Below are 272,048 nucleotides of genomic sequence, written 5' to 3' on the forward strand. Positions count from 1 at the left end.
ACAAGGAAAATGAATCTATTGTTACTATTACTGATTTTGATTGACAAGTCGTAAACAGTCAGCCACTCCTGCCTACAACCATTCAAACATAGATTCTAATTGTTTTTCATTAAATATTTCAATAAACAACTATGATAGTAAAAGCGGTCACTTTAATTTAAAAATTCGTAACAAATCTAATCAAGTTATTTGGGTTACGAAGTATTTGATGCCAATATGATAATGTGCAATATCTTGGTTCAATATTGAGCGGTCAACGACCTGCTTACACATGGGTTCAACGACACCTCTTTGTAGTCGTTGCTATATAAATGATATTTTTAAAACTTATTGTGGTAGGACATGAACGTGCGTGTGGCACTTACCTCCGATAATCTGTTCCTTATCTGAGAACAAACAATTGTAATTGTTTGGTACTTATTTAAAAAAAAACTTTGGAACTTACTACGATTTTATGGCCTATTTACTACCTATACGTTTTGAACATATTTTATTCAATTAAATAATACTACATATAGATCAAATATACTTCGATTTTAATATATACATTCTATTTTTAGTTTTTTGAAAAGAAAATTTTAATTCTTATATAAATTTTTGACATTGCTTTATGTCTGTACCCTACTGACTAAATAAATGCTTAGTAACAATCGGTGATATTATGATGTAAAATATTTGAGGTTATTTCAAATGAAATATTTTCTTCTTATTTAAATACAGTTGTTTTAATGTCTGCAATCCATAATATGCATTGTAAATTTAAATAGCTATCTACTAGTATGGCATACGATAAGTACTAGAAAATATAGTTATATTAATTATTCATGTTCCCACTTGCCACCAATATTAAACCATAATGACAGAATCTCAACTATAATAGTATAAATGTGAATTACTATTTATTTTCGTTTTCACGCGTTTACTTCAATACACATCAGGGTTCAGGGGTACGGAAAAGGAACTGTGGTACATTGAACGAGAGTTGACTGTGGTACATTGAATATAATGTCCGAAGCAAGTGAATATATAAATAAAAAATCATAGAAGTACATACATAGTTTATCATAGTGACCTAGAGAGCGTAAACAAGTTTCCTCTTCAAAGGAATGATTTTTTTTTTTAATTTTTGACATAAGAGAGTTGACATGTTCTGTTTCATAAATCGATAGATACTTAGATAATTTCTACGTCTCGATAGTCTCTTGCTGTTAGACAACCGATAAAAATAGGCCTGGAATATTAGTTTAGTGTGCGTGAAAAGCTACGTCTTACACTCGCGATTTGAATGACAGTTCGTGTTTGTGTACGTGCATTTCTCAAACCAGAGGCTAACTCTAGACTCAATTTTTTCGACGTTTTCACAGCTGTCATAGTCTATCTAGACGTATAGATGATCTAAGCCTAGAAGATGAAATGATTCAACTGGATGACCGGGAAATGAGCCCGTTATCAGCTGTTGAGCGGTTGGAAGAGCGCCGTAGCAACAGTACACCTTCGGAATATCGGTATTTTGTACAATTTCACTTTCGTTAGTGCTGTGAGATCGGCAAACGGTCCCGAGTCGTCGACCGGCCGTCCTCGCGCGTGCCGATTAGATAATTTCCGTGGTGCCTTGTCAAAATACATGACCCAATGGTACAGTGAATACGTAGGTCGTTCAACTCGCTGCGATCGTACCAAAAATGATCTCATATAGGTCCTTGTATATCTGTATCCGCGTTCTTTTGTACTTCTACGAGTCCATTACGGTTGGCAACAATGTATACCTACTTATAATATATAAATAATATAATGAGTATAATAAATTTATTAATTAGTAAACCTTCAAAATATAATTTTTAAGTTAATGAATGATAATTATTTATTGCACTAAAACATAATATTTAAATTTGTACAGAGTTATGATGCGTAATTTTGTAATTTCGTATAGCTTTCCTAGACAAAAATTTATTTGATTTTCCCAGAATTACTCGTATTGTACAGATTATCAATTATATATATAGAAGAAGCTTACGAAACTTAAAAATATTTCTAAATAAGGGTCAAAATTTGAAATTAAATTTGAGACAACGAATATATTCATGCCTAGATGTTTTTTTCTTAGATAGGATGCTAAAATATTATATTCACCTATTGTAGTTAAATTTATTTGCGAGTTTTATGTACCGACCTAATATGAATGCACAATTAATTAGTTTAACAGCGATTTTAACCATCGTCCATAAAGTATGAGTGCAACAAAAAAAAAACACGTACACCTTCCTGAAATGCCGGCTACGCTCCTGTGATTCCTCTGGTGTTGCAAAAGAATATGGGCGGTCGTGATAATTTAAGACCAGGTGCACCGTACGCTCGTTTGTCCTCCTTTTTCATAAAAAAATAAAACATTGAAGATAGTTAATCTATCTACATTTTTAGATAAAGATTTCGTAAATAATCATTCAATAGAACAAGTATAGTACTAGATAGTTTTTTACCTTTGATATAAATATACTTAATATCATTTAACAAAAACCGAAATCTAGAATATTTTTTATTCACGATAAAATAATATAATGCTTATCAGAAATTGCTTATCTTAGTATATTTTGTATCGCGCTGATAAAATACGTTTTCAGATTACGGAAAGGCCATTCACCTTTTCAAGGAAAAGCATTATGTTAATAAGTTGCTGTAATATTTATCTAGTTATAGGATTTTGAACTGAGTTATGTAACGTTTTGCGTCATTTGCCATTATGTAAATACAGATGTAGTAACACTGATATTTTTTTATGTATTTGTCCAACGGGGCATTAGAATGGATTTAAGATTTTATATTCCTTTCCTACCTGACCCGACAGACGTTAGAATACTATTTTTTTATTAATCTTCTATCGATATATATAAAAATGAATTGCTGTTCGGTAGTCTCGCTAAAACTCGAGAACGGCTGGACCGATTTGGCTAATTTTGGTCTTGAATTATTTGTGGAAGTCCAGGGAAGGTTTAAAAGGTGAATAAATATGAAAGTGTTCGGAATTAAAAAAAAACAACAATTTTGTTTTTCCTGTGATGTGTCCACCGTCGTCCAATATTTGTTTTGTATGGACATATTTTCTATGAGAGAACTTATTGACGCACGGTTTGACAGTTCTGCTGTGAAACAATTTCAACAACAGGGAGCATATTTTACGAAATAATTCTTGATGTTATGATATATTATTGACAAATTAATAAAAAACATTATTTTATTTATTATATACAGAACAACGTCTGTCGGGTGAACTAGTTTATCATAAATATGAATTATTTCGTAAAATATGCTCGCTGCAGTTGTTATATTGAAATTGTTTCACAGCAGAACTGTCAAACCGTGCGTCAATATATTCTCTCATAGAAAATATGTCCATACAAAACAAATACTTGAAACCCTATCTTTCAAGTTGAATTAAACTGCACTTCATGAAGTAATCCCCATTCAAATCCGTTCATTAGTTTAGGAGTTCACTGGAAAGCAACATCAGGACACTGGATTTATATATATTAAGATATTTTTAATACAAGAACTACTTAAAATATATTGTTGTGCAAGACTGGAGCGTATTTGGGTTTAGCTAGTAGGTATTTTATATAAATTTTAGCTTTCTTTACTTCCTCTTTATATTAAATTGTCCCTATGTACTAATTGTCAGGCTAAAAGCTCAATTTGCTATAACTTTACCATTGCAACTCATCTCACGAACCAAACCAAGCTCTAAAGCGAGAAGAAACTCTGATAAGGATTTAATACTGAATAAGAGTGTAAAAATCTTTGCAATTAACAAAATTTTTATGTTTTGTTGAAATTAATGGTTATTGTTACTCAGCCGTAACAGTTAGAGAGTTTTCTTTAGGACTTTAGAGGAACTACAATTTCGTAGTTGGCACATTATTTTTATTCATCGACCTTAAGGTTTATTGAAATGAGTTTTGACCTGAGGTTGCAAAAACTTAGCGGGCTTCTTTTTTATATTAAAATTAAACACTTTTACCTTATTAATTAAATAGCCTGAGGGTGCTCGCTCCATTCCCACTCTGACCTAACATTAAGAGCGTAATTTTTTTTAATGAAAATAAGGGACGAGACGAGCAGGATGTTCTCCTGTTGGTAATTGATAGGCCCTGCCTATTACAATGCAGTGCCGCTCAGAATTCTTGAAAAACCCAAAAAATTCTGAGTGGCACAAGAACTGCGCTCGTCACCTTGAGACAAAATCTCATTTGCCCAGTAATTTAAACTAGCTACGGCGCCCTTCAGACCGAAACACAATAATCCTTACACATTATTGCTTCACGGCAGAAATAGGCGCCGTTTTGGTACCCATAATCTAGCCGGCATCCTGTGTAAAGGAGCCTCCCACTGGTAACAATTTTAAAGTAACCACTTTAGCCTACGTATGCCATGTAAACTTATTTTTTGCGACTTGTTGGTAAAACCTTTTTTTTATATCTGTTAATGTAAATAAATAACATATAATAAGTTTTCCGTGACATATTACGAGGCCCCTAGCGATTTTTATTTATTCCCAAAGATGAAGAAAGAGCTGCGTGGAAAAAAATTTAGAGACGATGATGAAGTCAAGTCGGCGATTTCGGCGTATTTTGACGCCCAAGACAAAACCTATTTTTTCGACGGTATTAATAAGTTATATGCCAGATCCCAAAAATGTATTCGTGTTAAGGGGGAATATATTGAAAAGGAAAAATAACATAATGTATCATTTCATCTTTTTTCCCAGTCATTCCGCGAACTTTTTGACCTCCCCTCGTATCTATTTGATACTCGTAGTCAAAACGCATCAAACTCCGTTATCGAATTTTATAGTTATCGGATATACAGAAAGACAGCGAAAAGCGACCTTTTTTTATATTTGAAATATATATTTTTTTGATCTTTTCTATAATTCTAGAACAATGTAATTTATAGGTTGGCACCTAAAATATTACCAAATCAATAATCATGCAAATGACAATCATGATTAGACTACTTGGTGACGTCACCAAGTCACTGCTTGCTTACGTCATCTACTGAAATATTAGATCATTGGGTTCAACAAGACCGTCCAACAAATTGAATACATTTATCTACATAATTATCTCCAAAGAGCATGCGACATGCGTGAATCATAATCGCTTTATAAATTGCTGATAGACTTAAGGCGATGCTGGAGACTAAGTTTGAGATCTATATTATTTTAAAAATACTATTTTTTATTGAAAATAATGGATGAGACGAGCAGGACGTAATAACTGATGGTAATTGATACGCTCTACCCATTACAATGCAATGCCGCTCAGGATTCTTGAAAAACAACAAAATTCTGAGCGGCACTATAATGCGCTCGTCACCTTGAGACATAAGATGTTAAGTCTCATTTGCCCAGTAATTTCACTAGCCGGCTTCCTGTGCAAAGGAGCCTCACACTGGTTAAAGTTGTTATATATTTCATGTAATAAAAGGCTCGCATAATGCCTTTTTTATTTGCGGTATGTGTGGATTGAAGCATCGCCTGTACTCAATAAATCTTGTTTTTAAAATCATCAATTTACTTTTTCTTTACTTACCTACTCGTGTAAGCCATCTTTTTTTTTACTTTTGAGTATTTTTCTTGCATCACTTTGCAAATATTGTAATTGAAATGATTTGTAAATTGTATTAAAAATAAGAACTTGTAACATCTAATCCGTTTTGAAAAGAGCAACCTTAGACTTTCTTGCTCATTCTTCTCTCTGAGGAAATCTGCCTTCCGAATGAGCTGTATAAAAGAAAAAAAGAGATATTTCAAGTGTTATATATATGATTTATATTTGAAATAAAATATTTTTGATTTGATTTGATTTAAATTGATTTGATTTGATTTATAGAGTGCACTTAGACTTTACTCAGACTTTATTAAATACTTTACATAAAACTCTGCTGAGCATGATAAATCGTGAACTTTTAACCTTTGGAATGGGGTATCTTAGCTTAAGCTGAGCATAATTTTAGCTGTCAAATGAATATAAAATGAAATCAAAGATTATGCTAAGCTTACACTCAGCTGAGTTTTACGAAAGTAAGTTAAGTTAGTTGTAAGTTAAGTCTGAGCAACGTCTAAGTTCTCGCTCGATAGATCTCAGCTTTCAATGTTCACACAAAAAGTAAGTAACCTGTGAGCCGCAATTGTAACTTAAATCACAAATATTTTGACATTGAGATTAAATTCAGTTATAAATGAAAATTCACTGTTATTTTGTGTACGAAACTTAAATTCGATGTCTGTTCCTATTAATATATTATATTATTTATATTATATATAAAGACAGAATAAAGCATAGATTTAAGATATCGTACAAATGTATCGATAATCTGTTTTAATAAATAAAACTGCACTAAATAGTTGCATGCAGCGCCTTAATTGGAAATATCATCCCGTGCGTCATCATATAAAATTTTCCAACAATAACCTAAATAATGTATAATCAAGAACATAGTACTGATAATATATCGTGACTTAGTCTTGCGATCATAATAAATATGATATAATTATATATCCAATGATATGTATCTACAATAATTTATAAATTAAATCTATATAATATTATCGCTTATGTATTGATAATCATATTCATAAGATGTAAACATTACTGTCTTATTCATAATAAAATGCTTTTCGAAGCTATATTAGTTAAAACGTGTTTTAAGCCTATCGAACGTTCAATAAAATTCCTTTTTCATATTCGTTAGATAAATCTCCCATAACTAATAACGTCTCTATAGTACGGAATCTTGCTATTTCGTACAATAAAAAACATGATTTTAACTATTTTAATGAGGAACTGTCAATAGAAACAGATATCTTTTCAATGTCAGTGAATTATCCGTTGTATCCGTGTAAAATCAAGTTTTACATTTACATCGTTTTTATATCATTTCAATTACAACACTATAATATGTAAAGTGATGCAACAAACATACTCAAACGTCAAATACTCAACACCGTGTAAGGTGTAAGTCAAAAAAATATATGTAAATTAATACGTAAAAACAAGAGTTATTGAGTACAGTATCAATCCACACACACACTGTAAATAAATAAATAAAGGTGTTTTGCGACCATAATAATAAGTAATAACAATAAAATATTAGAACATATAAAAAAACTAATAACATTTAATTTTAAAACCATGAAGAAGAGTTTCTGGCTACAGAATTAACCTGCCACCACAAGTAGCGCCCGTTCACGAGCATGACGCATGGGCAAGTTTATTAAGTTGCGGGCCGCTGGCCATCTTCAAAGAGACGAGTGCCAGCTAGATTTGGTGTACATGGCCGCGCCTACATCTCCGAGGACCGCCCTCGGATGGTTTGGTGGAGATGTCGGTGATGGTGTTAGTGTCGCGATGGTTTAATATTGGATACCTATCGTACGGTCTAGTGGCTCTGCGCTTCTCAGTGAGCAGATCCCTGGCCTCTGGTGGGAGTTTTAGTCGATGCGGTTGCATCGTAGGCATATGCCTGGAGCAGGCCTCCATCCTGTTTTGGATGTGGGATATCAGGAGATAGCGCTTTGAGCTACGTCAACCGAGTCAATGATTTCAGTCCAGGTGACCGGATTTGGTGGCCTCGAGTTCCTTCTCCTTTGCCAGTTGATCAGTGTTAGTGGGTGGCTGGTGGTTAGCGGGTGGCCCTAGCTTTACAATGATCGCCCTGTCGTCTGAGTCTATTAAAGAACTATAAGCCCATATCACATCTGAACCATGTATATAAACTGTTTTCTAGGGTTATCACGAATTATCTCGTGCGCAGGCTTGACGATTTCCAGCCTCCCGAACAAAGGATTCCGAAAAGGCTTTACCACTATAGACCACATACATACGCTGCAGCAGTTCATACAGTTGACGCTTGGCGTTCGTGAACTATGAGAATGCCTTTGCTTCGATCGAGACCTGGGCGGTGCGCGGTAAATCTACCTCGGACAAACAATCCAGTTAGGCATGTCCAATTTCGCGATCGTGAATAACTTCTATTAAATTTATATTAAAGGTTTACACATTTAATTTTAAAAATAAAGCAACATAAAGTATGTCGGCTCTGTGTTCTACGTTATGTGGGTATCGTGTTGGCTCGGAGGGAGCCATTACCGAGAAGTGTAGTGTGTCTGTCAGTGCGTCTTGCAGTCTGCCGTATATGTTAGGGAATCTGCTGTTTCAGCATATTAATTATGATGTTGTTATAATAATGCCTGCTGTGTAGTAGTTGTATTGCAAAAAATAGGTTCCAGTTATCTTATCAACAACATATCATATACTAAATAGTTTTTCGAAACACGCTGTATTCAGATACAGCGTTACAAGAATTATTCCGATCGTTTCATAGTTCTCGCAGTACCTATAACCGAAAGAAAAAACCGGCATTACATTTATTAGTACAATATAGATTCTTGTTATATAGACTCTGACGTCACAGAATCCCCGCGCAAAATGTCGCGTTTGAATAGCTGAAATATATTGCCGGAAAAGAATATTTATTTTTAATTCGATAAGAAAGTTTTTATCAATAATTTGAAGTTTTTGTTAACTTTTAGGATGTAAAATGTAAGTATTTTTAATAATCGTGCATATACCTTATTGTAGAAACACAGCCACTTTATAGAATCAATATTCTACAAACTGGCTGTGTGAGGCAAGAAATTTCGCAAACGGTACATTTTTTACTACCGAACTAGACTGAACGATTCGGGGTAAGCGTCTTGTGTACTAATACACACAGACATCCCTTCGACAAAAGGAATATATATAGGAAAATTTGAAACATTCTACAAGTTATAACAACCAGCTGACCCGACCTTAGACCCGACAGACCCTGTACTGTCAATAGAAAAAAAATATGATGTAAGAATTTTGGAATGATGTAGTCTAAAGACATGGGAAATATGTATTCAAAGTCAATGAGTTAAAAATGAATCAAAAACATATTTCTGAATGATTTTATAATATGTTGCAATAAAATGATAAGGATTAACATCGTATATTTTGTGTAAACAGCTTTTAAATTATAGTTATATGAGCCAATTTTAAAGTATTAAAATGGATTTAGTATATTATCCTTAAGTGATAGACATAATATGCCCTCGCGGACTTTTCTGTAGACCTATTTATGATACACAATTCTACCATTCATTATTTTATTATATCTCAAAGGGTTTATAAAGCGCTTTCGTTAAAATCTCCCAGGCGGCTATTTTCTAACACCTCCAACAAATATAGTTAATGTAGACACAAATATAGATAAAAACTTAACGAATTATTTATAAACCTTCCTCAAGAACCACGATATCCATTGCTGAAAACAGCATGAAAATCGGTGCAGTCGTTTTTGAGTTTATTGCGAACAGACAGACGCGGCAGAGGAGTTTGTTTTTTAATATGTAGTGATATCGGTTGTGATTTATTTCTTAGTTTTTAAATTATTTTATTTTTATTTATTGTTCAAAATATACAAGAAAAAACTACTAAACAATTTAGCCATCCTCATGAAACTTAAGTATTTAAGTGAGGAATAGCGAGTTCACTTATTATAAACTTAAAATATTTTAATATTAAATAATTATTATTTTAAAAATATCCAATTATATATATAACATAGCGTACAGGTGACAAACTGCGTACCTAAATACATCACAGCCTACAGATTACAATTTAATGCATTATGATTACTAAGACACTTCGTATTTTCCGTATTAGTAACTTCGATAAAATTCGTAAATGTTAAATTATTACGTTCCTCATTAACATGGGTTTTTGTTAGCTGATGAAAATTATTATTAGTTCTATTACCACACATTACAATCATCAGGAATCAGCAAAAATTGTCCATTTTTATTTTTGATTTATGAATGGCACCGCGGGTAGCGACTATTTTAATAACCGACTTAAAAAAAATTAACAAAAAGCAATCGGCTTCAAATAAATCTATTCCATAACAATAGATATAATATACATTAAAAAGTAAAAAAATAATTGCGTATATTTATACAATCTAATTAATTAATCTAATTCTAGTTACGGTTATTGTTATTTTTGGAATGGGTGTCCTCCCGCTGCGGTCCCACCCTCGCCTCTCGCTTTGTCACGTTGCGCGTGCGACACAAGCACATCCCGCATACAACTAGGTATATAGTTACACAACCACCTTGATACCGATAATGCTCCAAAAATAACAATAATTTTAACTAGAATTAGATTAATGAGATTGTATAAAAATACTTACGCAATTATTTTTTTACATTTTAGTGTATACTGTATCTATTGTTTTGGAATAGATTTTTTTGAAGTCTTGAGTGCATATTATATATATGGGCGCAAATACTACAACACGAATTGAAAACACGTGCGCGTGCGCCGAGCCCCATAAATACGGCCGCATTTCAAAACACGTGGATTAGCACGTGTGCCGGGTCCTATAAATACAGCCGCACGGTCGACACTTGAGTCAGTCGTGCTCGCGCTGTCGTAACGCTGCCCGTTGAATAAACTAAAGTAATAAAATACCTACTCGTGTAGTTTTCTTTAGAAGATCCAATGAGTGATAAGATAGCAATTGTGATGTCAACAGTAATGACTTTTAAAAACAATACAGAGGTTCTTTCCTCGTCATCAGAAGTGGGATACGATCTGATCAACTGCGACCAACATCCAGCAGAAGGGTTCGTTGGTAGATAACATTACGCCATTGGAAGCAGGGTCACAAGGACTGCAAGCATACCCATAGTATGGAATTCAGATGGGAGGGATACCAAGTCATTTCTTGATGGAGACGATGCAGAAAATGTCGGTGCACTTATGTGCTTTATCTACCGAAGCGAAGATAAAGGATTCAAGCCTAATTTATTTGACTGGAACGAGTGCGCTGCAATGCGTAATGCAGAACGAGGGTTTGGTGACACTCGTGTATTAGTGCTGAGTTGTAGGTGGTACCCTGCAGCGCTGTTAGTACCGTCATACTGTCAGAAAGAATTCTGATTCTGTGGCCATGTACTTTTCTTCTTAATATTGCGCTGGCGGTTTCCTTGATGGCTACGCACTCACATTGGAAGATGGAGCTGTGTGTGCCCAAGGGTATGGAAATCCAATGGTGTCACTGTCTCGAGGTGCTACGAAGCGGCAACTGCATTTGCTGCATAGCCTGGCGTGATACATAGCGCATTTTCCGTCGCGTAATCCGCTCTTGACGATGCAGTTTGGTGTCAGCTCGTGGTGCTGCAGGATGGCACCTGGACATGCTTATTTACGTGTTGACCGTATCTGCGGAAAACGAATTACCCACTCACCGAGATCCTATTGCACAACACACCCAGCCCATTCCATTATTCATATGAGAAAGGCTGTCACTGCAGCCACACTAAGACTCAGTGTGAGGATAATCAGAGTAAGTACCTCTATTCAATAATTCAAAAAAAAACAGACGAATATCTTTTATAAATCCACGAGGGAGTCCTACGAGAAAAGTGCCTGAAACGTGGTACCTCTGGCGGTAGTAGCTCAGGCTAACAACGTCATACATTTGTGATAACCACGTATGCATGATGTATCCATCAGAGATACCGTTGGGACGCCTTGTGGAATCGTGAGTAGACACGTAGACGCCACAGATCCGTTTGAATATCTGGAGAGTGGTACCTCTGAGCTAATCATGTCATAAACTTGGATAACCACGGACCTATGATGTATCCATAAGAGAACCATGGAGATACCGTTGGGAAGCCTTGTGGAATTGTGATTAGACACGTACACACCACAGATCCATCCATAGTGTCAGGGGCGTGTTACCTCTGACCTACTCACGTTACACACTTGTGCTAACCACGGAATCTTGATGGATACACAATGTGAACAGTTTTATTCTATAATTCAAAACATCCCGATGAAAACCTTTTATTAATCTACGAGAACTCTACGAGACCCTCCGAGAACTCTACGAGACCCTCCGAGAACTCTACGAGAACCTCCGAGAACCTCCGAAAAGCCTCTTAAAACTTTATATTTTTGCAGTTCAACGAGAACTCTACGAGATCCTATGAGAATCTCCAAGAACTCTACGAGAACCACTGAGAACCCTCAGTTATAATTATAGCATTTGTGTTAATGGAACTACAACAAAGCAACTCAAGTTGATAACAGATGCACTACTCAGAAAAACTTTCTATACTTGCAGGTCAACAAGAACCTACGAGAATCTGCGAGGACTCTGCGAGAACCTCCGAAACCTCTACGAGAACCTCCGAATCCTCTACGAGAATCTCCGAGAACTCTGCGAAAAACTACCGTTCCTCTACGAGAATATCCGAGAACCTCCCAATTCTCTAAGAACATCTTTGAGAAATCTACGAGAACACTCAATCCTCTACGAGAATCTTCGAGAACTTTACGAGAATCTTCGAGAACTTTACGAGAACCTTCGACAACCTACGGTTACAATAACAGTCGATAAGAACTAACGAGAATCTATAAGAATCCACTACAACTTACAATAACATTTGAAAATCCGATAGCCTTTTTTCCAATGTGACACTCTAGAGTCTAGACTTAAGCACACGTGTCCCTAAACATTAATAAAATTCTCTTCAGCGCGTTTTAAATTGCGAAAATATGTTCGTGTTAATGATGTAAGTAAAATTTGAAGAAATAAATATTATGACTGTTCATTGTCAGTACATTTATGAAAATTTAATATAAATATATTCACAAAAATCGTCACCGTTTTGCTCTTAATAGTGATTTTCATTATTATAACACTAGAAATAAGGGATTGCTTGTAACTAATTCTAGTAGGCTTCATAAGATACATAATAGCTCTGAGGGTAAATGTATACACTTTTATAATAAAGTTCCAGCCACTGTTCAGGTATTATCTATAAATAAATATAAATGTTTTATAAAAAAAAATGGCTCTGTCGTAAATCCTATTACTCCACAGCTGAATATCTAAATGATCGGACAGCCTGGGACTATATTGTGATTATTTTGTAGCGATAGAAATGACTGTACAATATTGTATATCTTCATTGAAAAGAGCGCAAAAAAGAATGCTGGGAGAGTTTCTTGCGCCGCTTCTTCTCTCTCAGAGCGCCATTTGTTTCCGGAGCGGTAGTAGTATATTAGAAATGACATCAAAGAGAATTCTAAAGGAATCAATTTTGAGAAAAAAAATGCCTTGCCTTGCCTTGTCACATATTAAAAGAGTATTTTCTACAAAATAAGCTGACACGCGTTGGGCGTGGCTTAACCGCTTGTCTCCTTTTCCGTTTTCACCACAATACAAAATGAAAGAGATTTTTAAACAATTTACGACAGCGTTATATAAGATTTTGTCAATTTGTGATCAGGTGCGTTAGGGTTGTCCTCACTTGTTCGCCCTATAAAAAAATTTAAAATTTTTGTATTTATGTCTGGAACACACTACACGCCTTCATCCCTTCATCCTTCATCAACTATAAATGAAGATTCTAATGATAAGGGGAGAAGTTACACTTAAAATAAGATGAAAAAACTTGGCCTTCAGGGTTCAAGCAAAGCGGATCTGACATTTCAGCTGCGTCACATTAAAGCGTGCCATACTTGGGCGGGGCATTAACTATGTTAAATGCACATGGCAATTTGAATATGCATATTCTAATAGCGGTGAATGCACGCGGCAACCGACCGAGGCCGGCCGCTCACCTTCCTTATGTAACTAACCTACGTAGGCACTGACTTACCAACGCCCACAGCTGTCATATTGTAATCAAGCTGACCTAGCCCAGGGCTTATATTTTAACTCATGAAATACCGCCAATCTGTGGTGAGCAAGCCAATTTTTCGGTTTGAAAGGGCGCAGCAGCTAAATCGGTGCTGGACCACTGGGACTTAACATTTAATATCTCCAATTAAAAATGTTGTTTATTATAAAATTTTGGCTTTGCAAGAATCGTAAACAGCAATGCATTGTGATGGACAGCACGTAGTACTACTTACCCTTCATGTCTATCATTATATGTCTAGATAGACTGTGACATCTGTCAAAACCTCGACAGTTTAGCTCTATTTTGAGCCATACAAATCGCGCGTGTAAGACGTAATTGTCACGCACACTAAAGTAATAAAGCTTGCCTGTTCTCATCAGTTGTCTAGCAGCAAGAGGCCTTTTACCCATTTAAAGACAGATCAATCTAATCAGTTATCTTAGGGGGCGTCAATAAATTACGTGAGATGTTTAAGGGTCGAGTCAAATCTCATCTAACCTAACGTTGGAGAGAGGGGGGGGGGGGTCTCGGCAAATATCACGCATTTTTTTTCTGATTAAAACAAAAAAAAATATACTATTATGATCCATTTAATCATATGGACGAGTTGGTTCCAATAGAGGTTTTTCAGACCGCGCATGATACTCCATCGACTGAGTTAGAGTAGATATCGAGGATTTTTTTTTTCTTTTTACAATAACTATCCAACGAGTACGAGTACGTAAGAAACCCCCATTTTGAAAAATCTCACGTGAGATTGGGGGAGGGGGGGGGGGGTACAGAAAATTAAAAAAAACACTACTTATTCACCTAGTTATAAATGTAACAATTTTTTTATTAGGCTCACACTCGTAACCCCGTAAACTCCTAATAAAAGGCGAACTCTTCTAGATTCGACCAGTAGCAATTGTATACGATATGTTGTGATCATAACCTGACCAATCAGCACTTAGTACTATCTCGCATAATACATCTTGCTCACCTCCGCTGATTGACTGAATTGTTTGCCTTACGAATGTAGGTACAAGTATTAGGTGTCTACTGGAGTTTAATTCTAATAATTATATTAGAGCTTTTTTATTTAATCCAATTGCATTTTCTGTACATTGTGTTAGTCTTATACCTATATTTTGGTTGAATTTAATTAAACTGTTATTTTTATTTAATAGATTAATTATAATTTGATGGGTGGGTGATCGTCCTCCAGTGCTTCCATTTAGTTGTTTTTTTCTTTGTTCCAGCTAGTTTTTAATACTCATTTCTACTATATCATCGGCCAACCTCTTGTTGGTCTACCACCATCTCTTTTGCCTTTTGGCCCGTTCCATGTTTAAGTTTTTCATTGTGCATCTTTTCTCGTTTAGACGGGATATGTGTCCGACCCATTGCCATTTCCAATATAATAATAATAATAATCATTTATTTCGGATTCATTCATGAGATTACATCCATATTTGTTAGTACAATTTGCAAACTTACAAAATAGTGTTAGTAATTACTTATTAAATAACATATTTAGAAAATAAATAAAATAAAATAACAGGCTGGTCCAGGTGGAGCTCCCGATGATGACGGTAAATTACTATACGACTGCGTGCAGCCGTATCCAACGATCCAGCATGGGGGAGTCCCACCGGTCCGACAGCGCATGCACTATGGTGTTGGAACTGTCGCGCAATCGGCGCATGGTAGAAGCGCACCGCTTGCTATATAACCCAACCTACAATGCCTCAATCCTCATTGCAACTATTACTTAGGTGCAAAGCAGAGAACCTTTCTCGATTTTACATCTCACATCTTGAATTTAAGAACATCGCATCAAAAGTACTTAGTAATATTGAGTAAACCCAAAGTCAATAACTATTTGCTCTTAAATCTTATTATTCTTTCTGATCAAATCCTTTTATATAAATTAATCACGGATGATAATTAATTTAAAAACAAAATGGCTGGATAATCATTAAATCCCCCACAATAAGTAGGTATAAATGATCAAGGCGAAATGACATAGATAAACTAACCAATAAAATATTAATTTCAATGCTGGGCCAAATAGTTCTTAAGTCTTTATTCACGTCCCTTAGATTAAGGATTGGTCTCCGCTTCGCTCCAACTAGATACCGCACTACCTAACAATAATAGCTTTTATAGTACGGCAACTATCAGATGCTTGCGTGCGTGGCATCTTGACACTCAATGGCATCTTTCAAATTTTGTAACATACGCTTTGTGTTATTTTACATTAAAATTAATAAAATACAAAATACTTAATAATGATATGTGATCCTAGTGTCTTTCTTCTTTTTAGTAGTATTATTTTTACATACGCATATCTTACTACGCATACCTGCCTTTTTAGTTTACGATTTAAGAACTTTATTTCTCAGAAGAATATTACAATATTCACTCATAGAGAAAATATATTCTTATTACTGTATAATATGTGATCCGTGAGAATATAACTATATCTATAATATCGATTATTTTTTCATGTAATGTAACTATAAATATTAACAAAGTAAGTAAAATGGAAAAAAACAGTAAACACACACTAGATGAAACACCTCAAAAGAAATAACTATACAAATTATTATAATCTAAAAAACATTCATATATAAGTTACCTACATTACACTAATAAATATCAACTAGACACAAAGCTAAATTATTAGCAAAGTTTAACAGAACATGTGGCACGTCAACGTTACACATTGTTCGAGACTAGCACGAGTTCGCGCACTTAAGCGTAGTATTAGTTTCCGCACTTTGGGACTACGCCTGCAGGATCTAGTTGGAGCGCAGCGGAGACCAATCCTTAATCTAAAGCACGTCTAATAATTCTTCATCATGTAAAACCATCGATTACACATAGATACATCAGTTATTGAAATACTAAGAGTAAAATATCTATAGATTAAAGTATTAGAAAAGATATGAATACCCATCTGCCAGTTCGCACGACCTGTTGACTTCATTATACCACCGATAACTAAACAATTTTTTACATTGAGTGAGTTTTAGCGCCTGTAGAGGGGAAGCACCCTCAATTGGGGATATTTCCCCTGCGTCATTTAATTTAAAGTTTCACTCGTCAGCTCTCGTAGAAATCAATGGATTGCGTATATTATATTTTAGTGCGACAATTAGATAAAATATAGGATGTTACAGTACAGATGGAGAGCTTCTTAAAAGTATTTAATTCAACCCATAGAACAACATATAACAGAGTGAAGTGGTGTCTATGACGTAAAAGGGGGTCGGGTGCGAACAACGGGGTCAGTACATCTATGGCTCGAAGAGAAGAAGAGCTTGCGACACAAGGTCCAAAGATACTTGGAAAGTCACAAAAGAAAACATGTTATTATTTTCAAACATGTGTGTGTTCTGAGTAACGAGGACAATTGCAATGCCGCTCAAATCAATCAAGAATTCTAAGAGCCACAGCATTGTAATAGTCTTAGATTATTTAATACGTCTAGATAGACTGTGACAGCTCAGGAAAAAATTTAAGTTGACTGCAAAACTCTAAACAATACGTTATGTTTTTAAAGTGATAACCTTCTAGGATTAATACACAAATAAAATTTGAAAAACAAAATTTTATGAACGATGCGGGATTCGAACCTACGAACTCCGGCGTTCCGTGCCGCTGCTGTAACCAACTGAGCTAACCGTTCGAGTACCGCCTCGTTATAAAATTCTGTTTGATTTTTTCAACCCTCAGGTTGTGGCTATTTTGAGCAAGCACGCTACACAAGTACTAACACATTGACATACAAATCGCGAGTGTAAAGTGTAGCTTGTCACGCACACTAGATTAATAAACCTGGCCTGTTTTCATCGGTTGTCTAACAGAAAGATACTATCCCGACCTTAGATAATAAGTTATAACTTAAGTTATTAACTATTTGCAGAGCGTATCACTTTCTTCTTTTCACTATCTTTTATGCTCGTCTGATCACATATTTCCTTAAAAAACATGGACATTAAAAAAAGATCCCTGTCTTGTCTTTTATTCGAATATACCTCAATGTTGACTGACTAAGAACAATACAAGAATTAAATGAAACAATGTTTTATAATATGTGTAAAAATATAATCATTTCAAGGGAACATGGCACTTATTTCACTAAATTATGTTATATAAAATTAGTTCAATGATTCTTAATAATTTGTAATTTTTAAAGTGATAACCCTCACTTCTGGGAGTAATTACGCAAATTAAATTTAAAAACAAAATTTATGAACGATGCGGGACCCGCGACCTCTCGCGGTACGTTCCTCAGAGCGCTTTTCCACTGAGGCCACAACCTGAGAGTTGAACGAAGACCTATCAAGATTTATGAACTTTACGTCACTCGATTTGCTCAGTGGAAGAGCACTCGCACGGAACGCGAGAGGTCGCGGGTCTTTTCCCGCAATTTAATCTGTGTGAATTATTCTTATAACTTAAATTACTATAAAATATATGAATTAAGCGCTTCACAATCACGATCTGAGTGCGATGATATCTAATTAAAGACCATTTTAAAATACATTGTACAGGTGGATGTTAATTTATAAGCCATCTTATTATGAATTTATTTTAAATAGAATAACTTAAGCTATAGGTATCGATTAGCTACTAACGGTGAGTCCCGAATAGGAATAAAATAAAAACAATTTAAAAAAAGTTAAGTATTTAATTATTATAGCAACAATTTATGTGCATTTAGCTAAGTAAATAGCTATTATTTTTATGATACGAAACTTCAATTTAATTTAGGTATATTATGTACAATGTATAATACCTATGACGGCAGAACGATTACTCGATGAATTCATTACTAAATTTTTTACTAAATCAATTTGTTAATAACAACTGCAATTTTAAACATCTAAAACAAACTTTACTTTTTTCTAGACTTCGCGTTATTCCGCATCGAATGAGCCATCCTTCATATTTTTAGGAGCTTTATCAAGTTTACACGTTTTGAATTTGTCACTACCCTTTGTAAGCAAGCTGTTTTTTTTATGATAATAAGGGACGAGACGAGCAGGATGTTTAACTGATGGTAATTGATACGCCCTCTAACAATACAGTGCCACACAAGATTCTTGAAAAACCCTAAATTCCTGAGCGGCACTACAATTGCGCTCGTCACCTTGAGACATAAGATCTTAAGTCTCGTATCTTAATCAATTGACGTAAAATGGCATACTGTTTAGTTCTTTACTCGCAAGCCGGGCGGCTCTATTCAAAGTGACGTTGCAATGCGTGTGTAACGCTTCTAGAATACTGCTGTCTCTCTTGCTCCATCTTGACTCCATCGCCGCAGAAAACGCAGTACACGAATACGTACATAAGAGACTTATTAGTATACAGACTCTCATTTTGAGAGCGTCACTAGTTTGTTCTAGAAGTTTCATGAAGTGGAACTGTTTGTCATCAAACAATATTCTTTCCACAACATCGGAATGTTCAGGCAGATCTTGCAATATGGTTATGAGCAGGCCAACAATGTTCAGCACTATCCGAGGCGTTGTAGAATCTGTGAATGATTTTTTCAAAAGTTTAGTGATTGCAGACGCTCTTACGGCCGTTTTCAATTACCGATCTATCCTTAGTTTAACTTACTAGAGGTAGACTAATCTATCCTTTTACGGTTACTTACATTTCAATAATGACAAATAATATCAACAGATAGCATTGGACTATAATTAATAATATAACGATATTGGACATAACTATGGATTGATAAGATCTTGTCATTTAACGGTGATAGCAATCTAGATAGTAACTAAAGATACGTTTCTGAAAACTGCTGTTAAACGACAGTTAAAGTTGTATAAATAATACTAAGCAAAAAGACATGATAATGCGGTATCATAATCAACAAATTGATTATGACAATAACTGTTAGGATTTAATATCGGGCAGCTTATCAATTGATTGGTTTGACCAAATGGCTGCAACATAATATTGACACACTCTTACACAAATTATCTTGCCCCAAACTAGGCATAGTCTGTACTATGCATATTAATACAATATACTTACTGAAACATAAATAAATACATATAAACATCCATGACTCGGAAACAAACATTCATATTCATCATATAAATGATTGCACCTACCGGGATTCGAACCCAGGACTTCTAGCTCAATAGGCAGGGTCACTAACCATAGGGGTCGTCAAATAATATGTATAATAATGATGATTTAAGTTGGAGTGAACCAGTGGGAGGCTAGATTATGGGTATATGGGTACCACAACGGCGCCTATTTCTGCCGTGAAGCAGTAATGAGTAAGCATTACTGTGTTTCGGTCTAAAGGGCGCCGTAGCTAGTGAAATTACTGGGCAAATGAGACTTGACAACTTATGTCTCAAGGTGACGAGCGCGGTTGTAGTGCCGCTCAGAATTTTTGGGTTTTTCAATAATCCTGAGCGGCACTGCATTGTAAAGGGCAGGGCGTATCAATAACCATCAGCTGAACGTCCTGCTCGTCTCGCCTCTTATTTTCACAAACCAATGAGTAACGTGTAATGCCACACTCACACATAGACAGCAGCCTCGTGAAGGTGCCGCACGCGCGGTGCGTCGCCAGCGACGTCGCCAGCTGCCGCACCGCGCGGCACGACCGTACGCACAACCACGCGGACACCTCCACCATGCGGCTCACTCCCTGGAGGCTGCCAGGGAATAATATATCACATATATATAGTAGGTTACCTACGCAATACACTTACATACACAATACACAAACTACAGGTACACATACAAACACAGACAGTCGACAGACGGACGTAGGGGCGGTCGATCATTGTGTGACGGTCCGACTGTCGCTGTCTTACATACTAATACATACACAAATATAAGCAAGTAATACATAAACATACATACACGTGTAAATTAGATATATCCTATTAGTTTTTAATCAAGCTATTCCCCATTCGGTCCAGTATTTTACTAATAATTTTAAGTCACGAGTGTGACTCTTCGCGGCCGTAAACCGTGTTTTAGGCCCACTTGGCCGCGTCCGTTTTCGCCGAAATGCTATCTTAGCTATTTGCATAAGGGAGGTTTTAGACGGTATATATAGTATGGAACAAACTTCTATGAAATAAATGTAGGTACATACTTGTTAGCATATTTGCTGACGATATACCAAAAATTAACGAAATCCGTTTTGGTTTTGTCAAAATGTAGACTTTTCATTTTGCACAAATTTATACGTACTGTGAGTATTAGTTAACTGGGTCAAGGGTTCAATGAACTTGAATATTTCAATAGTGTCATAAGACGGCCTTGCCGCCAGTGGCGGTTTTCTTTGGCAGCGTACACGTGCCGGCGGTGTCTCTTTGTCGGTCGCGGGCGGTGCGATTCAAAGCAAGCTCGAAATTCGTACGGGCGGGGTAGTGTAAAGATATCTTCTACCGATAATTAGCTTTCTTTAAAGGGAGTTGTAATCGATACACAATAAATTATTTAAGTTTATTTTAAAATTGTTCTGTAATGATTGTTGTAAAAATACACTACACCCTAGGTATTTAAAACTAAACAGCTTCGTGATTTTGTTTTTATAAATTATAAAGGAGTTGAGAGATAATTATTGTGAATAGGGAAGAACTTAACAATAACGATTTATTACGTAACAACGTAATTCGAAAGGAACCTATAAAAAATCGTACCAACTTACCTATTTGCTGCTCAAGAAATAACTCAGAAAACAGTGGTTTTGTAAGTTGAACTTACGAAAATAATTCCTTTTTTTTCAAAATTTACCCATTCATTAATTTATTAATAATTGTTATAGTTTGTAGGCTAGTTTATCTTGTTGGTGTATGTGTAGAAAAGTATCGATAAAATAGAATTGTAGGGTAGGTGTGCCTTACATCTTACGTAATACAAAGCAATCTAATTGTTAAAAATCGTACCAACTTGCCCGTTTGATACTCAGGATTTTTTATGGAGAAATGAGAATTGCTTTAGAAATTTGTACATACTTTTTTTGACATTATTCATTCCACAGCCTGCTAGGTTGTACGTGGGAGAAAGTTCTTTGAAAACTAATAAAAAAAATTTATCTAATAAATAATTTGTTAAAATTATTAAGATATTCGAAAAACACAAAAAAACTAGCCATGTTTAGGTATTTGGTGATGGTTGCTAAATAAGTATAAAAAAGTATCGATAAACTATAATTGTGAGGAACCCTATTAAGGAATTATTTTTTTCGTTATTTTAAGTGAGCACTGAGCACCACTTTAGTTTATCGCGAGTCTTCTGGGCAAATAGATTAATTTGTATTTCGCAGTGATTCCATACTTTTTGCGCGATTGCCTCAAACGATTGACTATGAAAAACTAATTGTACTTATTAATTGAAGTTTTAGCTAACTAGCGTAGTAAATAAAAAGTAATTGTATTTAATAATTTAACTTTTAGCTAGTAAAATTAATAAATGCAATTAGTGAAATAGACACTTATTAACTAGGTACTTGACTTTGTGTATGTGTAAATTGTGTTTTTAAGTTAGTTGTTATTATTATTATTACTGTGAATTTGACATTTATTTTTAGGGACAACATTGTACGGTGATGTAACTTGTGTATTTATCAAGAATGTGGTGGACATTTAGAAAATTTGAAAATTTACTTTTCCATTATTATTCTAATGCACAATATTCAATTTAAAGTTCAGTTCAGATAGGTATCCCGAAATATAAAAGTGTTCGTATAAATGAACATAGTGAATTTAAATTACGTCGCAAATTATCAAACGAATCAAAGGTAAAGCCGACAACTTGCCGCCTTCGCACATCGTTCCGGGGTCAAGGTAAGTTGTCTATATAGACTGTAAAATTTTACTACATTTATTTGAATATTTATTTTGTTTGAAAATTTCACTTTTTCAATTTAAAGTTTTTAATTATATAATTAATTTTGCGATAGTTCTGTGGACTAGTATAACTTATATTTTTATTTATTTCATAGGTATGCAGACAATACTGTATATATTGTTTTGACTACCCAAAAATATTGAATTACCAGCGGATCCAAACGTCACAATATTTTTGGAAAATCTGATTATACATATCGACGGTGAGATGCGAATTATTATTAATAAAAATATAATTCATGATCATCATTTCAGCTGAAACACGTCCACTGCTGGACAAAGGCCTTCCCCAAAGATCCTTACAATCATAAAGAAATATATTATTTACCTTTCCTTGTCAATGTCATCAATATTCTTAATATTCTTCATGATTGTGTTGATTGCTGCGACGAAGTTGTAAACAACTTTCGCTTCGAGATAGACCTGAAAAGTAAAACGTTAAATTAATATAAACTATTTATTAATGATCAAAACTGTTATAATAATATAGCAGAGTTTGTACAGGCTATATAATAATAAGGTTGTGTTGTGTACTTTCCCTTCGCTAAGAAATGAAAACTTCGTGATTTTTGAAGCCTCCATCCACTATCCATATCATAGCTGGTCACATTTGTGAGAACCCAGTGTGATATCACATAATTTTCATTTTAAAAATGTTTCATAAGTTAAAATTCACAAACAGCACAACTAAGAAAATAATATTGCTTCAAAATTTGACAACAAAACAAGTGGGTAAAAATATTGAATGACAGTTGTGCGGTGGCAAATATTATAAAAATCGAATAATAAATTTATTTGGAAAAAAAATATTGTAAATTTTAATAAATAATCATTATTATAATTTCATACATCCTGTATACACAGCAACGTGTGTCTTGGAAGCGAGTGCGAGAGGGACGGCAAAGCGAGCAGAGCGGCAACAGCGCCGCACACCCTGGCGCCCTTCGCACCGCGAGCAGCACTTTCCACAACTCCTACCACCATACTAACCTGGTGAAACATTAAACGTCATTAATAGATATCAACGGATTGGCATAAGACTCAGCTAAGGCCGATTTACGATTACCCGAAAATTAACAGTAGATGGTAAGGAACAATAAAATACAACTATTATTTCAAAAACACCTATTATAATCAGGGACGAGTAAAAAATAAGGACTCCGTGTCACCTTACATAACAGTGAGTCCTTAAATACATAGCCCCACGCATACAATTACACTAATACAAGCCGACCGGTCGCCACTATGAGATTTGCCATCGTCTATGACAGATCAAATATTTAAAATAGATAAAAGTATTTGTGGATATATGATTATCTATGGGAGAAAAAATTGTGTAACTGGTATACCCCGTAATCGCACAAACACTAGCATAAAGGTGCTTCACTTGCTAATATCACGCCGCGGAGTCCATCTTTTTTTACAACTCCGTGATTATAATATACTTTCTTGAGATTGAACATAGAGTAACATATCAAAGACTTAATATAGATTTATTTATGATAATATTATATAGACTATATTATTATTTTTTATATGTAGGATCAATATTATTTGGTGGTGACATAGTCTACAATAGGGCAATAGCGGTACATTTGAAATTACTAAATTATTCACCAAGAGAATGGAGGGGACGAATTTGGTGATTTCTTTCTTCCAGGGGCAATTTGTGGGCACTGAGACGAAGGTGATATTGCATTTGAATTAGCGGGCAACGAAGTACATTTTTTTTTAAAAGTGAAATTGGTGAATCTTCTTTACCACTCCTTTTTGTTATTGAGTAATGTGCCGCGTTGTAAAAGCCCTTAATGACAAGGTGCCATACAAGGCCAACTCATATAATTTGAATGTCTTAATAGAAATATTCTTACCAGAACTTATATGGTTCGATATGACGAAAATTGATGAATATGTCGTTGCATTTATTAATATTTTGAAATCAAAACTGATAAGTTCAAGCATTAATTCAACTTTCTATTCTTAATTATAGAATGCATTCACTATACATTATGTGTGGCATATACTTTATTGGCCATTTGTTTAAACTTACACCAAAATTTATGGACGCTGTGAAGATTTGAAAAACTCAATTTCCTTATATGCAATTATAGGGGTTGAGCGGGTTTTTTTATGAAAAAAAGGGACGAGACGAGCAGGACGTTCAGCTGATAATAATTGATACGCCCTACCCATTACTATGCAGTGCCGCTCAGGATTCTTGAAGAACACAAACATTTAAGTTAAGTTAAGTTAAGTCTCATTTGCCCAGTAATTTCACTAGCTACGGCGCCCTTCAGGCCCAAAACACATTAATGTTTACACATTAGTGCATTACGGCAGAAATAGGCACCGCTGTGGTACCCATAATCTAGCCGGCTTCCTGTGTAAAGGAGCCTCTTACTGGTAAAAGGTTATCAGTTGTAAAGTAGATCCTGTAGATAGCGCCATAACCCGAGAGTTGAACAATCATACCCATACTTACGAATCATGTGTTATTTACGTTGGCTTATAATATTGACATTATCATTGCATACATAATTTTACTTTGAAATTTATTTAACTTGGATAAAATGAAACAAGTAATAAATACCATATTCGGCTGCGTAAGAGATTCAACGTCACCGTCTATAACTTCAGTTATATTAGAGTTAAGAAATGCTGCCCATTCCTCAAGCTCTATTGACGATGGCTCTTTCACTGCAAATAAAAACTTCATTGAATACTTTGTTTATTAAATTATCACCTAGGGGAAGCACGTGTTCACGTCTATTTTTGCTGCTATCACTCTGTTTTGAAATACTTTTCCCCAAACTAATACGAGTTAGAGCCCATCTAGACTTCAATACTCAGGGACCTTGAATTCATTTAATTCGAGGAGATAGAATGTACGTGCCGTGTAATATGTTAGATAGGGTTAGAAGTACTTTCATAGGACTTGATATTCAATTTTAAACTAAAATACAAGACAATATACCAGGACTCACTGAGCACAAGTTTAAGAAGGCTGGTGAAACTACCCAGTAGTTTGAAATAAGACTTAACATCTTGTCTCAAGGTGACGAGCGCAATAATTGTAGGGCCGCTCAGAATTCTTGGATTTTTCAAGAATCCTGAGTGGCACTGCATCAGCTGAACGTTCTTCTCATCTCGTCCCTTATTATACGCGGCAAGCACTTTGAAATATGTACCTACTAAGCACACATTTGCTTTTTAAATATATTTTATTCTTTTGAAGAAGTAAGTCGGAAAGGTTCCACAAAGCGACTGTGCTAGGCAAGAATCAAGGAATTCAAACGCAAGAATCTTAGAACGCACGGTTGTAGAATGCCTAGAAATTTAGAAATACATCTCTATGCAACAGGAATGAATCGAGCCGAACGTAAATGACTTGATCGTCGATGATTCGACACGACCGAACTAAAGAGCCAGTGACATCAGCGGCGGCTTGGAAGTTTCACTTTATATAAAAATATTTTTCAGTCAAAATATGATTTCTACTTACACCTTCTTGAAAATATCCTCCATATTGATGCCAACTGCGCCGAAACCGACTTATTTATTACGTATAATTATGCTGGCAGAAATGTTGTATGAAAATCAAAATATATAAATAATCAAACTATATGTTTAAAATTATAGCAGTTAGTGTGATGTTAGTAAGGTGAACGTTTTAGTTGTACGAAAATTAGTAATAATAAAAATAAAAAACCCCCTGAAAACGTGAACTGTCAAAGTCTCGAAACGCCGAGTTAACTAAAATAATAATATAAATGTAACTTTTACGCAAAAATCTAAAGTAAAATTCTTAGATAATCGTCCAGACATATAAATGATCTAAGGAAAAAACACAGTTACAATTATACGAGTTTTAATCCTCCAAAAAGTGTTTTATTTAAATGTGTAACACTCGCGTAAATTAAAAAAAAATCAATAAAATAATATACCTTCATCTTTTTCTTCAATTTTCATAACATCATTATCAGCTACTTCATTATCATTTGTAATCTCTTCAATTACTTCACATTTTTCAATATCCTTGTCTTGGTCCTCCTTAGAATATTTTAATACTTCTGTTTCTAAGATATTCGTTGTTTCTATTGTAGGCTCACTAATACGTCTCCCTGTGTCAGTCTTATTTTTGTCTAAGCTTCTACTAAAATGAAATGATCTTTTAATACTCCTAGTCAATCGGTTTCCAGCACTTCCAAATCTTAATTTATCCTTGGAAAACTGCAGCAGTTTTTGTTTGTATGAAGGTGGAACACTTTTACTCAGTCCTGCACTAACATCATCATTACATTTAGATGTGCTTTTTGGATTTTCTAAGCTATGTGATGCAGTACTTCCAGATTTTGGTTTTTGTTTCACATCTTCAACCTCTTCGTTAGGTGCAGGCTTCTTGTCCTCAGCTAGTTTTATGTCTTTATCGTGCTTTTCTTCATCAATCTTATGCATTTTTAAATGTTGAGAGTTGACAACCTTTAATTGTGCCATATTTCTCTCGAGATTGCACACAACCAGATTAGAATTATTCATGATTTTGAACTCATGTCGGAGTAATTTTGCATTTGCTGCTGTTATCGGCTGCATTTGATCTTCGTCATCGGTTTTGAGGCTATCACGGACACTGAAAGCGCTTGTAGCTCGTACACTATCATCATCCGACATGGGCACACATTCCATTGCTTGCATTACACCTCGCATATTTCTCAAGTCATGCTCTCTTGATTCTAATTTCTGTTCAGCTCCTGATTTGACCCTTAAAATTTTGATTTATGATTAATTAATTTAATTTGTTTTGGTTTGTAGGTCTTCGTTTACTTAGCTAAAGCTAGCATTATTTTTTTTATCTTATTACCGACAAACTAAATAGTTCTATGTTTTTTTCATATTAATTTGTTAATAAAAATTTATAAGCGCTTAAATACTGCATTTTTAAAAGAAATACATAGATACTTTAGAAACATTTTTCTAGACGGTATTCAGGCTTGAATTTTGTTGAATTTAGAAAGAAACAAGTTGTTGAACTCGTTTTCTAGAAAAATAGCTTACCACAATAGAACATTATTTTGAAATTTAGACTGAAACTGTGATAATGTATATGTTATATTAAATAACTATTGTGGATGGGGTTTATCAGTTATAATTATTAAGTAGGTATATATAATATAAATAGATATAAATATATATATATAATAGATATAAATATATCTACTTGTATAAATAAAAATGATAAGAGGTTTTCATTTGTGCGCTCATCACGGATAAACTACTGGATAGATTTCAAATAAGTGTTCTAAGGTTTTATTCCTTAAACATTTTAAAATTATGTATTACGATATCTTTATTTCATTAAAGTTTACTCAGATTTGTTTGTACGCAGACGAAGTCGCGGATATTAGAAGTAATAGTGTATATACATATACACTGACACTCCCCAAAAAATATTTATATTATTTTTCATGCATTTAGTATCAAATGAGATTTTGTTTGTGTAAAAGTGAGTTCAGCAAATTATTAAATATTTTTATTTATATAATATACTAGCTGACCCGACAGACTTTGTTCTGTTCATAATAAAAAAAACTCTTGCGGGTGGAATTTCGTAAAATCCGTTCTTAGCTGACCTCTACTCGGTGAAAAGAATATTCCTACCAAATCTCAAGTCTTTAGCTCTAATGGTTCCAGAGATATCGTGATGAGTGACTATATACGTGATAATCTCTGATATATATATATTATTATTCTCTTTATTACGATTTCATCTTATTTTCTACGTTTATATATATAACATATTTATAAAAAACAATATTACAAACATAAATATAAAAAATAGAGTCCCGCCGGCGCGGCGTTGGTTCACGACAATCCCGCCGGTGGTTAGGGCGACAGACTGAGGAACTTCCGCACGATGCGTGCCGTTCCCAAAACAACTGCTTTCTGTAACTGACCCTTTATCCAGTTATTAAGTGAGAGCCTCTTGAGATGATGGTCGAGGCTCTTTGCTATAAGACCGTTAACGGAAACGACTATTGGGACAATTATTGTTGAATCAACATGTCAGTAACCTCGTGTGCTAAGTCTAGGTACTTCGACAATTTGTCCATTTCAGCTTACAAAAGGTTATCATCACACGGAACGGTGATATCAACAATAAATGCCCGACGCTCTAACCGACCAACACAATATCAGGCTTATTAGCAATGATAGTTCTGTCCGTGATGATAGATCGGTCCCAGAAGAGCTTGGCACGGCTGTTTTCCAGAACTGGCTCCGGAGTAGACTTATAATATGGTACTTATTATTATCCAAAATGTAATAACATGCATAAAGCTTCAATATCATGCAGGGTGATTTAAAATTCAACTACAACCTACTTTACATTTTTGCTCATTTTTTCAGTCTGCAACATTTTAGCTTCTTGTTGGCTATGAGACAGTGGCTTTGTAAATGGTGAATCACTCTGAACATCTTCAGGCAGGATGAGTATGTGGCCAGATACGAAAGGATGTTCTAGTATTTCTTGCCAACTCATTCTCTTAACTGGATCCTTATGTAACAATCCCTAGCAAATTGGTAATATTTTAATAAAATTTTATTTAATGTAGAAACTTTTGAGTAATTTAGAATCATTATAATTTCATGCACCTGTACAATTTAATTGTAATTATAAACTCTTGTACTCATAAATTTAACATTTTATGTAAACAAAGGTGAATTATAATTAAGTATTGAAAATGTATAGTATGAAATAATTATCCAAAACTATATAGCATAAATGTAACACTAAATAAGTAAGGATACCAAATCAATTTTTTTTGTCACATACTCTATGTGAACATTTATTAAGTCAAATACAGGAATGTGCTAATGACATAACTCTGGGCACTTTAGATCTGAGCATAATTTTAAATAATACAGGTTTAATCCAATTTTATAGTATTAAATCATGAAAAGTATAAGTTAATATTTTGCATGTTAAGGCATCAGAATTTTATTATTTGAATAAGCATTGGAAAGAGTACTTGATATTAAGAAGTTAGATCTTTCCATAACTGTTACACTATGTCCTGAACTGTTAAGCATCACAAAACAAACTTTAGTATAATACACTGTCAGTTGTGATATGACCCTGACCATGTAATTGTTTTCAACACCATTAAATTTACAAATTAATTGAAAGTAGTCATGTGAGGTAAAAATTGGCAACAAAACGGCGATGTTAAATATGGCGGCCTAATTAACTATATCAATCAAAGTCAAAATAATCAAAGCTCAGTCATAATTTTTTATGTAACTTTGTAGTAGGTAAGTTTTTGAAAGCATAAATAACTTAGGAAGCTCAAATTACAGAAATAAATGTTTTATTTTACTTATCTCTATAACAATTATTCATTAATATTCTGTTTGGCAATTTTATATAAACCGTACAAGAAACTTGATCTAGTGCTACTATTAATTTTTTCTCATCTAACGCAACCATAATGCCAATTTTTTTCCAAAAAAAAACTACTTTTTGATGAAGATTGTAATATGCTAACAGTAAGAAAATTTATTTTAGTATTCATTCAAGTAAGTTTATTATTTTCCGACGACATTTTGACAAACTAAAATCTAACTGTTACTCGTAAATCATAATGAAAAATATTAATAAACACGTCCCGCGGGTCACATAAGAGAGTGAAACGGGCAGAAGGCATTTAATTTGCTAGCAACCGTGCCGCCGAATATCGTTCGCTATTCGCGCCGTTTACGCCGATTTTTCTGGCCAGGCAGCGTCAAGTCTTGATCGACGGTGGCAGTCATCGGCGTGGCACACACCTCTAGTTGATAGAAAAAAAAAACATTTTAACTATGCAAATGTACTACAAACCTGCAAAAAAGAACGAGCATCTGCACTGATAAAGCTTGGCCATTGCACAGGTTTATTCTTGATCATACGAACCAACTGCCAAATTGACATTGTACAAAATGGGGGCTGTCCTGCCATCAACTCGTATACAATACATCCTAGAGACCAGAGGTCTGCCTGAAATATAACAAAATTAACATTATTTTTAAATATATCATTTAATTTTAATACACATGTCAAGTGTGAGTCTGACTTATACAATTTTTTTTATGAAAATAAGGTACGAGACAAGCAGGACGTTCAGCTGATAATTTAACTGAAGTAATTGATACACAATGCCCATTACAATGCAGTGCCGCTCAAGATATTTGAAAACCCCAAAAATTCTGGGCGGAACCACAACTGCGCTCGTCACCTTGAGACATAAGTTATCAAATCTCATTTGCCCAGTAATCTCACTAGCTATGGCTCCCTTCGGACCGAAACACAGTAATACTTAGACCCATAATCTAATCCGGCTTCCAATTAGAAAGGTAACTAGAAGCAATTAATATTCCCAACATAATATTTACCTGATGATCATAAGGTTTTTCATCAATCAGCTCTGGTGCCATATAAAGTGGTGTTCCTTTAATTGATGTGAGGATATGTGTGCCATTTGTCATAGTACGCGCCAAGCCAAAATCACATAGCTTCGCACACCCAGTACTGTCTAATAATACATTCTGTGGCTTCAGATCCCTGGAAATTGTGTGATAAAAATTTATTTGTGATCATTTAAAACATCAAAGTGTAAAAAATATAACTAAAACTTGCTCCTATATTACAATGTTGTGGAATATATTCAAAACAATTGGTAAAGTTTAACTTTAGGAGATTTATGATTTTGAATTACATCCAAGTACCTACATAAGCTGATCTAACTAACATTGTTCTGTTCATAATAAAAAGAGTTTTATTAATTTTTCAAAAGCCATTGTGCAATTCTCAAATAAATTTATTAATTATTACAATTAAATCTAAGCATAATTTTGAAGCCTCTTTTATTTATAACTGGTAAAAATATGAAAACAAAATAAATAAGAAGGATAACAATAATTTTGTTGCTCCTGTATTACACAGCAAAACTATCAAATTATGTCCAATTTAATCATGTAGAAATTTTCATACAAAAATAATACGAAGTGACTATTTGTACGGGTACTGGATGAATAAATTATATTTATTCGTACATTTATTCATTTTTGTTTTAATTAAAACGTAAAACTTTTTCAACATTTTTGTGAATTTTTATTTACTTATTTCATGACCTAGCTAAGTCGGAAAGTGTTTTGTTTTTTAGTTATATGATTCCTTTTTTATGTATTAAAAAAATTATCATAACACATTTGTCTGATTTTTTAATTACCTATTCAAATGTATGATCTGTGTTTTATTTACGTGTTTACCCGTTCAGAGGTTGTAATTTTTTTTTCGTTATTTTCTTGAAAATTTTGTATTGTAATAAGATTAGTAGCACTATAAACATGGACCAAATCTCTATCACTATGATTTATAAAAATTGGTTAGGATAGGTTATGTTAGAACAGTTAAAACAACGCACGAGCCGAGCGTAGCGTGCCGCGGCTGCGGCCGGCGAGTGCCAGAACCAAATTGTAGGCGTTTCCCCCCATGGGGGAAGGTAGACTTTTATTTTGGTTTTTCGTGAAAACTGTGTATTACGATGTAATAAGAATGGTAGCACTATAATTGGAGACCAAAGCTCTATCAACTATAATTCATTAAAATTGGTTAGGTTAAGTTATGTTAGAACAGTTAAATTTTATTCAATGATGTCTTTTTTCTCTGTAATCCGATAATCGGACGACTAATTAAATTCATTCGTTCAGTTGCCGGACGAATAGCAACAGCCTAAAATAAAATTATTCATCCGACTTCTGTACGAATAATAATAAATTATTTGTCTAGTACCCATATCAATAGACTCAGCCAAAATAATATTCAAAATAATAATAAATATGAATCAAAAAACTATTTTATCTCTCAAGATGGACAAACTACACTCAGTGTATTTTCAATGTAATTGGTTTAGTTGTTTCAGAGTCAATCTCAAACATATACCATAACAAAATATTTTCAAATTTATTGTAACAAGTATAGTGAAGTGAGGGGCGGTGTTCGAGCAGTGGCTCTAGTGTAGCGGTGTGAAGTGTAAGGCGAGGAGAGGGATGTTGAGGGTATATAAATGTCGGGATTGAATCCAAAGAGGATGTAAATACTATGTTATAAGAGGCGGGACTGCCAAAGTAAAAATTTAAATTTAGTTTAGTATGAAACATACAGTCATTTGACATATGTTTGTAATTACAGTATCGCGATTGGCCACGAAGTATAATCCGGCTAGTTTGAAAGCATAGAGTTGCTTATAACGTAGTGGATTTTGGCTGTCACCTTTTTTTACAAGATTATAGCCATCATCTGTCAATCTGTCAATGACTGTATGTGTATATAATCGAGTGAATCACTTTTTTCTTAGAGTTTCGCAAGCCTGATAGAATCAATTACTCTGGAGTGTTAGTATTGTTAAATAATTACGAGAGTACATTTAGAAGTTCTAATTGTAAAACCTGCAATAAAAATTGTACTCTGTAAAATTTAAAAAGAATGTGTAAAGAACAATCACTACTAACACTACTAACGATTTTTAACACTTGAAAATTTGATTTTTATATATTCATTACTTATGTTATATATGTTCATTACTTGATCATATTCAGCACAATGAATTTTATAACTTTTCCTGTTATCACTATTGTTGTAACCAAAAACAAAAGTGAATGACTACCTTTTTCTTAACTCCATTATTTATGGTATTATCAAACATTAGCAACCAGACCGCTTGTTAGTAAGGAGAACATGTTTTACTGTCTATCATAATGATTAAACAAACCACTCCATTTTATTGCTTCAGTTTGTAAGAAGTGGATTCTTTAAGTCTTGTAATACCTACAATATTTGGGTATTTCAAGAATCCTGAGTAGCACTGCATTGTAATCTATATCAATTACTGTCAGCTGAATGTCCTGCTCGTCTTGTCCTTCATTAATATAAAAAAAAGTTTGATACTAAATAGTAAATAAAACAAATACCTATGAAGTACTCTGTGTGAATGTAAATAATACAGTGCAGATACCAAGTCCCATGTTATTTTCTTTACTTGCTCCTCTTCCAAGCACCCTTCTTTAGCAAGGATGCTATGTAATTCTTTTTCAGCATATTCTGTTACAATAACCAGTTCCGATTCTGTGTCAAAACTATCTGTCATTTGAATTATATTTGGATGCTTAAGTTGCCTCTGGATATCGCATTCTTGTCTTAAGTCTTTGAGATCCTTAGAAGATCTCCCTTTCTGGAATGCAATTGAATGGCGAGATAAAATTGTATATTTCATGAGAAATATGAAGTACTTTGTACTTAAGTACTTTGTAGCACTGACCTTTCTGATGACTTTTAAGGCTACAGTAGCATCTGTATCCTTATGCTTTGCTCTAAAAACTCTCCCAAATGATCCTTCCCCAATAAAGGACAAAATAATATAGTTTTCCATTTTTGTAATAGAAGTAGACAGGTAGTTTTAATACATTTCTTAAAGTTTTCGTGAATAATTTAAAATGTATGTAAGTGTACTAATATCACATTATAAATTTATAACATTTATTACATTACGGAGAAAAATAACAATAACAGTGGCCGAAGAATATAATATAAACAGTTCCAGTCAATGACGTTCTATACATATAGACCACAGAACACTTTTACTCTAACGAGATATAGACAATGCACCTCATACAAAATCAAAGCCGAAATATGGCACATGCCACAAATGACACCATAATATGCTTCGACTGCTACAAACTAGGTACATGTATAATGTATATTTTTTTTTTCTTCTTTTGGCAATAGCGTATACTTTTTGCCAATAACGTAAACTAAAAGATTTGGAAACTAAGTTAAAAAAGGTTACGGAACATGGGAAAGGATCAGATAAGTAGAAAGAGGATTGAAACGGATATTAAAAATTTTATAAATATACATATATACTTGCTACTTACACAACATTACAAATATTTAAACTTTAATATGATTCTGAAGTATGAAAGATGACAATATTTTATAAAATTTACATGGATACATAATTAGACAGGATATACAGGAAAGGAACATTAGGAGATATTAGATCATTCAGGAATGAGAAGCGGTCGTATAGAACATGAAAAGAAAATGTGATCTAGATCACATTTATCGGATTCACATTCACACATGTCAGTAGATACAATGCCTAATCTATTAAGATGAACAGGAGTGCAACAATGACCCAAACGCATTCTTATGATAGAAGAACATACTAACTTATTGCATTTAGCACGGAAAACCATGGTTTAAATGAAATAAGTGGCTGAAGGTTAAAATATTTCCTGCCTTTTGATTGAATCTAATGTCTTTGTACATTTCTGCGTTTACTCCAGCCTTTTTTTAAATTTTATTGGTCAATAGGCTTCAATGTAAACACTATTTCAGTTTCAGCGTATTTTGAATTTAGAAGACGATTTGGACAGTGACATCAGTGAAGTAGCAGTTAGGTATATTTTTAAACCCAGACGAAAAAGAAGGTTTCTATAAGACTTATGTTCGTCAGTCTGTCCCTATTTTCCGATCAAGATCAGTCGGAGGTTTCTTACGTTTTTAATCAAAAGTCACAATGGGGAATCACAATAAAATTATAATGGGGAAATTTTGTATGTTATTGGCTTGTGTTCATATTTGTTACATCTTTACGTTGTAACGTTCTAAAGGGTTTTAGTTAAGGTAATCTTTAATGAGAAAAACTAATACTCAAATATAATATTTTTATTCACATAAAATAATTAGTTAAACTGGTTATTTAAATGTTAGGTTCCTTGAATTAAATAAAATTTAGTCTTTTAGACTTAGATATGTTTTCTAGCGTAACTTTTTGGTATATGTAGTGTAAGCGGACATCAAAATATATTTGTACTGTCAAATTTAAATGTGGTTAACTCCAAAAAACTTAAATACTTTATTGGTGAAATAGTAGTATGCTTATTTGGTTTGTAAATTTCTTCACATCTCACTCTTGCCACCAACTGGCACCAATTCTCTTTCATTATATCGTGTACGGGAAAGCTGATATACTCGTAATATAATCATAATAATATATAAAATATTAGCTTTTACCTATCTGCGATGTAAATACGTATCGATTATGGCTCGGTAACGATACTTCTTTGAAAACGTGTAAATAGGACTAGTATGTTCACGTTCTTTGTAAGCCGTTCACATTACACAAAATACACATTGCTGATCAATTTTCACTAGGCCTTTGAAAAAATTTAAGAAAAAACAACCAATTAAAAATAATTGCGTATTTTTATACAATCCAATTGATAAATCTAATTCTAGGAACGATTATTGTTATTTTTGAATCAATGTCCTCCCATCGCCCCCTGCTCTCGCCTCCTCACGTCGCGTGTGTGACTCAAGCACATCTCACCTATAACTATGTATGTAGTTACAAACCTACACCGACTCCAAAAATTACAATAATCGTAACTAGAATTAGATTTAATAATTAGATTGTATAAAAATAGCAATCACTTTTATTATTTTTAGTGCATAATAATTATATCTATTGTTTTGGAATAGTGTTTTTGAAGTCGGTTGTTTTTTTGTTATTTTTTTTTATTTTAAGATTTTTAGTGAATTTGAACTACACTAACTAATAATGTGTCTAAATTTGTGTAGATATTAGGTCTTGTTAGAATCTTGCATTGCAGCAATGAACGCAAGCGCATTGCTATATTATAACAGACCGTTAAGGAGTTCCATTGATCATCATATTTTACTACGACAATTACTTGACCATAAGGACGTTTCGGTAGGTGACTCAAATATCCGGATAGCTTAAAAAAGATTCGGGCTAGTGTCGTTGATCGTAAGACTTGAAGAGTTCCGTTACTTTGTCATGGATCCCTTAAGCAGAACCTAACCAAACTATCACCATACTACCGTTGAGATATATCCCTTACAATAAAAAATGAATTATCGAAATCGGTTGGCGCGACATTGAGTTATTTGTAAATTTGTAGCGCACATACTTGGAGCAAATTTAAGACTTTAATGGTTTTCTCATGGTTGCCAAAAAAAGAATTATCAAAATCGGTTCACCCAGACGAAAGTTCTGAGGTAACAAACATAAAAAAACATACAGTCGAATTGAGACCCTCCTCCTTTTTTTAAATTCAGTTAAAATGTCTGACTGTGTCCTTTCATCTATCCTATTTTGACAAGCAGGTCTTGTTTGGGGACCATATTTAATGAAAAAATATTCGTTTATATTAAATTACTTACGCTTTTTGCATATTAATCTTATATAAATAAAATAACCTTACTGATGATAAGTCACACCATCTTTTTTAGAGTCGTTAATGTATTATTTAAGCACTTTTTATAGCTTACATAGGCTTGTTGATTGACACACGACTAAGGAGAAAAGTGTGCTTACATTGTCTTTATGCACACTTTTGCCGTTCCGATATCAGACTGTGAATGATATGTCCATATGTATAGAACGTCATTGAAAAAATGAAATAATATAATCCATAGAAAAAATATTGTTTTTCTTTCATTATATACCATAACAAGACGCTGCAATTTTTTTATTGCTCCCAAAGTTTTACAAACATATAAATTGGTAGTTATATTGGGTAATATAATCTATTTGATTTGAAGCAGTCATAATATTAGGGGTTAAAGTATGAAATTGCCGATTCGTACTGAAAAATTGAAATTGTTTTTTTTTTTTCAATTTAACATATTTATTTAATCTAAATAATTATCATTATTATCTATACATTGCTGCATATACATCTAATAGAAAGGTCATTTATGCCATTGCGATAGAAGTGTGGTGATCTGTGAAACCATTTTTTACTGTCTCCTGAGAAAAATACTTTTTATCACGTAGAAAATTGTTCAAATCACGAAAAAAATGGTACTCCGTTGGAGCAAGTTCTGGCGTATACGGAGGGTAACGAATGGCTTCTAATTGCAGTTCCTGTAGAGTAAAAATGTTCCTAATGTCAACATGTATGATGTCTCGCGTTATCATGGAGCAATAATGGTGAAGATCAATTCACGAGACATGGCTGTTATACTGCAAGTTTTTCTATCGTTGTTCGGAGGTGACATCTGCCGTTATTGATTGACCAGATCGAAAAAAAACTATCGTGAATAACACCATGCTGAGACCACCAATTAGTTACCATTGCCTTTTTATTTGTAAGCTTTCCTTTAGGACACTGATGCGGTATTTGACCTGGGGTCAGCCATTGCATTTTTCGCTTACGGTTATCGTAAAGATTCCACTTTTCATCGCATCTCACAATTCGATCCAATATTCCTTCATTTCGGTATCAATTCAAAAAGGCAACACAGGTTTCAACACGTGTTTCTTTCTGCACATCAGTCAAATCATGAGGCACCAATATTTTTTTTGATTTGACGCGAATGGGTCAATATTGTTGGTAAGGTAATGTTAAACCATGCCGCTAATTCCTGGGTAGTTTGGCTCGGATCGGTTTCCATCATCTCTTTCAATTCGTTCTTCAATTCAAAGTTTCCATCTCGAAAGAGTTTAAACCAAAATAGCACGGTGTGTTCATTAGCGGTCCCCTCTCCAAACGCAACATTGATATTGCATTTAGCCGCGTTAGTTCCGCGGCGGAACTCGTATTGAATATCATTATAATTTTCGAAGTATCTTTCTTGTCTAAGTTGAATAAAAAACAACTGAAAGTTGATAATCGAATGTTGAACATTTTTAAATAGATGAACTATATGAGGCCAGGCCACAACACTACGTTGCGGCGTCGTATCGCAAAAACAACATCGTACAAAAATGCGTACAAAATCGTAGGATAAGACGCTAACCAAAGTTTCAGTTTCTAGTGAAACATGGACCGCACTGTGCGTATTCTACTTCTGCTTGCGTTAAGTTACATTAAGAAAAAGAAACAGAAAATAAAGGTACTGGGTGCACCGATTACTCTAAATTTTTACCATGCGACGCCGCAACGCAGTGTTGTGGCCGGGCCCATAGGAACCAAAAATGTCAAACCATGAAGGTACTATGTCAATTCAAGTATTTATTACAATAAAACCGCAATATCATACCTTAACCCCTATTATTTCCTGTATACTACGATGTTTATCGTATCGATAATGAAGTACGGAAACCATAAGCATAAGCGTTTCACAAAGTAAATTCAAAATCCAATATTTTATATTGGACTACACATAAATCATAAAAAGCTCAAAACATTAACATGTGAAATGACAAATTCCAGTTTTCATCTGATTTCTCACTGCTACGGCTCTTATAGACAACAATATAAACAAAAACACACTTTTTTTCGCTGCAGTACTTTTATGGATACTCTACGCTTGATAGGTATTTGTTCTATGCTAAGTTCTCTGTGTTAATTGACAGCTAAAACATTTCGGAATTTCAGATTAGTTACCTACCCTGTCATTAAAAGTGTTCTGTGTGGTTCTTGGCGGGAACTCCAAACGTGGCGGTCGATTTAATTAGTTTTACTGTTATTCGTTAAAATATATTGTGTTAATATTACCAAAACTTATTTTAGTCAGTGTAAATAATTGTACATTTTGTTAATTATTAAAATGAATGAACCGGAGGACCCAGGTGGAACGCCGAAACGAACCAAAATTGTTCGAAAAAGAGGTGCGAAGGAATGTGGACCTGAAGAAGGCGGCGGTGAGGATGACTTTACTCCGTTTTTTAAGCCAGGTTATCTGAGACTTTATCCTGAACACTGTACAAATACAGACTTCAAGGTTTTTGTTGAAAGCCAGGACCAACAAGTTAAACTTGGAAATAAAAGCCCAGTTTACTTAAATCATATTTTTACTTCAGAGGTGAAAGGTGTGGTAGCTTTACATAGAGTCAATGCCAACAAAATTGCGGTTGTTTTCAAACAATACAACACTGCAAATAATTTCATAACAAATACTGACTTTTTAACAAAGCACAACTTGAAGGCGCATATTCCTGCAGCGCAGATAGAAAAAACTGGAATTATCCGATATGTGCCTACCAACATTTCGAACAAAGATTTATATACGAAACTGTCTTCGATCTATGAAATTATTTCAGTGAGAAGATTCATGAAAAAAGTCGGTCAAAGTACTGTAGGTCTTGAGACTGTCAGTATAACTTTCTTATCAAATGTTCTGCCCGACAACATCCAATATGACCTATTTTCGTTCCGGGTGTTTGAATATGTCCCGCCGTTGCAGCAATGCTTCCGGTGCTTCAAGTTCAACCATCCTGCGAAAATTTGCAATGGTAAACAGCGTTGCTCAATATGTGCTGGGGAGCATAATTTCAGAGACTGCGATAAAAAAGAGAACTTGTGTTGTGTCAATTGTAGTGGCCCTCACCTGGCCATTTCCAAATCTTGCCCAATTAAAATGAAGAAAATACTTGAAAAAAAGGGTAACATTACTTATGCCTCTGTGGCTAATACAATTAAGTCATCTGATTTTCCGTCTTTACCTGCACATTCGAGCAACATTGTTAAAACTCTACCATCAAGCCAAAATGTATATAAATTAAATAAAAATGTAAATAATGTAAAAAAAACAGTACCTGAACCTAACTTGAACCAAACTCAACTTAAGGCTCAAATTGCAAACAATAAGAATATTCTGATGGCAATGGTCCAAACTTTAGTTGAATTGGGTAATAAAACAGATAATGAACCTGTGACTACACTGTTCATTAAAGACTTACTTTTAAAAAATTTGTCACATTAATGGACAGTACAGTACAGAACATACAGCAGTTATGTATAGCTCAGTACAATATTCAAAGTATACATAGGAAAAAACCCTTATTGTCTAAATTTTTAGCTGAACAAAATGTTGATATCTGTTTACTCAATGAAACCTGGCTGAAAGACAATCAACATTTTAAAATTTCAGGATATAATTCCCACTATCATAACGCCCGAAATGAGCATGGTGGAGTAGCAATTTTGATTAAACCATATTTTAAATATAATATTATTCAAACCAGATTTTACCAAGACATTCAGACTGTGGCATTATCATTATATGTAAGTGGTAACCAATTAACGATTTTATGTGTATACTGCCCTCCCTCGAATGGTAACTTCAGAATAAGTAAACTGCGTGATATAATTAGAGATTTGCCTAAACCAATATATGTGGCTGGAGATTTCAACGCTCACCATGTGGCATTTGGGTGTATGACCACGAAAAGTCGGGGTCATCAGTTATACGATTTAATTGATGAATTTGATCTATGTGTCCTTAACAATGGTAGCTTCACTACTATGAATTATCCTAACCGAAATCCATCCGCTATTGATGTCAGCTTTTGTAGTGCTCCAATCACTCCACTATGCGAATGGTGGGTGCATGATGATTGTATGGGGAGCTATCATTTTCCTACGCTTACTCGTGTTTTATTGTCCGTTGATAGATACCAAATTAATCCTCCCATTGAAAAATTCTTATACAACAAGACAGACTGGACGAAATACAATGAGCTGTCGATAACTGCTTTTTATAATTTTGAAGTTAATAATGAGAATCCATTACAGTCATATGACGAATTTATCAAAAGGCTTGATACACTTAAGAGGGATACTGTGCCAAAGTTTATCAAAGCAAATAACTATCGTTGTAAACCTCCAGCACCTTGGTGGAGTAACACATGTGAACAGAGTGTTATTAAAACTTATGAAGCTTTAAAACTGTACAGAACGGACCCAACCATTGATAATTACATTAATTACAAAAGAATTGATGTTGTTAAGAAAAAGACTATTTCAGAACATAAGCGCAATGGTTGGGCGAACATCTGTAATAATTTTAACAGAACTACACCTGTTAGTATTATTTGGAAATACATCAAGTTATTTAAACGAATAAAATGCAATAACAGAACATATAATGACGAATTTGTTGTCCCTCTCTTAGAAAAATTATCCCAAAATGGATGTAGGGTTATTGATAATCTAGAAAGTTATTTTCAAATTAATAATAGCCTTCAGAAGTCCAGTTTCCTCATAGAACCCTTTACTTGGAGTGAGTTTTGTACAAGTTTACAATCCAGACGAAACACAACCCCTGGTTTAGATGATTGTCCATACATTTTGATCAAAAACCTAAATGAGTCCGTTCAAAAGAAACTATTAGCTAATCTTAATGCTCTTTGGCACTTAAAGAAAATTCCTAAATCTTGGAAAACACAGTGTGTAATCCCTCTACTTAAGCTTGACAAGCCACCTGAAGATCCTAACTCATATCGTCCCATATCATTGTCATCTTGTGTTGGGAAGCTTAATGAAAACATGATAAAGATGCGTCTTGAGTATTATGTAGAGGCGAACAACATCATTCCACATGTTCAATATGGCTTCCGGAGAGGCCGAAGTTGTGCTGACAGCTTCATCTCTCTCTTGTCAGATCTGAAATATGCCAAAAAAAATAATAAGTCCAGTGTTTGTGTTTTTCTGGATGTTCAAGGTGCGTTTGATAATGTAGACCCTGGCATTTTGGTTCAAGTTCTTTCTGACATTGGTATACCAGGCATACTTTGCCATTGGTTATTTAATTTTTTAACAGATAGAATTTTGTATGTAAGGCATAATAATATTCTCCATGGTCCAAGAAGGGTCTCCAAAGGTACAATGCAGGGGGCTACATTATCTCCATTGCTGTACAATGTATATACAAGTCAAATTCTTAATTTTGTAAATATAGAAGGTGTAAATATTTTACAATTTGCAGATGATCTTGTACTATATTGTACAGACCATAATGTTGATAGAGCTGTAAATAGTATAAATAATGCTTTAGATCAATTGTACATATATTATAATGACAGGTTGGCTCTACAGATTAACCCCAACAAAAGCAAGGCCATGATTTTTAGTAAAGACTTTCCCTCTAATGGCATACTCTACAATAATCATTCAATTTCAGTTGTACCTAATCATAAATTCCTGGGTGTTGTCATTGATAACAAACTTTGTTTTGATTTACACATCAATCACATTATAACTAATTCTCTTAAGGGCTTAAATATTATAAGATGTTTAGCTGGTGTGACTTGGGGTGCAGACCCCAAAGTTTTAAGTATGCTATATAAATCTATAGTCAGAAGCCACTTCGACTACAGTTGTTTAGCCTATTCAAATAGTAGTTGTGTAAAAAAACTAGACATAATTCAAAACAAAGCTCTGCGAATTATTTCTGGGGCTATGTGTTCAACTCCCATACGAGCTATGGAAGTTGAAACCAAAATCATGCCACTGTGTCTTAGAAGACTTCTGCTAATAGAAAGATATTTACTAAAGCTGTTATCTGGTAATGATAATGTTCTCAAAAAAATAGTACCTTTTCCTGTACAATGCTTGGCTCAGCAGACTTCGGGAGGTGATCTTTTACAAGGTTATTTCCCAGTTCTACCTCTCATTGTACTGCAAATGAATGAAGATTTTAAAAATGTAATTAAACAATCAAAGTGGACATGCTACTCATACCCATATTCCTCTATTATATTTGAGACCAATATTGTTACTAAAAAAATTTTTAATAATTGTGAATTATTAAGTTTTCTTTCCAACAATAACTACTATACTTTGTATACAGATGGTAGCAAAAGTGAGCTCTTTGTGCGCAGTGCTGTTTATGATCCCCAATCCAAGTTTGGTCAAAGTTTTCTTCTGGACCCTAAGTGCAGTGTTTTCACTGCAGAGGTATATGCGGCCCTCGAGGCCCTGAAGTGGATTGCACGTATAAATAGTTTTAATAATTTTTTAATTTTAACAGACAGTTTAAGTATGGTCCAAAGTTTAACCAATCTCAGATTTGACTTTAAAAAAAACTATATATTGTATAATATAAAAAAATTGTTATTTAGTTATGCACAAAAGGGCATAAAGGTCTCTTTCATGTGGATTCCATCACATAGGGGCATAACAGGAAATGAGACAGTAGATAAGATTGCACGTGATGGAACCAACATGTTGGATGTTAGCTCCATAGTAAAAGTACCTTTGACCGACTGCTATCAATCTATTGACAACCAGGTCAATAGTTTATGGGTCGAATTTTGGAAACAAGACCAAGAACAGAAGGGTAAATGGTATGGAAATATTCAAGCAAACTTACCTGTGGCACCATGGTATAACAAATTGAAAATGGCCAATCGGGACTTTATTACGACTATAAACAGACTGCGTTTTGGTCACTCCACCGTCCCGGCCCACCTGGCTCGGTTGGGCATAGTGGAGAGTAGCTACTGCACCTTCTGCAATAATTCTGTTGGTGATATCGAACATTTCATATTTAAATGTGAGTGCTTTTCGTTTGACAGATTGATTCTTGTCAGTGAAATTAGTGAAATAGTGCAAAATCAATTGACAGTGCAAGATCCCTCCCGCCGCCTGAGTGATATGTTGAAAAATAGATCCTATTACGTGCCTCTATATAAATTCATCAAAAATACAGTTGGGAAATTATAATATACCTAATAAAAATACCCAAGACTTGGCCTAAAGGTCTAGATACCAGGCCATAAACTCCAAAAAAAAAAAAAAAGTGTTCTGTGTACCCAGTTGATTACCTTCAAACCTTGTTCTCAACTTTTCAGTTCTCAATCTCTCATATCCTGTAAATTTTGAATAGAATTTGGTTCTGGGACTTTCACATTTTTTAATTATTATTACTAAGATTTAAATAAATAATCATAATTTAATATTGAAATCAAACATGGAAGGGAAGAATAAACCTCTTTATATACTAGTTGTTTTGGTAAGTTAGTAGATCCCATTGAGGTCGTACACGTATTTTATAAATGATGTTGATTTTATGGTTTATTAATTAATGATTATATGGTTTTTAACTTTATCGAATTGTTGTGTTTCAGATTTGCCATAGTTTTTATAACCCGACTGATAGTGGTGCTGTACAAATTACAGAAAGTAATTTAGATATGACTTTAGGTACATAATTTGGGTTTGTTTTTTTTATTAGGACAGTACGTACAACATTTTTCTTATAACTAAATTAAATGTTTGTTTCAGCTTCAAATGAAATAGTGTTTATAAATTTTTACGCTGACTGGTGCAAGTTCAGTAACATGCTTATGCCCATATTTGATGATGCGGCAGATGAAGTTACGAAAGCCGGCTACGATCCCGGTAAAGTTGTAATGGGAAAGGTTGACTGTGACAAGGAACCTGCTATATCAACAAGATTCCATATAACCAAATATCCAACACTAAAACTATTTCGAAATGGTTTGCCAGCAAAGAAAGAATACAGAGGTATGATAATAATTATTAAAAAAAAAACAGACAAAAAGAGGTTCCATACTTTTTCATATTTATTTGGTTCACAATAAATGGTTTGCTGGTGATTGTAATTATAGAAAAAAAGGGCGGGAAACTTAAGATCGGTCGCACGTAATTTTGTTAATTTTTCATTTTATTTTTAAATTTCATGTAAATATTTTGATATTTTGATCAGATAAGTTGTATATTGTATATATTTTAGTAGTTAGTTTTTATTAAAGTGTTAATTTGTGTAAATTTCATCCTATTGGTAAGTCTTCTTTTCTTCACTTTTCTATGATATGATGGACCCCCCGGATGATCCTGGGGGGACAGCCCCTGATATAGGTTATGTAGTGACAATTTCTAATAATGACAAAGGTAGCACGATGGATACAGATGGTTCTGTGTCTCAGACATCTAGTGGCCGTAAAAGAGTGTCAGCTCGGCCCAGAATATGCAGACACTGTAATAAAAGACGCCGAAAACACTGTGGTGATAAGAAGGATATTAAGGAAAGTGATTGCAAATGTTTAGACATTAGTGATAAACAAATTCTTTCCAAAGTCGATTCCTGCAATAATTCTTCTATAGTAGTAGAGAACATACAAAGAAATAACACAGACACTCCACAACAGCCACAGCCCCCTGTTGCAAGGCTGTTATATAACTCATTAGATGCTGCTCCTTTTGTTGTACACATTCAGAAACAGTATTCATCTCCCGATGATAATGTTACTTTACATCCAGTTACGTTTGGTCGTTTTCTCAAAAGAAATTCTATTAAAAATATTGTGAATGGAAGTTTAAAAAGGATTGGCCGGAATAGGTTATCTATTTCTTTTTCTAAGTACCAAGATGCAAATGACTTTGTTGAAAACAAAAATTTAGAAAATGAAAAATATAAGGCTTTTATTCCATCATTTTCTGTGAGTAGAATAGGAATAGTCAGAGGAGTACCAGCTGAGTGGTCTGAAGAGGAGAGAATAAAAGATAATGTTTCTGTTCCTATTGGCTGTGGCCCAATCATAAAAATTAGGAGAATAATACGAAAGATGATGATTGATGGACAAAACCATCTTAAATGTACTGAGTCTGTGGTATTTACTTTTGATGGGCAGTTTTTGCCTAAACGAGTATATATGTGCTACACTTCTCTTACTGTAGACTTGTATATATATCCTACTATTCAATGCTACAATTGTTGTCGGTTTGGTCATGTGAAATCTCAATGCAGATCTAAACCAAGATGTTTTAGATGTGGTCAAGGACATAGTGGTGACAACTGCTCTGTTCAAGATGATTTTATATCTTGTTGTTTATGTAAAGGTTCCCATATTGCAACTGATAAAAAATGTTTAGAATATGAAAGACAAAGAGCTATAAAGGAATCAATGGCTAAAAACTGTATTTCCTATTCAGAAGCTTCAAAGATACATCCATCTGTCTCTCGAATTTCGTATGCAGATACATTACTCTCATCACCTAACATCACTCCTAATACTTTTCCAACCCAGCATCAACATTCAACACCTAAAGCTATAAACAATACTTCATATAAAAAAACTGTTTTTGTTAAACCAAAGCCTCCACCTACACTTAGCAAAGGATATGACAAATCTGCTCACCAAGAAATTTTAAGGGATTTTAATATTCCCCAACCCTCTAATGGATGTGCATTAATTAACAAAGTAAATGAAAATCCTCAGTAATTGATTTAATTATTTCTCTTATAAAATCTCTTAGTCAATCGAATGAATTTTCACCGTCCAATGCTGCCTTATTAGTTTCTGCAATTACTCAAATTTATAAACCAAATAATGGACAAAGTTCTTCAATGGAATTGTCAAAGCATCACTCCTAAAAAAAGTGATCTTATTTATTTATTAAATAAATATAAACCTTATATCTGTGCTCTTCAAGAGACATGGTTGAAACCAGGATCTTTATTTAAGATTCGTGGTTATTCATGTCTCAGAGAAGATCGTGTGGATTGGCATGGCGGAGTAGCCATGCTTGTGAAACACCCTCTTTCCTTTTCTCTCTTCTCTATTACTTCTCACAGTAATGATTTTTCTATTATTGCTGCTTTAGTTGAAAATATCTGTTATGTATCTATTTATATACCTCATCCTTCTTCTGCAATCTTAAATGAAATTAAAGATATTATTTCCATTCTTCCGAAGCCTTTTATGATCCTTGGTGATTTTAACTGTCGCCCTGAATCCTGGGGTTACTTATCTTCTAATAGTTATGGTAACACATTAATAGATATATTTGATTCAGTGAATTTGTGTATATTAAATGATGGTCGTCCTACACGACGTACTCATCCTGACGAGGGCCCAAGTGCTCCAGATTTAACAGTCACTACACCTAATCTTGCTTCTTCTTTGTCCTGGGATCCATTACGATCTACTTTTGGTAGTGATCACTTCCCACTATTATTATCATTTCCAACCTGCAGTAATAACAATAAAGTATTACATAAAACTTATTCTCCTCATTTAAAATATAAGCTTAATGATGTTGATTGGGATTTATATAAAGATCTAATAAAAAACAAAATTATTACACTTCCAAAAATTAATCCAGGTACAGAATCTCAGTGTGCAGATTCTTTAGCAAGAATCTTTATTGAGGTTGCCAATGAGATATTTCCAAGTAAAAATAGCTCTTTGGGTTTTATTCCTTCTCCTCCTTGGTGGGATAACGAATGTACTGTGGCAGTAAAGAGAAGAAAATATGCTGAAATTACATACTGTCAATGTTCCACTGATGAGAATTTTGAAATTCTTACAAAGAGTATGTCAGAAACTTCAAAATTTCTAAAGAAAAAGAAATTTGATGGCTGGAAAAACTTCTGCTATTCAATATCACCTGATGTCAACCCATCTCTTGTATGGCAAAATATAAGAAGGTTTAGATCTGCATACAAAGATTCATCCCCAAAATCAATCCCTTTTCATTTAGTTAGCTTTTTAGATAAATTGGCTCCACCTTTCGTTCCTGAAGACTTAATAATTGGTTACCCTGTAATAAATATAAATAATGATAACTGTTTTGGTTTAAACAGTATATTTTCTCTCACTGAACTAAAAGGTGTATTGTCTCATGTTAAGGATTCTGCTCCTGGACTGGACGGTATTCCGTATTCCTTTATCTCTCATTTAGATGATGATGCTTTATTTTATTATTTATCTCTTATAAATTCCATAGTGACATCTGGTAACATCCCCTCCACGTGGAAACGTCAAAACGTCGTTTTGATAAAAATTACAGAACATCTTATAAAAAATCGTTTAGAATGGTTTGTTCAGCATAACGGTCTATTATGTGAATCCCAATTCGGTTTCAGACGTGAGAAAAGTACTATTGATAGCTTAAGTATATTCATTTCTGATATTCAATTATCATTTTCAAATAATAAATCAGTAATAGCTGCGTTCTTAGATATAAATTGTGACTATGATAATGTCGTAGTAAGTATTTTAAAGAGTAAGCTTTTACAACTTAATATACCTCTGCTATTAACAAATTTTATCATAAACATGCTTTCCGAAAGATACATAATCCTGAAACTAGATGATAGGAAGTCAATTACTCGACTTGTTTCAAAGGGCCTCCCCCAGGGATCAGTACTTAGCCCAATATTGTATAATATTTATACACACGATTTAAAATCATCACTTAATTGTGTAAATGTTCTTCAGTATGCTGATGATCTATTAATTTACTGTCGTGATATTTCTATTGAAAAAGCTAGTTCTTCTATAACACAACCGCTGATAAATTTAAAAACTTGGTTGGACTTAAATGGCCTTGATCTATCACCTGAAAAAAGTACAATAGTTTTATTCACGAGATCAAGAACTCCTCCTCCTATTTCTATATTTTATGAGGGTTATCAGATTCCAGTTAAAGATAATGTTAAGTTTTTGGGAATTGTCTTAGATTCGAAACTAACTGGTATCCCACATTGTGATTACCTAAATGCTAAATGTGAGCGTACTCTTAATATTTTAAGATGTCTGTCAGGTGTTTGGTGGCGTGCGCACCCTTTTTGCATGAAATTGTTATATAATGCTCTTATAAGAAGTATATTAGATTATGGTACATTCTTGCTGGAGCCTGGTAGTGTTAAGGCATTTAAAAAACTAGATCTCATACAGTCCAAAGCTTTACGAGTAGTTTCTGGTGCTATGCGGTCAAGTCCTATCAATGCTCTTCAAGTAGAATGTGGTGATCCTCCACTACATCTACGTCGTCAATATTTAGCAGACAAATTTATATTCCGATCTTTTCAGTTTCTTAACCACTCTCTTTATAACAAACTTCAGAAACTTTCTCATTATATAGATTCATCTGCATATTGGTCAAATAAAAAACCACCTTGTCTAATCAATAGTTTTAAGAAATTTATCAACATAAAAGCTCCTATTCATCGATCCATTAATTATCCTCTTTTCAGTACTAGCTTTGAAGCATTAATGTTGCTTCCAGAAATTAATTTTGACTCAGAATTAAATAAGCACGATATTAGTACAAATTTTTCGTTTAATCTTCTTAAAAATACTGTTTGGGTTGATTACCATCATATTTACACAGACGCGTCTAAACATTCCTCCTCGGATCCCGTTGGTGTAGGTGTCTATCACGCTCAATTTAAAATATCACAGAAAATTAAACTACCTCCGGAAACATCGGTGTTTACTGGGGAATGTTATGGTATTTTTAAGGCTATTGAATATATTATTCTATTTAAACTTCCAAAAACAATAATTTTCTCTGATTCAAAAAGTGTCTTACAGTCTCTCAATAGGTTCCCATTTAAATCAAAAAACATTTCTTCTGTTGTCATAGAAATAAGAAATCTATTAAATAAATGCAATCACTTTGGTCTTTCTTTGTTGTTTGTATGGATCCCCAGCCATAGCGACATTCCTGGTAATATAAAAGCAGACCAACTAGCTAATGAAGCCGTGGTCGATGGCGACATTTTCCCTTATAAAGTTTTTTGCCAGGATCTAGGTGCTCTTCCTATAGTTCACCTTCAGGATTGTTGGAATAGACTTTGGACTGAAACTGGTCAATCAAAAGGCAGGAAATATTTTAACCTTCAGCCACTTATTTCATTTAAACCATGGTTTTTCCGTGCCAAATGCAATAAGTTAGTATGTTCTTCTATCATAAGAATGCGTTTGGGTCATGTTTGCACTCCTAAGCATTGTATCTACTGACATGTGTGAATGTGAATCCGATAAATGTGGTCTAGATCACATTTTCTTTTCATGTTCTCTATACGACCGCTCCTCATTCCTGAATGATCTAATATCTCTTAATGTTCCTTTTCCTACTTGTATATCATGTCTTATTATGTATCCATGTAAATTTTATAAAATATTGTCATCTTTCATTCTTCAGAATCATATTAAAGTTTAAATATTTGTAATGTTGTGTAAGTAGCAAGTATATATGTATATTTATGAAATTTTTAATATCCGTTTCAATCCTCTTTCTACTTATCTGATCCTTTCCCGTGTTCCGTATCCTTTTTTAACTTAGTTTCCCAATCTTTTAATTTACGTTATTGGCAAAAAGTAAACGCTATTGCCAAAAGAAGAAAAAAAAAATAAATAAAAAATAAATGATTTGATTAATTTAAATGAATACTTCAATTAATGCATGTGCAATATACAATATTAACATTTATATTGAGGATGAAAATTTTTATTTGCTAAATTTACAATAAAATTTTGATGTGCTTAATTCAATAGTCTCACTGCATTTTTCATATAATATGAACTACTTGGTAATTACTTAGGATGGAATATGTGAAAGTCTTTCGACTACAACTACATAATAAAATGTTGATTATTATTCTTAATGTATGTAAAATATTTCTGTCACAATATAATGTCTTATTCTTAAACCATAAAAATTATGTGATTAAAATTGTTCAATCCACAACCTTTTTATTATGAATAAAACATTCCCAAACAATAAATGGGGAATATTGCTAAAGACAGAAATTATTTTACAGTTTCTATATAATTATATATATATATATATTACAAGTACTTTTTGTAATGAGACTTTAATAGTTAACATACATGCAATTATCAATTATTGTAAAAAAAAAGTTTGTGATTTGCATCTTTAGTTAGTAATTTAAATTTTGTAAACTTAAAATAGAAATGTAAATTTAAAGTCTTCCTCCTGTGTTTATGTTCCTTTTTGATATTTATTATAAATTTTCATCACAGGTCAGAGATCTGTTGAAGCTTTTGCTGAATTTATAAAAAAACAATTGACTGATCCTGTTGTTACATTCGGGTCACTCAAAGAACTTCAAAGTTTGGCTGAGGATAGGAGACACATTATCGGATATATGGATAGAAGAGATCAATATGAATATGAAACTCTGAGAAAAGTTGCTGCTAGTCTTAAGGATGAATGTTTATTTCATGCAGGCTTTGGTGATGCTTCTGAGCCAATGCATCCACCAGGTAATATTAATAGCCTAATGGAACAAATTAATCGCTCTTTATAAAACATTTGTTCTGTCAATAAACGGTGTTATGGTAAGTGTGTGAGTGGGATTGTGACACGACAAACTATATATGTAAACCTTCCATGAGCTTCAACAAATCTATTACAAAAGATTTCATTGAGATCGGTCAAATAGTTTAGGGGTTAATAGGGAGCATACATACATATATTCTCTTTTATATATATAGATAATGCACTGAATTCCTAACCAATGGAATTTATTGTAAGTTTAAAGGGAAGTTTAAGGATTATTATTGTGCTCTTCCCCAATTAAACACAAAATGACAAGGTTTTGTAAAGGGCTACCATTACTTAAATTGGCAAAGCAGGATGAAAATGTTAAAATCCATGTCATAGGCATAGTCATAGGTATCATAAGAAATGAAGAAATTATACAACTTATTCTGTGGGCATGTGGTTGCAAATATATATAAATATACATAGTTAGGGACACATATTTAAAAACACACTACAGTTATAATTGTATCAAGAAATAGGCTAAAGCTGAACTATATTAGTAGTCTAAATCATAAGCTCTGTTTGCTTTCTATATTTTATGAGACTGATGATTCCTTCCAAAGACATGCATGCTCAAATGACAATGGGGCAATTAAGTGAAGTGACTGTTCAGAGATAAGTTCATTGCTATGTTTTTAACAGTGAATGTTGGTTTCTGAATGACTGGGCGGCATTGTCTCAATTCAATACCAACAATGTAAAAATGTGTTATTATTTCTCAAATTCATGTATAATATGTTATTTTACCATTCAAAATTTAAAGGTTGCGTGTGTAGTTCTCCAACTTGCATTAGAGTGGTAGACAAAAACTACCAGATCTCAAACCCAGGACATTTTCACATCAAATGGCCTGTGAATATCATACATATCTATATAATAATATGTATCTTGCTTACCATACCATTATCTAGCTTACCACATAGGGGATACCAGTGATGATTGTGTTTCAAATAGATAACAGATATATATTTTATTTTGTTTTCAGGTCAACCAATTGTTGCGTTTAGAACTGACAGGAAAACATCATCAGAGCCAGACGAAACATATAAAGGCTCATTATTGAACTTTGATGAGTTATACAGTTGGGTTCAAAAGAAATGCATACCATTAGTGAGAGAGATAACATTTGAAAATGCTGAAGAGTTAACTGAGGAAGGCCTGCCATTCTTAATTCTATTCTATCACCCAGATAATCCTGAAAGTATCAAAAAATATAAGGAAATAGTTTCTAGAGAATTGGAGTCTGAAAAACGTGAGTTAATTTAATTTTGTCCATTAAAAATGATTCTAACTTGATTGAAGCACTCTCAAAACTGTTTTTTAATTGAAGGTGAAAAGTTCCTTAGGCACGGCGCCATACCGCAATATTAGCTTCGGCAGTGTGAGTCGCACTGCGGAATAAGCAGTTGTGGTGCACCTTGGTTTTCCCATCAGTTTTCTTTTCATGGGCCAGCGAGTATTCAACACTATGCAGCGGCGGAATGGCAGACTGGCACAAATTTCCTGCGCCAGCATTGGCGAGTAACCAAAACGCATGAGTGAAAACGCCTTAGGGAAGATGTGCAAGTCACTCGCCAATTTCACCCTATGTGCTTCGACTTGGCCTCTGCAATACTCTCTTGTCCCACAAGTCCTCTGTAGCTCTGTTCTTGTAACAAAACGAGACTAGGATTGAAGCCTTATGTCAAAAATGTTGATTGTGATGAAGTTACATTCCGATTTAGGGAAATGTTATGATGGTTATTTTCATAAGAAGATCGAACGTCAATTGTTAGAAGATGCGTATTCTGCAAAAATTTTGACATTTGGTTGAGTTGATAAAAACATGAAAAAACAAACAACAGTTAACATGGATAGGATCAGAACTAACTTAACCACACGCATCACACACCAGGCAGTAAGGAGGATGGAATGGAGACTTCCATAGCTTGCAGTATCACATTAGCAACAGAGTCAGGAGCGGCATCTGGATCGTCCAGCGAAGACAGATCTGTGTGTGGGTATGATGCAAAAGAATATCGCATATCATCCCACTCTACTGACTCGCGCCGGCAAGATACAAGTTGGTTGGGTTTAGATTTAAAAAAAAAAACCTTTTAAAGATTACATCATACCAAGTTAGGCATGGTAGAAGTGATTTCTTCTATGATTGGATGAGTTGTAGGTGGCTTTAGCTTTGTCAGATTGGTCCTTAGTCAAAAAATTGTAACAAGCTAGGTAGCAATTAACATGAAGCCTGCTTGCATAAACTTATTTATCAATATATTAGTCCAGCTAAATTAGCTATTTCTTTAAAATGTGTTATTTTTGTGTTAACTTAATGTGGGACCTCTGTACTACTTTTCATTATTCTGTGTCAATATTTTGGCAAATCACGGTATAACATTTAAACAGTTCATGTTGATTAATTTAACATTGTAAAGGTTGCAGGTGTTGTAACACCATCTAATTGTTAAGGCAAATTGGATGGCGTAAAAACATTCATGAAAAACCATTCTGATAAGCAAACTGTATTAGTCAGATTAACAGCTTAAAAACTCATAGATACAATTACAAATTTTTATTTACATAGAAACAAGTGCTGACCTGGCAAACATTGTTTTGCCATACATTATATAAGTAAATGCTTATTGTATGATTTTTTATCGAAAAGGAGGACAAATTAGAGTATGAGTCACCTGGTGTTAAGTGATCACCGCCGCCCACATTCTCTTGTAACACCAGAGGAATCAAAGGAGTGTTGCCTTTAAGTGAGGTGTACGGGACGTTTTTTAAAGTACCCATTGCATATTATGTAATAAAATGTCATTGACTAAATTATTTGTACTGTGAATATATAGATATTTCCAAGTTTAAAAAATATAAGTTCCCGATAAGTAATCGGCAACATATAATATACTAAAACCTTCTCCGAAACATGGTGCATCTTATGGTATAAGTAGTATTCCTATCGGTTCAATGATTTTCGCAGTTTTATCGCATTATATAGTTTATTCTCAGTTACCTTCGGATAACCGAAGATAACTGAGAATAAACTATATAATCTGGTGCTCCATTTGTTAGTATAGATATAAAGAAATTCTTGCAAACATTAATGTGGGAATGTCAAACAGAGACAAACATAATTCTCTCTAAACCTATAAAATACTATCTTTTCAGAAAATGTGAACTTCTTGACTGCTGATGGGATAAGATTTGAACACCCCCTGCATCACTTAGGCAAATCTGTGTCCGACCTGCCACTAATTGCTATTGACTCCTTCAGGCATATGTATCTCTTCCCAGACTACAAAGACATGGATAAACCTGGAATGTTAAAGCAATTCCTACAAGACTTGTATTCGGGAAAATTACACAGGTATGTGATTTGTTTCTTATCAATTTATAAGTTTTAATTGGACATAAGAACGGTAATAAAATACGTTGTTTTATTAATTTTTATAACTGTTTTATGTAGTAGAACTTCAATTGTTAATCATTATAATTTGTAGTTGTACAATGTAAACATTTTTTAATGGGTGCTTGTTTAATATATATGTTGATTTAGATAAAGGTTGGAACTTTCATGCGGACTAGAAGATGTTAATTTTATTATAACTTCTGTTAAAACACTACAGTTTTGTTATTTGGAAGAGGTGTGTCTATATCTTTTCTTGTATGGTGATCCACTATTTCATGTTTTGGGGTTCAATACCCGAAGTGTAACAAACGGCTGTTTCTCATAAACATTTGTTACCTAGTGTAACATTTTTAGTGTACAATATTTGTTTACACCTATATTAATGTAATGTAGCTGTCCTTCATGATATTTACCAAATGTTGTTGCAATAGATTATGTTGACTCCCTATGGTAAATAAATATTAATATTTATGTTTCTATACAGTAAAATTTCCAGAGAGTGTGTAATTCTATTGCCGCTATAAGACATGCCATGCAAATAAAACAATGCTCGCTTAAACATGGATCTAAATGTAAATTGTGATATATCTTGTTGGATGGTACGGAACCATTTGTGTGGGAGTCCAAACGTTTGTACATAATCTTTTAATGACAATTAGGGATGACACGAGCAGGACGTTCAGCAGAATAATTAATACGCCGTGCATATTAAATGCAGTGTGAGTGTCACCTTGAGACATAAGATGTCTCATTTGCCCAGTAATTTCATTAGCCGAAACCCCGTTCAGACCGAAACACAATACTGCTTACACATTACTGCTTCACGGCAGGAAATGGCGCCGTTGTGGTCCCCATAATCTAGCCGGCATCCTGCTTCACGGCAGGAAATGGCGCCGTTGTGGTCCCCATAATCTAGCCGGCATCCTGTGTGTCATCTGCCCATAGTGTCTTTGGTCTTCACAGGTTTTCTTTTCCATGACATCTAGTTTCTCAAAAGACTCACAAAACAAATCCAAAATCATTTTTTTCATTTCTTTTCAGAGAATTCCACTACGGGCCTGACACCCCAAACATGATAAACAGCGATCTGAAAGTCACAACACCTCCAGAGTCCTCATTCAAGAAACTTGCTCCATCTAAGAACCGCTACACTCTACTCCGGGATGAATTATAATTCTAATCTTAATTAAGATTCTAGTGTATTGTAGCACATTTTTCAATATTTCTTCTCACTTTTTGTTCCATTAAATTATATTTTTGCTGTTTAAGTATGCATTTCAATTATTTTAGAGTTGAAGTATAGTGTATTATGTATATGGTAGTAAAATTAATATTGATGTAAAATATAAGGTTTGTTGCTTTTTTTATCATAAATTAAGAAGTTTATTATTGTTTGACCTCGTGTTACAGGTATACTAAAATAGCTTAGCACTTGGAACAGTAAGTATAAAAATATGAAGATATAAATACATATATTGTTGTAGATGTCACCTGGTGTTAAGTGATCACCGCTGCCCACACTATCATGCAACACCAGAAGGATCACAGGAGCGTTGCCGGCCTTTTAGTGAGTGTACGCGCTTTTAGTTTTTTACTATCTAATTTAAACCTTAGACTCTGAACTTTAATTTAGAACTTCTTATCATAATCCATATATATATATTGGAAAATAATATATGGTCTATTTATCATCATAGAGTCTGGAATAGTTATATCATGGAGACAGTGCAATAAAATATTATAGAAAAGATAATTATGAACCCTTTGTTCATGGTTTGTTACTCCTATCAATATTAAATAGCCATTTTATTTTTTATGTGTATCTTACAAGAGACCATGCGAAGATCTCCATTGCTACAACATAAGTTTGGACATTTTAATATATAAAATTTATAAATCATTATATATATCATTATATAATTTTTAAAATAATTTATAAATCATATCTTCTATATTATATTGATAATCTATTCGTTATTATGAAAATATATATTACATTTGAACAGTATGTCAATTAATTAACGGCCGTTCTCAATATACTATCTACAGATAGAGATAATTTACTACCTTCTACTGTCAGTAATTAGCTGTCAATAATCTGAAGCTGTCCCAATATATCTGATAAGTCATTCTTATCGCCTTGTATTGGGACGCGTGAATTGCAATTTCCATACAAACTTTATATCGCTGGTAAGTTATACGTCGTCCCATTGACAGACGATGAGTTACCGTCGATAAGTTTATTGGGATAGAAAACTCAACGACAGTTACGATTTTTATCTCAAGTAAGAGATAGACTGAATATTGGGACGGCCGTAAGTATGTTATAAACCTTATCTGTCTCTTATTTCTACCGATTTAGTATAGAATTGTTTTAACTACAAAAATGTGTCATAGTACGAAAATCCTTGAATTGTTAATTAGTTTTTATCAATTCACGATTAATAAGAGTAAATTACACAAGCTAATGTTTTTCTCTAATCCTGATAACAAGTAGAAATTGCTCATGTGTATATGCCTGTTTTTGTACAGTAGATAAAGGCATTTATTTTCTCAAAATTGTTTCCTTTAGAGTTTTTTCTTTTTGATGTCATTTCTAACACTACTACCACTTCGGAAACAAATGGCAAACAGATTTAAATAAAGTCTATTTATGTTCAGTTACTTTTTGCAATATTGATAAAATAATGCGGATAGTTGTATTATATTATAAAAATGTTTATATAATAGATTGTAGTATTTTTATGGTTAGGTATTGAAATATTATGAATTTCTACTTTTCACTAAATTTGAGGTAATTCTATTATGATAAATTATAATATAAATGAATATTAGTGAATGTATGATAAATATTATAACGATTACTATTGTTTAAGCTTGTAAATGTAAAAAAAAAAAAAATATTACTACTTATTAATTTAGGGCAGGGATGGCCAACCATTGATATTTCGTAAGATAGCTTTTTCGTTATTTTAAATAACAAATTATTATAATTATACAATCAAATCAAAAATATTTTTTCTTTTTTGGAAACCTATCTGAAATACATTGATGGCACGCTAATATTTATTTTTCTTAAAAATACAAACTACCATTACAAAAATGTTTGCTATCCCTGTATAAAGGTTAAGGTACACTAGAAGAGTTTGTCACATGCGAACCTCCAGTATCGTGCTAAACAATTATGTACCGTCTAGTGTGAACAAAACGCCCTTCTTTGCAATTGTCCAATCTACTCCTCGCCTATCGCGTCTGTACACAAATTGTATGATTTTTTTTTTTCATTCTATTTCGTATAAAATTATTAACCGGCGCATTTTAAAAACTCCGGTGGTAGAAGTGAAGCGTACTATGTATCTACCTTACCTAGTTGCAATTCTTAATAAAAATAAAGTTTCGAATTTTATCATTATTTTTGACATTTAATTGACCTTCACTGGTAAAAATTTGTACAGAATTATTTTGTTCAATATTATGCAATACTCGATTATACGAATCTGAGTATCGTTTGTATGCTGCGAGTTTTTATCATTAAAGAAATTGTTAACAGCAACAGGACAGAATTTCTCGGATACGAATTTTGCCGATCGTTGTAGAAAAAGTCTTCTAGTGTGTACATTTTCACAAATATCAACTAATAAAATATTCTTTACTTCGCTTACTTTGTGTACTCTGCTTTTCGTCAAATTTCATGATGCAAGGCGCGAGGTGTAATTAATGTAAATAGCTAAAAAATGACAATCGAGTTAATTTAAAGGCTCATTTTTTCAGCTTCAACAGCCCGCAGGCGTAAGTAATTAATGTTTATTTCTACTTGATAGTTGATAGATTTCAACCTCCACATTTCTGATATAAAGGTCCTGATACACATGCATATGTACAGCAAAGTAGGTGCATGTTTTTATGGCGCCGCGAGCACCGAGCGTTTGACATAAGCATAGCTCTTAGAGTAGGTATATCAAATTAGTACAGTTTTGATGCTTGGTGTTACGTGATTCGATCCCGCCCAATTTTAAATGATTTTTTTATGTTAATGTGATTTATAAATGAATTAAAAGCATTATTAAATCAATTCGTATCTAAATTAAATATGATTTATTATTAAATAAATTTATCAATGGATTTATACACACAGCTCTCGCTATTTAGGGGATCACTTTGCAAGATCTTATCTTATTAATTGTAGACGGTACAAACACTAGTAAATCATTTACACTGCCGTTGTGTTGTGCGGAACACACATATGTTTTGTTTTAACAGTTAGTGGTGCTATAAAAATTCTTTGTTTTGCAAAATTGATCTGAAATACCTAGCGTGATAAATCAAACATCCTGTAGTTTAAGCTTTTTGCTTGTTGTATTGAAATGCATTTTAATCGTAATTTCTTTATCCACTATAATTGCATTTATTACTAAGTAGGGTTGTGTTTTTACACATAAAAAAATTTATTATTTTCAACGCAACACGAATTTTTTATTACTTTTAAATAAATTATGATGTTGTAAAGATCAATGATTATTTATTACCTTATGATAAAGTAAGTTAAATAACAAAAATATGCCCTGTATATTGAAATAGTAGTACCTTTTAAGGACCAACGGCTTAGATTATCTGATATAACTGTACAAAATGTATGTTTTGTGACGTGTTGTGCTATTATTTAATTAAAATTTCAAATATATTCACTTTGTTTGATTTATATATTTCTGAAGTAATATCATGGCGCGTTAAGGAAACATTATCAGAGAATTTTTACAATGTGCGCGCACACCGTCACGCAAATTCGACACCCTGATGTTAGTTGGTCAACCATTTGTATCAGCTTCATATACCATAAGCCTCTAGTAACTCACATGTTCACTGAACCACAACCAATGGACGAGAATTAAATTTTTTTTTATATAAGTTATAAAATAAAAAAAATCTAATAATAATTAAATAAAATTATTTAAATAAATGTTATTTAATAAAATTATGCGGCATAATATTTTCACTGGCTGTTTCTAATACCTTCTTTATAACTATATTATATATATATTAATATATATGTATATTCTTTCTACAAACGTAAGTAAGTACCTAATAGGACGAGGAATTAAAATTCTTAAGGATGATTGTTTTGTTACGCCAAAGAAGTACAACTTCTTGTGTGCGTAAGTACCTACACACATTGGTATTTTTTCGCATGTAGTATGTATAAACTACTAATAAAATCTCTTTCTATACCTTTTGTATCTGGCTGGTTTTATGACATTAAAAAGGCATACATTTCAGAAAAAAAAAGAAATTAAAACACATTGTTTCTAACCATTTTTCATTTGATTTTCTTTCTGTCAAATTTATGAAAATTTATTTGATTTCAAAGCGAGAGTAGCACAAAGTTGGTATAAGCGTTTTAAATCCGCGCATTTCGATGTCAAAGATGCACGTCGCTTTGGTCGCCCTTTATGGGCTAAAAATGTACGCCATTTTTGAAATAGCAGAGCAAGCTTGGCACATAAGTAGTTACGGCTGAAGTTGAAGAACTGGAAATAACCACAAATCCGTTTTGACCCATTTCAAAAGAGGTAGGTACACTAAAAAAATATATTTAGGTACCTAATAAACTGAGTAGGTACTCATTTGAGACAGATTGTAGCAACAACACCCGGGTGATGTGTGTGTGGTAGCATTTGAAGGGCATTGTTTATAATGAGCTTACATCATCTATACGTCTAGATAGAATATGACAGCCGCGAAAACGTCGAAATAATTTGAGGCAGACAGTAAACCTCTATTTTGAGCAATGCGCGTGCGTGTAAGACGTGGCTTGTCACGCACGATAAAGTAATATACCTGGCCTGTTTTCATCGGTTGTCTAGCAGCAAGAGGCTCTGTCTAGACTAATAAACTATCTAAGATTTATGAGCTTTTTCCGCCGGGCAGAACCATCTGTTTTGATTTCTACTGCCATCAGATGTGATTAAAGTATAGGAAGTGGAGAGAAAGAGGCCGGAATCGATTACAAGCTTCTTTCCGACTTTTAATTTAACTTTGAAGTTAAAAGTAAAAAGAAACATGAGAATAATTTACTACAAATAAATAACCAAAATATTATTCGCTACAAGCGCGTCCACTTTTTACTGCCAAATTCTTTTGAAGGCTGCAAGCAGATATTAATTAAATTATCTACTAATGCCTATAGCTGGATGACATCTGTTGACTTGAGACAGTGACATTAATACCTGTACCTACCACAAACTGTCTTACCAATACAGTTAGCTTCGAATATATTAGCGTATAGACGAACTGACGGCCCAATAATGTTACAAATGATTTAAGTTTTCTTTTGTGTTAATTCCGCCAATATTTGTTTTTAAAACAATTCGACACGTGTTTCGCTTCTACACGAGGCATCTGGCACGAGACTGACAAATTTTGGCGAGACAACACGTCCTGAGGATGCCTCGTGTAGAGGCGAAATACGTGTCGAATTGTTTTAAAAACAAATATTGGCGGAATTAACACAAAAGAAAACATAAATCATTTGTATAATTATGGATTTCCGCAAAGTTCCTAATTCAATAAATTTGTTGGGTGACCAATTTTTTTTGTCAATGTGTGCGGTGGTTTAATATACAAAATACTAAAGATCTAGGTAATGCCAAGCTTCGCTGACTACTTTCGACTTGTCAATCAAAATAAAACGATGAGTGCTTTACTCTTAGATTAGGAATTGGTCTCCGCTGCGCTCCAACTAGATACCGCACTACCTAAGAACAATAGCTTTTAATTACTTACGGCAACTATTAGATGCTTGTGTGCGTGGCATCTCGACACTCAATGGCATCTTTCAAATTTTGAAACATACCTACGTTTCGTGTTATTTTACATTGAAATTATTAAAATACAAAATACTTCCTGATGGAATGTGAATACATATTTTTACATAGTTTTACTACGCAACCCGGCATTTTAGTTTCAATTATTAGCAAAGTTTAACAGAACATGTGTGTCAACGTCACATATTGTTCGAGACTGGCTCGAGTAATAGTTGCTGTACTTTACGAGTACGCCTGCGGTGTCTAGTTGGAGCGCAGCGGAGACCAATCCTTAATCTAAAGCTTTACCAGTTTTTACCATTTTGAATTGTGGTGTAACACGAACATAAACTCCAATCTCATATTCTGAGATTGTAACCTCAGCAAGATTTACTTTGCTTGTCTCTCTTGCTGTATCTCCGTAGAGATCTTCTTCTCTCTTGCACGCTGTGCTTATTATTGTAAGTGTATGGTGTTACCATTCTACGTAGGTCAGTTTATTTTCTCACTTAAGTGCACGCTTGCAGGTCACATAATAGCAATTAACAAACGTGCCGTGCTCTCTTGCTTTTATCACCCAAGAGCATTAATAGCTTCAGGTAAGAAATTGTCTGGAAGAGATACTGGTGCGCGGATAATATAATAGATCGTAGGTTCATAGGGCAATTGTCCAGTTAGATTGTAAAAAAAACGAGAATACTTATGTGGAAAATATTCTCTTTAAATACCAACAATTATCCAACTTTCAGCGGTTACACACACAGTTAAATGATATCGTAACGCAATCCCAATCTCCGACAATTTGAGTACTTAGCTAATGAAATGAAATGAATTGATTTATTTGTATGAATCGTGGTAACATAGTTGTTAGCAATTAATTGGTGTACAGCACAATTCGCCAATATATCGGCATACAAATATTTGATTGTCAATATTGGAATTTTTATATTTATACGTCACTAATAAACATTACATAGTTTTAATTACTATCTATATTTACTGAGGTGTATGCGTCATAGAGACAAACTGTACAAACGCGTGAGGAAAAAACCAGCAAACGAAACACTGAGAGTTACTTGTAAGCGATATCGTAACTTTTGCATTAACCTATTACGAAAAACCAGAATGGCATTTGAAAAACTTGAATTTCATAAATCCCGGCAACAATTCCAAGCAAGTATGGAAGACCATACAATCAATTACCAACTCCGATAAAACGAAGTCCCCGGCTGAAAAACTATTGTGCCTAAAGGAGAACATACAGCTTAGCGTTGATGAGGTAAACTCTTACTATGCAAATATTGGTAGGCAGCTGGTAGATAAAATACACAATAGTGCTTTTGCTGCGAGATCCCACACGTCCATTCTATGCCCCAATTCTTTTGTCCTGTTCAGCACCGACGAATCCGAAGTCGAGCGCGTAGTAGCTTAGTAGCTTGTTCTTAGTATACGTAAACGACCTATGCGATCTTAAATTATATAATGGAAAATTATTTTCTTACGCAGATGATACAGCATTGGTATTTCCTTCCGGAACGCTGTCCGGGACGTATAGTGTTGCTCAAGATGGATTTAACGCAGCAAATAAATGGCTTCAAGAAAACCGGCTGACCTTAAACGTAGCTAAAACTAAAATGATCCATTTCTCTATGCGCAACCATAAAGACGAAGACTCCTTACAAATCACTGTTTTACCAAATGACGGTCTAATTTCAGCTGGTATTCCCTGCATTGAAAAAGTAACATCTATCAAATATCTGGGGGTAGTTCTTGACCAAAACTTGACTTTCAAGCACCATGTAGAATACTTGTCAGGCCGAGTACGTAAGCTTTTTTATATTTTCCGGCGATTACGTCACTCTGCCGATCCTAACATTATGAAAATGGTATAGCTAGCGATATGCCAAACTATTTTGAATTATTGCATTACGACATGGGGTGGTGCTGCAAAATCTCACTTTCTCTTGGTGGAGCGTGCACAGAGGGCTGTCTTGAAGGTTTGTTGTTTTAAGCCTCGCCTGTATCCCACAACAGAACTTTATGAATACTGCCAAGTTCTGACAGTCAGGCAACTCTTCATATTGGCGATTGTTATCAAACAGCACCCTCGCTACACAAGGTATAATGTTTGTATAGTCTAAACATGAACAAATGTCGGTCAACTGCACACGAATGGCTCCTGTTGCAAGATTACTGTCACACATAGAGTCTTCTGGAGGTCTTGGATAGTTAGCACACCTATAAACCGAGAACACCTTATCGTACGCAGGCTTGCACATACACCCTCTCTCTCTCTCTCTCACACACACACATACACACACATTCACACACATACACACACACGAACACACACACACACACACACACTTACCTCTATCCTTTGGAATTTCAAGCTTTTTAGTCACTGTGTAAAAGTGGAATCCTGGTGACCAGTAATACAGGTATTTTATTACCTACCACAGGCACCAGCGATCCACAACCAAAACTTATGTATCCCCTGTATTTTTAAGTTTTTCGCTATATTGTAATTTTGGTTGTTGGTGAGAAATAAAAGTTATTATTATAATATAATATTAAATAAACATTAGTTTGTAGGTACCTCTAAAAAAATTACATTTAAATACTATTATTTTAGGCTAAAGAATTATTTTAAACTATAAAAGCATTTATCTATTAGCCATAATTTTAATTTTTTATGCATTAATGTTTTAGGCATCTCTCTAATATTCTTTGGAAGATGGTTAAAGCACTTCAGGAATCTATTGGACCTACGGTTTACTAGTTATTACCAGTTTAATTCGTGGTAACTTAACATTAATGCTCCATCTATCATCCATCTTATATGACATTGAACCTCATTTGATGCGACTTGAAATATTTTTTTGTAATTATCAAAAAATATATCTCCTCATGTTCAACTATGTTTGTAAATGACGAAGGCCACTTGCCGGCGTCAAATCTGTCATTAACATCATCTCGGGCGGCTTATTGTGTTAAACAAACTTCGGGTCACCGTTTTTGCTGATGTAGGGCGATTTCGGCTGTCAGTAGATAGAAAGAGCGGCGTTTGAAAGTCACCGATACACTGCAGGGAGTCGGCGAAACCGCTGAATTCTGGCGATCGCGTTTTTTGTGCACATTATGTTGTAGATTGTGCCTATAAATACATTGAGGTTTTGTAAGCAATGTGTTACAGAAAAAATACTATAATAATTCATAAGAATATATTACTTTTGCGAACTTATTGGGTGATTGAGCTTCTGCATAATTTTCTCACTTAGGTACCTATATATATAAACCAAATATTTCTTACACCAGAATTTAACCTTCGATAAGTATTACCAAGGTACCGTGATTTGATGACCAAAACACAATAATGCTTGACGGCAGAAATAGGCGCCGTTGTGGTACCCATAATCTAGCCGGCATGCGGTGCAAAGGAGGTCCCACTGGTTGCATTTGCATGCATTTTGTAACAGCACTTATGGGGCAGACTAGGTGATCTGCCTGTTTGTCACACATTTTCTATGTTCTTTTCTCATAAGTTCGTTTTTCCTTCAGTTCATAACAAAAATGAAAACTAATAACTATTATTCTAGTATCTGTATGAGGTGATTTTCTGATGCTTTTTTAACTTTATTTGAAACGTTTTTCTTCTCTTAGTAAATTATATTAATAAAAAAATTATATTATAAGTAAAAATTATATTAATGATGCTGATAACACTGTATAAACTAAGATGACCTTACATAACACTTACCCTTTGAAAATTCTATGCGTTATGTGCTCATTTAGTTTTACTCATAGACGTAAAATTTATTATAGTAGAAGGCCTGATGGCTCGATAAAGCGTGACCAAATTTGATTTGTTAATGTCTGCTTTTGCTACGGGTTTCATATTAAAAATCTTACTAGACTTGTCAATAAAATCGGTTACAGTAAGAATATATTTGTTTTCCTTTTCTATCTTCCTGTATCTCCGTAGAGATGTTATATTCCCTCGCGCGTTGTGTACGTTATATACGTTGTTGTATACGTTAATATATTTTAAGTCTATGGTTTGCAGTACCACTCCCATCTGATGAATATACAGCTAGGTCAAGTGTTGCCAACAGTTTCTTCGGTTTTATTTATTCTCTTTAATCTTGTGCAGTAAATATGCCTTGAATATCCTCTCTACATTATCACATTACACGTTTTTCATCATCAATAACATTTAAATTTGATAACAAAAATGATTCTCAGAGATGGTGAGATAAGTAGAAGAATTGAAAAGAGTGGCCGCTGAGTTTCTGTTCATCTCGCGAGCTCTACTTTTTCCGAACATATGGTATATTCAGTAATTTAAAAGAAATATTTATAGTGACGATTCAAAAGCGCATAAAGTTATCGCAGTGAATAAAGTTTATTTGACTTTGACTTTGAATATGTGTATGGAAACTGAAAAAAGAGGCACACTGAATTCAGAGATATTCAAAAATCAAGAGTTTAGGATAAAGGGCTAATTTATTATTATTATATACGACATTATTATCATATCACTAATCAAACATAAATAAGAGATATAATTTGAAACCATTGACAATAATTTACTCTTAGATTAAGGATTGGTTTCCGCTGCGCTCCAACTATATACCGCACTACCTAAGAACAATAGCTTTTTTACTACGGCAACTATTACATGCTTGTGTCAATGTCATCTCGACACTCAATGGCATCTTTCAAATTAAGTAACATACGTTTCGTGTTATTTTACATTGAAATTAGTCAAATACAAAATACTTACTGATGATATGTGATCCATTGTCTTTCTTATTTCTTGTAGTATTATTTTACTACGCAACCTGGCATTTTAATTTTAATTATTAGCAAAGTTTAAGTGAAGCTGTGGGACGTCAACGTCACACATTGTTCGAGACTGGCTCGAGTACGCCTACGTTAACGTAGTATTAGTTGCCGCACTTTGCGACTACGCCTGCGGTTATCTATTTGGAGCGCACAGGAGGCCAATCCTTAATCTAAGATTTAAACTTTATGCAGGCATTCTATAGGCATATCTCAAGAATAAAAAAAAACTTTAACTTTTTAGGATAACAAAGGTCTCACAAAACGTCATGGCTCATCAAAAGACAGCGTGCGAACGACGAACCTGTGCAGAATGAACAAAGCATTGAACAAACAGGTAACTGGTAAGTTTGGTGATCTTGTTACATATTTTGTTGAGGATGCTCAAGTGTTCACTCCTTTATACAACGTATTGGAACGGAATTCCGATCAGATAACACCGCGTCCGTATCGATACAATGGATATTATAAAACTGCTTAGTTGTAACTTGAGACTATTAAGCACCTACATATGAGAGTATAAGTTTGTTGCTATTTTGAAGTAAAAAAAACCGGACGAGAAGTTTGCCGTAGGTTTGTAGAAAAGGTGGATTTAACATTTTTTTTTATACATACGAGGAGGCAAATGGACAAGAATCTCATGGGGTGGGCAGTGGCAAGGCAGACACCCATGGACATCCGCAACAAAGTTGTCAAGAGATGCTTTGGCGGCCTTTAAAGTGGGAGTATGCTGTTTTCTTGAAAGGTTCTTAAGTCGTTTAAGTTCGGGAAAACAGCAGCCGGTAATTAATTCCACAAAGTGGCGGTGCGAGGCAATAAATTTCTTGCAAAACGTGCAGTTGTGGAATACCAGACGTCAACGTATGCGGGTGGTACTTTGCATTTTGACGTAAAGTCTGGTGGTGGAATTCGGTCACTCCCCGTGATAAATGCAGTAGAAGATGCAGGGAGAACCCACATCTCTACGCAACGCCAAAAAATCAAGCCGTTCGGCGATGACTTGAAAGTTAAATAATATTATACGTGGTAATAACATATCTATTTGAATTAAAAAACTAAAAATATTTTGGCGTATTGGGACACCAATTTTCGATATGTTTATAGTTACAATTACAATTATCAAAAGTACTCTAGAATATTGTTGTTGTATATGGTCTCCGTTTTACACTGTTCACATTGATAGGCTTGAAAGTGTTAAAAATAAGTGTTTGAAAATATTATCATACAGAGAAGGCACAGGAAGGCTTCTTCATAACTATCGGGAGAGGCTAGCTGAATACAAAACTTTATCTTTAGAGGACAGAAGAAAGTATCATGACTTATTGACTATTTACAAAATAATAAATTCCAATATTGACTCGCCCTATCCCGTTGAATCGCTTAATTTTAACACTTTTCATAATTCCAGATCACAAAGGACTTTTTCTCTGTGTGTGTACAAAAATAATACCTTGTATTATAATCCCCTTGTGCGTATGTGTAGATATTATAATGAATTATATCATAAAAATAAAAACGTAGACATATTTAGTCAAAGTTTGGCAGAATTCAAGAATATTGTCAAAAAATAATATATTTGAAATTATATTTATAAGACATTATATTGTAATCATTTTAAATGGTTTATGTATAGTTTAATATTTTTCGTTTTTATGTTTATGCTATATTCAGATACTAAAATTTTGTTACCTTTGTAAAAAGCATGCTGTGCACGCTATTAGTGAACTACAATACAGATATGTAAATACATATATATATATATATATATATATATATATATATATTGTATACTATATTATTTAATTCAAAATTTATTGCAGTTTGTTTGTGTGCCTAAATAAATAAATAAATAAATAAATAGTGTTAAGTCGATAAATGAGCAACCATTATTGTATTTTGGTTTGAAGGGCGTCGTCGCTAGTTTAGTTAGTTCAAATTACTGGTCTAATGAGACTTAAGGCTGGGGACTCAGCCAACGGCCTTGAGGAATCGAGCGGTGCTAAGTTACCTCTCTCGCATAAGATCACCGTAGTTTTAATTCAGATTTAGCAGCATTATTACAAACATAATACAATTTTCTTTACAAAACTAACAAAACGATGTCATGTTAAAAAGTATTGGCGTACAATTAATAAATTTTCGTACTTTTATTTTTATCTAGATTGAATCCGCACTGCCTATAAAAAATAGAAATGTAAACAATTAATTTTCTTCTCATATTCTCTAGATATAGAATTATTTTCTGTAAAGTTATAAGCTTAACCGTCAAGAAATGGTTTCAATTGTGCGCTATTTTTGCGATTTGTGCGCAATTGTGATATCATTCAGAGAAGAATCCTGATCGGCACAGGCAGACACGATAGGGTATATCACTTACAATCAGTGACCAATGAACCCTTAATAAAATTAAGCAATTGCCTAGGGCATCACGTCTGAGGGGGCACCAGAAGAAGCACAAAAAAAATCCGTCACTAGGGCATCACGTCTCACTCTCACGTCACCAAACACCACACAATTCGCGCGTTTTAAGTTGACATAGAATCCGACCTAGAGTCATAACCTCACTCTCGCTTAACCACTCGCTACCCGCTTTTGCATTCGACAATTCGAATGCCCTGGAATTGCGATCACCGAACCGGTAAAGGTTTAAAGTTCGATTCTAGGTACATACGGATAGGGGGGGCCACGGGTATGGATTGTTTAGGGCATCAAGTAGTCTTACTCCGTCACTGCTTACAATGAAGCGAACGTTAATTTTTGACCTTTAAAATAATTAATTAGATATACTATAGACTATAGTCAGGGCCAGATTTAAACTTAATACCGCCCTGGGCACCGGAAGAAAATCCGCCCCAATACTGAAAATTTACTTTAACTTATAGTTTATATATTTTATTTTTCAAAACTAACATAACTAATTTACTACAGAAACTTTATTATATGTTACTCGTATTCTAAAAACATGAATAAATATTTGTTTTTTTCTAACAATTAAAAAATTTGGCACTAAGGGTGACCCATAATTATATTACATCAATTTTTTCACAAACACGTCTGACTTTTTGAATTGAGAATTGGTCGATCAAATCGTCGCAATCTAAACGTTGGGCAATCTTGATAAGACTAAAAATAATTTTTTTTCACTTTCAAAATTTTGCCGCCCTAAACAATTCGCCGCCCTGGGCACTTGCCCCAACTGCCCCTAGTATAAATCCACCGCTGACTATAGTACTCCCCGTTGAAATCCATCGCCTAATTTCAAATGATATTTACAACGACGGAAGCCACTGCATTTACCAACGGGCGAAGCTAGCAATAACTATTTAATTAAGTAATTACATGCAGCCTGAACTAAGAATACGCCATAAGCCAGCCATTTTGTCATTATTAAAATTGCATGTCTGTTTCACATTTAATTCAGCCATAACATCCACTTAATTTCTATTCAATCTTTTGCAGATAATAATTGTGACTAATCATAGAGTTGTTATTGTAGGTAAGCTTTGAATTAATGTTGTTTGGTGAGTCAGATCTGAGTAAAATATTTGTTAGTTGACGGATTTATAGTTTTGATTAGAGAAGTAGTGATGACGACCTATTTAGCCCCTTGTTTAGTAAGCGAGGTCGTGGGTTCGAATCGGTAGGAGCAAATATTTATATGATGGATAATTTATTCCATAGTCATGTTTTATATGTGTATGTATGTATACCGTGTTAAATGTATCGTGGTCTTGTACCCATAGTTACAGGCTATGCCTATAGTTTGGGCCATGATAATTGGCGCTAAATGTCAATATTAGATAAAAAGATCTCTACTACTAGTCAAAGGTGTTCTTTTGTCTAGAAACACCACAAATTTCACGCTTTCGCGATTGAACATCAATTTACAAATGTTTCAAAACTATCCATTTTCAATTTTTTTATGGCTATAAGGGATGAGACGAGCAGGGCGTTTAGCTGATGGTATTTTATTCGCCCTGCCCTATTATAATGCTGTGCCGCTCGGGATTCTTGAAAAGCCCAAAAATTCTGAGCGGCACTACAATTGCGCTCGTCACTTTGAGACATGAGATGTTAAGTCTTATTTGCCCTTCAAGCCGAAAAACAATAATGCTTACACATTACTGCTTCACGGCAGAAAAATGCCCATAAACTAGCCGGCATCCTGTGCAATGAAGCCTCCCACTGGCTTCTTCTCACATCTATAAAAAATGTTGAAAAACGAACAGTGCAATCTGATGACAGTAAAGTAACAAATGTTTATGTATCGACTTGTTTTGTTATATTATTTTAATATGACCGTTTATTATGTATCAAGTATTCACTTGGGGCCCCTATTTATATATAGTTAGCATATACAGCAATAAATACTTTGAATTATTATTATGACTATTTGTGACTAGCTGACCCGACAGACGTTGTTCTGCCAATAAACGGTTCGAGAGATATGGTAAATGCGTGGGTGAGTGCGTGGATGGGATCGTGACAAGACAAACTATATATGTAAACCTTTCTTGAGCTTCAACGAATCTATTACAAAAGATTTCATTCGGATCGGTCCAATTGTTTAGGAGTTATTAGGGAACATACAAACATACATTCTCTTTTATATATATAGATAAGAAGCTCATAATATAGTCTTAATTATTTTCATAATGTACATTTCCATAATCCATCATTCAAAGATGCCATGCTCCACATCATATTAGACTCACATTGTCACCAGTGGGAGGCTCCTTTGCACAGCACGCCGGCTAGATTATGGGTACCACAACGGCGCCAAATTTCTGCCGTGAAGCAGTAATGTATAAGCATTGCTTTGTTTCGGTCGGAAGGTCGCCGTAGTTAGTGGAATTAGTGGGCAAACGCGACTTAACATCTTATGTCTAAAGGTGAGAAGCGCTATTGTAGTGCCACTCAGAATTTTTGGGTTTTTCGAGAATCTTGAGCGGCACTACATGGCGTATCAATTAACATCAGCTGAACTTCCTGCTCGTCTCGTCATTTTCATTAAAAAAAAAACATTATCCTAGTGTATGGACAAACAAAACATGTGAGACAGATGAACATCTCTAACGGAGATACAGCAAGATAGAAAAGGATAGCGAATCTATTGTTACCGTAACCAATTTTAATTGACAAGTCATAAACACGCTTGGAATTAGCTCCTTAGTATTATGAACATTAAAGGAGCTAACGCACACATAGTTAAATAAAAATATCAGGTCGTCTATACGCTAATATATTCTCTTTAGTCTATAATCTACACATACATCTACATAGATTAAGGATTGGTCTCCGCTGCGCTCCAAATAGATTTTTTTTTATGAAATTAAGAGACGAGTCGAGCAGGACGTTCAGCTGATAGTAATTGATACGCCTTGCCCATTACAATGCAGTGCCGTTCAGGATTCTTGAAGAACCCCAAAAATCCTGAACGACAATACAACTGCGCTCGTCACCTTGAGACATAAGATGTTAAGTCTCATTTGCCCAGTCATTTCACTAGCTACGGTGCCCTTCGGACCGAAACACAGTAATGCTTAGACATTACTGCTTCACGGCAGAAATAGACGCCGTTGTAGTACCCATAATCTAGCCGGCATCCTGTGCAGAGGAGCCTCCCACTGGTACCACCGCAGGCGTATTCGAAAAGTGCGCCAACTAATACTACGCGTAAGTGGGCGTCATCGGGTTGTCTCGAACAATGTGACGTTCACGTGCCATATGTCCTGTTAAACTTTGCTAATAATTTAAACTTAAATGCCGGGCTGCGTAGTAAGACTTTGTGAAAATAATACTACAAGAAATAAGAAAGACACTGGGATCACATATCATCAGAAGGTACTATGAATTTTATCAATTTCAATATAAAATAGCACGCAGCGTATGTTACAAAATTTGAAAGATGCTATTGAGTGTCAAGATGCCACGCACACAAGCATCTAATAGTTGCCGTAATAAACAGGCTATTTGTTCTTAGGGAGAAGTATTTATCTTTTCTTGCTTTTAAATGAACCCAAAAATAAATGTGGGTCATGCGAAAATAATCGTGACAAATTGTCCCTTTATTGAACACGCAGTGAGCGATTTTAATATAAAATCATTATAATGTAAAAGTGTTTATTACATACAATATAATAAATATTTATTAATTTTTGCGCATAAGTATGTGAAAATAAATGTGAATAATGGTTTTCTGTGTCAGATACAGCGTTAGTGACGATGACAATATCACGAGGATCAAGCTTGGCTTTGACTTCGAGCGCTGGACTCTCAATGATCGCCCCTCATGTCTGTTTGCAGTACCACAGTACTGTGCTTCCCTGGAGCATAAAAATAATAGCGAAGTCCGAAGCGAAGTGTCGTAACAGGCGACTAAGGGCACTTCACCAGTGGGAGGCTCCTTTACACAGGATGCCGGCTAGATTATGGGTACCACAACGACGCCTTTTTATGCCGTGAAGCAGTAATGTGTAAGCATTATTGTATTTCGGTCTGAAGGGCGCCGTAGCTAGTGAGATTACTGGGCAAATGAAACTTAACATCTTATGTCTCAAGGTGACTCAGAACTTTTTGGTTCTTCAAGAATCCAGAGCGGCACTACAATGTAATGGGCAGGGCGTATCAATTACCATCAGCTGAACGTCCTGCTCGTCTGGTCCTTTATTGTCACACTGAAAAAATGACCCCGATCTGTTGAAAATACGGCTAGATCTTGACCTACACTTGTGTAGCCAACAGTTTCTTCAGTATAATCTTGTGCAGTCAATAATCAATATACATTAAACACCTCTCTAAATGTTCAAATCACATTTTTTGCATCAATATGATTTAAATTGGATGCTCAATAATTTTTGCGCAAATATAAAGTATTGAATGGTTGCGTGGGTCGTGGGTGCCGTGCCGGTTACAATAGACGTAAGCCGACACCATCGTGTCGGTACTTTGTACAACTCTCTGAAGAAAGCTCCATTCAGGGTGCTCCCGAAAAGACAGGAAGTGAAGGACAACGTGCGATAAAACCAATTACACGCCCTCGATATATGAAACCCTCAATTAGTGTAAAGTATACGCGGATCGGACGGAAGCGTGATGCTGGTACCTCTTTGGCCGACAAAAATCGGATTTACTGAGATAAGTAATGGTCATTTTAACAAGAAGGAAACAGAAAAGTTGATTATTAGAAATATTTAAGTATTACGAATATATAACTAATGTCTTAATATATATAATTATAAATATAAACTCATTTGCAAAAATACGGGCGGTTTTAATTTTTTCCATCCCCTTATACACAATACCAAAGAAGTTTTGATCATTTGAGAATATTACTGGCACATTTATGAAGTGTTGTGGTGCAAAAAAAGTTTATTCCAAATTCATCCCTAAATTATAAATTAGGAAAACGGTTGACCCTGCTATCCCTGTAACTTCCCGTCAATTCCTTCCAGCTCTTCGAGCTCAAAAATATAATTTGTGTTATTTTTAGCTCTTCAAGCTCACAGAGAGTTAGCAGTTCTATATTTTTGAGCTCTTCTATCTCAAAAGTCTGATGAAAGTAAAATGAAACCCTATTTTAACAATTTTTAAACCGCAATTACTTTTAAATGAATAAACCGATTTCACGGCTTTACCGATAAAATTTTAGCGGCCGATTTAAAACTATTCCAAAAATAAACACATTTATAAATATTTTGTTTTTCGTAGTTATTTTGAGTTTTCTCAAAATGTACCGATCCGAATTGTATTAAAAATCCAAGTTTAGTCAAGCTCTTTTTAAGTGTTTTATTTAAATGTGTAACAATCGCGTTAATCAAAGAAAATATTTGATCAAGATTAATATTAGTTCAATCTCAGGTATAACTTTAAGCCAAGTTTTTTATAAGGCCGAAGGTGTTAAAACAACCGTTTGCCCTCTATAATAAAAAAAAACTTTGATTGAACCTAAAAAAGAGAAATAAGCTTATTTCAGAAAAATCACATTCTGTCTCTATATAATGTGATGATAATAAAAATATACACAAAAGTAGTCGTATACCGACACCGTTGAAGTCGGCAACATATTTTTTCAGCAATAATATGTCACTATCGTTATTGTAATGAGCCGACCTTTCGGCTGTCCTGTGCTGTTAAGGATGAGTATTTTTTCAAACATTTCCAACAAAAACACAGTAGCCCTTAAGATTTATGGCGTGAGGCGAACGATCATAGCGCATTAGTAATCGACATTGTCCACTGCATGAGTTCTTTGTGACGTATTTTGAAAGGATCGGTGCCGTGCAGATCTTTTATGAATATTCTAACCTGTTACATTGCTTTTCTAACTATTTGGTTTTCTTTTACAAGCCCTTTCAATCACTTTGCCAATGGGTCTGGTATTGTTCCGTAATAAACATGTCGACAGGTTCGTTGATTTATTAATGAATGCTACCGTATACTTTATCTGCACCTGAATATTTCGAATTTAGATTTTAGTGTTTTTATTCAATATCTATGGAAAATAATCTAACAATTTCTACAAAAAACTTACTTTCTTTGGAAGTAAAGGAGGATGGCGAGAATGGACCCACATAATTTAAAAATTAAGGAAGCAACGTACAAGTACCAGTTTATATTAATAATAAACTTAAGTTTATACTATATCTTTTTTTTATGGAATAGGAGGATATATAAATACAAACGAGCGTACGGGTCACCTGGTGTTGAGTGATCACCGCCGCCCACAATCTCTTGCAACACCAGGGGAATCACAAGAGCGTTGCCGGCCCTTAAGGAAGGTGTACGCGCTTTTTTTTAAGGTACCCATGTCGTATCGTCCCGGAAACACCGCACAAGGAAGCTCATTCCACAGCTTTGTAGTACGTGGAAGAAAGCTCCTTGAAAACCGCACTGTGGAGGACCGCCACACATCCAGATGGTGGGGATAATATCCTAATTTGTGGCGTGTCGTGCGAAGGTGGAATATCTATACAAAAATTATTAAGGCGCTAAGATATGGGAGTCAAAAGCAATAAATTATTATTAAAAAAAATCATCTTGTACTAACGGAACGTTTTGCGCAATTGACATCTGCATTTTTTTGACATGACAGTCATTTTTAAATGTATGTTCTGACACCATCAAACTATCTATACATACTCAAATCATTATTTGAGTATGTATGTATTAGTTTAGCAGACAGTAATTAGGCATAGACATAAGATACAAATTATTGATTGAACAATAGATATTGATTAATTATTTTAGGTTATATTTTACTTTTAGGTATATCTTTTTTCTCCCACTTTTTTAGACTTACTTAGGATTTGCTTCTTTCTTAGTTTTGTTACGTTCTACAATAATTATTGATAAGTTTCTAGGATGTTTTGAGAATCCTGAGGGGCACTGCATTGTAATGGGCGTGGCGTATCATTTACCATCAGCTGAACGTCCTGCTCGTCTCGTCCCTGATTATCATAAAAAAAAAATGTACGCCACTTCTTTCATGCATTCTCATTCATACATGTCAGTTTCTTTTATTTTATGATAGGTCAGGACCTATACATGGCAGGGCAGGCCCATTACAATGCAGTGCCGCTCAGGATAATTGAAAAACCCAAAAATTCTGAGAGGCACTACAACTGCGCTCGTCACCTTGAGACATAAGATTTTAAGTCTCATTTGCCCAGTAATTTCACCAGCTACTTACTTTCCCTTTAGACCGAATCACAGTAATGCTTACACATTACTGCTTCATGGCAGAAATAGGCGCCGTTGTGGTACCCATAATCTAGCCGGCTTCCTGTACAAAGGAGCCTCCCACTGGTAACTGGTAACCTAAATATTAACACAGAAAAAGATGAAACACGAACACCAAAATTAAATATAAAAACGAACTGAACACCCAAACAGACGGTTTCGGTCTTCTCTTCTCCTCGACCTCGTACCACAAGCAGCGCCCGTTCACAAATATGACGCACGGACCAGCCATCGCGTTCGTTCGTTATTTTACTTGATTAATTATGAAAAATATGTCAATCGTTTTTTCATACTGATATCTTGGAAACTCTGTAAAATTTATAAAGAAATAAAAGTTTATTTTGATATGTATTATAGTATATTCCAAGTCTATTAGTAAAAGGCATAAAACGCATTTATTTTCTCAAAATTGATTCCTTTAGAAATATTTTTGATGTCATTTCTAATATACTAGACACTACTACCGCTTCGGAAACAAATGGCGCTCTGAGAGAGAAGACGCGGCGCAAGAAACTCTCCCAGCATTTTTTTTGTAGGACAACATGTCTATTAATTATATTACACCAGGTGTACGTACCTATACTAATAAATTATTACCTTCAACTGGTAAGTAAGTAGGTAGTTTAATGGAATGTAATTGTAAAATTAAAAGAATTACATTCCGTGCGTCTAATCTCTTCAAGCAGTCATTATAATTAAATGATCAAGCAAAGTAAATTTTTAGTAATTTGACCTTATAAACAACCGTCATGAAGTGAGATGGGTTGTATCTCCTTTTTACCAAGAAATACTAACTTAAAATAAAATGCCTCTAAAACATATATCTCGACCTCCGCAGATAACGACGCTTAGCAAAATAAAACTCGTAAATGTGGGATAAAGAAAGAAAGGAAACATTTTCTAAGAGAGCGGTGTTCATTAAAACAAAAGCAAGAAACGATTTAACAAACTGCCATATTTTAACAACGTATAATTAAAGGTTTGGCTCCGGCCGAATGTGCATAAATCATACCTCTGCCGCGAACTGCCGACCGAAATAGAGAAAAAATTAAAAACATTAAGCTGCCAGTTCGTGAAACATATAAAACCTATTTCTAAGCTTATTGGTACACATTCAATCGATATTATAAATAAATTAAAAAAAACTGTTTACGATATTGTGACTGTTATACTTTAATCGCTGTTGTAATCCGTTAAAGCGATTTTTATTGCGTTTGGTAATTTGTTTGATATACTATATTATATGTTTGCCAATTCTCTTTCTTGGTCATCTTTTATACACAGCTTTTAGATGCTTCCCTAACAAGCAATGCAATCCATAGACTTGCAATATACTAGCGTTTAGATGACCTGACAACCAGATGATGTGTGAACCATTTTGATTTATCGATGTGTGCGTTAGGCACACTAAACCACTAGGGTTTAATGTTCAAAATACTAAGGAGCTAATGACAAGCATTGCTGACTTGTTAATCAAAATTGGTTGCAGTCACAAAAGATTCGCTTACGTTTTGTCTGGCTATCTCCATTAGAGACGTTCAAATTCAAATATTTTTATTCAAAATTATTTATTTATGCCACTGTTGTGTAATAACGGGGTTTAAAACACGAATGTGATAATAGTATCAAATGAGTGTTTTAATACCTAATTATCAACAGTTGCATACAAGACTTTATCTACACCCATTATATGAATGCAGTACAATAAAAAAGCCAGTCCTAGTAACCATTACATTATCCAAACGAGTGTTGTAATGTTGTACTGAATTTCATTACAACACCCGTTTGGATGATGTGATGGTTATTAGGACATTGTGTTTTATTATGTTGGCAATAAGCTATTTTAAAATCTTTAATAGAGGATTTAAAGCATGGATATAGATTCAAGGATATAATATCACTTAAAGTCAAAAACTACCCCATTCTTGTATGTTACACGCTTTGTTCTTCTTTACGCTACTATATCGTAATTGGTTCTGACCTATAAATGAAATAGCCGAAGAATCCATCCTTATAGTTAAATACAGTTTAACATATTGATTATAATATTTAATAGAATAGAATATTTTTGTTCTTATTTATCGAAACTCATGACTTCTTATTTGTATCCTGTCTTTTTATAAGCGAATATCTGCACATTGAGCTGTAAATATTGTTTTTGTATTATGGTTAGCATTACTCGAATATTCTACGGAAGAACTACACGGAGCACGCTACAGCTTCTGTCTGCAAATTGTTCAAAACTTATTACCCTGATTCCTGCCGCCGAATTCCATCTTCGCACGACACGCCACAAGTTAGGATATCATCCCCACCATCTGGATGTGTCGGTCCTCCACAGTGCGGTTTACAAGGAGCGTTCTTCCTTGTGCGGTGTTTCCAGGACGATACGACATGTGTAGCTACCTTCAAAAAAAGCGCGTACACCTTCCTTAAAGGCCGGCAACGCTTCTGTGATCACTTAACAACAGGTGACCCGTACGCTCGTTTGTCCTCCTAATCCATAAAAAAAAGAAGTTATTTATTGGCATCCAATAATATCTACCATCAATGACGATATAAAAAGTTAAGTTGACAGGTTTTAAAAAGAAACTATCTAATCTCCTACTGACAAAATCATACTATTCTTTAAAATACTTCTTTTCCGATGCTTCACTCAATTGACATTTTAAAATATCATTTTACTTAATTTAATTACTTGCTACCTAATGTTTTTATTTACAATTTGACATTTTATTAACCAATTTCAATTATTTAGATTTCAATTTACTGACGATGTGTATATTTATATTTATTCGACAACTTGTTATTAATTATTACGCCACAGAAACTCAGAAAATGGAGAACTTTAACTAAAAATAAATATAAATTAATGATGAAATGATGAAGAAATTATTATTATGTCTATAAATACGTAATATTAACAGTTGTTTATGTAAGATATTATAAAGACTCACATGCAAGAAATGCCTTTCTTGACACTTATTGTAACTTATTCTCTCTCTACAAATATGTATTAAGCCGAAAAGCCGTGAACTCTACCTTAATAACTTTTACGTTAAATTCCTTAAGTTTAAATTATTAAAGGTTAAATTTACAGGTTTAATTGCGACTTTTCTTTATATCATAACAGGCAAACAAATCGACAAATAATGCCCTATAGATAAGTTATACTCATGGCTCGAACATACTTATAAATCTATTTGATCATTATATTGCTTCATAATCGATTCGTATCATTTGTAATTTAAATTCAAAAGTCTAGTACGGGTATATCAAGATAGGAACGCTTGTTGAAGTTCGCCGAGCTTAAAAGTTCATAATTCACGAGCGGAGCGGGGTGTGTCGGAGGCTGTGTTAGCGGCACGGGGTGGTGAGGGGGGGGGGGGGGGGTAAGGGTGCGCGCGCGCAGCTCGAGGAGGTGCCGGGGGGAGGGGGCGCGGAGAGGTGACAACCGCTCGTTACGTCTACGCCAAGGCAGTTATTAAAAACGTCTTGGCGAGAGTGGAGCGCCGCCCTGTAATTATCTAGTTGGATCACGAACTTGTCACCACTCACCACACCGGATATGCAGTACATCGAGCCAACAGCTCAACAGGTTGGTCTGCCGCCCTCTAATTGTACTCAATAAAGCAATAATTATACTCTTAATTTACCTCTAAATAATATCTTATTTTGTTAAATCTATATTTTTGTATTAGAGTTTTTACAGTCGAGTATTTTATAATTATTCCCTACTTTAATTATGTAGTTTGACTGCCCTGCTGAATATCCCTGTGGTTAATGACCATGGCTTAAAAGTCCCGGGTTCTTATCCGGCAGGTTCAAGAGTTCATATGATGAATATCTATGAATGTTTATATTTTATTGTAATACAATAAAATACTGAATAATACTGTCTGACACTTATATTACATGCTGTGTCTAGTTTGGGGTTAAATGATTTTTGTGAAAGTGCGTCAGTAACAAATATAATTGAAGTCCCTGTATCTGATTTAAAAGTTTACTGTTTGCTGTTGTGATGAACATTATTTAATTGTGATGTGTTTTATTTTCTAGATGATGATGGTGGGGGGTTATGCCTGCGGCTATGGTCGAAGTGACGCCATATCTCCAGCCTCAGACCTGTCTTCCTGCAGCAGCGCGTCTTCAGGTGCTTGGTGTGGCACAACGTGGCGAGAAATGCCGCCTTACCCACAATACCCAGCCTACTGGCCTGCGTCAACAACCGCTGAAGACGCGCGAGAGTTACAGCGGAGATGTGCAAAGTGTAGATGTCCAAACTGTCTGACTGAAGCTGCCGGTTTTGGACCAAATTACGGGAAAGACGGAGCGAAGAGGGAACACGTGTGTCATGTTCCTGGCTGTGGAAAAGTGTACGGAAAAACATCCCATCTAAAGGCTCACCTGCGCTGGCACACTGGCGAGAGACCCTTCGTCTGTAACTGGCTGTTTTGTGGCAAGCGTTTCACCAGATCTGACGAATTGCAGCGCCATCTCCGTACTCATACTGGAGAGAAAAGATTCGCGTGCCAACTGTGCACAAAACGATTTATGCGCTCTGACCATCTCGCGAAACACGTAAAGACCCATGCTAATGGAACCAGAAAAAGCAAGAAAGCGAAAGAAGATGACAAAGTAGTGATTGAGCAAACGAAGATGAGCGTAGAAGTGGAACAGCCATCAGGGCTGAATAGCGAAGCGACTGCAGTAGGGAGTCCTAACTATGGCACGGTTCCTGTGACTAGTGGACCTAAGCAGATGCTGAATTATGGTGCGGCAACGCCTCAGGTTACCAATTACAATAGTGGCGCCGTGTTTAGTGGTGGAGTTATGTACGGGAGTGGCTGGTGTCCTGATAACCGCCAGGAATCCCTCTACGCTCGTTCAAGTGTCCGCGATCCACGGTTTTATCAATACCCTTTAAGTGCTTACCAATGTGCCTCAAAAGACAATTATTCCATGTTTCAAGGACACTATAATTTACAACCCCCAGTAGCTATTGGGCAGTGACATAAAAGCTGTGCATAATAATTAGTAAACAACTGAAAGATATCGTTTAAATATAGACTATCGCTGTACTTAATTAGATTAAGTTATAGTTAAGTTACCATAAGTAAGTTAATGCGACGTGCCTCGGAAGTAAATGTTGTTATCTATCTTTTTTAAATAAACGTTGATGATAATTATATTTTGTGTTTTTTTTTAATTCTTGTTCACCGTTGATTTTTATTTTAATACATTTGACTTCTAGAATCTATATTTTTTTTCTTTTATATATTATTTCAATTCATTGAAATGACAATTAAATTTTCACCACCATAATTTGTTAAAAATATTGTCTATTTTATAGTTATAAATAAACGTCTGATGTTGCTACGGCTTACGTAGCGCACTGGGCACTTTCTACTGGATTTGATAATAACTTTTGAACATAAATAACCAATTAATATCCGTAAAAATATTTCTCTGCTTATCAAAATTAATTAATTAAGCTTAAGTCTAATATCACGTATAACTCAACTCTTCACGGCTGCAGTGGAAAGACTGTTCTTGTAAGGCCGTATCATAAAATCACCCAAAACCCAGTTTCACAATTTAAGTTTGTACAAAAAAACTTGCTTTTGCAATAATAGTATTTTTATAATATATATTTCAACCTGAAATGAAAACTTATATAAACAGAATCAGAGAAAACAACGACAAATCTGGAACACATAAACTCACACACACGTGATTTAATGGAAGTAATGAACATAAATATTACTGTAGTTCCAAAAGAAATAATTCAAAATTTATTTCTTATGATAATACATAATATCATATTCCAATAATGTCAATCACATATTCTTACTACACACAAATTTCTAAGTTGAAAATTTTTTCAAGATTGTAGAATTTATTTTTATACATCTATCTTTTTTGTTGTTGAGCCTGGCTGGTTGTAACATCTATAACAGTCCAAACAGACCTCCAAATATTGCTTTAACACATCATGAGTTTGCTAATGTCACAATAGTAATAAAGAATGTCAACTTTTAACATAAGATCGTTTACCTTTTAGTTACCTATAACATTACTTCGATGTATCATCTTCGGACGATCGGCTTACATCATAAGCTCCAAGATTCATACACACAGTACATTAATCCCGTATGATCAATGATGCATCTTGTAAAAGTTTTGTACTGACTGTCGTTCTGAAGACACTGTTGGTGGTAGCTTCAAGATGGAATGTTTTGTTTTACTATTCAGAATAGCAGCAGTTCCAAATTGAAGAAGCAATCGCGTATTTTTCCCAGGCTGTCTCGCATTTGCGATAATGTTTTCCCAGTTTCTCCTCGGGACACCGTCAATAGATGCATCATTAGCTTTCCTTTGGTCTTGGTTTTCGTTGCCAAAAACTTACATCTGATTTTGTCACATCCGATACGTTGTTATGTAGCCGAATTGAAAAAGGTAATCTGAAATCCTTTTCCCATCTAATTCTAAGAGAAAAGATAAGCCTTCATTGTTCCTACGGGTTATGATTGAAGGGCAAGGTTAAGTCCTGTTTTTTTTGTTGTATTATGTGTTTAATGTTTTCATAAAAATAATGTTTATAGTATCCCCCCCACCATTTGAGCGGTTCAGACGGGTTACAAAATAATAGTATCACTACAAAAGATCTCTCCCATCTTCAATGAACAATTGAGATACCGAGGCTTCTCTCAAAGTGTGTTCTCTCAAATTGATGGTCATTTTACAAAAATAATTGTTAATTTGTTATTTTTAAAGTAATAATCCTCAGTTTTGGGTTTAATTACATAAAGAAAAGAAAACAAGAAAAGCACGTACACCTTCCTTAAAGGCCGGCAACGCTCTTGTGATTCCTCTGGTGTTGCAGGAGAGTGTGGGCGGCGGTGATCACTTAACACCAGGTGACCCGTACGCTCGTTTGTCCTCCTATTCCATAAAAAAAAAAAAAAATTAAATTTGTAACCAAAATTTATGAACTATGCGGACTCGATCCTGAGACTTCTCGGTTTTCCGTCCGAGCGCTCTTTCCAACTGAGCCAACCGTTGGAGTACGCATGGGTTGTATATTTCGGTATATCTTGTTTAACCAAATGTCTATATCAATCAAAAATGACAAACTGTTTCAAATTAACACTGTCTTACGAAAGTTTTTTAATTCCATTACTAGCCGATTTTTATAGCAAGGCGACGGGAAGACCTTTATTTGGGATACGTTTGCCGTTGTTTATATATTTTGTTATCATTTTATATTTATTGGCAAAAAACATAGTATAAAATGGTGTTAAGATATTATAATAAAGAGCTTAGGTACCTATATGTTTTGCTATTCCTGGCATGCTAATATTTAACATAATACAATTAATATCAGAACTTCTTATCCATGAATTCCTTAACTCTATAAAAATTATCAGCATTTAGCCAACTATAGAACTTATTCTTAAATAATCTAGAATTGTAATTTTAAATGCTACTCGGTAACTTATTATAAATACGAACACAATTACATACACAACTTTTATTCTATTTTGTAATTTTTGTACACCGTGCGGAACGAGTCTGTGGATCACGTCGGTTCCCTGGATTTCGATCATTAGCTGATTTAATCAATGCTGAATTTTTTTTACAAACATACAAATCTCGAATATATAAAGCGACGGCAAGCCTAGCAACAAGCCTAGTTTTTTAAACATGGGTTGACACGATTGCTCCGGATGCATCTCATACATTACATACCTACATACAATCTGTACATATGTGGCCAAGGACTAATGCGAACAATATCACGGGATCTAATGATGTTATAAATATTGTATACACAATATAGAGAAAATTAATCTACTAAATTTTAAATAACCAATTGAAATTTGCACAAACGATAAGGAACTCGTGATATTTTTAAATGCCGCAATTGCATCGAATCGTTAATGAACTATTTTTGATAAGATTTTAATAAATCAACTAAAAAAGTGAATCATGTGACAATATGCAAAATACGAACAGTTTTTATGCAGTTTAATTGTGTAAGAATGCATTAGCATTTAATCAATTTTATAATTATTTTATTAGTAGTTTTATAATGAAAGTGAAAAACGGCTGAAAGACTGCCTACGCTCTAGTAGTTCTACATTTTGCTAGGATGACACATGATTTCAACCGCTATGAAAGACTTTTACTATCACTAAATATTGTATACTAGCGTCATACATAAGGCAATCTCTTCTTACTGTATAATCATCTCATTTTCTCCTACGTTAAATCATAAGTGTTGGGTAGCAACCCTTCGAAGTATATGACGAGAGTTGTCAAACTTCCAGACATTGTTAATTTCAACAGCTCCGTCAGCAATACTCGTAGCTCAGCGGAAAAGTGTTTACATAAATAATCATATGAATCTTATGTGTCTGTCTCTTTTTACTGTCGCGCTTTTTCGTTTCATCGACTTTCAAATCACAAAGATGCTAAAGAAGTTTTCAGTTTACTTACTCAACTAATATGAAAATAATAACGACCATCATGTTCACGAAGCATTCTTAAACAAACAATGAGTTCAAGTTCTAAAGGTTGATGCATCCAATATACGATAATTTATATTTATTACTTTTTATGAAATAATTTAAAGTATTTAAACACGATTCATATATTGGATGCAGCACCTTATAAACTAATTTGTTTTGTATATTACAGCCATTGTAAAATAACCTATTTGATTGAAAAGAGTGGTCGTTATATGCTCAACTTCTTCCGAACGGTAGATTCAGTAATTAAAAAAGAAATATTTGTAGTGACAATTCAAAATCGCTTAGTTTAAGCCTAATTAAATAAAGTTTATTTGACTTTGAAACATACATAAATACAAATAAACATCCATGACTAGGAAATAAATCCATATTCATCTTAAAAATGTTTACTCGGTAGGCAGGGTCACTTGGTCACAATTTTTTTAAATTAAAAAGCTCCGTTGAAGCTCTTACAAGCCTAACTAGATAGTTATATTATATAAACTTAGTTTAGCTGCATACGCCGTTAGTTATATTAGAGAAGAAGCTGATGCCGATATCGTTCACGTACGTATTTTTACACCTTGGGTTAATTACTGGACTTTTAGTAGGGATCCCTAATTTTTTGAAAATGTAATATAGCCTATAACACCCGGGGCTAATGTAGCTTCCCAACAGTGAAATAATTATTCATCGGTTCAGTAGTTACGGCGCCTATTCAGTGCAAACAAACAAACAAACAATCAAATCTTTCCTCTTTATAATATTATAGTATCTATACTATCTGTATCTGTACCTATACAGTAATGTTATTACGGCCAATTTAGAGTATTGAGTTATTATCACAGATTCGAAACGTACTGTATGCTATGGGGTCATACTGTTTATATTAATATATATTTTTTACTCTGCAGAAGAGAGCAGTTTGTGTTGTATACTGTATATCAGCTTATAGACAGACTCATAGATAAAATTTTAAATTAATAAATATTACGAAAAATCGGCACCTTTTATCTCAAAGTTATTTATAGCTATAATAAGGAATAGATGGTCAGCAATAATATATGAGACTCGATTGATTATTTGTTTACACGCACCTCGTGGTAAACTAAAGTGGCTAGTAGGTTAGATGTTCTACTTAATCAGGACCGCGTACTACGAGTGCTTTGCTTGATGCAACGTGCTATAATCGAATTGTCGCTTAATTAGTGGCTGTTACCGCATTTGTTCCGAGGAGCTAATCGAACTGATCTCACATCGCTACAAACAATAACACGATCCTTTCCCCCTGGAAGTGCGGGAAAGCTCTACAGTGTGGTTTTTTAAGGAAAATATTATGATATGTTACAAATCCTTGCAAGTTTACATGAACACAGATTCAAGCATATATTATGTTCACATTTTTTGTCTCTTCAAAATTATCTATAGCAATGCAAATTGATATCTGCCAGGTTATACGTTATTCATAATTATAACTTTATCTGATCCCACGATACAGTCGTCGTGAATAATGTGACGATAAACAGACAAACTACCGTTTATATTTAAACTAGTACCCAAATTGTTTTAATTAGTTGCTTAGGGTTTTCAAAAAAATATGAAAAGTAAGGAACTAGGCATTAAGATAAAAATAAGACATCGGAAACAGGTAAACTCCCCTGCATCACATATGGCTGTGAAACCTGGGCTTTGACAACAAATCATATAGACAAACTGGCAAAATATCAGAGAGTTATGGAGAGGAGCGTTCCAGGGCTAAAGCTAAAAGACAAAGCCAGAAATATAGACATCAGGAAAAAAATAAAACTAACAGACATCCTATTACGTATCGACGAACTAAAATGGAGATGGACTGAATATTTGCACCGTTGCCAGCAAGAAAAATAAAGCAAACAGGTGACTGTCTGGTACCCAAGAGATGAGTATAGGTCGAAAAGTGAGAAGAAGGAAAGATGAGCTGAAAATAACCTTAGGTCCCTTCTGGCTAAGAGTGGAAATTATTGGAAGCCTAATAAAATAGTAACACAAGTATAAATATTTAACTGATCCAACAAATACAATGATTGAAAATATATATCTAATATACAGTTAATAAATCATTGTATTTTTTGAATGCAATTACTAATTGTGACAGTAATCACGACCATCATGTTCACGAAGCATCCTTACACAAACAATGAGTTCAAGCTCTAAAGGTTGATGCATCCAATATACGATAATTTATTGTAAGTTCTTCTCATTAGCTTATTTTTTTACGAACATATTATGATAAATTCAATAATTTAAAACAAATATTTGTAGTGATAATTCAAAGCGATTTAAGCATAATTGAATAAAGTTTTTTTTACTTGGAAAATAAACAACTTCAACAGGTATGGAACTTCGGAATAAAGGGCTTTTTTAACATTATTAAATTGTTTTCATAATTGTACCTAATCAATTTTATGTGATTTTTTACTCAGTCATGGACGTCATCGCAGTGCCGCTCATAATTTTGGGGCATTTCAAGAATCCTGACTCTGCGATTATAATGAGCAGGACTTATCAATTATCATCAGGCTAAGGTATTGCTTGCATCATCAGTTTTACTCGTCTATACTAATAGTACTAAGAGGTTTGTGTGAGGTTGTAGGCGGTAATCTCTGAATCTACTGAATTGATTATAAAAATTATGTTACCTATAGAAAGTCGCATTATTTGTGAAATTCATGGGCTATATATTAACCTGAAAAATAAAAAGACTTTTTCGTGCTAGTCGGATAGGCTCTGCAAGTCGGAGAACGAAAACGTTTCTTGCGAACACTGCCTTGACGATGAGAGATATATTAATACATCTGGCAGGAATGAAACACCGCTAGTATAGTTATATTGGTAAATGCGGATGAAGTGGCAGTAACAGCTAGTACACAAAGATTAGTTGTAATGTGGAAGCTACCGCTCCTCGTCACGAGATGTCGCTACTTGTTGCATGAGGCGCGGCGTCGCGCGGTCAGCGGGCAAGCCGTAGGTAATTGCGGTGCTATTATCTGGGCGGCGCTCCCCGTGCATGGCGGCCGGTGTGAGCGGGATGCACTCGATAATACGTAAAACAAAACGTGGCAGTAATAATGGTAAAAAACGAACAACACGCAAATTATAGTGAGAAATGAGGCGCTCGGTAGCGGTGGGGGCTCGCGAGTGCAGTGGGGAACGGCGCGCGGCAGTCGCGGTCGCTTCGTGCTCGCAGACCGCCCGCGCCGCGCCTGCCTGAGTGGCTGCCCGTGAGTGAGTGAGTGACATGCGACGCTCGCGCCCGCGCTCGCGCCGACATGAGCAAGCCCTCCACCACACCGGATCAGCTCATGAATGTGAGTCCCGCGCTGCCACTCCTCTTACGGCCGTTCCCAATATACTATCTACAGATAGAGATAAATTACTACCTTCTTCTGTCAATAATCTGAATGTGTCCCAATATACACGATAAGTCATTCTTATCGCCTTATATTGGGACGCGTGAATTGCAATTTCCATTCAAAGTTCTATCACTGGTAGGCTCTACATCCTACCATTGACAGACATGTACGGATAACGTGAGTTACCGTCGATAACATTATTGGGACAGAAAAGTCAACGATATTTACTCCACAACCGGAGATAGTCTGAATATTGGGAACGGCCGTCACCTACTAGCTCTACAGACAACAAAATAACCAATCACATCAATAATATGACAAATTCATTCGCAATTTTATTGAACTGTTTCCATAAAATATACTACAATACTTAAATGAACACATTCGTCTAACGATATTATAAAGTTATTACTAATTAATGTCAGTTCACATTACGTTCATTCGTTACACTTTATTTTATGTCAAGAAGGCATAATGCAAACCCAAGGGACACGGGTGGCTAATAAACCTTTAACAAAAAAGGCAACTTCATGAAACGGTCCGTTAGGATAGAAGAGGCCCTTGGGTATTGTCGATTTAGCACGCACCATAAGCGACTTCGAGAGAGGTTGCTCCCTCGAGCTGTGAACTCTATTACTATTCATGACCTCCTCCACTGCCCTCTAGCGGATAACATCCCAACTAAACGTATATATAAATTTCTCAAAAGCATTAAACATTTATTCGACGCTGCCGATGTAAAGAAAATCATTTTATTACTAAATGATCTTGTATTATTTATTTACGACTCAACAATAAACAGGCGATTACAGGTAGCTTTTAATTGATACCGACCGTCATTTATTTACGATTTCTGACGTAAATATTACCATTATTAGCCTACAATTGGCCATTTAAGTTAGTTCCGAACGTTACCGGCAGCTCGTAAAACCAAACATTAATTCAATTAAGTGAAGTCAAATAAATAAAGGCTCGCTCCGGCACTTCGTTCCGTAACAAATTCTTAATGACACATAGAACCTTTATCTATTTTCTACTCAATTTCCTTTTCATATTAGTTTAATCTAGAGGTAGGACTGCTGGCGCCAAAAATTATGGCGCGAAGGCCGTGTCGGATGAGCCTAATAAGTTTAGTGTTATATTGTTGTTCGAACGGCTCCTTTGTGCGGGGAAAAAGGAAGAAATTTATGTTTTCGGCTTCGTGTGTGAGTTTTTTGTGAGAATGTAATTAATAATTCGGCGGCAAAACTAACAGTGTTTTCGTTGTTGCGTAGCTCCGTTGATTGATGTTTGAGGACGTCACAATTATGTTATGTCTAGCTCTAAAAGAATCACCATTCACGGCCTAATGACGTTTGTTATCATATTATGAAACATTAGGAAGTTAATTCAAGAATTGCCCAATCTTCAAAATATAAGCAATGAATGCCGAAACATCTGACAAATTTAATTACTTTTAATTCAATTACCTAATTTACTTTTTTTCTAATGTATCTGAACGTAGGTAAATTCATGCTATTTAAAAGTATATATACGAGTATCTTATCTACTATACTAATCATCAATCACATCAAATACGAAATTCTATTATTGTGAAAGGAAAAATGTGAGTTTTAATAATATTAATTCATTAAAAATAAATCAATTTCGTGTGTCAGATAATCTATATTTTTAAATATGAACATAGTTTAAGTGACTCTTTGTAATGTGAAAATAACAGCTATACTTAACGAATCTTTTCCGTTTCTTCAGACTTCGAATCGTCTGACTGGATTTTGTCTTGAGATAGATATTCTTTAGGAAGTAAAGCAATTAAATAAATATAATCCGCTTTGACACGTGAATGACGGAATCACGATCAGATATGATTTTTTACTTTATAAAAAGTCCAACGGGAAAGCTTACCCCCAATATGAAATTTGTTTTTCCCAAAAACCTTATGGGATATGTTCTTGTAATCACGAAAACTGAAATATTATGTTTTTGAATATTGTGGATTAAACTGAGCGTTGCTAGTTTACAAAAAAAACGACGATATGTCAAATAGGACTCTTACATGTAACAGAGTACAGAGAAATTGTTGTATTAAATTATAAAATTATTCACGTATTAGGTACCGATTGAATTAAAATTCGAATTGTTAAAATAGTAGTACCACAACGGCACCTATTTTTGCCGTGAAGCAGAAATGCATAAGCATTACTGTGTTTCGGTCGGAAGGGCGACGTAGCTATTGAAATTACTGGGCAAATGAGACTTAATATCTTATATCTCAAGGTGACGAGCGTAATTGTAGTGCCGCTCAGAATTATTGGTTTTTCCAAGAATCCTGAGCGGCACTGCATTGTATTGGGTAGGGCGTATAAATTACCAGCAGCTGAACGCCCTGCTCGTCTCGTCCCTTATTTTCATAAAAAAATACTGAAGTATTGTTTTTAAACCATCAACTTGGATTGTTACAAACTAGTTAGACCGGAACAGTAGGATTAGTTTTTGCGTAGGCGATATCTGAGCCTCCTTGTGCGAGCTTTGTAGTCACGATGCACTCCGAGTGTAATTGAGGAGAATGTATTTGTTTTGTAATGGCTACCAGCTACATGACTCGTTGTTAAACAATAGATGTATACTGATATCGTTGGTTGAAATCTAAATAAAACAACATCATGGCCTTTTATTTGCCTCGTCTGTAGAGTTTATAAGATATGTAAGCGGGGATTCTAAAATAAAATGGAGTGTTGTGTGGGTAACTACTTTTTGCTTGCAAGTTTTGTTTGATATTAAAGTGAAACTTTTATAACATCGTCTCCAACTTTTTCGTCTGTGTGTTGCATGTCGCGTGACGGTCGAGCGGCGCCTATAGTTCTCATATTGGACGCAATTGCGTTTGGGTGGAAGAGTAGGTTCGAACCCCACACACTTGATAGAGGTGTTTTTATTTTATGAAAATTTAAAGCATAATATATAAATTTGTTTTTTTTTTTCTATGTTGAGATTAATACCTATGTTATTTTGTGAAAAAACGATCCACTTGCATCGTGGTTTCATAAAACCACACAATTGCTTTTATAATTTTTTTTATATGTGTATCTAGTATTTTGAGTGTAATTTTGTAAGGGGTTTATTATCATAACACCAACAAGTTTTTATGTCTTTAATTGTTGTTTTAATCATAATTGTTAAGGATACTTACAACCTTATCAGTATTAACTGCATGATGCTATGAAAGAGAATTGCTAATTCTACTATTAGGCAGATATAAGAGGCATTTCTTGAGTTTCGGGCGCTCGAATTCAAGTCGAGTAGTCGAGATAAATTGGTATACTCAACAATCTGTCACGATTCCTAATATACTCCTTATATTAAGTTTCTATATATGTATTTTTGCTTATTTCATTTTGATTGTTGTTTCTAATGATATGAGATATGTACCTACCCCAGGATAGGTAAACGCTTCCTATAACCTCATCCACAACTTTCTGTATTTCGATTTGTGCTTCCATTGTTCTCCTGCTGATTGTGTTATGTCATGAGCTCCCTGTTTGTTGGTCTACCTGCATTATGTTTTACTGATATTGGATCATTCCAACGTGAGCAGGCTTAACGTCAGTATACCATGCAGTATCTCCAGTCGACCATTTCTTATTTCTTCATCTTATCCTGTTACCTTCTATTTTGTGTATCTTCCTAATCTTTGCTTCCATTGATACTTCACCTACTTTTTTTTTACCGACACGTATACGACAAAAGTAATAAAAACTAATAAAAATAGCCAACTGATTAATTTAGAATGATGACGATCAGAATTTTTTTTATTGGGTTCATGGGAAATTAATTGTGATTAATTGTCAACACTTAGAAATATGCCGACGCAAATATTTTTGATGATCAATTTATTAAGAATGAAGGTTTAAGGCATTACTTTGAGGCATCAGAAACTAATTTCAATTTCAAATATACAATTACTTGTTCCAATTGATCTACTAATTCTTATAGGCAGAGCCTAAGCCGATGGGGCTACATACTTGAAGTTTTTCACAAAAGTTTCTTACATGACGTTAATGAACATTTTGAAAAATTCCCCCCCAAAAGGATAAATTAAGGAATGAGAGTTATATGCAAGTCCGCCATTTTAAAGTTTGCAAGTAAATGTATCTACCGCCTTAACTGATATATGTCCAATAAAATGGAGTGCCGTTCTGTATTTCACTAGCTATGGCACCTGTCAAAACGGAAAAACACAAACAGAGGTTGAACATACTGCTAGGAGGCAGAAAGATGATGCTATGGCACCCATTTCCATAGTCTGTGGAAAGAAGCCTCTAACTGGCATTTTTAATATAATAATCACACAACATGGATAAATGGCACATTGGTTCCTGGCCAGTTATTGATAAACGCGAACGTGGCAATCAACCTAGTGGTACATACATGATTGTCACGTAAATTATCAAGAAAATAACCTGTCCGGTGGTAAAACCAATCAATTGCTAGGAAAACCTTTATGCTAGTATTTATGAATATGTTATAATTAAGAGAGCAGGATACAAGCGATCCAAAGTCCAGTTGTCCGGAATGCATATAGAATACCGTTCGCAGTGAACACTTGCCAACATTTTAATTGACCACGCGATGCCACAGACTCTCGTCCGACTTTTTCTGCTCCTCAAATTGCTCTAAAGTACTTAATGAGCGGTGCGTGCAATAGCCGTTTCCCCGTACGTGAGGCAGCTCTTATTTTACATAAATAGTTTAGCTGGACGAACTAATACCAATTCTCGGTAGTGTAATTGAGGCTGTGACAAGCTTCCGTCGTGTTACCAGAGGCTGCTTGCTGGTCACGTCAAATGTCCATGTCACCTAAATTGCTATTATTTCGTGTTCATAGAACGGGTGCCGGCTTAGAGCTGGTCTGTACAGCTTTGCAGCAATGACATTGATAAGTAAGCAACTGTTATGTCACGATGACAATGACACAGCGTATGAAATGTAAAATGGCGGCAAAAAAATAACTAATCATAAATTGTTTTTGGCTTCGATAATTTTCATGACATAAATAATCTATGGCTATGTAGTTGTGGCGTTCATCTACCTCTTGGACGTCACGAGCTATCGTGCCTAAAATGGGCAGGCCATATGAGTCACCACGCCAGCATTCCTGAAGTCATCCACAGGGCATTTGCCGCTCTTAATATACCAGCTGTTTTCGAGCCAAATTATATTATCCGCCGCGATGGCAAGCGTCCTGATGGAATGACCCTGGTGGCTTGGGTATGCGGTAGGGCGCTGTTATGGGACATGACTTGCGTCGACACTCTGGCTCCTTCTCATGTTCAAGTAACGTCAGTTGGTGCTGGGGCTGCTGCAGCTTCGACTGCCGGAAATAGCAAGCGTCGCAAAAATGTCGGTCTCAGTGAGTCTTTCATCTTTGTGCCGTTTGGTGTCGAGACACTTGGCTCGTGCGGCCCAGAGGCGCGGTGAATGAACAAAGTACTATATTCTCACCTTAATAGGGCTACTAGCAGCCCAAGCGCTCGCGCTGGCAGCTATTTCGGTCAACGGATCAGCCTAGCTATTCAACGTGAAAATGCTGCCAGTATTCTAGGTACGCTTCCCCGTAATGATAGTTTTAATTTAATGTAATCACAGTATTGTAAATCTAATATATAAAATTCTCGTGTCATGGTGTTAAACTTTGAACTCCTCCGAAACGGCTTGACCGATTCTCATGAAATTTTGAGTGCATATTGGGTAGGTCTGAGAATCGGACAACATCTATTTTTCATCCCCTAAATTTTAACGATTTTTTTTTAATATTTTTGACATTTTTTTTTTAAATTTGTTTTATCATTAATATTAATATCCGTTAACATTAAAAAATACATACAACTTCAAATTTTCACCCATCTACGATGAACAGTTACTTTTGTATTGCGATTTTAATATCGGCCATACAACGTTTGCTGAGTCAGCTACTATAATTATTACATTTGTTTTCGTTGAATAAATTATCTATGGTGTCTAACTTATACTAATTTATAACAGATTTTTGAATGTATACCCTTCAAGATACCTTTTACCCAAGTTTTATATCACTGTTTGTAATACATGAAAAATGTAAAAGTAATCTAAAAAAAATTTATTGAAGTAGGCGTTACTTTGCGGAAATCCATAATTATCCACATGTTTCGAGTTTTCTTTAGTGTTAATTCTAGAGAAACTTAAAACATTTGGCAAAGATAATCACAATTCACTACCACTTCAGAAGATCAGTGAGTAATTTATATTCTCGTTGATTTCAACAGCGCTATAAATTGCAATATTTTTGCGCACTTAATGTCACATTTGTTAGGGAAGCAGATAAAACATTCCCTACCCTTTGGAGTGTTTCATATCCGGGACAAGTCGTTTTGTCGTCGACGATATTTTATTTTTTCCGGGTAACTGATGCCATTTCCATAAAAATCTCGTTTACTCTCATGTCTGTCAGCGACAAAGAAAACAGCACGTGACCGGAGCGTTACACTTTTTTCTTGTATTTGTTACAATTAACGAAACGAGCAATATATTAAAATATTTACTATCCTACAGAACTTAAGCTGCTGATGTTTATAATACATCTCCATTTGTCACAGCTGATAATCCAGCTCACATCTGTGGGGTTATCTTACCAGTTCTCAGGCTCCTTTGCACAGGATGCCGACTACATCATGGGTACCAGAACGGCGCCTATTTCAGCCGTGAAGCAGTAATGTGTCAGCATTATTGTGTTTCGATCATAAGGGCACCGTAGCTAGTGAAACTACTGGGCAAATAAGACTTAACATCTTATGTCTCAAGGTGGCAAGCGCAATTGTAGTGCCGCTCAGTTGCAGGGCATTGTAATGGGCAGAGCGTATCAATTACCATCAGCTGAACGTCCTGTTTGTCTCGTCTCTTATTGTCATAAGAAATCTACCCTTTCAAACAAACTCTCTTATCTTATGACTTTTTTTAGCACATCCCCGATATTAACTCACAATATACTAATAAATAACTACACTTAACGATCTTTCATTCTACTGTCATCCTCTACATGACCGCACGTACCACTTCGCAAATAAAACAGCTATCTGATCTGTGAGAACACCTTGTGACGTATTTGATCATCAAAGGTCTGATTCAACTCAACCACCTCGTCATATTCTGTGTGAACAAAAAGTTTTTTGTAAAGTAAAGCTCACGGTTCACGCGCCGCGCCTCAAGCACAATGATTATAATTTCGAGTCGATCAACATGAAAATGAACGTCCATAAATTTATTAGACATAGTGTCGGCCATTTTGCCGCGGGCTCGCATTATATGAAATATGTCAAGAATTGGCCATTATCGAGCACACTGCTTTTTATTTGTACCTCCATAGTTGTTTGACACTGTGAAACACGTGAAATATGTTGTTGTAAATAAAAATAAATAGTATTTAAAAAAAAACTAAAAACCACGGGTTTTATACAAAACAAAACTGAAAAATAGAAAAGAAATTTAAAATTAACATCAATAATTCCTGCCTTATAGACGATAGATTATAATTATTATACATAAAAAAAATCTTATTTTGCAAATTGAAAATGGGATAATTTTATGAAATTAATGTATTGTCATCGGTCCTCGATATATCTACGAAGTTTGATCGAAATCTAGCCGTTTAAAGCGGGTCAAAATCGCGCCCAAATGAGTCGGTTAGAACCAAACACACATACAGGTGAAACTATTAAAATTATATAAAATAAAGTAAACAATCTTTATACAAATAGTGTAGTTGACTAAACACACTTGAATCAACATAAAATTTTTCCTTTATTTTACTGAATTCATTTGGCAGTTAAATGAGACTGTATACCTATGAAACTCTTCTACAGGCTAGTTTTTAAAATACTTAAAAATATAAAACATAATTAATTTTAAAATATTTTATTTCTCATAGAAACAAAAACACGAAAACATTAACCTGATATATACAAAACTTATAAGCAGCATTACAGAATGAAACAAAGATACAAGTCATAAAATGTAAATTTATAGCACGATTTTACATAAATTGATCGCTACATATTACTGGCCTTAAGATACAGAATAATTACGGTGCGCACAATTATTATAATTTTCTTATAATCGCTTTGTTGAGGACGTGCGAAAAAACAATTTTATGGTTTATTTCGTTGTGATTTATTGATGTTTGATGATAAATGATTGATGCCTGAATGTTAGTTTGATGGATATTAGTGCGTTGATATTGACTATGAAGGCTCACGAACTGAGTTGAGAAAGCGATCATTTAGAAATGCATGAATGATGAAGAACTGATACATTTTTTTATGAAAATAAGGGAAGAGACGAGCAGGACGTTCAGCTGATGGTAATTGATACGTCCTGCCCATTACAATGCAGTGCCGCTCAGGATTCTTGAAAAACCCAAAAATCTGAGCGGCACTACAACTGCGCTCATCACCTTGAGACATAGGATATTATGTCTCGTTTGCCCAGTAATTTCACTAGCTACGGCGCCCTTCAGACCGAAGTACAATAATGCTCACACATTACTGCTTCATGGCAGAAATAGACGCCGTTGTGGTACTCATAATCTAGCCAGCATCCTGTGGAGATGAGCCTTCCACTGGTAATGTACTGTTATATTGCTACCGAAGCGCATGTGAATTCTATTCCCTATGAGATAATACAAGATCTAGTTTTCCTTAGGTTTTGAAAGAATTCTTAAGTAGAATATAGAAATTTAAAGCTCTTTTTTCCAACTCTAAAGATGATGCATTACAATTTTACTTATAAATTCAAATAACAGATCATGTTACCAATTGGATATACGTTAAAAAATATGGGTATATGATTTAGCAAATGACCATGGCTTCATCAGAGGCATGGAGTCCGGCTTAGGGCATTGCATAGGGATTGAAATGTCAATCGGATTGTAAGGCTGACATCTATAGAGCGTACTGAAAAGACTGCGCAGATCATTTTTACGTAAAACTTTGTTCAGTGTGATACAACGTGAACTCGACTTTTGCATTTGGCTTAAGCTTTTCATACTTTCAGCTGTCAAATTACTATCTACACTGGCCTGCAAAAGTAAGTATCACACTTTTCAAATTAATTTTTTTTCTTAACTATAGAAGGTAGAGATTTAAGATTGAAAACGTTTTGTTGCAAATTTTATAGGCTTTCTTAGAAACTAAAATTATACATTAGTAACATTTTTAACTTAAAAAAGATAAAACAATGAAAGTAGACATTTTTAGTTTAGTGTAAAAAAATTCAACTAAAATATATTACATGTTATTTAATTTTTAATTACTGGTATTGCCTCCTCGAGCTCTGATTACAGCTTCGAGCCGGTTTGGCATACTGAACACTAGGTTTCGGAGCCGATGTTGGGGAATATTCTCCCATTCTTCTACCAGGGCCTCCTTTAGTGCCCTGAGGGTAGTAGGTGGTGGTCTGCGATTTCTGACTAGCCTCCCAAGCTCATCCCAGGCGTGTTCAATCGGGTTGAGATCAGGACTTCTTGATGGCCAAGCCATCACGCTGATACCGAACTCCTGAATATACTCTTGTACGATATGAGCCGTGTGTGGCCGGGCATTATCATGCATCAGCATCGATCCATCACCCATATTTGCTAAATACGGCCCTGCATACTCATTGAGAATCTCTTGAGCATATCTTTGCCCAGTGATGGTGCCATTTTCTATGGCTACTAGCTCTGTGCGACCTTCTGAAGATATGCCAGCCCATACATGTACACTACCTCCACCTTATTGGACACTTTCTGAGATGCAGGCTTGAAGGTATCGCTCACCAGGTCGCCTTTAAACACTTCGCCTTCCATCAGAAGTGTAAAGGGAGAATCGAGACTCATCTGCAAACAAAATTCTTGACCATTCTTCTTCATCCCACTGCATGTGTTCACGGGCGTATCGCAGTCTCGCTACTCGATGCTGTCTCTCGAGTTTTGGGCCACTCGCTGGTCTTCGGGGTTTCAAATTTGCTTCAGCAAGTCTTCTTCTCACTGTACTGTCACTAATGTAGTCCCTCCGGGTCTGAAGTAGCTGTTGCTGGACTTCAACTGCATTTTGGTGGCGATTTCTTAACACAGTGGAAATAATATAACGATCTTCTCGGGCACTGGTACACCTGGGTCTGCCATTACAAGGTCTCCTCAGATGGTGTCCAGTCTCTTCGTACCTTCGCTTTACCTTCTGGACCGTTCGTACCGTCACACCCACCATTCTTGCAGTGCGACGCATACTGATGCCTAGTTCCAGAAAAGCCATGATCCTAGCACATTCTTCAACTGAAAGAGGCATGATAAATAAATGTAACGTGCTTTTTAGCATAAATTTTTAAAACAAGCCCCATCGATCTTGAAAAAAATTTAAAACAGAAAGAAAAATGTGAATGGTAAAATTGTAATTCGGAAACGTCCACTTTGAAAAAGGAGTGGTTTTGTTTTTGAAGTTTTTTTTCAGCCAATTCTTAAAAGAAGATTACCGACTATAAAGTTTTTATGTACAAAATTAAATTCTCTTTGAAGTCCTTTTTATTTCGACAGTATATCTTGTGAACTTCAAACTTTATCCCAATTTTAAAAGTGTGATACTTACTTTTGAAGGCCAGTGTATAATAAATAGTAGTTTAAAAAAAACTAAAAAGCACGCTTTATATAAAATTCAACTAAAAAATAGAAAATAAATTTAAATTGAAAATAGTGTAAAAAAATATATTTTATTGTAAAAGAAAGTGTGGGGTGTAGAAGAATTATTATTTTAATAGTATCTTAAAGAGCACCACACGCTTTTTTTAAAATAAAATATATTTTTTTTTACACTATTTTCAATTTAAATTTATTTTCTATTTTTAGCTGAATTTAATATAAAGCGTGCTTTTTAGTTTTTTTCCACTTTTATTTATTTTTCATTTCTTAGTCAAATTAGTGTAATGTCATCGGTCCTAGATAAATCTACAAAGTTTGAACGAAATCTAGCCGTTTAAAGTGGGTCAAAATCGCGCTCAAAGAAGTCGGTTACAAACATACAAACATACAGGTGAAGCTAATATAAAGCGTAGAAAAACGAAATCAAGGAATATGCTACGCTTACACTCAGCTAAGTTTTACGTAAGTAAAGTCTTAGTATGTTCCATAGATCTTAGACTTAGTGACGCTTTGTCGTCATCAAGTGACGACTGTGGGTTGTCACAAAACTGGGACCTCGTCCAGTGGAGACGATGAGGAGTGATGTCATGTGTAGGTGTATCGAAACCCGTAATAGCGATAAAAGTCATCAATACTAACATACGATACGACATGGGTACCTTCAAAAAAAGCGCGTACACCTTAAAAGGCCGGAAACGCTCTTATGATTCCTCTGGTGTTGCAAGAGAATGTGGGCGGCGGTGATCACTTAACACCAGGTGACACGTAGGCTCGTTTGTCCACCTATTCCATAAAAAAAAACGATGCCTTCATACGACGAATTAACCGTGATTTGACTGAACTGAGTTTGTTGCGCCCATTCTTCTCAGGTCTGAGGCATTCTTTTTGGAATGGGTGGTAGTTTTTGATTTTCAATAAGTGATGTCATATCCTATTTTGAATAAAAATATTTCAATTTGAATTTTCAAACAAAATCACAAGAGAATGGACAAGAGACCTTTGCTTGTCTACGAGATGCTTAAGACGTAATATATTGTATGCCTGTAACTTATGTAGATAAGTTATACGTCCAGATAGAGCCTCTTACTGCTAGAAAACTGTCACAATCAATCTAGACGTATAAATGATGTAATTATAAGAGTGATCACTTCCCTATAATATGTTATAAACAATAACAAACTATAATGTAATATCTATCATTATTTGATACTAGCTGATGCCCGCGCCTTCGTCCGCGTAGATAAAAACCTTTTAAAAATAATAAGCAAGTTTGGAATTGGAGATTATCTATTATCTCATGTCCTATTCCAGTTCCGGTGTCCGTTTCCTATGATATATATATCATATTATGAATTTTATTTCGAGGAAGATAGCTCATCGAGGTATATTGCAGTTTTTCACAAGTCCCGCGGGAGTCATGGTTTTTTCCGGGATAAAATGAAGCCTATGTCCTTTTCCAAGCTCTAGTCTATCGGTGTATCAAATTTCATCAAAATTGGATCTGTAACTCCGACGCATAAGCGTAGCAAACGAACTTACATTCACATTTATAATATTAGTAGGAATGAATAAATAGTAAATAGAAACTTTTCATTATTATAGTATCTATGCACTTAATCCTAGAAAGGTCATTAAGCGGGTACCTACGAAAAGTTAATTATAACCGAGGCGTCCTTTCCTATCCACGCTTCTTATCTCGCCGATTCTCAAAACGATAAATTAATTATACACTTCTCGAATATAATTCGAGCTCTTTTAATTATTGGCTGCATCTCGTGATTTATTACTTGTGAACGTTTTCCACTAGTATTAAAAAAAAACTGGTTTTATTTCACAATAATGAAACATCGTTAGTGGATGAAAGAATAGATACTCTATTGTCTTTGGTAAAGGAAGACAAACGAATTCTCTTCTTTAGCACACCAAAGCAATCAAATGTTGCCACCACAGAATCTAAATAAGAAGGCATTGAAACTCTTCCATAACCTGCCACTTTTTTCAACTAAACTTCTGTTTTTTTTAAATAAAATATATAACTTTCATGTTTACGATAAGATTTTTATTTTATTCGTATTATCATCAATTTTGCAAATCCATTGCTGCACAAGTCCTTCAACACTCGAAACGTTTGCATTCGTATGTAGTAATGTATTGTATGTAAATACAAATAGACGATAGTCTTCTTGCAAGGACTTTTGACATATCTAATACCTCCTTTTTGAAGCGAAGCTTATATACGAACGTTTTGGCCGCTCGCTGCGCGGGCTCTCCAACGGCCGTTCCCAATATACTATCTACAGATAGAGATAAATTACTATCTTCTACTGTATGTATACACCCGATAAGTCATTCTTATCGCCTTATATTGGAACGCGTGAATTGCAATTTCCATACAAACTTTATATCGCTGGTAAGCTATACGTCGTCCCATTGACAGACAGCGTGCACGGATAAGGTGAGTTACCGTCGTACTGGGACAGAAAAGTCAACGATAGTTACTATTTTTATCTCAAGTAAGAGATAGACTGAATATTTGGAACGGCCGTAATAGAGCTAAACGTCAGATTTTACCGTTACACGAGATCGTCAGATTTAGGACCGTTTTAAGATTTCTATGGTGTAAACCCACAATCTACATGATAATACCGTGGAAGGAGTTTCATTCACTAGCCAAGCATTCCATCTTAGTTTATTGCTTAAATTACTAAATATTAAAGTACTTGTGATTTCTCTTCGTTTTAATTGGTCCTTCTATTATTGAGTATATAAAACACTAATCAACACTAACAACTTTAGTAATAAAAACGACATTCAATTAAATAAAAAATTCAACTAATCACACAAAATTGCGAGGAAACTTGGTTCTCAGCGCGAGAATGTGAACACCTTTTCGTCGAAGGTTACTTATTAATACGACCGATGGTGCCATCATGTACTTTGGCTTATTTGTTCGATAAAATAATCATTTATGATTATAGAGTGTTGTTACTATTTCAAATTCACCTTGTGGCAGGTAATTAGAAACAGGCCGGATCGGAAAAGTGGGAAATTTAATTACTACCAAGCACTGTATTAGTAAGCACATGGCACCTCTATTAAGCTTTGCGGACGTATTACCGTGATCGAATATTCTGTTTTAATTTGTACTGATTACACGAAGTAACTGCTTTTGAGGTACGTAGTGATATTTTATTTAAATTACATAATTTATATTACCTTATACTATTTTGTCTACAATTGACCCACTAATATTGATAATTATGTTGCTAATAATAACATTAATTTTGATTCCATTGACTGAATTAAATTCTTTTTTATTTAAAAAGCAATAGGAATCTGTTCTACTACCACCGACTTTCGATATTTTATCTCTATTATTTGTGATTTCATATTTCAAAGTGACTTTTGTTTATCCTATTAAGAAAAGCAGTTTTTTCTCTGCGTTGGAACGCAGCGGAAATCAACCCTTAATCTAAGCAGTATTTTATTATTTTTTTTTGGTTAATGATCTTTCCTGTCATGACTATCTCAATATTATACTATACTAGCTGTTACTCGCGACTTGGTCTGCATTTAACAGTGTAACATTGTTTATATTTCAATGATGCCAGTTGCATATATACAACACAATCATATTTTTTCTCGTTACGGCAGTGTTCGTAAGAAATGTTTTTATTCGACCAATTTCTCTCCGACTTAATAGCAATTCCAAGTCTTTAAATTTTTTGGGTTATTAAATACCCTCACAAATATTGTTGCTAACTATGGGTAAACGAATTTTCAAAATCAGTACAGTAGAGAGATTACCTACTACAACCTCACAAACTTATACTTCTTTATAAATTTAGTATAGATTTAAACTCGATTAAATAGTAATGTAGAATTATTTTATATAAAAAGGGGCCAAGTGCGAGACTGACTCGCTCATGAAGGGTTCCGTAGCAGCAAGTAACATAATATAAAAGTTCTTTAATAATAATAATATTTGAGTTGATTGAATGAAAGGTAAATTGCGATTTACGATTTATGACGTATTAAATTTTTGTTTTTTATTGTAAGTTTTGTTTATTTAAAGTTTTGAGTTATGTTTCAGTTGTAAGTATGGGGCAGCCCCAAAAATTTTCTTACTATTTTTGTGTGAAATCTTCATCCATACAGTATACATCTACTTACCAAGTTTCAACAGTATAGTTCTTATAGTTTCGGAAAAAAGTGGTTGTGACATACGGACGAATAGACAGACATAATGAATTTATAAGGGTTCCGTTTTTTGCCATTTGGCTACGGAACCCTAAAAATGAGATTAAAAAATAATTCTAAAATGACAAATGCATCTTGGATTATAACAATGAATTGAGAAGGGAAATGGTTGCTTGAAAAATCGCTTTCACATATAAAACAAACAATTTACTTATTGTTAAGCCCCCTCACACACGATCGAGCCATATGTTATGCGGACGGGAGCAGGGAAATGACTGCCACCATTCATCATAACATTTGTAAGACCGCAGTTTGCGTTTTTCACGGGCAACAGAAACCGTTGCGATAAAGTTGTTAGCGTCTTTAGTAAAATGCAATATTTTAAGGGGAGTTGTGGTCTTGTAATGATGAGCGAATAATAACAGACTTCCGGTAAATATTTGATAATGATGCGTAATTGGTTTATTAAGTTTTTTCTATGAGTTCGTGGTGTAAATTGTATTATACACTAGTGTGAAGTCATTTCCTGTTCTGACTTACTTTTAACATAAAAAGTGGTATAACTACCAATATTTTTGATGTTATATAGAACTATAGGAATATACTTTGGTATAGAATTTTAGTTTTTTTTTAAACTGAGATATTATGATTGCTTACAATTACCCTAGACTTGGAATATATATTTTTTCTTTTATGATAATAAGAGACGAGACGAGTAGGACGTTCAGCTGATGGTAAGTGATACTCCCTGCCCATTACAATGCAGTGCCGCTCAGGATTCTTGAAAAACCCAATAATTGCGCTCGTCACCTTGAGATATAAGATGTTAAGTCTGATTTGCCCAGTAATTTCACTAGCTATAGCCGGCATCCTGTGCAAAGTAGCCTCCCACTAGTGAAAAATGTCACTAGACGGGCTTTCTTTCATCAGAGCATCATCAACCTTCATAAATCATTATTGAACATTTATATTTTTCCTACCCCTGTCCATTTAGTTTAGATAATTGTTCACCTCTGATCTGTCTTTCCACATTGCCTGTCATTTTTATTTATTTTCTAATGGTTTAATTTTTTTACTAATTCTCCTTAGATAATATACATCTTGACAGAGCCTCTTTCTGTTAGGCAACGCATGACAAGGGGCCAGGTTTATTACTGCAGTGTGCGTGACAAGTTGCGTCTTACACTCGCGATTTGTATGTCACTTTGTTAAAGTGTGCTTACGTTGCTGAAAATACAGTTGTCACAGTATATCTAGCCGTATAATTAAAAATGACTGATAATTTAATTTAGTTTGCTTCCTTATGATATCTATATATCTTTCATGTATATACTAACATTCATATATTTGAACACTTATAACCCTAAGCGGTACAATTTGATGTTAATCAGTGTCAAATGAGGGTGATGACGTCACATCCAGTATTAGTGGAATTAATTTGGACACAATTATCTGATCGTGTTGCTAATTGTGATTTGAGACATCAAAGTGGCGAACTGTCGGCGCGGCCTCTGTTACTCCCTAATGACAGACATAGAGATACGAACTATATATAGTTTTAATACTTTATTACTTTTTATGAAACAAATCTTATAACTATATTTACAATACTACGACTACATAAAATTAAAACTATCATTACGTGGAAGCGTACCAAGAATACTGGCAGCATTACCGCGTTGGATAGCAAGGCTGATCCGTTGACCGAAATAGCTGTCAACGCTTGTGTTTCCAGTAGCCTTATTGAGGCGCGAAGATAGTATTTTGAACATGCTCCGCGCCTCTGGGCCCCACGGGCCAAGTGTCTCGACACCACTATATATTGAATTCAAACATCGATATGATATTAGATTTTATTTTGGAGTGAAAAATTATTTAGACACGTAGGGCACTTTTTCGTAGGGGAAAATCTTATGGGTTCGTGTCACTGATATGTCAATGACTGGCGCACGCCATAAATAATTAAAAACAAAAAATATATTATAGACATTTTTTTTGGGTGGGTGAAATTTCGTGAGTTCGCGTCACCAACGCTTATAGCAGTATATCTGTAGCTATACAGCTGACGTATTGTCAGACATAAGTGCTGTGTATATGTTATAAGTGAAATTGAATGGATTTAGTGGAAAGTTCAATGTGTATATACCTACTGTGCATTGTTGAAATAGTGTTTTGTTTTTATTAATATATTATTGAAATTAAGTTTTAAAAATAATAGTTTAATTGTTTTTATACATTACTAGCTACCCGGCAAACGTTGTTTTGCCATATAAAGTATACATCATTTTGTTCTATTGTCAATAGTTTTTGCAGCGCACGCAAAAATAGGTTTTCGATTTTACACCTTGTGTTACAAAATAGCAATTTTATTATGGATCCCTAATTTTGAAAAAAAAAACATAGCCTATAGCCTTCCTCGATAAATGGACTACCCAACACTGAAAGAATCATTCAAATCGGACCAGTAGTACCAGAGATTAGCGCGTTCAAACAAACAAACAAACAAACACTGCAGCTTTATATATTAGTATAGATGAAATTTCAATTATTAATGACTCAAGAGAATGTTGTCAGCAAGTATAACAAAATGCATGTGACATTTTTTACGATGGCTATAACCTATTAATTAGTTTTAAATCAAATCACAATTTCCTTCGGCATATAATATAATAAGTGGAACACTTAATTTTACATTTTGATAAAAATAAAAGTGTAAATTGAAAAAAATACACCAATCTATATTCTCTACTATAACATTACTTGTAAGTTACCCTATTTACGACTAACCTATAAATTATTCAATTGTTTAACGTTCCAAATGTCTTACATACAAAGTATGAACCAGTTGTTCTATTTCGAAGTATCGCCTCCAGCTAACGGTAGGGCCAATAGCCGCAATATCGGGTCACCTGATAAAAGCTGCGCAATTACGCAACCATTATTTGCCGCACACTTCTGCGCAAATACCCACTCCTTGTAACACGATCAAATGTCAGACGTGACTGGCAACATTGCCAATACAAGATGCATTATCTGTCGATGGAAATTATTCAGAAATGACCACCGCACAACTCGTTCAAGGCTTGTATCAACCTCTGCTTAATTATACTTTAATTGGTACCTTATTACGTTCATGCTCACTCACTGCTTTATTTAAAACGTAAATGATATTGTTATAATATTAATCAATTTGTAATATAAACTCCTTGCAGGCAGCCGTTATGTGAAATAATGTTTTTGTTCGATTTCTGAAGTGTCTGTCTTGAGACGTCACAAGATGGCGGCCTATAAATTTCAGGGGTTTACATTGTAGAATCGAAAATAATTTCGTACCTCTTACCTACGTATGGTAAAATATGTTTTATTATAAAGGGACCGAAATGCACTGCGACCACTGTACAGTGTGAAGCCGTTCCTTTATAGCCAGTTATACTGGTTACTATTTAAAACGGAACGTAATCCCGTATACTGTCAGCCGCATTTTATGAGTGTATTAAAGTTTTCTAGTTCATTAAAAAATCTGTTCTTGGAGTACTGTCAAATTAAAATTATTTGGGATTAAACTGTAGGTATTGTTTATAAAACGTCAGGCACTCGAGTCGTTTTGACTGATCACGTGATCAAAGTACTGCGAGTACCTTACCTCGAAAACGCCAGTGCTCACAGTAGAATATGGCGGCGATTTATGACGTCATATATTTCCCTAGAGTACTGCGGCAGTATACTGGCAGTCCATTACGGAACGAATTTTTCTACAGTGCTCGCAGTGCATATCGGAACATACCCAAAGTTATTAAATAACAGTGACATCAGTCACACGCACACAAACTACACGCTCAAGACGTCCGATTTACTTGGAACTTGCACGGGTATCAAGGGCTAATGACACTTCGTCACATAATTTATTTAGATAGAGACTCCTGCTGTTAGACAACCGATGAAAACAGGCCACGTTTATTACTTTAGTGTACGTGACAAACTACATCTTACACTCGCGTATGTCTCTTTGTGTTCGTGTACATTGCTTAAAATAGATGTTAACAGTCAACCTCAATTTTTTCGACGTTATTACCATATTTTGTTAAACAAGACAAGATAATGGGAAATTATACGACCTCCTTATGACAATACAGTACAGCATCATTAAGGTAAGAAAATTTACTGAATTAGGCGTAGAAATCAATAATTATTCAAATATAATGATTTATTCTTTAGTTTTAATTCCGTAAAGATTTGTCTTGTTAAAGATAAAAATATAGCATTATATTGTTTTGAATAAATAATTATTTTATTCAAATGTAATACACGTGCTCAAAAAACTGTTTGTAATTATGTATGCACGAAAGATGTTATACTTCTTTGGCTTAACGAAGCAAAAATCATTAAAATGATTTATTCCTCGTGCTATTCTACGTTTTTAGAAAGAACAATTGTGTAAAAATTTTGCAAAGATGGCTTTGACAATTATTTAATAATAAAATGGGGCTGTATGGGCTTGAACCCTTTGCCTGTCCTAATAATGGACGAAGAAACCAAAAAAAAAAATAACGAATGACGCAAACATCAGAAAATTTTAGGAACCAACTTCAACCTGTTATTTTTGTGTTACAGTGATGCGCGCGCATCTTAAAATTTCACTCTCATAATTTTTTCATAATGCGCCTAAAGAAGTATAAATTCAAAAATAGTTACTTATGTTCGTTAGTTAGCTAGTACATTATCTTAATCTTCTTAATATATATAAATTACGTGACACGTTGTTTGTCTGCGATGGACTCCTAAACTAATGAACGGATTTAAATGGGGATTACTTCATGGAGTGCAGTTTGATCCAACTTGAGAGATAGGATAGTTTTTATTTCGATTTGGGACCACATACTTTCTATGAGATAATTTAGTGATGCATGGTTTGACAGTTCCACTGTGAAACAGTTTCATGCTTGGCAAATTCCTATAAAACAGTATTTTTGTATGATCTACAGAACATGGTGTGCTGGGTCAGCTAGTATACTTATATTAATTACGTGACACGTTGTTTGTCCGCGATGGACTCCTAAACTAATGAACGGATTTAAATGGGGATTACTTCATGGAGTGCAGTTTAGTCCAACTTGAGAGATAGGATACTTTTTATTTCGATTTGGGGCCCATAATTATTTTTATTTACAATATTTGTTTTGTATGGACATATTTTTTTAGAATTTATTGACGCACGGCTTGACAGTTCCACTGTGAAACAATTTTATTATTACAAGAGGATTTTTTACGAAATAATTCTTGATGTTTTAAAAAAATTATTGGCAAATTCCTATAAAACAGTATTTTTTTATTATCTACAGAACAACGTCCGTCGTGTCAGCTATGATTGTATAAAACAAACAACTGTTGTAACAAAGCAAACAAGATTTTATAACGATACGCTACTCGATCGGTTGGCTCAGTTGGTTAGAGCACCGGCACGAAACACCGGAGGTCGTGGGTTCGAGTCCCGCATCGTTCATAAAATTTTGTTTTTCAAATTTTACTTGTGTATTAATCCTAGAAGTGAGCGTTATCACCTTAAAAACATAATATATTGTTTAGATTTACAAGAGCGACATCTCAATTCAATTTCCTTATATGCAAATATTGGGGGTGAGCAGGTTATCAACTGTAAAGTAGATCCTGTAGATGAAGCCCCAACCTGAGATTTGATCAAAGCAAACAAGATTTTATAACGATACGCTACTCGAACGGTTGGCTCAGTTGGTTAGAGCACCGGCACGGAACGCTGGAGGTCGTGGGTTCGAGTCCCGCATCGTTTCAAAATTTATTTGAGTATTGTATAAAACTTGAGAGTCAAACGAATTTATAGCAATGTAAACAGAAGAAAATCAAGCAAATTACGTGTAATATCGTTTGTAGTTATAATATAGAGACAGTATAAACAGTCGATTCGTCTGAAGGCCCACAATTTGCGTTGTGGTCGCTCCCGGGGCAATTTGTGTCCGTCACCTTTGCCAGCCGTTACTCGGTAAACGCTACTGGAATATTATCTTGTATTCCCACTTTAGAACGCACACTCGTTCAGTAAGATACATGCTAATTGCGGGTAATTTTCAAAATCGACTGTCGAGCTTTTACACTTGTGGCTTCCCGCGTATGATTTGTACAAAAGTTTTAATGGAGTTTAAATATATCATTGCTATAAGTTATGTAGTGTACGCAGAAGGTTTATGAAATTATGAATTAAATATTAATAATTTTTATTTTATCTTAGTTTTACAAATGGTTTAAGTTTTCTTTAGTGTTAATTCCGCCAATATTTGTTGTCTCGACAAAAATCTGGCCGTGCCAGATTTTTGACAACACGTCCTGAGGATGCCTCGTGTAGAGGCGAAACACGTGTCGAATTGTTTTAAAAAAAAAAAATTGGCGGAATTAACACTAAATAAAACTTAAATCATTTGTATAATTATGGATTTCCGCAAAGTAACGCCTAGTTTGCTTGATCTATATCTATGTAACGGAATCATCAAATCAAAATCACTTTATTTATTTAGGTCAAAAAAATTACTTTAATGAATGTCATTAATATTACTATTATTTATCATTTGCCACCACTTCGGAAAAAGTTGGGCTTTAATGAGAAGAAGTGGCAAGAAACTCATTGTCACTCTTTAATCAACATATAAAGCTTCATCATCTTTCCAAATATTATGATTTGACAGAAATAATCAAAACATCAAATACTGAATGATTCGATAAAGTTAATAAATTAAATGTAAATTAATAAACAGACCACAATATGAGTTATTGAGTACAGTCGATGCATCAATCCACACTCTGTTAATAATTAATGTGAGCATTTTATTAACGATTATAAAGATATATGTGATTATATCTAATTGTCTTTATTTATAAATATAAATATTTTATATTTATTTTATTCTATTATTGTATATTTATTCACGGCGCCTATTTCTGCCGCGAAGCAGTAATGTGTAAGCATTACTGTGTTTCAGTCTGAAGGGTAGGTAGGGCGCCCCCCGGCTAGTGAAATTACTGGGCAAATGAGACTTAACATCTTATGTCTCAAGGTGACGAGCGCAGATGTAGTGCCGCTCAGAACTCTTGGGTTTTTCAAGAATCCTGAACGGCACTATATGTAATGGGCAGGACGTACCAATCACCATCAGCTGAACGTCCAGCTCGTCTCGTCCCTTATTGTCATATAAAAACCTTTAACAACAAGAAGCAGAGTTTCATAAAAAGGTTGGTGGTAAAAAGAGCTGTTGGACATAGAAGAAGTCTTGGCTGCGCAATATCAGCCTCGCGAGCTATTGAACCTCGCCAAAGACCGGGTGAATTATACGGAGCTGACTGCCAGCCTTCACCAGACGAATAGCCACCGACAGAAGAAGAAGACATTTTGTGTTGACTGTTCGCTCTCCTTAGTTGACTCGAGCACACGAAACTAACATATTAACTGCTTCCCGATATACTCTTAACTAGCTGAGCCGGCAAACGTTGTTTTGCCATATAAATTATTTTTGGTTGAACGGTTCGAGAAATATGGTAAATGCGTGGGTGGGATCTTGACACGACAAACTATATATGTAAACCTTCCTTGAGCTTCAACGAATCTATTACAAAAGATTGCATCGGTCGAATAGTTTAGGAGTTATTAGGGAACATACAAACATACACTCTCTTTTATATATATATATATATATATATATATATAATAGATAGCTGATACCTCGGGACGTCGTTCGCGTACATATTTTTACATCTTGGGTTAGATAATGTAGCTTCCTAACAGTGAAAGAATTATTCAAATCGGTTCAGTAGTTGCGGAGCCTATTCAATACAAACAAACAAACAATCAAATCTTTCCTCTTTATAATATTAGTATAGATTATTCATAATTCATTTCCCAGATATCGTGCTGTTTATAATATCACGAAGTCCGTCTAAGCACTTGGATCTTTATGTGCATATAACATAGATGTTAGTTATGTAAATTGTTTCGATAAAATCAAACGAGTAGTTTTGAAGTCACGATAATTTTCGTGTCCGCATTATGACGTCATAACATCGAGCGCCATTAACGGCCATTCCCAGATAATTAATTACTACCTTCTACTGTCAGTATTAGTATTAGTTGTCAATAATCTGAAGCTGTCCCAATATACCCGAAAAGTCATTCTTATCGCCTGATATTGGGGCGCGTGAATTGAAATTTCTACACAAACTTCTATCGCTGGTAAGCTATACGTCGTCCCATTGACAGACAGCGTGTACGGATAAGGTGAGTTACCTTCGATAAGTTTATTGGGACAGAAAAGTCAATGATAGTTACGATTTTTATTTCAAGTAGGAGATAGACTGAATATTGGGAACAGCCGTTATAGGCCCGCTCTCACCATAACGAGTGAGTGTTAGTAGTGACATCATAGCTTTTACCGACTTGTCGTATTAAAGAAAATAATATGTATTAATCTTGTTTTATCGTAATACTGGAATTTTAAAATCTAAAGTTGTTGAAAACATTTATATGATAATGTACTATGACATTATTACGGGTATCTTTCATTAAATAATTTCATTTTAATTTCAATTTGGCAAAAAAATAACAATTTGGTGTTTCTGATGAAATTCGACTTATTAAGTAATACTTACTAGACATTTGGAATGAAAAGTCCACCTCCAGGCTCTTTAATTAATTAATTTTACTATCGTAAAAAATATTAAAAATAAAAAGAAATCTACTGTCGAGTTTCTTGCGCTCGTTATTCTCATGTCTTATAAAAATTATTTAAAAAAAAAATTAACCGCAATCGAAAGGCAGTGTTTTGTTTTTAATAAATACAATAATTTGCCACCAAATATTTGCCTCACCGAAAGTAGTAATGATATATATGCTATATTTTATTTGAAAACTGAAGCAATACTGGGGCGTGTCACCAAAAATATCTGCATCTGAATTTGAACTCCAATTTGAGGGAAAATATGCAAGCTATAGGCCATAAATAGATCTCGAAGATACTCTTAGGAGATTCGTCGTGTATGTGTTTCTTGTCAAGCAGTCTCGGTGACCGTCAGTAGTCAGTAATTGATGACGGCGCTGCCATCAGTGTCCGCCCATTTTCCGTCAATTTTCGTCACTTGACTGATGGTAGCCGGCAACGCCCATAACCCTCCCCTCCACCCTGGGACACCCAACGGCACGCGCCGTGCTAAATTTAAATAGAATGAACTTGTAGTCACCAGCCAAGGAATGTATGAAACAGTTAATCATAACTCTTGTGACAGACACGTCGAAATTTGAGAGTTAATATAAATGTGTATCATATATAAAGATGTCGGCATTTCTAATAACCGTAACATTAATGTATGAACCTAATCAGTTATCTTTAGGTACTTATTCTCAAACTAAAATCGTCCTGTCTGCTTTATATATAATATGGCACATTACATATAATATTATAATGTGAAAGATTATTTGAATGATAAAGATAGTTGGAATTAATGTTCTAAATTTTGTTAATGAATATTGTTATACTCATTTGAATGCTATTGTAACTTATGTACTTCATCCTGACTTGCAATAAATAACTTATCAAGTTTAACAGAAAAAAAAGTTTTTTTTTTGACTTTGACTTTGACTATGAATATATAATATGTAATAAAATAATTGACACACTTCATACATTGTGTAGCTCCAAATTAGTCATATAAAGCACAGCCAGAAAACGATATATTTAATAACATAAATACTTATATAAACATCCGTGACTCGGAAACAAACATTAATATTCATCGTAAAACAGTTTGCGCCTACCGAGATTCGAACCCGGGACTCCTAGCGCAGTAGTCTGGGTCACACTGGCAAAGAATATATAAAAGTGCCTATATATAAAAGTGTGCTATATGAGTCATCAATTATGTGATGATATATTATGTAAATTATTATATATATATATATATATATATATATATATATATATGTATATATATGTATTATGTTACCAGCGAAACTCAATTTAAGGATAAACTAGTTTTTCCTAGGCCAGTTAAATCAGTTATAGAATATATACCTTTACCACAAAAACGTTTTTTAACAAATCTCTATAAAAATCCTGATTGGCACTGCTTTGTTATAGACAGGGCGCGTCACTCACGTAAGTGATAACGTGAACGTCTCGCTCGTGTCGTCACATTTATCATAAAAGTCTATAAGTAAGTTACAAGTCAATAAGACTGAAGGAAACAACAGTAAATGAACAATTGTACGCTGTCATTAAATAATTGTAGGTATCATCAGTGTAAGAGTAATTTCTTAGCTTCGAATGTGTATCAGATAATATAATGATATACAAATTGGATGTTAATATCGCGTGCGCGTCTTGTGATTTATGAACACGCGCAACGGATCGTGACCGAAACGGATTCGTCGCCGTTTTACTGTAAGACTGGGTTGCGTCATGTTAGCTGTTATAGTTAAGGTTTAAGTCAAATTTAACTATAACAGTAACGCTGACTTTAACATAATATATCATGCATGCCAAAAAGCCTAGTAAATATGGTTTGATAGTACGAGCACTCTTTGATGCCAATAACTATTATTTCTATATGGGTATATTTACTTTGCAAAAGAATCGGATAGTACCGGTTTGACAGCACAAAACTGTCCTACGCCTTACAAAACCCATTCAAGGAACCAATCGTAATGTGAGGAGATATAGAGCTCGTAGACGAACTATCGTCACGGAAGCTGATGTATGTAGGGACGCTGAAGAAGAACAAGAGGGAGATCCCGATTGAATTTCAGACAAAGAAGGATCGAGAAGTAAACTCTACTTTATTTGGAATCACGAGCATACGAACGTAATGCTCATACGTGCCAAAGAAATTCTTCTTTAGCATCACAGTTCTATTCAGAACTGTGTTGGTAAAGCCAAGTAGATGGAAATTAACTTAACCTGAAATTATTATGTATTATAACTCAACTAAAGGAGGAATCGATGAGGCGAGGAGATCAGCACTTTTCTTGGTATGGGTATAAAAAATGTTAAACACGTGACCTGATCGAAAATTCGTAAGACAGTCGATAAAATTATGGATGAAAGTTAATTTTTCTGAACTTTTTAATGTAAAATAGTTGTTATAGTTCTGAAGTGTTAATATAAATTGTCATTTTGTGTATGATAGCGCATTAAATGAACATTTTATTTAACCACATAAATGCTATTACTGTTATACTGATAAATAAATCAATTCGTGTGAAATTATTCCCTAACCATTCCAAAATATTCAAAAATGCACAACGTATTGTTCAAGTTTTCACTTCTGCCGGCACTCCCGGAGTGCAACCCGTATTTTATTTATATAGATTTCGTCTAGTTTGGTTTGTTACAATCTTGGTGAAAAATAGTTTAAGTATACTTGTGAGTTATATTAGTATTTTTTTTAAATATACAATTTGTTGTATAGAAACAAGTTCATTGGCCGAATAATAATATTTACAAGGAGTCGTTGAAAAAAATATCTAACAATATTTTGTTAATACAGGGGTTCATTGACTTGCAAATTACAAAAATAACAATGTCTCATTGTGTGTTTATTAGTTGTTTTAGCTTAAAAGTCACTTTGACATTCGATAAAATATTACTGTAATAGCAGATACAATGATGCCCTGAGCAAAAAGCTTTAGTTAACAAATACTTATACTTAAATACCATTAAGTATACTTTTGTAGTATTTATATTTATCAAATATTGTGTTCATTTCATATGAATGCGAAATTGCTGGGCCAATTTTGACGTGATTTTCATGTAACCTTTTGATGAGCCCTTCGCGTGATCCTGTGGAGTTTGGTAGAGATGAGATCTACCGGATTTTTATTAGGTATTCTTTACAAGGTAAGTAGATTTTTTTCAAAAAGGTTTAAAAAAGCATAAAAGGCATTTATTTGTTCGAAATTAGTTCCTTTAGAATTCTTTTTGATGTCATTTCTAATATTACTACCGCTTCGGAAACAAATGGCGCTCTGAGAGAGAAGAAGTTTTATAAAGAAGAAAAGGATTGAGACGGACCTAGTGGTATGGATTTATTTATTTAGATAGTTATAATAACAGCACATCATTATACAATTATAATTTTATTAAGTACATAAGGGATAGAGTACAATAAGACAGGTGCCTTTACAGGTGTTAACAGCATTTACAATTAGTGTAATAAACATAACAATCTTGAACACTTTAAACATAATGAATGTAATAAATAAAGAGTTAACCAAGAATGATGATTAAAATGACTTAATTATATTTCTATTAAAAAGAAGAGAAGAATGAATAATACTACATTATAATAATTAATTAAATTTAACTAAAATAACTAAAATCTTAAGGCCTTACAAATAAACTTGGTATAATGATGATATTGACACACTTTTTACACAAATTATCTTGCCCCAAGTTAAGCGTATATAGCCTGTGTTATGGGTTACAAGACAATGATATATTTAATACAATATACTTACTTAAACATACATAAATTCATACAAACATACATAAATACATTTAAACATCCATGACTCGGAAACAAACATCCATATTCATCATATAAGTGCTTGCTCCTACCGGGATTCGAACCCGGGATCTCTAGCACAGTAGGTAGGATCGCTAACCACTCGGCTATACAGGTCGTCAAATGGTATGGTCAGGTGGTATAAGTTAATCAGTTATACATGAGAATAAACCAAGAATATGCAAAATGATTACAAGTAAATATGATTGGTTTAATCTGATATAGTATAAGGTTTCCCGCGTTTATTTGAATAGATGCCTGATATTTGAAAAACTTCAGAATTATCATTGTATTGACAGTGTTGTCAGCGATATAGTCAACATTTTGCATATTATTGGTTTATTATCAGGTATAACTTTGTAACAAGATTATTTGTAAGTCTGTTTATATTTATTATACGCAGTTGATTTAAAATTAATTGATATTAACCACATGAAAATTATCTACTTAGATAATAGGATAGGATCGTAGTCATCAACAAATGGTCCACGCTTGGCGTGAACTATTTGTTGCCATCGGCTTTTGTCCATCGCGGCCTAGCGACGGAGCTAAACCTCGGACCTGGAGTCTTTTTTTATAAGTATATTTATTGCCACTCTTTGAAGTTATGTCATTATAAGAGCTCATAAGTCTGTTTAAAGAGTATTTGCCGAAGTTAGTTTTTTTATGGGGAATCTTGGTTTATAAGTGGGACCGCAAGATATTAAATTTTAAGACACACATTTTATGCACAAGAAATGTTTTCTATGATAGATACGGCAATTAAAACAATTACTAAACGCAGCCTTATTGAATAAATTTAACAACATTTCCATAACAACCAATCACACCATGCAAATACCTAATTGCATCGAATCGAATCTGTAAAGACAAAGCATGATATCACCGAGCCGGTTGACGTAATACCTTGTATTCCGCGGAGGGCGGGGCCACTCGATACAGCCCCACGATTTCCGAGTGATTTACCTACGATACATAAAGGAACATCGACTCACCGGCTGCTATCGATAATTAATACAACAATTTAAGATTCGATGTTAATTAACTTTGTGGGAACGTCGGTGCGATTAAGGCAGAAATCTATGGAGCGTAATAAGACTTACCTCAGACATTACTTATGTAAAACTTGACTGAGTGCGATAAAACGTGTACTTGCCTTTTGCATTGAGCTGTCTTAGCTACATTATCATCATCTCAGCCGGAAGACGTCCACTGCTGGACAAAGGCCTCCCTCAAAGATCGCCATGACAATCGGTCCTTCGCTGCAACATATTCCGGCGATCTCGACCAGATGGTCGGTCCATCTTGTGGGGAGCCTACCAACACTACGGCTTCCGGTACGTCGCGGTCGTCGCCATTCGAGGACCTTAATGCCACAACGGCTATCTGTCCATCGTCTTAGCTTAAGCTCAACATATTTTCAGCTGTCAAATGACTAAAAAAACGAAATCAAAGATTATGCTAAGCTAACACTCGGCTAAGTTTTATGAAAGTAAAGTCTGAACAGTGTAAGTACGCTCTATAGATAGAATTAGACTTTGCTCAGAAAACACTTACATAAAACTTAGCTGTGTTATAAAACGCTAACACGACAGTTGCATTGAGCTGTCTTAACTTAAGCCTTACATAATTTTAGGTGCCAAATGACTATAAAAAAGTGTGTGTGTACTTATGTATGCACGCAAGAAGTTATACTTCTTTGGCCTAACGAAGCAAAAAACATTAAAAAGATTTATTCCTCGTGCTATTCTACGATTATAGAAAGAACAATTGTGTAAAAATCTTGCAAGGTGGACTTTGACAATCAATTATTAAATAATGATTATGGCTGTATGGGCTTGAACCCTTTGCCTGTCCTAATAATGGATGAAGAAACCAAAAAAAAATAACGAATGACGCAAACGTCAAAAAATTTTAGGAACCAACTTTTGTGTTACAGTAATGACGCGCGCATCTTAATTTTTTTTCATAACGCGCCTAATGAAGTATAACTTCAAAAAGAAATCAACGATCATGCTAAGCTTACACTCAGCTAGGTTTTACTTGAGCAAAGTCAAAGTAAACTGAGACTCGATATCGAGTGTGGAGACGAGAGGGCATGAGGCGTCACGCTGCCTACACACGACGGAAACGTTCAGCTTATACATTATTCAAAAGCGAAGTCAAATACGAATAAATAGGCACGAAATAAATACAAACAGGACTGAATGGAGCCCGGCGTGGGCGGGGCCGGGCGACATAAATATCGGGCCCCGTCATAAGACGGCGGATATCTCCTGGGCTATTTCGGCCACAAAGTTCTTCACTTTATTGGATATAAACTTGTATCCTCCACCTTTTGATGAGACAGTGGAGTATGATCTGCCTTCGAGTGGGAACAGGTGTGAGTTTTAAGCCGTTGTTGTGTTTATATTACTAGCTGACCCGACAGACGTTCTGTAGATAATAAAAAAAAAACTGTTTTATATCAATTTGCCAATAATATTTCAAAATATCAAGAATTATTTCGTAAAAAATGCTCCCTGTTGTTATAATGATATTGTTCCACAGCGGAACTGCCAAACCGTGCGTCACTAAATTCTCTCATAGAAAATATGTGCATACAAAACAAATATTGAAAATAAAAATATTTATGGGTCCCAAATCGAAATGAAAACTATTCTCTATCTCTCAAGTTGGACCAAACTAAAATCCGTTCATTAGTTTAGGAATACATCGCGGACAAACAACGTGTCATATATATATTAGATATACATTATACACTATATATGTTATACACTATCATTAACTACAAATCTATCATTATCTATCTGTCTATAAAAAAAGGCCTCTTCCAAATTCTTCTCTATCTTTAGCTATCCTAGACCATGTCTTGCCTGTGGGTGTCTCCCTTATATCGCCATTTAAGTTTTCTTAAAGCATAAGTGACATTACTTATTTTTGTTGTTTATTAGTTATTTATATATATGTTAACAAATAATTATATTATGATTTTTATATGTATAAATATATATTTAGATCATCATTTTTTTCATCATCATATCAGCCGGAAGACGTTCTCTGCAGAACAAGGGCCTCAATCCTGCGCTGCCGTCATCCTATTCCTATTCCTGCGATCTTGGCCAGATCATTGCATAGGTCCATCTTGAGGTCAGGAGTCCCTTTTAAATTGTATAATAATAATAATAAAGCCTTTATTAATGATTTTCCATTTGATTTCTACATTTTAGTGTTAGTATGTTAGTACGGTTAGTCGACAAACATGATTATTTTATTATGTTAGTTTTCTTCATAATTTTCAAATGGATCCCAGTTGGATAAAGGCATCCTCCATTCCTTTCTATTTTTTCCTTTTTCGAGCCAGTTAGTTCCGCCAATCTCTCTAATCTCATCGGTCCACCTTTTATGTGGTCTGCCCACATTTCTCTTTCCTGCAGGTCCCTTCCATGTTGTGGTCTGAATGGTCCATCTAGCGTCTGTTAGTCTGGAAATGTGTCCGGCCCAATCCCACTTTAATTTTAATTCTTGATTTAGGGCATCAGTTAGTTTTGTTTTCTTCCTTCCTATCTTATTAATCTTCCTTAATTTAAGCATGCTTATTTCCATTCCGCGCTGACATGTCCTAATTAAGTGTTTTATTTTCTTCGTAAACACCCATGTTTGGCAGCCATATAACAAAGTTGGATGAATACAGGTTTCCATTACCTACCGTTTTCTTGAATTCTAAGCTGTAGTTTCCTTTTAAAATTTCCTTCTGGCTCCAATATTTTTTCCAGGCTAGATTTATTCGTCGGTTTATTTCCTCTTCATGACTTATTTTATTGAAGGATATTAGCTTTCCTAGGTATATATATTCTTTCACAAAGTCAAGTGTTGTGATCCGGCTGTTATTGGTACTGATAGACCATTGGTCATAATTTTTGTTTTCTCAAAATTCATTTCCAAGCCTACTATGGCACTTGCTTCATGTAACTAATTAACCATAGTTTCCAGTTGCTTTGAGTTCTCATTAAAGATGACTATATCGTCGGCAAATCGAAGATGACTTAAGAAATCTTTGTTGATCATAATACCTCTATTCACCCAGTTTATGTTGTTAAAAACTTCTTCTAGTACGGCTATGAATAATTTAGGAGAGAGTGGGTCTCCTTGTCTGAGTCCTCTTTCAATTTTGATGTCTTTTCCTTTAGTTTCTAATTTAACTTTGTAAACACTGTGCATATATATATTTTTTATTATCTTTGTGTATTTTGAGTTGACCTTTTGATTATTTAGAGTATTCCAGATGGCTGTGTGGCTAATGCTATCGAAAGCTTTGCTGTAGACCACAAAGGCTATGTAGAGGGTTTTATTATATTCTTTGTACTTCTCAATTATTTGTTCGACCGAATGTATATGATCCATTGTTGAGAAACCGGATCGGATTTAAATTATATAACTAACTATAATAATAACTATATTTAGTTACATAATTAAAAACTCACTACTTATTTACATTAAGTCACACATCAGACCGTCTTATGCACTAATCGGATTCGGCTGACCAAAAATATATTTGCAAAATATACAATTTGTCTATCATGAATGGCACGTTAAGGCGATTCAAATTAAAAAAAAAAACATCAAAACGCTCATAGAAAAGACTAACCCCCTTATTTATAATGGTCCGCTAACTTTAAGCAGCCGCTAAGGAGTGTTTTTTCCCATTCTGACTTAGGTCAATAGAATGCGAATTAGCAATGCTTTAAGTTACCAGACTATTATGAATAAGGGAGTTAAACTAACCTCACTAAAACCCAAAAGCGCAAGAAACTGTCGACCTGAACGAAACTTTTTGTTTAGTTTATTTATTATCTAATACTCTATTTAAAAGTTTTAAGTAGAATTAAGCTTCTAATAACGCCACTTTCTGAGATCATATTAGAACCTGTGCGTCCCAATGGAAGTATAATATAAACAAACAAAATTCAGTATCCATTTAAGTCTTCAGTTGTCGCATGATGACTGCTTATTGAAATGCTGTCATTAAGTACTTAATGGAATATAAATGGCCGTAATTTGTGATACATAAAATTTTAATTAAAAATTGAATCCAATTACCTCGTCGTACGCCGTTTGACCGGCGATCGTAAATTGAGCAGTTCGCCATAAATTGCACGAAATCGTTAATCGATGATTGCAAAATGATGATGGAAAGGATAATTCTATCGGGGGCGTTTATAGACAAGTTCCTTCCAATAGACCGATCCATTTATGATGTGTGAACATTCCATACAGCTCAAAGTCCAGATTCACATTTTGGAGTTATATACTTCATAGGCGCGTTATGAAAAAAATGAAGAGAGTGAAATTTTAAGATGCGCTCGCATCACTATAACACAAAAATAGCTGGTTGAAGTTGGTTCCTAAAATTTACTGACGTTTGCGTCTTTCGTTATTTTTTTTCGTTTCTTCGTCCATTATTGGTTCTCTTCTTTGCAAGATTTTTACAAAATTGTTCTTTCTAAAAACGTAGAATAGCATGAGGAATAAATCAATTTTAATGATTTTTGCTTCGTTAGGCCAACGAAGTATAACATTTTGCGTGCATATATACACACCTTTTTTTATAATCGGTGCCGCTCATTCGTCAGACACCACAGGAAATATTATCATTTGGGAAGATTTTGGACGGGTAGGCTCACATATTCAACACGTATTTGTAAGAAACATGACTGGATTGAAGAAGCTCTTTCCATGCCTTTCTGTACATTGAAAATGTATTGACACGGTGGCAATGTAAATGTCGATAAGACAAGGGTTCCACCAAAACACCCGAAAAACCTAGAAATTTGGCACCGTTTTTCTGATTCTTGCGGTTGTTTAAATTTGGCGAAAATTACCACTGCAATGGGGTATAATTAACGGTAAAATCGGATAAAAGTGCCAAACTGTGATCCCTTGCTTTGACAAATCCTATAGCCGGCACTATGGATTGAATACTCTATTCAACAACATTTTTGGATTGACTTTTTTGGCAAGCATTTAACTCAAAGTGTTTGTGAAAACTAAGAAGAGGTTGTTTTCAGACAGCAGTTAAAAAGCCTCTGGAGAAAACCTCAAGCTAAAGATAATCAAATGAAGTACGAAAAAGTGCTTTAAGAATGTAAAGTTATTCAAAGAAGACTGAAAACGGTGCTTAAATGCTTTCCTTCTTAAAGTTATTTCCATTATAATATTATAAAACCTAATTATGATATGTAAATAAATATAACCTCTAATAGTAAGGTTCTGTTGCGTTGGTCTGTTTGATTTTCGAACTTAGGAGCTTAAACACTTAGCTTTAAAGGCGAGCTTTGTTTTATCTATATCACCTTTCCCGGTTCTAGTGTATGGATCTGAATTTTTTTATATTAAAAAAAAATCATCCATACTTGGAGAAGATAATGGAGTGGTGACAGGGAGCAGCTGTTTCCTGTTCCCAGGGATAACGGGGACGTGGGTATGTCGGGGGTAGGTCAAAGCAATGCATATATATTATATATACTTGGCATTTAGTATTGTTGAACTATTAGCGATTCCCAACAACGCTGCATTGAAATGCCTGATTCTCTCTCACCAGCGACCTTTTTGTCATTCTAATTCTTTATATTTAAGAGAGAGTAAACGGGCAAGAGGCTCACTGGGTGCGGAGTGGCAACTGCCCATGGACATCCGCAACAACAGGTCTATGCAATAGGCTATCAGGTAATGCTCTTTTCTTGAAGGTCCCTAACGGCCGTTCCCAATATTCAGTCTATCTCTTACTTGAGATAAAAATCGTAACTATCGTTGAATTTTCTGTCCCAATAAATTTATGGACGGTAACTCACCTTATCCGTACACGCTGTCTGTCAATGGGACGACGTATAGCTTACCAGCGATAGAAGTTTGTATGGAAATTGCAAACGTCCCAATATAAGGCGGTAAGAATGACTTATCGGGTATTTTGGGACAGCTTCAGATTATTGACAGCTAATTACTGACAGTAGAAGGTATAATAATATAATTCTCTATCTGTAGATAGTATATTGGGAACGGCTGTTAGTCATATCGTTACGGGAAAACCGCAGCCGGTAATTAATTCCACAAGGTAGCTGTGCGAGGCAAGAAATTTCTTGCAAAACGCGTGGTTGTGGAATGCCATACGTGGTGCGGGTGGTACTTTACATTTTGACGTAATGTCCGTTGGTAAAATTCCGCCGCTGGAACAGCTATTCTGAACTCTCCCCTCCCGTGGTAAATGCGGCAAATTCAAATTCACACGTCAAAACAATTTCAAAAACACGTCACTTATTGAAAGTCAAGAAAAAAACTACCACCCATTCCAAAATGAATGCCTTAGGCCTGAGAAGAATGGGGCTTTTTTTCATAAAAAAATATGTTTACAAAGTAATATTGTACATTTAAACTTATTATTTAATAGCCCGAGGGCGGTCGCTCCATTCACAGATTGGGAAATCTGTGGTATCATTAAGAAGGTCATTTATGTTATAGTAACCTTTACCACACAAACGTTTTTAACAATTCTTTTGAATAACGTAATACTTTTGTTTTGAACATTTTCTGGGATCTTGTTGTAAAAACATATAACATAGCCTCACAAAAGACTTACAAACTCGACTTAGCCGATTAGTAGGCATTATAAGTTCCTGGTGTTAACATTATGGTTATGAAAGTTTCTAGCAAATTCACTCATGTGCAGAAATATAAATATATATATGTGCAGAAATATAATATATGTGGATTAATATAAAGATATTAATCCATAAAAACACAGATGATATAAAAACTTCACCTCTTTCGACCTTTAAATGCCTAATTTCTACCAAAGAACATAATGAACCCAATTTGCCTTCAAAATCTTAGCACGATAACCTCATGAAGTGCAGAAATAATATTGTCCTTTAAACAAAGTCCTTGCGGGGTTTGCCCGGATAAAAGGCAACGTTATTATGTTGGTAAAATAAAATTCACCATAATGGCCTCATTATGTGGCGAAAATTGCCAAGGTTTTTTGTGGTTTTATAAATGTATTTGTAATAGCGTTTTAGACACTGCGAAGGAACGGGTCAGGAAGGCGCGGCGCCTGATTACTAAAACTTAATTTATTTTCTCTAAAAAACGATCAAAATTATCCTTTATAGCGTGGGAAAGGGCCGACGCTGTCGCCGCTAGCATCCATTACGTTATTATTTTCTATTAGATTTTATATTAAAAGGAAAAATTAATATCGATAGGCTTATACTTATAGTTGTAGGAAATATATTAGACGAAATTATTTTTTGAAGGTCGAGTGTTTCGTTGCTTATCGATATGGATGCTGGTTCGAGCCGGAACGAGCTGGAACGGCCGTAAGTGAGCCCGATCATTCATAGCAATTTATAACAAAGTAATGATTTGACGTGATGTTATACTATATACAAAGAATATATAATAGTACCAGTACTATATACTATTAGCCTCGTCTTGACTTGACGATTTTTCACTACAGTTTCTTTTATTCTGTCAAGAAATAGAATGTGGACGGCGGTGATCACTTACAGTCGTTTTCAATAATAATAACTAGGGATTAGTTACGGATACATTGCTGTCACCGTTTAATGACAAGATCTTATCTATCCATAGTTATGTCCAATATAGTTACGGTGGTATCAACAGATAGTGATAAATTACTACCTTCTACTGTAAGTAATTGTCGAAAAAGCTGTAAAAGCTGTCAATAATCGCCAGTCATTCTTATCGCCTTTTATTGGGACGCGTAAATTAAATTTCCATACAAACTTCGATAAGGTGAGTTACCGTCGATAAGTTTATTGGGACAGAAAAGTCAACGATAGTTACGATTTTTATCTCAAGTAAGAGATAGACTGAATATTGGGAACGGCCGTTATAGTCCAATGCTTTAAGTCGATAGATTATTAAAATGTAAGTAAGAGTAAAAGAATATATTTGTCTACCTCTAGTAAGTTAAACTAAGGATAGATACGTTATTGAAAACGGCCGTTAATATCATTACGCTTGTTTCTCCTCTTCCACGGGAAAACACTTTCTTAGTCTAGGTGTTCGTTATCTCATATTTTAATGAATTCTGTTCGCAGCAAAGTGAAAGTTAAGACATTCAATACATTGCGTTGGCAGGCTAAGCGACTCACCCGTGCTACAATAAATAGTTTTGTTCTACCTGCCTACATAACTTTATCGTTTTTATAGTACCTATAATATTATTAAATTGTGTATTTATAAATATAATAATAATAATAATAAAGCCTTATTTATTCCGAATCGCTTTTTAGATTTTGTTTTTGTATACTTAAATAAGATTTTAAACTTAAAACAGTTAATTTAAAAGTAAAACTAAGTTAGTAAAATGAATTAAAATTAATGCTACTTATTGGTTTAATTCGGACCCCTTTCGGGTAAAAGTCTCCTCCATATTTTCCATTGTTCTCTATCCTGTCCTGTTTTCATCCATTCCTTTCCCGCTATCTCTTTTATGTCGTCGACCCACCGTCTCTTGGGTCTTCCGACTTGTCTTTTTCCTATAGGCCATATTGCCATTGTGTATTTATAAGTCGATATTAATAGTTATTGTAGGCGATAATAGTATTTTTTGCGTACATGCGTGACAAACCTCTGTCGTTTTTGGCATGTTACGAGTATATAATAATAAATATTACTCTATTTTTCTTAAGAAATAAATAAATAAAAACATATGAAAACCGTTAGAGACATTACTGAGATACAAGAATTATTAGTTGTTTAATACAGAGGATATACAGCTTCCTTATAGTTCGGCTGAAGATGCTAAAACTCTTGTGTACATTATACTGTTCATAGCATGTATTTTTAAAATTATATTAAGTACTTTTTGTTTTTGTTAAAATTAGATTCGGCGCCCATTTCTACCGTGAAGCAGTAATGTGTAAGTATTACTGTGTTTCAGTCTGTAGGGCGCCGTAGCTAGTGAAATCACTGGGCAAATGAGACTTAACATCTTACTCAAGATGACTTTTTGGGTTTTTCAAGAACCCTGAGCGGTACTGCATTGTAATGGGCAGGGAGTGTCAATTATCATCTGCTCGTCTCCTCCCTTACTTGACAGTAAGGGAGGAGACGAGCTTTTATGACTAAAAAAAAGATTACTATTATAACTTATAATAACCCCTGGATAGTATACTTTTCCCAGGCAGAAAAGACCAGCGCTGGTCTGCGCTGGTCATATCACCTATGATCTAAATTCCAAATAATTTAGATAATATTATACTGAGGAGAAACATAATATTGAAATATAAAATACAGCAATAATCGTAAGCTAAGTTAAGAAAGTTGTAATATATTAGTTCTTTTCTCTCTTTAGTATAAAATACATTTACAATAATTATGACTTTTTACGCGTGATCCTTCATTTCAATTTACTCTTAATGTTCTCAATTGAAGCCATCTATCATTATGCAGGTGTAACGCTTTAATGTTAATGATACTGACATTAATGTCTATTTGTTGTCAAGAGTGTATTATTTACTTTTACTACTCCTCTACTTTTATGTGTCATTTAGTTTTCAAATTCAAATATTTTTATTCAAAATAGGATGTGACATCACTTATTGAAAGTCAAAAACTACCACCCATTCCAAAAAGAATGCCTCAGACCTGAGAAGAACGGGCGCAACAAACTCAGCGGGCTTTTTTTTTCATCAAATAATATGTTTACAAAGTAATATTGTAAAATTAAACTTATTATTTAATAGCCTGAGGGCGGTCGCTTCATTCCCAATGCCACGATCAGTAACTTGTACATACTTTATTGATTCTTTCAAAAATTCTACACTCTATGGCCTAAAAAAGCATTATTAGCAAATATTGGGGTTGAGCAGGTTATCAAGTGTAAATGAAGCCACAACCTGAGAGTTGAACAAAGCATACAAGATTTTATAGCGAGACGTCACTCGAACGGTTAGCTCAGTTGGTTAGAGCACCGGCACGGAACGCCGGAGGTCGTGGGTTACGCAAAGTTCATAAAATTTTGTTGTTTTTCAAATTTTATTTGTGTAAAAAAGCATTGTTTACCGATCTATAATGTCGCCAAAAAAACACAGTGTTTTGTTGCCACAGACAACTAAATCTAGATTAGGTATGGTAGGTTCATAGAAATATAAGGCAATACGTACTCTTACCAAGGCACGTAATTTGCCAAGATTCTGCTAGGTATATTTTGTTATTTTCAATTTTCCCTCGTTGGCTGTATGGATGTAACTTTGCCATTTTTTGAAGGAAAAATGAAATCTCTCACCAGAGATAAGCAATGTATACATTTTCCGTCCATTTAAGCGGCAACTCCAAAACTTATGATATTTGTTTGTTTAATTTTTGTTTTATTAAAAATTACCAGTTGTAGAAAAAATATTGTATGCGACACGTTGTATAACTAGGTCAAAAAACACGAGTGGCGTGGGTTGTAGTCCTTCGAAATAAACAGAGGCACAAAATCAAACAACACTCGTGCATTATATTTTTAACATTAACACCACTTTTTAGAGCTTGAACAAAATGTTTCGAGAAATAAGGAAAACTCAATTATGCTCTTTTCAAAATCACATTAATAATAGCATTAATAAGTATCACAAGTACTAATATAAATTTCAATCAAATCGTCACAAAAACAAACTAAATAAATAAATAAAACATATTATATTCATACATAAAATTTAATTTCCATAAATAAAAACCAGTTTATCAACATTATTATTAAAAATAATAAACTGTTTATATTTGAAAGAGCGACATCTCAAGTCAATTTCATCATATGCAATCAAATGATTTAAGTTTTCTTTAGAGTTAATTCCGCCAATATTTGTCTTTAAAACAATTCGACACGTGTTTGGCCTCTACACGATACGACGAGAATCCTCAGGTAACTGTAGACATATCAAGATTTACGGTCGATGCGTCACTCGGACGGTTGGCTTAATTGGTAAGAGCGCTCGAACGGAACCCGTGCGACGCGGGTTCGATTCCCACATCATCCATATATTTTTCTACAAAATAAATTTGTTTATTTAATCCCAGAAATGAAGGATATGACTAAAAAACTGTTAATATTGACAGTAAATGACATCAAAAACAATTTTAAAGGAATCAATTTTCAGAAAATAAATGCATTTCATGCCTTTTATTATTATTAAAAGTGTATATGTAGGTATACTCAGATGAGACGTGCATGTTATTGACACAAGGATGCCTCGTAAAGGGCTCCAGTCAATTGCTACTAATAAAGTCAGCGAATGTTAATGAGTCGATTCGTTGTGAGATCTGCCATAAAACGAGCCACTGGTTCGGTTGTCGCGGGCGAAGCGCCACGGGGGTCTGTGGGGCCCTAATTGATTTGTGCCCGAGGCCACAATCAAAACAGATCGTATTTTATAAGATGTATCGCAACGGGGAGAGGGTGCGAACGACTCGTTGACTCGGTGAGTTGAACGGTTAGAGGGTTGCGATTCGATTCTAGACGAAATTTTTATTGATGCACTAATATTTAAGTTACTACCTTCTTCTTCTTATGTGTAATGAGATGGCGTTGAAAAATAACTAACTTATTCAATTTTAACATGAACACTTATTACTATATTCTATCCGCGATGTCACCCATATAAAAAACGTGATCTCCAATCTTCGGAAAATCTTGAAAAAACAGTATTAAATGGAATCTTATACGTCTTTTCCTTCCCAACTCCCAAGGCAAAGTAACAAGAGCGCGCGGCCCCAAGAAAGTAGAACATCTTTCCTACTAGCGTTGTTTTACGAAGGTTTAGCGCGAGAGGCGTATAGGGATGTCAACATCTCATCTACGATCAAAACTTCGATCGATTTTTTTTTTCTCTTAATTTCGCTAACTTCAAATCTATAAGATACACTTCTGTTACTTTTAAATATATTTTTTTGTCACAAATCAAATAAATTTTAACGTTCATGTTAAACCTACCTACCTACAAAACAGAATACAATGACATTAAAAAATAAATTTGACATTTGACTTTCTTTGACTTGAAAATAATTACTTACTTACTTGAAACGAAATTACTTTATTTTTAAATAATTATGTAAATTAAATCGCATCGATCATAAATTCTTGTTACGAATTTAATAAACTAAAATAATTAACAACAAAATTTGTGCCTATAAAATGGGTTGTGATTATTGTTGGGTTAAATTAAAAATAATCATTATAGAACTTAGTTTGAAAAAATATTTTTTGGTACAAATTAAATTTGTCGGTAGGTATATTTAATCCCAGAAATAAGCGATTCATTCAATCATCATTAATTCACTTAAAAAAAGGACTGTTAGTACTGTAGTCGGGTAACATTATCCTGATGAGCTTAAAAATAAAAACGTATAGATATAAAAATAAATAAATTAAATCCAAGTGAAGCTACGTAATTTGCATTAGTTGCTGTTGCAAATTCTAATGTGTTCAGTGATCAAACACAAGAAAATCAAATGATCATTTGATAAATAGTCCCGAGGGAGAACGCGCTTTGTCGCCCTCGTAATGTGGTCAACTCACTGCGTACACTTCCCTCGCGTTCCCTCTGATGAGAACCTACGGGAATGCCTGGGAAATGTGTACCCTATTATGCTACGAGCTATTTAACTATATTAACAGTATCTTCAACTTTGGAATATATAGAAATACGTTGGTAAAACTATTACTTTTAACTCTTAGTTTGGTAAAAAAGAAAAGGCATTATAGATGTAGAAAAACTTGTACTTAAAGTATGTTGTTATTAGACAATAGATATGTAGGAAATATAAAAAAAATATTAAAAACGCTAATCATATTGCTGTAACATGTTACACACGACTAGTGAAAAAAGAAGGACTCCGCGCCGTGATATTATCAAGTGAAGCACCTTCATGCTAGTGTGTGTGCGGTTACGGGGTATACCAGTTACACAATTTTTTCTCCCTTAAATAATCATTTAATAAATACTTTTATATTATTGTTTTTACACTTTTTGAAAACGCTTGAAGGCATTTTTAAAATACTTTATTGCGACGCAAACTGATCTGTCACAGACGATGACAAATCTCATAATGGCTTGTATTAGTGTAAGTGTATGCGTGGGGCTATATATTTACACGTTTACCGGCTTGTTTTGGTGCCTCACTGTTATGTAAAGTGACACGGAGTCTTTCTTTTTTTACTCGTCCGTAATGTTACACTATAGTAACACTAAGATTCTTATTAGAATAATTTTGTTCCTGGATAATAGTTTTAAAAGAAAACTAGAATCTAGAAATGCAAGATGTTTACTTATTCTCAGTATAATTTAATGTAATGGTAAATAATTAAAATACACACACAAAATATATTTTTTTCAAAGAAAGTTAGGACTTTTCAGCTGTCAGGACTTAATGTACTGAAAGCTAAATAAGTAAAAATTAGGAATTGTGTGACTATCACAGAAATAACAAAGAGAATGTATATACTACGTATTAAGAGGAGACTGCCTCAGTAAACATTGAAATTTAGTTTAGTATGAAACGTACAGTCAGTTTTGACATAAGTTTGAAATAGCCGTCATCTGTCAATCTATCAATGACTGCACGGTTCACACAATCGAGTGAATCGAATTTTCTTAGAGAGTTTCGCTAGGCTAAATTTATAATAATATAAGCGGTTGATAGTTCAAGATAGAAATATCCATAAACTTAGAATTTTTATTAGCGTATACACGACCTGAGAGCTCGATAATGCGTGACGAATTTCGATTGACGATATTGTCAATCAAAATCGGTTATAGTAACAAACTATTCGCTATTATTTTCTATCTTGCTGTATCTCCGTTAGAGCTATCTTATCTCTTGCACGCTTTGTTCGTCTATGCGCTAATATTTTGTAAGTCCATGGAAATGTGACAAACTTCAAAGTAGCTTCTTTTAAGAAAAAGAAGGAAATAAGCGCTTCTAAATGACACACACTTGCAAAAAACCAACCGATGAAATGACACCGAATAGAAAAGAAAAAACGCACGCATTGTACGTAAAGTAAAATAAAGGTCTGTTTAATTTGTCCGTCCTTAGATCGAGAAGTAAATAGATCGTTCATTAATCACTGCGGGCTTGATTCGACGCTGTGCGAGGGTGAACTCTCGATTCCCATAAATCTTCGTGGCAACTGCATTGCGGTACGCACGCTGAAAAATTGCTGATTGAAATAAACATGCCATACGGATCACGCCCACAGACTGGTCGCTTTATGAAAATATCGGGCACGATCTCTCCTGAATTAGATGACATCAATGAAGTTATTACCGACAATGCTAGATGATTAAACAAGCTAATTTAGATCATTTATACATCTAGATAGACTTTGACAGCTGTGAAAACGTAGAAAAAAATTGAGTTTAGACTTTTTGTTTTGAGCAATGCACGCACACTAACACAAAGTGTCATTTAAATCGGGAGTTTAAGACGTAGCTTGTCAGTCACACTACAGTATTAAACCTGGCCTCTTTTTATCGGTTGTCTTCAGCAAGATACTCTATCTAGAAGTATAAATTATCTAAGAAAATAAAATAAAAATTAACTAACCTACATAATTTATTAAGTACCCGCGCCTGCTCTTTGTTTGAAGTGTATAATAATGAAATGAAATGAAATTGTAAATAGATGTCACTAAAGATCATATACCATATGCTTTTCAAATTATAAATTGCGCGCAAATGTATGTAATTATATTCTAGGTGGTAATAGATTTTATTGAGTTTAACTGAGATACAAGTAAATATATTAAGTAAACTTAAAAGTAATAAAAAATTTGTTAGATTATAATAATAATAATACTTTATCTCATCTTTTTCTTACACTCACTGCACGTAACTTAATTTACTAAATGTATAATATTTATTGTATATAATTTATCTAAAATTTTGAAGTTTGAATTTTCTGATTGGTGGCGGTAAATTAATCCCAACATAATATTATGTTATTGTAATAATCAAATCAAATCAAAATCAATTATCAAGGAAACGACACTTACAATGTAAGTTCTCTTTTCTTTTTACATTTACCGCCACTTCGCAAAATGTTGGGCTTTAATGAGAAGAAGTAGCCAGAAACTCAATGTGGCAATGACGTTCTATTAAATTAACATTTACAGCTTCATCGTTATACAAATCATTTCAACTACAATATAATATGTAAAGTGACGCAACAAAAATACTCAAACGTCAAATAATAATAAGTAATTCCTCACACGAGTAAGTCAAAAAAGTAAATGTAAATTAATACTAATTAAATATTTATTTTTTACTATATATTATACTTCTGCCCGTGACCTTTCCTCCCAGTGGTTATAACAAATATTTTTACGTTTCATATTTGTATTTCTCATTTTCAATGAAAGTTTCTCCCCGAGTCAAGAATGTATATACAGGTTGTCCCAAAGTTATGGGACATGAAGGGAAAGTACCTTAAATATCGTAGATAGGATATTTTACTGAAAGAAGACTTTATGTTTTTTTTTAAAGTTAGTAATTCTGCATTCAAAGATTTTCTAAAAATTACTTGCCTCGTCTGGGAATCGAATCGACTTAAATGTAAAAAAAACACCCCTACTTTTATGATATAAAGATATGAGAAAGTAGTCAATTAAGTGGGTATTTTTTTGTAAATAAATTAATTAAATGCTCAAAATGTGATCTCTCCTGCCTTACGCAAATCGCCAATCTTTTAATGAGTCCGCTGCCTTTTGATTTTCTTATCATTTTATGGTGAATACTCGATATGATATGGTACAATTCTGTTTGTAACTCGCCCACGTTCTCGTATCGCTTTTAAACTAAAAAAAACTATGCTATAAAGTATTTTAATTATTAAGTAGGTACTTATTTACGAATAATCAATGCTATCTATGGAATGATAATAATAAATGAATAACTTTCTTGAAATTTGACTCAAACATTTAATGTTGCTCCTTTCTTTTAAAATACTATGTTACTTTATTAGTTTTTAGCCATTCTTTCGATTGGCATCATAAAAGTAGGGGTGTTTTTTTTTACATTTAAGTCGGTTCGAGTAACAGACGAGGCAAGTAATTTTTAGAAAATCTTTGAATGTACAATAACTAACTTTTAAAAATAACATACAGTCTTATTTCAGTAAAATACCCTATCTACGATATTTAAGGTACTTTCCCTTCATGTCCCATAACTTTGGGACGCCCTGTATATTAACTTATTTATATATGTGTTTAATATATATATCAGAAATGTATTTATCGTTGTTAGGATCTTTGGCTATGTCTAGATTGGAGCTAGAATTTGTGTCAGAATTCAAATTAAATTTATAAACGATGCGGGTCTCGAACCCGCGACCTCTCGGGTTTCGTTCGAGCGCTCTTACCTACTGAGCCAACCGTTCGAGTGACGCTTGGATCTTGGTATGTCTTGTTTAACTCACAGGTTGTGGCTCCATTTGCTTAAGTACACATTTGTGTAAGTACACGTTTATAGCCCAGTGGTTAGTGACCCTGCCTACTGAGCTAGAGGTGCCGGGTTCGTATCCCGGTAGGTGCAATCATTTATATAATTAATTTGAATATATATTACATTTGTTTCCGAGTCATGGATGTTTATATGTATTTATGTATGTTTAAGTAAGTATATTGTATTAAATATATCGTTGTCTTGTACTCATAGTACTGGCTATGGTTAGTTTGGGGCAAGATTATTATTGTAAGGGTGTGTCAATACTATTACTATTACATTTGTGTAAGTACATTAGTTGTAGTGAGGTTATTGTTAGTATTTGTATATAATAAATATGATTTAGAAAGGTAAGGAGTACGGCTCGTGTATGTAGGCACGAGTCGAAGAATGCTGCCCGCCCACACGACCCATTGTATGCAAATCGTGGGTCACAGGTCTTCTGCGACCCTGGTCGTCCGCTTTCGACCGACGACTCATCTTATGGCGAGATGTTTTACAATACTTTTTAATAAACCAAATGGACTTACGAATCCATACATATATATACACTTATCGTGCTGTGTGTGTGTCTACCTTAAAACAATTAATTTAAATATAGAAGATTTGTCTATTGTTTGTGCATTAAAACCTTAGAAATGGTTTATCCCATTTGACTGCGGTTTTCACTGATGTATTGTGGCAATTCTTCGTAATATTTTTGTTTTTTTTTTATCATTTCGGTTATTTAACATACGAGAAAGCGCTATGAGCGTATGACCTCACGACAGAAATGTAAACTTCAACAAGGCGAGGCTAAAAATTAATATATTAAGTAAATTACATAATTATATCACACTTATTTTTACGTATAAATTACTCCGTTAATAATTTTCTCTGACTGACCCGCTCCTTTAGTCAAGTCGGGCTTACCATACCCAAATGAGCGCTACATAGCTGATCGTGATAGCTCAATATCATTAACTACTCACAAAAAAAAGAAGAATACAATGATATAGTTAATACTTACTTAAACAAACATAAATACAAATAAACATCCACGACATAAATGTTTGCACCTACCGGGATTCGCACCGCTCAGTAGTTAGGTTCACTAGCCACTGGGCTATATGGTCGTTAGTATTAAGTATCAAGTTAGAGAAAAAGCTCAATTGAAGCCCACATAACGCCATGTGGGCTAGATAGTTTAATTAAAACGACTTAATTCAGCTTCATCATCATCCAGAAGACGTCCACCTGTTGACAAAGCCCTCCCCCAAAGATCTCCACGAGAATCGGTCGTGCGCAGCATCTACCAGGACTCAAACCCGGGATCTCTAGATTAGTAGACAGGGTCACTAACTCATAATATGCGGACCTAAAAGCGACTTAAACTTATGTTTGGCGAGTGAAGAGTAGAATAGATGACGTTACTTACAATATTATTAAAATTAGTCATCTGTATAACATAATTACAGTACTTTGTACAAGAATTTCTCCAGTCACTTTAACATTGAATCTACAACGTGCTTATTTATAAAAAATAAACTCACATGAAGCGTTGAGCATGAATGGCGGGAATTATGCTGAATCATGGCGGAAATTCTATTGTGGTTAGAATCACGAGTGAACGACACAACACCGCGTGTCATAGTATCGTTCTGATTTTAAATGAATGAAATGTACGGGTCAGAGATCGGAACACGATTTAGTTCTTGTTTTGTCCGAACTTTGTTATGGATATCATGTTATATTTACATACAATTTTGACGTTTGACAAGTGACACCTGCATAGAAACGGCTCCGAAACAAGGTGCTCGCTGTAATTATTGTTGTTTAATTTAAATATACCCGGAAATAGACAAAGAAATGCTTTTAAGTTGAATATTTAATTAGGTTATACACATGTAAGGTATTATCAAGCAATTATTATTAATTACATAGGTACTAAAAAATACACATTTATGATAAATTAAAACCTGCATCAAAATTTGTGTATGTAGATTAAGGGTTGGTCTCCGCTGCGCTCCAAGTAGATACCGCACTACCTAAGAACAATAGCTTTTATTACGGCAACTATTAGACGCTTGTGGCATCTTGACAGTCAAGGGCATCTTTCAAGTTTTGTAACTTATATACGCAAATAAAATTTGAAAACAAATTATGAATGATGCGGGACTCGAACTTGTGAGTGAGTGTCTTTCTTATTTCTTGTACTATTATTTTTACAAAGTTTTACTACGCAGCGGATTTTAGTTTCAATTATTAGCAAAGTTTAACAGAACTGGATTACGCCCATTTTGAGACTACGCGTGCGGTATCTAGTTGGAACGAAGCGGAGACCAATCCTTAATTGAAGGATAAAACGTTTATTATTGAAAGTTTTGGTGTTTATGTAATTAATTAAATAATGCTTAAATTTGAGGATGGTATTGTTTTTTAAAAGGTTTTTGTTCAGTAGTTTTTGTTAATGTCTGAACATAAAGAAGAATATAAGCATAGAATAAAGCCTCTCTAAGCAACAATATTTTTTATTAAATATTAGATAATTTAAACGATACTTGAACAAGTTATATGAAGTTTATGTATTTTACTTTTGTTGTAGTGATTTAAAACAGTGGCCGTTGATTTTCTAGTATTATCTTCTTACTAGCTCTACTTTTCCCAAACATATTGTAGTAGATATTGTAAGAAATTTGAGATAGTTATAATGGCGATTCAAAAGCCTATTTCAATAAAGTTATTTTGAATTTGAAAAATACTTAACTCACAACACCTTAATCATTTATACGTCTTTATAGACTGTGACAGCTGTGAAAACATCATTTTAAAACATTAAGGTTAACAGTCAATCTCTATTTTACTACAAGACATACAAATTGTGAGTGTAAAATATTATGACTGTTCATTGTCAGTACATTTATGAAAATTTAATATACGTTCACAAAAATGGTTACCTTTTTGCTCTTAATAGTGATTTTCTAGAAATAAGGGATTGCTTGTAACTTATTCTAGTAGGCTTCATAAGATACATAATAGCTTTAAGGGTAAATGTAAACACTTCTATAATAAAGTCCCAGCCACTACTCAGGCATTATCTATTAATAAATTTAAAAGTTTTATAAAAAAATGGCTCTGTCGTAAATCCTATTACTCCACTGCTGAATATCTAAATGATCGGACAGGCTGGGACTAGATTATGATTTCTTTATAGCGATAGAAATGACTGTACAATGTTGTATATTTTTATTGAAAAGAGCGCAAAAAAAGAATGCTGGGAGAGTTTCTTGCGCCGCTTCTTCTCTCTCAGAGCGCCATTTGTTTCCGAAGCGGTAGTAGTATCTAGTAGTTATTAGAAATAACATCAAAAAGAATTTTAAAGGAATCAATTTTGAGAAAATAAATGCCTTTTATGCCTTTTAAAACGTAGCTTGTCACGAACACTAAAGTATTATAACTGGCCTATTTTTATCGGTTGTTTAGACAACAAGCAGCAAGAGGCTCTGTCTAGCTATAACTTGTCTAAGACTTTAACACAGGCAAGAAATTTATTTTGCTTATCTAAACATTAACAATTTGTTATGTTTTTAAAGTGATAACCATCACTTCTTTTAAAATTTTATTTTTCAAATTTTATTTGAAATTAATCCTAAAAGTGTGTGTATTTGTGTATTAATCCTAAAAGTGAGAGACTTTACAAGAGCGACATCTCAAGTCAATTTCCTAATATGAAAATATTGGGGTGGAGCAGGTTATCAACTGTAAAGTAGATCCTGTAGATGGAGCCCCAACTTCAGAGTTGAACAAAGCAAACAAGATTTTATAACGATACGCTACTCGAACGGTTAGCTCAGTTGGTTAGAGCACCGGCACGGAACGCTGGAGGTCGTGGGTTCGAGTCCCGTTTATAAAATTTTGTTTTTAAAATTTTATCTGTGTATCTAAATATTATCAAATGAAATTCTGGTGAGTTTGATAATCTTTTCTATGCAATAGAAATTGAAATAGAAGTTCAGAAATGCACACATGGGGTTTCAAAGTGTCAAAAGGTGTCGTGCCTGAACATAATTACCGATTACATTCAATTTAGCAAGTTATTAATAATTTAAACGCATTGAGCACTTAGTTTAGACTAATCCTCAATACTGATAGAACGATATACGGGCAGCGGTCGGACGAGTCCAGAAATTTACTGCCCATAATTACAGGGTTGGTTCAGTTAATTGTAGCCCGACGAAGCACAGTCCGCTTTTTTGACTAAATAAAAATTGACTAATATTCATAATAAATAATGAACTCTCCATTCTCGGAGTCTTGGAGCGCGTGTGATTCGATTAAAATTGTGTGTAGATTAAATTATTATTGTTTATATTGTTAAAGTTTTATTAGTAACAATCGTTTGCGACTTCGTGAAGGCAGATTTTGCTTACGAAGCAATATGAACATCGAATCGGCTTTGGTTTATAAATTTCACGAGTTAAAATTTTTGGCGTGGAAATAATTCATTTATTAAAATGGAAATCTCAAGTATTAGATTATTAAAAGAAGTGTCAGTGTAAATCGCCTTTAAAATGCTTTTGGGTGTTAAGACAGTTTTCAGATTTACACATACGTAAAATGGTGTTTGATTTGACATAACATATTAACTAACATATTTTATTTATATGTATGGATATATAGACTACTATTAATATTCAATAAGCACCTAAACGAATGCATTAGTAAATAGATAAATATCTGCATGATATTTTGAAATTGGAATTGATGTTAACGATTACATTTATAATGCCTAATAGGGAGTTTATCGATATAATAAATTATGCCAATGAAAACTTACATTCTCAAACTTAAGTCATATTATAAAACAATAATTCACTTTTTATCTTCATTACGTTCTTTAATTAATTTTTATTCAGAAAAACACGACAATTTCATAAAACGAGGAATGAACCATTTTTAGTTTCGAAAGCCTTGTTTTTTAAAATGTCTCTTTTTAAACCAAGCACTAACTTGATTATGCTCCTCTTAAAAATAAACATTATTATTATTTGTAATGTTATCGACATTAACCCTAATAGACTCTTAAATTGGTTTATAACTTACAAATCTAGATCTATCGTGCAGAATTTTTATGTGCCGTATTTGATATGAAATAAAAAACTGAATTGGTTGAATCCTCTCCGTTGCTTCAGGCTCATCTTATAATTGCAGGGTATCGTCCAAAACCTTCAATTATAAAATAATAGCAGATGTTGATCACAGTAATAACAATAATTATCGCACCGCTGTTACTGCTTGATGTATGGACGACGATCTGTGACGTATGCAAATTTTGGAAGTATTCTCAACTCGATTGGATTTATCAATGATAAGATTTCGGAAGGTATTTTAAATATAAAGTACGTTTGCAATGAAATATATATGTGTCGACCACGTGTATCTTTTTATTACTCCTTCACTCTATAAGCATATGTTTTGACGTTTCCTTTTTCTCCATGCAGCCTCTATCACGGAGAGTGTTCCGAAAAGCTGTTTCGCCTGGTTCCTGCCACCGAATTCCACCTTTATTTATTTATTTAATTAAATTGCGTTACATGCGACTTAGTTACTAAATAATTATCACATGCACCTCGTAATAAGGCATAGCAATGAACAACAGAGGGGCAGACATTCAAATATATTTTTCTTCTAGGTATTCATTGATAGAATAGTAACATTTTTCCAAAAGTAACTTTTTCAAAGAGGTTATGAATTTTTTAATATTGGTTTTGCTTTTAAGTGTTCTGGTAACTTATTATAAATTTTAACTGATATTGGGTGGGGACCGGGACTGTGTAATGTTAATTTAGAGTTAATTTGCATAAGATTATTTTTATAGCGAGGTGTGTTGTACCGGGGTACGTCTATGATTTTAGTGTATAGATAGACCTTCGCACGACACGCCATAAATTATCATATCATCACCACCATCTGGATGTGTGGGGGTCCTGAACAGTACGGGTTTTCAAGGCGCTTTCTTTCACGTACTACAAAGTAATGAGCTTCCGTGAGCGGTGTTTGAGAGAATGTGGGCGGCGGTGATCACTTAACACTATGTGACCCGTACGCTCGTTTGTCCTACATTTCCATAAAAAAATCCTCTGTAAAGGCTGTCACACCTAAGCTGCTTGCTTAAGGGACAGTTGCCGCTGACAACATCTACATTTTGTGTTTTCTGTGCCTGCATAGTTTGATGCTTTGTGAACTGCACTCTTTGTTTGCCTGTTCCTTTACTGTTTCCTCTTTTCTTTCAGGTATATTTTAAGAAAAGAAAACCCTAATCCAAGTGCATAATGCTTGTTGTGCAGCCTGCAGCCTACTGGCTGCTACTTAAAAAGCTACTGCTCAGCACAAATAAAACTTTGTTTCAAATTCAAATTCAAATATTTTTATTCAAAATAGGATGTGACGTCACTTATTGGAAGTCAAAAACTACCACCCATTGCAAAATGAATGCCTCAGACCTGAGAAGAACGAGCGCAACAAACAAAGCGGGTTTTTTTTCATCGAAAAAATATGTTTACAAAGTAATATTGTACAATTAAACTTATTATTTAATAGCCTGAGGGCGGTCGCTCCATTCCCAATCTGTGGTATTATTCAGTTGTTCATTCATGTTACAGTTCGTTATGAATATGGTCCCTTAATGTGGAAACGTAACATCTCTTTGGAATGACAAATTCTTCAACCATATGAGATACGTCAGCTTATAACAAAATATATAAATAAATTCATGAAAAGAATCAACCCTAACAATACCTATCACAATAGATCACATTGGTCGCAGTGAAACAGGCACTTACCAGTGGGAGGCTCCTTTGCACAGGATGCTAGATTATGGGTACCACAACGGCGCCTTTTTTTACCGTGAAGCAATAATGTGTAAGCAGTACTGTGTTTCGGTCTGAAGGGTGCCATAGCTAGTGAAATTACTGGCCCAATGAGACTTAACATCTTATGTCTAAAGATGACGAGTGCATTGTAGTGCTGCTCAGAATTTTTGGGTTTTTTCAAGAATTCTGAGCGGCACTGCATTGTAATAGGCAGGACGTATCAATTACCATCAGCTGAACGTCCTGCTCGTCTCTTCCCTTATTTTCATAAAAAAATGAAACAGTTCTTCATCATTCATGCATTTCTAAATGATCGCTTTCTCAACTATTAAACTCAGTTCGTGAGCCTTCATAGTCAATATCAACGCACTAATATCCATCAATCTAAGATTCAGGCATCAATCATCAATCAATATCTTATGTCTCAAGGTAACGAGCGCAACTGTAGTGCTGCTCAGAATTTTTGGGTATTTCAAGAAACCAAATACCATCAGCTGACCGCCCTGCTCGTCTCCTCCCTTATTATCATAAAAAAAAGTGAAACAAGCCTAAACTGTAGTAAATTTGCTTTACGACGATTCCGAAGTTAGTCTTACTGATTTAAATTAGGCTTTCAAAGAATAAATTATAATAAAACTTTTCAGAACTATAAGTAAAACATAAAGATTATATTTTTAGAGATACCTATGTCTAAACATACTCCGTGAGATTATATTTCTAGAGATAAGTCTAAACATACTCCGGGTACTAGTAATGCATCGATTATTCAAATTCTCAAACAAGTGAATGGCCCCGCCTCTTCGCAGTCGCAATCTCAATAAAGACTTCCTAGATGCAATATAAGCGTAGGTATATTTTTAATAATTATTAACTCTGCTTGTTTGCTTAATTAAACTTAATCTTTGAATAACGATATAAGAGTTATAATGTGAGGCCAGTATTGGTTTGTAATTGCTTGTCAATATCGATTTTGAAATTGAAATATTGACTTGTGGTTATAAATGTAATTAAAGTGTTATATCAGTATGATAGTATCTATTTAATCGTACGAATTGAGTTAATCTAGTATATAAGCGTCTGTAAAGTATGAGATTTTTGAAGTTATACTTCTGTAGACACGTTATGAAAAAATCATGAGAGTGAAATTTTAAGATGAGCGCCCATAACTGTAACACAAAAGTAACAGGCTGAAGTTGGTTCCTTAAATTTGCTACGTTTGCGACATTCGTTATTTTTTTTTGGTTCTTCGTCCATTATAGGATAGGCAAAGGGTTCAAGCCCGTGCAGCCGTATTCGTTATTTAATAATTAATTGTCAAAGCCATCGTTGCAAGATTTAACAATATTATTCTTTCTACAAACGTAGATTAGCACGAGAAATAAATAATTTTAAGGATTTTTGCTTTGTTAGGCCAAAGAAGTATAACTTCTTGCGTACACTTTTTTTATGGCGGAGTGGCTTGTGATTTTGACGATTTTCGGTTCACAGGTTCGAATACTGATATGCAAGCATATGTATGAGTAATGTATGATATATTGTTTCTAAGTCATTGCAAACTTGTCTTAGCCGGCAAGTGCACCAATTGAAGAACGAACAATATTTTATTTCATAATGTAGGGCAAAAAACTTTCGTACGAAGTTTCGTTAGTAATAATCGTACAAATAGAAGCCTTCTTATATCCAATGCTGGTTGTTATAATAATAGTTGAAGTAGCGCAGAGCCTGCTCACAAGTCTCCGTCATTACTCTGAGAGTAAGATCGATTAATCATATCTCCTCTACTGGATAATTTGGCAGTTGATTTAGTGAAAAGCAACATGTTATTACGTGGATAAATCTCTATCTAGAAAAGCTAAGATGCCTAAGCGTCTGATTTATCGCGCCTTGGGCTATCCCACTTTGTTATCCTCCCAGTATAGCGTATTTTCATCTTTAGTTGAATTTAATAAACGGTTGGGATATAGATCTCTTTATAATTATAGTTTTGAGAAATTTTGATCATTGCTATTACAATGGCACCTTTGTTGAGTGTAGGTTGCCAGTATTGACTAATGAATCAAACGGAGTTAACAATAGTAATTATATTAAACCCCATTTCTTGTTTAATTGTGGTTAGGAAGAATACAAGCGAACACTGGTTATTTTAATTGATTTATTGTTGAATTTAAACGCATTTGTCTTAAATCTTTCCTGTCACATTTGAATAACAAAGAAAATTGACCATACATATATTTGATAATTTAAATTACATTATTATATTCAGTTTGGTAGTAAGAAATACTTCGAATCCCGAGTATTTTTTTAAAATTTTAAAAGAATATATGATTGTAATAATAAAATCGATCGCTATTAATCTAACCATAATCGACCAAGAGTAGCATCTTTATAGTACATTAATTAAAAAGATCGATTTCTTTTAGGAATAGGTCTCGTTAACGAATAATAATCGAATCGAAACAACTCGTCATGCGGTGAGTCTATGGTTTCATATAATGTATTTTTTGCACACTAACTAATAAAGAAGGTAATAAAGGTAGTAAAGTTCATGCAAACGAGCGCTACCTTCTTAATAAACTAACCTTACCTAACATTCTTTAAAATTGTTTTTCTCTGAATCTGCCATTCCATGCAGAAAAATGTTTTTGTTAAATTAAATACAATTATAACATAAATTGTTAACATTTATCGAGACACAAAAATATTTGTACGTGGCCCAAGCTCCATATACTGCTGGTCATTGTCCTTTGATAGTAGATTTAATGATGAATTGCACAGTTAGATTAAATACTTCAATATGCAAAGGGTTACGGAACCAGTGAAGGCCACTCAGCAAAAATAAAAAAAAATGTATGGGCGCTGTCAATGTCTTCCGCAATATGCCCTTGATGACTTTTAGATTTCCACCTGTATCATCAGAACACTTTAGGCAGTGTCAGGTTAACATCAAGAGAGGGCTGCCAAAACTACAAGTCACGCTTTTCTGATCAGAAATCCCAAAATTTCTAGAGAACTTATTTTATGGTCTGGTGCTAAGAGGGCAAATATATATTTTTTTACTTTAATAATAACTTGAGAAAGTAAAGAAATGTTAATTACAGGCTTCATTAGATAGAAATGAGCTCTCAAGGGTAAATACTTTATACACTCCTTTAATAAAGCCGCATTTCAGCTGTTATCTGTAAATAAACTATTAAGAGCAGTGAGCAGTGAGCCCTTTTAATACCAGACCAAAGAATTCATTTTAAACGTGAAGACACATTTTCCCCAACGTACAGTATTGGCTAGAAACAGAAAATCTGTCCAAACTCGTTGGCCTAATCTGAAGATAAAATATTTCATTAAATCAGATCAGTGAGTTTTGCCATAGGAGATATATACAAATATACACGCGTCCATTTTTAATATACATACTTTAGTTTACTACATAATGTCAGATGTATTATGATAAATTTTATAGTTAATTGTATTCGAAACGGACCGACACGAGAGTTTATTAATAAATCTATCGCTGGAAGATCTCCGGTATTTAGAGGCGTTACTGTTGTGGAAAATTAATGAAGTCTTCCGCGGAGTGTTTCGCGGTTTAATGGCAGCCATTAATTTTATCTCAACAACAGGCATATATACGCGGCGACGCGTCTATCTGTTCATATCACGTCATCATCTCTAATTGAAAATAATACTGTATGTTAATTAATAATAATTATACTTTAATATGTTATGTCTAGGTATTTATAATATTAGATTTACTTGTGTTTATGAAGAATTAGGATTGATTCCTACTGCGTTCCTCTACTGTTTTCAAATATCTTTCTTCCACGTACAACAAAGCTGGTTTGGCTTAAAGGCCGGCAACGCTCCTGTGATTCCTCTGGTGTTGCAAGAGATTGTGGGCGGCGGTGATCACTTAACAACAGGTGACCCGTAAGCTCGTTTGTCCTCCTATTCCATAAAAAAAAAGAAAACTGTGGAATGAGTTGATTTAGAATAACGTTATCCTACAATAAATATTTATATATTACCAGTATTCACAAGTGGGAGGCTCCTTTGCACCGGATCCCAGCTAGATTATGGGCACAATGGCGCCTATTTCTGCCGTGAAGCAGTAATGTGTAAGCATTACTATGTTTCGGTCTGAAGGGCGCCGTAGCTAGTGAAATTACTGGGCAAATGAGACTTAACAACTTATGTCTCAAGCTGACGAGCGCAGTTGTAGTGCCACTCAGAATTTTTGGCGTTAATCAAGAATCCTGCCTCTCCCTTATTTTCATAAAAAAAATAGAATAACGTTTTACTACAATGTAGACTAATATGTTGTGTTTGTCCTCATTTTCCATAAAAAAACCTCTAGGTGTAATCTGCAATTGTCTTATGCTGTGATCTATTGAGCGTCCTTAGACTTTACTTATGTAAAACTCAGCATAATCTAAGTGTTGTCAAATGACTATAAAACTAAATAAAAGATTATATTGCTAATCTGACACTCAGCTAAGTTTCTCTTGAGTAAAGTCTGAGCAATTTCTAAGTACGCTCTATCTATAGATAGATCTCAGCCTTAGATCTGAATTTAAAAATTGATTCTCCAACAAAGTTGTGTAATCATTGTAAACAATATTCAATTTTATATTCATCGGTGAGTGTTTTAACAATATGACGAAGGCCTGCGCACTAAACAGATTTAAGATCACTTCGGGACGTCGCTCAAGCGTAGAGTTAGTATTCAATAATAAATATATTCGGTCGTAAAGCAGTACGAGACGGGATGAGATCGTCACAAGAACGTAGGAGCTTCGCTAAGCTCACAAAAGCTCGTAAAAGCTCGCGACTATTACGCAGTTATTGTTACAGAGTGGAAACACCATTATTACTCGAGTGGATGCTTGATTTTGTTGTTTATTGTACCTCGTTCACCGGTACTGCGGCAGACATGATACAACACTCAATATGTCGACTATACTGCTCAGAATATATTAATTACTAGCTAACCCAGCAAACGTTGTGTTGCCATATAAAGTAATAAGAAAAAAAAATTTTGGGGTATAAAAATAGATCGACCGATTCTCAGACTTACCAAATATTAAATCGTACATAAAATCTACCAACTAAAGGTAGCTAAAATTAAGTTTTATATAAAGTATATTAGTAAATTATATAAAGATTCTAATTAGTTATTAATTTTAAATTATTCTTTCGATTTCATTTGTGAACGACGGGGGACACATCAAAGGAAAAACAAAATTGTTGTTTTTATTTAATTCCGTACATTTTCGTATTTATTCACCTTTTAAAGCTTCTCTGGACTTCCACAAATAATTCAAGACCAAAATTAGCCAATTCGATCCAGCCGTTCTCGAGTTTTAGCGAGACTAACGAACATCAATTCATTTTTATATATATAGATATTGATTTCGTCTATGTGACGGCGAATCGACTAATACAAATATTTTATTTTTTCTCAAAAGAAAACGTGTTATACAAAACACCATGTACAAGTTACTACATACTCATAATACCAACTACACAACATTATACATTACATCCTTTAGATACAAACATTAAGAAGAAGCCTACATACTTAAGTTTGGTAAATACATCTAGGCAAGTAGGTATGAAGTTTTTATTGCTAGGACTTCTTAAATAAACTAGGCACATACAGACAGTAGATTTGTGTGAAACAGACATAAAAGCTGGTGTATTTCCAGAAAATTGATATTTTTCTGGAGTGTTGGTATGTAGTCTACATTATGACAACAATCTACTAGTAAAGTAGTGCAATTAGACATATAATAGCAATAATACACTCTTAGATTAAGGATTGGTCTCTGCTGCGCTCCAACTAGATACCGCACTACCTAAGAACAACAGATTTTTTTGTTACGGCAACTATTGGATGCTTGTGTGCGTGGCATCTTGACACTCAATGGCATCTTTCAAATTTTGTAACATACCCTTCGTGTTATTTTACATTGAAATTAATAAAATACAAAATACTAACTGATGATATTATGTGAATTATTTTTATAAAGTTTTACTACGCAATCCGGCATTTTAGTCTGAATTATTACCAAAGCTTAACCGAACATGTGCTACGTCAACGTCACACATTATTCGAGACTGGGTCGAGTACGCCCACTTAGGCGTAGTATTCGTTGCCACACTTTGCGACTACGCCTACGGTATCTAGTTGAAGCGCAGCAGAGACCAATCTTTAATCTAAGGTGTATATTACGCATAGCATCAAAATTCTAATTCTAAAATTTTATATAAATTGTCACAGAAATAAGGATAAGTATAGTATATATAGATATATACTGCATAACATTCTTCCCATTATTCTATGATTGTAGACATTATGATGGGAAAGATAAGTCCAAAGTATTTACGATTCATACACCTATACAGGATGGTTTTTTGAGAAGGACGGTGATGGCCAAGTTGGAAACTACGAGACTTAGAGAAAAGTCGTGAAAGGATTCATGCCCTTGATTTATAAGAAACCAATAATTGCATATGTAGTTTTTTTAAATTTCTGCCATTATTGGCTTTCTCGAAAAACCCAGCCTGTATTTTAATTCTAAATTTAAAGACCATCATAGAAAAGATAAATTCAAATAAATATACAATTTGCAATATCAGCGCTCCAAAAATTTTACTTTTCAAATATGTATTAAAAATACTGGTTTTGTGAGAAACATTCACATATTTTTAGCTCAAACAACTTTAAACTTTAGTACGAGAAAAACTTACATTCAAACATTAATTGACACTTCAAATGTTGGACAGCTTACACGAATTGTCAAATATTCAACGCTAATCCTATTATGTTAGCAAACATTGTCGAAATCTGACGAACCAATATCTCCAAGTGAACATCTATATATATTGTACTGCTGCGAATATGACCATCGGAAATATTCACCTTTGTTCCGGGATTAAGCTGCATTTTGCATAGGAAGCGGCCCTCAATGTACTCAATGAATGAATTGTAGACATGAATGACACTAAGCGGCCCATAGCAACAATAGTTTTGTATCAAAAAGGAAGAAATTACACGTGTTTTGAATGAAATTTTAACAACATTGTGGATGTGACATGAGATTATCCTTGGTCTTATCAAAGATATGCGATTATTGAAGGAATTATTAAAAGTATGTAGACGAGATATGATTCTTGATTATGAAATGGATGGACTTATCTACAGTACTACACGGGGTTTGAATTAAAAAGGAGGTGTAATTACTGATAGATGCAATATTAGATGTTTCCTAGTTCGTTACCACGTTAGAAAATTAAAAAAGAAAATGAAAATGGTCTTTCTTTGAGGCTCTTTCACACCTAAACCACTGATCCTATCGACATGAAACTACCACTATTCGATGCGAAATTTATTCTAGATGGTTTCTGGCTACTTATGATTTAGTTCAAAGTTGTATTAACTATTCATGTAAATCAAATGAAATTTATTAATTTAGATCGAAAAATGACAATAATGTGTCTCAAGATTTTCCAGCCATCACCTCCCTCCACTATGGAAGACCAAGGAAGTAAACGACCCAAAGAAAAAATCTAGTTTGAAGTTTTATTAGCTACTAAGATTATAAGACTCTATACTTCCTCTTTGATTATACTTACGAAAAAACATGCAACAAAACAAAATAAATTTACAAAAGAAAAGAGCCAAGCTACTGCAAAGTTGCAACTAAGTAAGTTAGTACTCTCCAAAGACATGTGACGGAAGTTGGTGTTGCATTGCAAGCGAGGCACCCTTTTATAACTCGCTTTGTGCTTCAACTTAAAGGAACTATTATTTACGTGCGAAATTGTTCTTGTCACATCGTGTGATGCTATTTCTGGGGTGCATTTAATTCTTAAATTCTGTTAAAACCATAGACTTACTAGCAGATAGACAAACGGAGCATGGATGCTACTTCTTATTAAAGCTCAACCCTCAAAGGAGGTGGATATAAAAAGAAAAGTGATTTCCTTGACCTGCCTGAATAAGGTGATTTTGATTTGATTACCCTAAAGGATTGAGCTTTTGATTACTGTTAGTAAAATATAATATTAATTACTCAATAACTTTTGTATTGATTTACATTTACTTTTTTGACTTACTCATGTAAGACATTGACTATTTGACGTTTGAGTGTGTTTGTTGCATCATTTTACATTTTACATATTATATTGTAATTGAAATGATCTGTAAATCTTGATATAAAAGAGCGGCAATGAGTTTCTTGCTACTTCTTCTCATTAGCTCAACCCTTTACGAAGTCGCGGTAGATTCAATCAGAAAAATATATATTTTTTTGACATTCATAAGTGTCATTTCCGTGACCTACATGAATAAACTGATTTTGATTTTGATTGAAGAGAGAAAAACATTCTATTTTAAATCCTCTTACAGCAAGATAGAATGTTTAATCGAAGCTATACTCACTGTATTGTATGTATACCCTTAAACAACGTGTTACAAAATACCCCGTAAAAGTATAATTAATTGGACCTAATTCCAGAAAAACGTTCCAAACCACAGTCATGTTGAAATTGAGTTAAGAATACAAAACTGGTCACGTGAATCATATTAACGGACTGACTAAAAATGGCAGCCCTACCGTCACTCTTTAAATGACATAATGGCTTAGTAGTCCAACCCACATGTATGGAATACAAATAATATTTATTAAACCTTAAACACGATTTCCTTAAAGTGATGTTTGTGGCTTAGAACGTTTTTAAGGAACTACGCCCAATTATCAAAGGAAAAATTTTACCAACCCTAGTAAGCTCTCATGTCAGGAAACCAGATTATTAAACAGAAAGGCCTACGTACCTATTTTACCTAATAATTGTCTACTGTAATAGTTTTTCTATTTTTTCATTCATAATTGTTTGCTACTTCAATACAAGGATGTACTTTTACTCAAGTACCTACTGGCTTCAAAAAATGCCAAGTTGGAAAAAATGGTTATGTGAAGGACAGAGTGTATTTCTTCGATTGTCCAACGGTTGCCGAGATGGAACTGCGTGTTGGATTGGTTTTCTTATAATAAGAACGTCGATGGTGCAAAATGCCACACAAGCCATATCTCGACGAGCGAGGTTGTGTATTGAGCAAGGCGGAGCCATTTCTGACAAATTTGACGCTCATTATGAAAAAGTAAGTGTTCGTTTAGTTTGTTTTGTTAGGTTGGGTCTTTTAAATTTTTGTCGTTCCGTGAATTAGGTAGAAATGTAGGAACTACATTCTGCGTAGCGTACTCTTTAATTTGACCGAAATAGGGTTGGCACATCACTGAAAATAATAATATTTTTATATTTTGTTCGGATATGTTATAAAGCGTTACTACACGATTCTTAAATATTGTGAATAAATTAGTTATAAGGCCCCATTTAACCTCCTTTCGGCTTTACGGGTAGTTTTGTAAAGTAATATTTATAAGGTTATGCTTTACACAACTTTTGAGCGTGATTGTGGGTCTAGTGGTATTATTATTGTATGTCAATGAATGGTCCACAGTTTTTTGTTTGTCAAAGTCAGTTTTTTTTTAAATAAATATCTTAGATTCGTGTTACATAAATATTATAAAGTACAATATGTTTACCATATTTATGACGTGCAAATTTTACTTTATCACTATATCATTAGTAACATTAGCAGTATTATTTATTATTATATTATATAAAAAATCGTCAATTTTTTAATTCAAAATATTCGTCTAATGAATATAAGCAATTAATACTAAAACAAATAAAAATTTTTCTTTCTTCCTTTCTTTCTTTCAAATGTCACTCGTATAAAGATTTATGTAATTACAAGTGCTTTAATACCAATAACTAAAATTTTAGATAGGTTATGTGCCTTATGATTCTTAGTCCATAACAAACGAATGTTCCAGCTGTTTCGAAACCATCAATTACTCTTTATAACATTAACAATGATAACAAAAGGGAATAAAATAACAGTTTGTTATTCGATATTAGACGTCCAGAGAGCAGTGAGGTGGGCGGGGCGGGGGGCGGGACAACAGATGTGCACGCGCAGAAACACGCGTGCTTTACTTGACTTACTCATTACCGACGAACAGTTACTTTAATAATAATAATAATATTGAATGAATCAATTATCTTAACACGAGTACGAACAGAACCTTTAACATGTTCAAATATGTATTTGTGTTTATGGTATTCAATTAAAAATGGACAAAATATTACATTTGAATTTGGAATCTGTCATTTTTATATGATTGTTCTTTGAGCTTTTTGTTTTTGGCGCCAATACATTGTACGATATCTAGCTATATTAAAATGGCCACTATTTCGCAAAGGCATTCATGAAAGTTGTCGTTGTTAGAGTAGTTCTCAAGTAGACATAGTAGTTCTTTTATTTTACTTTAGAAGTGGCACTGTTGTATATTAATCATTTTATCGATGAAACAGATTCGTTAGATCCAAAAATAGCACTTATGTCAAGAAGCATCTACATCTAAGTACTAAATATGCTAAGTCTGGCCATAAATACAGTTACAATTCAAAATAAACAAATTGTTGCATTTGAATTTGGAATCTGTAATTTTTATATGATTGTTCATCGAGTTTTCTGATTTAGGCGCCAATACGTTGTTTTGCGATATTAAAATGAAGTGGGGTGATAAAGAAAACCGAATCGCTGTGATTGCTTTACACAAAGTAGGTATGGAGCCAAATGCAATTTTTATAACTCTCCTAATACGTTTGGTCAGACAATTGTTTCTTATTAATTGAATGCATATAAAACCCCTTTTGTTTAAGATTTACATTGTTGTACAGAAAAGTTTTGGATATCCGTTTTTTTGCAAATGGGTTTATATTATATGTGATTCTTTTTTTGGTATAAAAAAAGCAATCAAGATGCTTCCAATGATAGCTTGGATGTTATGACGGAACAATCAAACATACCAGTTAAATTCATAACCCTCCATTTTTATTCGCCATAGTCGTGTGAAAAACAATATCCTGACTTTATAAACAGTAGAACAATTCACGCACAATTTACTCGCATCTACATTTGTATCAGCAAATGTATAATTACAAAAGAAAGGCCCTATTCAGCGTGAGTTATAAACACTAGACGGAGTCCTAAAATGGGAACAATAATAGAAAAGGCGTAGTGCTCAGCGGGCGTCTGCGCGGATTACAATAATTACATGCGCACGCGTCGCCCCGTACGAACTAATAACTATCATTTGGCGTGTTACTCTGTATTCTACACGAAACTTATCGGGAAACACATCTGTTTGTCACCTCGCAGTGTTTTTAATGATGGCGAGTTAATTTACTTTGTTGTACTTACAAAGATTTTTGATTTTAAGAGAAAAGTAGCTATTTTTCCTTACAAACGTTCACGACTCTTTTCTCCTTGGTTTTTAACCCTAAGTCAAAATTATTTTCAAAATAAGATCTCTTCTTTGTATTTTTGTTTTAAGGCTTAAGGCAACAATAAACGAAAAACGCACAGCAACTTTGTAGAATCGATTACCGGCTGCTGTTTTCCCGAACCGATACGACTTAGGCATCTTCAAGATAAGAGCAAAATAGGCCGACAACTCTTGACACCTGTTGTTGCTGATGTCCATGGGCCTCACGACTCCCCATCCCGCGAGCCTCTTGCTTGTTTGCCTCCTCTTTTTTTAAATGAAAATAAGGGACAAGACGAGCAGGACGTTCAGCTGATGGTAATTGATACGCCCTGCCCATTACAATGCAGTGCCACTCAGGATTCTTGAAAAATCCCAAAAATTCTGAATGGCACTACAACTGCGCTCGTCACCTTGAGACATAAGATGTTAAGTCTCATTTCCTCAGTAATTTCGCTAGCTACGGCGCCCTTCAGACCGTAACACAGTAATGCTTACACTGCTTCACGACAGAAATAGGCGCCGTTGTGGTACCCTAGCCGTGATCTAGCCGGCATCCTGTGCAAAGGAGCCTCCCACTGGTTCGAGTCTCTTATATATAACAGACCGAAACACAGTAATGTTTACTTGTTTTTTGTTTATTATTTGTGGCGTGATTTGCAAAGGTAGAATTTGAAAGAAATAAATCTATGATTAATAAACAAACTACCTATATTTATTAAGTTTGTGCTTATTAAGAAATATATAAAAAAATAATATACTCTGATGTAATTTCATAAAATCAGTGTAACATCTGTTGTATCACATATTTCGCGTGCTCCTTCGAATAAAATGCATCCTGTCATATGAAACGTATCCGCCCACGCTCAGATTGGGGAAGTAAAAAATGGATCAATTTTTATAATAGTCTGGGGGTAACACGATGTGGATACTTTATTACGAACCGGAAACATTTATTACCTTTGTGCAGCGAAAGAATACTTAGCAATATTAGAGAAACTCTATATGCTTACAGCTGGGTTACTGACAGATTTAATCATGAACTTATCATTATTATATGTATTAATAATTTTATAAATAAGGTCTGGGCATTCATCATTATCATTTAAGCCGGAAGATACATTTAAGAAGAAGATAGATTTACAAATGGTAGGCTCCTTTGCACAGGGTGCCGGCTAGATTATGGGTACCACAATGGCCCCTATTTCTGCCGTGAAGCAGTAATGTGTTAACATTACTGTGTTTCGGTCTGAAGGGTGCCGTAGCTAGTGAAAATTCTGGGCAAATGAGACTTAACATCTTACGTCTCAAGGTGATGAGCGCAATTGTAGTGCCGCTCAGAATTGTTGGCTATTTCGAGAATCCTGAGCGGCACTTCATTGTAATGGGTGGGGCGTCTCAATTACCATCAGCTGGACGTCCTGCTCGTCTCGTTCCTTATTATCATAAAAAAAAAATATGAAGCTATCATTATTTTGTATCAATATTTTTTTTAAATAAGGTTAGGCTTTCATCATCATCGTTTCAGCCGGCAGATGTCCACTCATTCAATTGTCAAAAAATTAAGTGTTTACAAAGCCTATAGGCGATGTCATATAAAAAACTTAAGTTTATTCAAATAATACGCTGAAATGTACGTAAGAAATGTCGCGAGTTTCCGCTCGTCTTACGTAAATTTATAAATGTTGCCTCATTATACGTGAATGATAATAATAATAATATATTAAGTTATAATAAATTAAAATATAATCAGAATATTAATGTTAGTATTTAATGTTTAGTTGTTTATAAATTTGATATCTTTATATATATAATTCTTCTGTACGTGTGTTGACAGTGAACTTCTCCTAAACGGCTGGATTTCTGGTTGGCTGAAATTTTTTGTGTGTTCAAGTAGTTTCGAAGATGGCTTTTTTTGGGTGTTTCATTGAATTTAAGATTGGTTTAGATTCTCAATACAGTCGACATATAATTCTCCTACATACGTCTGGACCGATTTTTCAAATTGAACACGTAATATAAAATCTTTTCAGTAAATTACGATATTTGTAGAAGTTTAATCACTCAATACAAATTTCGTTTTTCTCCGTTCTTGTAACGATATAATAACACAGCAGAAATGTAAAACTATGCGTCAATATTTTGTCTCATAATATAATTATTCATACAGATATAAAAATTGAAAATAAAAAATATTAAGGGTCACCTTTAGTGTGGAGTGTGTGGAGTCCTTTGGTGGAAGCCTTTGTCTAGCAGTGGTCATCTTCCGGCTGAAATAATGATAATGACGAACACAGTGTTAGATGCTATGGAAGACGCACAATGCCACGGGATGAAACTGGCTAGATATCACTGAATCTTCGGCAGTGAAAATAGGACACCTAGCCAAGACTGATCCCGGTGACCTAAAGCGCCGTAGCTAGTGAAATACTGGGAAAATGATGTTAAGTACCTACATCTTATATCTCAAGGTGTCGAGCGCAATTGTAGTGCCGCTCAGAATTTTTTGGTTCTTCAAGAATTCTGAGTGGCAGTGCAATGTAATAGGCAGGGCGTATCAATTACCACCAGCTGAACGCCCTGCTCATCTCGTCCCGTATTAAAAAAAAAGCATCAAAAAGCGTTGGTGACGCAATTGACCGCATTTATCACGGGGAGTGTTCCGAAGAGCTGTTTAACCTGATTCCTGCCGCCGAATTCCACCTTCGCAACACCCCACTAGTTGGGATATCATCACCACCATCTGGATGTGTGGCGGTCCTCCACAGTGCGGTTTTCAAGGAGCTTTCTTCCACGTACTACAAAGCTGTGGAATGAGCTTCTTTGTGCGGTGTTTCCGAGACGATACGACATGGGTACCTTCAAAAAAAGCGCGTACAACTTCCTTAAAAGGCCGGCAACGCTCTTATGATTCCTCTGGTGTACGCTCGACCCGTACGCTTGTTTGTCCTCCTATTCCATAAAAAAAAAATCGGTCGAACAATTGACTCCGTTCGATCATCACCCGCCACGTACACACCAATGTGTTTTCAGTTTTCAAATTCATGTGTTTATTTATTCGGCACTTTATAAAGTCTACAAGGCTTCTGTGATTCCAAAGACCACGTTGGACTGATACCATCCGGTGACCCGATTGTACCCTTATTTGTGTGCTCTTCCATATAAAATCCAATCTTGCGTGAAGATTCCGTTGTGCACATGAAATGTAACACGATTACATTAGTAAGTATATGTAGTGCCTTAAAGTTCTTCTACTTAAAGAGGAGGCTATATGCTGAATTTTTGAGGATTCTACGCTATTAAAAGCAATATAGAGGAGACCAGGGTGAACGTAGGAATTTTTGAACGTAATATCTAACAGATATTTCTGTTTATTAAAATTCTAATTAATACACACGATAGATTGGTGTTTCAGTTATCTTCTAACACTTGCATGCACTTTGTATTACAGTGGGATTTGTTAGAATTCCCTACAATGAGGGTGTTATTTATAGCTCAAGCAGAGCGAAGAGAAAACTTGGTCCTTAAGTAATAGCCCCTACATCCACACCTCATATACCGAGCTACATAAGAAAAGCCATTAAATGCATTTATTTTTTCACAATTAATTCCTTTAGTTTTCTTTTTGTTGTCATTTCTAATATACTTACTAGATACCGCTTCGAAAACAAATGGCACTCTGAAAGAGAAGAATCTCTCCCAGGATTCATTTTTTGCGCTTGTTTAATCAAATATACAATATTGTACTGTCATTGCTATTGCTATAAAATAATCATAATCGAGTCCCTGTCCGATCACTTAGATATTCAGCTGTGGAGTAGTAGGATTTACGACAAAGGCAACATTAATAAAATATTTTAAATTTATTTATAGATAAAAAGTGCACTCGAGCACAAAACCTACTTGACAAAAAAATCGTAATAAGAAATCCAGTTAGAAGAATTATATATAAAATAATTTTGAACTGGATTTCCGGTGAATTAAAGATGGAATCAGTGGAGAGGAGAGGAGATGCACTGACAGTTGTCAGGTTAACTTTACGCCCGCCCTGTTGCTGATTTAAAAATGATATTCCAATCAGATCCAAACTTTTAAATACATGTAGTTCATTACGCGTTCAAAGAGAATAGCTAACTGTGATTGTCAACGGACTTATTGATTAGTTTAGTTCATAGAGCTTTGATTACAGCGGTGAGTGCGTTATCGGGTTGTGTTAGTTTTGCGTGCGTTAGATGTGCCCGCCCTAGTCGACCAACCTGCGCGTTCCGCCCAAAGAGTAAACAATCACGTAGACAGCGCACCCGCGGGAGAGGGACGGGAGATTATCGCGAGTGAGAACGCGATACGCTCACTCGTCCGGCAAACCCTACAATTAGTAGGCGAGATTCGTCCGCGGCATCGATTCGTTACGATAATTGCTCGGAGGACTTTTTCTTGATATGAAAATTTGTCGCGTGTGTTGTGACCAGTGAGATGAATTGTGCTTACTACCATCAACATGGGGGGGCGCCGCCCGTGCCCCATAACGTTAACAATAATTACTTCAACGAGGTAAATCTCATTTTAAGAATAATTATGATTATTTTGAATCTGTTAACGATATTTTTATTAGATTTTTCACCACGCCGCCTACGATTGCGTTCAAATAGTCAACGAGATCATTTTTGTCATTATAAATATTTAATTTCTGCAGTTTATTAAATGATCTTGAGTATAAATTCTATGTTATTATATGTTATACAAATACCTATATTAATTTTTAAAATGATAATGATTTTAAAATAATATAAAAGAAAACAGTTTTATTTTAGTGCCAAATATAACCTTCTTAAAAATATAGACACATTTATATGTATTAAAAACGATATGTATAATCTGTACCTATTATAAAATTTACTTTATGTATACCTTACTTAGTAATAAATAACTCTCTTTATATAAAAAATAATAAAATGAAGCAGAAATAATCTATTAAAATTAATTTTTTACAAATAGTAAGAATCGCGATGATCGCGGTTGGCACGTAATAACTACATATGCACACACACATTTTTAAAATATGTTATGAAACACATATTTATATTCAACAAAATTTCAATTCGATGCGTGTAAAGTTCATAACAAACAATTATTCTTGATATCAATATAATAAAAAATAAAATAAAATAGATAACTGTTTCGTAGAGTACCTACTTAAAGGTACAACCATCAAGACAAACACATCAAATAAAAACAAAAATAAAATTTCAATTTTCAACATTGCTTAAAAATTAATAATTTCTAACAACCAATATTTTTATGTATAGTATTAATAATACAGTATAATTAATACAAATTAAAATAAATAATATTGTATAGGTAATTATTAAATATACTTGCACAGGGGTGTCAGATATTAATTACAATACAACTACACAAGTTATACTATACAAAAACACCAAGAGGCGCTAAAATAGCAAGTATTGTCGCTAATAAATTCTATAAAATCAATACGAATGCCTTTTATGAAAAGAAATAATTGGACTGCTCGAAATCACACGTCGGAACACAAAAACTTTACGAAGTTGATCACGAAAATAAGCCAACAAAGGCACACCTCGGTCGCTGACAAAGAAAGAAAGGAAATAAAAATATTTAATTGGTGTGATTACGTGTTATTATGGCGGACAAACACCACCCGTGGAGTCTAGTCGGAGCCCTGGATGTTTGCTTGCAGCTACTGCGATTCGTCTTATTACGAGCTTTAATGGTTTTATGGTACAGGGCCCCATTCTACACATTTATACTCCAAAGTGGTTCTTTGTGCACGGGCTGATTGCCGACTACTGCCAGCTCTTTCTAGATACTCAAAATTTTCGTGGCAATTTGACAAGCTTTTTTTATGGAGGACAAACGAGCGTACGGGTCACCTGGTGTTAAGTGATCACTGCTGCCCACATTCTCTTGCAACACCAGAGGAATCACAAGAGCGTTGCCGGCCTTTTAAGGAAGTTGTACGCCATTTTTTTGAAGGTAACCATGTCGTATCGTATCGGAAACACCGCACAAGGAAGTTCTTTCCACAGCTTTGTCTAACTACTCTTAGGCTGAGGTCTATAGAGCATACTAATACTTTGCAAATACTTTACTGACGTATAACTTAGCTGAGTATGATAAAACGCGAACTTGACTTTTGGGCTATCTTAGATTAATCTCACGATAATGTCAGCTATTTGACAGCTGACACAGTGGGGCATTTTCTGATCTAATGCATATTCAGCTTCGCTCAGCAACTTGAAGTAGTTATACTTAGTCTTGAGATCTGTAGAGCGTACGCAAACTTTGCTCAGACTCTACTTACGTACAACTTAGCTGAGCGATAAAACGTGAACTTGACTTTTGCATTTGCTATAAAAACGAAATCACTAATTATGCTATGCTTACCCTCAGTTATGTTTTACGTAAGTAAACTCTGAGCAAAGTTTAAGCTCTATAAATCTCAGCCTTAGCTTTCGAGTTCTGAATGTTTCGTCTTCCGTTTATTACAAGCTTATTATTGTATTATGAGTTTTTGTGTAGATTATTAATCACCGTACTAAATTTTTATTCACACGAGAAGATATAACTGAAGACTTAACGAAGTCTTTAACAATTATTATGTATTGTTATATTTTCGCAATTTTTTAAAATAGCAATTTCCTAAAAACATGTCACCTTACAAAAAAAAAACAGAAAATTTGATTATGTAAGACGTAAGTATAGAACAAGGAAATTGAAACGAACATTTGAAATACATTTGAAACTTAGCAGAAATAACACTAAAGATTTAATACATGACATTTTTAACAACGAATTACGTCAAATCTATATAAATACTACCTGACCCAATAAAAGTTGTATTGCCGATATTAAAATCGCGATACAAAAGTAACTGTTGATCGTATATGGGTGAAAATTTGAAGTTGTATGTATTTCTTAATGCTAACTCATAATCAAACAAATATAAAAAATAATGTCAAAAAAAAAAACCTTAACATTTAGGGTATGAAAAATAGATGTTGTCCGATTCTCAGACCTACCCAATATGCACTCAAAATTTCATGAGAATCGGTCAAGCCGTTTCGGAGGAGTTCAATGTTTAACACCATGACACGAGAATTTTATATTTTAGAGATATACCATATCGACACTTCGCTCAATACTCGTACAAGACGTTCAGCTGGTAGTAATTGATACGCCTTGACCATTACAATACAGTGCCGCTCAAGATTATTGAAAAACCCAAAAATTCTGAGCGGCACTACAACTGAGTTCGTTACCTTGCGACATAAGATGTCAAGTCTCATTTGCCCAGTAATTTCACTAGCTACGGCGCCCTTCAGGCCGAAATACAGTAATTCTTACATATTACCTACTGCTTCACGGCAGAAATAGGCGCCGTAGTGGTATCCATAATCTAGCCGGTGCAGAGGAGCTTCCCACTGATAAGAAACATCACTGGCCTTAAAATAAAATAAATATAACCAGGATATATACTAGGCGCATAACATTGTCAAAAGAGTGGGTCAGGGATCGGAATGTAATCTTAAAGGAACGAGCCTTTATATGGGTTTACTTCTACGAACTGGCACTTCGCCAGTCCGCCGTTGTTCCTCTTTAGATGGGGGTGGTAGGCCACGCTTAGTACGGCTTATATACTGTTATATTTTCAAAATGATACTCTTCCATCCTTAAATTTACATTGTATTAGAAATTTGAAACAATTTGAAATTATCAATGAAGATTTTATCAACTCTCGTCAGGTTCATCCACTGACCTCTACTATATACCACTGGACTGGCGGCTGTCAAAGTGCTTTTGTGCCTGTTTGATATTCGCCATTTTGGCGCTGTTGGCCATGTAGCGAGAGTTTGCTGTACTAAAACTAGTGATGACATTACAAAAAATATTGTGTTGCTTTAACTTTATACTTTTTATTGTTTCTTGAAGTATAAATAACACGGAAAACGAACGAAATCAATTGAAAATGCAAAAAATACTTCAGAGTATTGTACGTTCCTTCAAAGCTATTTGTATTATACGTCACAATTAGTTCTGTGGACACTCGCGAGTGGCGTTTCAAATAGGCACAAAAAATTTGCTATCAAACATATGAAACAGCCTGTCCAGTGGTACCAATACAGGTCAGTGGGTACATCGAAGCGTTCCTACGCGACAATTTGTAACAATGTATGCATCTTCATACACTGAGGTGGTCTATGTAGGTCCAGTAATATTATTTATGAATGTGTGACTATTACACAAGTTATCTTGTGAGCTATCTCGCACGGCGGTATCCGGTTTGAAATTGTCAACTGGTTACATTGTTATCTAAGTTTACATGATTGAGGATATTTTATAACTCAACTTTTAACGTTAATGTGACATCTTATTTAGTTAAATGTGCTCTAAATATTAGATAAAATAGTAAATAATTCATAATTTATATGAATATCTTAAATAAAATAAAAAATAGAAACGGATAGTGTTATTTTTTTTTTATTGCAATATTATATTACACAGAATTTGTACTGCACTGGCCTGCAAAAGTAAGTATCACACTTTTCAAATTAATTTTTTTTCTTAACTATAGAAGTTAGAGATTTAAGATTCAAAAAGTTTTGTTGCAAATTTTATAGGCTTTAATTCTTAGAAACTAAAATTATACATTAGTAACATTTTTAACTTAAAAAAGATAAAACGATGAAAATAGACATTTTTAGTTTAATCTAAAAAAATTAAACTAATGTTGTTTAATTTTTAATAACTGGTATTGCCTCCTCGAGCTCTGATTACAGCTTCGAGCCGGTTTGGCATACTGAACACTAGGTTTCGGAGCTGATGTTGGGGAATATTCTCCCATTCTTCTACCAGGGCCTGCTTTAGTGCCCTGAGGGTAGTAGGTGGTGGTCTGCGATTTCTGACTAACCTCCCAAGCTCATCCCAGGCGTGTTCAATCGGTTTGAGATCAGGACTTCTTGATGGCCAAGCCATCACGCTGATACCGACCTCCTGAATATACTCTTGTACGATATGAGCCGTGTGTGGCCGGGCATTATCATGCATCAGCATCGATCCATCACCCATATTTGCTAAATACGGCCCTGCATACTCATTGAGAATCTCTTGAGCATATCTTTGCCCAGTGAGGGTGCCATTTTCTATGGCTACTAGCTCTGTGCGACCTTCTAAAGATATGCCAGCCCATACATGTACACTGCCTCCACCGTATTGGACTCTTTCTGAGATGCAGGCTTGAAGGTATCGCTCACCAGGTCGCCTGTAAACACTTCGCCTTCCATCAGAAGTGTAAAGGGAGAATCGAGACTCATCTGCAAACAAAATTCTTGACCATTCTTCTTCATCCCACTGCATGTGTTCACGGGCGTATCGCAGTCTCGCTACTCGATGCTGTATCTCGAGTTTTGGGCCACTCGGTGGTCTTCGGGGTTTCAAATTTGCTTCAGCAAGTCTTCTTCTCACTGTACTGTCACTAATGTTGTCCCTCCGGGTCTGAAGTAGCTGTTGCTGGACTTCAACTGCATTTTAGTGGCGATTTCTTAACACAGTGGAAATAATATAACGATCTTCTCGGGCACTGGTACACCTGGGTCTGCCATTACAAGGTCTTCTCAGATGGTGTCCAGTCTCTTCGTACCTTCGCTTTACCTTCTGGACCGTTCGTACCGTCACACCCACCATTCTTGCAGTGCGACGCATACTGATGCCTAGTTCCAGAAAAGCCATGATCCTAGCACATTCTTCAACTGAAAGAGGCATGATAAATTAAAGTTATGTGCATAAATTTTTAAAACAAGACCCATCGATCTTGAAAAAAATTTAAAACAGAAAGAAAAATGTGAATGGTAAAATTGTAATTCGGAAACGTCCACTTTGAAAAAGGAATTGTTTTGTTTTTGAAGTTTTTTTTCAGCCAATTCTTAAAAGAAGGTTACCGACTATAAAGTTTTTATGTACAAAATTAAATTCTCTTTGGAGTCCTTTTTATTTCGAAAGTATATCTTGTGAACTTAAAACGTTATCGCAATTTTAAAAGTGTGATACATACTTTTGAAGGCCAGTGTAGTTGAAAAGGACATTTTATATCACCACGCCTTAACCTTATAGTGATATTTTATATACTTTTGAATGTGCTAGGAGACTATATATTTGAAACAATAGTAAAAAGTCCATAATTTATATTAAAGTATAATTAAATGAAAAAAAAATTAAACGGTTAGTGTGATTTTTCTATTACAATGTAACTTTACACAGAATTTGTACTAGGTGAACAGGACACCATGATAGTTAAATTTACTCATATTGTGTTCGGTTCTCACCTCTGGGCGGGGGCTCCCCAGTTACCATCTCTTTTTGACCGCATACAACGAAGAGCGGCTCAAATCATCAACGATCAAAGATTCTATGTGCGTTCTTCAACTGCTCTTAGAAAGAATGAAGAAAATGAATTGAACTCTCCTCAATGTGCTTTAAAATGTGAATAATTTCCTTCTTGATGGAGAAATTATGCAAGAAGATTGAAGGTAGGCTAACATAATAATCTACTATAGGTACTATGATTAAATGAAGTTGATACGGTGTACAATTTTTTATTAGAAATAGACGAAAAAACTGACGAGAGGATCAAGACGTTTTCCTGACGGAAATACGCCCTCCTCAATACGATGCAGTGCCGCTCAGCTAAATAGCCTCTCACTGCTAAACGAACAAATTGTTTAACTAATTGCAGTTTATTTAGTGTAGATAAATTGGTGATGCTAAAATACAAAAACAGACAAGATGGAGTCGAACCCGTCTGCCGAAGGTTCTGTACATATTATTAGGCACCTACCTATACTTATAAAAAAAGGGGAAAAATTGTCAACTCATATATACTTCATAAAAATTATACCTAAAAACCAATAGACTTCAAAAACACTATTTCAAAACAATATATATAATATGCACTAAAAAGTAAAAAAATAATTACGTATTTTTATACAATCTAATTTTTATTTTTAATAATTCTAGTTACGATTATTATTATTTTTGGAATCGGTATCCTCCCGCCGCGGCCCCGCTCACGCCACTCGCCCCCTCACCTCGTGCATGCGACTCAAGCACATCTCACCTATAACTATGTATGTAGTTTCAAACTTAATTTGGCTGACAAAGACTCCAATACTAACAATAATCGTAGCTAGATTTATACTAATTAATTATATTACTTACAAAACACCATACTACCTTTGAAGTATATCCTTTCAAATAAAAAAAGAATTATTAAAATCGGTTCGAATTATTAAAATCAGTCGAAAGTTCTGAGGTAACAAACGTAAAAAAAATATCGACGAATTTGAACCTCCTCCTTTTTTAAGTCGGTTAAAAATAATTAAAAATGTTAAGCTTGTGCCAATGAAGCCCTTTCATACGATACGTGATACACGACACGGTTAACTCAATTCAAAATATGGACCCGCGCCATTCATATCATTGCAGAAAGTTGTTTTTTATGATTTAATTACAAATGTATAACACGGTATTTACTTCCCCATAATTCTAGGTGACCGGAAAATCTCAAGGGAATCAAAATTTATACCCTATATATACCTACTACTATTATAATTATACTACTTGAGAGTGTGGAAATATATGTTTTTTGCGGCATATACGGCCATATCTTTTTTACGTTAACTTATTGATTTTTTAACAACTTCAAGAGACTTTTGACTTGAGTATATCTTTTTAATTTTAAACTCAATACGCAATAATAAAGAGTCTTGACAGACAGGCAGACTGATAGACGAATAGCAGAGTAATCCTATAAGGGTTCCATTTTTTCATTTTGACGTACGTAACCCTAAAAACGTGCTTACATGAATGAAAGCTGAACCGACACGGATCTATAAGTAAACAGAAGGCCAATCTGAATGAATCTAAAAGCATAATTATGTTAATGCAGCTTCGAAATATCTTTTTGGCTATTGGTTGAGTCATCATAATTAAATACAATCCTTTTAAGGTACATTACATAACTGTATTCAGACACATTATTATAAAAGGTTTTTATGAAGCTATCACTAAAACTACTGCCTACTTTAAACCCATTTTTAGAGAGTGCTACTTTAAGATTTAAAACAGACATCTAAATTTTTAATGGTTTAGTATTGTTTTGTACATGGGACGTGGTATTACTGTTCCTGGATTTAAACTCCAAATTTGAGTCCACTTTGCTTGCAATTGCCTCTGTTCACCAGACACCCCAAAATCCGTGTAATTTTTAGTATTTTTGACTGGATTTTACACTATCCAAGATTAACAATTACATGAGTGAATGTGTCGTCTTCGAGCAGACAACCTATGAATTATTCACTATCGTAAAGAATAATAAGCAAGCATAAATATACATTTGAGTGCTTTTTTGGTTATTGTTTGGCTTAGAAGACTATTAAATATCATCTATCTATCTACGAATTTAGAATTGATATATTTCTGTTTGTTGCTTTGTTTGTATGTTCGCACATTACTGAGAAATTTAGAACAAATTAAATTGCTGACATAAAACTTTCTTTCGAGTCATAACTCATAAGATACATTTCTTTTTAATTTAGTTAGAAACCTCACCATCAAAGGTCGCTTCTGCAGTGGCGCGATAGTATATTTGAAAGACGTAACAAAATACAATATTATGTCATAATATTTTCACAGAGAGTTGGCAGAACTATGGAACTCTATGCGTCCAATAAGAATCACTAATGAACTCACAACCTTTATTGAGTAGCCGTTGAACTAACAGTTCAAATATGTGACCTGTACATTCATCACCATCATTGTCATCCTGAATTAGTTCTCTCTTGACATAGACCAGTGGGAGGCTCCTTTGCACAGGATGCCGGCTAGATTATGGGTACCACAACGGCGCCTATTTCTGCCGTGAAGCAGTAATGTGTAAGCATTACAGTGTTTCGTTCTGAATGGCGCCGTAGCAAGTGAAATTACTGGGCAAATGAGACTTAACTTCTTATGTCCCAAGGTGACGAGCGCAGTTGTAGTGCCGCTCAGAATTTTTGGGGTTTTCAAGAATCCTGAGTGACACTGCATTGCAATAGGCAGGGTGAATAAATTACCACCAGCTGAACGCCCTGCTCGTCTCGTCCCTTATTTTCATAAAAAATAGACCTCTCCCAATGCACGCCATTGCTGTCCTCACGCAGATACTGCCAAGCCGGAGGGCTCCCTACACATTTTCCGAGTCACGGTCTCAACTCAAGGACACTTCGATCCCAGGGTTTATGTGTCGAGAGGAGTAAAATATATTTACGTAGACCTAATCTCTCTTAACCAGGGCAGCAGCAGTTTATATGTTACACTCACATCAAAATCCACTTCTGTGTAAAATCCTCCTCTATGCTGGCAGCTCAACAGCTTTCCCAGCGATGCTGGGGAAGGGCCGAGAATGCCAGTCGAAGCCACTCCAGAGTTGTCTTTTTTGTGGCTCATATGAACATCCCACTGCACCTAAGAAGTTCTCTGCCGGATCACCCTAAGCAGCGACCTAATTTCTCTGCCGGATCACCTCATTTCTCATTCGATAACAGTAGATCTGGTCAAGATCGCCGGAATAGTGTGGATGAGGGCAGCACAGGACCGATCGTCGTGGAGATCTTTGGGACACGCCTTTGTCTAGCAGTGGGCGTCTTCCAGCTGATATGATGACGATGATGAATATAGTATCCAGTATTGTCATTTTGATGTCCAGTTTGATCTGTTGTTGGCAATAAACTCGCTTTGCCACTTATTCCCATAAAAATACCATAAAACTCATGAGTTTCAATGACATTAGCTGTGCGACGTAGCACCGAGGGTAAGGCTAAGGTCTCGCAATTACGGAGCACATAATTACAGAGCGCCGGCCGATCGGCGCCGAAACCCACCGACTCCAAATCTCCTGCCATAATTAAAAACGCTCCAAATTAAATTCGCTTGTGTACGCACCGACTTATGATATTAACTTTTTAGGGACTTTCTAATTAGTTTTTGTTTTTGTCCATTAGACGTTATAATAGGAGAGCTATTCGATGTTTTGCATGTTATTAACATTATGGTCGCTATCATGTTAAATAGATTATTATTGTTTTTTGCTTGATTGATATTTGATGCATTAATAGCTAGCTGACCTGACAGACGTTGTTCTATTCATAATAAAAAAAAACTTCAATAAATTTCGTAAATTCCGTTCTCTCCACGAAAGGAATATTTCTACCAAATTTCAAGTCTCCTGGTTTTATGGTTCCGGAGATATCGTGATAGGTCAATGAATATAAAATGATTATTTTAAAACTGAATCCCTTACAAATTTTTGTAACCAATTTTTTTTTGACGATGCGAGACTTCAACCTGTGCCTCTCAGGTTCCATCCGAGGGGATCTTGCCAATGTAAACAACCATCGGAGTGACACATCGAATGTAAATCTTGATAGGTCTTTTTCCACTCTCAGGTTGTGGCAAATTTGTTTACTTAATCCCAGAAGTGAGGGATGTCACTTTAATATTAATGAATTTTAATCCTATAGTTTATTTTTATAGTAAATTATTAACAGTTAATTCTTAATACCTTTTATTATCCTATAAAAATGATTCTCGTCTGCTTTTAGTATTATGTTTGTAAATTAATTGTTTGTCAATAATTATTGATTGGGAATTTCTATTTTCACAGGTTAGTATCGACCCTGTATCTACGGATCACAAGGACATGAAAATTTTAGTAAGTATGTCTTTACGCAAAATTCATTCACTTAGTTCAAAAATTACGGTGTGTGTGTGTGATTTTTAAAGCATCAGGGTATAATAACCTGGGTATGTCTGACTCGATGTCATGACTACACCCATACCGACTAAAAGACCTCCTCTGGCGTCAACCCCTTCTTCCCCTACGGAACTGCCTCTAGGCATGACTTCGTGGAGCGAGGCTGTGTGTGTATGTTTGTATGTGTCTATTATAATTTACCACCATCAAATATGTAAAAAAATACTCAATCAATTCGACGTGTGTTAGTGTGTTAGTTACAATAAACAGTAGTAAAAAAAAAAACCTCAAGAGAATAACGTTAAGTAAATAAAGTTAAATTATTAAAGTCTAGTAGATTCATCCGTCCGCATAGATTATAGGTTGGTAGAGGTGTTAGGTATGGTATCGTATGGTATAGAGGCTCCTGTTTCCGCAATTAAACCACTAGCATGGGTCCATTTTGCGTGCAGAAATGGCCAGTTACTCCAACCAGCGCAGCTCCTTCCAGAAGTTCAGAACATTCCTGGGGTGTTCGCAGACTTCCTGAAGCGACCTCGTATTGGTTAAGGTTTTTGCCCGTTGGTTGGCCACCCCCGCACATTCCAGGATTACGTGAGCGACCGTTTCGTCTTCGGTCAGACAACCTCTGCACTTAGGACTGTCGGTTACGCCGATTGTGAAAAGGTGTTTGTTTAGTGATGTGTGACCCGTTAGGGTGCCAACCATTATTCGGATGTCATGTCTGTTGAGGCTGATAAGTCGAGGTGTTAGGTATGCTAACATATGAAATAAAATCAAAAACGGCATGCAAGTAGATGTTTTTGGGCTATCCTGCCAAATATCGGCAGGCCCCATCAGTGGTCATGCCAGCATTTAATGAAGTCATCCACAAGGATTTCCGCTCTCTCAAGGCGACACTAAATGCCAGCGACCTTGAGCGATATGAGTTCACGGCTGCCGGCCCGCCATCTATGTAACAAAGCCAATATTTTCAAAATTCTTGCGGGGGAAACAGTTTATATGCTTACAATCCTCGTTACTACTAATCTGAATAAATGAACCTACACAAAAAAGTGCAAGCTATAAGAATAACTTTTCTGAGAGAAGTACCAAAAAAATGCGTCACGCCATGCCAAAAAACTTGTCTAACTTCAAAGAAAAGTGGTGGTTCAAAAAGGCTTGGCAATGTTAACTATAACCAACAGCAAGCATTAGCAACCTACAAATAAGACTTAAGGGTATGTGTAACAGGATTAAGTAGTGTTCATGGCTCGAAATGCTATACTTTCACCACAAAACTTGTCTGAAAACACCATGTTTGCGTGTTTTCTGCTTACTTAAGACTTGCCTTAAGAAAGCCGCCATTGGAGCTGGAGCTAAATGGTATTCCCGCCGCGATGACAATCGTTCTTTTTTATATAAAACAGCCCAATAAATAAAATATGATACTGATGACTACATTAATACGTTGGTAAAATAATGTCCAATAAAAACTAATTTCTAAAATATTTTTTTAAGTGCCTAAAATTATGTTTACAAGTTTGTGATGCAGTTCAGTGGAAACTTCATAAGTTTTCACTTCTAACCCTACGATTGAAAATTTCTTAGAAAATTTATACGTCTAGATAGTGCCTCGTGCTGCTAGACAACCAATGAAAACAGGCTAGGCTTATTACTTAGGTGTGCGTGACAAGCTACGTCTTACACTCGCGAATTGTATATCGCTTTGTGTAAGTGTGCGTTCATTGCTGAAAATAGAGGGTCTTTAAAATGGCCTGCGTTCTATATCATATAAGGATATAAGAATAAGAGGAAGTCATTTGAATAATGTACGTCTGAATGCATCATGTATGGCACAATTGAAATGTTACCGACAGAAACTTGCATAACTTTTGCCACAATGCAATGCATTGAGTTGAGATTACGATTCAATGTATTCGGCGCGCGCCCTAAAGCCTCCAGGCAGCTTTCTGTAAGTCCTGTGTGGTCGACTGCAAATACTATACTGAAATTATTATGTACGAATGTACAGATCTATTGATATGACGTTCTAAGCTACGTAAATTAAGTTGAAGGATCTATTGTTGTTGCTCTTCAAATAACTTAGATTTTGAATTTGTACATACTTACACTAGAAAACTAATTGAAATATATTTGACTGTGTCTCTGTCTGTGTTATTACATATTTCTGGCTTATAAGTAATAATAGTGTAGAAAGGGTTGGTAATTTAAACGCACTTAAAATAGAAAATCTGTATTTTACTATTTCCAATAATAATAATTATAAATGACTCAATACAATTTTGGCAGCGTTACCCCTTACACATTCGCAATAAGTAATGTTCTCTCGAAAAAAAAATCAAAAATTTCAAATTTCTGTATTTGTTAATAAGATATATACAAAATTATTTATAATCTACTTATTAAAGCAATTTACAATTAACCCTTATATATGTAGGTATCAGAAAACTTATTTCTACAACCCTATCTACGTGTTGAGGGATAAAACTTTATTATGGTTAAAAAGCTATATATAAGGTTTGTGGGGGAAAATCCAGGAAACTGGGAAAACCTGGCTATTTGCTATTAATGTTCTCTCGAACTGAGCGCTCTGGCTTATATAGGGCACGACAGTCACAGTGATGATACTACCAACTGTTAGTTGGCACTACTGCAGTGCCAACTAACTTACACGAACCAAGTTAACCAAAGAATTGAATACAATTTGCTATTAAAGTTATTTCTAAAATTATAGTTATAATCATATAAAACAATACTAACAAAGTAAGTAGTTAAATAACTGTTATAATTAATTGAGATGTCTAATCTAATCAATCATATATCGTGAACTTAAAAATGTCAAATAATGTCAAAAATGTCAAATGTCTTATGACAGTTCATAACGTTGGTAGCGCTTGTAAACACATCAAGGTGACATAAGTAAGTATAAGACGTAACTTAGGCTTTTAATTTTAGAATAAGGGTTTCAAAATCTGTATTGTAATGAATATCTTATTAATTTCAATAATTAAATCAAAACTGATTCATATTTCCAAAAATTTAAACCTTTTATGCTTAAAACCATTTATTATTTGATTCATATCATCATGCCCTTTCTTCTGATCATTCGAACATACCTCTAACAAATACATATTATATATCTCCTTCAACATTGTTGAAAGTACGTTAAAAGGAAATTCATTGCACACACGTGGAGTGGCCATAAAACCTCTCGCACCCTCAATGTAAACGTAAATCTACTGAGGGTTTTGAAAGAGCCTATTAGAAGGTTTTGTGACTCCGAGGTTGTGTATTATAGTAAGGTTTTTATAAGGTTTTTGTTTGCAAAAATTTTAAATAATCATAATCATTGGCTTTCGTATATATATATATAACTTAGAAAATATACTGATTAGTGTTTAGGTTAGGTTAGTAGGTAGGTGTGTTAGTACGCGTTGTGCGTGTGTGTATGTTTATTTTACTCTGTGCATTATATAAATAAATAAATAAATATTGACACACTTTTACACAAATTATTTTGACCCAAACTAGGCATAGCCTGTACTATGAGTACAAGACAACGATATATTTACTAAAACATACATAAATACATATAAACATCCATGACTCGGAAACAAACATCCATATCCAAAATTCATCATATAAATCTTTGCACCTACCGGGATTCGAACATGTTTATATAAAATATGTTTGTGCAATAGGGCACAAAAGCAAGTTTCAAGAATAATATTTGTCCATAAATATGGTATTAAATTGTGTGTCATGTTCGGTAGGGTTACCTACTTGAAATGATATCTTTGTAATTATAATATAAGCAACTGGGTGTGAGTATGGGCACCGTAGTTGGTGACATTACTGGGCCACTAAGACTTACCATCTCATGTCTTAAGATGACGAGGGTGATCATTTTGGGGCCGCTTAGATTTTCTGATTTCGAGAATCCTGACCGGAACTGTATTGTGATGGGGGGGGGGCGTATCTTTTACCATCTAGAGATGGTCTTACTTGTCCGAAAATTCTCGTTGAAGTGAAAGTAAATGGTTTTAGATTCAATAAAACTGTTAATCTGTAATTTTGTGAGATTATAATTCATTGAGATTATACGATTATTTCCCCAAATTCAATTCCAGATATATACCTATCAAACAACTAAATATATACTTCATATTGGTTTAAGAAGAATTCGAGGCTTTTTATTATAAGTTGATGTTATTTAATGACTTAATAATACATGAAATAAATCAAAGCTCAAAAAAATCACAACGAACTTTATACAAGAACAACCATTCCATATTTAAAAATAAAATTCTACTTTTAATGCATTCTTTTTTATGTTCGATCGCGTACATATCGGTTATAAAGCAGCCCTGTAGGTACTTTAGAGTGTGGGTCCTCCCTCACACACGCAATCGTGGTTTAATAAAACAATGTTACTCCGTTAATACTTCTATATTCACCTTCACTTTCTGTTAAACATATTAATTATAAATATTAAATATTAGACTAAAGGTTGACCGTTTTCACTTCTCATCATTTCTATTCTGTTACTATCCGATTGTCTTCTCATCCGCGTCAATATTTAAATTTAGAATATAATCTAATTCTTTAGCTTGACGGCCAACCATAGAACAATGAGTTCTTATATGCGGATTAGAACTCCTTGTTACAGTATTATGCGGTCTATCCTCTTACCCTTAAGCAGTTTGTATAAATTATTTCATCTGGCAAACCTTATCCTTAGCTGTATCTGAAAATCAAAACGACATTAGTTTCTCTAGTACCGGCGTCGCCTGTTTCCGATTTCTATAACACACATATCCGACAGCAATATCTCCTGATGTGTGTTATATTCTGCACATTCATTTATTTGCCATTAAATAAATAAATATTTCTTGCAATAAAGAGTTACAAATTTTAATTGGTAGGGTTAGAACTTTTGAAAAACTAATTTTTAGTAGGTAAAGGCCTCCATCAAGAATTGCCAGTCTAATCTGGTTTGTGTTAATTAGATAAATTATTGTTATAAGTATCCAAAGGTCAAGATTGTGTATTTTTATGCTAGCTGTAAATTGATGTGCGTGAGACTCACTTAATAGTTGGTTATATAGTTATAACACACGATTATATTATTATTATAATTTTTTGACTTACTCGTGTGAGCCTTTCACTCTTTGTCATTTGATTATTTTTGTTGCGTCACTTTGCATATATTGTAATTGAAATGATTTGTAAAACAATTAAAATGTAAATCTTGACTTAAAAGAGTGGCAATGAGTTTCTTGCTACATCTTCTCATTAGCTCAACCCTTTACGAAGTAGCGGTAAATTCAATAAGATTTTTTTTTTATTTGACATTCATAAGTCTCATTTCCGTGACCTACATGAATAAAGTGTTTTTGAATTTTATACATCTAGATAGAGCCTCTTGCTGTTAGACAACCGATGAAAACAGGCCAGGTTTATTACTTTAGTGTGCATGACAAGCTACGTCTCACAATCGCGATTTGTATGTGATTTTGTGTTAATATGCGTGTATTGCTCAATATACAGTTAAAGTAAATAGTTAATTCATAGTTAACTGTGAACCTCATTTTTTTGACGCTTTCATAGCTGTCGCAGTCTATCACTGATCTAAAGTCTGTCTCTATTTTGAACACTGAATTGATCAATCGTACCCAGTTTTGAGTCTGTTTTTAAAGAGTGTGGTGTTAACACTTCACAGACTGCCATTAAAAACACTACCAATTTCAACTCTAATTCTAGAAATTTGTAGAAAAAGTCCCGTATGTCGGATAGCCAGTGAAATATGTTTATAATTTGATTCTGTTCTCACACCCACACCAATTTTGCATCTCAGCATGAGTTTCGCGTTCAAATTAAATTGTTTATTACATTTTCGCACGGCCGATGAGTTCGGAGCGTTTTATTTCGTTATCCCGAACACGCCTTTTATCCCCCCACCGGTGTATCCAGCAACGAAATATGAACTTGATTGTAACCCCATAACTCCTGTCATTAAGAAAATCTATCAAGCTATTTTAGTCTTTAACACACTGTAATAATTATTAATATTGGTTAAATAAAAAAGTTGCGGTCTTGCGTGTTAAAAAACTATTACCAGCTTATGTTCAAATTGTCTTAGAATTTGTAGATATGTTGAGGCGCCATTATTTTTTATTATTAGAAAAAAATGAAATTATTTTATCGTGTTAGGGTCCTGGTTGTTTCATTATGTTTAGCACCTTGTTGGTCCGTTAGGCCAAGATTAGGGTTGACAACAGATGTTGTGAAAGGGAGGGTTAACACATAATGTGACTTAAGTGCCGACTTTTTCTAAAGATGGTGTGCTTTGATATAATAATGGCTAGTTAGAAGTATACAGGGAAGACGTATATCAAAATTTTCATATAACTAATATTAACGGTGTGTATTAATTGTAAAACAATTAATTTTTAAATCTTGATTTAAAAAAGTGGCAATGAATTCCTTGCTACTTCTTCTCATTAGCTAAACCCTTTACGAAATAGCGGTAAATTCAATAAGAAAAAATATTTTTATTTTTTGGCATTCATAAGTGTTATTTCCGTGACCTACATGAATAAAATGATTTTGAATTTGAATTTAAATTTATCTTATTTTTATTCTCTTTAGTTCATTCCAAGATGATTCAATGAAACAACCATTGAAAAGTGCTTGTCATAAAATGGCTACAGACTTTTATTTAAATGTAGGTAAATGTGAAATCCTACTTGAATTATCCTCAAAAATCGGATTCCTGTATTAGCTAACCTGGTGTTTAGCGTCCCAGCCGCCCACATTCTCCTGTAACACCAGAGGAATAACAGGAGCGTTGTTGTTTCATATATAAAACAAGCTTATAAGCCAAGATCAAAAACAATCCTGTTGTTAAAAATAATATTAAAATATATAATAACAAACCTACCCACTAGTATCTACTTACTTAAATACCTAATGATACGAATTTCGACATTTTCGAAATACGGCGTTTTACTGATAACAAATAACTAATCTATATACTTACTTAAATATCTAATGTGAAATGTCTTTTTCATAAAATTATTTAATAACCTAAAGAAATTTTTAGTTTAACTTTTATGATACTGTTTTCGTGTTTATATCTACATATATCAATATTAACTAGCTTTTATCCGTAGCATCATTCCCGTTTATATCCTCAATATAATTGAATTGAAAATAACATATTTATAGGTACCGGATCATATAAACATTTCAAAATTCTAAAGTTTACTATTTAATACTAAAAAAAATATTTTTTTGCACTTGTCGGGCCCAAGTAGGTTTTTTTCATAGATATCAGACAATTATACAGACCAATGTTTTTTCATTCGGAAAGATTTTTTTTATATGTCACATTTGATACCCCTGACAATGTGTGTACAAAAATCTTATGAAAAATGATTATCTATTTAATGGTTGGTTTAGCCGAGAAAGCGTAGAAAAAAACTGATATTTGCATTTATAATATTATTTTTATTATGATAACATTATTATGTTACGTAGGTACCTATAGGTACCTATTATATTGATTGATATATGAAGATATGAAAATATATAAGAGAGAATTAAATTTCGACAACGTGGCCCAAAACGAAATCCATTTTGATGGAGGGACAAAGATATATATCTAAGTAACGGGGGAAATATATACCTAACTAACGGTACTACGATGAATAATTTGTTGAGATAAGCTTGTTATATAGAGCCTTAAATATTAAAACGGTCCTCACAAAGATATCCCTTAATGATAAGTACTTATCTACCTAAAAGCTTACTAATTTTATCGAGCAGAATAAGAGTTCAAAACAAGCATGTCTAAAGAAAAAGTTTATGCAAATCAAGAATCAAAATAAAATGGAGTCTAGAGCTCGCACGCGATCGATACGACCTTGGGGGCGGGGCTTCGCGTGGGCGGGGCTAAGTAAGAGGCAGTATGTATAGAAACCGCCCATCGCCCGCAAGCGCGTCCGCAAGAGGGCCAATGCTCGACCGTCGCTCCTACGCCGCCGTCACGTGAGCTGAGTCGCTCTATACTCTACGGTCCTCACAAACAGTGCGGCTATCAGCTGACGGACTGTCGTTCGATATTTGAATTTATGTCAAAAGTTTTTGTTTCTTATCTGCCAGTTGTATTTGGGAATGTGTTTGTGATTTGTTTTATCTGTGGACAATGATCACCGATATGTACGCGCCGTTTGCGGCGCCGCCGAACAAAACAATTGTAAGTTAATTTTCTAATTTTTGCTGTTCTGAAAGTTGTTCTGCGAAGGTTTTTTTCCAGATTCAACCTGTATATATATTTATTTTTCTTTAAATAATGATGCTGTGGAGGTAATAGTTACCTGTTTATTTATTTGTTCATTTCTAGATTTACAATTTACTAATACTGCCTCCGTCGGTGTCTATATCATTTGAATAATTTTTATTCTAAGCTTTATTAAGTATGTAACTATTCAGTTTTCTTATACTGGAGTTAGAGATTAGAGTCTGATTGCCTGAATTGAAAAATATATAAATTAAGAGAATTATAAACATGATTAAATGCATTGTATTAGTTTCGGGATTTATAAGAATCTTCTCTTATCTTAATCTTATCTTAATCTAATTTTGGCTGGATTCTAGTCTTTAAAAACATTAAGATAAAGATTATTATCTCTTAGTGAATCTGTTTTATTGTTCTAATGATATTGCGGAAAACATCTAATAATTATAAACTTTTTATAAATCAAATGAGTTTCAATTGACTTAATTTGCATACAAATAAGGTATGAAAAAAGGTTTCTTTTTAAATTAAAATTTTATAAAATCTAACTCATTTCAAATTAATTAATATTGATTTGAAATCATTCTATTCAAGAAGAAATAGACTGTACCGTGTATTAGGGCTTTATGATAAAAAAGAGGTCTTGGTATTCGATTAAAAAATAAAATACCAAACAGGAGGTATGCTAGGAGACACTGAGTACATATTTAAGGAATATTTTAAAGTTTTTTTGAGAAAGAAAGCTTCACTATAAGTAGGTATAGCAGATTATATATAAGACTAGTTCACCCAGCAAACGTTGTATTGCCGATATTAAAATCGCGATATAAATGTAACTGTTGATCGTAGATGGGTGAAAATTTGAAGTTGTATGTATTTTTTAATGCTGACTCATAATCAAACAAATTAAAAAAAAAATACGTGTGACCACCCTTAACATTTAGGGGGATGAAAAATAGATGTTGTCCGATTCTCAGACCTACCCAATATGCACTCAAAATTTCATGAGTATCGGTCAATCCGTTTCGAAGGAGTTTAACTACAAACACACACATGAGAATTGTATATATTAGATAATCTCTCTTTTGCGCAGACCACCTTCAATAGTATTACATTAAGGAGGTTAAGCAATTTTATTATTCTATGATTTAAATATGGAATGGGAGTTTCTTATCAATTCTTCTCTCCATATCACAAGTCCATTTACGAACTGATGTAACTTCGTAACGTTTTTTAACTGCCTGTGGGGAATAAATATATTTCTATTCTATTGCTATTTACCAACATGGTAGGCGGTGGGCTTTTATCCCTTGCCCGAAAAAAAAGTTTGTGTACTTACGTATGCATGCAAGAAGTTATACTTCTTTGACCTATAGAAGCAAAAATCACTAAAATTATTTATTTCGCGTGATATATACGTTTTTAGAATGAACAATTTTGTAAAAATCTTGCAAAGATGGCTTTGACAATGTATTATTAAATAATGAATACGGCTGTATGGGCTTGAACCCTTTGCCTGTCCTAACAATGGACGATGAAACCAAAAAAAAAATAACGAATGACGCAACGTCAGAAAACTTTAGGAACCAAGTTCAACCTGTAACTTTTGTGTTACAGTGATGCGCGCGCATCTTACAATTTCACTCTCATCATTTTTTCATAACGCGCCTTAAGAAGTATAACTTTAAAAATTCCAATAAATTTACTCCATCGATTTTAGAAAACAACAAGTCTTCTTAAAATATCAACATTTGCGATGAAGCTCTTTCACTAAAAGAACATAATGATTATAATCTGCAATGAAAGAGCATTTTGGAGTGTTTAAATATATCTTTTATTTGCAAACCAATCCATCACTGCAATAGAATTGTCATCATATAAAATTATTACTTTGATTTGATGCAACTGGAGATATCTGCATTGAAGAAAGAGAACAATACAGCATTGTTCTTCACCAGATTGATTGATACCTCTAATAGAATTGATTTAATAGAACTTTTATTGCCTCTCTATACAATGATCGATTAAATTTATTGTGAAATCAATTTACTTTCATTTATTTTGATTTAATTTGCGATATAAGAGTTATTGCTGTGTGTAGTTTTTTTCATATATAAGTGGGGAGGAGGTAATGTGATGGAAAATGGTGACGCAACCACACATGGACATCCGCAACACTAGGGGTCAAAAGATGTGTTGCCAGACTTTAAGTTTAGAGTATGTTCGTTTCTAGAATGTATTTATCATATGTATTTATTTTATTTTAATAAGGAACGAGATGAGCAGGACGTTCAGCTGATGGTAATTTATACGCCCGCCCATTACAATTCAGTGCCACTCAGAATTCTTGGATAAGCCCCTAAAATTCTGAGCGATTCGTCTCCTTGAGCCATAAGATGTTAAGTCTCATTTGCCCAGTAATTTCATTAGCTACGGCACCCTTCAGATAACTTCTTCACGGCAGAAAAAGGCGCCGTTGTTGATGTTGGTCCTTATTAAGACCTGTTGCAAGTTTTTAACACTTATAAAGTCGAAGTTATTGTGCTTTTGAGTCTCTGATAAACTCTTTTTCTAGTAGTAGAAATGTATAAAGGTACTAACATAGAATATTCACAGAATCCTGAACGATTCTTAAATATCAGGAGAGGATAATAACTACGAGATCGAATTCAAATAAACATTTAAAAATTGTGTGTGTAGGTACTTATGTACCTATACGAAATCAATATTCCCTTATTCATTCGAGTCAATACGAATTGACACTTGTGAATGTCATAAGTGATAGTTTTTCGATATCGACCACCGCTCTGATAAAGTTTGAGAAGGTTCATTAAAGAATGAGAAGAAGTGACAAGAAACTCATTCCTGCTTTCATAAATTAACATTTAAATCAATAACAAGGATATGTATAATATTTAACAACAAGATAATCTCATATCAGTAGATTTTGTAATGGTGTCCAAATCAAGTAAAATTACATAAGTTAACATTATAGGAGCCGTTGTGCCAACTTACGGCGCACACTCAAATTAACGATTGGTCTCCGCTGCGCTCCATCTAGATAACGCAGGCTTAGTTGCAATGTGCGGCATCTAATACTAAGCCCAAGTGGACGTTTTCGAGCCAGTCTCGAGCAATGTGTGACGTTGACGTGCCACTTATTCTGGGTTGCGTAGTAAAACTGTATAAAGAATACTACAAGAAATAAGAGACACTGGGATCAGATATAATCAGTAATTATTTGGTATTTTATTTCAATTTTTTAAATTTCAATGTAATATAACACGAAGCGTATGTTACAAAGTTTGAAAGATGCAATTGAGTGGTCAAGATGCCACGCACACAAGCAACTAATAGTTGCTGTAATAAAAAAGCTATTGTTTTTAGGTAGTGCGGTATCTAGTTGGAGCACAGCGGAGACCAATCCTTAATCTAAGGGCGCACACAAGCGCGTCAATCAGGAACTTACACATTACTATCACATATAATCCATTATGCGTGTCTAATAGATTTTTTTGGTACTGGCCCATTCACAGTCCCAGCGTGAAGCCTCGTGAATAGCTATTGTGGCATTGAAGAGAGCCGGCGAGCGACAAACTTTTATTTGTAATGGCCCTAAATGGCTGTTGTGGGGATTAAGGTGCTTGATGCTTTGTCACCGCGCCGAGTGCCATATAATTCGACAGATCCAACTCCGTTCAATAAACATGACATTTGCTTCACTTGACATAAATGACAATGGCGGCGATCTGTCACTTTCGATCGTAGCAAATTTTTTGTAGCGCTTTTGACATTAGTAGAGATTAACGGTTAAAATGACACATAAGATTAAAGGATGTCTTAAAGTACCTACCTACCCAGAAGGGTCAACGGCATTGCCAAATTCTATTAAAATCTATATATCTATGTTATGATTAGGGTGCCCCAGTCATAGCCCTTTTTTTTATTACAATAAGTGACTGGACGACCAGGAAGCACAGCTGATCTTAATTGATACGCCCTGCCCATTACAATGCAGAGCAGCTCATGACTCGTGCAACGCAAAGCTGCTAAAATTGTCAGGGATCCACTGCATCGTGAATAGTGGTAGTGACGTTGCTTCATTGTGACAATGTTTTATATCAATAATTTTATCGAAGAAACAGATTCGTTAGATCCAAAAATATCACTTTATTCAGTTAGCATCTACATCTAAGAACTAAATATAAGTGAGAAAAATGGCAAGACACAAAAGGCAAAAAAAGCTTCAGTGTTTTATAAGTCTATGCAAAATCCACGAATAAACGTTTCACCTACGGCTATAAATATGTAAAATATAGTAAAAAAAGTGTGTGTGTACTTATGTATGCACGCAAGAAGTTATTCTTCTTTGGCCTGAGACAGCAAAAATCCTTAAAATAATTTATTCCTCATGCTATTCTACGTTTGTAGAAAGAACATTATTGTAAAATCTTGCAACGATGGCTTTGATAATTAATTATTAAATAACGAATACGGCTGTACGGGCTTGAATCCTTTGCCTGTTCTTATAACGGACGAAGAAACCAAAAAAAAATAACGAATGTCGCAAACGTCAGAAAATTTTAGGAACCAACTTCACCCTGTTACAGTGATGCGCGCGCATCTTAAATTTTCACTCTCCTCATATTTTCATAACGCGCCTAAAGAAGTATAACTTCAATAAAGTATGGTACGTGATGCATCAACCAAATAATGTGCGTGAGTATCTACATCGTCTATGTAGAGCCTCTTGCAGCTAGAAAGCCCATGAAAACAGGCCGGGTTTATTACTTTAGTGTGCGTGACAAGCTGCGTTTTACATTTGCGATTTGTATGTAAGTGTGCGTGCATTGCTCAAAATAGGGTTAACAATCAACCTCATTGTTTTTCCACGTTTTCAAAGCTTTCACAGTCTATCTAGACGTATAAATGATCTAAAGTCAACAGTTTTAAGTGGTTTTGTATTGTTATATTGTAATAAAAGTACATATCGTACCTACACTAGAGGACCCGGCAAACGTTGTTTTTCCGTATAAATTATTTTTAGAGCTAGACCGTTTCTTGGACATTGCAATATTACTTTATTTCTCTAAAATAAACGTAGCCTAAGTTACTTCTTGTTACATCAGCTACCTGCCAATAAAAGTCCCGTCAAAACCGGTCCAGCCATTTCTGAGAACAAACAGACAGACAGACAGACAAAAATTATAAAAAATGTAATTTTGGTGTATGAACCAGTATTATATATATTCATATACATATAGTAAAAAACAGTTATTTCAATATTACGAACAGATAGTCAAATTTTATTTATATGTATGTATTGAATAATGATTAAAATATTGTTAACATCTGTACCAACATCTAATTAAAATATTTGTCACGAGATACGAGCAATTAATAAAATATATTTTCGGAAGTCAGCCGCGGCATTTCGGAGACATGACACCAAAAGCGATTCATCTCTTTTATCGCCTGTTTAACCCGTTCATTGACAAAAGGTATTTAAATTAAGCTGTCGGGAAAGTTATATTTACTGCGTGCGTAAATAATGCTCCGAGCAACTGTTAGACATTGTCTTTTGGTGCTATTCTTAATGATGGGTTAAAAATATTTTTGGGTTCGGTAGAGAAACGAGAACCTGTATTAGGTGGTGGATTTTGAAGTGAAATTCAAATTCAAATATTTTTTTTATATAAATAGGATGTGACATCACTTATTGAAAGTCAAAAACTACCACTCATTCCAAAAAAAAAGGCTTCAGACCTGAGAAGAACGGGCGCAACAAACTCGGCAGGCTTTTTTTTCATAAAAAAATATGTTCACAAAGTAATAACGTACAATTAAACTCATTATTTAATAGCCTCAGGGTGGTCGCTCCATTCCCAATCTGTGGTATCAATTTTTTTAAACATTTTCTGGAATCTCGTTGTAAAAGCATACCTATACATCACCCCATAAATACTATACTAACTCGACATAGCCGAGTGGTAAGCATTATAAGTTTATGTCTATTCCTGGTGTTAATATTATGGTTATGACAGTTTCTAGCAAATTCACTTATGTGCTTATGTAAAACTTATTTTGACTTGTTGGACATTTTATTGAGATGGGAAAAAAACCATTGAACTGGTGACACTTACCGTTACCTTCACCTTTCTGTATAGAATCATATTAAAATCAACAGTTTCAACGAAATTATAACGATCAAAACATTACATTTAAACTTTTCAATCGTATTATAAACTAATTTCACATAATTTTTATAGCAGTAGGCGTTATTTTGCGGAAATCCATAATAATGCACGTGTTTTGAGTTTTCTTGAGTGTAAATTCCGCCAATATTCGTCTTCAAACAATTCGACACGTGTTTCGCCTCCACACGATGCATCCTCAGGAGATGTTTTGACATTTTTGAGATGACATTTTTAACTTTTTCTTCTTAGTCATTTTTATCTAGAATAACAATGCAATTATCTTTATCGGCTTTTGAAATGACTCGTGCCAGAGTTTGGCCAGTCAACATTTCCCGAGGATACCTTATGTAGAGGCTAAACACGAAATTTTCAAGAAAATTCAAAACATTTGGATAATTTCAGTTAATTAAAAATAATTATCAGAAATCTATTTATAAATCTTGAACGAAATAAGAAACCAATGTTAATATAGAACAAGTGTTGAAAGTAACATATTCATTATCCCTTCAGAGATTTATTTATGTGAGCATACATCGTTCGTTGAGCACTGTAAGACAGTCTTAACGAACAACAATGCCCTTAAACGATCTTTCTGGTAAGCAATTATATATGTTTATAACCTATATGTTACTGTCAAAGCCCTGTTATCCAGTTAAACCTTAGATTTACCAACGTTTTATCAACTTTTACCAAGTTTGAACAAGTCTATATCAATTGTTCATTTTTAACTTTTTACTACGATTACTTTGGTAGAAATAGAAATATTTTATGATTTGTAAAAACAAGATGGAAAATTTTTGAGGTCATGGCGGTAGATTTAGTACCTAACTCCTCAAAATTTATATTTTTTTGTATATTGAAAGGTATCACTACTGAATGTCATAGTTTTACGCAGCCTAGCGAAACTCTCTATGAAAAAAGTGATTGTATCAGATTGTATGATTTGGTAATTGATAGACTGACAAATGACGGCTTTAATCTTGTAAAAACCGGAGATAACCAAAATCCTCAACGTTGTAATCAACTGTTCGCTTTCAAACTTATCCGGATTATACTTCATTGCCATAAAACTGTAGTTACATTTGTCAAATCACTGCACGTTTCATACTAAACTAACTTTCAATTTTTAGTTAGTATTTACATCCTCTTTGGTTTTACTCACTACCTACCTATTCAAAATGTCACTCTTTTAGTCAACATTTACAGTTTCATTATTATAATTACAATCTATGTAAAGTGGTGAAACAAAATAACTCTTAGGTAGGTACACTTAGGTATATTAAGTTTAAAACAAAAATAAAAAGAACTGAATATGCATTGGGTACAGCGGCTGCATAAATTCGCATACTCACTAAAAATAATATTTATCATCCTCCTCTTTGATATTATCCTTAAAATTTGGATTGAACCGTATTTACAAGTAGCAAAGCCCAAACTTTGCTAGTGCCCAAGCGCATTTCACTTTTGCTTATTCTTTCAAAATTGAAGCTCTGTCCATAAAAACGTGCAGCCCTTAATTCACCCTCAGGGGTAAAATTCTGAAAAACACTGTTATACGGAAAAAATTCCTTCAAAACATTAAACTACCATCATGATCATCAGCCGGAAGACGTCGACATAGGCCTCCCCGAAGATCTCCACAACTATTAGTCCTGCGCTGTCCTCATCCAAGGTATTCCGGCGATCCTAACCAGATCGTTGGTCAATCTTCGTGGGGGACCTACCAACACTTCGTCTTCCGGCACGTGGTCGCCATTCAAGGACTTTACTGTCCCACCGGCCATCTGTCCGTCAAACTATGTGCCCTGCCCACTGCCACTTCAGTTTCGCGACCAATTGGGCTATGTTGGTGATTTCGGTTCTCCTACGGATCTCCTAGGATTCGATCTCGCAGTAGGTTTATTGAAATTTACTTGTTACTTCTTACTTTACAAATGACCAATTTCCGTGCTTCCCCTTATTTATCCCTTTAGAGGTTACATAAATCCTACCAGTAACGTCATCTTTGTATATTTTTATAAGTTTTAATGTTGTGACTTGGTCTGTACGTTGCTGAGTCAGTCAGTCGGTCACAATAAGTACCTAATTACAATTAATTATAATTAAATTCTACAAGACAACACTAATTGCTTAAATTAACACAAACCATAGACTATTGCAACTAGAACACACTGAACACGAGTCGAAAGAACAGTCGACAACAACCTTTGCAACTTCAGAACGAATTGGACGACTTCCATTAAATTTTCTTAGAATACTGTAAATTTTTAATCGTTGTAAGTTTGAAACATCAAAGTTCCTTCTCCTTGGGCACCGAGTAAGTCGATCGACTAAATGACGTAATCCCGTGTGGATTCCCTCATTCGATTTCTGATTTTAGGAAGTGCTATTCCCCTTTAATAGAATAAAGGCAAATAATGTTGGTATAGCGTTGAACAGATATATTCGACCACTCTATACAAAGACAAAAAAGTGCGCAGGAACGTAACAGTTTTTGCCGTACGAGTATTGAATGGTTATGAAACATGTAGAGCGTATTTTCTTTATATGCGAGAACCAGCCCGTGTGTTCGCCTGCGTGGGGTAGTAGAGTTTCAGTTAGATACTTGGCACGCAATTTTGCTAATTTTGCAAAATACACATAGCATAAGCATCGGCACTTAAAATTACCGCCAGTTTCGGTCTCTCCGGAGCAAAGAATTTCCACTTTATCTTTTGACACATTAGGCCAGGGTCAAATTTTTTTCTTTTGTATGGACAGGATACCGACTAGATTACGTTTACCAATAAAAAACCCATTTGTTTAAAAAAGACCCCAAAATCTCGAGCGATTGCCAATTCCGTGGCCATCTAGAGGACAAAGCCAAATTGGCTTCGAAGAAAAAAAACATGATTATGGGTACCACAAAGGTGCCTATTTCTGTCGTGAAACAGTAATATGTTACTTGTAAGCATTATTGTGGTTTGGTCTGAAGGGCGCCGTAGCTAGTTTTACTGGGCAAATAAGACTTAACATCTTATGTCTCAAAGTCACTTGCGCAATTGTAGTGCAGCTCAGAATTTTCGGGTTTTTCAAGGATCCTGAACGGCACTGCATTGTAATGGGCATTGCGTATCAATTACCAACAGGTGTAAGTCCTTACTCCTACGTCCTACTCATCGTATTCATTATTTTTATTAAAATAACCTACACTTGATTAACTGTTACGTTCTTTATCTATCTTTTATAAAGCCGTCATCGTTTAATATCTACGTTCTCAGGGTATTGAAGTTGTCCATATTTATGGGACATTTATTCAAAGCGTGTTCTGCGGTTTATTGAAATATAATTCATGATAGAAATAAAAGTGGATTGACCACCAGGACCGCATGGTCTTCCTGTCAAAGCCACAACTAGTTTTTTACTGCTGGCTTCAACTTTTATATTATCTGATATAGTTATTGTATAATTTTGCACTTTTATAAAATTGAGTCTGGCTTTTAATAATTATTTACTTCGAATATTTTGCAGGCTCGTTATTTTTATTAGAAATTAAGAAAAAGCAGACACTAAACACAAGGTAGCATATAATTAATTAAGATTGGGGGGGCCAGGAGACTCATAGAACAGGTTTCACCTAGTTTGAGCTCCTGTCTCACAACTGTAGTTTAACATTTTAAGAATAAGTATTGCTGTAGTATTGTAACTATACTACATATTGGAAGATATATACGTCCCTATTTGATTTTGATTTGTCAGGGTAGACAAAATTAGAATCGTAATCAACATATTTAATTATTGTTTATCAGAAATCTTAAAAGGTTATCATTGTTTCAATGACATTCTATACAATAGACATAATATCACGTCGTATAAAAATAAAGCTGAAATATGGAACATGCCGCAAATTACATTATAATAGGACTGCTATATCTATAAATTACAGCATTTACTCCAGTTGTTAAAAATATTATTGTTCAATAAGCAGTAATTGAAAACTTTTATTAAGGTTACGTTTGTTGAATTCAGAACGTGTGCTGTCTTTAAGCACACTTTTCCCAAAGAGGATGTAAAAATTGAAATTTAGTTTAATATGAACCGTGCATTGGGATTTCACATAAGTTTGAAATAGTTATTGCATTATGGCGACGAAGTATAGTCCGGCTTAGTTTGAAAGCCAACAGTTGCTTAAAACGTAGTGGATTTCGTATATATCCGTTTTTTACAAGATTATAGTTATCATCCGTCATCTGTTAATCTATCAATGACTGCACATTTCATACAATCGCTATTTTCTTAGAGATTTTCGTAAACTTTTGTCGTTCCGCTATCAAATTGCGAATGATATACCCGACTATAGAATGACATTGTTTATTTTCCCAAACATTATCGAGATAGAGTGTGAGTCATCAAAGATACACGTTACCTATTTAAAAGCGCTGTAAAAATGACATAACCATCAGAAGTACAATAATATTAAAAAGTAAATGCAATATTTAACATTGTTAGAATCGTAAACAAGTCCGATTGTATACAAAGAGACCAAGGACAGTTATAGCTCATAAATCATAAATCATTACAAGATCAGATTGAAAATATAATCATCTGGTTTACGGGAATAAACTCATTAGTTACTTAGGCACTTAATATCCAGATGAATGTGAGAAACCATTAAAAGACGTATTGTAGCTCTTGGCAAAAACCTGCGTAAATCATATCCCATAAGAGAGAGTTACCTAATGAAGATAAAAAGATAATTCGAAATGAAATTAATGTAAACACATTAAACATTGAATCGTAATTTTATTATGAGCAAAAAATTCATAAGTGGAGGCTGAATCTTGTAAGATTTTTAATAAACAGGAAGGAACATGGAAATCATTAAGAGTGCGCTCACCACTGTAGATAAAGAATTGTTTGATCATGCCGCGCCTAATACTCGTAGAAGTCAGATACGCATTAAGAATGATCTTCAGAAACTAATACAGCCTCGAATTGCTCTCTGGAGACTCGAGTGTCGGATTTGGAAGTCATTAATGTCATCAGAATGGCTTCTGTAAGCTTCGGAAACGCTGCGTGAAAATGAATTTTATTGGATTGCAATTAGGTTCAGAATCTGTTGTGTTTTAAAAGGGTTTTGATGGTTTGAGGGTTTTGCAATTCATTGCATTAACCTGGCTTGTTAGTGGCGCGGCCCAGGCTATTGGTAATGAAGGTAAGTTGCAAGTCATCGGACAGCGGCGCCGGCGTCCGTCATCGCGCCCTGTCAATATGTGATGCCCTGACAACGGAGAAGGTTATTTCCAAAGGCGCATCATCACTAATTAATACTTACTACCCGAAAGTGGAGCCGCAACTCTTTGTTCTACTGTCATCGCGATCTACCAACACGGATGCTCATTTGTGACGAAATTATCGCTTTGTTGACACGATCTTGCGTCACGTTAGGTAAGTTGGCTTAATGTATACATTTATAAAGTATCCATAGTTCGTTAGTAAATTAGTTAGCAGGCCCGGATAAAAAAGATTTACTATCAGTATTATATACTTTAGTAGTTAGTATACGGCGTTTTCGTAACCCTCCAATCTCTAATAACTCTATTAATTGAGGAAAATCATGATAGTATGAAAATACTGAGAACTTCTAAAATTCCTGCACTCATTGACACTGCATCATCAACCTACGTACAAGGTTGGTTTAATTCGCAATTTTAATCATAATTGGTTCCTATAAATACTATTTTTCGCATAGTTGGGGTTAACTAGTTGGTAGTTTATTATTTTCACTTACAGCTGCTCGAATCGTTCGATCTCATACACTACACTGAGAAGAAGTAAAGTTGCAGCTTTTAAATAAACGTTTGATAATTTTCTTTGTTGGAATTTAGTTAGTTAGTTAGTTTAGCTGGGCTGTTTACACACTTTGCTTCTTGATTGGGGCATTGTGCGTTTTTATATGTCTTCTTACTCCAACCAGTCCAGATCATTCCAGAAGTCTAGCAGACTTTATAAGTTTCTGCAGGCATCCGGGAGCGATGCTGGTGATTGGAGTATTTTTGTTCGACCACACTACTGTACTCCATAAACACGTGTTCAGGCGTTTCCTCTGCCTCTATGCATCCTCTGCACAAAGGGCTGTCCGTTACACCTATGTTGGAATATATCTGCTTAAAACGACAACCAGCATTCTTTTTAAATCTGAATTGCAATCTGTTAAGTTTTCGCAATAAATTCCTATCGTTTTACTAACGTGTATTAACAACGTTGTATTCTTGTAATGTTATTTCTTTTCAATCCGTTCCTTGCTTGTACATAGGTTGTCAACAAAAGGCTTCAATCAAGTGTCACTAAACGTCACGATATTAACAATTAGTTTAGCACTCGGGACGCACAATGGGTCGGTGTTGGCGCCCCATCAATACCGCCCGCTGGGTCCTCGCGGTCACACCATTCAAATAACCAATCTAGCTTATCATATCACCGGAACGAATCACACACAATCTCTCTGTGCGGGCTGTTCTTTTTTAATGATACTAAGACGTAATACGTGATTCAGCAATTATTTTTGTAGTTTATATACTTCTTTTGGGGCGTTAGGGGAAATTTTTCAGAGTGAATTTTTACCACAGACATGGATCCAAATAGATGCCGCGAGTGGATGTACTTCGAGTGTCAAAAAGCGGAAAAAAAGAGGAGCAATGCTCTTCCTTTTGACGATTTTATTTTATTTTTTATTATGATTTACAATACATTGCCGATTTTAGTAATAAGCAATACCGACTATTGATGTACTGAAAACGTCAACTAATGATCAGGTGAGTGGCTAAACGTTGGGCTCGAAGCACTGGCATTTTTAACGACGTCACAGTAGGTACAAAAAAAGGTCACACTTGGATTTCATACGGACAGAGGGATTTGCGTTATCTACTTGGATCTATGTCTATGGATCTATGGATGAATATTTGTTTTATTACGCCAAAGAAGAACTTGTTGCGTGCGTACATAAATAAGTACACACACACTTTTTCTTTAATTGAAAAACAATTCTTTCAAATCTTTTATGTCACCTTACGGTTTATTCCTGCTTCTAGTTAAGTACCTACTTATAGTGCTACAAGATTTGTACCTACTTGCTTCCCGCGTTCCATAAATTACACACGAAAGTTTTTTTTTCATAAAAAACATCATAATCATCCAAATGATTTGAGTTTTCTTTAGTGTTAATTCCGCCAATATATGTCTTTAAACAATTAGATTCATGTTTCGCCTCTATACGAGGCATTAACACTAAAGAAAACTCAAATCATTTGGATTATTATTATTATTAAAAAAAACCATCAAAATTATTTACAAAATTGCAATTGCAAACTAAACTTTACAATACGCCAAATGAAAACGGGAAACATTTCAAAAGATTCGCAATTCCCCCACCACACATTAGCAACCCAACGCACACGTCCTATTATATATGTAATAAGAATGATCGGAAATTGCAAACTATTTACGAGCGCATCCGGCTTTTAACTGTAAATTTTCCGTTTGCAATTTGTCGCAGTGGAGTACTTTAAAATAAGTGGCCATTTCTTGAATGCGTTGATACTTAGCTCTATGTTATACATACTTAGCATAAGTAGATAATGTATAAATGAATTTGTTTTGTTATTAGCTTCTTACTAAAAAAAACAATTTGTTATTTTTAAAGTGACATCCCTCACTTCTCAGATTAATTATATAAATTCTCTAAGGTTGTCTGAGCTGAACTAGATATACAAAATTTTAGGAAGCGGGTACCAGTCCCGCATCGTTTATGTATTTGGTTATAAATTTAATATAGACGTGTGTTTGCTTTCTTCCGAAATGGCTGCAGTATTTTGTAGCAGATATTTTAAAGAGCATACATGTCTACTAATATTTCAGAAAATTAAGGTGTTATCCACGAAATTAAATGTTTGCAAATATGGAAGAAATTTGATAGGTAAGAATGAAAGAAATGAAGGAATTCTAAATATGTTTTAAGCATTTTTGTTGCAAATAATTTGTAAGCCAGTGAATCTGTAACAGTTGATTGGGAAGAGTTTCTTGCCACTTCTTCCGAAGTAGTGTTAAATAGTAAAATGTTTTAAGTTTGATAACTGTCATTTCATTGACAGTAAAGTAATATTGATTTAAATTGATTCCTACTGTCAGATTAGAAATAAATTTAGGAAAGCGACGGTTCGTAATCATGTATGCTAAAGATTGATAATTTTATTATCTTGCAGTCCAAAGTATTACAGTGATAAATCATATGAAATTCATACGATTGGGGTCTAAACGGTTTAGTTATGACCTAGTAACATATCGTTAAGATTTGCAAGAGCGACATCTCAAGTCAATTTCCTAATATGCAAATATTGGGGTTGAGCAGGTTATCAACTGTAAAGTAGATCCTGTAGATGAAGCCACAACCTGAGAGTTGAACAAACCAAACAGAATTTTATAACGAGTCGGTACTCGAACAGTTAGCTCAGTTGATTAGAGCACCGGCACGGAACGCCGGAGGTCGTGGGTTCGAATCCCGCATCGTTCATAAAATTTTGTTTTTCAAATTTTATTTGTGTACATATTTTGAGTTCACACATGTGCATAATATTTAAATACTACCTACAATAATAAGCTAATCTTGTTACAACCTGAAATTCCCGTGCAACCAGAAGTTATCACAGAAATAAGTATGAAAAACTTCAAAACAAATGCATGGTTTGTTTTCTATTAGTGTCTTTAAATCTTTATCTCAGGGCATGATCTGGGGTCGAATGACATTAGCTCCCTCTCGCTATACATCACGTCGTCACACAATGAATACCTCCTTCTCATCTCAAGGGGCCCTAAACTGCTTCTGGATTTGATGGTACTAATGCTACGGTGATTGTCGAGGGTTCAAAATGAACCCTCATTGATTCTATTGTAATATTTACAGTATTAAATCAATTGTATAATTTAAAAATTATGTAAACTACACTTTTCTGATAAGTATAAAAATGTTTTTTTAATTATTATGAAAATAAGGGACGAGACTATCAAGACGTTCAGCTGATGGTAATTGATACGCCTTGTCCATTACAATGCAGTGCCGCTCAGGATTTTTGAAAAATCCAAAAATTCTGAGTGACACTACAATTGCACTCGTCACCTTGGTACATAAGGTGTTAAGTCTCATTTGCCCAGTAATTTCACTAGCTCAGGCGCCCTTCAGACCGAAACACAGTAATGTTTATACATTACTGCTTCACCGCTGAAATAGGCGCAGTTGTGGTACCGGTAATCTTATGTCTCAAGGTGATGAGCGCAATTGTAGTGCCGCTCACAATTTTTGGATTTTTCAAGAATCCTGAGCTGCACTGCATTGTAATGAGCAGTGCGTATCAATTACCATCAGCTAAACGTCCTGCTCATCACGTCCCTTATTTTCATAAAAAAACCGGTATAAAAGAATATATTTGAGGCCAACATATTATTATGTACTGTTGTGTCGTATCAAATGAATGTTGATACTTGATGTGGTCGCGTGGCATATACCGCCCGCTGTGACCGATACTCCGCTATGCTAATTCAATTGTGTTACGAGAGTGTATACCGCGGTGTAGCGATAGTATCGGAGCCGACTCTATTATCATAATAATACTCGAGTGACTGCGCCAATCTTCACTCTGTCGACACGTCCGTTAAATACGGCCTTACAAATAAACCTGGTATAAATTTATACCTGAGAACAAACCAAGAATATGCAAAATGAATACAAATAGACATTTTACTTATGATTAGTTTTTTCGGTCGTTTAGCGTTTTATGCAAGTCTTTTTTTATGAAAATAAGGGACGAGACGAGCAGCACCTTCGGCTGATGGTAATTGATACGCCCTGCCCATTACAATACAGTGCCGTACTTAATCAGGGTTACCTGCTTTTTTACTTTTCATTATACATATATCAATATCAAACATAAACATTTCTGAAAAAAAAATAGCCGGAATATTTGTATTTTCGCCAATAGCAGCTAAGACTGCACTGTCTTCTAAGGTGTTTTAATTATCGATAGTGATCGATACAGTGAGACGTTACAAAGCGGATTTACCAAGAACGAACGACCGTGAAGTCACGAAACAAAATCTAATCGATTCAGCGAAGTGTTGAGTGGCGAAAGCAGTTCTCATGGCGCGAGGCCCGCGGCTCAGTACCCACAGTTTTCAACAATTATACTCACCTAGGTAGATGCAAATTCAATTATTGTGCTTTTTGTACATCCAATTGTTTGATGCGTTCACTTTGTTGTTGCGCCGCGCTTAGCACGTGACGATAGAACGTTCAGCGCCTTGTAATCGCCCGCTATCTCTAACTCCGTGAACGTCGATTGTTCACCAACACTCCGTGATAAGAAATTATAGGGTATTATTTTATTGCTTATCTAACTGTCTCTATTGTTACCAAGAATGAGTATTCTACATTGGAATGCTGCTGTCCATAACCGCTCCACATATCAATCTTTTCCATCAAATTAAATCAACAAGTAAAGTAGGTAATTAGATGTGGAAGGAGTAATTGCTCTCATGAATATTAAATGTTGTAGAACTGTGGCGGTATAATCGTAGAGAATTATTATTTTACGACGATGATAAATTATTTATTTTTACGAATTATGCTACTTGCGTCGAAGCCTGGGGGTTTCAAGGTACATAATTTTCTCAAGCAATTAATTCGTTGTTTAGTTTACAACACGGAAAAGAAAGAAACGCATATTTTTTTGTTTTACTTATTAGATAAAGGGCAGTGTCTCTTGTATGCTTGGATATACAATACGCTTATTATGCAAAGATATCTCTTATACATTGTATAGTCAAGTTGCATCTGCAGTATAGACAATTACCTGTAAAGCAATTTTATCAGTTGGTATTAAGAAGAGAATTGAATGAAAATTCTTTTTTGGGTAATGATATTTATTCTCATAAAAATATTACAATTCACTTACACGAGAACTTAACATCTAAGTTATATTTAATATTCACATAGGCTGATAAACATATAAATAATATGGTAAGTTCGCAATATATCAGAAAGTAGTGTCTTAAGTATTTTTAATCTACCTACATTTAACAGATTTCTGTCACCGCATAGTCGTAGATGTAATCTGTGCTAAAGACACTAATAATAATGATGTCCTATACATAAAACAGTTTAATTTTACCTGTTCTGTGGTCCTATAAATGTATTCGGTAAAATGCTCCTGTTATGCATGCCATGTTACGTTAGGTTATGTAATACAACTCTTAGGGGATATACAGGCATGAGTCTATAAAAAAAATATTATTTGTAACACATTTATTTTAAATTTTACGTGTAAATTTCTGGTGGAAGGGATGTTTATACCAAATAATCCTAAGGGAGCACGTGTAAGGTTTATAAATGTAAGGGCCCTTAAGCGCAGATTATACGTCTAAGCCTTTGTTAAAAAGGGCCATTGAAAACCAAATATGTCCAAGTATGTTTGCCCTTCCGCCTGAGAACAGTACCAATAGTTGACTAATTCAATCATTCAAAAAATATTAAAGATTTCATTTATGGAGAAAAGATATAGAAAGAAATCAAAGAGTAAAGACATGCTTTTGATGCATGAATTACAGAAAAAGTTAATATATAAAAAAATTAACTACTCTGCCGTAAACGTTTCCATGAAAGATATACACTACGCACCGTTATAGACAAAAAAAATATTGTTAGCTTAACTTAAGATTCAAAACACTTTAAAGTTAAACGTGTCCTGTGTCAAGTATAAAATATATTATATTTCGGTTTATTTATATTAACGCAAAGTACAGTTACTCCAAATTTAAAACTTTTTGTCCTTTTCTTACCTATGACTACTACTACAGAATTACATGACAGGGAGAAGAATTTACTAATTTTAAACTTGGAATAACTTTACATTGCGTTTTTTAATAAGACAGGACACGACGTTCAAGTCGGGGCTAGCCCATCATCTTTCTTGATATGTATAAGTACAGGTTTGAGATTATCAGTTTTTTTTTACGCCCAAACAAAGGGAAAGGGCTACCCTCCGGGTAACGACGAGAGGGAGGTGGTGAATGCTCATGCATACCAACGCCTAAGTCTGCATTGGTTATGTGGGACTCACATAAAACCTAAGTGCCTACCCAGTAAACACCACCTGAGGTTGGCTTTAGGCAAGTGCCCTCTAAGCCTACATCAAAGGCGACCTTCTCTTGGGGAGAGAGAGAGTATCCGCTGGGATAGTCCGCTGGGATATGTTTCATCATCTACTTGTAGTGTTATAATAAAATATAAATAGTGCGTTTTAGTAACTACTTAATGTGGATGTAATATCATGTCGAAAACCAGTTTTTTGAAGCTAAAGGTTCTCTAATAGTAGTAGTATGGATAAATAAAACATTCGCAAAAACGAGTGGTCAACGAAAAGCAGAACTCAGCCCTTGGGCAGTGTTCTAAATATTTTATTTGTTTGTTACTATAGTATAAATGGAGCTAATTATTATAATTTCAGAGGAAATTACTGGAATTATGCGGCTACCAAAAATACGTGAGTTTAACGATATTTTCTTGGAAGTGTCGGCGTTGAGTGAGGCCCCGAGGCGACGCGACGTAAAATGTTACGGCACGCAACATTGTACCGCAATCACATACAATGTTTGCGGGTTAACCTTGATCTTATACGAATATTGTTCATCATATCAAGCCTTAATATTGTGCTAGACCTACCTTCCTGTTATATAATTAAATTATAACACTAGAAATAAGGGATTGCTTTTAAATAATTCTAGTAGGCTACATAAGATACATAATAGCTTTAAGGGTAAATGTATACACTTCAAAATAAAGTCCCAGCCACTGACCAGGAATTATCTATAAATAAATTTAAATGTTTTATAAAAAAAATGGGTCTGTCGTAAATCCTATTACTCCACTGCTGAATATCTAAATGATCGGACAGCCTGGGACTAGATTGTGATTATTTTATAGCGATAGAAATGACTGTAAAATATTGTATATTTTTATTGAAAAGAGCGCATAAAAAGAATGCTGGGAGAGTTTCTTGCGCCGCTTCTTCTCTCTCAGAGCGCCATTTGTTTCCGAAGCGGTAGTAGTATCTAGTAGTTATTAGAAATGACATAAAAAAGAATTCTAAAGGAATCAATTTTGAGAAAATAAATGCCTTTTTATGCCTTTTTATGCCTTTTACATTTACTGTTTTGACTTACTTATGTAAGGTATTACTTCTAAGAAAGAAAATAAAGAACGAAAACATATTTATTGACAAAATAGATAAATAAAATACAAAATTAGCAGCGCTTTCCGCACTAGGCATGCCTGTATCGCGGAAAACAAGTGAACATACAAATACAATTAAGTTACAAAACAGGTTCATGAGCGAACTTTAAATTAAATTTTTAAATGAGTTCTGAAAATATTTGATAGAAGTAAAGTACTCCTTTCTTAAATTAATATAATATGTTATAAGTAACCATTATCTATGAGTTTAAGCACGTACATAATATTTATTTATGATTTTAGTAGTGATCTGGCAGAGTATGTGTGAGTGTGCGTAAGTGTGCGTCTAAGTATTTGACCTTTGAGTATTTTTGTTGCGTCACATAATATTGTAGTTGAAAATATTTGTAAAACGATAAAGCTGTAAATGTTGATTTAAAAGAGTGGCAATGAGTTTCTTGCCACTTCTTCTCATATAGTAATAAAGCTCAACCTTTTGAGAAAAGTCATTCATAAGTGTTACTTGACCTACCGACATGAATAAAGTGATTTTGATTTGATTTTGTTTTGATTTGATTTACTTGTCTACAAACAAAGCGTGCGAGAAAGAAGAAGATCAAAGAGATAACGCTATATGGAAAAAGAAAGCAAATCTACAGTTACTATACCGATTTTGACTGACAAGTAAGCAGTCAGCCGCACTTGGTATTAATGTATATATATATATATATATTATATTAATAGTTCTTTAGTATTTTGAATATTGAACCACAAGGTAACGCACACATTGACAAATATTACGTCACTCATTATCGGGCTGTCAGGTCGTCTATAGGTTTCTATGAGCTACGCCAGCACGTTTTGAAAGCTCGCTCTTAGACCAACGTGTAAGGGTTTCTTTGTTTTTTTTTTCTCATAAGTGACGCTTCCATCCTCCCTTATAGTCTATATCTGAGTGTTAAAGTATCACACGAATAAAAATATTACGGCGCTAATGTAAACTAGCACTTGACGATTTTTTTTTATAGAAAAGGGGACAAACAAGTCATCTGGTGTTAAGTGAACACCGCCAACCCATATTCTCTTTCTACACCAGTGGAATCACAGGAGCGTTGCCGGCCTTTAAGGACGGTGTACGCGCTTTTTTTAAGGGTACTCATGTCGTAGTGTACCGGGAACACGGCACAAGGAAGTTCATTCCACAGCTTTGTAGTACCTGGAAGAAAGCTCCTTGAAAAATGCACTGTGGAGGACCACCACACATCTAGATGGTGGGGATGATATCCTAACTTGTAGCGTGTCGTGCGTAGGTAGAATTCGGCGGCAGGAATCAGGTGAAACAGATTTTGTTCACTTGCAATTTCTTTTAACCGAAAAGGTGAAAGGAATTGAGAATTATGATTGTATGCTCTAGATAAATTATACCTCAAGATAGAGAATTTTGCTGTTAGCCGACGCGTGACAACAGGCCAGGTTTATTACTTTAGTGTGCGTGACAAGCTTGTGGGTCTTATACTCGCGATACGTATCTCACTTTGTGTTAGTGTGCGTGAGTTACCGAAAATTGACGTTTACAGTTGGCCGCTATTTTTTTCGATGTGTTCACCAGCTTTCAGTCTATCTAGACGTATAAATTATCTTAATAAGTTCATATAAAAATAAGCTTTTTGTCCTAACAAAAGCTTATGAACTTAATAACACAGATTTAATATAGATCCGTATACATGCAAAATTAAAACCAGTTAAATAAACTAATAAAATTTGAAAAACAAAACTTTATGAATGATGCGGTATACGAACCCTCGACCTCCGGCGTTCCGTGCCGGTGCTCTAACCAACTGAGCCAACCGTTCGAGTACCGCCTCGTTATAAAATTCTGTTTGCTTTGTTCAACTCTCAGGTTGTGGCTTCATAAAGTTTTGTTTTTCAAATTTTATTTGTGTATTAATCCTAGAAGTGAGGGTTATCACTTTAAAAACATAACATATTGTTCAGTTAAATAAAAACACAAAATGATGAATAGACATAAATATGAGATTATAACGTGTAGGTTGAATATCTATCAGAACAAAAGCGAAGTCAAGCATCGCCTTTCATCCATCGGATTTTTTGTTGAAGTTTGAAACAGGTTCGTCAAATTACTGCTCTCATTATCTCTACCCAGTTTACGAAGGTCGACACTTGGAAGTTTTGGAGCAAATTCCCTCACGCAAAATATTACATTAGTTATAAGACATTATACAAAATAACACACAATAAAGGCTAAAGAACCTTTTGGTGAGAAAACCCTTTAAAAAATCAATGATTTATTTATTTAACTATTAGTATCACCAATACAACAATCACTAATTAATTAATTTGTTATATTTTTAAAGTGATTTCCGTGATTTAGAAACTGAAGTAGATTTAGATTTAATATGGAAATATTGGGGTTCAGCAGATTATCACCTGTAAAGTAGATCCTGTAGATGAAGCTTGTGGCTTGAGAGTTGAACAAACCAAACAGAAATTTATAACGAGTCGGTACTCGAACAGTTAGCTCAGTTGATTAGAGCACCGGCACGGAACGCCGGAGGTCGTGGGTTCGAATCCCGCATCGTTCATAAAATTTTGTTTTCAAATTTTGTTTGTGTACTAATTAATTACATAAAATATTATTATAAATAAATCTACAACTAAGTGTTATTACAATTGAATGGATAAAGTTAAATGGAAATGTTTTAATTTTTTTTTTTTAAAATTTATATATAGGTTTAACTAAAATAAAAATGTAACAATTACGCAAAATCTAATGTAAAACAGTTACATTAACACGCGTTTTAATCCTTTAAAAGTGTCTTACTTAATTGGTTGAAGTAACAATAGATTCGCTTTCCTTTTCCATCTTGCTGTATCTCCGTTTGAGGTGTTCTCTCTCGCACGCCTATAATTATTTAGGATGCAATCTCTAAATATTTGTCGGAAAATATCAGAGCTGGTGATCAGTAGTCAAATTTAGATATATCTAATAATTCTCCTGCTTCAATTTAAACTCTTATTACAAATTTACGATTTAACTTTTAATTGTACTTAAATTTTAAATATGGTAGTTTTTCGTGTGTATGTTTGTAATATTAATGTCTGTTATAGGTGGACGGTATTTTATATGTATATCAAATTAAATAGGCTTGGTAATATCAACTAACTTTAGCAATAACAAACATGTTGAAGCACCGTTTATTCAAAAAATGAATTGCACCATTTGACAATTTTTAGATGACTTCATAACTTTAACTGTTAACCGTAACCGTCCAGTCTTCGCCGGTTTAAGGCCTGTCAAAAGATTAATTCTTTATATTCGACATTGACTTGACAATACTGCAAAGTTATAACATTATTTATACAAAAGAACTTTTATTTTAATTTCAACAGTTTTTATTTTAAACCCATTTTCGCATCACAGATTACGGCGCCTATTTTAACCGTAAATCAGTAATGTGTAAGCATTACTGTATATCGGTCTGAAAGGCGCCGTAGCTAGTAAAATTACTGGGCAAATGAGACTTAACATCTTATATCTCAAGGTTTCGAGCGCTGTTGTAGTGCCTCTCAGAATTTTTGGGGTTTTTCAAGAATCCTGAGCGGCACTGCATTGTAATGGGCAGGGTTTATCTATTACCATCAGCTGAACGTCCTGCTCGTCTCGTCAAAATTACACCACATTTATTGCAAAACAAAAGTATAGGAGACTATAGTATTAATGCTAATATAAAGGCTATCAAAAACCAAATGTTGATAAATGGCTGCTTCACATGTCGGCCACAAACTTATTTGCTTGAGTGAAGGCGTGAAACCGCGCTAGTTAATGCAATCATTAGCCCGTTTCACGCGCCCACATGGCTGCCACTACAAATAATACGAACCCAAATTATTTATTTAAATGTAAATTACCGGTTGCGTCCAGTGACGTTCACGCATGTGCATTCAATTCGACCGACATATGTTTCGGGGAGTTTTTGTCAAATTGAAACGCTCGATTGGTTTCGTTGGTGCTTTGTTTAACGCACTTGGAATCATCAAATGAGCACGTTTGAGTAAAAAAAGAAGGACTCCGTGTCACCTTACATAACAATGAAGCACCAAAACAACCGGTAAATACGTAGCCCCACGCACATACTTACATTAATACAAGCCGATCGGACGCCATTATGAGATTTGCCATCGTCTGTGACAGATCAGTTTGCGTCGCAATAAAATATTTTAAAAATGCCGTTGTACGTTGTGAAAAAGTGTAAAAATAATACCATAAAAGTATTTGTAAGGATATATGATAATTGTGTAACTAGTATCCCCCGTAACCGCACACACACTAGCATAAAGTTGCTTCACTTGCTAATTTGTAATAATATCACTGCGCGGAGTCCATCTTTTTTTACTAGTTCGTGCTAATGAGTAATAAATCTGTGAAATACGAGAGTTTAGTTTTTATAGGTCGATAAAGCTGTGATAATGAGAGACTTGACAAGCCTGCGTCCATTCTGTCCGATGTGTGCCGCCGGCTATGACACTTGGTAACGGCACCAATTTTGCAGAAATGCTCGTTTAAATCATGTTATATTTTCCAATAACGGTATCTGCTTTACTAAGTTAAGAAAAGAAAGAAAGGAAAAAGGTTTATTTGTGACGACAAAGGACAATAAAACAAAATTGAGGAATATTATTTTCTATACGTCACAAAGTGGTCCCAGCTCAGCATTTTTGCTAGTTTGAAAACCAGCGCTGGTCTTCCGTTGGGCCATTTGGTGACGTCACTGAAGATAATTCTTCTAATCTTTTCTAATATATATAAAATTCTCGTGTGATGGTGTTAAACATTGAACTCCTCCGAAACGGCTTGACCGATTCTAATCAAATTTTGAGTGCATATTGGGTAGGTCTGAGAATCGGACAACATCTATTTTTCATCCCCCTAAATGTTAAGGGTGGTCCACACGACTTTTTTTTTATTTATTTTTTATTTGTTTTATTATGAGTCAGCATTAAAAAATACATTCAACTTCAAATTTTCACCCATCTACGATCAACAATTACTTTAGTATCGCGATTTTAATATCGGCAATACAACGTTTGCTGGGTCAGCTAGTATAATATAATAACTAATTGAAGGTTGTAATCTAAAACTATTCAAAAACAAAAAAAAAGTTAATAATAATAAAAAAATAATTTCATTTACATCACATATCGAGAAGTCTCCTTCTAAGCATAGAGAATGCCTGAATACAATTAATAGGTACTTAAAAAGATAAAACACTATCAATTATATCTCTGTGGTAGTGTGTGTGTATGTATGTCTTTGTTAGTGTGTGTGAGAAAGAGACTTACGTTGTGCTGCCATTTTATTAAGTTTTTTATTCATATTTTTTATCATTAATATATTTTATTAATTTTATTGTATGTACAACTATGTGTATACAAAAAAGAAAGAAACAAAAAGCTGAGCTTTTTTAAGCTATTTATGCCAAGTATTTTATTTTTTAAAGAACAAAAAAATGTGCTTTAAAAAATTGTTTTAAAGGCTATAGAGAAAAATATAACTACTTAAATATCTTTATCAATAGTATGTCAGGTGTCTCCATATTAATATATTGCTACATAGCACATCCGATATCCAACTTAGGTAAGTTAGTTAAAGTTATAAGTTCGCGTGTTGAATGTTGCTTAATGTGAATTTAATGTTGTGCCGCCATCAACTGTTACTTAAAATTTGTCTATCAGTATACTTTGATTTAAGTTCTGTAAAAATAACTGTTAACTATTAGATTTTCGGAAATATTTTTATATTGGCAGTAGGAAGCTATTCAATTATTTAGTTTGGCTAATCAGAGGTTAATTAAAACTATCAGTGCTTGCATTGTGGTGAAGGTACTTGTTATAGTTTTAAGTTAAACATAGGATGTAATAACCTAAGCCAATATGCAGTTAGTTCTTTATTCGATTAAGAGCTTATCCAAATTTTTATTCCCCTTATAATAATTAAAGTTTTTAACAGCTTCAAGAGGCAATAGACTTGAGAATATAGTTTCAAATTCCACCTTCGCACGACACGCCACAAGTTAGGATATAATCCCCACCATCTGGATGTGTGGCGGTCCTCCACAGTGCGGTTTTCAAGGAGCTTTCCTCCACGTACTACAAAGCTGTGGAATGAGCTTCCTTGTGCGGTGTTTCCGAGACGATACGACATAAAAATCGCGTACACTTTACTTAAAGGCTGGCAACGACCTTGTGATTCCTCTGGTGTTGCAAGAGAATGTGGGCGGCGGTGATCACTTAACACCAGGTGACCCGTACGCTCCTTTGTCCTCCTATTCCATAAAAAAAATCATTACGATACCTCTACGCGTTCCCGAGGTAACGAGTCTTGACAGACAGACAGACGGACGAATGAACCACAAAGTTATCCTATAAGGATTCTGTTTTATTTTTATATTTGAGGTATGGAACCCTAAAACCAATTTGTATTTTAAATTAAACTTAAAGCTTAATTTATTCCAAACCCTTTTTACATTTTGTTTTTGTATAAATAAGATTTTAAACTTAAATTAAAACAGTAAACTATGTTATTACAGTTAATACTAATTATTGGTTTAATTCGGACCCCTTTCGGGTAAAAGCCTCCTCCAAATGAAGTTAAACCAAGTCTCAATTATTTCCATTATTCCATCTTGTCTCCGAAAATATCAAGTATTAGAATTGATCGTGGTATAATATCCCTTATAACACAAATAATAACCTCGTTACCCTTTCACCATGCTCCAAATTATTTTGTAATTTGACATCACAAACTAATTGGGCGCAAATAACACGAGCGGGACGAATTGATAATCGAGTTCTGGTGAAATAGGTTATTATTTATTGTCTCGTTTTACGCATCTAGAATGAAATAGCATGCTATGAACACGGACTAGTAAAAAAAGAAGGACTCCGCGCCGTGATATTAGCAAGTGAAGCAACTTTATGCTAGTGTGTGTGCGGTTACGGGGGATCCTAGTTACACAATTTTTTGTCCCTTAAATAATCATATATCCACAAATACTTTTATAGTACTGTTTTTATTCACAACTTATTCACAACACACGACGGCATTTTTAAAATATTTTATTGCGACGCAAACTGATCGGTCGCAGACGATGGCAAATCTCATAATGCCGGTCGATCGGCTTGTATTAGTGTAAGTGTATGCGTGAAGCTATGCATTTACACGTTTACCGGCTTGTTTTGGTGCCTCACTGTTATGTAAGGTGACACGGAGTCCTTATTTTTTTACTCGTCCATGGCTATGAAGAAATAAATATTACTTTTACTACACACTTTGTTATTTTTAAAGTGATATGCCTCACTTCTGGGATTAATTCACCAGTGAGAGGCTCCTTTGCAAAGGATGTCTAAATGAGACTTAACATCTTATGTCTCAATGTGACGAGCGCAATTGTAGTGCAGACATAAGATGTTAAGTCTAATTTGCCTAGTAATTTCACTAGCTACGGTGCCCTTCAGACCAAAACACAGTAATACTTACACATTACTGCTTCACGGCAGAAATAGGTGCCGTTATGGTACCCATAATCTAGCCGGCATCCTGTGCAAAGGTGCCATGGTAAAAACAATGCGATGGCTAACAGCAACTGGCTCTATTTAGACGTATAATTAATTATCTATGGTTCACTCATAGCAGTAGAAAGCTGAGGTTTAATAAGTTTCCTTGTCAAACATTTGTGCAACAAAAATAACTTAACTGTTACTTAACTTAAATACTTTTCGATCTTTACGGCGTTTACCAAAACTTTTAAAGTAACCCCATTGGAAATTTATTAATTAAATATTGCCTACACACCGGATAAATCACATGATATTTTACATGATATTAACGTTCATTGATCAAAGACTACATAAGCAAATAAACCTTGCATTAAACTTAACTCATACTAAATTTCATCAAAATCGGTTGAGTATTTTAGCCTTGAAAGAGAATCAGACAGTTTGATTCACATTTATAGTAATTTTTTAAAATATAATACAGCTTGTAACATATACAAAATATATATGACTTTTGATAATTATTAGTTCAGAGCTCTGTTTAAATCCATTCAGTATGTCATATTAAATATAAAATATCTACAGATATTAAATCATTCTCATTGCAAATCCCTTATATTAAATACACCATTAAATTGGCCTGAACGACACAACCAGACAATATGTCATAAATTTTAGATGCAACTTGAGTTGATTTGCATTAGAATAATATTGTGAGTATATGTTGGGGTTGTATAGGGCTGTCACGCATGAAGTTTTTTAAAATTTTGTATGAAACTCAATGTTTATCTCTATTAAAATTAAAAGATGAGCACAAAATTATCCGGTACAAAGTCGAAACTAAAGAACTTTCATGTAAGTATTTACTTTATTAGTATTACAAACGCTGTTGCGAGAAATCTTGTGGAATCCATTGTGAAACATGTCTCAGGAGTATGTCTCTTAATTTGATGTAGGTATCAAATATTCACAGAAAGTTTTGCGTCTTGTCTTCTTCTTAGAGTTAGGCAGAAATATATTATATGTGCCATAATCCTGGCCAACCCTCTCATATTATCTGCTCTTATTATTGGTACTTCTTCTCCAGCCCATTCGTGGAGTAAATTATGTAATTCCAGCTTCCCGACCACTTTCTGAAAAATGGAGTTAATCTTTTATCAACACCAAGTTTAAAAGTCTAACTAAAATTGTTTGCACCAAAAGCAAATTCAATTGCAATAAAATAGAACTAACCAAATAAAGTGACAACCCTATACAACTTAGATATAGACACCACAGTGTGAGGCTGGGAGCTCGAATTGCGGTAAATACTCAACCGGAATTAACTCGATAATTCCCTCTAACTGTGCAGTTAACTAGTCACAATTTCAACCCCTAATTTAACCTGAAACCATCTAGAATATTTGGATGTAGAATCCAAATTATTTCGATAAATTTTTGCTCCAGCTGGGGTGGTTGATTTGCGGAAATTGTAATCATTACAAAATAAATTTTTTAATTCGATGACACAAAGAATGAAAGGTGTAATATTGCAAAGGCTTAATTAAGTATATGTTGACACATGGCGAAAGAACAAATTACTTATTTATTATCATATATTATTTAGCAGAACGTACTTGGACGTACTTGGTGGAGATTTTGTCTTATTAAAAAATCAAATATTTTTATACAATACGATCTGAGAAGAATAAATAGGCTTAATAAACGCAGAGCCATATACATCGAACAACAAAACACTTACTAACTCGACTAACGGCCGTTTTCAATAACGTATCTGTCCTTAGCTTAACTCACTAGAGGTAGACAAATCTATCCTTTTAAGCTTACTTACATTTCAATAGCCTATGGACATAAAGCATTGAATTATACACAAATAAAATTTGAAAAACAAAATTTTATGAACGATTCGAACTCACATAACATATTGTTTAGATTTACAAGAGCGACATCTCAAGTCAATTTCCTAATATGCAAATATTGGGGTTGAGCAGCTTATCAACTGTAAAGTAGATCCTGCAGATGAAGCCACAACCTGAAGGTTGAACAAAGCAAACAGAATTTTATAACGAGGCGGTACTCGAACGGTTAGCTCAGTTGGTTAGAGCACCGGCACGGAACGCCGGAGGTCGTGGGTTCGAATCCCGCATCGTTCATTAAGTTTTGTTTTTCAAATTTTATTTGTGTATTAATCCTAGAAGTGAGGGTTATCACTTTAAAAACATAACATATTTATTGGATTATAACTATTATGGACATAACTATGGATAGATAGAGAGAGGGTCATAATCTTGAACAGCTGATGGTGACAGGCAAGGTAGATGGAAGGCGTCCCAGAGGAAGCAGTGATGGTCGGACCAAATACGATCTTCTCTGAATATCTTCCATGATGCCCTTCATATGGCTAAGGATCGCAGCAGATGGAGGGGAATCGTACGGGAGAAACTAATGCAGCGGGGGAGTCACGACCCTCAGTAATGAGGAAAACGACGCGAGGAGGAGAATGGATAGATAAGATCTTGTCATTAAACGATGACAGCAATGTATCCGAAACTAGATATTATCGAGCGTTATTGAAACCGAGTTGTAGGTAAAGCAAGTTTCTGTTTGATCCTGGTGTTAACATTTTAATTATCACAGTTTCTAACTAATTTGCTAATATGCCTATGAACATACAATACCTCTTCTGTAGCAAAAAAGCAGAATACATATTCGTATATTTTAATGGTTATTAGTGATAATTATATAAGATGTATGAATATGATATAAAAAGATGACATGACGTGACGTAGATGACCGTTAAATTACAACAGCTCCATAACAAATGAGCAATTTACGTTATATTCTCTTGAGCACATACAGATCGATCGATCTCATCATTTTCAATAACGTGTTTTCGGATATTATTAGGTAATAAGTATGGTTATAATGCTTTATGAAATACAATATTCTCAGTAACGACTTCACGATCGTAATAACACTTCGCCGGCTAAACGTTTCGCTTCAATATTCATTTGTGATCATCATAATTTCGGTATGATATTTTAAATTGTTCAATGAGAATAGTCGGCGTTCGTCTTACGCTGCCCACTCGTAAGATTTATACGTTCTGCAAGCGATTTAATACTGTATTATAAGTACTATAACCATTGCACAATTCATTCATTATTAATGTATCTTTTAGAAAATTTATTGAAGTAGGCTTATCTTTCGGAAATCCATAATTACCCAAATGTTTTAAGTTTTAATTCCGCATATTATATTTTGTCATTAAACAATTAGACATGTGTTTCGCCTCCGCTCGAGGCATCCTCAGGACATGTTGACACGCCAAAATCTGGCACAAGACTCTACTCTTCAGTCGTGTCGAATTGTTTAAAGACAAATATTGGCGGAATTAACTCTTAAGAAAACTTAAAACATTTGGATAATATATCTTTTATTTATTCTTAATAAAAATGGCGTGTGTGTAAAATTACACGACAAAAGGCGAGGATAATTGTGTGGATATTTTTTTGTTCTCAATAATGTTAATAGAGTTGAAAATTTAATAATCTGTATTTTTGTATATATGTAAGTCAATAGTACCGGACAACGCCATATAATTGCCAGAAACGTTGGCAGTCTTTCAATTCCCCTATATTTTTTGTATATATATTATCCAGTTTCTACACCGATTTTGAACGCTTTGCTGATCATTTTTCTGAGTAGATTATATCTAATGGAATTTTAATATTTCTTCACTCATTCGTAATTAACATAGGTACATTTCAGAGCTCTTACTGTATTCAAATCAATAATTCAGTAATGACGAATAACAAAATCTTAGTTTGTTTCGTACAGACCAAATTGAGTTATAGTAAAGCGAAAGAAAAAATGTAAGCATAGACTGTGTAAGCTGTTACAACGCCGAAAAAATTTGAGGGGGACAGCCTCTTTTTTTTATGGAATAGGAGGACAAACGAGCGTACGGGTCACCTGCTGTTAAGTGATCACCGCCGCCCACAATCTCTTGCAACACCAGAGGAATCACAGGAGCCGGCCTTTAAGGAAGGTGTACGCGCTTTTTTTGAAGGTACCCATGTCGTATCATCCCGGAAACACCGCACAAGGAAGTTCATTCCACAGCTTTGTAGTACCTACATCGAAGAAAGGTCCTTGTAAACCGCACTGTGGAGGACCGCCACACATCCAGATGGTGGGGATGATATCCTAACTTGTGGCGTGTCGTGCGAAGGTGGAATTCGGCGGCAGGAATCAGGTTAAACAGCTCTTCGGAACACTCCCCGTGATAAATGCGGTAGAAGACACACAATGAAGCTACGTCTCTACGCAACGCCAAGTGATCCAGCCGTTCACAGAGCACTGGGTCCCCGACAATTCGAGCTGCTCTACGTTGCACGCGGTCAAATCGATCGAGCTGATACTGGGGTGCGCCAGACCAGAGATGACAGCAATACTCCATGTGTGGCCGGACCTGCGCTTTGTACAGCGCTATGTTGAGCAATGTACGCACACAAACACCAAGTCACATACAAATCGCGAGTGTAAGACATATGTTGTCACGCACACTAAAGTAATACACCTGACCTGTTTTCATAAGTTGTCTAGCAGCAAACGGCTCTATCTAGAAGTATAAATTATCTAAGACTTTGACGTTCAATAAGTGATTTTAAATCCTAATTTGAATCTTACCAAACTTTACATTTTCTTATTACTTATAAGAGTACCTAAATATAGCAGGCACTTACATTGGCAGCGTTAAATCTCCGAACAAATTGTGGTTTTGTTTCTCGTGTTTTTGTGACATTAGATCTCCGTCATTTTTGACAAGGAAAGCCATCAAGTTTGTAATGTGTCTGTCGGCCGGGCGCGGCGCCAGTGTGTCGGCGAAACGCTTTTATACTTTGATCCAATCTGGCCATGGCGGCCGGAGCCAACTCTGACCAATTACCTATATCTGCGGCCGGTCCCAAATGAAGCATAATGCCTAGATAATTATCATGAGCTATCTGTATGAGAACAAGTTTACACTTTAGATGCTGGCCCTTGTGAGCAATGCCTGCGATTATATTCTTGGTTGATTCAGATCTCCATTAAGGGCCGATTCCACCAATGACACTTTAAACTGAGTTCAATAAAACTCCATTTTACGTTAACGAGTTTAAATGATGGTTTTGATGTCGATTAAACACAGAGAGTTTCCACCTTTTGAGCATGTTGACGTCAGCCAAGGATAAGTAAGAAAAAGCGATTCACTCGATTGTATGAAACGTGCAGTCTTTGATAGATTCCTGTATAAAAAGGAAGATAGCTGAAATCCACTAGGTTTTAAGCAACTGTTCGCTATAAAACTTAGCCGGATTATACTTCATATTTCAAACTTATGTCAAATCACTGCACGTTTCACACTAAACTAAATTTCAATTTCTACATAGGCAGTCCCACCTCTAATTACGTAGTATAATTTACATCCTCTTTGGTTGACGTAAACTGAGTTTACATGTCATAAACAATAGAATGTATCAAATATCTGTCAAATAACTATCATCGATAAGTATGAACAAAGTGAAAATTGTTATAATAAGCGTATGTTTGTAATATACGATAACGACATTGACAGCTCATGATCGCGATATAATATTATGTTGAACGTCCAAAATTCGGCGGTCAGCATTTTTTTTATGAAAATAAGGGACGAGACGAGAAGGACGTTCAGCGGATAGTTATTGATACGCCCTGCCCATTAAAATGCAGTGCCACTCAGGATTCTTGGAAAACCCAAAAAACACAGTAATGTTTACACATTACTGCTTCACGGCAGAAATAGGTGCCGTTGGTACCCATAGTCTAGCCGGCATCCTGTGCAAAGGAGCCTCCCGCTGATTTAAACGCGTTTAGGCTATAACTGCGTTTAGTTTGTGTTGGGGAAATCAGATTTGAATCTGTAAACTCGTTTACAATCGTAAACTTTAGTTAAAAGTATTCTAATCGCGTTTTACTGTAATGGTGAAATCGGGGCTTAGAAGGTATTGTCATACACATCAAATTATTTCGAGTTCAATTTCTTCGTAACAAAAATAATCAGTAAGCTGACGCAATGGCATTCTACAACCGTGCACAGCGAATCAGTTACCGGCTGCAGCATTCCCGAACCGATACAACTTAGGGACCTTACGAGCATACTCCCATCTTAATGGCCGGCAACTCTTGACCTGTGGTGTTGTGGAGGTCCATGGGTAACGTATCCTTCTTTTCTGTTTGCCCCCGTTTAATCAAACTTTTCAAACTAAAACTTGTCAATATGACGTGTTGTGGACCAGTGGAATATAAATGTTAACCACGCCTATTACACGGAATAATAAAACTGCTAGCCTTTTGGAGTTTTCTTCGACACGACGGCCGTACATACCTTAATGTCGTAATTAGTTAAATATACTTATCTTACTTATATCAGAGGGACTGACAATCTAAGAGGCCAAGTTAATGTACAAAGTCTAGTGTGTCTATGCCTTAATCTGTACAAAATATCAAGCAAACATAAATCATAAAAGCACATGTAAATTTTTAAAAAGTCGTTCTAAATTTAAAGTTGTTTATAAGGCCAGACACACATTGTCGCAACGACAGCTGCACCAATCACAATGCGATGGGCGTGGTCGAACCCCACACCCTTCCTCCTGTGCTTTGATCCCCGGATTATATTATTGTTCACAATGAAGCTTTTTTATTGTGCCTTTGTTTCACATTGGGGGAAATATCCGGTCGGATATATCGTTTTCACTCATCTTTATTTGTGGCTGTGAAATGCACAGCCATCTACTGCTGTGGGATATATAAGTATATAGTTAAGTAGCTTTTTTATCGTTCTTTCAAAAAACGGGATAATAATAATCAAACTGTGAATTATTAAACAACTTTTCATAAAATGTTTGTGGTTGTAAAATGACACAGTCCGGTATTTTCTAATCTCATGCATATTTGCAACTTGAAGTATACGTAGTCTTGAGATCTATAGACCATACTCAAACTTTGTAAATACTTTACTTAAGTAAAACTTAGCTGAGCGTGATAAAACGCGAACTTGACTTTTGCATTGAGCTGCCTTAGGGCGGCACTGAAAATTTCGGGAATCAAGGAAGTGTCACAACATTACTATTTAAAAATGTATTTATTGCTTTTCGAAGTATTCTCCGCGAAATTTGACACATTTTTCCATACGATGGAACCAATCATTGAAGCAACCATTCCATTCGGAAGTTGGGGTCTCCAAAATGGCCGTTTTGCAGGCGTCCACAGCTTCTTCAGGTGATGAAAATCTCTGACCACGCAATTCATTCTTTATTGTAAGGAAAGTATAGAAATCATTAGGGCTTAGGTCGGGGCTGTACGGCGGATGGTGTAATAATTCTATGTTTTCTTGCTCTAAAAACTCTTTTATTCTGTGCGCGTTGTGAGAACTCGAACTGTCGTGATGGAGGATGATGCGGCGGTTGCAGTTCTCTTTACGGAGTTCAGAAATGACCTGTGGCAAACAAATGCTAGCATACCATTCTGCATTAACCTTTCTCTGTCCCTCACGAGGAATAGTCGCAACATGGCCGGTTTCGGAGACAAACGTGGCCACCATTTTTTTTGCAACACTCCGTGAACGAACAATTTTTGTTGGCTTTAACTCATTTTCGAACACCCAAGCTCGTGACTGGTTTTTTGTTTCGGGTTCGTACGCGTATATCCAGGATTCGTCACCTGATACGATGTTGTATACATATATTATATCTTACGAGAGTTCTGACGCACTAAGTAACGCGAGCCGCTTTTTGCTCTTCACAGAGCAAATGCGGTATCCATCGGGAAAACAACTTTTTTACACCTAATTGTTCATGCAAGATTATTTGTATTTGACTCATGCCAATGTCTAAAGTTGACTGAATTTCGCAGTATGTCACATGTCGATCTTCCTCAATCAGCTTACGCACAGCATCAATGTTTTCTTTGGTGACTGCAGTTTTTGGACGACCTTGACGGGGATCATCACTGAGCTTCACACGTCCACGTTAAAATTCAGCAAACCAGCGATAAATTGTGGTTTTGGATGGAGCTTCATCACCAAATGCAGAAATCATCCGATCAACACACAGTGTGTTCATATGACTTTCGAAGTGGTAAACCACTTATTGTCATAATAAATCATCGCTCTAGAATTTTCTCGAGTCAATTCCATTTTCTCAACGACTATACAAGTTTGACAAGACCGAGAACCTGTTTTTAAATAAATAAATGGTATTCAATTTTTAAAACCGATTTTAATATGACAGGAACAGTGGAAATATTCTATTCCCGATACTTTTAGTGCAGCCTATGTAAAAACGAAATCAAAGAATATGCTAAACTTACACTCAGCTAAGTTTTACTTAGGTAAAGTCTGAGCAAAGTCTAAGTGCGCTCTATATTAAATATTATATAATATTATAATATTCTTATTTAATTTTAATATATTCTTATTTTAAACTAATTACAGTTAAGTAGATCTGCTAAAGTCAAAAACTCTAGCTAGTTTAAGCGCAAACGTTCAGCTATATAAACTTCTACGATTGATTTTTACATTAATATTATATTATAAGATATTGTATAACTAAAATATAATAATTTGTTTAAGTATTGAAAATAAACTTAGTATTAGCTGTTGTTCTCCGATGAGGCATCAATATCAATTTAAAAACAGAACTCGTCGGGAGGCATTAGCCGTTATTAATTACCCGCAGTGTCCGCACTCCGCTGCGTCCTCCGGCGGAGTGATCGGTAGCACTCGGTAGCTGCCACGACCCTCTTAAATCTTAATTGTTAATATACCACCTATAACCTTCTCTTAATTTATTTATATTGTGTAAAAAGCCTCGGGGCACAATCGAAACAGTATTGGTTCCCATATTAAACAGTACTATAAATCAGTGACAAAAACTGATTCTCACGATCCAAACTCGTTTTGTAAATGAGAATATTAAAAAATAAATATCTCGTTTCGATTTGTTATTAATTGTTTATTTCTTGTCTTTCCAGGAACATCCGAGTTTACGCGGCACGCCTCTGGCGATGCTTGCGGCCCAGTGTAACAAGTTGTCGAGCAAGTCTCCGCCGCCGCTCGCCGATGCTGCCGTGGGCAAGGGATTTCATCCTTGGAAGAAGAGTCCAGGAACACATTCCCCTCCCGGCGCAGGCGTCGCGCCACGCTCTCAGCCCCCCTCGTGCTCCCCTTACTCGCGAGCCCCCACCTCATGTGCAGCTGCTCCTGGATACGGAAACGATCTTTACTTCCCATCTTCTGGGGATCAACTTCTCGGTAAAAGTGAATCCAGTGCAAGTCTAGGATCAATGTATTCAAGACACCCTTACGAGTCCTGGCCTTTTAACGTTGGAGGCGGAGGAAGTAGTGGAGCCCTTAAAGCAGCAGAAATGGGCGGCGTCGGTGCAGTAGGAAGCACCTGGTGGGATGTCCACAGTGGATGGCTCGACGTCGGTGGGCAGATGGCAAATTACACCGGACAGGATTATTCACAACTAACGCATTCGCTTTCTGGTGGAGCTCATTTACTCCCACCAGCTCCACATCTGCTCCAAGATGCTTATAAGTCAGTATTGCCCTCTCAAGGTTCATTTGGACTACATGGTCCAGGCTCACCCGCCCCGCCAACCCAAGCTCCATCACCCAGATCCCAAAGACGGTATGCCGGCCGCGCTACCTGTGACTGTCCAAACTGTCAAGAAGCAGAACGTCTCGGACCAGCTGGAGCCCACCTCCGCAAGAAGAACATTCATAGTTGTCACATTCCTGGATGTGGGAAAGTATACGGAAAAACATCTCATCTAAAGGCACATTTACGCTGGCATACGGGAGAGAGACCATTTGTGTGTAACTGGCTATTTTGTGGGAAAAGGTTCACTCGTTCTGATGAACTGCAGAGACACCTCAGAACGCACACTGGCGAGAAGAGATTTGCGTGTCCCGTGTGCAATAAGCGATTTATGAGGTCAGATCATCTGGCGAAGCATGTAAAGACTCACAACGGCGGCAAGAAAGGAAGTTCGGAGTCGTGTTCAGACTCTGAAGAGAACAGCCAGGGTGAGGGTGGGATCGGTAGCAGGACTCCTGAGCACCACCTGGACGTGAAGCCAGGCTCCCTGGTTTGACGGGGGTACGCGGCGCTGTCGGTGCCGCATCACGCCTCCTCGCTTCTGTGATAAGCTCACGCCATCTGTGTACAGCACATATCAAAAGTGGAAAGCAAACACAATTTGTACAGACAGACTGTTATTCTCTGACGTGAGAACCGACGTGTACAGTATATTAATAAATATATTATCTTAGAATAACTCTAGCTATAAATCGATATTAATAATATGATTATTTTAATAGTTTAAATAGATATCATATGTCCGAAGTTGCAGGTTATATTTATTGTAATAATAATACCTCAGAAGGTTCCCGCTAAACGAAAGTTTATATAATAAATAGAACGTTATATGTATTATATTATATAATATTATTAGTCTTAATTCACATGGTTTATGTTTAAGCCAGACACGCATTTTGTTATAATTATTTTTAAGAACGTGAGCACATCTCTGGCATCTATAGTTTAAACCTAACCTAAAATGTACCTACCTAATTTAATTTAAAATATTTTTAATTTGTCACCAGTTTCAAATTGAGTTTGATGAATGTATGTCTTATAAAATATGTAGGTACAACGAAATGAAATTCAAATGCCTGATACTGATTTTTAAAAATGAAATATATTTTCCGAGTGGGAGCATGACGTTTTATTTTTATTCACTATGAATACAGGACCCGAGCAATGAATATATTACTTGAAAACTATATACTTGATTCAAAACTAATCAAATCTAATCAAATCAAAATCACTTTATTCATGTAGGTCACGGATATGCCACTTATGAATGTCAGTCAGTTGTCAGTTGAGCTAATGAGAAGAAGTAGCAAGGAACTCATTGCCGCTCTTTAAAATCATGATTTACATTTTCATCGTTTTACAAATCATTTAAATTACAAAATAATGTGTTAAGTGATGCAACAAGCATACTCAAACGTCAAATAGTCGATGCCTTACACGAGTAAGTCAAAAAAGTAAATGTAATTTAATACAAAACAAAAGTTATTGAGTACAGTAGCTGCATAATCCACACACACCATAAAAAAATAGCTGTCGTAGTCTAAGTATTTAATAAGGTATGTCTATGACCAAGGCTCCTTTTGTAAAAATCAAGTGAAGTTTTAGTTAAAGGGTAAAAGTATAAAATTTACCAGTGGGTGGCTCCTTTGCTCAGGATGCCGGCTAGATTATGGGTACCACAACGGCGCCTATTTCTGCCGTGAAGCAGTTATGTGTAAGCATTAGTGTGTTTCGGTCTGAAGGGCGCCGTAGCTAGTGAAACTAGACTAGACGACTTTTGTCACTCGTACCAGGGACTAACATCGAGCTTCTTATCCAGGTGGAAAAAAAAAATCGTACCCGCACCACGAGAGATAAGTAGGACATTGCCACCCGCGATTGTCAATATTCCGCGGGTAAGAATGACCTACTTTTCTCCCTAGGTGCGTAATATACTATAATCGTTAGATGAAATATGACACTTGATATATAAATAATATATAATTAGGTATACATTCTACCATTTACCAGCACATGGGAATAGTTGAACTTCAGTGAGAGGAAGTAGCAAGAAACTCATTATCGCTCTTTTAAATTAATATACAGAACAGTTGATGTACAAAAACGTGGATGGATTTACTTGAGTTAGGTAAAAAATAAATGTTACGTAATCCTAAAAAATCGCAGAGCCTGCAACAAGATTTTACCAAATAAGGAAGAGTAGGTATTTGTACACTTACAAATACAATAGTGTATATATAGCGTCATCATCAGCCGGATGTCCACTGGACAAAGGCCTCCCCCAAAGATCTCCATGCCTACCAACACTGTGTCTTCCGGTTCGTGGTTGCCATTCGAGGACTTTTCTGCCCCAACGGCCATCTGTCCGTCGAACTATGTGCCCTGCCCACTGCCACTTCAGTTTCGCAATCATTTGGGCTATTTCGATGACGCAGGGAAACTCCGAGCATAGCCCTCTCCATTGCCCTCTGAGCGACCATGAGCCTTCTCATCAGGCTTATAGTTAGTCACCACGTCTGCGTACCGTAAGTCATCACTATGATGACTTACAATAAAAGTAGAATATCCAAATGTAGAGTCAATAGATCGCGACTCAAGTCTCGAGTCTCGTGCGAGAGTTTGGCGAGTCAACATGTCCTGATGATGCCTCGTGTAGAGGCGAACCACGTGTCGAATTGTTTAAAGACAAATATTGGCGGAATTAACACAAAAGAAAACTTAAAACATTTGGATAATTATGGATTACCGTAAAGTAACGCCTACTTCAATAAAAAGTCGAATATTTTATTATATTTGTAACAATATCATATTTTTACATGAAAATGACGCAGACTGGTGTAATTAGAGTGACAAGTGGTCACCTCACACTGTCAATATAGATTAATATTTTATCGTTGTTGGCTTTACAACATCAATAAATAAATTTTGATTGCAAGATCACAGTGAACGCATAATATACGCCTATTTCATGGAATGGACTAATGAAGGTGAACTAATAGTAAATGAAACAACCAACATGTGGAATGAGCTTCCTTGTGCGGTGTTTCCAGGACGATACGACATGGGTAACTACACAAAAGCGCATACACTTTTCTAAAAGGTCGGCAGCGCTCCTGTGATCACTTAACACCAAATGACCCGTGCGCTCGTCTTCCAAAAAAAAATTATATCCGTCGCCGTCTTGTGGCTAGAGGTATCAACCAAATATTTTTTGGAAGAGGACAGGCGAGGAGTGGGACAAAAAAAGCGATTTTGCACCTTTCAACGAACTATACATTAATAATCCCAAAATTACCAAAATTTAAATGGTGGATCGATGGAAATTAAATGAATGCTTTTTTTATGAGAATAAGGGACGAGGCGAGAAGGACGTTCAGCGGATGGTAATTGATACGCCCTGCCCATTACAATGCAGTACCGATCTGGATTATTGAAAGACCCAAAAAGTCTGAGCGGCACCACAATTGCGCGCGTCACCTTGAGACATAAGATGTTGGTTTCATTTGCCCAGTAATTTCACTAGCTACAGCACCCTTGAGACCGAAACACAGTAATGTTTACACATTACTGCTTCAAGGCAGAAATTGGCGTGGTACCCATACTCTAGCCGGCATTCAGTACAAAGGAGCCTCCCACTGGTAAACTTAATGAAAGGTTTAATTAAAGAGAGGTACAAACGAGCGTACAACTGATGTTAAGTGATCACCGCCTCTCCTGTAACACCAGAGGAATCGCAGAGCGTTGTAAGTTGTTCTTTTATGAAGGTGTACATGCCTTTTTTAAGGTTGCCATGTAAGAAACCCCGCCCAAGTAAGCTCATTTCATCATTTAGTTGTAGGTATACTTACCTAATTAGCTGCTTGGTAAACTTATAAAAGAAATCTATGATCCAAATGTAAGTTCTGAGTCTCCGTGATAACAGTTCTGCGTTGATTCACAGTCAGGATAGGACAAAGGCATAAAAGGCATTTATTTTCTCAAAAATTGATTCCTTTAGAATTCTTTTCGATGTCATTTCTAATAACTACTAGATACTACTACCGCTTCGGAAACAAATGGCGCTCTGAGAGAGGAGAAGCGGCGCAAGAAACTCTCCCAGCATTCTTTTTTTGCGCTCTTTTCAATAAAAATATACAATATTGTACAGTCATTTCTATCGCTATATAATAATCACAATCTAGTCCCAGGCTGTCCGGTCGAACATTTAAATTTATTTATAGATAATACCTGAACAGTGCCTGGGACTTTATTATAAAAGTGTACATTTACCCTTAAAGCTGTTTATCTTATGAAGCCTACTAGAATAAGTTACAGACAGAAACCGTTTGATAAGAAATGTAATAAATAAACGATCATATACACGTTGAGCAGAAACAAAAATGTCTGCAACAATAAGCATTCATTTTAATTTGTCAAAAGATTCGCGAAGTTCAATTTCTACGGCGACGCGAAAGTAAAAACTGAATTGAAACCACGAATGGGGGAGGGTTGATCACTGCGGGTGGGCGACACCTTCTGTCGTAAAAACCTCGCTCATCTGACTTGTAATACACATTACCAACTCCTACCTAGGTTGCTTGATCATTTGTTTATTAATGACTCTCGCCGGTGGTCCGAGACGAGCTCCTCGATCTATATTGACGTCTTTATTTACAAAACCAACATGTTCAGACCTCATTACATTCTTATTATAATCATTATGTTTACGTTGACGAGTCATTAAAATCAGGACACTGTATAATAAGATATTATTAAGCTTCAATGAGGTTTTGCTTTTCAATATCAACTAATTTTAATTTATGAATAGCATTGAGAACCACGGATAAGTAAAAGAAGAAGGACTCCGTGTCACCTTACGTAACAGTGAGGCACCAAAACAAGCCGGTAAATGTGTAAATACACAGCCCCATGTATATACTTACACTAATACAATCCGATCGGCCGCCATTATGAGATTTGACATCGTCTGTGACAGATCAGTTTCCGTCGCATTAAAATATTTTAAAAATGCCGTCGTGCCTTATGAAAACGTGTAAAAACAATACTATAAAAGTATTTATGGATATATGATTATTTAAGGGAGAAAAAAATGTGTAACTGGTATACCCCGTAACCGCACATTCACTTTCATAAAGGTCACGCTTCACTTGCTAATATCACGTAGCAGAGTCCTTTTTTTTTACTAGTTCGTGTTGAGAACATAATCCTTTATCATTTTATTTAAAAAAAAAGTTGACCACTTGTTTTAAAAAAATTCTATTACAAATCCATGTCTTTCTGTTATTTAGCGTCTATCTTGAGACGTCGCTTAAATAGTTAGACACTGTTTAACAAAACACGTGTCTGAGACATGTTTAAATTATTTTTGTAATAACACCTTAAAGTTTTATATCATATCTTATGTCAGATGCCATTGTAGTCACCATGTAGTATGCCATGCCACAGTGTAGCAGCAATACAAGCCGATTAACGTGTAAATACATAGCCCCACGCACACACTTACACTACTACAGGCCGATGGGCGGCCATCATGAGATTTGTCATCGTCTGTGACAGATCAGTTTGCGTCTCCATAAAATATTTTAAAAATGCCGACGTGCGTTGTGAAAACGATATTTAATAAGTATTTGTTATTATGATTATTTAAGGGAGAAAAAATTGTGTAACTAGTATCCCCCGTAATCGCACACACACTAGCATAACGGTGCTTCACTCGCTTATATCACGGCGCGGAGTCCTTTTTTTACTCGTCCGTGGTTGGCATGCTAAATATTTTTTTTTATTTTCGAAAACTTTTTATGGATATGACAACTAAAACATTTTGTAAAGTTTATTTTGAAACCTTAAGAAAATGTTTTGAAACGATGCTCACATCTCTTCGACCTATATTGACGTCTTAATTTACAAAACCGATATCTTCAGACCTTTATTACATTCTTATTATAATCATTATGTTTACGTTGACGAGTCATTTAAATCAGGACACTGTATAATAAGATATTATTAAGCTTCAAAGAGGTTTTATTTTCGATATCAATTAATTTTAAATTATGAATAGGAATGAGAATATAACCTTTATGCATTTAATTTCATATCTTTGATATGTTAACCATAGACAAAATATATTTATTCTTTTCGAAAACTTTATGGATATGACAACGAATACTTTTTGTAATTTTTATACCTTTGACCAATATTTATTTACGATATGACGTCTTTATTTACAAAACTAGCATCTTCAGACCTGATTACATTCTAAATATATTTTTTTTATGAAAATAAGGGACGCGACGAGCAGGACGTTCAGCTGATGGTAATTGATACGCCCACAATGCAGTGCCGCTCAGGATTCTTGAAAAACCCAAAAATTCTGAGCTGCACTACAATTGCGCTCATCATCTTGAGACATAAGATGTTGAGTCTCATTTGCCCAGTAATTTCACTAGCTACAACGCCCTTCAGACCGAAACAGTAATGTTCACACATTACTGCTTCACGGCAGACATAGGCGCCGTTGTGGTACCCATAATCTAGCCGGCATCCTGTGCAAAGGAGCCTCCCACTGGTATATAGTGCATATATACCATAAGCTTACGTTGACGTATCATATAAATCAAGACATCGAATAGCAAGACATTAAATGAGTTATATTTTTCAAAATCAATTAATTTTGAATTATGGATAGCATTTAGAACGTCACCTTTATGTGTTTTATTTTATATATTATATCGAGAGATGCCAACATAGACTATTTTTTATATGAGATAATGTTTTATATAAATATCACAACAAACACTTTTTTTTAAGTTATCGTTACACCTTAACCCCCTTATTCATAATAGTCTGCTAACTTAAAGCATTGCTAATTTTCACTCTGTCTTCTTCTATTGACCTAAGTCAGAATGAGAAAAAACACTCCTTAGCGGCTGTTTAAAGTTGACGGACCATGAATAAGGGGGTAAATAAGTAAATACAAAAAGAAGCTAATATATCTTCGATCTATTTTTACATCTTTATTTATAAAACCAACATCTTCATACCTCATAACACCCTTTTAATATCATATTTATCTTGACGTGTCATTAAAATCAGGATCTCATCTGTATAACAAGATAATTAAGATTAAATGAGGTTTTGTCCTTAAATATCAAGTGATTTTAAATTATACATGTAATTGTATCCATAACCTATTTATTATCAAAATATTGTAGATATTTCTTCAAAAATAGTATTACGTTTTATTATTATATTTCAAGCCAACAGAGGTTTGTCCGCCATGTTAGATAAATACTATTATCGTCTACAATTAATATTAACTTATAAATACACAATTTAATAATATACTATATTTATGTCTCTATTTGTATAAAACGTACATCGTCATACATCATTTTAATAATAATAATAAATTTCGTTTATTTCAAAGATTATATATACATTTATAGTGGTTGAGACTTCCCAGTAAGTTGTCTTAGGACACTTGGGAATATCTCGCAACTTCCTTAGCAGATACGTTTCATAAAATATTTAAACAATATAGAAATAATCAGAAATGATTAATGATTAAAAACTAAATTTTACAACTATCGCACAATTAAAACAAGTCTGAAAACTTATCAAATAGAAGCCGCTGCATGTTGTGAGGAAATAAAACGATGAAAAAGAATTTGATTGGATAGCAAAATATAAATTATAATATATTTCTTCTTCTGTTACTATCTCCATTGTTCGAGAACATTCGAGAATAATCCTTACATATGGCGGCGGTATTAAGGCAACTGATATCTTGCAGGAAGAATGCCACTGATTCCTGTGACGTGTTATAATAATAAAAATGATAATAAGAAGATTTACTGACTTTATATCAATATTATAGACAAGATGTATAAAGGACATAAAAATATTTTCTACTAAATTTTTATGTTAGTATTTTACCTTAGTTAAAGTAGAAGCTACTATGCGAAATTCTTATTAATTTAGTAAATTCAAATTTACCAAATCGGTGTAATTTGGTATATTTTCCGGATGGCATCAGCATGAATTCGAGAACTTTCTATTTTATGATGGAGGGTGTAGACGTGAGGGGAATTGGAAATAGGCCCATTATCCTCTGGTAGCACAGCTTTCTCGGAAACTGTTCGTGTAAAAAGATTTTTTATAATTTGTTTAGGTACTTATATAATATAATGAATCTTTGTATACACAGCAGGGGTGTGCATATCATATAGGCAATTAAGCAGTGCTAGTGCTAACTTTAAACAGCCGCTTAGGAGTGTTTTTTCTCATTCTGACTTAGGTCAATAGAAGAAGATAGAGTGAGAATTAGCAATACTTTAAGTTAGCAGACTATTATGAATAAGGGGGCTAGTGTTAAAGTTAATCTACCTACCTTCCTACGCTAGGCAGTCTACAGATTACATATATTATACGAAGCAAGCAGCGTTTTTATACAACTTATGTCGTACTGTCGGAATAAAGCGCAACTAACACTAGTTAGATCTACAGTGCCTACCTTGCTAGAAAACCAATGCATGCTCTACAGTACGCACGTAACCATTTTTTACTTCTTTGGCATAACAAAGCACAACTTATGGCTCTTTGTGTGGTGGGCAATATGATTACGAGATAGCTTAACCGTTCAGCGCCTGACGTGAGAATTAATCTCTTTAAGTCATTCTGTCTATCGTTTTACACGTGTCAGCTATGGACTAATTATTCTAAGAAGTCACATGATGGCATACGAATCGCCTACAATAACATTTTTTGATTCCTCATGGGCCTGAAACGTTGCTGTAGCGCTTCAGAAATGTACGCGGAGGCTAGGATTGATTCGTTTAATTCTATCCAGCGTAAAAGAATTGCATCGTTCATGTCCAGGGTTGAGACGTGTAATAACGGCATTATCAGAAGTCTGTCTAACAGGCTGATGCTTTCAGCAATGTATCGACGCTGGGTAAATATTGCAACCTAGTTTCAATTTGTAATTTATATATTTGACTTTATTTTAATTACATATTTTATAACTGTGTCTGTACTATGGACTGTCCAATACGACGAGTTGCTTGTGATGTGTTGCGCCATCTCAAACCTCTGCCTTATCGCTACAATATGGCCGCAGTATTTAAAACTATTTAAATACAAAGCTCTATACTTCTGACCTCTTGGTTACCACACTTACGAGTACCTACCTGTTGTTGAGATTGACAACGTCACTTTTCAAACAAATATCTTGAAGATAGATGTCACTTCAGACTATATAGACGGGATGGAGATTAATTATCGATTACCTTCAAGTCACTGTGCATGCGAATAGTAGGTATAAACTGAAAAAAACATAATTTTTTCCTAACGCTCTATATGAACTTAATTGTCAATGTTATTTATTATATTTTTTCTGATCGTATTTTCGTCCTCTGAATGTTTGTCTTTCGTGATGTACCTAGTCTGGCCATAACTACCTACTGCTACAAAACACACTTACGCTCGTTTGTCCTCCTATTCCATAAAAAAAAATAACTATGGATAGATAAGATCTTGTCATTAAACGGTGATAGCAATGTCATAACTAGAGATACGTTATTGACAACGGCCGTAGAAAAAGCCTCAGGCTGTTAAGTAAAGCATAATAACAGGCCAGGTTTATTACTTTAGTGTACATGACAGCTACGTCTTACGTTCGCATAATTCACTTTGTTTTAATATGCGGGCGTTGCAGAAAATAGAGACTAACAGTTCTCCGCTATGATTTTCGACGTGTTCACATCTGTCACAGTCTATCCAGACATAGAAATGATCTCAAATATAAAGTCAAAAATTAAAAAAGAACATTGCATTTTATTAAATAATTATTTGAGATTTGTTTGATGTTTGTTAGTTCACGACATATTAACAATTAATGATACAACAGAATTACAATATTGTTTTACTGAAATTATTTCTACAATAACATTTAATAGTATTAGAAATTAATTGTATTATTCATTAGGAAGGTAAATCACAATTGCGCTCAGTAGATTGAGTTAGGGGTGATAAATCTTTATTTAGTTACAGCGAATAACATTATATTTCATTACAGGGGCTTTACGACCATAACTGTTCATACAATGTGATTATAGAGACCCCTTAATGTAATTGTTCACTGAGATATTTATTTGTAACATGTTAAAGACTCACATACTAACCACCGATCCGTGGATTTTCATTTTCTGTTTTCTATAGACGAATCTTCATACAAACATAGACTAAAAGAACAGATTAGGGTTGTCACTGTGATAATAACTATGAATTTACGCGTATTTAATATTTATTCAAACAAAATAAATCTATTAACTATATTTTCAATATATCTATCTATCGGAAATTGACTTGAAAACATAACATATTGTTTAGATTTACAAGAGCGACATCTCAAGTCAATTTCCTAATATGCAAATATTGGGGTTGAGCAGGTTATCAACTGTAAAGTAGATCCTGTAGATGAAGCCACAACCTGAGAGTTGAACAAAGCAAACAGAATTTTATAACGAGGCGGTACTCGAACGGTTAGCTCAGTTGGTTAGATCACCGGCACGGAACGCCGGAGGTCGTGGGTTCGAATCCCGCATCGTTCATAAAATTTTACTTTTCAAATTATATTTGTGTATTAATCCTAGAAGTGAGGGTTATAACTTTAAAAACATAACATATTGTTTAGATTTACTATCATCACATTAAATTAACATTCAAAGATTCCCCGCCAGACACCAGACACTTCGCTTTTTAGCAAATGGCATTAACCACAGATGTCCTTACACACAGCGCCTTTCTTTCTTTAAGATGAAATCCCTGAACACGCGCCTTAAAATGTTTGATATCTTATTTATATCCAAAATAGTTAACAATCATGTCAATAATACGGGGCTACTCGATAAAATATCTTTCACCGTACCTTCGAGGTATCTGCGTAAAAGTATCCATAAGCAGACCTCTTATAAAATTAAATTTAGGACTGAATTCGCCAATTCTCAGAGCTGGCGAACAATATAACATGCTTGTTAGAAAACAACCAAATGAAGATATATTCAATAACTCTCATGGCTCACTTAAGAATAAAATACTAACACACTTTTAAGTCATTCTATAAACTAACCTAGTAACTTTAATTAATTTTCACATTTACTTTTATATGTAATTAATTTTAAAACAGGGGGTAACCCCCTTTTTCATAATGTTCCGCTAACTTTAAACAGCCGCTAAGGAGTGTTTTTTCTCATTCTGACTTAGGTCAATAGAAGAAGACAGAGTGAGAATTAGCAATGCTTTAAGTTAGCAGACTATTATGAATAAGGGGGTTACTTTAAATTGTTATTAGTCAATGTTGTGCATTTCTCTTATAGGTGTGCATATTGGAATTGTAAATAATGTTAAATTTATATTTGTAAATGTATTAACATGTATTCTGTTGAACTGCCTAATAAAAATAAATTAAAATTATTGTTAAAGGAACAGGTAGGTACATTTCCGCGTTGGATAGTTAGTTTGATCCGTTGACCGAAATAGATGCCAGCACTTGGGTTTCCAGTAGCCCTAATCAGGCGAGTAGAATATAATAGTACTTCGTACATTTATACAGTGGTGCGGACCTCTGGGTCCACGTGTCTCGACACCAAACCGGACAAAATGTTTGTGGCATATTTGCGAAGACAGCAAACTTCGGGAGTCGAAGCAGCAGTCCCAGTGTATCTAGTTCAAAATTATTTTATTCTCTTGTATGACTCATCTAATATATAAAATTCTCGTGTCACGGTGTGCGGGACCGAACTCCTCCGAAACGGCTTCACCGATTCTCATGAAATTTTGAGTGCATATTGGGTAGGTCTGAGAATCGGACGACATCTATTTTTCATCCCCCTAAATGTTAAGGGTGGTCCATACAATTTTTTTTGACATTTTTTTTTTTATTTGTTTGATTATGAGTCAGCATTAAAAATACATACAACGTCAAATTTTCACCGATCTACGATTAACAGTTACTTTTGTATCGCGATTTTAATATCGGCAATACAACGTTTGCTGGGTCAGCTAGTGTTTATATAACATTGTAATCAAGCAAATGTTAAAAGATTTGTGATGAACCTTCTTTGTTCGTAAAACGTATTTATATTATGATGTATTGTTAGCACTTAATTGACACTGGCTGTAGTACAGATTATATCACGTTATTATAATAATAAAGATATTTAAAATTTAAAACTAATAAAACCTAAAGGATCCAATCAGAAATGATTTTACCAGTGGGAGGCTTCTTTGCACAGGATGCCGGCTAGATTATGGGTACCACAACGGCGCCTATTTCTGCCGTGAAGCAGTAATGTGTAAGCATTACTGTGTTTCGGTCTGAAGGGCGCCGTAGCTATTGAAATTACTGGGCAAATGAGACTTAACATCTTTTGTCTCAAGGTGACGGGCGCAGTTGTAGTGCCGCTCAGAATTTTTGGGCAGGGCGTATCAATTACCATCAGCTGAACGTCCTGCTCCTCTCGTCCCTTATTTTCAAAAAAAAAAGAGATCCGTAATGTCCTCGAATGGCGACGGAATAGGTTGGATGAGGGCGCCACAGGACCGACCGTCATGGCGATCTCTGGGGGAGGCCTTTGTCCAGCATTGCAAATTATCTGGACGACAATAAAATTAATACAACAGACATTTAAGATTTCATACAAAAGTTTGCATCTACCGGTCTGTGAACAGCTATATCACTTGGCGTTGCGTAGAGATATCGCTTCATTGTGTGTCTTCTACCGCATTTATCACGGGGTGTGTTCCGAAGAGCCGTTCCACCTGATTCCTGCCGCCGAATTCCACCTTCGCACAACACGCCACAAATTAGGATATCATCTCTACCATCTGGATGTGTGGCGTTCCTCCTAAAGCTGAATTCGGCGGCAGGACCTCTGTGATTGATTCCTGTTTATTACAATTTACGTTGACATAACGATACAGTATTTTAATATACTTATTTAATGTATAGAATAGTTGTCAGCACTCTGCCCCATGTTTTAAAAAAGAAGTCAATAAAATTATGAAAGTACTGAAAGATGGGTTATTGTTCGTAGTTATTGTTTTATTCTTTAGTTTTTCTTGGTTATTAAGTAAGAACATAGGTATTTCTTTTATCAGCCTTTTGCTTGTGGCTTATATTGTTAAATATTTTCAAATATTGTTTTTAAAAGTTTTAGTTTAACAAAGGATGTATATAATAGGTACTATCAAACATGTCGAGTTAGCCTGTAAGTGGAGTATTCTACATTATAAAAGAATTTTTAAATGTATCTATAGATTAAGATAAGTTGTATGCACGTTGGCTTCCTAATAAATAAATAAATAAATATGAGCTTAATTATTTATTCATATATTTTAAGTAACATACAAGATAAATTATGACTCATTAGAGTGTTGAACCAATTTGATCGTAAATAATCTCTTTTAATGTCAGTTCTGTGCCGACAACATGTGTTCTAAGGAAGGTTCTAAGAAAATACAAAAAATGACCACCGACCCAGTTTAAAAAAAAATACGTATAGTTTATGCGAATCATAAGAACATAAAATTATATGTTTTATAATATGTTTAGATATTATTATCATTATTTCGTCTACTCGATATATTAATAATAATAGGGGACATGAAATTACCTAAGTCTGTTTTCTTTCTTTCTGTAAAAAATACGAAACAAAATACCTGTAATAAAAAAACAATTTATTTTCAAAGAAATAAACTGGTATTCATAAAACACCGAATGTAGTAATTAGATTTTTAATGGGATCTATCTGAAAGAAGAGAAATGAAAACAATACCAACAGACTGGATATTTTTTTTTTGTCGAGGAAGGACTTTTTAATGAAGTAGGTACTTTAACAATCTGCAAGGAATTTTGAAATCATTGAAGCTATCACCTGAATTTTTTTTAAGTATCATTTTCGATAGTAAGTAATCATTTTAGATTCTCAAATCTGACCAACATACTTACTTAGGTTAAGTTTACATTGCCAAGACTTGGTAGCGAAAAAATTATGTTCAAATTTCTTTAATTCTTTATTGAATGCTGACTTGTGACCAGCTAAGATAAATGCTATGTATTTCTATTATAGGTGTTGTATTAGAACTGTAAGTACCTAATGATAACTTTTTTTTATGACAATAAAGGACGAGACGAGCAGGATGTTCATCTGATGGTAATTTATACGCGCATTACAATGTAGTACCGCTCAAGATTCTTGAAAATCCCAAAAATTCTGACCGGCACCACAATTGCGCTCATTTCTTTGAGACATAAGATGTTAAGTCTCATTTGCCCAATAATATCACTACCTACGGCGCTCTTCAGACCGAAACACAAAAATGGTTACACATTACTGCTTCGCGGTAAAAATAGGCGCCGTTGTGGTACCCATAATCTAGCCGGCCATCATCTGCAAAGGTGCCTCCCACTGGTATGCTTGCAAACTATGTAAATGTTTTGTAGTCTGTTAAAGCGCCTAAACTTAAGTATTTAAAACAACGGTTAAATACTTAAAAAAGTTCAAGTAATAAGATAAATGGAGAGCTTAAAAATAATCATAATGACACAGGTATAATGAATTTTCTTTTTGCCAAGCCAAAAGTTCCAAAATTCAAATTCATTTATTTCCACTGCACGTTCGCAGTGCAGAATATTCAAATTCAGTTCGGAGTTGCGCAGTGACAGTTACGAGTGGTCCTAAATAAGATTTCCGTGTTTTTTACTCAGACATACGGAACCCAAAAACGAGACCAATTATGAAATTATTTATTGAAGTTATAACCTCTTATTAAACTGTACCGGGGGGTAAACCGCTTAGTAACGTAACGCGTTACGGCGCCAATCTGTCTGGCTTCCCTTTCTCTCACGCATACGGCAGCGGTTAGCATCCTCCTCTCTCACTGTAACCAATTGTTACTTATATAAGGATTAAATAACTACTTATAAACTACATACACAAAATTCTAAAGTACATATTCAAGAATAAAATATTTTTGTATAATCAATAAAAGATTTTATTAATAAATAACCTTTCCTAACATTATCATATTAATAAACATAAAATTTAATTAATAACCTTAGCATTTCTCAAGTTAAACAATTTCAATATAAAATAGTTCAACTTAGATTAGCTTAAGTAATCACTTCTGTCAGGCGTCCCGAGACGTTATTTTTAGAGTCAGGTGAAACCTACTGCAATACAATGATTATCAATTTCTTACAAGGAGTCTGTAAATAAATATGGCATTAAGCATTTAAAATAAACTTTAGTAACAATGTTGTAGACGGGTCCACAGAACATTTACAACATTTTAACAGCGAACACTCGCAGTAAATCACAAGTTTTAGACCCCCCTTTACAAGTAATACTGACTTCTCAGAACGCACATTAATCTGCCATTTCTCATACAAAGGAAACTTTCTGTCTCGCATGCAAAAAATTTGTTGAATCTTTGTAAGTTAATTCAATCAGAAGTTGTTAGAGAATACAACATTTCTTTATAACCGACTTCAAAAACGGAGGAGGTTCTCAATTTGTCGGTATTTTTTTATGTTTGTTACCTCGACTGGGTGAACCGATTTTGATAATTATTTTTTTATTTGAAATCTGGTGCTTCCCGTGTAGTCCCATTGTAATTTGGTCCAGATTTGACAGTGGCATCCATGAGAACCCTAAAAGTCTAAAATTTGCTATACATACGTATAGCAAAGTGGATGATAAATTTACGAATAACTCAATATCGCGCCAAGCGATTTTGATGATTCTTGAGTCCAATAATGTCAATAATCGTAATTAGAATTAGACTAATTAATTAGATTGTATAAAAATACGCAATTATTTTTATACTTTTTAGTGCATATTATATCTATTGTTTTGAATTAGTGTTTTTGAAGTCGGTTGTTTTATTGTTAATTTTCTTTTAAATAAGTAAGCTTAACTCATGTATAGGGTTCCATAGAATAGTAATAAATACGCGTGCAATATTTTAATTTATTATTTTTTGTGATTTCCCTGACATTTGGAATTTCTTTTACGAGAAAAAGTGATACGCCCTGCGCATTTTTATTATGGGAATGGAGGACAACGAGCGCACGGGTCACCTTCTATTTTACGCGCTTTTTGTGAAGGTACCTATGTCATATCGGCCTAAAAATACCGCATAAAGAATCTCATTCCAGAGCTTGGTTGTACGTGGAAGGAACTTCATTGAATACTGTACTGTGGAGGAACGCTATATATCCAGATGGTGGGGATGGTATCCTAATTTGTGGCGTGTCGTATGAAGGTGGAATTTATTGGCAGGAATCAGGTCAAACAGCTCTTCGGAACACTCCCCGTGATAAATGCGGTAGAAGACACACAATGAAGCGACGTCTCTACGCAATGCAAAGTGATCCAGCCGTTCACAGAGCGCTGGAGCCTCGACACTTACTGCTATTTATGAATAAAAACCGCAAAAACTTTTTTATGAATTACAAATAAAAAACTGAGCTTACTGACGATGCAATCTTATGGCTCACATGTACGTTACTGATGTAAATTTGTAACAAAATTACATATCTAAGATATTTGGGCTAATAAAAGGCATAAATTTATTTTCTCAAAATTGATTCCTTTAGAATTCTTTTTGATGCAATTTCTAATATATTAGATACTACTACCGCTTGGGAAGCAAATGGCGCTCTGAGAGAGAAGAAGCGGCGCATGAAACTCTCCCGGATTTTTTTTTATGCACTCTTTTTAGTAAAAATATACGATATTGTACTGTCATTGATATTGCTATGATCTAGTCCCAGGCTGTCCGATCACTTAGATATTCAGCTGTGGAGTAGTTGGATTTACGACAAAACCATTTTTAGTAAGACATTTAAATTTATTCATAGATAATGCCTGAACAGTGGATGGGACTTTATTATAATAGTGTCGTGACTATTATGTATCTTATGAAGCTTACTAGAATTACTTTATACCCATTAAAATAACAAGGTTAATCATAATAATAATATTGACACACTTTTTACACAAATTATCTTGCCCCAAGTTAAGCATATATAGCCTGTGTTATGGGTTACAAAACAACGATATATTTAATACAATATACTTACTTAAACATACATAAATTCATATAAAAATACATATAATCATACATAAATACATTTAAACATCCATGACTCGGAAACAAACATCCATAATCATCATATAAATGCTTGCACCTACCGGGATTCGAACCCGGGACCTCTAGCTTAGTAGGTAGGATCGCTAACCACTCGGCTATACAGGTCGTCAGGTTAAGATCAGCGTCGTTTAAAAAAGTGAGACAAACTGCGTATTCTATGTTATAATGAGCGTGACAGTCATCTGTCAAGTTAGAATGTAATGACTTATAGGTTTCTGTCATATCCGGCGCGCGTTATGTGACACCACGGTTCTCGGAGGTGATAAATCTTAAGTGTCTGCCACTTATCAAGGAAATGAAACAACCCTTTTGGTTTTTGTGCAATGTTTCACTCTAATGGTTGTGTTTTAAGACTTCTCATGAAGCATTAAATTGAAATGTGTCTACTTGTGTGTAAAAATGTTGAACGCTTGTACGAGTCAACAGTAGACTTAGTTTTTTTGTGTGCCAGATTCAGAGTCATGATTCTAGTTTTTCAGTTTAGGCATTTTTTTATAAATATAACGCATCTCTATGATTTCCGGTTATGCAGTGTTTATTTATTTACTTAGAAATAGTAACATTTGTTTACATTGATGCATTGCATCATGCAGACAAAATATATTGTACTAAATGTTACTTAACAATTACAAGTATATATCACATACTTCAATAATTTTCAATATTTGTGTACTCTTCAGAGAAAAAAAAAACATTTAAATAAAATATAAACAAGAGAAAAAAAACGAATATTTACGTCTGATACTAATAATAATTATAATAATAATAATACTAAAATTTATTGCCTCGAACTTAATTTAAGTATACAATATCAGCTTATTACAAACATACATTAAAACAAAAGGGAGAAGGCTCAGCTTATGCTGCTTGAAATAATATTTTCATGCAGCGTTGGTTTTCAGCCATTCCCATCCTCCTAAGGTGCAAGGTGGGATACATAGTAAAGAGGGCAAACTAATAAGGATTACAATGCAGATCTAAACTTTTTCAAAATGTATCAACCTCTGTACAAATTATGAGTGTATTCGTGTGGGTGAGTGTGTGTGTTGTATAAATATATGAGTGTGTGTCAATGTGTCAGTTTGAACGTAATATGAAACGAGTTGCAAATGTTATGGTTAAATCATGAAAAAATATTTATTTAAGGGAACTTCTTTCCATACACAATAATTGAAATTTTCAGCTTCCTGTTGTTTTTTTACTGTCTACTAAGTCTTATATTTTATGGCCAACTAAATAAAGTGCTTAGGGCACCAAATAAAGTTTTCATTTCAAAAATATCTTCATTAATACTCTATTAATATAATACAATCGTAACATAATCGCTTACAGGTACCTATTTGACGCAACATACCATCAAAAAGTAATAACTAGTTGATCATTCTAAGAGTTCATTTATATCATCTGAAACTGTCAACAAAATCGAAGAACGCCGTTCTAAGTCAACATTGACAACTTCAAAGGACACAGAACAGAATACGAGAGTTAGCTTTGTATTACGAAGTCAATAAAATGGAAGGGCGTCGTGTTTTCACACACTGTCAAACAAATTTTAACTGTGTAAATACGCCAACGCTAATCCGGCACGCTCTTTTTGTGATGTGATAAAATAATGACAATAAATTGGCCCTGGGCTCCTCTTTCGTGCCACCCCTTTGTGAGTTACTGAGTTAAGGAGTTTTAATTATATCCATAAAATTATTCAGATAAACGTTAATTGACTCGACGACTTTGTGAGCGGCTGCTGAGAAAATTGGCTTCAAACTTAAAACTGTAATCTCTAATAACCCAGAATAAGGTAAATTGTTGCAGGTCTTCTCTCAAAGCTTTTAACAACTACTTTGTCTATGGCATAAACTTACGGCCGTTCCCAATATACTATCTACAGATACAGATAAATTACTACCTTCTACTCTCAGTAATTAGCTGTCAATAATCTGAAGTTCTCCCAATATTCCCGATAAGTCATTCTTATCGCCTTATATTTTGACGCGTAAATTGAAATGTTCATATAAACTTCTATCGCTGGTAAGCTATACGTCGTCCCATTGACATACAGCGTGTATGGATAAGGTGAGTTACGGTCGATAAGTTTATTAGGACAGAAAAGTTAACGATAGTTATGATTTTTATCTCAAGTAAGAGATTGACTGAATATTGGGAACGGCCGTTAGGAAATAAAAGAATTCAGATTAGTTTTATTGAAAAATATACGAGACTATCAAACCAAAAATTCTAAGCACCTATGCACCAATGGCTCTTCAAACTGAGTATAAGAGTATGTATGTTTGTTTGTAACCGTGTCATTTGGGCGCGGTTTTAACACAGTTTAAACGGCCAAATTTCGTTCAAACTTCATAGATTTATCGAAGACCGATGACAATACATTGATAAAAACATTCCATTTTTCAATCTGCAAAATAAGTTTTTTGTTAATTTATCTAATTTTCATCTATCGTCGATAAGGCATAAATTGATATTAATTTTAAATTTCAACCATTATCTTTGCAACCAAAGCGTGTTTTTTAGTTTTTAAACTATTTTATACTTAAACAAGATTCATTAATGCCAGTAATTTTTGAGCGAGTTTACGAAAACTGAGTTTACATGACATAAGCAATAGAATGTATCAAATAGTTGTCAATAATGTCACCGATAAATATGAACAAAATCTACAATGTAATATATATTTTTTTTTATGACAATAAGGGACAAGACGAGCAGGACGTTTAGCTGATGGTAATTGATACGCACTGCCCTGCAATGCAGTGCCGCTCGAATTCTTGAAAAACCCAAAAATTCCCAGCGCAGTACAGTTGCCTTTGTCACCTTGACATGACATACGATGTTAAGTCTCATTTGCTCAGTAATTTCACTAGCTACGGCGCCCTTCAGACCGAAATACAATAATGCTCACACATTACTGCTTCACGGCAATCTAGCCGGCATCCTGTGGAAAGGAGCCTCCCACTGGTCTACTGGTCTACGTTTCTGTTACTATAATAACGACAGTATAATAAGACTTGAAAGCGATCAAATAAGTTAAAAGCTATATATAGATATATAAAGTATAGCAGAGGCACATACCTTATAATATGTTTTATTCAACTTGTTTTCAATTAATTTAATTAATTAAATTCAGCTTATTTCATTCCTATTTTTTTATACTTTTCTGTAACAGTGGGGACGATTAAATTGTTAATTTATTTTTATCTTATATCTTTAAATGAGCAATTCTTGTATATATATATATATATATGTATATATAATTGGAATCTCGGAATCGGCTCCAACGATTTACATAAAATTTAGTATATAGGGGGTTTCGGGGGCGATAAATCGATCTAGCTAGGTTTCAATTTAAAAAAAATGTAGTTTTATCCGTTTTAATGAGAAACAGCTACAATAACTTTAGAATACAAAGGTAAATTTCGACACTATATACAAGACTATAGTAGCTCAGATGGGACATTGAGTGATCCGGAAAGCAGAAGACCCGGTTCGAATCCAGATGTACTATTAGTTTTTTTTTTAAATTCAAGTTTGTACATTCTTAAAAATCCGAGCAAGGCTCGGTTGTCCGGATATTTTGTAATTAAAAACAATATATTTTACATATTTACGTTATGTTCTTAAGTTATGATAATAATTTGTAATATTTTATCTGTTCACTACTTTACTATGTCGACTGAATGACTAGCATCCATGCTTCACGCATTAAATGAAAAAAATTATCGTACAAATAGCTAATGACTCCACACATTGATAATGTATTTATATTAATTTAATTTATATATTTTTATAATATTATCCTAATACAAAAGACATTATAAAGTGGTATCCATGATATGGAAAAAGAAATAGAGGGAGACAAACGATACGATGGGAAGATGATTTCTAAAAGATTGCTGGAATGAAGAAGAACAACTTACGACGGGAAAATATCGAAAAATCTGGAGGAGGCCTATGTCGGAGGACAAGCGAGCAATGATTAACATAAGATATAGTATATATTAGGTGAGATATAATTATAATCATTTCGTATTATTATGACTTAGCATAAGTTAAAATTGTACCTTTTTAGTTTGCTTGCAATAAAGGCATCATTCATTCATCTTAATAAAATAAATAAACAAAAATAACAAATAAGACATAAATATTGTTTATTAGGTATTGTTATATAGATGGGAGGTTGTTATTTCATCGTAAGTAGGTACCTAATAATCCAACGTTTTGTTTTCTGTGGTTAAGGATATTCTATCTTTTAATTATCTGGGTTTCCTTTTACGTACCCAATTAAAACTTATGAGTTATTTTAAAGTTGATTTCAAGCACCTGTTTGAAAATTGAATGTTGCGAATATGTATTTAGTTTTTTTTAACGTAGTGAAACAGTTTATTTTTTATCTTGCGTTTACGTAGGTACTTGCTTACTTATAATTTCATAAACCTTAAAACACCGCAATAGTTTATTTTGATTGCAGAAAAGTGTTCTTATTATAATATGAATCTTCACGAAATCTTATCGGTTTTAGGATTTAGCAATAAAATGGCAAAATTGTTGCGAATAAATTTCAATAAAGGCACATTTCATTTTTAGAATTAGAATTCATAGATAATAATATTTACTTCTAATGTAAAATGTATGTAGCTGTTGTTACAGCTCCTCGCAGTAGTAACCAACAGATTTCTTTGGTTACATTGATTAGCAAGTATAATTTAGGGTACACTTTAAAAGATGATGCAAATTACCGCGTCTATTCACAGTCGGTTGGGAAAGTGTCCCGCTAAGGGGAGCATTTCAATCAGCGCTCGTTTGGTTTAAACATTAAAGCAATCCCCTATTGCTTCACTTTATTAGTTTCTGCTTCGTTTTGCGCTTTTTGATGTTTGAAAGTAATCGCACTTCTTTGTGCAAATTTGTCAATGTTTATTTTTATATAAGGCGCATTCTACATGGTGAAATCTATGTATTTAAGTGTGTTTTGTTTATGTAAGGTTAAAATTATTTAACAAATCCATATGAGTTTTACCAGTGGGAGGCTCCTTTGCACAGGATGCCGGCTAGATTATGGGTACCACAAGGGCGCCTATTTCTGCCGTGAAGCAGTAATGTGTAAGCATTACTGTGTTTCGGTCTGAAGGGCGCCGTAGCTATTGAAATTACTGGGCTAATGAGACTTAACATCTTATGTCTCAAGGCTACGAACGCAGTTGTAGTGCCGCACAGAATTTTTGGAGTTTTTCAAGAATCCTGAGCGGCACTGCCGTACTGGGCAGGGCGTATCAATTACCATCAGCTGAATGTCCTGCTCATCTTGTCCCTTATTTTCATAAAAAAAAATAAGAATGATTTTAGTAGGTCGTTGTGATTGGACATAATATTTAGTGACTTTATTTACACAAATTAAAAATGAATTGTTCAACTCTCAGGTTGTGGCTACAAGATATAAGATTTATCAACGGTACGTCACTCGAACGGAACGCGAGAGGTTTCAAGTCCCGCATCGTTCGTAAATTTTGTTTTCAAATTTAATTTGCGTAATTAATCGCAGAAGTGAGGGTAAGGTATTACTTTAAAAAAATAACAAATTGCTTATGACTTTTTTATTTAAAAGAAGTTTACTTTGTACGGGTTGGTACCGACTTGTTTCGGACCATTCGGAGTAGACAATCGTAATTAACTGCCGAAAACTAGGTCTCTTTTGCGACACCCAATGAGCTTGCTATTAACATTTCTACTCCTTGCTATTAAATATAATGTCATCATTATCTATATGTTAAATTATTAAAACTTTCGTGAGACAATATAAACTTTATTTATTTAAAATGGCTTAACTCACGGGCTTTTATAGTTTGAGGCGAGACATCACCGCGAACTCACGGCACCCTGACGAAGGACCTCCGAATGGTCCGAAACTAGATGGTACCAACTCCTTCAAACCGTGAGTAAACCCGTTTTAAATAAATAAAGTCATAAACAATTTGTTATTTTTTTAAAGTAATAACCCTCACGTCTGCGATTAATTACACAAATTAAATTTGAAAACAAATAAATTTATAAACGATGCGGGACTTGAAACCTCTCGCGTTCCGTTCGTGTGACGTACCGTTGATAAATCTTGTATCTTGTAGCCACAACCTGAGAGTTGAACAATTCATTTTTAATTTGTGTAAATAAAGTCACTAAATATTATGTCCAATCACAACGACCTACTAAAATCCTTCTTATTACTAGGCATGTTCGCGATACTAATTTACAAACCATCATTTTGTTATGTAAAACGTTTCATTTCCATACATTACAATAAGGAAGTATTTTATATAAAGGCGGTCTGGTAAATAACAGTTATCGGAAGACATTATTCTCAACGTCAAACGCCGCACTCATTTGATTGGAGACGGTTGCCGACTTATCTCTCCGACAAAGCTGACATTTGCATACAGTTTGTCATTCAATTCGTATCTAGAGAGCTCATTGGTATTCCAGTACGTGCTGTACAAACGGGGCATGTAAATTCAACTGTTTCCGAAATACTTTTAGCTAACCTTTTCTGGTTACAAAATGTATTCTTTATTGGGGTTCCATACCTTAAAGGGACCCTTATAGAGGATTTTTGAAGTGAAAACTTTTTTTTTTTTTATGGAATAGGAGGACAAACGAGCGTACGGGTCACCTGGTGTTAAGTGATCACCGCCGCCCACATTCTCTTGCAACACCAGAGGAATCACAAGAGCGTTACCGGCCTTTAAGGAAGGTGAACGCGCTTTTTTTGAAGGTCGTATCGTCCCGGAAACACCGCACAAAGAAGCTCATTCCACAGCTTTCTAGTACGAGGAAGAAAGCTCCTTGAAAACCGCACTGTGGAGGACCGCCACACATCCAGATGGTGGGGATGATATCCTTATTTGTGGCGTGTCGTGCGAAGGTGGAATTTGGCGGCTGGAATCAGGTTAAACAGCTCTTCGGAACACTCCCCGTGATAAATGCGGTAGAAGACACACAATGAAGCAACGTCTCTGCGCAACGCCAAGTGATCCAGCCGTTCACAGAGCACTTATATACAGTTCTTTATAGCGGCATTGACGACTTTTCTTGGGATGGGAGCACTATTACGAAAAAAATACTAGGTTTCGGTTGACGGATTGTACATTTTCCTATTACGAAAGTGTTTTGGATACGAAGCAATAGGAAGAAAGAAGAATTCGAAGTTCGTCGTTCTTTCGTTTCGTTCGGTTTTCGCTCCTGACGCGAATTTAACTTTATACCCATCCCATGAACACTCCGGAACACTTGACCTGATCAAAAATTCGTAAGGCAGTCGCTGAAATTATGTATGAAAGTTGATTTTTCTGAGAGATAATCTTTTTAATGTAAAATAATTTTAATAGTTCTGAAATGTTAATTTTTTTATGTAATTTAAATTGTCATTTTTGTGTACGAAAGCGCAATAAATGAATATTGTATTTAACCACATAAATGCTTGTACATTTTTATACTGTTAAATAAAGCAATTCGTGCGAAATTATTCCGTATGCAATATTTTTCCGTATGCATCCTATTTTTTTTTCTATGCAAGAGAAGTACAAACGAGCGTAATGGTCACCTCATGTTAAGTGATCACCGCCGCTTACAATGTCCTACAACACCAGAGGAATCACAGGATTTTAAGTCTTTATCGCCTGTCTGTGTGTCCAATTTTTCTCAAGAACGCATGGAAGTGTCAAGTTCAAATTAGCTTGATTTAGAATAGTGGCACTGAGTTCATCACTTCATCTGATGAAAGTTCAGCTTTTCCGAAGTGATGGTACAAAGTACAATAAGTTTGACATTCATAAGTGTAATTTATTTAAACTTTTGATTTGATTTAGATTGCAGCGCATTACTATTGACGTAGATGGCCCTTGGGTCAGTAAAGTCCTCGAATGGTGGGTAGGCCCCTCACAAGATGAACCGACCATCTGGTCAAGATCGCCGGGATACGTTGGATGAGTTCGGCGCAGGACCGCTCATGGCGATCTTTGGTGGAGCCCTTTGTCCAGCAGTGTACGTCTTCCGGCTGAAATGATTAATGACTACTGATGTAATGGCTGGAGTGATCTACCATCAATTGACGCCCACTCATTGGTATTGATATGACAGACAAAAACAATAATAACAGGCAGTATTTGGGGACTGAGGATAGAAGTGAAAAGTAAGTAATTTGTGAATCGTATTGTCGAGATATGAGATAATTATTTTTGAATTATATCTGGATATACTCTTTATACAAAGATATTATATGTATATACATACATATACAACGTACCTACAGTAATAACACACGGAGGTGTAAACACAGTATATATAATATAGCTTATGGAAAGCGTTCGGTAATGATGATGCGAGTTCCATGATTTTTGTTCACCGAAAAAGTGCTCAACGCTTTTTTAATAAACATAAGGGACGAGACGAGCAGGACGTTCAGCTGATGGTAATTGATACGTCCTGTCCATTAGAATGCAGTGTCGCTCAGGATTATTGAAAAACCCAATAATTCTGAGCTGCATTACAACTGCGCTCGACATCTTTAGACATAAGATGTTAAGTCTCATTTGCCCAGTAATTTCACTACCTACGGCGCCCTTCAAACCGAAACACAGTAATGCTTACACATTACTGTTTCACGACAGAAATTGGCGGTTTAAGTGTTCAGTTCAAAAAACAAAGATCAATTGTATATTAACCTCATTTGCAATATTACAGCTAACTTGTGTAAGCGAAACATCTGTTGCCAATCAAATTTAATAATACAAGTAGTCGCAAACAGCTACCAACTACTCGGAGGTTGAGAGTGTTAATGGTTGTCGTGTGTCACCACAAAAAGTTGAATTCCCTTGGAAACCGAAATAAATCTTTGAAATTCCAACAAGTCAAATGTCAAGACCTTTAAACGATAATGGAAATTCTTGTCACTGTATATGAAATTTCTTGACAGATGAGATATAATGACGTATCAAATTAATGGCATAATTAACATGACTATATATTTTTTTATATATTTATAATCGCTTATAAAATGCTCACAGTTTAACTATATTTATTTATGGTGTGTGTGGATGATGCAGCTACTGTACTCAATAACTTTGTATTAATTTACATTTACTTTTTTGACTTACTCGTGTAAGACATTGACTATTTGACGTTTGAGTATGTTTGTTGCATCATTTTACATATTATATTGTAATTGAAATGATTTGTAAATCGATGGAAATGTAAATCTTGATATAAAAGAGTGGCAATGAGTTTCTTACTTCTTCTTCTCATTAGCTCAACCCTTTACGAAGTAGCGGTAGATTCAATAAGAAAATTATTTTTTTGACATTCATAAGTGTAATTTCCGTAACCTACACCAATAGAGTGATTTTGATTTGATTTGATTTGACATACTTAAGTGAATAACTTTTTTCGCCGAAATATTGATAATAAGGCGTTTATTTAACATATAAATAAGTTATATATAATTCCAAATGACAATACATTACCTTAGCTCATTTTTGTATTTATGAGTGTAGAAAAAATACTATTTATACATGCTTCTATTCCAGTAATACAAATCTCATATAACCAATTGTTGGATGGGGATGAGATGAGGATCGCCAAGAAGTAGGTAGTTGTCCTGAAATCGTCGTCGAACAGTTACTGTGGTAATGAGACTTAACATCTTCCGTCTTAAACTTACAGTGCCGGATTGAGCAAGTGCGGAGCCCGTAGCAAATTCGTTTAAAAGGCCCTTAATCCGATATAGATCATACATAGATAATACTCGGTTACCGAGTGTCTGACGTGGATTGTTTTAGTAGGAAAACTTTTAAGTTTCACTCAAAAAATTACGCTCATGCAGAGATGTGTGATTTTTAATATACGGGGCTCCAGTTTCACGCGGGGCCCTTACAAAATGCTACTCTTGATTAATCCGGCACTGCAAACTTGTGTCATAAAAAAATGTGTGTCGCGAGTGACTAGACTAGCAATACGTTCACCTGATGGAAAGTGATCTTGACCAGATCGTCGCTCCATCTAGTGGGGGGCCAACCAACACTTTGTCTTCCGGTACGTGGTCGCCATTCGAGGACTATACTGCGCCAACGGCAGGGCACATAGATCGACGAACAGCGTCTATCTATGTGCCCTGCCTACTGCAACTTCAGTTTCTCAACCATCTGGGCTTTGTCGGTGACTTTGATTCTCCTACGGATCTCTACGGATTCAATCTCACAGGGAAACTTTGAGCATACTCCTCTTCATTGCCCTCTACACTGAGGTTCCTCATAAGAAACATAATAATACTCGCATGTTAATGCAAGAAGAAAAGATCAAAAGTGGCCCAGTGGTAAGCCTTACTGGCATCCTCTGCAAAGAAGCTTCTTCCGCTTGGTAAAATACACATAACTCTGCAAGGGATAATCTTCTTGTCACGAGGTAACAAAAATTGATGATACTAACTTTAACAAAAGCAAGAATATCACCATATATAGTGGCCATCAATAGTGCTCAGCTACCCACAAGCGATTCTTCAATAAGTGAGGACTCATTGGAAGACCGGTGAAGAAATATTAAATTCAAGGTGCACAGGGTTTCTCTTGAGAATTCCCAAGCCGAAGCCGAGTTCACCATACAATCTTATAATATTCACCTGCCAATAGAATCAACACTTTTTTAACGTAGTAACGTAATTTTAATTTGGGTTTTTTTTATGGGACGAGACAATCAAGACCTTCAGCTGATGGTAATTGATACGCCTTGCCGATTACATAATGTAGAGTTGCTCAGGACTCTTGAAAAATACAAAAATTTTGAGCGGCACCACAATTGCGCTCGTCACACGTAATAAGATGTTAAGTCTCATTTGCCCAGTAATTTCACTAGCTACGGCGCCCTTGAGACTGAAAATGTACTATGTATGAAAACTAATGTTTACACATTACTGCTTCACGGCAGAAATAGGCACCGTTGTGGTAGCCGGCATCCTTTGCAAAGGAGCCTCCCACTGGTTATTTGGGCATTTCAGCATTTTGGCGTACCGTAGCGTACCCCCTGCCCGTACCTCGCTGCGCCTTTTTTCTCATTCATTCTCATATATTTTGCTTGACAAAAGGTCTTATACTTATTCAGAATATTTGCAAATGTATCAAATTTCACGAATATGCGGTGGGCGTGATCGGCAACGTGCGCACGCGCTCCCGGATACGGAACTCTATAATTACGCCACTATTTGGCAAAAATGTCTCAATCCACCCCCTGACAGATGGCTGGCAATATGAAACCAGTATTCCACACATAGCGCTGAAATATTTTTGAAAGTCAGAGTAACATAGATGGTTATAATTTTACACTATTGTCTTCATCCAATCATATAATGTATGATATTCAATCATACAGCATCAAAACAGTACATTATTTTCAGAAAGTTTATTATTTACTCACGAGTTTGGTTGACCCCAAGTCGCCATGCAGTTTTTTTTTTTTTTTGAAGAAACTGATGCCTTGCATCAGTTTCTTTGTATTCAGCCAATTCAAGGAGAATAATTTATCTAAATTCATAATAACTTTAATTGCGTTATTTAATTATGAACATTATGTATATTAATAAATAACATTAAGTTTAACTCATATATTATTAGTATTTACAGTACAGGGTAAAATTACCCTGTAAAATAGTCATTTCATTCAAAATTTTGTACAGAAAAGATTTTGATCATAAACCTCCTCCTCGCATTTATAAGTTATGTGCAAGAGAAAACCAAAAGAAAAGCATAATAATAATTTCTTTATTTCAGATCAATGTCACACATGCTTTTGCTATGCACACTTGGACTACTTTTTGAGCATTTTTATCTTTTGAAAAATATTTGCTAGCAGACGACATTAAAGTTCTTAATAATAAAACCTACTCCATTTATTCTTTTAGCTTTCGTATGTTTTCTTGGTAAGTTACGGCTTAGCTCGTGGGAGGCTCCTTTGCACAGGATGCCGGCTAGATTATGGGTTCGTATATGCTTCGGCCCCTATTTCTGCCGTAAAGCAGTAATGTGTAAGCATTATTGTATTTCGGTCTGAAGGACGCCGTAGCTCGTGAAATTACGGGGCAAATGAGACTTAACATATTAAGTCTCAAGGAGACGAACGCAATTGTAGTGCCGATCAGCATTTTCGGGATTTTCAAGAATCCTGAGCAGCACTACATTGTAATGGGTAAGGCGTATCAATTACCATCAGCTGAACGTCCTGCTCGTCTCGTCCCTTATTGTCATTTAAAAAAACAATTTCTTTTAAACTTATAGATAAAAATTACTATTGAATGCGGGGTCCAATTAGTCTGAATCCGTCACTGCTAGTAATGGGAACATAAGTATTGTAAATGTGTTAATCAGTGTTGAGTTACACGTATACAAATGTAAATTTTCAACCGACAAAAATGAGGATGTTTTCAATCCGACTCTTTCTTGTATAACCTAATATCACCTATTTAGTCATTGTAAAAATTTCATCTGAATCATTATTCAAAATTATTGCCGTGAAGCATTTACGTGTAAGCATTATTGTGTTTCGGTCTGAAGGGCGCCGTAGCTAGTGAAATTACTGGGCAAATGAGACTTAACATCTAATGTCTCAAGGTGACGAGCGCAATTGTAGTGCCGCTAAGAGTTTTTCAGGTTTTTCAAGAATCCTGAGTGGCACTGCATTGTAATGGGCAGGGCGTATTAATTACCATCAGCTGAACGTCCTGCTCGTCTCGTTCCTTATTTTCATTAAAAAAAAGGTTGTCAAATTTGCGTGACGGTGAACGCGCGTATCATAAAAGTTCACTCTGATAATTTTTCCCTAACGCGCCTAGTAGTATAACTTCAAAAGGGTAATTACTTTAAATTAAATAATTTACGCGTTAAATCTTTTAAAATTTTGACAAACTGCTGTTTTATAAAGGCTTCTGTATTTATTATAGCGTAAATTTTAACAGACCAGCTAAATAGTTAAAAAAAAACTTCATTGATCGTAAATTATCATCAGGTTCTGCAAGCAGCACTTTTGTTCACACAATCAATTACCGCGCGCGAACCAATTCTGAATAAAATAAATTATTGAATGTCTTTTTAATAAAGCGCTTATTGTTTTATCAATATAATAGGACTCCATTGTGATCTGGGCGCCGCCCAAGCCAATGCTGGGGACACAAAACGAAAATAATAAATAGTCCTATTTTGTTTTCGTATAACGCTCGGTCGCTTCGCTGTTGTTCCATTTAATTGTTGGCTGCAGTAAATTAATTGAATTATATCGGTTCACCAACAACCAACATGATGGCTTCGTAAATATTTGGACATTCGTAATTCAAATGCTATTTTCAGAAGTACTCGCGCGAAATGATTTAATTGGATTTGTTTATGTTTAATGTGATTATAACTCAATTAACTTCTATTATAATGCTTGTACGTTGAAATGAGTAATTTAAATCAAGGTGAGGTTAAGGTTTCGTGTTATAGAGTCTTGTTTAAGTCTTATTTATTTATATACTCGCTGGTTCCAAAATAGCATGATGAACAAAAATAATGGATTGACGAAGTTCTAATAACAGATTATACATACCTATTCAGGTTATGTAGATGTATCTAATAATCAAAAAGAATTGTATTACCTACTCTTAAAATATTAATTTTGTTATTTTAGCTCTTATTGGGCCAAACTATAGTTAAGAATAATTACTTCTCACGTTTTTTGCCAGAAATTTGTTTCAACTATAAATATGAATTAAAATCCTGCAAAAGTAAGTAATCCTAAATTGAATCTTAAAAAAATCTTACTCAAAATGTTAATTTCAACCACTTTAATGTCTACGAAGTAGTAACGAATTTATTGATCATATTCAAGTTATTATACCAACAAAGTAACTCTATTTATGACTTTTCAATGTCAATTTCGAAAACCATCTAACGTACAATCATGTCGTTTTAAAAGCTGCGGTTTAGAACCTAACTATCAATTTCACGGCAACTTGAAGACACTAAGGAAACGGGTAAACTTTCTACAGGGCACCATTCAATAACGTACTTTCATTTTTTCATTGCATAATTGCTATTTAAAAAATTAAACGTATGTATAACAAAAGCTAGTGGCGGGAAAAGCAGAGTTACAAAGCGTAGGATGCAATTAGAGCGACAGATGGCGTTGGTCGCGACCACAAGTCGACTGTGAATGCTGCGCTCACAGATGGTTCAACATGAGGTCAACAAATTATTTTGTCATACTTCCCTTGTTTTTATACAGCTTTACAATGACCTGAGCATAAACCTCTGCTTTAGTTATAATGAGTTATAAATGGTAAGTACTGTAGCGCGTGAGTCCTCCATCACACGCGGGATCGTTTCAGAATCAAACAATCTAATACTTTTAATACTTATATTTTATTATATCACAATACTTTATTTAATATAAAATATTAAATATTAGACTAAAGGCTGACCGTTTTCATTTCTCATCATTTATATTCTGTTACTATTCAATTGTCTGCTCATCCGCGTCAATATTTAAATTTAGAATATTAAAATCTAATTCTTTAACTTGACGGCCAACCATAGAACAACGAGTTCGTATATGCGGATAAGAACTCCTTGTGACAGTACCTACCATAGACTATAGCCGAGATCTATAGAGCGTACTTAGACTTTGCTCAGATTTTACTTACGTATTACTTAACTGAGTGTAAGCTTAGTATTTTTGTTTGATTTCGTTTTTATAGTTATTTGACAGCTGAAATTATACTAAGCTTAAACTAAGACAACTCAATGCAAAAGTTAAGTTTGCGTTTTAGCCTTAGAATATGCAGCCCGCGTATAGACTGACTTTTTACGACTTTTCAATCGAAATCGGTTACAGAAATAATAGATTCACTATCCATTTTTATCTTAAAGTATCTCTGTTACAGACATTCTTATCTCGTAGATGCATCAATCCACAACAAACCACAAATAAATTAAGGTAATAATACCTTAATTTATTAGAGAGCTAGAAATGATTATAAACGTATATTATATACCTATAAATCTAAATTCAACAATGTTACGAAGAATTCCTGGTGATAAGATTATCATGGATGACGCATGGACCAGCCAGTTATCCTCACCACGTGACAATATCTTTTCGTTTTTAAATTTATATACAAATTCCACATTCTTCGTTGCTCTAAGGTTAACAACACTCCTCTGGTATGGGCCGTGGAGATCAAATACATCTTCAATGAACCTGTATGTATGCTCGTGTGTCCTCTACATCCATTTTTTATATATATAATAGGAGGCAAACGGAAATAATGAAATTGATGAGAAATGGTGAGGCAATTGCTCATGGGCATCCGCAATACCAAGGGTCAAGAGATGCGTTACCGGCCTTTAAGTTTGGACTATACCCGATGCTTAAAGGCCTCAAAGTCTTATCGGTTCTGAATAACTGCAGACAGTAAAGATTCCAAACGTGTCAGTGCGAGGCGATATGCGCGTTTATAGAATGCCAGAGATACATGATTAGTAAAAAAAACTTATATGGGTTTATCCGTGGAAGAAAGTTCCTTAAAAACCCATTTGTAAAGGGACGCTTAACATCCAAATGGTGGGGATGATATTTTAAATAAAACACTTTTAAGAGATTAAAACGCATGTAATTGTAACGGTTTTACATTAGATGTTTGCGTAAAAGTTAAATTTTTATTTTAGTTATGTGTAGGTCTACACATACCAAAAAAGAAGAGGACACTGTCAGTAAATTTTGCCAAAAACAGCAAATACCACCTCCGAGGAAATAAATTGCGTTAAACTTCATAATGACAACTATGACAAATACAATCTTTGACTCACTTCATCTGCAGTCCCCCTGAAAACAAGATCTGGAAAGGGTTAACGTTAAAACGTCGGGTTAACTAAAATAAAATTGTAACTTTTACGCAAACATCTAATGTAAAATCGTTACAATTACACGCGTTTTAATCCTTTAAAAGTGTTTTATTTAAATGTGTAATGTTAATCAATCAAAGAAGATGATATTTTAGTTTGTCGCGTATGGTGCGGTTGCGAAGACTCTCCATAATAAATACTATAAAATACACACAATATAGAGGACTACATTGCTGTAGTTGTTTCTAAAATCATAGCTACGGTAGACAAAAACTGAGCAATGATCCGCAAAGTCATCGCGTATGATACCTCAAAATAATCTAACAATAACTCAATTCGTCTTACTAATGTGACAAAATTATCCTCATTATTGATCGATATAAGTGAATAATGCTTTGAGGAGCGGCAAATCGAATTGTCAGCTGGAAATGAATCGCGACCGCTGCTCTTGGATTCTCTATGCCTTTTTGACTTTGATTTATGATTTTTTTATACTCCATTCATCCGTCAGACATCCCGCGCGTATTGTGAATCACTAAACGTAAAATCACCCCACACTCTCTGTAAATAAAGGTTATATTTGCGAATCTGAAAATTTCGCTCATATCAAACGCTATAGTGTCGACTTTTATTTGCGCCTGCGCAATATCGCTACATCATCACTTAATAGGAGGGGACGCGGGTTTTTGTAACATTTTCACAGTAATTTATTTCTATACACAATGACGTTATTGTGTAGTCGATTTTAAAGCAAATATGTGTGTGTTTGAAGGGAGTGCCAAGGATATGGTAACACCCGCGTTAGCAAACACAACAAACTAACAAAAATAAGGTTGGTCGGGGCGTAGTTTGACATGAATTAAATAAGTTAATTACTTCAATTTTACGTTGGAATTATAATATCTTCACTTCTGTCTTGTATCTTCCCAATAAACACTATAATATAAATTTATAAAATTTAAAGTAGGTGTATAATTGAAATTTTCAAACAAACGAGTTATATATTTCGGAAACAAAATTTTAATCACCCTTACGAGGTCGCACGAAGTATATGTGAGTGTCTACATATGTCTACTGTAACGCTAGCGAGCGGCTACTAGGTTACTTACAGGATGCTCCGACAGGATATGAATAAGTAGCTAACTACTAAAAGATAGATTTAGACACTTTATAATACGTATAAAAAACTCGGAAAAACATTTGCATTCAACATGTAAACGTTTGTACCTGCCGGAATTCGAACGCAGCACCCCAAAGTTTGTGTTCAACTAACCTTAATAAATATAAACAATTTGTTATTTATAAAGCGATATTTCTCATTTCTAAGATTAAATATTATACAAATTAAATTTGTAACCAAAATATATGAACAATGCGCAATTCAATCCCGCGATCTCTCGGGTTACGTCCGAGCGCGCTTTCCAACTGAGCCAACCGTACCGTTCGAGTACGCACGTATGATATATCTTGTTCAACTCACGGTTGCTCAGTTGGAAAGAGAATTCGGACGGAACCCGAAAGGTCGCGGGTTTGAGTTGCGCATCGTTCATAAATTTTGGTTCAAATTTAATTAGGTAGTAATAAATAGCTGTGGTAAGTGATAAGCTACCTGCGTCTGCATCCTATGCACTGATGATTAACGGCACCTTGGGTGGTGGTAGTTTAGAGCTCAGATATACCTATATTACTTTCGCGATTGAAAGCAGTGCTCTCGTGTAATTCATTAAGCGTTAGCAGGGCAAGAGTGATTTGACGTTAACAAAATATAAAAGAATTAATTTTGAAAATTAAATGAGTTTAATGACTTTTATGAAAGAAATAATAACTTGTAACAAGTACATCATTAATTTGAACCTTTAATTTAAACTAAATCATTTATATTGAAAAAAGTTTAATGAGAAAAAGAGAAAAAATTATAATACGTACTACAGATTTATTTGAAAGTAGACATTTAAACTTTTAAAGATACACAGAAAAAATTTTTTGAAAATAAGGGACGAGACAAGCAGGACGTTCAGCTGATGGTATATTTATTGATATGCCCTGCCCATTACAATAGAGTTCCGTTCAGACTTCTTGAGAAACCCAAAAATTCTGAGCGGCACAACAATTGCGCTCGTCACCTTGAGACATAAGATGTTGTCTCACTTGCCCAGTAGTTTCACTAGCTACGTTGCCCTTCAGGCCGAAACACAGTAATGTATACACATTACTGCTTCACGGCAGAAATAGGCACCGTTGTGGTACCCATAATCTAGCTGGCATCCTGTGCAAAGGAGCAATCCCAAAAATCGATACAGATTTTTTTAATAGTAGATATTTAATTTTAAAGTTGTATTTTATATTGAATAGAGTTTCTAACGAAAGTTTGCTTATGCTGAAGGCTTTGATAGGGCACACACATTCATTGTCATTTCTAAAATATATTTGCTTTATCCTCAAACTGTATAAGAACAGCATCAATAAAATTCCATTTGAATCGCAAACACAGAGTCATATATCAAACAATAAAAATCCACGTCTTGTCAACCCGCAAGACACAATAAAATCGATTTGAAACATTCCGAAACGGAGGTGAAAATGATAGTGACAAAAGTGATCGAGCAAAAATCGCGGCATTGTGGGCAAAATGATGACAAAAGCTCCTCGTTGCTTCGGTAGCTAACAATGAGGCGGCAAGCGAGAGGGGCAATTTGTCAGGATCGACAATGCTGCTCGACATATTGACCATTATTTATGAGCTCTGTAAAATACTATGGCGGCTTTATTGCGGGAATGCTCGAACATCGTGTATTACATGCGATGACGTCGCAACCACTTTGTTGCACTCGCGGCTTATTGTTTATTACCTACTCTGCACAAGAGAATTGTCTATGCTTTTTATTTAAATATGCTCTTTGTACTTTTTACGAGTCATTGCTTATTGACTGCCTATAATGTTATGTTAAGAACAATGTCTTAATTATGCTGTGCGGATCGACATTACACACAGCTCAAGTGATGTTATTGGCTTTCATCACGCAAGTGTATTAAGAAAATGTATTTAAAGTCTAGAAAAAAAAGGAGAAATACCTGTTCACATCGTGGGTTGCTTCTAAACATGCAATTAAAGAATAAATATCTCAAAAGGGTTAAGAAAAATGCTCTTTTCGAATAAGTACGCACGGTTTTAATGCGAGGCTTTAATGGTCATATCTTTTGATTTGTTTGAAAGGCTTGAGTCTAACAATAACATCAAATACGTGTTAATTTTAACTTGATTTCCGCACGAGTGTTATTGGATATTGAAAATTATGGAACGACCGACAATGCAGTACCTATAAGGATTCCTGTTTTTTTAGAGGAACGGACGCCAGTTATAATAATCAAGTCCCTTTCCTTGTGGTGTTTTATTTACGAGAAATCAATGTATTAAATTAACAATTATAGGTGGAAATCAAAGTCAAACTATGGATATATGTATTATTATAAAGTATGATTCGTCTACTATCAGAATATCGGTTTTGAAATCGCGATTGATTGCTAATTTGTGGTCATTTGGAAGGCAAAGCCAAATGGGCTTTGGAAAAACTGGGACTCATAACACGAAGAGTGTTCCGAAGAGCTATGTGACAAGATCCCTGCTGCTGAATTCCACCTTCAATCGACACGCCACAAATTAGGATCATCTCCATACATCCATCTGGACGTGTGGCGTTCCTCCACAGTGCGGTTATCGTGGAACTTTCTTCTACGTACAACCAAGCTGTGAATGAGCTTCCTTGTGCGGTGTTTACAGGTCGATATGACATGAGTACCTATGTTAAAGTCCGGCAACGCTCGTGCAAATCCTCTGGTGTTACACGAGAAAGTGGGAGGCGGTGATCACTTAACATCAGGTAACCACTAACGGCCGTTTTCAATAACCTATCTATCCTTAGTTTAACTTACTAGACGTAGACAAATGTATCCTTTTACGCTTACTTACATTTCAATAACCTATTGATAGATAGCATTGGACTATAACTATATTAGACATAACTATGGATGGATAAGATCTTGTCATTAAACGGTGACAGTAATGTATCCGTAACTTAAACTAAGGGTAGATAGGTTATTGAAAACGGCCGTAGCCCAACCTGCACGCTTGTTTGTCCTTCTATTCCAAAAAAAAATAGAGGGAACTGATTTAAAATTTCTAATCCGTGTGATTATTCGGCTTAAAGCAGCGCCATCTAGTAGAAGAAGGTGAAAAGAATCCACAAGAACAATCTTAAAGATGTGCCATCTAGCAGCAAGTAGCGAAACTATATGAAGTTGTATAATTATGTTGCTTTGGACTATTTAAATAATTACTTCTTACATGAAAATAATGTTGTAATGATAAAAATATTTATTTTTTAAATAATAATAATAATAAAATAAATAAAATCATTTTATTGCCGGTCAGGGACCCATATAAAACATGTTTACATATAAGTAGGTAGTCAAAATATTTTAAAATTATAAAAAATATGTATAAAAATAATTAATTAATATAAATTTAAAGGTCACTTAAAAAAAAATGTCAAAACGTTAGGGAACTGGTGAACCCTTAGCCAGTGTTTGTAAAACACATTGTCAAGGGATGCCTCAGCGACGACTTTAATCATCTTATTATCAGAATTACGTACGGTTTCCCAGAAACCCGCTATTCTATTCCGTATAACAGCGTAGTGGTCCGGGACTCCAGCATCGGCGAACATGCCCGACGCGTTACAATACCTCGGCATTTTTAATAAAATGTGAAGGGCATCATTATGTTGAAATAATGCCTAGTTTCACTATCCGACTTTGATTATTGTAGAGTAAACTCGGAAGTAATGGTTGAAACGCATTTATACTAAAACGACAACGCAATCAATAAATGAGTTGTACTAAATATTATATTTATATATATTTAATCAAAGTAATAACCATTATTATCTGTAATAATAATAAATCATTTTATTGAAATGGATTTGTATTCGATTGGCTCAGGTGTTCCTGACTATCGTTATAAATTTGGAATGTCCTAGTATTTTAATGCAAATTACATTTTTAATATCCGTATTGATTTATGATATTATAGATATTATAATGATGATTCAAAAGCGCTTAGTTTAAGCCTTTTTGTATAGTTTATTGACTTTGAAACGCAAATTTTAACATCTATACTACAAAGTATATAAATCTGTAACCTCTGTCTGAAATTACATATTTTTTTGTGAAATTTTGTACTAAATTTACATTTTATACTGACTGACACCAATTCTACGATTAAAGTCTGTTTGTATGTGCATATAGGATTTAAAAAAAATTAAATTGATGACGTGTAGTTAGGTTAAATCCTTTGATCGGCTCGTGGATAGACTATGGTCTTTTATTATGATGACTATATTCTACCCGCGACTTCTACCCTATATCTACATTTCGCGCTTTTTCGGGACATTTAAAAAAAATCGGGATATAATGTACCCTGTGTCCTTTTCTACCCGTTCTGTAAGTGTAAGCATAACAAATAAACAAAGTACTCATGTAATATTAAATATTATGAGTTCTATCTTGCACTATTTTGTAGTACAACAAGGGTAAATTTATTGAAGTAGGCGTTAATTTGCGGAAATCCATAATTATCCAAATGATTTGAGTTTTCTTTAGTGTTAATTCCGCCAAACTGTAAACAATTCGACACGTGTTTCGCCTCTACACGAGGCATCCTCAGGACGTGTTGACTCGCCAAAATCTGGCGACGTGCCATATTGTTTTGTTCAAAGGGGCTCAACAACAGAAACATAACTGTGCCCGCGACTTAATAATAAGTATGTGATAATAATATCACAAGAAATAGCTTTCCACGTAATATTGGAAAATTAGAAATTGCAGTAGTGTGAGTTAGAACAAATGATTGCGTTAATGATCAACTTTATTATATGATGTCGGTTCATGGTATAATAATGTATATATAAGAATTCAAATTCAAATATTTTTATTCAAAATAAGATATGGAATCACTTACTGAAAGTCAAAAACTACCACCCATTCGAAAAAGTATGTCTCAGATCTGAAAAGAACGGGTGCATGAAACTCAGCGGGCTTAATTTTTTTTTTTCATAAAAATATATTAACAGTATAATATCACACAAAAATGTATTATTAAATAACCTGCAGACAGCTACTCCATTCCCAATCAGTGTAATAAAAAAATATAATAGGTATTTATAATTCGTTTGGGCTTGTGTGATGCAGTGTCGTCATATTTTTCCGAGCCATGAGTTTGTCATTAAATCTGTAGTCATCTGTATATTATAAAACTGTGAATTTAATCTGTAAAAGTCAGGCCTAGTTTAGCCCACTCAGTTGTTTTGTACGGCTTTTAACTTTCTTCCACGTACAACCAAATTGTGAAATTCCTTGCGGTTATTACAAGTTGATGTAACCTGATTACCTTCAAAAAAGCACATGCAGCCACCTTAAAGGTCGGTAAATCTTCTGTGATTGCAACGCTACTAGAGAGCAAATGCGGTGCTGATAAATAGCCTGGTGATCTATTTGAAAACAAAATTTTTTGAACGATGCGGGATACGAACCCACGACCTTTGGCGTTCCGTGCGGTTGTGTGGCTCAGGTTGTGGCTTCATGCATGCTTGAGAGTTGAACAAAGCATACAAGATTTTATGACGATACGTCACTCGAACGGCTATCTCAGTTGGAAGAGGTTCATAAAATTTTGTTTTCAAATTTTATTTATGTATTAATTCTTAGAAGTGAGGGCTATCACTTTAAATCTATGCTGAACGTAAGGTGTATGTATGTTCGATGCTGAACCAATGCTCGTTTGTCTTCTTCCCATAATCAATCTTATTAAAACTTTTTCCGGACTAAATAATAATTCCGACGCAAACAGTAAAATATAATTATTTGTTTGTCAGTAATATTACGAATTATGTCTGAAGAATAGTTGCATTATAAATATCCATTTAATTCCGAAAACTACCATAATGATACAATCTTTGTCAAATTTGTGTCAATTTAGAGTAATAAAAGAGAGTTTTACGTCGCATTTAGTTTGATGCGGTCGCCGGTAACATGTAATTACCAAGGGTTGGGTTTCGGAGGACTGGGTTCAATAACTGTTAACCTATTTCTGGGCATTGATAATGATCTTCGTATAGTTTTATTGCCTTTTTTTTATGTTAGCCATCAATGAAGAGACCTGCTGGATGATACGTGATGAAGAGACCTTCAATGATTCGTACTTTTAGGAATAGGAGAACAAACGAATGTCCTGATACTTAGTATCAGGACATTCGTTTTTAACCAAACTGTCTTACAACACTTGAGGAATCACAGGAGCTTTTCTGAGATTTAAGGTAGGTGTGTGTGTTTTTTTAAAGGACACTATCGTGTTCAAACGTGAATCGTAGGACTGTGTCGTGGAAACACCGAGGAAGTATACAAAATACTTCATTTCTTCACACTCACTGCATATAATTTAACTACTAAGATGCTAATTTTCATTATTTACAATAAATATTGGCATTCCTTGCAAATAAAAGGCGGGAAGTAAGTAAAAATCGAAATTTAGTGTAGTATGAAACGTGCAGTCATTTGATCAGTAATGACAATATGGCGAACAAGTGTAATCCGGCTCAGAAAGCGAACAGTTTTACAAGATTATAACCTTCAGCTGTCAATCTATCCATAACTGCACGTTTTCATACAATCGCTTTTATCTTAGAGAGTTTCGCTAGACTGGCTTTATTCGTAGACATAGTTACAGGGGTTGGTGTTGGATACATTGCTTATAAAAATCAAGCCTTAAGTTATTTCATACTAATCTTACTCATAAGGAAGTAGGTCTTCTCATCAGAATGAAATGACCAGCACATATGCAGACTCAAGATGGAACCCACTTGCAGGTACAAATACCTCATATAAATATACGGTTTACATAAAATAAAAATAAAATATACACACACACGCACACATACAGCTATTTACAAACACACACTAATTTTGCTCTTTTGAGGGCGCAGTGGAGTTAAGCATTTTGGAAAAGTAAAAAAAATAAAGAAGTAAATTGTTTCATTCTTTGGACAGGAAGGTCGCGACAGTTGTGTTGGAAGCCATAAGGAATGTACTACAGATTTATTTATTAACAATTGTTTGCCAGTTCATTAAAAGAAGTTCGACATCAGCGCCATCAAAGCAGGATTCCACCACAACAATGCTTCAGAGCATGCCACGAGACGGACAGTCAATACTGAGTCATCCAACAAACATAAGGCACCTTGCGACTTTTATTAATCCCAAATATCAAAAATAAACTTAAAGGTATTTCTTTTAACCCAAAGATGTACTCGCTGCGATCGAAATGCCTATGTTAGGAGATCTTTAAAGAAAAGTGAGGCCTCTGCTTCTTTGAGGGATAACAACGAATATAACGTTGCTTAAAAAAGAATGGAGAGTATTTCATAAAACAGTAACGGCAGATACCTTTGTAACAGTCTTATTTTTCGAAGAACTTTCATTGTGTCCAACCTAGTGTAAAGTTTGATGTGAGTGAAGGAAACAAAAGAGTGACATTATGTGGCTTCCGTTTTTTTTATGATAATAAGGGAAGAGACGAGCAGGACGTTCAGCTGATGGTAATTGATGCGCCCTGCCCATTACAATGCAGTGCCGCTCAGGATTCTTGAAAAAACCTAAAAATTCATGTTATTTGAGACATAAGATATTAAGTCTCATTTGCCCAGTAATTTCACTAGCTACGGCGCCCTTCAGACCTAAACACAGTAATGCTTCATTACTGCTTCACGGCAGGAATAGGCGCCGTTGTGGTACCCATAATCTAGCCGGCATCCTGTGCAAAGGAGCCTCCCACTCCTCCAATTACAGAAGTCTATAATCTCTGCCTCTCCTGGGTGATAGACGTGATTGTGTATATAAATATTAAAAGTCACACTGCAATGCCTACTTCATTACCTCAGCTAGTAAATAACGAATAGCTATCTAATTTGTTATTACGTTACACGATATAAAATCACACACAAAACACAATTCATACATAATTCAATTATTCAGAATAGAAAATTATCAACCACGCGCTGTGATTCGTCGGAAAAATGACAAAAGCGAGACTCACTGCATCTTTTGTTAATGCATTTCCGTAGCTAACGCCACAAATACAGGGTTTACAGTTCCAAACACAGCCCCTATAATCATGTTCACTATTATGCAGAGAAAACACCACTTGCATTAAAAAGTACGCAAAGCTACGTGGAAAATCAAAGGCCATTATAGCCTATTACACGACAATAACTGCTATGCAGCAATGGACTATTGTTTAGTGTGAAATTTGCATTTTTCATGACAAAGCATGTAACTGTGACAGTTAGATTAGAATTCTGTAATGGAAATTTATCTAACGATTACGTACAGTATGTCCCTTATTCGCGATAAATAAATATACGACAGATACATGGTTGGTAAGTCATAAATGAAAGATTCTTATGATACAATTCAAAATTATATACAATTAGCTGACCCGACAGACGTTGTTCTGTATATAATACACAAAATAATGCTTTTATATGAATTTGTCAATAATATATCATAAAATATAAAATTTCATATAATATAATATTGACACACTTTTTACACAAATTATCTTGCCCCAAGTTAAGCATATATAGCCTGTGTTATGGGTTACAAGACAATGATATATTTAATACAATAAACTTACTTAAACATACATAAATTAATATAAACATACATTAATACATTTAAAGATCCATGACTCTTAATTTATATATAAGAGAATTTTATATATAAGAGAATAGTTGTACAATACAATACATAGAATAATAGATTTCCACTTTGAGACAATCAATGGTATGTCAACGCACAGTTTTGTCATTCAACGGTGCGTATTGATATATCAAATCAAATCAAATCAAAATCAATTTATTCACGTAGGTCACGGAAATGACACTTATGAATGTCAAAAAAAAATCTTATTGAATCTACCGCTACTTCGTAAAGGGTTGAGCTAATGAGAAGAAGTAGCAAGAAACTCATCGCCACTCTTTTATATCAAGGTTTACATTTACATCCAGCCGTTCACACAGCACCGTCTTCTCTCTCACACTTTATTTGTCTTCTTCTGGGAAAATATTCAATCCTCCTCCTCGCGTCGTTTTCCTCATTACTGAGGGTCGTGACTCCCCCGCTGCATCAGTTTCTCCCGTACGATTCTCCTCCATCTGCTGCGATCCTTAGCCTTATGAAGGGCATCATGGAAGTTGATTTATAGAGCAGATCGTATTTGGTCCGACCATCTCGTGGCACTGCGTCCTCTGCGTCTCAAAATATTCAATAGCCAAGAAAAAAAAACAATTAATAAAGACTTTAATTGTCATACATTGAATATGTGCGATCAAATATCTACTCGTGAACGGGTGCTGCTTGTGGTCGACCTGTTATAGTTTATAAATTATTGTATTTGTTGGATGCAATTACTAATTATGACAGTAATCATGACCATCATGTTCACGAAGCATTCTTAAACAAACAATAAGTTCAAGCTCTAAAGGTTGATGCATCCATTTTACGATAATTTATATTTATACACAAGTGTAATGATGAAAAGTAATAAAGAATTAATTATTTATTAAAATTTCATGAGATAATTTAAATTATTTATACACGACTCATATATTAGATGCAGCACCTTACAAACTAATTGTAATGTATATTACAGCCAATGTAAATGAATGTACTCTATTTGATTGAAAAGAGTGGCCGTTGATTTTCATGTATGTTCTTCTAACGAGCTCAACTTTCTACGAACATGTAGTAAATTCAGTAAATTAAAAGTAATATTTATAGTGACGATCAAAAAGTTTAAGCCTAATTGAATAAAGTTTATTTGACTTTGACTTTTATTGTTTTCTGCTTGCTACATTAAAAATGGAATTTCATTGATCTTTCTGGCTACATTTTTATACGAAATAAATAACGCAGTATTGGCCCAGTTGTCATATACATACAAAGGCAGTTACCTATACGATGTAATATAGATAAGCGTAAAGACGGAGAAGGTATTTGAACACTTTCTAATATCTCAACGATTTAACTATTACCTGGTTAGATTGTCATTGGACCTGATATTGATGACGTCGCATCGTTTGTTTGTTACGGTGTGCAAATCAAGCATCACTAGGATATAATCCCAACTAATATTATAAATGTTAATGTAAGTTTGTTTGTTATTCTTTCACGCCTAAACCAATCAACCGATTTAGATGAAATTTAATACAGAGATAGAATAGAGCCTTGAAAAGGACATGCTACTACTTAAAAATAAATGAAGTGGTTGAAATAGGGGATGAAAGATTTTATGTAAGTTCTTCATTATCGAGGATGGCTCCATAAAACTTTGTATTAAGGCACTTAAGAAGTAAATAGATATTTAGTCTAGCGTTTTTAAAATTTCTACCTGTGTAGGGATGATAATTCGTATGTATAGAAGTTCAAACAACGTCACGCTTTCTCGCCTAACTCCGAATCGGATTTTAATTAGATTTGGTAAAAAAGGGCATGAAATAATGTATGAAAATTTGCATAGGAATCTTTGTGTTTAGGCACTTGATAAGAAGTAATTTATACATATTTGTTCGAGCATTTTAGAAACTTAGACTCAGATGGGGATGAAATAGGAGATTATAGTTCGCATGGATCTGTCCACAATGACCAGGGATATCCGCTGAAGAAGAGCGCCGCGCCGGCAGCGTAAAGAGCAGTTTGTGTGTGTATTATTTGCAAAGTATCCTAACAAATAAACAATGCTGCCCATAGTAACTATCCCACGCGGACAAAGTCGCGGATAAAAGCTAATTATTAATAAATAAACAACTACTTATTTTTTCAGTATTATAGTTTGATGTAAAGGTGTTGGTGTTCTGATGCCGATTATTGTAACGGCAATTATAATAATAATGATTAAAAATCAATTAAAGAATCTGAATTATGTAAGAATGTATTTATTTTTCTGGCACTACTATTATAGACACAGAACAACAGAAACTACAGAACTATTAACAACAAAAGTTAAAACGTAACAATGAAAACTTTTTTATGAAAAAAAGGGATGAGACTATCAAGACGATCAGCTGATGGTAATTGATACGCCTTGCACATTACAAAGCAGTGCCGCTTAGGATTCTCGAAAAACCCAAAAATTCTGAGTGGCACTACAATTGCGCTCGTCACCTTGAGACATAAGATGTGAAATCTCATTTGTACAGTAATTTCACTAGCTACGGCACCCTTCAGACAGAAACACAGTAATGTTTGCACATTACTGCTTCACAACAGAAATAGGAGCCATTTTGATACCCATAATCTAGCCGGTATACTTTACAAAGGAGCCTCCCTCTGGTGAAAGTCAACTTCAAAAACAAAGCAGTGATAGCACGAAAATATCACGGCATGTACCTAACGGTAATGAAACTGCAAGTCGTACTGACGCAACAGGACGAGCGCGAGGGGGCTTTACATTCCAGCGAGGTCCAAAGATAATGTGGCCGTGAACAATGATTAGCCGTGATCCGTATAACTTCAAAATACTGAACTGCACTTTTGTTCTGCCGCAAGGAACGAATCAATTTGCAACAATCATTGCTTGTCTGTGCTTTCCGCCTCATACCAAATCACTGTTATCTGAGTGACCGCACTGCATCGGATTGCCCCAGGGTCTGATTATGTTATTAGGTGGACAATATCTCTTTGATACCGTTGAAAACCTTAAGAACTATAGCCCTGAGTTATAGTCTAAATGCTTTTCTTCTTGCTTATCATTACCTATATCGAGTTTGTTTTTGGAGGCATAGCGGCAATATTCTAGATATCTAGATGTAACTTGAATATTATTTGGAAATTTTTGCCATTTCTAATTTTGTACTAAGTATATATCAAATCTATAGCATATCTATTACTTTTAACGAACTGTATATAACGAACTCCCCGTATATAATATAAACTGGTTCCAGAGATAAATTAGTTATTTTGAAGTGATTTCCGTCACTTTTGGGATTTAATAAACAAATTTAATTTATACAACTAAACAAATGGACGGTCCTAGATTCGAATACATGCCTCACCAGACACGCTGATAACATAGTTTGAAAATAGAAATAAAATGACTTTCTAAAAACTCTGGTTTTACCATAGATTTACAGCGTTTAGACAGACAAAGCATGCAATAGAGAAGAACATCTGTAACGGAGATACAGCAAGATAGAAAAAGGAATGCGAATATATTGTTATTGTAACCGATTTTGATTTACTGGTCGTAATCAGATCATACAGCAAAAAGCAAAATTGCATCTAAAGCCCAACTGCATGGCTTACAGTTAAGGATTATAAACCTCCTCCACCGAAGAATCGGCCCCCGTTGAACCCACGACCGAACGACTGGGTTCATCGGCAACGTGCAACCCTGGTTCAACGAATTTGATAAGTTTTTTCGCCTCTACGCGAGCCCTTGTGGTTGGGCTTCAGGTGCATTTGTATGTAGACTAACAAATATTAACCGAATTAAAACTTAAGATAACTCATAACTTTTATACATAGTTCATTATGGATATCCGCATCATCATCAGCCGGAAGGCGTCCACTGCTGAACAAAGGCGTCAACCAAAGATCTCTACAGCGATTGGTCCTCCGCTGCCCTCATCCAACGTATTCGTCGTCGGTCCATCTTGTAGGGGGCCTACCAACCTTACGTCTTTTGGTACATGGATTTCCGCATTATAAGTTCTAATTCAATAATGAAATATAGATACACAAATAAAATTTGAAAAACAGAATTATATGAGCGATGCGGGACTCGAACCCACGACCTCCGGCGTTCGGTGCTCTAACCAACTGCTCTTAAAAAGCTGGCAATACTCTTGTGATTTATAGACACAGACGAACATCCTGGCTGAAGGACTTTCGCCAGTGGTTCAATATGAGTACAAAATCACTATTTAGGGCTGCGTTGAACAAAATCTAGTTAGCCATAATGATTGCCAACCTCCGATAGGAGATCGCACTAGGAGAAGATCATTTAACATTAGGTGAGTCGTACGCACGTTCGCCCTCCTCTTCCATGACAAAAAAACTTTCAAATGTCTATTAAAATTACCACCGTCTTGGAAAGAAATGGAGCGCTAAGAGATAAGGAAAGGCGCTAGAAACTCTGCCAGTATACTTTTTTGTGCTCTTTTTAAAGTGAATGCTTCTTTAACCGCGTTGGCCACTTATTGTGACAGAGGTCTTTTAATATCACTGCAATTTTCAATGTTCAATGTATTGTTACAATTAGCGATAAAAAGATGTAAATAATTGGTATTATGTAATAAATATTGTACATTTAGTAATTTAAGTTATTTGCAGTGAGTGTAAAAGAAAATGAAATAAAGTATTATTATTATTATTATTATTGTTAGGGGAAAGTCTTATGGGTTCGCGTCACCGAAATGCTCATAACTGGCGCATGCGATAAATAAATAAATATTAATATATTATATCTTAAGACACTTTATGGATGGGTGAAATAGCGTCACCAAAATGCTTATAGCAGTGTATCTGTAGCTATACAGCTGACGTATTGAGTAACATTCGTGCTGTGTTTATGTTATAAGTGAAATTGAATGGATTTAGTGAAAAGTTGAATGTGTATATACCGTGCTTTTATTTAAATAGTGTTTTTGTTTGATTATTATTTGAATTGTTTAAATGTAGAATCATTGTGCATTACAATAGTGAGTATTAAATAAGTATACTAATATTTTTAAGATAAAAATATATTATTATAAATATGTAATTGAAAATTATTCAAAATCTTCGTATTTGTTGGTGTTTGAAAATTTTATATTCTTAGTCAGAAAATCGTATGAAAATCGAAGAACCAATTGATATCCCGAATTTCAACTTTGTTGGATGTTAAATAGACCTGAAGTTCCAGCAGCAGGCGTAGCTATTTATCACAATTCTCAAGATACGTCACATACATACATAGGTACTACTTACTAAATTCACTAGAAGGATTGGTGTGAATGTTTCTGATATAGGCGAAATAGGTATACGTTGCTCGTTGATATACCAAGAATGGGCAATACATATTAATGGTTACCATTTGAATTTCATCGTATTTCAGAAGAAATACTCGAAAAAAGATTAGGTGAAAAAAAAAGAAAGCGATGATTTTAAGTGCAGACTTCAATATTAACTTTGCAGATGATAAAAATGTACCATTAATTGAAATTCTAAATGAAACACTTAATTTAAATACGTCTAATGATCGCAAATTCAGCACTACAAAATATACGACGACACGACACGAGAAACGACGATGGTTGTTTCTTACGTGATACTTCAACGATTTAAATGCAGCCAAATTCTGATGATGATGATGTCACGCAAAGGGCTTTTTCTTGCACACTTAAGCACAACATTGTAACGCTTTAATCGTGGCTTGACAAAAAAAAGAAGAGTCTGATTGGCTAGCAGCATTACTTATATATAACCAGTCGTCATCTGTAAGAACACCAGAGGCTACTAGCTTGAGCAAAGCCACATCATTTAATAAAACGAATGTTGGTAATTTTTGAAGTTATACTTCTTTAGGTTATGAAAAAATGATGAGAGTGAAATTATTAGATGCGCGCGCATCACTGTAACACAAAAGTAACAGGGTGAAGTTGGTTCCTAAAATTTTCAGATGTTTGCGATATTCGTTGTTTTTTTGATTTCTTCGTCCATTATTAGGATAGGCAAAGGGTTCAAGCCCGTACAGCCGTATTCGTTATTTAATGAACAATTGTCATGGCTTTGACGTTGCAAGATTTTTACAACATTGTTTTTTTTACAAACGTAGAATAAATGTTAGATATGATGTTTGCGTAAAAGTTACATTTTTCTTTTAGTTAACCCGACGTTTCAAGACCTTTCCAGACCTCGTTTTTAGGGGGATTGCGACTGGAAACTGGGGGGGCTGGACTTGTTTTCATTCAGGTTGATTATATTTTATTATTAATAACAGACAATAAAAAAAATTAATTTAATACACCTCTTATGCAAACCTTTACCTTTAATATTAATAAAATACTATTATTTGTATGAGCTACATATTGATAGCTTTGAAGTAAGTGCCAAGCCCTAAACAAAATAAAATTTAATATTATAAACATCTTACGTACCTTCTCTAAATATTAGGGATGTAAGTACAACTGTAGCTCCGACAAAAATCGTGAGTAAAAAATTCAAAACTCTAGATTTTGTTCTCAGCAATTTCCTCCTCCAAAAACTAACAAATCATGATGAAATTTCGGAAACTTAATGGAAGACAAATTTTGTGTTGGACTATTTAAATTATTTCCGCTCATTGTTGTCGGATTTGTATTTTTAGGTTCTGTTTGCAGCGTATTATGGTTAAACCGTTTAAAGACTTTTTGAAGGAGATACTTAAAAACCAAAAAAAAAATACAGAGAGACACATATTGACCATATTTGAAATAATTTTGATCTAGAGAAGCCTAGATCAAAAAAGCAAGGAGAAAATAGTACCTACAATATTTTTGGTATGAAATTGCTACAAATGTTTCTTCTTAAGTGTATCTATACTTATAACTAAGTAGTTGAATACCTACGTAACACAAACACCTACGGCCCTACAAATAAACTTGCTATCTATCATCAAACCAAGAATATGCAAAATGTTGATCATATCGCTGACAACAATGTCAATACAATGGTAATTGTAAAGTTTCCCCAATGTCAATCAGCCTTGCAAATAAACGCGGGAAACGTCATACGTCCAAATAAATCAATCATAGACAAATGTCTATTTGTAAGCATTTTGCATATTCTTGGGTTATGATCAGGTATAACTTTATGCCAATTTTATTTGCAAGGCCGCTAGACGTGGAAAAATACACAACGCTCGTACTGAGGCTGAACCCAAAAAATTCTCATTTTTTGAACCATTTGTTCCAAAGATATCTAAATAAAACTGAAGATATCGTTTAAAAATGTGTTTTCTATAATAAAATACGAGGAAAGTATAATAAAATCCACACACAATCAATACACGAGCAAAAACATATAAAATTATGACATACATTTGTATTTGTGGGCGTGTCGCTAAACGTCTATTGGAGCAGGCGGACTCCAATGCGCGTGCGCCGTTCATAACAACATTCTTCATTTACATTGAAACTCTGAATATTAGAGGTAAGTTACGTGTGTTTTTTGCAGATTACAAATGAAGAAGTAGGTGTCCATCGATTCTCTTTTCCGAACGGGTAACCTGAGTGATCTCTAACGGGTAATCTAAGTGATCACCGCCACTCCTGAAGGTATTTGGGAGAAGGCTAATCTTTATTTGTCTATACATAAATGATGAAAATGGTCTTTGTTTGAGGCTCTTTCACGTCAAAACCACTGATCGTATCGACATGAAACTACCACCATTCGATGCGAAATTTATCCTAGATGGGTTTTGGCTATATTTTTATTGTATTTGTAATAAGGTGAATAAAATTTAATTTAGAAGCGGGCAGGAACGGCTAAAGTGAAGTTCAGTCCACTATTAATTTATAGGTTCGTGGAAGAAAGTTATGGAAAAGCCGCTCTGTACGGGTCCACGCATCCAGGTGGTAGGGATAATGCTTTTGTTAGGAATTTGTTGCGTCTAGTGCGAAATTCTGGGTCAATGATATACGGTATACTCCCCGATGCCCGTGATAAATGCGATAGAACATTGGATCACTTGACGTTGCGTAGAGATACCACTTAATTGTGTGTCCTCATTTATCACGGGGAGTGTTCCGAAGAGCTGATTCATCCGGTTCCTGCCGCCAAATTTACCCTTTACCCATTTTACCGCTCTCGCACGACACGCCACAAGTTAGGATATCATCCCCACCATTTCGATGTGTGGCGGTCTTCAGTGTGGTTTTCAAGGAGCTTTCTTCCACGAACTACGAAGCTGTGGAATGACCTAACTTGTGCGGTGTTTCCGGGACGATATGACATGGATACCTTCAAAAAAAGCGCGTACACCTTCCTTAAATGCCGGCAACTGGTTTCGCAAGAGAATGTGGGCGGCGGTGATCGCTTAACACCAGGTGACCCGTAAGCTCGTTTGTCCTCCTTTTCCATAAAAAAGAACACATCATGAAGCGGCACAACACCGAACAAAATCGAACCGTTCACAGACTACTGTTCGTGATCTTGCACCAGAGACAAAGATGACTGTGCCTTAAGATCGTCAAAATATAGGTCGGCAACAAGTATCAAATTTCTCTAGTTATGACCTGTTGTTTCTCTGAAGCCAATTGCATTCCTTTTCTTACACAGACATAATCTTGTCTCCTATAGGGATGAAAAATCATTACAGCCCTCCATTTGTCACCAGATGCCTACTAGAAATGAGAAAGATAAAATAAAATAACCCATAAACCTATATTTTTTTTGTGAAAATAAGGAACGAAACTAGCAGGACGTTTATCTGATGGTAATTGATACGCACTACCCATTACAATGCAGTGCCATTCAGGATTCTTAAAAAAACACAAAAATCCTGAACGGCACTACAATTGCGCTCGTCACCTTTAGTCGACGTTTCCGTTCGTAGTTAAATTACCAAAGTTTTGTAAAACTCCAACGGATCGAATAAATAAGCACTTGCACTCCGCAGAACCAATGATTCAGCTTCCTGAACGTTTAAGTCTCCAATATTACCAGTAATTGAAGATGTCGGATCATTATATAGCTGCCGAGCAGTTCTCTATGTTGATTACTCGTAGTTATCAAGAATTTGAAAATCGATTACGTTTGAACGGGGACTACAGACGCTTCTTCATAATAACGATAATGATGTCGGAAATTATACGATTTGTGTTGAAAATGGCGAAAACATTACATGAAACTATAGGCATCGAGTTGCGGCGGGCGGGAACTGCCCGCGGCCGTTGTTCCGCCGCCCATATGCAAATCAACTCAATCAAAGTAATTATTTTAAGTTTGCGTTTAAAAATATTCTGCATTTTTCATTGGTTACAAGGATAAAATATTCCATTAGAGTCCTTGCACACTGTTCTCCAATACTTTTAAGTCACTTTACTAATACGAAATTTGTTTTGCCCTTAAATCTAAAGGGGAGTTATTTTTGCTATCCTTCAACCAACAGTGGTTGCTATTGTTGATCCAAGTTGCTATTGTTGATCCAAGTTGCTATTGTTTTCGATTATTCTTGCTTGATGTTTTGGTTAGAGGTCTCATTGTTACTGCTACAAATAAAAGACAAAATTGACAGACTCTATTTTGGCAAAACTATGGAGAAAACCCTCACTATATATTTTAAAAGTTGTAATAAATTAAAATGTTGTGTGGAGGTAGAGTCAATACTGGCCACATCTATCTGTAAGGTTGTGTTTTCCAAAGTTTTGTCAAAGATAGATATAATATATCAAAACTCTTTGGCCCAAATTTCGTTCTGTGGTTGAGCACGATAAAGCTAGATTTTCACTGGCCGAATAGTCCGATCGAGTGCACTCTGGTGTAGTACCAGAGTGACTACTCGGGCGCAACTTATTATTTTTATGATAATAAGGGACGAGACGAGCAGGACGTTTAGCTGATGGTAATCTTCCTGCCCATTACAATGCAGGATTTTTAAAAAACATACGATGCTAAGTCTCATTTGCCCAGTAATTTCACTAGCTACGGCGCCCTTCAGACCGAATCGCAGTAATATTTACACATTACTGCGTCACGGCAGAAATAGGCGCAGTTGTGGTACCCATAATCGAGCCGGCTTCCTGTGCAAAGAAGCCTCCCACTTGTGTAGTGTACAAGTAATACTAGTGCTCTCGGATGAATACTCCTATATTATTTCAATCGAACGGGTACACTCGGTGCGAGTCTTCTCGGATAGTGAAAACCACGCTTAAGTATTAGTTGTATTATGAAGGTACTGTTTCGCTGTTGATAGTCTTGATCTATCTTTAAATAAAATTAGCTGTAAATATTCTTGTTTGCAATTGCATATGATCGTTCACAAGATACAAGAAAATCATTTATTCAATTTGTTATGTTTTTAAAGTGATAACCCTCACTTCTAGGATTAATACACAAATAAAATTTGAAAACAAAATTTTTCGAAGGATGTGGGACTCGACAAGACCTCTGGCATTCCGTGCCAGTGCTCTCCCAACTGAGCTAACCGTTCGAGTGACGTATCGTCATAAAATCTTTTATGCTTTGTTCAACTCTCTGGTTGTGGCTTCATCTACAGGATCTACATTACAGTTGATAACCTGCTCAAGCCCAATATTAATTAGCATATTAGGAAATTGACTTGAGATGTCGCTCTTGTAAATCTAAACAATTTGCGATGTTTTTAAAGTGATAACCCCCACTTCTAGGATTAATACACAAATAAAATATGAAAACAAAATTTTATGAAGGATGTGGGAGTTGAACCCACGACTTCTGGCGTTCCTTGCCAGTGCTCTCCCAACTGAGCTCACCGTTCGAGTGACGTATCGTCATAAAACCACTTATTTTTTATTTTTTGACAGTATGTTGCGGCTGAATTCCAAAACGGTTGGACCAATTTTGACGGAATCTTCAGCGACACATAGCACTGCATTACACGTTACAAAATTTCCATGAAAGGCATAAAAGGTATTTATTTTCTCAAAATTGATTATTTTAGTATGTAGTATCTATAGTATAGATACTAGTACCGCTTCGGAAACAATTAATGGCGCTCTGAGAACGCCATCATAGAACATCAACATATTTAATTACAGTCACGCTTGGAATACACCGGACCAGTGATTATGCAGACCAACTGGATGTTATTAAAACATTTCTGATGTCACTCCTGATCCTATTAAGGTAATTCTTGATGCGAGTAATTTTCCGATACTGGCAATAAGTTCCGATGGTTTGTCATATTATCTGCAACAGCTAATTATCTGCCTTTATTGTTCTTAAGGTATTATAGGTTTGTTGCAAGCTTGGGGAATTTTTCGATGTAACTTCAGTTAGGTAGTCTTTGATAGTAATAGTACCTAGTAAAAATCGAATGAGTGTTTCTACTTTTATTTTGTCAACAAATGTGTTGCTTAAAATCATTTTTAAACAATCTTATTAACTACGTTTAATTCAGTCACTTACAGGGCTTATATTCTTATACAAAAAAGATTGTTTTGTTCACGGCTTCTGTCAACAGGTCGCCGTGGTAGGTACCCATTGAAAATTATTTTTCAAATTGGGGTTTATCCTCGTCAGTTTTGTGACATTCTTTTTATTTGTTATGTACAGTAAAAACTCTTTTTCGCGGGGTATATGTTCCGTAAATATGCCGCGAATACAGAAACCGTGAATATGATATAATATCTCCTTCAATTGGTAAAGACTATATTTTACTTTATTATTTGACGACGCGTTTACATTTGGATACGGTTGGATACCTATTTGAATCATTTTATTTATATGTATGTACCGATTAGATCCGAGAAAAAATAAATCTTTGGCCGCGAATATAGAAATTTTTTTTTATCCGCGAATATTAAAAACGCGAATGAGGAAAGCGCGAATAAGGAGCTTTTAGTGTATATGCTATGGTTGCTATGTGTCATAGATAAATATTTTCTAACTTACTTACCAATAAACTCTATTAATCCATTTCTGAGCAACTTGGTAGAATATGTGAAAGATTTCCGTGTTGTTTAAAACGTTTCGTTTCAAATCGATCTAATTAAAATAGTGAATCTAATTGTGTTTAATTTAATAAACCCACATTCTAGCCCTTTTGAGACATCAGTCCGGTAAATTTAGTTAAACAACGTTTAATGATAGAGATGGTGTAGTTGTCCAACAGCTAACATCAGGGTGTCGAATTTGCGTGACGATGTGGCGCGTATCATAAATCTTCATTGTGATAATTTTTCTAAAGGCGCCAAAAGAAGTATAAGCCTGCATCTACCTAACAGCCTGGCAATGCTCGTTGGATTTTTTAATGGTGGGACCACAGATTGGTAATGGAGCGACCGCCCTCAGGCTGTCAAATAATAAATTTAATTTTACTGTATTACTTTGAAACGATATTTTTATGAATGATAATGAAGCCCATTTAGTTTCTTGCGCCTGTTCTTCTCAGGACTGAGGCATACTTTTTGGAATAGGTGGTAGTTTTTGACTTTCAATAAGTGATTCCATATCTTATTTTGAATAAAAATATTTAAATTTGAATTTGATTCCAAGCAGCTTGCACGAGAATATAGGCAAAAGTGATCGCTGTATGGGTCGAAGATAACTTTCAGTTATCACTAGTCTGTCACACAGAAGCTCGTTTGTCTTCCGTTACAAAATATGTTCTTTTTCATGTCTTTATATTTATTTATTTATTACACGATTTGCATTTGTTTATTTCTTATATTTCTTATTGTTTATATCGCCAATAGTAGTCATATACAGAAACGGTTTTTGAGATAGGATTATAATATTATGACCAGAACGACAAGAGGAAGAGTTTAGAAAATAATTAAAAAAAAATGCGTATTTACTGTTATAATGTTACTTTGATCAGACGGCATGTTCAAAAACGTGTTAAGAAATTGTTGAAAGATTTACTAAAAATATGAGCGATGGCTATTTCCACTCGGAATGACGTGTAGAAAAAATTTATAGAAAGTAGCACATAAAAAATTGCAATTATTAGTAACAAAATAAGATGAAAAAAGGATTGATTTTTTCATTATATTTATTTTTTATAACTTATAAAGTAGGTACCAATATATTTTGTGGACTTTTGAAAAAGATCCTTAAAGAGGAGGTCACTCATTTTAACGGTAGTGGGCAGGGTAACCACCACGAGATGACCAATTTTCGGCGTTAAATTAAATTTTAAATAATAGAGATAAAGTTTCCAAAATTTGTTTGGTATTTTTAATGGTTTTTTTTTTCAATTTCCTTTTCTTTTCTTTCTTCCTAAAACAATGAAACAATACACAGAACAAACGTTTACAGAAACTGCATAGATTTATGCATCAACGGCGAGACAAACGCTCACTACAGCAATACCTACAGAAAGAAAGATAACTATCCATATTACACAAAAAGTTATATTTTAGGTTAGCTTTACGTTTCTTTTTACACGCTTTTTATTATCTTCACCTGTATGTATGTTTGTTTGTAACTGACTCATTTGGGAGCGATTGACCCACTTTAATCGGGCAGATTTCGTTCAAACTTCGTAGATTTATCTGGGACCGACGACAGTACATAAATTTAATAAAAATATAAAATTTTTCAATTTGCAAAATAATATTTTTGTTAATTTAAATATCTTTTTCATCTACCGTCGATAAGAAAAGAATTGATGTTCATTTTAAATTTCAACCATTATCTATTCAACCAAAGCGTGTTTTTAGTTATTTTTAAACTACTTTTATTGATTGTGGTAATGTTATGTCTATATCTAGTGCTGATGTATCGCATGCTGAGTATATATGTAAAAACGATATAAATGCCCTATTAGACGCGGCATGTGTAATTGTGTTGCAATGGCCAGCGGAGGCATTCGTGTGGCGCCCGAATGCTGATTAGCATATAGATGCTTTAGAAACGATTCAGGTTTACGCTTTCGCTAGCATTAACAACGGTTCAGATGGACGCAATTTGCTGCCATTTGTAGTAATGACAGACCGCGCCGTTACAGTTGGACGGACTATAATGAGACCCGTCGAACTTAAAGCGTTCTACGAAGAGATAAGTGTGGCTTTAACACCTTTAAACACTGAAATTTCTAAATGGTCTTACAGGCCTCTTGTTTGAATATTCAAAATATGTGTACCTACCTTTGCTTGCGGCAACGTCGTGTACCGTGTCATCTCCTTTCCTCAAATATGTTCGACGGGAACGGGAAGTGCTAGCTTGTGGTGGTGTCGACCTGTTATCCTACTTCCAACTAATATTATAAATGCGAAAGTTTGTAAGAATGTATGGTATGCAGTGGCGGATTGACCGCATAGCAACAGTAGCAAATGCTACGGGCACCGCGCGAAAGGGGGCCCCGCATATTTAAACCCACTCATTTCTAACTGAGCGTAAATTTTTTAGTGATTATTTTAAAGATTTTAGTATATTGAATTTACTTGTTATCACAAAAACGTCAAACTTTACAACTTTTCCTACCAAGACAATCGTCGGACACTCGGTACAGACTATTTCCAATATAGATTAAGGGCTCTTTCAAAGAATTTGCTACAGGCCCCGCGCTTGCTTAATACGGCACTGATGGTATGGTATGTATGTTTGTTGTTCTTTAACGCAAAAACTACTGAATGGATTTTAATGAAATTTTCCGACAATATAGGTTATACATCAAAATAACACATAGGCTATAATTTACCTACAGGAGCAACCTTGTTTAGGTATACTATGTTCTCAGTAGCAAGCAAGTTATCAAAATGTATGATTTGTGTACCGGAACGAGTTACTAAAGCATATGTTTTGAATGTTAAAGTGTACCTTATCATTTACCACATTACGTGAGCAATGATTATAGTAATTCGCTTATGAAGCAACAATAGCTGTGCACTCGCTGCGGGAAAGTGCTGCAACCACAGGGTGTTTCGATTTTAACCTTGTCTGTATCTATCATGTCTGGCTACAGTACTTATCTACATATTTTTTATTGGAATATCTTTATTTAATTCTCTTTGAGTTAGTTTTCTTTTAATGTGACTATCAGTTTAATTAAAGTTGCAATCAAGCAATAATACCTTATTGTTTGATTGCCGTCTGCTGATTAATTACTATTTTTCTTACTTATTACTTATTATTTAAAAAACACTGAGTATTAAAATTATTGTCTTTTGTTTCAGGGAGATTGATATAACAATAAACAAAGCCCTGAGGTGTGGCAGAATTTAATAACATTTCAATTAGAGCTATCACAATATGTTATAAGTAGATATCCTATATTAACATGAAAAGTCTAACAATTATTAAATTTTTTGCAATATTTGCGTTCAACTTGATTTTTTTTTTATTAAATTTCGCAATAATTTTTTTTTTCTATTGGTTTATTATTTTTTCATGTATTTATTGTCAAAATACACGAAGAAGGTACCCGGTCTCAGCAGTGTTTGAACACTGGGGGAAAATTATTTATATCAATGTTATAGTTTTGTAGAAATTGTTTTCCTCTATTTGAGTAATTTTTTAAAAAAAATTAGTAGTATTTTAGATATTTGCAAAGATAAATTAAATTATAAACATTTAAAGCCTTTCACTTAATTCCTCAAGGCTGGCAGTTGGTAAATTCAAATAAAACTGAGCAGCCTGTATATGAAAACAAAATTAATAGAAAATAATATGACCCCTTCGCCGAGTTCCACATAATTAAGGAGTGCGCGACAGGACAAAGAGTTGATCGGCTACTCTTTGTTAACTGTTTTATTCGTTAAAATCGGTTGACAATGCCGGGGCACGGTACCCTTTCTTCGGCAATTTGCGCAGCAGCAGGCTCCGGAAGTGGAACCCGCGACCTGGTATTAACGATCCTTGGAGCTGCAGGCGTCGTATTGTTCAAGAGGGACTCCGCCCCGTTTCGTCAATGCTGAGGCAGCTCGTGCGACACCAATACACTCTTAAGACGTTCTTTGTTTATGTACCTATATAAAAGCGATAGATATATTTAAATATGTTATATTATATGATTTTTACTTACAAATTGATACTGTAATATGTAATACTTCGGTTATTACTTTCCTCTGAACAGAATTATTACTAGGGAATATATAAAATTTCGTGATCTTTGATTTAAATTTTATTCCCCTTATTCAGAATAGTCAGCTAACTTAAAGCATTGCAAATTCTCACTCTGTCTTCTTCTATTGACCTAAGTCAGAATGAGAAATAACACTGTGTACCAGCTGTTTTAAGTTAGCGGACCATTATGAATAAGGGGGTTAGAGTATATAAACGCAATTTGTTAATTCTTAAAAACGCCATGAGACAATTATTTCAGGGGGGGGGGGATGACCGCTTGATCTATTATTTTATTTTAATTCTTTCATAAATAAGAAACAGAAATGGCCCTAATATTGAGCCTTGGAGGGGGTGCCCATTGTTACAAGTGAACCAGATGATAACATACCATTGATATCAATTCTCTGAAATCTATAACAGAGGTAAGATGCTAAAAAAATAAAGCTATACCACGTATTCCGTTATTGTGTAGTTTCACAAGTAACTTCTGATGCTGGACGCAATCAAATGCCTTAGATAAGGCACATAAAACACCATAAAAGTCATGTGACTCCTCCTCCGCTGGTGGCAGTAATTTTTATCTTTTAAACCATAGGCCGAATTGATATCAATGTTTTTATAATATGCATGTGGCAGCAACACCAACGAATATATTATGGTAAATTCGGACGAACTCGTGTCGATATTACATACATAATGTGTAAGCCACATAACTATATAATGCGCAACTTTGCCCCGCGTTCCCATAGTTCTACCAAAAAGTCAGTAATTGACACTTTTTTTATGACAATAAGGGACGAGACGAGCAGGAAGTTCAGCTGATGGTAATTGATAGGCCCTGTCCATTACAATACAGTCCCGGGATTGCTGTATCAGAATTATGCGACAATACTATTACGCTCTTCATGCTTACACTTTACTGCTTCACGGTAGAAATAGGCGCTGTTGTGGTACCCATAATTTTGCCAGCATCCTGTGCAAAGCAACCTCCCACTGGTGAAAACCTATCCTATACAAAAGAAACTGCAAAAGAATACTACTGGTTTGACTATTTTCTACGATGTTTTCCGACAATTCACCTAGATTTTGCGCAAATGAATCACACTTTTGAAGCGGCAACGCTAATAATTTAGTTAGGTAACTACTTAAACCTCCGCCTAAAATTAAAAAAAGTTAAATTGGCGGCGCTAATAAGACTATCCATAGTAGGTTTATGACCTTGCTCTACCATGAACTTGGAACCGTTGATTACCGAATTACTAAAGGCAGAGTCTATACTTAGGGATCATACTCGTTCGCATCGATTTAAATAATAAATATCTTAGATATCGAAATAATATAGGGGCATTGTTTTATAGTTTCGACGAACACATAATGACTCATATTAACTACAATCACTAATCAAATTAGGCACATGATATTCAACTTAATTCTGCAACAATCATTTCTAAATCAGAAGGCTGATGGCGATTTAGTGGGAAAATTGGTCATTGTAATTTTTGAGGTAAGGTTTTTAGCGAACGTTAATTGGAACGGTTGTACATTTCTTAGATAATTTATACGTCAACATAGAGCCTCTTGAATCTATACAACCGATGAAAACAGGCCAGGTTTATTACTTTAGTGTGCGTGACAAGAGTCAAATCGCGAGTGTCTACACTCGCAATTTGGATGACACTTTGTATTCGTGCATTGCTCAAAATAGAGATTTACTGCCAACTGCAATTTTTTTCG

At 34.7% G+C, this 272,048-nt stretch overlaps 4 protein-coding genes and 1 long non-coding RNA gene across 8 annotated transcripts; 3 read left to right on the forward strand and 2 right to left on the reverse strand.

Annotated features, from left to right (window-relative positions):
- Positions 1–17,856: 17,856 nt before the first annotated feature.
- LOC126966483 (serine/threonine-protein kinase fused) lies at positions 17,857–34,373 on the reverse strand. The gene is made up of 11 exons (XM_050810560.1): positions 34,017–34,373; positions 33,670–33,929; positions 31,093–31,261; positions 30,542–30,697; positions 29,046–29,233; positions 26,613–27,427; positions 25,259–25,365; positions 23,518–23,658; positions 22,997–23,091; positions 20,327–20,460; positions 17,857–19,313 (listed from the first exon to the last, which is right to left on the reverse strand). The coding sequence occupies exons 1-11, from the start codon at positions 34,125–34,127 to the stop codon at positions 18,961–18,963; spliced, it is 2,529 nt and encodes an 842-aa protein (XP_050666517.1). The 5' UTR covers positions 34,128–34,373; the 3' UTR covers positions 17,857–18,960.
- A 9,898-nt stretch (positions 34,374–44,271) lies between these two features.
- LOC126966518 (endoplasmic reticulum resident protein 44) lies at positions 44,272–59,642 on the forward strand. The gene is made up of 7 exons (XM_050810641.1): positions 44,272–44,470; positions 44,586–44,661; positions 44,743–44,985; positions 51,258–51,500; positions 52,547–52,813; positions 54,721–54,919; positions 56,003–59,642. Exons 1-7 carry the CDS (start codon positions 44,429–44,431, stop codon positions 56,133–56,135), a joined length of 1,203 nt encoding a protein of 400 aa, XP_050666598.1. The 5' UTR covers positions 44,272–44,428; the 3' UTR covers positions 56,136–59,642.
- LOC126966565 (uncharacterized) lies at positions 46,692–47,861 on the reverse strand. Its single transcript, XR_007729755.1, has 2 exons — positions 47,567–47,861; positions 46,692–47,452 (listed from the first exon to the last, which is right to left on the reverse strand). It is a non-coding gene; the product is annotated as an uncharacterized LOC126966565 (long non-coding RNA).
- A 20,181-nt stretch (positions 59,643–79,823) lies between the features above and the next one.
- Positions 79,824–81,482, forward strand: LOC126966526 (transcription factor Sp9-like). Its single transcript, XM_050810656.1, has 2 exons — positions 79,824–79,945; positions 80,407–81,482. Exons 1-2 carry the CDS (start codon positions 79,916–79,918, stop codon positions 81,358–81,360), a joined length of 984 nt encoding a protein of 327 aa, XP_050666613.1. The 5' UTR covers positions 79,824–79,915; the 3' UTR covers positions 81,361–81,482.
- Positions 81,483–88,076: 6,594 nt separating this feature from the next.
- LOC126966517 (transcription factor Sp9) lies at positions 88,077–212,454 on the forward strand. 4 transcript variants are annotated; one of them, XM_050810637.1, is made up of 3 exons: positions 88,084–88,210; positions 166,222–166,269; positions 210,704–212,454. In XM_050810637.1, exons 1-3 carry the CDS (start codon positions 88,172–88,174, stop codon positions 211,829–211,831), a joined length of 1,215 nt encoding a protein of 404 aa, XP_050666594.1. In that variant the 5' UTR covers positions 88,084–88,171; the 3' UTR covers positions 211,832–212,454. The 4 variants fall into 4 exon arrangements, with proteins under 4 accessions (XP_050666597.1, XP_050666594.1, XP_050666595.1 ...); XM_050810640.1 differs by lacking the exon at positions 166,222–166,269 and having other exon boundaries at positions 88,077–88,210; XM_050810638.1 differs by lacking the exons at positions 88,084–88,210; positions 166,222–166,269 and adding an exon at positions 155,860–156,038.
- The last annotated feature ends 59,594 nt before the right edge of the window (positions 212,455–272,048 follow it).

Source organism: Leptidea sinapis, chromosome 10 (assembly GCF_905404315.1).
Source record: "Leptidea sinapis chromosome 10, ilLepSina1.1, whole genome shotgun sequence".
Lineage (NCBI taxonomy): Eukaryota > Metazoa > Arthropoda > Insecta > Lepidoptera > Pieridae > Leptidea > Leptidea sinapis.

What these genes read in the sequence shown, in the direction of transcription:
- LOC126966483 (XM_050810560.1), bottom strand. Translation starts at nt 34,127, where the DNA reads ATGGAAAACTATATTATTTTGTCCTTTATTGGGGAAGGATCATTTGGG. An exon ending in AATTGAAGAAAAAGATGAAG is followed by an intron (nt 25,366 to 26,612) that starts GTATATTATTTT and finishes TTTTATTTGCAG; the next exon opens with TGAAAGAGCCATCGTCAATA. An exon ending in CACGAGGCTGCTGTCTATGT is followed by an intron (nt 19,314 to 20,326) that starts GTGAGTGTGGCA and finishes AATCATTCACAG; the next exon opens with ATTCTACAACGCCTCGGATA.
- LOC126966518 (XM_050810641.1), top strand. Translation starts at nt 44,429, where the DNA reads ATGGAAGGGAAGAATAAACCTCTTTATATACTAGTTGTTTTG. An exon ending in TTTATATACTAGTTGTTTTG is followed by an intron (nt 44,471 to 44,585) that starts GTAAGTTAGTAG and finishes GTTGTGTTTCAG; the next exon opens with ATTTGCCATAGTTTTTATAA. An exon ending in TAATTTAGATATGACTTTAG is followed by an intron (nt 44,662 to 44,742) that starts GTACATAATTTG and finishes TGTTTGTTTCAG; the next exon opens with CTTCAAATGAAATAGTGTTT.
- LOC126966526 (XM_050810656.1), top strand. Translation starts at nt 79,916, where the DNA reads ATGCAGTACATCGAGCCAACAGCTCAACAG. An exon ending in TCGAGCCAACAGCTCAACAG is followed by an intron (nt 79,946 to 80,406) that starts GTTGGTCTGCCG and finishes TTTATTTTCTAG; the next exon opens with ATGATGATGGTGGGGGGTTA.
- LOC126966517 (XM_050810637.1), top strand. Translation starts at nt 88,172, where the DNA reads ATGAGCAAGCCCTCCACCACACCGGATCAGCTCATGAAT. An exon ending in CACCGGATCAGCTCATGAAT is followed by an intron (nt 88,211 to 166,221) that starts GTGAGTCCCGCG and finishes CTATTTTCACAG; the next exon opens with GTTAGTATCGACCCTGTATC. An exon ending in ACAAGGACATGAAAATTTTA is followed by an intron (nt 166,270 to 210,703) that starts GTAAGTATGTCT and finishes TTGTCTTTCCAG; the next exon opens with GAACATCCGAGTTTACGCGG.